Source organism: Rhinoraja longicauda, chromosome 42 (genome assembly GCF_053455715.1).
Source record: "Rhinoraja longicauda isolate Sanriku21f chromosome 42, sRhiLon1.1, whole genome shotgun sequence".
In the NCBI taxonomy this organism is placed as follows: Eukaryota; Metazoa; Chordata; class Chondrichthyes; order Rajiformes; family Arhynchobatidae; genus Rhinoraja; species Rhinoraja longicauda.
The window spans coordinates 2,960,505-3,196,052 of record NC_135994.1 but is presented as its reverse complement, the minus strand read 5'-3'; the positions used below and the strand labels follow the sequence as shown (position 1 = coordinate 3,196,052).

The window sequence follows — 235,548 nt, the reverse complement described above, 5'->3', positions numbered from 1 at the left end:
TGCCATTAATTAAGGTCAGGACTGATTTGGGTTTAGGTTTATTATGGCCCCTGGTCCTGGGCTCCTCAGCCAGAACATCCAGACTGCCAAGCCCTTGAGAAATGTTGTCGGTTTCAATGCAATCTCAACTCTTGAGGAACAGCCCCAGTCAACTTAATCCCTACCACACAACAAAAAAAGACAATGCCGGAGGAGGTCAGCAGGTCAGGCAGAATCTGTGGAGAGAATGGACAGACAATATTCCAAGTCGGGATCCTTCCTCTGGACTGGAAGATGCAGGGGACGGGGTGGAACTGACGTGCAATAGGTGGAAGATGGACACAAAATGCTGGAGTAACAGCGGGATAGGCAGCATCTCTGGAAAGAAGGAATGGGAGACCCTTCTTCAGACTGAGAGTCAGGGGAGGGAGAGATACAGAAATAAGGGAGTGTAAGGTGTGAGAACGAGACACCTGGATCCAGGTGAGGGTTGATGGATGGACCAGGTACGGGGGAATAGAGGAATGGAGAAATACGTGGCACTGGTAACTAGTCTGGGTGAGAACATGGTCAAAGAACAAGAGAGCAGTAAAATCACAGGAGGGAGGCAGTGAGAGAGAGACTCTCAGAACTCCCATTGGAGAGAGGAGGGGAACTTAAAGGTAGGCGTACCTTGAGGAGTGTTTGCAGTGGAACAATAATATGGAGACACAAGTAGCTGCAGATGCTGGGAAATGGAACATAAACCAAATTGCTGGAAGAACTCATGAGGGTTGAGTTTTCTTGCTCTTCGACAATGTTCTCACCTAGACTACACCCACAAAAGCACACCAATGCCTCTACTTCCTCCGAAGACCAAGGAAATTCAGCATGTCTCCAATGACTCTTACCAATTGTACACTTGCACAATGGAAAGCATTGTATTTGGATGTACTACAACTTGGTTCTAATACCCAGTCAAGGTTGTAGGGCCACCTGCATACACAGGAGGTTCAATTTATACCAATGCTGCCCTTGAGTGATGTGCTGCACAGACTCTCAATCAAAAACCCAAGCAGTGATCCAGTGTGGCAGGGGTGTGAGACTGTCAGGAACGCCATCTTGAGGGATGAGGGATTGAGCCAAAGCCCTGCCTACTCATGAATGGCTGTTAAAGCACCCCCAGCACTATTCCAAAGAACCAGCAATTTCTTCCCAGTTCTCAGGGCAACGGTTTATCATTCGATCAAGATCTTGGAAACCTGATATGGTTATTAACATGGTGCTGTTTGTGGAATCTTGCTGTGTATAAATTGGTTGCCTGGTTTCCCATAGTACAGTGGTGACCTCACTGGGAGAAAGCAGGGTTGGACACGTTAGAGGCAGGAAACATGTTCCCAATGTTGGGGGAGTCCAGAACAAGGGGCCACAGTTTAAGAATAAGGGGTAGGCCATTTAGAACTGAGATGAGGAAAAACTTTTTCAGTCAGAGAGTTGTGAATCTGTGGAATTCTCTGCCTCAGAAGGCAGTGGAGGCCAATTCTCTGAATGCATTCAAGGGAGAGCTAGATAGAGCTCTTAAGGATAGCTGAGTCAGGGGGTATGGGGAGAAGGCAGGAATGGGGTACTGATTGAGAATGATCAGCCATGATCACATTGAATGGCGGTGCTGGCTCGAAGGGTCGAATGGCCTCCTCCTGCATCTATTGTCTATTGTCAGATGCAGTGTGATGTGGCTCTACCACCTGCTCATTGTTCCTGATTAAACTGGGGAAACTGGCCAGTTTAAAGTGAAACTCTCATACCCCACCCTTCTTTGTAAACAGTACGGGATGCAAACAACGCTGGTATCTGGTGTTGCTGAGATACGGATAACAGGATGTATGTCGTGCAAAGCATTTCCTGCTGCATTTTAATCTCCATTGGCTCTTTCCATTTCTCTCACTGCACCTCCAGGAGAATGCCTCATGGGCATTAATAGACAATAGACAATAGGTGCAGGAGGAGGCCATTCGGCCCTTCGAGCCAGCACCGCCATTCAATGTGATCATGGCTGATTATTCTCAATCAATACCCCGTTCCTGCCTTCTCCCCATACCCCCCTGACTCTCCTTAAGCAGATTGATTTGCTCTGTTGGAGTTTGAGGTTTTGTGGGCTGCTGCAGGGTGTAGCTCATAGTTTGCAAGCAGCAGCTAAATGGTGATGTACATTCCAATAACTTTCACAGTTAGGTACACAGGAGTAGACCGTTCTAGCTTTGCACCTGCTCCATCATTCAACAAAGGTGCTAGTCATCAATTTCAGGAACTGGGTTGGAGTACACCCCAGTCTGCATCAATGGTGCTGGAGTAGAGATGGTCGAGAGCTTCAAGTTCCCAGGCATAAATATCATCAACATTTTGCCCTGGTCCAACTCTATGGCTGAGAAAGCACTCTACTTCCTCAGAAGATTAAAGAATTTCAGCATGTCTTTTTTTGTTGTTTTGTGTTGGTTTGTGGTTGTGTGTGAAATTGTTTATTTTAATGCTCTTACTGTTGGACTGTGGATGACGAAATCACGTCCAAAAGACTTTATTTTTATTTTTATGACAATAAAGGTAATTCTGAGGTATTTATTCACAAAACGCTGGAGTAACTCAGCAGGTCAGGCAGCATCTCGGGAGAGAAGGAATGGGTGACGTTTCGGGTCGAGACCCTTCTTCAGACATAAGGTAATTCTGATTCTGATTCTGATGATGTTTATCAACTCCTCAGATACATCGTAGAAAGCATCCGATGGCATGCATCATTGCTTGATACGAAAACTGCTCCGCCCAAGACCGTCGGAGATTGCAGAGAGTTGTGAGTGCAGCCCATTCCATGAGACAAATTAGTCTCCGGCTCCATCTACACTTCACGTTGCATCAGGGAAGCAGCCAATATAATCAAGGACCAGTCACAACCCAATCATTCCCTCTTCTCCCCTCTCCTGTTGGACAAAAGATACAAAAGCTTGAAAGGAAGTACCACCAGATTCACGGACGGCTTCTTCTCTACTGTTATCAGACTCTTGAATGCCCCACTCATAAGCTCAGGATGCATTCACGATCTCTCGATCTGCCTCGTTGCAGCCCTTGCACTATTTTTTAATCTGCTCATGTTTATTTTCTCTTTTTGCACTACCTCTTGTACTCATGTATGGTTTGACTGCACTCATGTATGGTATGATTTGACTCGACAGCACACATACAAGGTTTTCACTGTATCACGGTACTCATAACAATAAATCGATACCAATGAAGTCCACTTCAATCCTTTTCTACCTACTCCATGGGTTTTTTAATGTCTGCCATATTAGCACATTTTGTCTCATCCGATCACAGATAGAAACATAGAAAATAGGTGCAGGAGTAGGCCATTCGGCCCTTCGAGCCTGCACCGCCATTCAATATGATCATGGCTGATCATCCAACTCAGTATCCCGTACCTGCCTTCTCTCCATACCCCCTGATCCCTTTAGCCACAAGGGCCACATCTAACTCCCTCTTAAATATAGCCAATGAACTGGCCTCAACTACCTTCTGTGGCAGAGAATTCCACAGATTCACCACTCTGTGTGAAAAAAAACGTTCTCATCTCGGTCCTAAAAGACTTCCCCCTTATCCTTAAACTGTGACCCCCTTGTTCTGGACTTCCCCAACATCGGGAACAATCTTCCTGCATCTAGCCTGTCCAACCCCTTAAGAATTTTGTACGTTTCTATAAGATCCCCCCTCAATCTTCTAAATTCCAGCGAGTACAAGTCGAGTCTATCCAGTCTTTCTTCATATGAAAGTCCTGCCATCCCAGGATATTCCCTCTGTTCTACCATTCCCCCCTCCACCACCTTCGCTGCCAATGAAAACTTACTTGTTTTCTCTCTGTGGGGCACCGGACCTGATTAATTGTTTCTTTCTCCACAGATGCTGTCTGACTTGCTTAGTGTTTCCAACGTGTTATGCTTGTGTTAGCATTTGGTTGCGTTAAAATATCCCGAGCGCCCTTTTCCAGACACTCTCATATCTCTATGTTGGGGGGACAGGAGGAAGCCATTCGACCCATCAGCCCCAAATGCCTAACCCTTCAACCAGCGCACAGCCCCAGGTTTTGGAACCTCCAACCCCTTACCAGGTCTCTCCATGTCTTAAATGTAGCGGTGAGATACAATACCTGAACAAATCAAAACACTCTTGGAATAGGTTTCATTCAAGCAATCTTCAGGAGGCGAGTAGGTCGTTACATTGCAAGGAAATGAGCGGAGCAGCTGCTTTGATGATGAGATGATGAGTGACCAGCATGGATCAGTGGGGCCGAATGTCAAGTTTACATGATGGAAATACTCGGATAATTTTTTTGGTAAGTGTGGTGTTTGTTGTGTTGCTCGCTCAGGAAGCAACCGGTCACTTCCTGCTACTACTTTGCCGGGTCTACTTAGCAGTCTGATGAAGGGTCTCGACCCGAAACGTCACCCATTCCTTCCCTCCAGAGACGCTGCCCGTCCCGCTGAGTCACTGCAGCTTTTTGTGACTACTTTGCTGGGGACGTTTTAGCAAGGAATGCCGTTCCTCCAGAGCTGCCCAGGGCGAATCATTGCACATCTGAGGTTTGGTGTCTCTCCTGACATACGGCCACTTGGAAACACTTCTGGAATGCAAAATAACTAGTTTCAAATGTCCCAATGTAATGGCATTTCAAATAGTTGCAGCCCCATTGTATCATTCTAGTGTAATTTCCCTGTAAGCTATTGAGGAACTTGCATCGAAATAACATCACATCAGGTTGAACCGGGAGAACTGGGTGTCCTGTCAATATTATTTGGACCTTTTATTGTTATCCTTTTTACAATCTCTTCCAACGGGCAGCCTCCAACATCGTCAACGTGAAACTTGCTGTCCACGTCCTCCTAAGTCCAAACCCGTCTCACCCGCCCTCCCCGTCGCTCTTGGTCCCAGCAGCATTTCCGGGCTCAATTTACCCCCTGATTTCAAACCCCTCCGTGCCCATATCTGAGAGCCTGGAAAAAAATATTGGAGGGATTCCACTTACTTTCCCTGCAGCATTTGTTTTGGTCAGATTTTTCATTCAGGTCTTGAGCCAGGGAGATACAGCATGGAAACAAGCCATTTTACTCGCTGGCCGACCATCGGCCACCCATTTACACTCATCAAAAATTGCTCCCATTTTTTTGTATTATTCAGAGGCCAATTAACCTACAAACCCGCTCGTCTTTGGGGTGTGGGGAGAAAACCGGAGCACCCGGATAAAACCCACGCGGTCCCGGGGAGAACGTACAAACTCCGCACAGACAGCACCCGTGGTCAGGATCGAACCCGGGTCTCTGAGGCAGCAACTCTATCGCTGCGCCACCGTGCAGAAACAGAGGTGTCTGTTTGATGCCCCTTTCCTGAAAATGTGTTGCCGTGCCAGTCCTCCTGGGTTCCGGATTTCTTCTTCTAATTCTTCAGTGAAAAGTATCTTACTTTCCTTTGACAACAGTCAGTGGTCGCATTCCCTTGTTCTGTCCCTTATGCGGATAGAATACTCACCGTTCCTTTTCGTTATCACAAAATGCTGGAGTAACTCAGCAGGTCAGGCAGCTTCTCTGGAGAGAAGGAATGCGTGACATATCGGGTCGAGACCCTTCCTCATTTTGCATCCCTCAATAGGAAACATGCTATTTTAGTGGATTGTAATATTCCCCAGGTAACTCAGTCGGTATTTGGCGTCCCAAATCCCATCCACATTGCCCCGTGGTCGGGCATTTCCCAGTCTATTACCTTAATCGTTGTATGAGCCCCGTCTCTCAATCAATATTCCATCACATCAGATGCTCACGCACACCGCCTTATCTGTTTGGTGTCTGGTGATTGCACCGTTTCTTGTTGACGTGGCTTCAACGCATTTAAAATATAATTTGTCCTCTCACGAGACGTGGGAGTCGATGGCAAAGCGAGGATATATGGTCCATTCTTAATTGCCCTCGAACTTGCATTGCAGTCAGGGTACTTAGGAGTCAACCGCACTCATGGGCCTGGAGTTACATATAGTCCAGACTGATAAAGAGAGATTTCCACCCTGAAGTTTCCTGGAAAGTTTCCAGTCAGGTTTCAGAGCCCACCACAGCACAGAGTCTGCCTTGTTGAGTCTGTGGAATTCTCTGCCACAGAAGGTAGTTGAGGCCAGTTCATTGGCTATGTTTAGTTGAAGGAAGTTCTGTGCCATCCAACATTTTATGTCCTCCGACTGTGCAATCTTGCTCCTTCTCGACCTCAGCGCAGCGTTCGATACAGTGTACCACACCATCCTTATTGACCGTCTCCAGTACGGGGTTGGCGTTGATGGCACTGCCCTAAGCTGGTTCGTTTCGTAACTCAAAAATAGGAGTTTCTCCATCAACATAGGCAATGATTCCTCTTCCCCAGCTAGCCTCTCCTGCGGGGTTCCACAAGGCTCCATCCTAGGCCCCATTCTCTACTCTCTATACATGCTCCCCCTCGGCCAAATCATTCAAAGGCACGGCATTTCTTTCCACTGCTATGCGGATGACACACTGCTTTATCTCCCCCTGAAACCCAACGACCGGTCAAATGTAATCAGCCTCATGCACTGCCTTGAGGACATAAAATGTTGGATGGCACAGAACTTCCTTCAACTAAACGAGAGCAAGTCTGAGGTCATCCTATTCGGCCCCCCCTGACTCCATCAAAACGATAACAGGCAGCCTTGGGAGCCTATCCTCCCTGGTCAAACTGCATGTCAAAAACCTGGGCGTGATATTTGACTCTGCATTAAAGTTTGACAAGCAAGTCAACGCTGTGGTAAAAGCCAGCTTCTTCCAGCTTCGTACCATAGCTAAAATCAAACCATTCCTCCAATTTGACGGCATTGAAAAAATCAGTCACGCATTCATCTCCTCCCACCTAGGCCACTGCAACTCCCTATACACTGGGATCAGCCAATCTTCCCTGTCCCGCCTGCAATTGGTCCAAAACGCCGCAGCGAGACTCCTGACGGGTACCCGTAAAAGGGACCACATCACCCCGATTCTGGCCTCTCTCCACTGGCTCCCAGTACGGTACAGAATCAACTCCAAGCTCCTCCTATTCACATACAAAGCCCTAAACGGGCTTGCCCCCCCCCCCCCCTATATCAAAAATCTTCTAACCCACCACTCTATCTCCAGGTCCCTCAGGTCGGCCGACTTGGGGCTACTGACTATCCCGCGGTCTAGGCTTAAGCTCAGGGGTGACCGCGCTTTTGCGGTTGCAGCTCCTAGACTGTGGAACAGCATCCCTCTCCCCATCAGAACTGCCCCCTCCATCGACTCCTTTAAGTCCAGGCTCAAAACCTACTTCTACTCCCTAGCGTTTGAGGCCCTCTGAGGGGGCGCTGTGAACGGTTTATGTATGTGCTGTTATGTTTGTGTGCCATTGTATGTTCGTTTCTTAGTACCTGAACTGATGTACAGCACTTTGGTCAACGTGGGTTGTTTTTAAATGTGCTATACAAATAAAATTGATTTGACTTGACTTGAAGTAACCAGAGGGTTTAATGACAATCCGTTGGCCATTCTTACTTAAAATAATTTCTAAAAATCATTTGATGTAAATGCAACTCAACGTCTTTAGAAATAATTTCTAGCGATTGCTGTTTTATTAACAAATTAAATTCTGTTATACATTGCAGCACAGAAGTCCCATAAACTCTGCATTGGCACGGGAAACATTTAAACAAATTCCAACAGCATCTCACATCTTCCAGCAGGCGGCGCCACTGTAGCATTCTTCCCACTGCTAGTACAAGAAAACAAAATATCCTCTCAACTGCTCCAAGCACACACTTATCACACATGGTCTAGAGGAACAGAGGTGAAAACAAGTCAGTCAGTGCTTGTCTCGGCCTCAAAACCTACCCACAAATGGCGTACATTTATAATGTTCCCCAACTGAGCCAGGGTTAAATCTGGCCGAGTTCAACCAGGTAAAGTAAGGGCATTTACTGACACAAATACTGCTTTGATCCCCTTGATACAATCCAGGATTCCCAAGTGCTCATTGACAACCCCTGCTGGAAATGTGCTGTGTGGACAAGGCAGTTATGGTTGTGATCAAATAGCTTGTTGCCATGTCGGGGTCAGGACTGGTAAACAAATAAGATCATAAGGTCATAAGGAATCGGAGTAGAATTCGACAATTCGGCCCATCAAGTCTACTCTGCCATTCAATCATGGCTGATCTATCTTTCCTTCCTAACCCCATTCTCCTCCCCATAACCCCTGACACCCGTACTAATCTATCTATCTCTGCCTTAAAAATATTCACTGATGGGTTCCACAGCCTTCTGTGGCAAAGAATTCCACAGATTCTCCAGCCTCTGACTAAAGGAATTTCTCCTCATCTCCTTCCTAAAAAAACATCCTTTAATTCTGAGGCTGTGCCCTCTGGTCCTAGACTCTCCCACTAGTGGAAACATCCTCTCCACATCCACTCTATCCAAGCCTATCCAATGTTGGTCATTTGCGTAAGGAGCGTGCCTCAGGTGGAGGGAGGGGAGAGGGGTGGGGGGGAAAAAAACTTCTCCTGCAACAGAAGCTGTTTCCAGGTAGAACCAAAGCAAAGCAGGATTTTCCTGTGTTTTGTTTAAATAAAAAGGACAAAGATTTAACACAGCAAACAAAAGTCCAAGTCACTCTGATCAACTATGGGAGCGAGCTGTCCCATGGAGATCTTTCACCTCGTCTTTCATCCTAAAATTAATGTTATAACTGACAGGAGCTCTACTGAACTCTCCAGTGGCATTTGTCACTTACCCTCTCTTTCCCCCTCCGTTCTTCAGCACAGAAAACCTAACATGCTTCTTGCGCAATTATACCAGCAACTTTTTAAAGCCTGATTTATTTTTCTGTAAAACCTCTGAATTATTCACCTCGTTACAATTTCTTTTAGCATCTTTTCCTGTCGCATATGTGAATGTCCTCACCTCTAGCTATTAACTTCGAGGTCACTCTTGATTGAAATCTGGACATTGAATGGTGCTGTGCAATTCAACCCATGGCCTCAGAAAGTGAATGAGGGGGCTTCAGGTCTCGAAGTGTGAGACCAAGTTCTAAGTCTTTTCCCAACTAGAAAGCAGCCGCACACCAATGCACATTTTCATGCAGAAATGATTTGTTTGTAGGGGAAATGGACAGCTGATGAGCCGAAGAGGGTGCCCCTTCTTTATGTCCCGACTGAGATCATCACCAGCTCCTGGCCAGTCCCACCTGCACCAGCCAACTTCATGTAAAGGTTTGGGGGGAAAAGGGCAAGAAGACATCCTTGGAGCTGAATTCAACAGGAGAATACAAGGGTCGAACTTCGCTGTGTGCTTGGAAAACAGACACTTACACAAGGCACACCCACAAAAGAATACGCAACGTGTTTAGCTGGTGTTTGATATCACACCTCGTACACAAAAAAAGTAATGGCATAAGGATAATATATTATACATTCTTGACTAAAGCTTATTCCATAAATTCTCCATTATCAGGCAAAATAAATGTCTGAGCTATACAAATAAAACTATAGACTTTGATTAAAATATGTAATATACAGTAATGTTGAAAGCTCTTCAAATATATACCTTTTTGCCACTCAGTCCAAGGGCTACCTCAGCATCACATATTCGTAAAGTAACAGCCAGTACCCCACAGGCAAAGTGGGTTCCAGACTTTGCTGGGCAATCATCACTTCCCCGCCCCACCCCTTGAGTACTTGAAGGGATGACATCTTTTCGCGATGGGCAAATTAGACCAAGGATGAGAAAGGCCACTGTCTAATATAGAACCCATTCCATGTATGTGCAGGTGAGTGGGACCTGCCACTCTCTCTCATCTCCCCACCACTGCTTGGGGAGCCCAATAATTCTAATTTTGATTTATTATTCCTTCAAAAGCCATGGTGTTTATAGTCCGCACTTCCCTGGCCCTTGAGCCGAGTGGCTCTGAGAGAGCAGTTAAAAGTCTGGAATCACATCTGGGATAAGGTAGGCAGATTTCCTTCCCTTAAGCACAGTGGTGCATTAATGGGGTTTTATGAGAATCTGGTCATTTCGAGAATACATTATAACAGAGGGGGGCAACAATGAGCTAGCTTTATATTCCAGATTTATCTAATTAATCTACCTGAATTTGATTTCTCCAGCTGTCATGGTGGGATTTGAATGAGTCCCTGGATTAATGGTTCAGGCCCCTGGGTATTGAATCATTCTGCAATGTACCCCCAAAATCCTGATCATCGCATTGCATGCCTCCTTCTTCGTTTTGAGCTCCCGGCAAGATTCACGATCCACAAGCCCCTGCACCAACGTGAGATCAGAGCTCAGAGAGCAGCATTCTGCAAATCTCCTCTCTCGTCATCACTAACATCCCCGATTCCACCAGCCCAACCACCCTCCTCCCCAACAACGAGGAAAAGCAACATTGCCAGTAAGGCCCTGGTTGTTCTGAGCTGGAGCCCCAATCTTGATGAATCTGTGAAGCCAGACTTTGAGTATATCGTTAAACATAAGGGTTACAACACAGTTAGCAGTGTCTGACTGACTGACTGACATTTTGTGACTGTTTATCATGGTAATAAATGAAATCTCTTGGATTAATATTTTTGAGATGTCTATATCTGAACAAGAACATAAAAAATATATTTTTCTTCACTGACATGAATGCTCGTGATTCCTCCTTTTATTCAAGCACGTAACCAGAAGGCCATTTGCAAACACATTAGTTTGAGAGACAAATCTCCACACTGCAGACTTTTGTACTGAGTGGCTGTGTAGAGTGGTTTAATTCTGGGCAAGGGCTCTCTGGGGGGGGGTCTGTGTTTGCTGAGCTAAATCCACACTCACCATCAAAAGCTGCTGAAAACCCTTCCCTTCGACCATCCATTGTTGGTCCCTTAGCTGCTTGGTATCTTTAAAAGATCTCTTGCATGTGTGCTCAAGGACAAGGCACTGGTGCCTGGTGTTGGAGGGTTGACCTATGTCTGTGGCAACCTCTCACCAGCTCTGCAGGAAGCTGCAATGGGGGGGGGGGGAAAGAATGACATTCCTACAGCACCTCCCACAAGCTCAAGATATCCCAAAGCGTTTGACGAGTGTCTGAAGTGAAATGTGTTGTAAATTGCACACAGCAAGATCTCACAATCTGCAGTGGAATGACCACCAAATCATTCATTTCACTGGTGTTGGCCAAGACTTTGCATTTGGTTGGAAGTCACGCGAGCATTCTGACAGAAGTGTGGAAGGACATTTGTGTGTTCAGGCTGGAAACTCATAATCCATGTTAGCCACCTGAAGGGAGTGGTGAGCCATGGTAACAACACATCGACACAAATCCGTTTCCAAGGGTCTCTCGGTTACGTGCCCCAATAAAATACATTGGCATATTGAATAGGCACAGCAGAAACTATCACGTGAATTCACCATTTGTCAGCTGTGACTCCACTCTGAGATCATATAATAGCCAATCTTTGTCATCAACACATTCATATAAGCAGCACAATATGTTACATACACACACTATATATTATATATATCCAGGAATTTGGTGCTGAGCATCACTGTTCGTTATTAGCTCCATGGTTCCTGTTTTACGTTAGAATAGAGACCCAGGCCACTTATACTAGCATTTCAAAGGCAAATGAGTGCTTCTGCAGGCCAACTTGTGAGATCCAAATAATTGAATGCAACATGAGTCAAGGCTGATTCAGAGAGCAGTTCTGGAGATCAGAGACAAGAGCTTGAACTGCAGAAAAGCTACAGAATGCGTGAGGGCTAGGTTCCATCTTACTCCCTTTCCACAGCCCAGTGGTAATGGGGTTGAGGGGGTGGAGTGTGGTATCTGAGGGTTCCCAAGGTGAAATTAGATGGCCAGCTCAGGAGGCCAAAGCACAAACCAGAGATGCATTTAGGCTGGTTGTTGGGAGAGGTGGAGTGCTATAACTCTGGCAATAATGGGAATGAGGGTAACTGTTGCTGAATGAAGGATGCTTTGCCACTCTGTGGCACCGACTGACGCACACCCGATTCGCTCAGGGATCTGTCGCATGGAATTCTTGGTGGGTCAGAGTGTTTTGCTGTGCTGACATTCAAAACCGACCAAGCATCAAAGATGTCTCTGACGGTGCAGCGTGCAAGGGAATTCAGGGCACGTGCAGCAAGTTTCGGGGAGAACGCCTGCTAACATTTCGGATCGACCCAGAAACAAACACTGCAGATGCCTAGAACCTGACGGAAAAACAGGGAGTGCTGGAAACATCAGCAGGTCAGGCAGCATCCATGGAGAGAGAAACAGTTAACATTGACAGGTCAATGACGTTTCAGTGGAAAGTCTGTCAGTGCTCCAGTGAGAGTTCATCCACCTGAAACATTGCTACCAGGGGATTGGGACATTTTTTTTAAATGCCAGGTTGTGCAGCAGGTGGACAGATCATTGCTTCCCGTGTAAATTTGGGCAGAAGGGAGGGCAGAGCATGGGATGGGTTTCAATGCTTTGGTGCTGAGAATGCTTAAAGGGGCAAGCAAACTCCGTCCATCCCATGGGAAGTGTCGCAGAAATCAACACTCAGCCAACATCTAGGCGGAGCTCACATCTCGGCACCCAGGGTCTTGGAACAACCGTGGTGTCATGGCCCAGGAGCAGCCCTTGCAAACGAGGTCTCCATGTGGATTTTTTGTCTTGGGAAGGCGAGCCTGGTTTGTGGGTACTGAAAGCAACTCAGAAGATAGCCTGGCCACTTTCATGGTTCTACTGGGGGGAAAGGCTGCTGTAGTTTCTGCTTCCTCCGCTCCTTAATTAGCCTGTTTTCTGAGCAAACTCAGACTGTCTGCTGAACAGAACAGCGCTGGTTGTGAGTCGAGACACACACCCCAGCCCACATCCAATTCCCCCCGATACAAGAACTGGTTTGTGCCCAGCCTGACCGATTCTGACATCAGTCGGAAGGACTGTTCATTCTATCTATCGTTCCACAAAACAAAGCTTTGGCGAGTTAAGATGAGCTCGAGTTGCTGGCAAGGAGTTCCACCCAAATCCATCAGACTTCATCTTCAGGCACATCCAACTGAGTTCTCAGCAGCTTTCATTGAAAGTCTCGATAAGTATCAGACCAATATTACACTTCCACTGTGGGACTATGTAGATTAGTGTAATGGTGTCACTCATGTTATGTGTCATGCTTTTGTAGTTACTCCCCCTTTAGCTTTTGAGTGACCACTGTTTGTGTGATTCGAGTTAGTGTAAGTGGAACGTGCAGGCGTGAGGTCGTGCTTGCTATGTAGTTAATAAAGGCTTTGGATCATTATCCAGGTGTAAGGCTTCTGTTATTATACAGTCAACACAACAGGGTGTCAGAAGTGGGATCCGAACCCACGCCTCCACTTGGACTAATGTTACAGTTAGACCTGCTCTGAACTAGATAGCCTGATGATCAAAGACCGGTGCATAGTTGACTTTCTGCTAAAGAAGATGGTGGTGACTGTTTACAACTGCAACTGCATCGCCGGATACGCTGAAAATTCCCATGCATGTTTGAGCGAATTCCTGGTTTCAACAAGTCTGGATCCCAATCTGTTGATCCCAATCTGTCTACCACCCTCCAATCATCCTACAGCACCGTTCATCCTTATTTAGTCCCCCTCCTTCACAATTTGCACATAGTCTTGGTACTATTCACATGCAGCAGCATCACTCAGTAATCAGGTCCGCAGGGCTCCCCTTTACACGGGCAGTTACAATGAGAATCCTCAGCAGAGCACAATGTAGGCAGTGTGCAGGATGGTCACCTGAACTCGCCACCACTCTCTGAGGGGGAGCTGGGCTCTACGTGACACCACCACTTCACAAAGGGGAGCCATCGAACCAGAGTTCAGATGAAAAGGAATCTCATGCAGTCTGATTATCTACCAAGAGGCTAGAGTAAGTGGACCTTAAACGGAGGGAAGGGAATGTTTCTAAGAGGAACACGGATGTTTCCAAAGAAGCTTGTAAGCAGGAACGGCAGATGCTGGGTTAAACCGAAGATAGACACAAAAAGCTGGAGTAACTCAGCGCGACAGGCGTTTCGGGTCGAGACCCTTCTTCGGACTGGTTAGGGAGCTTGTTCCTTTGGGTGATGCAAGAGGAGCTAGCTATCCTTCTTGCCTGGCCAGGTGACTCCTTTGGTTTGTCTTTGAATGCAGCAAATCCCTGACTCATCTCTTCTGTGGCCCGAGCATGACTTTGGTGATGAAGTTCACTATGGCGGACGCCGGCTGCTCTGGGTCGAGTTCGGCAAACAGATGGCAGACGTTGTCAGATGTGCTTCCCTGCTTCTTCGCCACAAAACCAAACATTCTGCAAAGGGGGGCGGGAGAGAAAAAATAATAAGAGATGGCTGCATCGTGCTCAACAGTATACGCCACCCGTCTGACCATAACTTCGAGCGGCACCGTACACAGCCTCTGCCTCACAGCGCCAAAGGTCCGAGTTCAATCCTGACCTCGGGTGCTGTCTGTGTGGAGTTTGTACCTTCTCCCTTCGACCAATTAGAAGAAGGGGAGATGCAACGTGACCTGGGTGTCGTGGTGCACCACTCATTGAAAGCAAGCGTGCAGGTGCAGCAGGCAGTGAAGAAAGCCAATGGTATGTTGGCATTCATAGCAAGAGGATTTGAGTATAGGAGCAGGGAGGTTCTGCTGCAGTTGTACAGGGCCTTGGTGAGACCGCACCTGGAGTATTGTGTACAGTTTTGGTCTCCTAATCTGAGGAAAAACATTCTAGCCTTAGAGGGAGTACAGAGAAGGTTCACCAGATTGATTCCTGGGATGGCAGGACTTTCATATGAAGAAAGACTAGGCTTATACTCGCTGGAATTTAGAAGACTGAGGGGGGATCTTATAGAAACATATAAAATTCTTAAGGGGTTGGAGAGGCTAGATGTGGGAAGATTGTTCCCGATGTTGGGGAAGTCCAGAACCAGGGGTCACAGCTTAAGGATAAGGGGGAAGTCTTTTAGGACCGAGATGAGAAAACATTTCTTCACACAGAGAGTGGTGAGTCTGTGGAAATCTCTGCCACAGAAGGTAGTTGAGGCCAGTTCATTGGCTATATTTAAGAGGGAGCTAGATGTGGCCCTTGTGGCTAAAGGGATCAGAGGGTATGGAGAGAAGGCAGGTACAGATTACTGAGCTGGATGATCAGCCATGATCATATTGAATGGCGGTGCAGGCTCGAAGGGCCGAATGGCCTACTCCTGCACCTATTTTCGATGTTTCTATGTTTCTATGACCGCGTGGGTTTTCTCCGGGTGCTCCGGTTTCGTCCCACATCCCAAAGGCGTGCGGGTTTGTAGGTTAATTGGCCCCTCTGTAAATTGCCCCCCAGTGTGTAGGGAGTGGGAGAATCTGAGGGGCAGTTGATGGGAATGTCGGGAGAATAAAATGGGATTCGGGTAGGATTAGTGGTAAATGACTGGTTGATGGTCGGCAGGAGGTTGGTGGGCCAAAGGATCTCTCCATGACTCTCGACCTGAATGGCCCATTCTCACTCCCCTTCACTGGATGGGGGAGGATTCTGTGGACACTGTGGTCATTAAGCAGGGAGAAGTCCCTTCAAGAGTCAGGGAGGTCTGTGAATCCGCCTTAATGTTTCCAAAATGGCAGCATCTTTGCGTGCGTGCGGCAGTTCAGACTGTGGAGTGGGAACAGCGGGGTCAGCTGGCCCAGAAACCACCCGCTGCTTGGTGGGCAGTCAGGAGAGGTGTAGCTGCCCAAATCCCTCTCCCCCTGCACCCTCCCCCACTGCTAACACTCAGTGTCTGGCCTCGGAAACCGTGGCCACCAGGATGAGATGCTGGGATTCTGGAGCCTCCCCCTCGGGTTGCCGACCGAGAGGGCAGCGAAAAAAACCTGGTCATACCAAAGCAAAAGCCCACACAGCAACATACGCAGCAGCTCAGGCAGTGTCTGAGGAGGGAGAATCAGCTCATGCTTCAGGCCGACCACCTTCCACCAGAGCTGGGAAACGATGGAGGCGAGGCAGGTTTTATTTTTTAAGAGAAGTGGGAGGCGTGGAGACAACAAAGGGGATATCGTGGGGTGGGAACTGGGAGAAACCAAGTGCCACAAATGGTGAAGGTGCAAGGCTAGAGGGGCAGATAAGACGCAGGTGAATAACAAAACATGGGTCCAGAGGTATAAGACAATAACTGCAGATGCTGGTACAAATCGAAGGTATTTATTTCACAAACTGCTGGAGTAACTCAGCAGGTCAGGCAGCATCTCGGGAGAGAAAGAATGGGTGACGTTTCGGGTCGAGACCCTTCTTCAGACTGATGTCAGGGGGGCGGGACAAAGGAAGGATATAGGTGGAGACAGGAAGATAGAGGGAGATCTGGGAAGGTGGAGGGGAAGAGAGGGACAGAGGAACTATCTAAAGTTGGAGAGGTCGATGTTCATACCACTGGGCTGCAAGCTGCCCAGGCGAAATATGAGGTGCTGTTCCTCCAATTTCCGGTGGGCCTCACTATGGCACTGGAGGAGGCCCATGACAGAAAGGTCAGACTGGGAACGGGAGGGGGAGTTGAAGTGCTCGGTCCAGAGGTGGTGCAAGTGGGAATCAGAATTACTGTTGGAAAGAGAGAAGCAAGTGTTGACTCCAGAGGGCTACAATGTGCCCAGTTCGAAGGTGAGGTGCTGTTCCTCAAGTTTACTTTGAGCTTCACCAAAATAGTGCGGGGACAAAAAACAAGAGGTGGCGGTGGAGAGTGAGAGGTGACCGGAAGACCAAGGTCACGATTGGGAACTATATGAAAGAACGCTGTAAATATTAAGTGCAGCAGTTTTGAGACCCTATGGTTGTTTGGGCCCCAGCATGGCTCAGTGTGTAAGAGTTCACACTTGCGGGAGTGTGGAGAATGTTGTGAGTGGATGGGAACTCACCAACCAAATTGATCCAACTGACTTGTTGGGGGAGTCCAGAACAAGGGGCCACACACAGTTTAAGAATAAGGGGTAGGCCATTTAGAACGGAGCTGAGGAAAAACCTTTTTCAGTCAGAGAGTTGTGAATCTGTGGAATTCTCTGCCTCAGAAGGCAGTGGAGGCCAATTATCTGAATGCATTCAAGAGAGAGCTGGATAGAGCTCTTAAGGATAGCGGAGTCAGGGGGTATGGGGAGAAGGCAGGAACGGGGTACTGATTGAGAATGATCAGCCATGATCACATTGAATGGCGGTGCGTACAGGCTCGAAGGGCCGAATGGCCTCCTCCTGCACCTATTGTCTATTGACTTGCCTGTGGTTCCCACGTATTATAAATCAATTAAACCCCCCCACAGCACTTTCCCCACAACTCCCCAACATCACTTACTTTGATGTTGTGCCATCTGGGTTAGTCCACCTGAAAAAAAGAGTAAACTGGGTGTGGGTGTGTGTGTGTGAGTGAGTGAGTGAGTGAACCCAGACTTAGCACGAATGGGCTTGCTTTCATTTGATGAGCAGAAAGAGTGTTTTCCGGTGTGAATTGAAATATCGTATTATTTCATCGTGCCATTGAAAAACTAAAAGCCTTGGCCGTTCTCTGCACAAAATTGAAAGCAGATAAACGTGTCCGGATTATAGAATCAGCCGTGAGATATTCCGGAAGCTGGCAAAGATGCAATAATTTGCTGAAACAAAACGCAGAGTGCTGGAGGAACTCAGCGGGTCAGGCAGCACCAGACTCAGCTTGGCCAGCTGAGTTCATCCAGCACTTTGTGTTTTCGCTCGGCATTCCAGCATCTGCAGTTTGGCGTGCCTCCAATAATTAACTGAAGGCAAGTTCCAGATTTGAAGGCGTAATTCAGATGCGAAGATCTTGTGAGCGAGGCCAGGCTGCTAAAACGGCCAACGCCAATTTCTAATGTACGAAACATCCCATGTGAAATGCCTCTGGAGTTACCAAAGAACACGTCCAAACCTGAGCTGAGAGGAAAGTTATTCGGACAGATCGCCAAAGGCTTGGTTATCAGAGGGAGGTTGATGGGAAAGAGAGGCATGGAGGTTCAGGGACGGAATTCCAGAGTTAGGGTCCAGGCAGCCGAAGACAAGAGTAGTGCAGCAGTTAGGGACGCTTGTGGAAGCTGGAAGAACGTACAGAGACAACGGGGGTTAGATGGCAAGTCCATGGAGGGATTTGAGAAGGACGGAGATTTATAAACCATCATTGGAGCGGGAACCAAATTAAGCACAAACGTGGAAACATAGAAAACAGGAGCAGGAGTGGGCCATTCAGCCCTTCGAGCCAGCATTGCCATTCAATGTGATCATGGCTGATCATCCAAAATCAGTACCCCGTTCCTGCTTTCTCCCGACAGGTGGATGTGATCTGGAGTGAAGTAAGAGTCTGAATGAACTCCTGCCCAAGAGGCTGAACATATCCCCAAATTCTATTCAAAATGGAGAGGGTACAGAGGAGATTTACTAGAATGTTGCCTGGGTTTCAGCACTTAAGCTACAGAGAGAGGTTGAATAGGTTGGGTCTTTATTCTTTGGAGCGTAGAAGGTTGAGGGGGGACTTGATAGAGGTTTTTAAAATTTTAAGAGGGACGGACAGAGTTGACGTGGGTAGGCTTTTCCCTTTGAGAGTGGGGAAGATTCCAACAAGGGGACATAACTTCAGAATTAAGGGACAAAGGTTTAGGGGTAACATGAGGGGTAATTTCTTTACTCAGAGGGTGGTGGCTGTGTGGAATGAGCTTCCGGTGGAAGTGGTGGAGGCTGGCTCGATTTTATTATTTAAGAGTAAATTGGATAGGTATATAGATGGGAGGGGATTGGAGGGTTATGGTCTGAGAGCAGGTAGATGAGACTAGGTCAGAGAAAGTGGTCGGCGTGGACTGGTAGGGCCGAACGGGCCTGTTTCCGTGCTGTAATTGTTATATGGTTATTATATGGTTATTGACGTCAGGCTGTGCGAAGCAGCAGGGCTTTAGTACTCAGAACTGCGAGCTGAACTGGGAACAGGTGATATTACAGACCCACTTTATAAAGTTGGCGATTGACCCTCAACGCAAGGGGTATGGGGAGTGGGGTGGGGTTTGGTCAGAGATTATGACCTTCGCAGAGCTGCAGCGTGACAGTTGCTGGGCAGATTCTGGCCGTCACCCGCCCCACTGCCCAACTCTCACAAGTTCATATTCAAGGCGTCTGAGGCAGTGGGGAAACTGTGGGAGAACGCTGGCACGGGCCAAGGGTGGAGTTACCTTCTGTCCTGGGGGCCCAGGTTGCAGAACGTCACCGTGTTGACTGGGTAATGGCGTCTGAAGAAGATCCTGTTGATCAGGAAAGAAGACGACACGTTTTAAAAAGTGGAGTTTGGTGCGTCCTCAAACTTCGCTATGAAATATAGTCTTAAGACAACCAGAACAAACTGAACAAAACTATTTATAAAACGCTTCAAATAGCTTTCTACCAGATGCATTCCTGGATTTTAACTATCCACCATCACTTTTTTTGCTTTGGAAACTCAGCCAAATGTATTGGGTTGAGAAAATTTGCCCATTTCATAGAAACATAGAAAATAGGTGCAGGAGGAGGACATTTGGCCCAACATAAAAAAATATTTTCTATGTTTCTATGAAATGGGCAGATTTTCTCAACACAATATATTTGGCTGAGTCTCACATAGAAACATAGAAAATAGGTGCAGGAGGAGGCCATTCGGCCCTTCGAGCCTGCACCGCCATTCAATATGATCATGGCTGATCATCCAACTCAGTATCCCGTACCTGCCTTCTCTCCATACCCCCTGATCCCTTTAGCCACAAGGGCCACATCTAACTCCCTCTTAAATATAGCCAATGAACTGGCCTCAACTACCTTCTGTGGCAGAGAATTCCACAGATTCACCACTCTCTGTGTGAAAAAAAACTTTCTCATCTCGGTCCTAAAAGACTTCCCCCTTATCCTTAAACTGTGACCCCTTGTTCTGGACTTCCCCAACATCGGGAACAATCTTCCTGCATCTAGCCTGTCCAACCCCTTAAGAATTTTGTAAGTTTCTATAAGATCCCCCCTCAATCTTCTAAATTCCAGCGAGTACAAGCCGAGTCTATCCAGTCTTTCTTCATATGAAAGTCCTGCCATCCCAGGGATCAATCTGGTGAACCTTCTCTGTACTCCCTCTATGAATTCCTCAAGGCCTGGCTGTGAGCCTGACTGTACCCAGTGCAGTATGAATGATGGCCCCACTTCAAGAAGTTGCCAACAGGAAAGTGAAGTAAATCAAAATGCGGACATTTGTTCATTTCTCAGTCCTGCATGTCAAAAAAAAGACATTTAATTTGTACTCTCATGATCTCAGAAAGGCCCTGAAGTGCTTTACAGGCAGCGAGGCAGCACTGAAGTGTGGTACAGAAGCTTGAAAGCACGCACTAGTCTGAAGAAGGGTCTCGACCCGAAACGTCACCCATTCCTTCTCCCCAGAGATGCTGCCTGTCCCGCTGAGTTACTCCAGCATTTTGTGTCCACCAGACTCAGGAATAGCTTCTTCCCCTCTGTTATCAGGCTTCTGAACGGTCCTTCCATGAACCAGGGTACTGTCCCATTCACCCCTGCCCCATTGCGGACATTGTTCTATATTCTGCACTCTGTATCTTCCCCTTTGCTCCGTCTTTGAACTGATTGGATTGATATATGCAAAGAGTAGGAATAAACAGGTCCTTTTCAGAATGGCAGGCAGTGACTAGTGGGGTACCGCAAGGCTCAGTGCTGGGACCCCAGCTATTTACAATATATATTAATGATTTGGACGAGAGAATTGAATGCAACATCTCCAAGTTTGCGGATGACACGAAGCTGGGGGGCAGTGTTAGCTGTGAGGAGGATGCTAGGAGGCTGCAACGTGACTTGGATAAGTTAGGTGAGTGGGCAAAGGCATGGCAGATGCAGTATAATGTGGATAAATGTGAGGTTATCCACTTTAGTGGCAAAAACAGGAAAGCAGACTATTATCTGAATGGTGGCTGATTAGGAAAAGGGGAGATGCAACGAGACCTGGGTGTCGTGGTACACCAGTCATTGAAAGTAGGCATGCAGGTGCAGCAGGCAGTGAAGAAAGCGAATGGTATGTTGGCATTCATAGCGAGGGGATTTGAGTATAGGAGCAGGGAGGTTCTGCTGCAGTTGTACAGGGCCTTGGTGAGACCACACCTGGAGTATTGCGTACAGTTTTGGTCTCCTAATCTGAGGAAAGACATTCTTGCCATAGAGGGAGTACAGAGAAGGTTCACCAGATTGATTCCTGGGATGGCAGGACTTTCATATGAAGAAAGACTGGATAGACTCGGCTTGTACTCGCTGGAATTTAGAAGATTGAGGGGGGATCTTATAGAAACTTACAACATTCTTAAGGGGTTGGACAGGCTAGATGCAGGAAGATTGTTCCCGATGTTGGGGAAGTCCAGAACAAGGGGTCACAGTTTAAGGATAAGGGGGAAGTCTTTTAGGACCGAGATGAGAAAGTTTTTTTTCATACAGTGGTGAATGTGTAGAATTCTCTGCCACAGAGGGTAGTTGAGGCCAGTTCATTGGCAAATTTAAGAGGGAGTTAGATGTGGCCCTTGTGGCTAAAGGAATCAGGGGGTATGGAGAGAAGGCAGGTACAGGATACTGAGTTGGATGATCAGCCATGATCATATTGAATGGCGGTGCAGGCTCGAAGGGCCGAATGCACCTATTTTCTATGTTTCTATGGTATTATCTGATCTGTTTCAATAGCATGCAAAACAAAGCTCTTCACTGTATCTCGGTACACATGACAATAATAAACTTGCTGTTGTAATGCAGCCAATTTGTGCACAGGAAGCTCCCACACATGACAGTGTGATTATGGCCGAGAGAGTAGGTGGGGCCTCAGAATTATAACCATCATGTGAGAAGTTTGAAAACGATGTTCAGGTGGTTTCTAGGGGAAACCCCGAGCACCATATTGCAGAAATGTAAAGTTTTTTAGTTTAGTTTAGTTTGGAGATACAGCGCAAAAACAGGCCCTTCGGCCCACCGAGTCCGTGCCGACCAGCAATCCCCGCACAAGCCTACACACACTAGGGACAATTTACACAAACACCAAGCCAATTAACCTACAAACCCGTACGTCTTTGGAGCGTGGGAGGAAACTGAAGGTCTTGGTGAAAACCCACGCAGGTCACGGGGAGAACGTGCAAACTCCGTACAGACAGCGCCCGTGGTCGGGATGGAACCCGGGTCTCCGGCGCTGCAAGGCAGCAACTCTACCGCCGCGCCACCGTGACGCTCTGCACCCAACGAGGTGTTGTTGCCTCGGCCCCAATATCTCCACATAAATAAATGACAGGGTCTGGGCCACGACAAGTGGCTTTTACAGGACGTGCGGCAGATATTACAACAGCTAAAGGTTTCTGGTGATCCCGCTTTGGCCTTACTTGCGTTGGCTGTCTGTGAGGGTGATGCCCTGCACGGAGACTTTGAAGTGGACCATGGTGGCTGTAGGCCGAGGCTGCATGGAAAACGTCTGCATGGTTGCTTTGGCAACCGCCTGTGGGCCAGTCAGCGACTCTGTCTCCACCGAGTTGATATACAGCACGTTGCAGGCTGAAAAGAGGAAACAAAGATTGGATTGCCCTGCCCAGATCAAACACCAGCACAAAACATCCTGGAGCTTCAATAGACAATAGACAATAGGTGCAGGAGGAGGCCATTCGGCCCTTCGAGCCTGTACGCACCGCCATTCAATGTGATCATGGCTGATCATTCTCAATCAGTACCCCGTTCCTGCCTTCTCCCCATACCCCCTGACTCCGCTATCCTTAAGAGCTCTATCCAGCTCTCTCTTGAATGTATTCAGAGAATTGGCCTCCACTGCCCTCTGAGGCAGAGAATTCCCCAAGGATAAAGAAATAAAATGTAGTAAACAGTTGCAAGCATGCCTGTACGATCAGTGCTATTGAGGGCGTGCAGCGCAGGTTTACTAGGTTAATTCCTGGAATGGCGGGACTATCATATGTTGAAAGACTGGAGCGACTAGGCTTGTATACACTGGAATTTAGAAGGATGAGAGGAGATCTTATCGAAACGTATAAGATTATTAAGGGGTTGGACACGTTAGAGGCAGGAAACATGTTCCCAATGTTGGGGGAGTCCAGAACAAGGGGCCATAGTTTAAGAATAAGGGGTAGGCCATTTAGAACTGAGATGAGGAAAAACTTTTTCAGTCAGAGAGTTGTGAATCTGTTGAATTCTCTGCCTCAGAAGGCATTGAAGGCCAATTCTCTGAATGCATTCAAGAGAGAGCTGGATAGAGCTCTTAAGGATAGCGGAGTCAGGGGGTATGGGGAGAAGGCAGGAACGGGGTACTGATTGAGAATGATCAGCCATGATCACATTGAATGGCGGTGCGTACAGGCTCGAAGGGCCAAATGGCCTCCTCCTGCACCTATTGTCTATTGTCCATGAAGCAATTGTATCTGTCCCCATGCTCACACACGCAGAATTATTTAATCATCAGCCTGTTAATGAATCTAAGTCCATGCACAATAAATGTAAGAGGATAGAGACAAAATGCTTGAGTAACTCAGCGGGACAGGCAGCATCTCTGGAGAGAAGGAATGGGTGATGTTTCGGGTCGAGACCCTTCTTCAGTCTGAAGAAGGGTCTCGACCCGAAACGTCACCCATTCTTCCTCTCCAGAGATGCTGCCTGACCCGCTGAGTTACTCAAGCATTTTATTTCTACCTTCGATTTAAACCAGCATCTGTAGTTCTTTCCTTCACGAATGTAAGAGCACGTTTGTCTGTCAACAACTGATGGGAGACCCCTTATTCCATCTCGGCTGTGATAGTTTTTTTTTTAAAGTGCTACCCAATCACTCCCAGTTCCCTGCTCTTTCCCCATTTTCCCTTCCCGATAACAACTACAGCTCCTGTTGATGGCAAGGTTATCGTAGTGGTAAAGTAATTGGATTATCAGCCAGAATTCTGGACCAGAGACACACGTTCGACTCGCACGGTGGCATCTGGAAAAGTTAAACACAAATAACTGGCTTCAAAGAAAAAGTCTCGGGAGAAACCATTGGTTTATTAGATTTTTTTTAGATTTAGAGATACAGCGCGGAAACAGGCCCTTCGGCCCACCGAGTCCGCGCCGCCCAGCGATCCCCGCACATTAACACTATTCTACACACACTAGGGACAATTTTTACATTTACCCGGCCAATTAACCTACATACCTGTATGTCTTTTGGAGTGTGGGAGGAAACCGAAGATCTCGGAGAAAACCCACGCAGGTCACGGGGAGAACGTACAAACTCCGTACAGACGGCGCCCGTGGTCAGGATCGAACCTGAGTCTCCAGCGCTGCATTCGCTGTAAGGCGGCAACTCTACCGCTGCGCCACCGTGCCGCCTGGTTTGAACCCATTGGATTCAACAGCATCCTTTATCTAGTCTGGCTGATGTGTGAGTCCAGACCTTCCAATTTGGTTGAATCTTAGCTGCATCCAGGATGTTCGGGGGCAATAAGGTGATAAAGCAATGACAGAATTGTGTCACTTGTGAGGCGGCACAGTGGTGCAGCGGGTAGAGCTGCTGCCTCACAGCACCAGAGCCCCGGGTTCGTTCCTGATCTCGGGTGTTATCTGTGCGTAGCTTGCACGTTCTACCTGTGACCACGTGGGTTTCCTCCAGGTGCTCCTGTTTCCTCCCACATCAATAGACAATAGATTCACAACTCTCTGACTGAAAATGTTTTTCCTCATCTCAGTTCTAAATGGCCTATCCCTTATTCTTAAACTGTGGCCCCTGGTTCTTAACTCCCCCAACATTGGGAACATGTTTCCTGCCTCTAACGTGTCCAACCCCTTAATAATCTTATACGTTTCGATAAGATCCCCTCTCATCCTTCTCAATTCCAGTGTATACAAGCCTAGTCGCTCCAGTCTTTCAACATATGACAGTCCCGCCATTCCGAGAATTAACCTAGTGAACCTACGCTGCACGCCCTCCATAGCAAGAATATCCTTCCTCAAATTTGGAGACCAAAACTGCACACAGTACTCCAGGTGCGGTCTCACTAGGGCCCTGTACAACTGCAGAAGGACCTCTTTGCTCCTATACTCAACTCCTCTTGTTATGAAGGCCAACATTCCATTGGCTTTCTTCACTGCCTGCTGTACCTGCATGCTTCCTTTCAGTGACTGATGCACTAGGACACCCAGATCTCGTTGTACGTCCCCTTTTCCTAACTTGACACCATTCAGTTAATACTCTGCCTTCCTATTCTTACCACCAAAGTGGATAACCTCACACTTATCCACATTAAACTGCATCTGCCATGCATCCGCCCACTCACACAGCCTGTCCAAGTCACCCTGCAACCTCATAACATCTTCCTCACAGCTCACACTGCCACCCAGCTGTGTATCATCGGCAAATTTGTTAATTGGCCCCCTGTAAATTGGCCTTCAAGTGTGTGGGGAGTGAATGAGAAAGTGGGGAAACAGAAGTATTATGAACGGGTGATCGATGGTCGGCGTGGACTTGATGGGCCGAAGGGCCTGTTCCCATGCTGTATCCCTGAACTAAAACATAAACCAAACGAGAAGCCCAGTTCTCTTTTGGAAGTCCCAGTTGAGTCTGCTTTCACCATTAATCTCAGGCAGCATATTGTACATCCCAACAACTCGCTGCACAAAAATGTCATCCGGTGTTGCAGATCATTGTCAGTAGCAGTGACCCAGAGCACAGAGGCCCAGAGCTGCAGCACTCACCTGCTCCCTGTTTCAGCAATTCAGCAGCGGTACTGGTGTTGCCGGGTACAACGCTGTCCGGAGATTCATCCATGGGATCTGCAAGTGAAAGGCAGGAGGCGTCAGAGAGGCTGTCGGTGAGAACTGTGGAACGCAATGTGGGGGAAAGAAACGACGAGGGGTGGGAGAGAGGATTGGAGGGGAGGGTGGCAAGTGGGAGGAGAGTATGGAGAGAGGGTGGCAAGTGGGTGGAGAGAAGTGGACGAATGGTATGTTGGCATTCATAGCGAGGGGATTTGAGTATAGGAGCAGGGAGGTTCTGCTGCAGTTGTACAGAGCATTGGTGAGACCACACCTGGAGTATTGCGTACAGTTTTGGTCCCCTAATCTGAGGAAAGACATTCTTGCCATAGAGAGAGTACAGAGAAGGTTCACCAGATTGATTCCTGGGATGGCAGGACTTTCATATGAAGAAAGACTGGATAGACTCGGCTTGTACTCGCTGGAATTTAGAAGATTGAGGGGGGATCTTATAGAAACTTACAAAATTCTTAAGGGGTTGGACAGACTAGATGCAGGAAGATTGTTCCCGATGTTGGGGAAGTCCAGAACAAGGGGTCACAGTTTAAGGATAAGGGGGAAGTCTTTTAGGACCGAGATGAGAAAGTTTTTTTTTACACAGAGTGGTGAGTCTGTGGAATTCTCTGCCACAGAAGGTAGTTGAGGCCAGTTCATTGGCTATATTTAAGAGGGAGTTAGATGTGGCCCTTGTGGCTAAAGGAATCAGGGGGTATGGAGAGAAGGCAGGTACGGGATACTGAGTTGGATGATCAGCCATGATCATATTGAATGGCGGTGCGTACAGGCTCGAAAGGCCGAATGGCCTACTCCTGCACCTATTTTCTATGTTTCTATGTTTCTATGAGAGGGAGAGGGCAGTCATAGAAACATGGAAAATAGGTGCAGGAGGCCATTCGGCCCTTCGAACCAGCACCGCCATTCAATATGACCATGGCTGATGATCCAGAATCAGTACCCCCGTTCCTGCTTTCTCCCCATATCCCTTGATACCATTAGCCCTAAGAGCTGAATCCAACTCTCTCTTGAAAACATCCAGTGAATTGGCCTCCACTGCCTTCTGTGGCAGAGAATTCCACAGATTCACAATTCTCTGGGTGGAAAGGTTTTTCCTCATCTCAGTCCTAAATGGCCTTCCCCTTATTCTTAAACTGTGTGACCCTGGGTTCTGGACTCTCCCAACATCGGGATTTTTTCCCCTGCATCTAGCCTGTCCAATCCCTTAAGAATTTTATACGTCTCTATAAGATCCCCTCTCATCCTTCTAAATTCCAGTGAATACAAGCCCAGTCGACCCATTCTTTCATCATACGTCATTCCCGCCATCCCAGATGAGAGAGGGGGGGGGGGGGCAAGGCAAGGAAGGGCATGTGGAGCAGGGAAGAGGGAATGGCAAAGTGGAGAAGGACGAAGGGAAGAGCAAGGGGAGGCTGGGAGTGGGGGTTGGGAGGGATAGTGGGGGGGGGGGAGGGGGAGGGGAGAGGGAGGGGAGAGGGAGGGGAGAGGGAGGGGAGAGGGAGGGGAGAGGGAGGGGAGAGGATAGGTACGAGAGGGAATGAGAACTGTGCTCTAAACTAAATCCCAGTCCATAATCTGCTACATGTGGAATTCTCTGCCTCAGAAGGCAGTGGAGGCCAATTCTCTGAATGCATTCAAGAGAGAGCTGGATAGAGCTCTTAAGGATAGCGGAGTCAGGGGGTATGGGGAGAAGGCAGGAACGGGGTACTGATTGAGAATGATCAGCCATGATCACATTGAATGTCAGTGCGTACAGGCTCGAAGGGCCGAATGGCCTCCTCCTGCACCTATTGTCTATTGTCTATTCAGTTCATGCAGTAATCGCATAAGATCGGGTGGACGCACAGAGTCTCTTGCCCAGAGTAGGGGAATCGAGGACCAGAGGACACAGGTTCACGGTGAAGGGGAAAAGATTTAATAGGAATCTGAGGGGTAGCTTTTTCACACAAAGAGTGGTGGGTGTATGGAACGAGCTGCCAGAGGAGGTAGCTGAGGCTGGGACTATCCCAACGTTTAAGAAACAGTTAGACGGGTACATGGATAGGACAGGTTTGGAGGGATTTGGGCCAAATGCAGGCAGGTGGGACTAGTGTAGCTGGGATATCACATTGAATGGCCTCCTCCTGCACCTATTGTTTATTGTCTATTATTTGTTACATGGGAAGAATTCCTTTAAATGCAGAGTCAGCAGTGAGAAGTTGAGAGCTCGTCAACTTGAGAAAGGTTTTGAGAGGGACTGAATGAGCTCATAATCCTTGCCGAGGACTGTGAGGATAATGACCACTGGGAAAATGAAGTACATTTTTAGTCCAACAAAGGTAGATCCAGCCAGATCGCAGGTCAGGAAGACCGACAATTGGTCCAGGTTACCAACACAGGGAGTGGCTACCAGCAGAGGAAGCAAGACCCCCAACAAACAAGTGGAGGCCTCAAGCTTGGCATCGACTCCATTCCGCACGAGATGAAGTATTGTTGGCAGCACAAATGGTGTCAAGGAATAAATGAACGATGATCGTTTCAAATCTGGCTCTGCTGGTTTGCAGTGCAATGACTTCATTAAAACAAAGGCAATTTACAAGTGTAGGGCCAAGCACATCCTGGTCCAGGCATGAAATATTCCAATCTATTGTTCCCAAGGCAGGACGGGCAGTGCAGGAATTGGGAACCCATTCGCGACAAGATGAAGGCACGGAATCCTGGTTGACTGGAAAAGATTAGCAAAGGGAATTTCGCCCCTGGAACGCCATTCCATATTAATGTTGATTCCTCTGCCGACTAGTTTCCTGCCCGATGCCCAAATCCCTCAATTTCGTCGGTGCCCAAAACTCACCCAATCTCAGCATTGAAGATATTGAATAAGGGAGCATCACACGGCTGGGGTGAAATCCCCAAAGTTTCCCAACCCACTGAAAGTCGGTACTTTTCTTTATCTCTGTCTGAACTGTCCAGTTCCTTATCCTGATTCTCCGGCCCACATCCCATTCTCCAGCCTGGTTATAGACAATAGGTGCAGGAGGAGGCCATTCGGCCCTTCGAGCCTGCACGCACCGCCATTCAATGTGATCATGGCTGATCATTCTCAATCAGTACCCCGTTCCTGCCTTCTCCCCCATACCCCCTGACTCCGCTATCCTTAAGAGCTCTATCTCGCTCTCTCTTGAATGCATTCAGAGAATTGGCCTCCACTGCCTTCTGAGGCAGAGAATTCCACAGATTCACGACTCTCTGACTGAAAAAGTTGTTCCTCATCTCAGTTCTCTGGTTCCCAGCTTCCCAGAATCCATCCGTTCCATCCCAGTCAGAGACACAGTGTCTCAATGGGACCACCTCTCAAATGCAGTGAACATCCTTGAGCTGCTCTCATGGGGCAGCCCCCTCTTCTCCAGAGGGAATCCCTTGCCTTTCTCCAGCACGCTGGGCCACCGTCCAACCCTCCACACCCAGCGGTCAGGGAGCCCGGCGTAGAAGCTCCCTCGTCCTCTGGCCTTGCCCGAGAGAGGCCGTCACAGGAAGCATCTCCCACAGCAGCCCTTCCCTACATCCCTCTGCTCGGCCACCACCTCTGGAGCACCTCCGAACTAGATTGATACATGGACAAGGAACAGTCCTCCTCTCCTGTTCAGTTTAGTCTAGAGATACAGCGCGGGAAAAGGCCCTTTGGCCCATCGAGTCCACGCCGACCGGTGGTCACCCTGTACACTAGTTCCATCCGACACTCCAGTGACAAATTACAGAAGCCAATTGAACGACAGACCTGCACGTCTTTGGAGTGTGGGAGGAAACCGGAGCACCCGGAGAAAACCCACGCGGTCACGGGGAGCACGTACAAACTCCGCACAGACAGCACCCGGGGTCGGGATTGAACCCGGCTCTCTGGCGCTGTGAGGCAGCAGCTCTTTGGCCAATTTTCATTTCCCCAATCTCTTCCATGCCAAGAGCCCAGAGTGGTCGTCGGTGTGAGGGGAACGCAAGGGCTCGGAAGCTCTCCAGGCTATTCACAAAACAAGGGATTACCTTTGTCTGGAATCTTCAGCTTGTAGGGCAGGGAGATTGGCGTGATGGAGTGCTGATACACCAGGGCTGACAGGCTTCCTATGGGAGACCCAAACACAAAAGCAAGTTAGTTCTCAAACCCAAGGGTCTGAAGACTCATTCAACACAAACAGCTTTTCTCACAGCAGCTTACTCTATCACCAAAACATCTGGACGACCACCACTGGGAGCGCTCAGCACAATGCATTCACCAATCGATCCAGAGGGGAACTCAAGGGGTCCTTACTTGCCAAGAGAGCGATTAAAGTTGGGGCTTATTTGCACAGGTGGATATTGTAGAGTCGTTTACCAGGAAGCTGAACGAACACACGTGGGGAAAACGGTACAGGAAGATGTGGGGATGAGGAAAGAGGAAGCTAGATAGAAGATAGACGCAAAATGCTGGAGTAACTCAGCGGGACAGGCAGCACCTCTGGAGAGAAGGAACGGGTGACGTTTCGGGTCGAGACCCTTCTTCAGACAGACGATTTAAATCAGCATCTGCAGTTCTTTCCTGCACAAGCTAGATTAAGTGCTGGCATGGACAGTTGGAGATAGAATGTGCCATATAGAGATAGAGCCATGGAGCACAGAAACAGGCCCTTCGGCCCAACCTACCCATGCTGCCCAAGGTGTCTCATCCAAGCCCATATCCTTCTAAAGCTTTCCCATGCATGCAGACTGAGGGAATGCCGCGCTGTCGGAGAGTCGGTGCTGAGGGAGCACCACACTATCCGAGGGGCAATGTTGCCCTGTTGTTGGGCAAGTCCGGAGGGAGTGCGGCATTGTTGGAAGGAGGACTTGCAGACTGTGAATAGTTTAGTTTAGAGATACAGCACGGAAACAGGCCCTTTCGGCCCACGCCGCCCAGCGATCCCCGCAAACTAACACCATCCTGCACCCACTAGGAACAATTTTTACATTTACCAAGCCAATTAACCTACAAACCTGTACGTCTTTGGAGTGTGGGAGGAAACCCAAGATCTCGGAGAAAAACCCACGCAGGTCACGGGGAGAACGTACAAACTCCGTACAGGCAGCGCCCGTAGTCGGGATGGAACCCGGGTCTCCGGCGCTGCATTCGCTGTAAGGCAGCAACTCTACCGCTGCGCCACCGTGCCGCCCTAGATAGGTTCCCCAAATAGGTTTGGGGCCTCCTGTGTGAACCGCCAACCTGCCATCACAATAAACGTACCAAAGTGCGGCTCATTCTGACAGCCCTTGATCTTCACTCCCTTCGAGCCTGTCTCGATGAGGAAATGCCGTACGAGCAGCTCATTTGGGTTGCCTGTGGTAACAATGCAGAGAGTCAGCACACAGAGTCAATACAGCTGAGGGAGGCCATTCAGTCCTTCTAACTCATCCTTGCCCAAGGAGCTTGAGATTCTCAAAACCAAAATGTTCTACGTTTAACATCCAAATGTGCTACGAGGTTGGCTCGGATACACTCTCCATGTTTACCACACTAGAGATTTTAATCCCAACCTCATTGCGCCAATTCATCAGTGGAGCTTGTCCACTTGGCATTTCTGTTTCCGAGTCAATCTGACCCAACTTTGGAGTTGGTTTGCGTGCGGGCTTGGCAACTTTGGTCCACAAGTCAGATTCCCAACCTGTGAACCTGACTGCAACTCAGTCACAAGTGAAAAGCACTGGTTGCAGCCTCGGGTGCCAAACTGTACACAAAGCCAGCAGTAGCAGCTGAGGCGTGCCTCGTTTTAGACTCCTTCCAAGGGAGACTCCAGTTGGAACTCAGGCGAGGTGTTAAACCGTCTGGAGGGTGGGGTAACAGGAAATCCTGCATCACTTATTTAAATGTTCAGGTACTCCAGCGGCTTGTCATAGAAACATGGAAACATAGAAAATAGGTGCAGGAGTAGGCCATTCGGCCCTTCGAGCCTGTACGCACCACCATTCAATATGATCATGGCTGATCATCCAACTCAGTATCCCGTACCTGCCTTCTCTCCATACCCCCTGATCCCTTTAGCCACAAGGGCCACATCTAACTCCCTCTTAAATATAGCCAATGAACTGGCCTCAACTACCTTCTGTGGCAGAGAATTCCACAGACTCACCACTCTCTGTGTGAAGAAATGTTTTCTCATCTCGGTCCTAAAAGACTTCCCCCTTATCCTTAAACTGTGACCCCTTGTTCTGGACTTCCCCAACATCGGGAACAATCTTACTTCATCTAGCCTGTCCAACCCCTTAAGAATTTTGTAAGTTTCTATAAGATCCCCCCTCGATCTTCTAAATTCCAGCGAGTACAAGCCGAGTCTATCCAGTCTTTCTTCATATGAAAGTCCTGCCATCCCAGGAAGCAATCTGGTGAACCTTCTCTGTACTCCCTCTATGGCAAGAATGTCTTTCCTCAGATTAGGAGACCAAAACTGTACGCAATACTCCAGGTGTGGTCTCACCAATGCCCTGTACAACTGCAGCAGGACCTCCCTGCTCCTATACTCAAATTCCCTCGCTATGAATGCCAACATACCATTCGCTTTCTTCACTGCCTGTTGCACCTGCATGCCTACTTTCAATGACTGGTGTACCACGACACCCAGGTCTCGTTGCATCTCCCCTTTTCCTAATCGGCCACCATTCAGATAATAGTCTGCTTTCCTGTTCTTGCCACCAAAGTGGATAACCTCACATTTATCCACATTATACTGCATCTGCCATGCATTTGCCCTCTCACCTAACCTATCCAAGTCACTCTGCAGCCTCCTAGCATCCTCCTCACATCTAACACTTCCCCCCAGCTTCGTGTCATCCGCAATCTTGGAGATGTTGCATTCAATTCCCTCGTCCAAATCATTAATATATATTGTAAATAGCTGGGGTCCCAGCACTGAGCCTTGCGGTACCCCACTAGTCACTGCCTGCCATTCTGAAAAGGACCCGTTTATTCCTACTCTTTGCTTCCTGTCTGCCAGCCAGTTCTCTATCCACATCAATACTGAACCCACAATACCATGTGCTTTAAGTTTGCATACTAATCTCTTATGTGGGACCTTGTCGAAAGCCTTCTGGAAGTCCAGATATAACACATCCACTGGTTCTCCCTTATCCACTCTACTAGTTACATCCTCGAAAACGACACCCAGGTCTCGTTGCATCTCCCCTTCTCCTAATCGGCCACCATGTCATTGTCTTGGCACCACCAACAACTAGATCCAGCGGGGAGCACAGCCCTGTGGGCAGAAGAGCTGGTGAGAGGTTGAGAATCCTGTGGCAAAGCGACCCACCTCCTGAACCCACCAAAGTCTTTCCGTCATCTATAAAGCTCAAGTCAGGAGGGTGAGGGGACACTGTCTTCTTGCCCGGATGATACAGCTCCAACAACTCTCAAGAAGCCATCCAGGACAAAGCAGACCGTTTGCTTGACAACACATCCACCACCCCAAACATTCAGTCCTTCCATGGCGTGCACGCCTCCAAAATGCACTCTCGGGCTATTCTTTGGAAAGTTGACCAAAACGTCACACACGTGACCAGACGTCATCGCATAACGTAATACATTAAAAAAAAATTCTTGTAAGAGATTAATCTTATTCATTGCTATTTTCCTACCTACAGAACTATAATGCATGTCTTTTTTTTTAAAATTCACAGAGTTTGCAAGATAAAACTGAGATATGGGGAAAATGCTTCCGCGTGAGGTCACACACGTGACCAGTCGTATTTGACCTCTGACCCAAAACAAACATTGTCAGCATAACATATAAAAATGTCGCTTAAGTCATATATATAGTTATATATAAGTCATATATATAGTTCCTCTGTCCCTCTCTTTCCCCTCCCCCTTCCCACATTCTATCTTTGTCCCGCCCCCTCCCCTGACATCAGTCTGAGGAAGGGTCTCGACCCGAAACGTCACCCATTCCTTCTCTCCTGAGATGCTGCCTGTCCCGCTGAGTTGCTCCAGCATTTTGTGATACCTTCGATTTGTACCAGCATCTGCAGTTATTTTCCTAAACGATATACCTGTAATGCTTTCAGAATTGGAAGAGAATGTTTCATATTTTCGGTCACACACAAGAATGGCCCTCTCGTTATTCACCTCGGCTACTCTGAGAGCATCTTCCAAACCCTGCCACTGAGAAGGGTGAGGGCAGTGGGTGCAGGGGAACTTGTCCTAAATCCTGGCACTTCTCATCTCAATAGCATCATGGGAGCGCCATCACCAGGAGGACTACAGCAGATCAGGTCAAGGGTCAGCTCAGCACCATCTTCTCAAGGCAATTGGGGTTGACCAATAAACGTTGCATTTAGCCAGCGATGCCCACATTCCAAAAAATGAATTTAAAATTGTCGATGGATGATTAAGTGTAAGCTCACAAAGCACTCAACACGTCAAGATAGACACAAAATGCTGGAGTAACTCAGCGGGACAGGCAGCATCTCAGGAGAGAAGGAATGGGTGACGTTTCGGGTCGAGACCCCCCTTCGTTCGACACGGCGATCTTGGCCGTTTGTGCGACCCCATCACCAGTAACCTAGCTCCTTTCTTCACTCTGGACATGGGGCAACAATGAACACACCCGAAACAGACCCAGGTGGCTTTGCGCAACCTACCTTTACTGCTGTGGGAGCTGAAGTTTGCTGGAGGCGTCACCACTTTGAGGGCAAGGCCATAGGCCCCCTGGAATGAATTGCTGTCTCGGATCAGGAAGGAGCCCGGCTCCCGGTCTTTCAGAAGGGCAATGGCTGCAATACGAATACATTGTTAGCACTCTTTTCATATAAAGTGAGTTCAATTTTTTCATTAGTCGCATCGGCCGTGGTCGGCCTACAGTGAGCTATCTGTTCAGAGCAATCACGGAGCTACATGCCTCCCCACTCACCACTACTCTTGAGGGCGTGCAGCGTAGGTTTACTAGGTTGATTCCCGGAATGGCGGGACTATCATATGTTGAAAGACTGGAGCGACTAGGCTTGTATACACTGGAATTTAGAAGGATGAGAGGAGATCTTATCGAAACGTATAAGATTATTAAGGGGTTGGACACATTAGAGGCAGGAAACATGTTCCCAATGTTGGGGGAGTCCAGAATCAGGGGCCACAGTTTAAGAATAAGGGGTAGGCCATTTAGAACTGAGATGAGGAAAAACCTTTTCAGTCAGAGTTGTGAATCTGTGGAATTCTCTGCCTCAGAGGGCAGTGGAGGCCAATTCTCTGAATGCATTCAAGAGAGAGCTAGATAGAGCTCTAAAGGATAGCGGAGTCAGGGGGTATGGGGAGAAGGCAGGAACGGGGTACTGATTGAGAATGATCAGCCATAATCACATTGAATGGCGGTGCGTACAGGCTCGAAGGGCCGAATGGCCTCCTCCTGCACCTGTTGTCTATTGTCTACTCCCTCACGGAAAGAGTGAAGCAGACAAACTGCGGGGGACTGAATGAAAAGGATGGGAAAGTATAGAAGTTGGGAGGTCATGTTGCAGTTTTATAAGACGTTGGTGAGACCGCATTTAGAATATTGCGTTCAGTTCTGGCTGGGCACCATGTTATAGGAAAGATGTCGTCAAGCTTGAAAGGGTTCAGAAAAGATTTACGAGGATGTTGCCAGGACTAGAGCAAGGGGTCTAGTCCAGAACAAGGGGTCACAGCTCAAGGATAAGGGGGAAGTCTTTTAGGACCGAGATGAGAAAGTTTTTTTTCACACAGAGAGTGGTGAATCTGTGGAATTCTCTGCCACAGAAGGTAGTTGAGGCCAGTTCATTGGCTATATTTAAGAGGGAGTTAGATGTGGCCCTTATGGCTAAAGAGATCAGGGGGTATGGAGAGAAGGCAGGTACGGGATACTGAGTTGGATGATCAGCCATGATCATATTGAATGGCGGTGAGTAAAGGCTCGAAAGGCCGAATGGCCTACTCCTGCACCTATTTTCTATGTTTCTGTTTCTAGAGGGTGTGAGCTATAGGGAAAGGTTAAGTAGGCTGGGTCTCTATTCCTTGGAGCGCAGGAGGATGAGGGGGTGATCTTATAGAGGTGTACAAAATCATGAGAGGAATAGATCGGGTAGATGCACAGAGTCTTTTGCCCAGAGTAGGGGAATCGAGGACCAGAGGACAGACGTTCAAGGTGAAGGGGAAAAGATTTAATAGGAATCTGAGGGGTAACTTTTTCACACAAAAGGTGATGGGTGTATGGAACGAGCTGCCAGAGGAGTAGTCGAGGTAGGGACTATCCCAACGTTTAAGAAACAGTTAGACAAGTACATGGAGAGGACAGGTTTGGAGGGATATGGGCCAAGCGCAGGCAGGTGGGACTAGTGTAGCTGGGATACGTTGGCCAGTGTGGGCAAGTTGAGCCGAAGGGCATGTTTCCACACTGTATCACTCTATGACTCTAAAGGATTGGATAAGGCGGGAGATGGCAGGGGGGGGGGGTTTGGATAGGAGCAGAGTGGATAGAAAGGGGACCAAATCAAAGTAGTAAAGGAGGCAGCACATTTGGATTGTAGCGCCAAGGGACTGCTTGTGGAGCTTAGACGCAAAATGCCGGAGTAACGCAGTGGGACAGGCAGCATCTCTGGAGAAATGGAATGGGTGACGTTTCGGGTCGAGACCCTTCTCCAGACTCCCTTTCCAGTGACAATGAAGTTAATGAGACAAGAACCAGGCATCTCAGTGGTTTGCTCACTCCCTTCCATTTTACTTGGCTCTTTGCCAAGTCCTGATAAAAATGAGTGGGGTGGGGGGGTGGTGGTGGTAAAGAAAGGCTGTGCTGGAGAAAGACGCCAGAGATATCAAAGTGCCTATCGGTGAAGTTAATGCAAATCCTGAACAACCGCCCATCTCTTGCCCATTGCAACCTATCGACAGCCTGGATTAGAATAGGTTAAAAAGTTGTTATCTGTGGTGCTGTGTCCACTGGGTTTGTTCCATTCTCCATGGAGACACAAGCAATGAAGTCCGTTCCCACCGGGCTATTTTTGAACGAAAAGACCTCAAATGTCAGAACAACAGGAAGTTGCTATTGACCTCTCCCTGGAACGTAGTGAAGGAACGACTCCAAGATGCTGAGCTCGGCTATTTTGTTATTCGTGGGACAAAGGCAAAGTCCCAAAATGATCACTCAACAGAGGAGGTCACCCACGCAGGGCATCCGTATCCGGCAGAGGCACGAAGGCCTTGGTGCCACGCTGACCCTGAGCATTTGATTCCGACGTTTTGAGTTGAGTATAGGAGCAAAGAGGTCCTTCTGCAGTTGTACAGGGCCCTAGTGAGACCGCACCTGGAGTACTGTGTGCAGTTTTGGTCTCCAAATTTGAGGAAGGATATCCTTGCTATTGAGGGCGTGCAGCGTAGGTTTACTAGGTTAATTCCCGGAATGGCGGGACTGTCGTATGTTGAAAGACTGGAGCGACTAGGCTTGTATACACTGGAATTTAGAAGGATGAGAGGAGATCTTATCGAAACGTATAAGATTATTAAGGGGTTGGACACGTTAGAGGCAGGAAACATGTTCCCAATGTTGGGGGAGTCCAGAACAAGGGGCCACAGTTTCAGAATAAGGGGTAGGCCATTTAGAACTGAGATGAGGAAAAACTTTTTCAGTCAGAGAGTTGTGAATCTGTGGAATTCTCTGCCTCAGAAGGCAGTGGAGGCCAATTCTCTGAATGCATTCAAGAGAGAGCTAGATAGAGCTCTTAAGGATAGCGGAGTCAGGGGGTATGGGGAGAAGGCGGGAACGGGGTACTGATTGAGAATGATCAGCCATGATCACATTGAATGGCGGTGCTGGCTCGAAGGGCCGAATGGCCTCCTCCTGCACCTATTGTCTATTGACATGATTTCTGCGCAAGGTTTCCATTGGGGCCTGCGCAGAGTAAAAATAATCTACTCCAGTGATGCAGCCTGGGAACCGCTGGCTTACAGCGCCAGAGAATCAGGGTGGGGGTTGGGGGTGTGTGTGTGTGTGTGTGCGTGTGTGTGTGTGTGTGTGTGTGTGTACGGGATACTGAGTTGGATGATCAGCCATGATCATATTGAATGGCGGTGCAGGCTCGAAGGGCCGAATGGCCTACTCCTGCACCTATTTTCTATGTTTCTATGTCTATGTTGTCAGAGTACCTGCCTCAACTACCTCCTCTGGCAGCTTGTACTATATACCCACCGCCCTCTGTGTGGAAAGAATTGCCCCTCAGGTTCCTATTGAAACCTTCTCTTCTCAATTTAAACCTATGCCTTCCAGTTCTTGATTCGCACTGCCAGATATAGGAAAGAACACCAGCATTTGCCGTCAAAGGTCACCTTGGTCCCTGGAGATGTTTGGCTTGTACCAAAACTTCGATGTGTCCTGGACAAACCTGGCACTGATCTGGCTTTCCTGATGTCCGTCTGCAAGAAACAAAAATGGGAAGCACGTTCAACGTGTTGAAACAGAATGGCTTTGACAGCGCAGAGACGAGGGGCAAACAGACAAGCTGAAGAAAGGTTTCAACCCAGCGTGTGGTGGGGCAACTGACTCTCACTCCTAACCTCTGCGTCCCAACCTGCCTGAGGTTGCAGGTCGATGGTGGGCTCCTAGCATCGGCATGGCTTGTCCGGCTGGGTCTCCTCTGGGGCTGTGCCTTACCGTCCGGCAAAGTCTGGCATTTCCAACCGAAGACACGCACCGAGTTAACTTATACAAATTCCATTGTATGAACAAGTTGATTTAAGGTTAAGAATAAGGGGGTAGGCCATTTAGGACTGAGATGCGCAGCGGTAGAGTTGCTGCCTTACAGCGAATGCAGCGCCAGAGACTCAGGTTCGATCCCTACTACGGGCGCCGTCTGTACGGAGTTTGTACGTTCCCCCCGTGACCTGCGTGGGTTTTCTCCGAGATCTTCGGTATCCTCCCACACTCCAAAGACGTACAGGTATGTAGGTTAATTGACTGGGCAAATGTAAAAATTGTCCCTAGGGTGTGTAGGATAGTGTTAATGTGCGGGGATCGCTGGGCAGCGCGGACTCGGTGGGCCGAAGGGCCTGTTTCCGCGCTGTATCTCTAAATCTAAATCTAAAAATCTTGATCGGCATGGGCGAGTTGGGCCAAAGGGCCTGTTTCCTTGCTGTGTGACTCAAAATCCCTTAATCTCAGATCTTAGACTGATGCCATATTGATGGAGATGGAATTATAATGGAAATAAGAGCAGGCCTCAGCTATTTGTCTCCTTGTGCCTGTTCCACCATTCAGTCAGATCATGGTTGATATTCTACCTCAATGCCTCTTTCCTGCACTGAATCTCTTGAATCTCAGAAGATCTAAAAATCTACCGTCCTTATCTCCCTGGTCCACTCGTCCCTTCCTACCCAAACCACCCCATCCCCGGGCACTTTCCCCTGCAACCGCACGAGATGCAACACCTGTCCCTTTACCTCCCCCCTCAACTCCATCCAAGGACCCAACCAGTCTTTCCAGGTGAGACAGAGGTTCACCTACACCTCCTCCAACCTCATCTATTGCATCCGCTGCTCTTGATGTCAACTTATTTACATCGGCGAAACCAAACGCAGGCTCGGCGATCGTTTCGCTCAACACCTGCGTTCGGTCTGCGTTAACCAACCTGATCTCCCGGTGGCTGAGCACTTCAACTCCCCCTCCCATTCCCAGTCTGACCTTTCTGTCATGGGCCTCCTCCAGTGCCATAGTGAGGCCCACCAGAAATTGGAGGAACAGCACCTCATATTTCGACTGGGCAGCTTGCAGCCCAGCGGTATGAACATCGACTTCCCCAACTTTAGATAGTTCCTCTGTCCCTCTCTTCCCCTCCTCCTTCCCAGATCTCCCACCGTCTTCCCGTCTCCACCGATATCCTTCCTTTGTCCCGCCCCCCTGACATCAGTCTGAAGAAGGGTCTCGACCCGAAACGTCACCCATTCCTTCTCTCCTGAGATGCTGCCTGACCTGCTGAGTTACTCCAGCATTTTGTGAATAAATGCCTAAACATCTATTGATTTCTGTTCTCAATATATTAGCGTCTGAACCTCCACAGCCGTTTTGGGTAAACAATTCCATGGATTCACCACCCTCTGGGTGTAAAGATTTCTCCTCATCTCCGGCTGACCCTTTATATTGAGACTGTGACCCCTTGGTTTAGACATGCCAGAGTCTGGGAACTGACCCTGAGACCTTCCTGAGAGCTGCCAGACCCCTGAACTGCCAGGTGGACAGAGGTGGACAGATTCACAACTCCCTGGGTGAAAACGTTTTTCCTCAGATTTTTTTTAATTTTATTTTTTAGATTTAGAGATACAGCGCGGAAACAGGCCCTTCGGCCCACCGAGTCCGCGCCGCCCAGCGATCCCCGCACATTAACACTATCCTACACATACTAGAGACAATTTTTACATTTGCCCAGCCAATTAACCTACATACCTGTACGTCATTGGAGAGTGGGAAACTGAAGATCTCGGAGAAGACCCACGCAGGTAACGGGGAGAACGTACAAACTCCGTACAGACGGCGCCCGTAGTCAGGATCGAACCTGAGTCTCCGGCGCGGCATTCGCTGTAAGGCAGCAACTCTACCGCTGCGCCACCCGATCCCCCAGCATCTAGTCCCATTTGTCCGCAATTGGCCCATATCCCTCTCAACCAGGTAGGAACCCGAAGGTGGCTGCTACGTACCTGTGTACGGGTGCATTGGGAAGGCCAAGGTGGTCGGCGAGAAGGTCACGTGCTGTGCGGTGCTCTCGCTGGGAGATTGCGCGCCCCTGTTCGTGGGGGAGAAGGACCTTCCATTGGCTGGCCCGTGGCTGGCAGACATCCGGCGTTTCTCTGGCAATGGCGGCTGCTGCAGGCACATCGGGGGGCCGGCCTGGTAGGTGAAGACGTGGGAGGGAGAGGTGGGCGCACTGTAGGGGGACGCGACAGGGAAGGCAGGGGTCGGCAGTGCCTGGGACTCCGGAGTTCCTTGGCAGGACTGAAGGGCGGGCGTGTCTGGGCTGTGTTGCACGCTGGCAAAGCATTGGTCGCTGGTGGTGCCATTTGGTGGGTGCCTGGCGATGGCCAAGCCGGGTGGTGCAGTCGAGGCGTAGTGATCCGCGGCAGTCTCTGGCACACTTCCCTTGGCAGCCGGGCTATGAGGAGGTGGCGACCTGCTCGAACCATCTTTGCTGTGGTTCGGACTCAGCTGTGCGTCGATGGCCATCGGCTGGTGGGTGGTTCCCGGGTCTCCAGGTGCCATGTGGCCCTCAACGCCATTTACCTGATGGGCACCAGGCTTCTGTTCGACTGGGCTGCCGGGGGTCCTGCTCCTTTGACAGCCGTTTCCGGGCTCAGGAGAGACGCCGGCTAAGCACAGGCTCGCTTCTGGCCTGGGCGGGGTTGGCTGCTTTTGGCCCGTGGCAGGAGGGGACTGGACAGGAGTCCGTGGGCTGCCCTCCACTGGTGCCGTGCTGCTGGCAGTAACAAACACATTTAAAAAAAAGTTATGGCATTTACATTTACCCAACATAAAGAATTAGGATACAAAGACCCAACAGACAATACACAATAGACAATACACAATAGACAATAGACAATGGACAATAGACAATACACAATAGACAATACACAATAGACAATGGGCAATAGACAATACACAATAGACAATGGACAATGGACAATAGACAATACACAATAGACAATAGACAATGGACAATACACAATAGACAATAGACAATGGACAATACACAATAGACAATAGACAATGGACAATAGACAATGGACAATAGACAATACACAATAGACAATAGACAATGGACAATAGACAATAGACAATACACAATAGACAATAGACAATGGACAATAGACAATAGACAATACACAATAGACAATAGACAATGGACAATAGACAATAGACAATACACAATAGACAATAGACAATGGACAATAGACAATAGGTGCAGGAGGAGGCCATTTGGCCCTTCGAGCCAGCACCGCCATTCAATGTGATCATGGCTGATCATTCTCAATCAGTACCCCGTTCCTGCCCTCTCCCCATACCCCCTGACTCCGCTATCCGTAAGAGCTCTATCCAGCTCTCTCTTGAATGCATTCAGAGAATTGGCCTCCACTGCCTTCTGAGGCAGAGAATTCCACAGATTCGCAACTCTCTGACTGAAAAAGGTTTTTCCTCATCTCCGTTCTAAATGGGCTACCCCTTATTCTTAAACGGTGGCCCCTCGTTCTGGACTCCCCCAATATTGGGGAGTTTCAGGAGAGATTCAGTTGAATTGTGTTCACCTGTGGACCATCGGTACCGTGGACAATGAAATGGGCAGTGGGGTGAAGAGCGTCACACACACAAACGTCCCCGTGTGTCCGTGTAATGAGCGGCATTGTCAGTGGAGGGGGGGAGTGGGAGGTGAAGGACGAAAGGGACAGGGATAGGTTAGTGAACGGCGAATCCATGCAAGCACTGAAGGGTGGCTGGAACTGTCCACATCACCCTGGGAACTATTGTGAGAGGTAAATTACTTAAGAGAATGTATGCTGGAACATACTTCTTTTGAGTTAGGGTTAAGGATTGTGAATTCTTGTTCTCAAATCCCTCTTGGGTCTTGCCAATCCTGCAATTTCCTTCAGCTTTACAACCAAACCTCAGATTTATGCGTTCTTTCAATTCCAACATCTTCAACTTTAATCACTCGATTGTTGGGGGCTGAGACTTCAGCTGTCTGGGCCGTGAGCTCTGAAATCCCACCTTTTTTTCTCTCTCTCTCTCTCTCTCTCTCTCCCTCTTTGTCCAAGATTTTGGTCATTGGGACTCATATCTCCCGATGTGGCTTGGTGTCAAATTTTGTTTCTGTAATTGTTCCAGGGAAGTAACTGGGGACATTTGACTCCACTAGACGTGCTGAATAAATGCAGTCATTATAGACAATAGACAACAGGTGCAGGAGTAGGCCATTCGGCCCTTCGAGCCAGCACCGCCATTCAATGTGATCATGGCTGATCATTCTCAATCAGTACCCCGTTCCTGCTTTCTCCCCATACCCCCTGACTCCGCTATCCTTAAGAGCTCTATCTAGCTCTCTCTTGAATGCATTCAGAGAATTGGCCTCCATTGCCCTCTGAGGCAGAGAATTCCACAGATTCACAACTCTCTGACTAAAAATTGGTTGACAGACAGAAAGCAAAGAGTGGGGATAAATGGGTCCCTTTCGGAATGGCAGGCAGTGACCAGTGGGGTACCGCAAGGTTCGGTGCTGGGACCCCAGCTATTTACAATATACATTAATGACTTAGATGAAGGGATTAAAAGTACCATTAGCAAATTTGCAGATGATACTAAGCTGGGGGGTAGTGTGAATTGTGAGGAAGATGCAATAAGGCTGCAGGGTGACTTGGACAGGTTGTGTGAGTGGGCGGATACATGGCAGATGCAGTTTAATGTAGATAAGTGTGAGGTTATTCACTTTGGAAGTAAGAATAGAAAGGCAGATTATTATCTGAATGGTGTCAAGTTAGGAAGAGGGGATGTTCAACGAGATCTGGGTGTCCTAGTGCATCAGTCACTGAAAGGAAGCATGCAGGTACAGCAGGCAGTGAAGAAAGCAAATGGAATGTTGGCCTTCGTAACAAGAGGAGTTGAGTATAGGAGCAAAGAGGTCCTTCTACAGTTGTACCGGGCCCTGGTGAGACCGCACCTGGAGTACTGCAGTTTTGGTCTCCAAATTTGAGGAAGGATATTCTTGCTATTGAGGGCGTGCAGCGTAGGTTCACTAGGTTAATTCCCGGAATGGCGGGACTGTCGTATGTTGAAAGGCTGGAGCAATTAGGCTTGTATACACTGGAATTTAGAAGGATGAGGGGGGATCGTATTGAAACATATAAGATAATTAGAGGATTGGATACATTAGAGGCAAGAAACATGTTCCCAATGTTGGGGGAGTCCAGAACAAGGGGCCACAGTTTAAGAATAAGGGGTAGGCCATTTAGAACGGAGATGAGGAAGAACTTTTTCAGTCAGAGAGTGGTGAAGGTGTGGAATTCTCTGCCTCAGAAGGCAGTGGAGGCCAGTTCGTTGGATGCTTTCAAGAGAGAGCTGGATAGAGCTCTTAAGGATAGCGGAGTGAGGGGGTATGGGGAGAAGGCAGGAACGGGGGTACTGATTGAGAGTGATCAGCCATGATCGCATTGAATGGCAGTGCTGGCTCGAAGGGCTGAATGGCCTCCTCCTGCACCTATTGTCTATTGTCTATTGTCATAAAAAGGTTTTTCCTCATCTCTGTTCTAAATGGCCTACCCCTTATTCTTAAACTGTGGCCCCTTGTTCTGGACTCCCCCAACATTGGGAACATGTTTCCTGCCTCTAACGTGTCCAACCCCTGAATAATCTTATACGTTTCGATAAGATCCCCTCTCATCCTTCTAAATTCAAGTGTATACAAGCCTAGTCGCTCCAGTCTTTCAACATATGACAGTCCCGCCATTCCGGGAATTAACCTAGTAAACCTATGCTGCACGCCCTCAAGGAGACTTAAGGAGACAACTTCAGGCAACCGTCTGAAGAAGGGTCTCGACCCGAAACGTCACCCATTCCTTCTCTCCCGAGATGCTGCCTGACCTGCTGAGTTACTCCAGCATTTTGTGAATAAATCAACACCTATCCATGTTCTCCAGAGATGCTGCCTGACTCGCTGAGTTACTCCAGCACTCTGTTTTGTAAAACAGCATTGGCAGTTCCTTTGTTCTGCCAGCTGTTCTTTGCCCTTGATACTTTTGATTCAACCTGTACCAGGGAGCTATTTGCTGCACCATTGTCAGATCAGTGTTCCTTGTGCGCAGGGACAATACTCAGTCTCAATAGGAAGCTCGTCTGAGTTGGAGACTCGAGAGAGAGAGAGGGAGGCCAACATAACTTGAAGATGATAAAATGTTCTGGGTTGGGATGGGGTGGGGGGGGGGGGGGGGGGGGAGGGAGAATCGTGCAGTCATGTAAAATGAGAAGAATTCTCAGAGCCCCACGCAGTTGAAGTATTTAGGACAGTGGTGCTGATATACGATCAAGAGACAAACAGCCCTATAAATGGTTGCAGTCAGTGTCTCCAATGACTGCACGAGTGCCAAACTCGTGTTGTAACAGTTATCCGACGAGAGCACTCCCATCAGCCAGATGTGTGATCCATCCTTAGCTGAACAGAAGCAGCTGTGGGATAAGAGGGAGCCAACATTTTCTATCAACTTGATTGTGCTAAGTCTTGTGACTTGAAGATTGTTCCCGATGTTGGGGGAGTCCAGAACCAGGGGTCACAGCTTAAGGATAAGGGGGAAGTCTTTTAGGACCGAGATGAGAAAACATTTCTTCACACAGAGAGTGGTGAGTCTGTGGAATTCTCTGCCACAGAAGGTAGTTGAGGCCAGTTCATTGGCTATATTTAAGAGGGAGTTAGATGTGGCCCTTGTGGCTAAAGGGATCAGGGAGTATGGAGAGAAGGCAGGTACAGGATACTGAGCTGGATGATCAGCCATGATCATATTGAATGGCGGTGCGTACAGGCTCGAAGGGCCGAATGGCCTACTCCTGCACCTATTTTCTATGTTTCTATGTTTCTATCATCATCGCTCCGTGAGCCCTTGATAAAGAACGCTGGGCGTTGCCGTCTTGAGGACTTGAAGGCCATTGTCCATCTGGAAATTCCATGTCCTCAATTTCAAAGGTGCCCACGGAATAGGCAAAGAACGGGCAAAGAGTGCAATGAACCAGTTCTGTGCTACCCCCCCCCCCCCCCCCCCCCCCCCCATCACCTGCAGGTCGCTCGGCTGTTCGAACACGCAAGGACTGCCAAAGAAGGGCCTCGACCCGAAACGTCACCCATCCTTCTCCCCGGGAGATGCTGCCTGTCCCGCTGAGTTACTCCAGCATTTTGTGTCTATCTAAGGAGTGCCAAAGATTGTCCATCCCAACTCACTGTTTCCCGAAACTGAATCCCAGCAGCCACTTCCTTCGCACCAGCAGGAACGCAGTAATGACCAGAACCTTTGAGTGGTGTGGTTTGAGGGATAGACGTCGGCCCAGGAGACTGGGGAAAGCTCACCAATTCTCTTTCAAAATGGCATCCACCAGAGAGAATATACAGGGCCTCCAACAGTGAAGGACACCCTCAGAACTCCACTGGAGTGTCAGTCTGCATTTATGTTCTCGAATGTCTAAAGTGGGATTCGAACTCACAGTCTTCTGACCAAGAGCCCAGCATGCCAGCGGAATGCAGTGGGATCATAGAAGTGATCAATCTTAGAGATCTATGGTGCAGGGGGAGGCCATTCGGCCTATTATTTCTACGCTAGCCAACACAAGAACTAATGAGGTTTTCCCACTTTCTGGCGCTCTGTAAGTTATGGCAGTTCAACTGTTCATCCAGTGAGATCGTTGACCTTAATTTACACATCCATCTTCTGTCTCACCTGTCCTGCCACCTTCAGGAACATAAGAAACTAACTGCAGATGCTGGTACAAATCGAAGGTATTTATTCACAAAATGCTGGAGTAACTCAGCAGGTCAGGCAGCATCTCAGGAGAGAAGGAATGGGTGACGTTTCTGGGTCGAGACCCTTCTTCAGACCTTCAGGAACATGTGGAAGCACACTCCACTGTCCTTTTGTCCCTCGACATTTCTCAGTATCACAGAGACACAATGATCCGCCTGTTATTCCCAGAACTACCACACCCCACCTTGAGCAGGATATGTATTTATTATAACTGGGAAGCAAAATTAGTGTCAGATGTTTTATCTCCTTTTATTCAGGTTATTTAATACTTTCCACCTGGACCCTTGAAATGTCCCCCAGGCATTGCTTTACAAACCACCTCCAAAACTCTTTCTGAACTTTCTGGGAAGTTTAAATGATCCAAAGGCATTGTCCGATGTAATTTGGTATTTCCGGGGCATTTTGCCCATTTTGTTACCTCTCTATTTCTGGTATTTCCGGGGCATTTTGCCCATTTTGTTACCTCTCTATTTCAAACGAGAAAGCAATGTATAAAGGGCAGGAAAGAACTGCAGATGCTGGTTTACACTGAAGATAGACACAAAATGCTGGAGTATCTGAGGCAGCATCTCTGGAGAGAATGTACGGGTGATGTTTCAGGTCGAGACCCTTCTTCGGACAGTCTGAAGAAGGGTCTCGACCCGAAATGTCAACCAATGCATATACATGTTGCTGCATAAACAGAATGACTTGTTTGGGAGGCATTCATCACAAACGCATTCTAGCCAACATTAAATCTGTGGAGCACAACGACAGTACTTTCTGCAGAGTGGACCACAGATTAACCATCCAGATCGCTTCAAATGGCTGTACAGACGAGAGCTTCTTGCCACTGTCATCCTGATGTTGGACTCCATAGAATAAAACTATGGAGTGCCAACAGCAGTAATTTCCTGACCAAAATACCGGGAAATCTGCCCAGGTTAGACCGAAAGCAGGCTCAGCAAAATCTATTCGCTTCAACATAGAAACATAGAAAATAGGTGGAGTAGGCCATTCGGCCCTTCGAGCCTGCACCGCCATTCAATATGATCATGGCTGATCATCCAGCTCAGTAGCCTGTACCTGCCTTCTCTCCATACCCCCTGATCCCTTTAGCCACAAGGGCCACATCTAACTCCCTCTTAAATATAGCCAATGAACTGGCCTCAACTACCTTCTGTGGCAGAGAATTCCACAGACTCACCACTCTCTGTGTGAAGAAATGTTTTCTCATCTCGGTCCTAAAAGACTTCCCCCTTATCCTTAAGTTGTGACCCCTGGTTCTGGACTCCCCCAACATCGGGAACAATCTTCCCGCATCTAGCCTCTCCAACCCCTTAAGAATTTTATATGTTTCTATAAGATCCCCCCTCAGTCTTCTAAATTCCAGCGAGTACAAGCCCAGTCTATCCAGTCTTTCCTCATATGCAAGTCCTGCCATCCCAGGACTTTTGTAAGGGACAATTGTAAGTTAAGTTTCAGGAAATTTACAAGTGTTTCATATTAGGTGAGTTAATTGAAATCTATTTAACTGTTTTCGAGTTGATTTCCATTTTTTAAAAATGTGCTTTTGATTCTTTTTAAAATGTGATTAGTTCTTCAATAGATGGAAAATGTAATAGCAAAACACAAAATGCTGGAGTATCTCAGCGGGTCAGGCTGCATCTGTGGAGGGAATGGTTTGGGTCAAGAGCATCTTCAGACTCATCAGACTGAAAAGTGTAATAGCTTGATAATTCTTTTTTTAGGTTATTAAACATTTTTCAAAGTTTCTAAATAGACAATAGACAATAGGTGCAGGAGGAGGCCATTCGGCCCTTCGAGCCAGCACCGCCATTCAATGCGATCATGGCTGATCATTCTCAATCAGTACCCCGTTCCTGCCTTCTCCCCATACCCCCTGACTCCGCTATCCTTAAGAGCTCTATCTAGCTCTCTCTTGAATGCATTCAGAGAATTGGCCTCCACTGCCTTCTTTTTTTTTTTTTTTTTTTTTTTTTTTGGTGTTTAAATGGCTTTTTTGAAATTTATTTTTTTATAAATATTTTTATTAAACATAAATACATATTAATAAAATTTACTTATTACATACATTCGTGATATTATTAATATTAACAATTATGTCCTACATATTTCTATACTTTTTTTTTTTTTTAAGAGAGGAAAAGATAGAGAAAAATAAAATAAAAATAAGAGATCCAAATTGGAGAAATGAATGGAGCATTAAAAAAGTTATCTATCATTGGAGATATATCCATAATTTATTATTCATAATTCTTCCTCCATTCCATTATTCAGGCCACGGTCAAGTCCTCGAACCAAGCCATTTTGACCCTTTAAATATACAATAAATGGAGACCATATTCCTCTGAAAAGATTCAACCTGTCCACTAGTACAAGTCTCAATCTTTCCAGATGAAGTGTCTCCGACATTCCTGTAATCCACATTTTAATTGTGGGGGATGTAGGACCTTTCCAGAATTTCAGTATTAATTTTTTCCCAATTATTAAACTATAATCAATAAAAATTCTTTGATTCGTTGTTAATAATTGATCTGTTTCTAATATTCCCAGTATTATTAAGTTTGAGTCAGGGATCAGCTTCCTATTAACAACATTCGAAATTATTTTAAATATTTCTGTCCAGAATTTAGTGATTTTTTCACAGTTTGTGAATGTGTGCGTTAAATTAGCTTCCAATTGCTGACATTTGTCACAAATGGCAGATATATTTGGAAAAATATTATGTAATTTAGCTTTTGAATAATGTAGTCTATGTAATATTTTAAATTGTATAAGAGAGTGTCTAGCATTTAGCGAACAGTGATGTATGTGTTGTAAACTTTCATCCCATATATCAGGTCTAATAATTTGACCTAATTCATTTTCCCATGATTGTCTATATATTTCTGTACTTGGAGCGTCGTTTTCCAGTAGAATATTATAAATATATGATATCAATTTTTCTGTATTTGGGTGTTTATTCAAACATTCATCTAAAATCTCTGTCTTTCTATTTCTAATTTCATGTGTATTTGCTTTTACATAATCTCTAATTTGTAAATATCTAAAGTAATCTTTTGAATGTAATCCATAAATTTGTTGTAATTCTTGAAATGAAAGGAAAAATTTTTCCCTATAGAGATCTCCCATCTTATTAATTCCACAGTTTTTCCATTGTAAAAAACCTTTATCTATCATTGAAGGTTTAAATGTGATGTTATTTACAATAGTAAGAGCTAGTGGTATACATTCCAATTTTAATGTTTTCTTTATTTGTTTCCAAATACGTATTCCACTATCTATTATAAGGTTTTCACTATAGGTTTTCTTACTTATTTTATTATTGGCGAATAAAATCGAACTAATTTCAAAGGGCGAACAATCTCCACTGCCTTCTGAGGCAGAGAATTCCACAGATTCACAACTCTCTGACTGAAAAAGTTTTTCCTTATCTCAGTTCTAAATGGCCTACCCCTTATTCTTAAACTGTGGCCCCTTGTTCTGGACTCCCCCAACATTGGGAACATGTTTCCTGCCTCTAACGTGTCCAACCCCTTAATAATCTTATACGTTTCGATAAGATCTCCTCTCATCCTTCTAAATTCCAGTGTAAACAAGCCTGGTCGCTCCAGTCTTTCAACATATGACAGTCCAGCCATTCCGGGAATTAACCAAGTAAACCTACGCTGCACGCCCTCAATAGCAAGAATATCCTTCCTCAAATTTGGAGACCAAAACTGCACACAGTTTGCCAGAGATATTTGCAGCCATTAAAATTTTAGATTTAGATTTTAGATTTAGAGATACAGCGCGGAAACAGGCCCTTCGGCCCACCGGGTCCGCGCCGCCCAGCGATCCCCGCACATTAACACTATCCTACACACACTGGGGACAATTTTTACATTTGCCCAGCCAATTAACCTACATACCTGCACGTCTTTGGAGCGTGGGTGGAAACCGAAGATCTCGGAGAAAACCCACGCAGGTCACGGGGAGAACGTACAAACTCCGTACAGACGGCGCCCGTAGTCAGGATCAAACCTGAGTCTCCGGCGCTGCATTCGCTGTAAGGCAGCAACTCTACCGCTGCGCCACCGTGCAGTTCTATAGTTCTGACATTCAGTAAGTACATGTGATATAACATATGGTGGGCGTTTGATGGTACTGGGCCTGTACACACTGGAGTTTAGAAGTGGGGGGGGGCTCATTGAAACATACTGAATAGTGAAAGGCTTGGATAGAGTGGATGTGGAGGGGATGTTTCCACCAGTGGGAGAGTCTAGGACTAGAGGTCACGGCCTCAGAATGAAAGGATGTTCCTTGAGGAAGGAGACGAGGAGGAATTTCTTCAGTCAGAGGGTGGTGAATCTGTGGAATTCGTTGCCACAGTCGGCTGTGGAGGCCAAGTCAGTGGACATTTTTAAGGCAGAGATAGATAGATTCTTGATTAGTGCGGGTGTCAGGGGTTATGGGGAGAAGGCAGGAGAATGGGGTTAGGAGGGAGAGATGGATCAGCCATGATTGAATGGCGGAGTAGACTTGATGAGCCGAATGGCCTAATTCTGCTCCTATCACTTAATGACCTTAATGCATATCAAAACATTTTGGGGGGAGTCGGAGGGGGTGTTCTATCGTTTACAAAAGTAAGATCTTACACTGCGTTGGGCTTCTTTGATCAGGACTCCCCTTTGGGAACTTGCTTGAGATGAGCGCAGGCAGGAGAATGGCAAGCATGGGAAGGCCACTGCTCACGGAGGTTTCTACATATGTTGCCACAGAGGAATGTACCTTTCAGTATCCGGCCTAGAGCTGCCTGTGGATCCAGGAGTCGATGCTTCAGTCATGTTGGGCAGAGAGCTGCAGACCACCGTTCCTTCACAGTGGTGTCGCCTTGGAACCTCAGGGTTTCGATGTTCTCCAGGAACACCTTGTACCAACGTTTGTTTTCCCCGGGCTATTTGATCAGTGTTGACTTGGACTTCTAACAGAAGAATGAAGGGAACATGTGCTTAATGGTTTCCCTTTAAAATGCTATCAAGTCAAGTCAAGTCAAGTTTATATGTGCAGTGAGCAATAACACACACAATCAAACAAAAAGAAACATCCATCACAGTGAGTCTCCTCCAGTCACCTCCTCACTGTGATGGAAGGCCACAATGTATTTTCTCTTCCCCTGCCGTCTTCTCCCGCGGTCAGGCTGTTGAAGTTGCCACGTTCCAGGCCATACAACAGTGCAGGTAGACACAAAAGGCTGGAGTAACTCAGCAGGACAGGCAGCATCTCTGGAGAGAAGGAATGGGTGACGTTTCAAGTCGAGGCCCTTCTTCAATCTCGATCCGACACGTCGCCCATTCCTTCTCTCCAGAGATGCTGCCTGTCCCACTGAGTTACTCCAGCATTGTGTGTCTACCTTCGACTTAAACCAGCATCTGCAGTTCCTTCCGGCACATTGCACAGAGCAGCACAGGAACAGGCCCTTCGGCCCACAATGTCTGTACCGAACATGATGCCAACTTAATTCCTTCTGCCTGCACATGATCCATATTCCTTCATTCCCTGCGTATTCATGTGCCTATCGAAAGGTTTCTTAAACGCCACTATCGTATCTGCCTCCACCACCATCCCCTGGCAGCGCGTTCCAGTCACCCACCACTCTCTGTGTAAGAAAACCTGCCCCGCACTTCTCCTTTAAACTTTGCCCCCTTCAGCTTAAAGTTATGTCCACTGGTCTTTGACATTTCCATGCGGGGAAAAAATGTTCCGACTGTCCACACTATCGATGCGTCTGTTAATTTTTATAAACTTCTACCAGGTCTCCCATCGGCCTTCAACCCATCTACATTAATGTCCAAGTCGTTTAAGTATATAACAGACAACAGAGATCCCAGCACCCCACCACAGGGCACAGATATCCGGCCAGAGTAACACCCTTCCATCACGACCATCCTCTACTGGTGAGCCATTTCTGAGTCCAAACTACCAAGTCTCCCATGGATCCCAACGGAGGACCCAGCGTGGGGGGTAACTGCCGTGAGGGACGGTGGGAGAACAAAGGGAGACATGGTGTGGGGGACATGGTGTGGGGGACATGGTGTGGGGGACATGGTGTGGGGGACATGGTGTGGGGGACTCTAGTTTAGAATCCTCTGCACAGGGGATAAGCTTGCAACCTCTTTAGACAATAGACAATAGGTGCAGGAGGAGGCCATTCAAAGACGTACAGGTATGTAGGTTAATTGACTGGGTAAATGTAAAAAATTGTCCCTAGTGGGTGTAGGATAGTGTTAATGTGCGGGGATCGCTGGGCGGCGCGGACTTGGTGGGCCGAAAAGGCCTGTTTCCGCGCTGTATATATATGATATGATATGATATGATTCGGCCCTTCGAGTCAGCACCGCCAGTCAATGTGTTCATGGCTGATCATTCTCAATCAGTACCCCGTTCCTGCCCTCTCCCCATACCCCCTGACTCCGCTATCCTTAAGAGCTCTATCTAGCTCTCTCTTGAATGCATTCAGAGAATTGGCCTCCACTGCCTTCTGAAACATAGAAACATAGAAAACATAGAAAATAGGTGCAGGAGTAGGCCATTCGGCCCTTCGAGCATGCACCGCCATTCAATATGATCATGGCTGATCATCCAACTCAGTATCCCGTACCTGCCTTCTCTCCATACCCCCTGATCCCTTTAGCCACAAGGGCCACATCTAACTCCCTCTTAAATATAGCCAATGAACTGGCCTCAACTACCTTCTGTGGCAGAGAATTCCACAGATTCACCACTCTCTGTGTGAAAAAAAACTTTCTCATCTCGGTCCTAAAAGACTTCCCCCTTATCCTTAAACTGTGACCCCTTGTTCTGGACAGAGGCAGAGAATTCCACAGATTCACAACTCTCTGACTGAAAAAGTTTTTCCTCATCTCAGTTCTAAATGGCCTACCCCTTATTCTTAATAAATAGATTTTTGTCACACAAAGAGGTATTGAGCTACCACATGGGTCAGAGATCGGCCTTGATCTTGGTGAATAGTAGAACAGGCTCAAAGGGGCTGAACGGCCTACTCTCGTTCCCATGTTCCCAATAATTGTACCCAAAAGAATCCCAACTATTGGGAGCGATCTTCGTGCGGTGACATATGATGGTCATTGAGGGGCACTGCCAGGAATTTTACCCATGACTTGCACACCATTTGGGAGAAAGTTGCTCAATGGAGCCACCTGGTGGGCAGAATCCACAATTACAGCCCTGCAAAAATGAATGGAGACTGTTGAGAGAGCAAAACTAAAGAGAACAGGAAACATGGGGTTTGGAAATAGGAAATGTGCCCCCGCACAAGATTTTTACCAAGATATAGATGAAGTCTATGTTGAAAGACTGGAGCGACTAGGCTTGTATACACTGGAATTTAGAAGGATGAGAGGAGATCTTATCGAAACGTATAAGATTATTAAGGGGTTGGACACGTTAGAGGCAGGAAACATGTTCCCAATGTTGGGGGAGTCCAGAACAAGGGGCCACAGTTTAAGAATAAGGGGTAGGCCATTTAGAACTGAGATGAGGAAAAATTCTTCAGTCAGAGAGTTGTGAATCTGTGGAATTCTCTGCCTCAGAGGGCAGTGGAGGCCAATTCTCTGAATGCATTCAAGAGAGAGCTAGATAGAGCTCTTAGGGATAGCGGAGTCAGGGGGTATGGGGAGAAGGCAGGAACGGGGTACTGATTGAGAATGATCAGCCATGATCACATTGAATGGCGGTGCTGGCACGAAGGGCCGAATGGCCTCCTCCTGCACCTATTGTCTATTGTCTATAAGTTTGTTAAAGCTTCAGTCCATAAGCCTCAACTGTGCTTGGGTAAGGTCTTTAAATAGGAGTGGCTTAAATTAAAGCAGGTTGCAGCTTATCGTCTGTGCTTTTGCCATTTATTCAGCAGTGGTCAGGGAGAGGAGCAGAATATAATTGTTCTATGGCTTCTGATATCGCTTTGTTGAATTGTTTTAATCAATCCCACCATCACAGCAGGGAGTTGCAATGTCCACTGAGGGCTTTCAGCAGAAAATTGGCCGAGAAAGGGTGAAAGTAACTCGAAAGTCCGAATAGCATTAAAATCTTATTTTGTCCTGGGAGCATTCCGACATTGTGCAAACTCTCCATGCTTTATGCACCGAGAGAAATGCCTGAGCAAAAAACATGCAGCAGGCAAAGAGCAAATCTCCATGTACCCCATCACACGGATAGAACTCATTAACTGAAGCATCTGGAATTTGACATCTGAGAGCAGATGAAGGAAAGGCTTCCTCTTTGGGATTAGATGACAAGGTTTGGATCATCAGGGAGGCTTGTAAAAGTTGATCGCTCACATAGCTTGGTTTTGAGGAACCATGTGGACACCAATTAGTGACAAAGACATTTCAAATTGATTTTTCGGCCACTCCTGCTCAACATTTGAAAATGTATTTCCACTAAGCAGTCGTCAGGAGGACAAATGGAGCAGGTGATAGATTAGAAGAGGATGCCAACAGGGATACCTGCTGGAGTACTGTATAAAAAGATTGAAGAGGCATGGGGATGGCTTCCAGAAGATAGAAGGATTGAGGAATCTGCGGAGGGCAGGAGCAGAGGTGAGATTACCAAGAAAAGCACATTGCTGGCATACAAAATGGATTCACCTTTCGATACATGGTTGAACATGATTGCTCTTATATTCCTTTAGTGGAACATTCTTGGTGAACCTCACAGTTATATTTTCACCCAATCAGTCAACAGTGAAAGTAGGTCCATAGAACATAGAAAATAGGTGCAGGAGTAGGCCATTCGGCCCTTCACCGCCATTCAATATGATCATGGCTGATCATCCAACTCAGTATCCCGCACCTGCCTTCTCTCCATACCCGCCTGATCCCTTTAGCCACAAGGGCCACATCTAACTCCCTCTTAAATATAGCCAATGAACTGGCCTCAACTACCTTCTGTGGCAGATAATTCCACAGATTCACCACTCTCTGTGTGAAAAAAAACGTTCTCATCTCGGTCCTAAAAGACTTCCCCCTTATCCTTAAACTGTGACCCCTTGTTCTGGACTTCCCCAACATCGGGAACAATCTTCCTGCATCTAGCCTGTCCAACCCCTTAAGAATTTTGTAAGTTTCTATAAGATCCCCCCATAATCTTCTAAATTCCAGCGAGTACAAGCCGAAGACGAAGTACGTCCACAATTATTCTAATCTTAAGCATTATTTGAAGGAAATTCCTGGTTGACTTAAGAGTCGGTTTGATAGTCAGGCGCTCTCGAGATAGACAATAGGTGCAGGAGGAGGCCATTCGGCCCTTCGAGCCAGCACCGCCATTCAATGTGAGCATGGATGATCATTCTCAATCAGTACCCCGTTCCTGCCTTCTCCCCATACCCCCTGACTCCGCTATCCTTAAGGGCTCTATCTAGCTCTCTCTTGAATGCATTCAGAGAATTGGCCTCCACTGCCTTCTGAGGCAGAGAATTCCACATATTCACAACTCTCTGACTGAAAAAGTTTTTCCTCATCTCCATTCTAAATGGCCTACCCCTTATTCTTAAACTGTGGCCCCTTGTTCTGGACTCCCCCAACATTGGGAACATGTTTCCTGCCTTTAACGTGTCCAACCCCTTAATAATCTTATACGTTTCGATAAAATTCCACAGATTCACAACTCTCTGCCTGGAAGAAGCACCTCTAATTAAACCATGACCCGTGACAATCAGGAAAAGGACACAATTCGCGAGGAGCTTGACTTACCAGGTGGTTGGTGTGAGAAAACGGCTTCCGGGCTTTGTAGATCGTCATCGGTTATTCTCGCTGCTCGATCGCAAGCACTTGGGTTCCTGGACAAGACCCGGGTCACAGTCGGGCTCACTGGCGACACAGAAGCAGGCCCTTGTGGGCTCAGACTACACGGCCCCAGCGCAGGAGGTGACATGAGTGGACTATCTGGGTAGTGCTGCTCCTGGTAATGGTCGTATGGACAACTGCAGTGCAGATGCTGCTGGTAGTCTGGGCTGTACTTCAGCTCAGGGAACCTCCCGTAAGGGGCGTGTGATTCAGGAGACCCTTCCATGCTTCTCTGAAGCTGCCCATGGGACACTGGTGAAAGCGGGCTGGAGTAGGTGTGCACCAACGGGGTGGGCATTGGCATATTTGCATGGGCATGGCTATAACCAAAGGACGGGCATCCGAGCACCCTCGGGTACTGGCTGTAGGGGTGTGCGGGCATCAGCAGGGGAACCGTTTGGGGGGCTTGCCCATTCCTGATCGGATGGTTGAGCAAATGTGGCTTCAGGTGATCATGCTGCCACATGTCGAGGTCAGGCGGGCAAGAGTGCTGGTACAAGGCATCATGGTCCAATTTAATGGCATTGAAGGCCGCTGCGGACCTCTCCACCTCTTCCTCTGACATTTTCAAGGAACAATCACGACAGCCACAGTTATGGGACATGATCTCTGGTGGGCCGCGCTCAAGAAATTGCACATGCTGTCCATCCAGCAGTCCTTCCAGCTGGTGGTAATCAATTAGCCGGTGTCTATTGGCCTTCATGTCGTGCTCTCTCTGGGCATCGTCCCTCTGTCTAATTCGATGGATCAGGCCAGGAGGCATTCTCTCTGCACAAGGATACTGGTGACACACCGGCGCGTAGGCTTGGAGGACGTCATTGCGTGGACGTTGATAGTTCACCCTGTCCAACATGGCCGCCTGGTGCTGCATGGGTTCAACGCCTTTCACATGCTCGTAGGGATCGTGCATCATGCCCTCCATCCCAATGTCACCCATTGGACCCATGTTCCTCTCAAACGTGGGCCGCCTTCTCTCCAGCGTCATGTCGGGCCTGTAGTAGACATCGTTCCGTATTCCTTCGGGACTGTGGCCGTAAGCAGGCGGCCTGTGCTCTGACGAGTGATGGCTGGCCTTGAAGTTGTACGGGTGGCCGGCGTGGTGGATGTTTCTCGGCAGAGTGGCGAAGCGGTTCATCTCGCACACCACCTCGTCGTCCAGGATGTCCGTCTCCCGCTCGTTGGAGCCCGGCCGGCCGTTGGGGCGGCCCTGGGAGGCCGCCCCTGGCTGGGAGAGCGCGTTGTGCGCGCTCTTCGCCGCGCCCACGCCAAAGCCGCTGAGCAGCTGGTCCAGCTGCTCCTTCTCCACCTGCGAGGGAGCCTGCTTCGTGCTCGCGCTGTGGTCTTCTGTCTTAACCGAAGCAGTGGAGTGGCCTGAATCCGTGCTGACAGACAAGGTGTGGCCGCAGTGAACGGGCGTGACGCTCAATGGGCTTCCGTTGGCTGTGCCAATGCTTGGACTCCTCTTCTTCACTTTGGCATACAGGCTTCCGTCGAGTGGCCCTCGTGTGTGAGGTACTTCTTACAAAAAGAAAGCTTCAGCATTAGATCCGTGACAGAATTTACAATCTAAACGTGCACACAAATTCACAAGTTTTAGGAGTAGAATTAGGCCATTCGGCCCGTCGAGTCCACTCCGCCATTTAATCATGGCTGATCTCTGCCTCCTAATCCCATTTTTCTCCCCATAAATCAAGAATTTGTCTATCTCTGCTGTAAAAATATCCACTGACTTGGCCTCCACAGCCCTCTGTGGCAGTGAGTTCCACAGATTCACCACCCTCTGACTAAAGAAGTTCCTCCTCACCTCCTTTCTAAAAGAGAGCCCTTTAAATCTGAGGCTCTGACCTCTGCTCCTGGACTCTCCCACCAGTGGAAACATCCTTTCCACATCCAGTCAATCTATGCCTTGCATTATTCTGTAAGTTTCAATGAGGTCCAGCCTCTACCTTCTAAACGCCCAGTGCTGTCAAACACAACATTTGTTTTTCACAGAGGGTGGTGGGTGTATGGAACGAGCTGCCTTAGGAGGTAGGTGAGTCAGGTTCTATCCAACATTTAAAATACACTTGGACAGGTACATGGATAGGAAATGTTTGTACAGTATATGGGCCAAACGTGGGCAAATAGGACTAGAGTAGATGGGGCATCTTGGTCAGCATGAACCATCTGGGCCAAGCTGCCTGCTTCCAAGCTGGATGATTCTATGACTCTAAATTTAGATAAAAGCTATGATTTGATGTTAAAATCACTGGGATAGAACTGGCCATGAATGGGCAGTGCAGACCGGAAGGTACGTGGAGGATTCTGACCGGGCTTTGACAAGGTCACCTGGAGGAACATCTTGCCAAGTTCCTCACAATTCTCTAAATCTTCTCAAGCTCTATACAATGATTTAAGTTTACCTCATTTCCACAACTCAAATATCGGGACTTTAAAATCAATTTTCAACAAGGCGCTAGTGATTTTCCCCCAAACGAATCATGTAGCCAAGGGCAATTATGGTGCAGGATGGAAGAATTCTCCCTTTGGTGCCATGCCAACTATCCAGCCTAATCCCACTTTCCTCACTCACCTTGAAACAGCAAATAAAGTGTTCACTTGGGTATTTTTCGAATGTGGTGAGGTTTCCTGCCTATATCACCTCTTCAGGCAGTGAGTTCCAATTCCCTGCCTCAATTCCCTCAACTCCCCTCTAATGCTTCCACATTGGAAGTTCTTTTAGGAAGGAGATGAGGAGGAATTTCTTTAGCCAGAGGGTGGTGAATCTGTGGGATTCTTTGCCACAGAAGGCTGTGGAGGCCAAGTCAGTGGATATTTTTGAGGCAGAGATAGATAGATTCTTGATGAGTGCGGGTGTCAGGGGTGATGGGGAGAAGGCAGGAGAATGGGGTTAGGAGGGAGAGATGGATCAGCCATGATTAAATGGCGGAGTAGACTCAATGGGCCGAATGGCTACTCCTATTCCTTATAATAATAATAATAAGCATTACATTTATATAGCGCTTTTCATACACTCAAAGACGCTTTACAGGGATTTAAAGAACATAGGGAAGTGAATAAATAGATAAAGAAGTAAACGAACAGAGAAAGGAGACAGAAGGTGAGGTGACCTTCAGTGGTTGAAGGCAGTACTGAACAGGTGAGACTTCAGTGATGTTTTGAATGTGGTGAGTGAGGAGGAGTGTCACTTTATGTCACTTTAAATCCAAGCCCCCCTTCCCCATCCCCAGGCTCCCAAGAGAGTTGTCCTCTCTGCTTAGGGAAATAGATTATAGAGTCAGAGTAACAAAGTCAGAGTCAGAGTCACGTAAACAAACCCTTTAGCCCAATCCGTCCATGCTGACCAAGATGCCTCATCCCATTTGCCCTTGTCTGGTCCTTTCGTTTTACCCTTTCAAAGCCTCTCAAGTTTATAAACCTCAATTAAATCTTCGCCCAGTCATCTTTGTTTCCAGTAAAAAAAACCTCCAGCCTCTCCTTGTAACTATAATTCTCCAGCCCAGGCAACATTGTCATATCCTTCCATGTATGCTCTCCGGCAGCTTGCAGCCCAGCGGTATGAACATCGACTTCTCCAACTTTAGATAGTTCTTCTGTCCCTCTCTTCCCCTCCTCCTTCCCAGATCTCCCTCTATCTTCCTGTCTCCACCTATATCCTTCCTTTGTCCCGCCCCCCGACATCAGTCTGAAGAAGGGTCTCGACCCGAAACGTCACCCATTCCTTCTCTCCTGAGATGCTGCCTGACCCGCTGAGTTACTCCAGCATTTTGTGAATAAATACCTTCGATTTGTACCAGCATCTGCAGTTATTTTCTTATATATACCCTCTAATGCAAGGGTCTCAATTTGACGACATTGAAAAAATCATTCACGCATTCATCTCCTCCCGCCTAGACTACTGCAACTCCCTATACACTGGGATCAGCCAATCATCCCTGTCCCGCCTGCAATTGGTCCAAAACGCCGCAGCGAGACTCCTGACGGGTACCCGTAAAAGGGACCACATCACCCCGATTCTGGCCTCTCTCCACTGGCTCCCTGTACGGTACAGAATCAACTTCAAGCTCCTCCTATTCACATACAAAGCCCTAAACGGGCTTGCCCTCCCCATATCAAAAATCTTCTAACCCACCACTCTATCTCCAGGTCCCTCAGGTCGGCCGACTTGGGGCTACTGACTATCCCGCGGGCTAGGCTTAAGCTCAGGGGTGACCGCGCCTTTGCGGTTGCAGCTCCGAGACTGTGGAACAGCATCCCTCTCCCCATCAGAACTGCCCCCTCCATCGACTCCTTTAAGTCCAGGCTCAAAACCTACTTCTACTCCCTATCGTTTGAGGCCCTCTGAGGGGGCGCTGTGAACTGTTTATGTATGTGCTGTTATGTTTGTGTGCCATTGTATGTTCGTTCTTAGTACCTGAACTGATTTTTTTTTTTAGATTTAGAGATACAGCGCGGAAACAGGCCCTTCGGCCCACCGAGTCCGCGCCGCCCAGCAATCCCCGCACGTTAACACTATCCTACACACACTAGGGACAATTTTTACATTTACCCAGTCAATTAACCTACAAACCTGCACGTCTTTGGAGTGTGGGAGGAAACCGAAGATCTCGGAGAAAACCCACGCAGGTACGGGGAGAACGTACAAACTCCGTACAGACGGCGCCCGTAGTCAGGATCGAACCTGAGTCTCCGGCGCTGCATTCGCTGTAAGGCAGCAAGTCTACCGTTGTGCCACCGTGCTGTACTGATGTACAGCACTTTGGTCAACGTGGGTTGTTTTTAAATGTGCTATACAAATAAAATTAACTTGACTTGACTTGACTTCCCATAGTGTGACTAGAACTGCACCCACTGCTCCAGCTGTGGTCTAACTGGTGTTTTGTACACTATCGGCAAGCCCTCCCAGCTCCTGTAGTCTGTGCCTTGGCCAATAAATACAAGCATGTGTATGCCTTATCAATCTGCCCTGCTACCTTCAGTGATGTGTGGACAGGCACTGCAAGATACCCATGTTCATCCTCACTTCTAAGTTGCCACTGTCTATTCTATACCAGATAGACAATAGACAATAGGTGCAGGAGGAGGCCATTCGGCCGTTCGAGCCAGCACCGCCATTCAATGTGATCACGGCTGAGCATTCTCAATCAGTACCCCGTTCCTGCCTTCTCCCCATACCCCCTGACTCCGCTATCCTTAAGAGCTCTATCCAGCTCTCTCTTGAATGCATTCAGAGAATTGGCCTCCACTGCCTTCTGAGGCAGAGAATTCCACAGATTCACAACTCTCTGACTGAAAAAGTTTTTCCTCGTCTCAGTTCTAAATGGCCTACCCCTTATTCTTAAACTGTGGGCCCTTGTTCTGGACTCCCCCAACATTGGGGGGAGATGGTAAATTAGCAGCCCGTCTCCCTGAACAACCTCACCTGAGGAAAGGTGCCCAACGACACCATATTACAAAGGGTCTGGAAAGTAGTCTAGGAAAGAATTCCGTTTGTGAAATTGAGAGAGACACAAAAAGCTGGGGCAACTTAGCGGGACAGGCTGAGGGAAGGAGAGAAGGGATGGGTGACGTTTCAGGTCGAGACCCTTCTTCAGATACAATTTCATTGTGCAATCGAGAATCTGGCTTCCTTCTGACGTCTGCTAGCTGGCACTCGTTGCCAAGGTTCCACCTTGATGGGCATTCACTTGTGGGCAGCGCCGGAGTGATCTCAGCAGCCATTAAACAGCGCGAGGCAGGATTAAAAACTGATCAACTGCAGTGCGCTCTGAGATGCGTCAACTGGTTCAGTCACAAATACTTCAGACCTTTCGTTAGCCTGCATCAGCAGTTCTGCCACTGATCTCACTGGCTCTCAGGCACGCGTTAAGATATTCCCATGCATTCCTCCATCCCCCGTGGTCAGAAGCACATTTCCTGTTTTGATAAAGAGACTGAAGTTCTGGACTTTGCTTCGAAACTGCACAGTTGTCGAGCAAATGAGGGTCGGCCCCACGTTCCACTGGCACCTCCGACAACTGCGGGGCATCTCAAAACGCCAGGGAAATGTTTTACACGTGCAGTCATGGCGGGAATGTAGGAGTCGTGCCAGCCGGGCGTGCACGACAACTAATGGGGTGAATGACCTGATCACCGATGTTAGTGATGATAGAGGGAGAAATGTCGACCTCAGGGTATTGAAGATAACACCATTGGATCATTTATCGCAACCCAACAAGGGGCTGATGGAACGTGTAGGGAGGAACTGCAGGTGTTGGTTTACACAGCAGATAGATACAAAATGCAGGAGTAACTCAGCGGGACAGGCAGCATCTCTGGAGAGTAGGAATGGGTGAAGGAACCTTGGGCTATCATCTTATCCAAACAGGAGTGTTAACAGGAGTGGCTTTTGAAGGGAAGAATGGGCGTGTCCTTAATGTCCTTGTACACACTGGAAGTTAGAAGGATGAGAGGAGATCTTATCGAAACGTATAAGATTATGAAAGGGGTTGGACACGTTGGAGGCAGGAAACATGTTCCCAATGTTGGGGGAGTCCAGAACAAGGGGCCACAGTTTAAGAATAAGGGGTCGGCCATTTAGAACTGAGATGAGGAAAAACCTTTTTCAGTCAGAGAGTTGTGAATCTGTGGAATTCTCTGCCTCAGAAGGCAGTGGAGGCCAATTCTCTGAATGCATTCAAGAGAGAGTTAAAATAGAGCTCTTAAGGATAGTGGAGTCAGGGGGTATGGGGAAAAGGCAGGAACGGGGTACTGATTGAGAATGATCAGCCATGATCACATTGAATGGCGGTGCGTACAGGCTCGAAGGGCCGAATGGCCTCCTCCTGCACCTATTGTCTATTGTCTATTATCCCAGGGCTGAAGTCTCTGGAGCGAGACTCGAACCATCTTTTAACCCAAGACACGAGCGTGCTGCCCAATAAGCCATGGGTGGCATCAATCAATCCTGGCGCACTAGGCTGTACTTGACGCATTGACCTAAGCGGGTTTACGGACTTGACTGGCACCAGTGAGTATGTGGATGTCAACTGCAACTTCTGCTTGTGATTCTTGGCTGCTGTTATATTCAGTCCTTGTTAACACAGATGTGTAGGCACGAGGGATGTTGAGATATTTTCCTTTTAATCAGCGGTCTGACTCACAATGAAGCTACTGCTCGGAGGAAAGAAAATGTTTGCTTGAAGTGGGCTGTAATAACACGTGAGAGGGTCTGGGTCTGGCTGGTGCTGTGGACATATTCCTTTCACCCGAGCTCCAATCCAGCCAAGACCAACACGATCAAAAGTCTCTGTGTCTGCACAGCTCAATCAGCCCCATAGTCAGGGCAGGCCCTTTGGAAATAAAGATCCTGCCCCCTAGGCTCGGCCAGACAGGTGGCTGGATGTGTGCGCCACGACACTGCATCCTGGAAGTCAGGGCTATCCTGAGCGCGATGAAGCTTTGTTCTCAGGTCCAGGCCGCTGGGAGTGTTTGATGCACTCAACAGGGGAAGCTGGATGAGCAGAAGAGAACTAAGTTCTACTGCAATTGAAAGTGATAGAAATTTACAGCCCAGAAAGTGGCTCCACTTGTCCCAGCGTTGAGGCGAAGGTATTTATTCACAAAGTGCTGGAGTAACTCAGCAGGTCAGGCAGCATCTCGGGAGAGAAGGAATGGGTGACGTTTCGGGTCGAGACCCTTCTTCAGACTGATGTCAGGGGGGCGGGACAAAGGAAGGCTATAGGTGGAGACAGGAAGATAGAGGGAGATCTGGGAAGGAGGAGGGGAAGGGAGGGACAGAGGAACTATCTAAAGTTGGAGAAGTCAATGTTCATACCACCGGGCTGCAAACTGCCCAGGCGAAATATGAGGTGCTGTTCCTCCAATTTCCGGTGGGCCTCACTATGGCACTGGAGGAGGCCCATGACAGAAAGGTCAGACTGGGAATGGGAGGTGGAGTTGAAGTGCTCGGCCTCGTTTGCTTGCTGTTGTGTGCTGTGTTTGAAATGGCCAAGACCTGGTGCGGTTTAGTTCAGTTTTAGGGATGCAGCGCAGAAACAGGCCCCCCCGGCCCACCGAGACCGCGCCGCCCAGCGATCCCCGCACATTAACACTACCCTACACACACTGGGGGCAATTTACAATTATACCAAGCCAATTAGCCGACAACCCGTTACGTCTTTGGAGTGTGGGAGGAAACCGAAGATCTCGGAGAAAACCCACGCAGGTCACGGGGAGAATGTACAAACTCCGTACAGGCAGCACCCGTGGTCAGGATCGAACCCGGGTCTCTGACGCTGTAAGGTAGTAACTCTACCGCTGCGTCTTGCCAGTGCTGCCTATGTCCTAGTTCCTCTGTCCCTCTCTTCCCCTCCCCTTCCCAGATCTCCCTCTATCTTCCTGTCTCCACCTATATCCTTCCTTTGTCCCGCCCCCCTGACATCAGTCTGAAGAAGGGTCTCGACCCGAAACGTCGCACATTCCTTCTCTCCTGAGATGCTGCCTGACCTGCTGAGTTACTCCAGCGTTTTGTGAATAAATACCTTCGATTTGTACCAGCATCTGCGGTTATTTTCTTATACTATGCTGAAAGAATGGATCGACTGGGCTTGTATTCACTGGAATTCAGAGGGACGAGAGGGGATCTTATAGAAACATATAAAATTCTTAAGGGATTGGACAGGCTGGATGCAGGATAAATGTTCCCAATGTTGGGGGAGTCCAGAACCAGGGGTCACAGTTTAAGAATAAGGGATCGGCCATTTAGGACAGAGATGAGAAAAAACTTTTTCACCCAGAAAGTTGTGAATCTGTGGAATTCTCTGCCGCAGAAGGCAGTGGAGGCCAATTCACTGGATGTTTTCAAGAGAGAGTTAGATTTATGGCTAACGGAATCAAGGGATATGGGGAGAAAGCAGGAACGTGGTCCTGATTGTGAATGATCAGCCATGGTCATGTTGTGAATGGCAGGTGCAGGCTCGAAGGGCCGAATGGCCTACTCCTGCACCTATTTTCTATGTCTCTTTGTTTCTATGAGTGAATGAAAAAATGATTATATCCAATCCCATCTCATACAGAGAGATTACCTCCTTAAATGGCCGTTGGGGGGGAGGGGAGGGGAGGGGGGGGGAGGGGAGTGGAGGGGAGGTGCCCTAAACTCCTATAGTTGAGATTTATTAGTTTCACAGATCAGTAGCCGAAAATAGAAATAGATGTTTGCATTGTTTGAAGTATGAAGCAGCTTTTACAGAGGTGCTTTGGCTCTGTGACACCAGTCTGTTGTCAGACACTGAGATAATGCACGGTTTGACTGAGCGTTTGGAAGGTGCAAGGCACTGTTCCTCCAACTAGGTACTTGTGCCCATCAGATTAAGATACAAAGGCACAATCACGTTCAGAAAAGGGGGACGGAAAGGGGTGGTGTGTTTGTGAGTGTGTGCATCTGTGTGTGTGTGTGTGTGTGTGTGTATGTCTGTGTGAGTGTGTGTGTGTGTGTGTCTATGTATGTCTGTGTGAGTGTGTGTGTCTGTGTGTGTGTGAGTGTGTGTGTCTGTGTGTGTGTCTGTCTGTGTGTGTGTGTCTGTGTGTGTGTGTGTCTGTGTCTGTCTGTGTGTGAGTGTGTGTGTGTCTGTGTGTGTGTCTGTGTCTGTCTGTGTGAGTGTGTGTGTCTGTGTGTATGTGAGTGTGTGTGTCTGTGTGTGTATGTGTGTCTGTCTGTGTGTGTGTGTGTGTGTGTGTGTGTGGGGGGGGTATGTGTGAGAGTGTGTGTGAGAGTGTGTGTCTGTGTGTGTGTGTGTGTGTGTGTGTGTGTGTGAGTGTGTGTGTGAGTGTGTGTGTGTGTGTGTGTGTGTGTGAGTGTGCGAGCATGTGGGTGAGAGCGTGTGTGAGAATGTGTGTGTGTGTGTGTGTGTGTGTGTGTGCGAGAGAGTATGTGAGTGTGTGTGTGAGTGTGTGCGTGAGTGTTTGTGCGTGAGTGTGTGAGAGCATGTGAGAGTGTGAGTGTTAGAGCAAGTGAGTGTGTGAGAGTGAGAGTGTGTGAGAGTGTCAGAGCATGTGAGTGTGTGAGAGTGTGAGTGTGTGAGAGCATGTGAGTGTGTGAGAGTGTGAGTGTGTGAGAGTGTGTGTGAGAGTGAGAGCAAGTGAGTATGTGAGTGTGAGAGCAAGTGAGTGTGTGAGTGTGAGAGCATGTGAGTGTGTGAGCATGTGAGTGTGTGTGCGTGAGAGTGTGAGTGTGTGAGCATGAGTGTGTGAGTGTGTGTGCGTGAGAGCGTGTGTGTAAAAGCGGTGTGAGAGTGTGGGCATGAGTGTGTGAGCGTGTGTGTGTGTGTGTGTTGGTGGAGGAATGAAACGGAGCTACAGAGAGTACGTGTGTCAGGGGTAATGGGGAGAAGGCAGGAGAATGGGGTTAGGAGGGAGAGATAGATCGGCCATGGAGTAGACTCGATGGGCTGAATGGCCTAATTCTGCTCCTAGAAACTTATGAACTTATGAGAGACTGCAGCAGCAGACAGAAGCTACAGAGGAAATTAATTCTACACTGTTACTTTCATGCCCAACATCTATTCTTCAGACTGCACCTTCCAGTTCTCGAAGCTCTGCCTGGAGCAAGCATCTACTCTATCAAACCCTGTGTGGATTTTATAGTTTTCAATCATTAGATCACCAGTCAAACTTAAATTGAAGAAATAGTTGAAATTGGTTTGAAGTAGTTGCCTATCTAGTTTAAGAAAATAACTGCAGATGCTGGTACAAATCGAAGGTATTTATTTCACAAAATGCTGGAGTAACTCAGCGGGTCAGGCAGCATCTCAGGAGAGAAGGAATGGGTGAGGTTTCGGGTCGAGACCCTTCTTCAGACTGCCTATCTAGTTTAGTTTAGTTTAGTTTAGAGATACAGCGCGGAAACATGCCCTTCGGCCCACCGGGTCCGCACCGCCCAGCGATCCCCGCGCATTAACACTATCCTACACCCACTAGGTACAATTTTTACATTTACCAAGCCAATTAACCTACAAACCTGTACGTCTTTGGAGTGTGGGAGGAAACCGAAGATCTCGGAGAAAACCCACGCAGGTCACGGGGAGAACGTACAAACTCCGTACAGACGGCGCCCGTAGTAGGGATGGAACCCGAGTCTCCGGCGCTGCATTCGCTGTAAGGCAGCAACTCTACCGCTGCGCCACCGTGCCGCCCAATGACACAGTGCCTTTAGTGTCCCTCTCAGAATAACCCAAAGGACCTCGGAGCGAATGAGGTAGGTTTGAAATGCAGTCACTGTTGTGAAGTGGGAAACACAGGAGACAACTGCAGTGCAAACACCCACAGAAGGCAACACGGGATAGATAATCTGCGAGTTGCGGCAATTTCAGGAGGGGGGTGTTCAGAGTCACCTTTTGAGGGGCACTTGGGGATGGGCTACAAATACCTGCCTCACCAGCAACACCGGAAACACACAAAACACGGAGTTGCGAACTCCATTCCAATACCTTCCAAGCCATCCTCGTGGTGAAGGTTGAAGTTCTCGTAGGAATCCCATCTCACTGTTGGGTCGGAGGTGTTGTAATCCACAGTCACTGCGGAGTCATTCCTTAAGTGTTCACCCTCTGCAGTTGGGAAGAGGATTGAGATGAATATTTCAGAGTCATACAGCACAGGAACAGGAACAGCCCAACTCATCCATGTCAACCAAGATGCCCCAGCCACACTAGTGCCACCTGCCCGTATTTTCTTTGTTGCCTCTGCCAGCTCACTTTACCCAGAATTAGATCTAAAATCTAATTAGGATCTACTAGAACATAATCCACAATAGCAGAGATCAATTGGCTCACAACAAGATCTAACTCCAAACAGGATCTCTTGCGCAAAATAAGATCTATAAACAGATCTATTGCACACGGTACAAATTAAATACTAACAGTGATCTGAAATAAAAACAGAACACGCTGCAGTTACTCAGCAGGTCACACAGTGTCTGTGGCAAGAGAGAACTGAATGAATCTTTTAGCTCAACAATCTTCCATCAGAACAGTTAGATCTAACCATGTGGAAGCAGATTTCTTTCAACAGCCAAAATCCATGTTCTCCACAGATGCTGCCTGACCTGCTAATTTGCTCCAGCACTTTGTGTCATTTTTTGTAAACCAACATCTGCTGTTTCTTGCAGCAACAGAGACCCCCAGTTCGATCCCGACTACGGGTGCTGTCTGTGTGGTTTGCACGTTCTCCCCGTGACCTGCGTGGGTTTTCTCCGAGATCTTCAGTTTCCTCACACACTCCAAAGACGTGAAGGTTAGTAGGTTAAATGGCTTGGTATCAATGTAAATTGTCCCTAGTGTGTGTGGGATAGTGTTAATGTGCGGGGATCGCTGGGCGGCGCGGTCTCGGTGGGCCGAAGGGCCTGTTTCCACGCTGTGTCTCTAAACGACAATAGCCCTCAGTTAGGAGTAGTTTTAGAATAATAAATAGACAATAGACAATAGGTGCAGGAGGAGGCCATTCAGCCCTTCGAGCCTGTACGCACCGCCATTCAATGTGATCATGGCTGATCATTCTCAATCAGTACCCCGTTCCTGCCTTCTCCCCATACCCCCTGACTCCGCTATCCTTAAGAGCTCTATCTTGCTCTCTCTTGAATGCATTCAGAGAATTGGCCTCCACTGCCTTCTGAGGCAGAGAATTCCACAGATTCACAACTCTCTGACTGAAAAAGTTTTTCCTCATCCCAGTTCTAAATGCCCTACCCCTTATTCTTAAACTGTGGCCCCTTGTTCTGGACTTCCCCCCAACATTGGGAACATGTTTCCTGCCTCTAACGTGTCCAACCCCTTAATAATCTTATACGTTTCGATAAGATCTCCTCTCATCCTTCTAATGCACACATTCTAATCATCACCAAGCACACAATTAGATCCAACTGCTCATACAGTTCCAGCTTTTAACTGTAATACCTACAGCTCACTGAAGAGATCTGTCTGTGACCCAGCATCTAGCTGCACCCAGGCAACGGGTTTCTGTCTTTCTCCGCCCAGATGCTGACTGACCTTCTGTGCAATTGTTTTAATTATTTTTCCAGTTACAGGTTTTAAACTTTTTATACTCAATTTCTTACCTTTGATTTTTTCCGGTCCGGAAGAGAAGATGAACTCCACCATGGCATCCCGTGGGAACCTGTCGTCTAGGAAGAGGGCAGATTAGCAGTCAGTACCAGTTGTGCCAATGAAGCTTCCGCGTGTACCTAGAGATCGGGGTCCTCACTATCAACCAAACCTCACAAGTTCATACGTTCTAGGAGCAGAATTAGGCCATTCGGCCCATCAAGTCTACTCCGCCATTCAATCATGGCTGATCTATCCCTCTCTCTCTCTCAACCCCATTCTCCTGCCTTCTCCCCGTAACCCCTGACACCCAAACTAACCTCGACAGACTCCTGCCATTCTTCGTCGAATTTATATCCCATGGCTGACGGGACTACAAACTACAGCAGTCAGAGCTCCATGATCAGTCACTGAAAGGAAACATGCAGGTACAGCAGGCAGTGAAGAAAGCCAATGAAACAGTTGGCCTTCATAACAAGAGTAGTTGAGTATAGGAGCAAAGATGTCCTTCTTCAGTTGTACAGGGCCCTAGTGAGATCGCACCTGGAGTACTGTTTGCAGTTTTGGTCTCCAAATTTGAGGAAGGATATTCTTGCTATTGAGGGCGTGCAGTGTAGGTTTACTAGGTTAATTCCCGGAATGGCGGGACTGTCATATGTTGAAAGACTGGAGCGACTAGGCTTGTATACACTGGAATTTAGAAGGATGAGAGGGGATCTTATCGAAAAGTATAAGATTATTAAGGGGTTGGACACGTTAGAGGCAGGAAACATGTTCCCAATGTTGGGGGAGTCCAGAACAAGGGGCCACAGTTTAAGAATAAGGGGGTAGGCCATTTAGAACTGAGATGAGGAAAAACTTTTTCAGTCAGAGAGTTGTGAATCTGTGGAATTCTCTGCCTCAGAAGGCATTGGAGGCCAATTCTCTGAATGCATTCAAGAGAGAGCTAGATAGAGCTCTTAAGGATAGCGGAGTCAGGGGGTATGGGGAGAAGGCAGGAACGGGGTACTGATTGAGAATGATCAGCCATGATCACATTGAATGGCGGTGCTGGCTCGAAGGGCCGAATGGCCTCCTCCTGCACCTATTGTCTATGATATTAATGCAGGTCAGGAAACCCCAGTCAGGTGAGAATTTGTCCCAGGTATCCTCTCTCCAGTGATACACATCGCCACTTATTTAATCCCATCAACTGCACTGGCATTAAACATTGGGAGTTCAGTACAACTGAAACAATGCCATCCTTTTATTAACGAAGCCCCCAAGCCAAATCTCTCCCATGTGGTGTCCCAATATTTGTTTTAAAGACATTCAGAATACGAGCTGAGAGATCTACATGGTTATCAGACGCTGTGCTGTTGTTGAAAACATTATTTTACAGGTTGCCTTTGAAATATTTTGCGAGTTTAAAGCCAGACGCGTCAGATTTAAGAACTGTAAACTTTTGCAGTTGTTACTCTGATGACCATCCAACAGTGCTTTCGATGATCATCTCTACAGAGCAACGTCTTTCAGCTATTCCAGCCCAGAAGGGGAATGCTCCATGTGAATCGTGCCACCCTGGCCCCAGTTCCTTTCTGTTGCAGCCGTGCTGAGACGTTACCGGGCTGGTGGAAGGATAAAACCGTGCTCATCAACCTCAGTCCCAATCGTTGGAGAGCAAAGGTGCCACGTTGAGATAGCTTGCATTTATATAGCGCAGTGTCACATCATTTAGCGCCTTGCCCATTGAGTAAATTTGAGAAACACAGCCGCAGCAACAACGCAGGAGAATGCAGCGGCCATTCTGCGCAAGGTGGGGAACTCCACAGCGACCAGGCAGACGCGCAGTTAATTCGTTTTTGGTGGTGTGGGTTGGGAATGTTGGCCAGGCCACCAGGAGAATGTCTCACTCTCTGACTGGAAGCTACGGGATATCATTCAACAGAAGAGGTAGTCAAAAGGCTGTTTGCTTATCTGGTACTTAGAATGGCCCCTCTGACGAGACCGCCCACCCCTTGTAAACACTTGACGTGGCGGCCTGCAGTTCCAAAGCAAGTACATTGTCTCAAGAATGCTTCATGCGCACGCAGCTACTTTAAATAGCAGCGCCCACTGTATTGTTAATAAATATAGCAGGTATTAATGGGAGAGCTGGTATGAAACAGTGCAGCTTCTGAGTCGCAGGAACTAGCTCTCAAAATCAAGAGATGGCCATTTGGCCCATCCATATGCCTCCTGTAGAACAATCTATTCCATCCATGTTCTCTGCTCGTTTCCCACAGCAGCCTGCAAATTCTTCTCCCATAAGTGCCTGTCCGATTCCCTTTCAAAACCACTCAGTGATTATGTTTCCAACCACCCCCCCCCTCTCCCGTTTACAGGCAGCTCTCTGTACAAGAAGAAACATTTGCTCCATCTCCCTGTCCATTATCTTACAAGGGATCCAATTCAGCATGTTTTACCTGGGGTCAATGGACAAAGTCTGCAAAAACCATCTCCCTGCATTGGGCCTGGAGGATTGTTCATTCCTCTGGAAGGCTATCTCCTGGGACCTCTCTTGGGCTAGGCAATGCAGCAAAGGGCGGGGAAAAGGGGCAGGGTATTCAAAACACAAAAGGGGAAGCAAAGATCCTAAAGTTTGCACAGAACTGTTTTTATTTCTTTCCCCCACCACCTAACACATGCTTGCTCTTGAGTGGGTGTGGACCGTGCAAGGGGACGTTGAACAGAGAGCATTTCACGTCCGCTGCATGCTTAATGCAGACAGGGATACGACTGCTGTTCTCGAAAATTCCCACTGACCTCCGTAAGCATCATCCAATTCATCCTTTCCAAACCAGAGCTGGGTGCCATGGACAGCGCAAGTATGGAACTGTACTCGAAATACAACGTCCCGTTCCGGGTTTTTGTATTGCTTATGGTAACACTTCACCTGCAAAGGCAAGATGGAAGAACATGTCTAAGACTCAGCCACTCACTGGACGTCACCAATATTTACAAATCGCTAAATGGGGGGAGTGGGGCCTCAGCTGCCATTTTGTGCCGACCTCTGAACTGCAGGGTTCACTGGGGGGACAAAGGCGTCCGAGGGCTCTGCTCCCAGTTCAGCAGCAGAAACGCACCAAAGTTCAAGACTTTGTGTTGGTTCTCAGCGCACTGCCAGGCACCTCGTCAGGGCCTTGTGTTGGAGGAGGCTTTGGGTGCAGAGGTTGGGCACAGCAGTTTTGCAGTGCCCATAGTGCCTGGTGATGCTCACACAGGCCTCTAATTATTATTGATGGCCACAATCCTCCAATCTGTAACGATGCTCACACAACCCCTGGTGACTCCCACATGATCTTCTAGATGGCGCTGATGTCCACGGTCCTCCAATCCACAGTGGTGTCCATGGTCCTCCAATCTACAGTGGTGTCCATGGCCCTCCAATCCACAGTGAGGTCCATGGCCCTCCAATCTACAGTGGTGTCCATGGCCCTCCAATCCACAGTGAGGTCCATGGTCTCCAATCTACAGTGAGGTCCATGGTCTCCAATCTACAGTGAGGTCCATGGTCTCCAATCTACAGTGAGGTCCATGGTCTCCAATCTACAGTGAGGTCCATGGTCTCCAAACCACAGTGAGGTCCATGGTCTCCAATCTACAGTGGTGTCCATGGTCCGCCAATCCACAGTGGTATCCATGGTCTCCAATCCACAGTGAGGTCCATGGTCTCCAATCTACAGTGAGGTCCATGGTTCTCCAATCCACAGTGGTGTCCATGGTCTCGAATCTACAGTGGTATCCATAGTCTCCAATCTACAATGAGGTCCATGGTCTCAAATTTACAGTGAGGTCCATGGTCTCCAATCTACAGTGAGGTCCATGGTCTCCAATCCACAGTGAGGTCCATGGTCTCCAATCTACAGTGAGGTCCATGGTCTCCAATCTACAGTGAGGTCCATGGTCTCCAATCTACAGTGAGGTACATGGTCTCCAATCTACAGTGAGGTCCATGGTCTCCAATCTACAGTGAGGTCCATGGTCTCCAATCCACAGTGGTGTCCATGGTCTCCAATCTACAGTCGTGTCAATAGACAATAGACAATAGGTGCAGGAGGAGGCCATTCGGCCCTTCGAGCCTGTATGCACCGCCATTCAATGTGATCATGGCTGATCATTCTCAATCAGTACCCCGTTCCTGCCTTCTCCCCATACCCCCTGACTCCGCTATCCTTAAGAGCTCTATCCAGCTCTCTCTTGAATGCATTCAGAGAATTGGCCTCCACTGCCTTCTGAGGCAGAGAATTCCACAGATTCACAACTCTCTGACTGAAAACAGTTTTCCAATCCACAGTGAAGCCGTAGGTTCTCGGGGCAGAACGAGGTCTGGTCCATCAAGTCCACTCCGCCAATCCACAGTGTGATGTCCGTGGTCCTCCAATCCACACAGTGTTAATTCCCATTTTCGCTCCTTAGTTGAAATCTTCCGTGCCAGAGACCAGATCAAAGGCAAAGCAGAGGTAGCCTACTCCACTGAGGGGACAGAGGAGTTCGGCGTTGCCAGGCTTTTCAGGCTGCCGTCTGTCTGAGCACCATGAGCCTCGTAGTGCAAATGGCGGCACGCTGTCCCAGTCCGGTGCTCCATATTCTCCGTTTCTTAAAATGCCAGTATTTGCTCCTCTTGATGCAAATCATTCAATAAAAAAAAGCACGGTCTGGACAATTGGTCACAGCAATTAGTAAACATGTGTGTTTGTGATTGTGTGGTGGAGCGGGAGGAGGGGGTCAGTTCAACTGAATCAAGTAAAAGACAAAGCATTCTGAAGAAGGGTCTCGACCCGAAACGCCACTTAATTCCCTTTTCTCCAGAGATGCTGCCTGTGCCGCTGAGTTACTCCAGCATTCTGTGTCTGCTAATGGGCAGGTTTCAACGGTGACAGATTGGGGGGGGCAGTTTTATTCACAACGGTAGAACAGAAGCACTCATCTCTGAACCTGGCTTCAGCCTGGACCTTTGTGCCCAAGTCTTGAGCGGGTCTTGAACACATAACCTTCAGACGCAGAGGTGACGGGTGTCAGCTGAAATCAACCGCGGCACGGTGGCGCAGCGGTAGAGTTGCTGCCTCACAGACCCGGGTTCGATCCTGACCACGGGCGCTGTCCGTACGGAGTTTGTACGTTCTCCCCGTGACCACCTGGGTTTTCCCCGGGTGCTCCGGTTTCCTCCCACACTCCAAACACCTACAGGTTTGTAGGCTAATTGGCTCGAGTATAAATGTAAAATTGTCCCTGGTGTGTGTTGGATAGTGTTAATGTGCGGGGATCGCTGGTCGGTGAGGACCCAGTGGGCCGAAGGGGCTGTATCTCTAAACTAAACTAAACTAAATCAAACTAAACTGACCGTTTAACGGTACTTACCTTTGCAGTACTGGGGTTGACATGCAGAATACTGTTGTCTTTCTGGGCGTCTCTGGGCAAGCCTCTTGTGACAGCTCTGTCCAGCCGAGGCATCTTCTGATGATGCCAACACTCTGCCTTTGACACATTGCACCCTCCACCCTGCCATGCCCACACTGCAGATCACCTAACGGGGCTGACGGCCCCTAGACCAGCTCGTAAGCAAGTCCGAAGACAGACACAAAATGCCGGAGTAACTCAGCGGGTCAGGGAAAAACTCTTGGGAGAAGGAATGGGTGACGTTTCGGGTCGAGACCCTTCTTCAAACCAAAACGTCACCCATTCCTTCCCTCCAGAGATGCTGCCTGTTCCGCTGAATTGCCTCAGCATTTCGTGTCTATCTTCGGTGTAAACCAGCATCTGCAGTTCCTTCCTACACATTTGTCAGGAAGTCCACCGGTGATGGTTAACTCCCACACGCACAACATGGGCTTCTGAGGCCACTTCAGGCTCTGCCAGATGGCACAACCCTGTGCCACCTTGTTGCGTGAGCCAGATGAGCCAGAGAGCCCGGGCAGTTGTAGAGCCAAGGCTTGGAGTTGCGGCAGCTTGGTCAGGTGTCGATGAACCTACTTTTATTGTTTCCCTACTCCTGTTTCCATGTGCAGCCATGAAACCAGAAACCCACCCAAGAGAATACTCACCCCTCCCATGTCACAAGTTACCACAGGAACGAAGCCCAATGAAGGAGCCCATCATTGGCGGTGGGGACGGGACAAATGCATGAAAAAATGCAACAAGGTGTGAATGCAAAAATAAATCCTCCCTACCTGGAGACACCAACTGAAACCATTACCCTCTCTGAGAGATGCCTACTGAGCAAGCCAGGGGCCCATGTCGGTGGAGCTTCCAAATTTGGATTTGAGAGGGGAGAAGATACAAATGGCCTCGGACATAGGATCCATCTCGAGCATCCCCACATGAAGGCAGCAGACTGCAGAGTAGAGGTACAGTGGGCACAAACAAACGCGGCACGATTCAGGCGAGGCTCTGCCAGCTGGGGATTGGCACAAGAACAACAACTTCCCTCCCTGTTCTGCACCTTGGAAGGCCAAGGAGCTGGGCGTCAAGTTAGTTCGGAGGAGTCAAGGAAGAGACACACACAACACAATACAATACAATATATCTTTATTGTCATTGTACAGGGGTACAACGAGATTGGGAATGCGCCTCCCATACGATGCAATAATTTAATCAGCTAGTCAGTATTAATTTAAACAACCCAATGAAACAAATTGTAACAGTTTTAAGACAGAATAAAGTGCAAGTAGATCTGTGCCGGTTCACTGTGCGATGTGACCATTCGGCTCAGCAGGACCGGTTCATGGCAGCTATGGCCCTGGGGATGAAGCTGTTCCTGAGTCTGGAGGTGCGGGCGTAGAAGGCCTTGTATCGTCTGCCCGATGGTAGGAGTTCGAACAGACTGTTGCAGGGGTGTGAAGAGTCTTTGTGGATGCTGGTGGCTTTTCTGAGGCATCGTGTGTTGTAGATGCCCTCCAAGGCTGGTAGCTGTGTTCCGATGGTCCTCTGAGCTCGATGGACTACCCGCTGAAGAGCTCTCCTCTCTGCCTCCGTGCTTTCGGGATGTCTTCGAGTGCTTTACCAGAAGTTCAGGATTTAAAAAAATCGAAACGAGAAAGAGAAACAGCAGCCAAAATTGTGCACAGCTGTCTCCCCACAGGCAGCTATGTGATGCTGAGCAGAGGATCTATTGCAGTGCTGGTTGTTGAGGGATAAACGTTGGCACGGAGCAGCGATCGTGTGGGGTTTTTGTACATCTACCCTATAAGGCAGGCAGGAACTTAGGTTTACTGACTCTTCCAAAGACCACCCCTTCAGGCAGCGAGGTGCTTGCTCAATGCAACACGATCTGGATTCAACCACTCAGTTCAGTTCAGTTTGTCACGTGTACCGTGATGCAGCGAAAAGCTTGCGTTGCATGCTACCCAGTCAGCGGAAAGACAACACTCAATTGAGCGGAGTGGCTCAATTGCAATTGAGCCACTTGTAGTGTATTGATACATGACATTAGCAAATTTGCAGATGATACAAAGCTGGGTGGCAGTGTGAGCTGTGAGGAAGATGCTATGAGGTTGCAGGGTGACTTGGACAGGTTGTGTGAGTGGGTGGATGCATGGCAGGTGCAGTTTAATGTGGATAAGTGTGAGGTTATCCACTTTGGTGGTAAGAATAGGAAGGCAGAGTATTATCTGAATGGTGTCAAGTTAGGAACAGGGGACGTACGACGAGATCTGGGTGACCGAGTGCATCAGTCACTGAAAGGAAGCATGCAGGTACAGCAGGCAGTGAAGAAAGCCAATGGAATGTTGGCCTTCATAACAAGAGGAGTTGAGTATAGGAGCAAAGAGGTCCTTCTGCAGTTGTGCAGGGCCCGAGTGAGACCGCACCTGGAGTACTGTGTGCAGTTTTGGTCTCCAAATTTGAGGAAGGATATTCTTGCTATTGAGGGCGTGCAGCGTAGGTTTACTAGGTTAATTCCCGGAATGGCGGGACTATCATATGTTGAAAGACTGGAGCGACTAGGCTTGTATACACTGGAATTTAGAAGGATGAGAGGAGATCTTATCGAAACGTATAAGATTATTAAGGGGTTGGACACGTTAGAGGCAGGAAACATGTTCCCAATGTTGGGGGAGTCCAGAACAAGGGGCCACAGTTTAAGAATAAGGGGTAGGCCATTTAGAATGGAGATGAGGAAAACTTTTTTCAGTCAGAGTTGTGAATCTGTGGAATTCTCTGCCTCAGAAGGCAGTGGAGGCCAATTCTCTGAATGCATTCAAGAGAGAGCTAGATAGAGCTCTTAAGGATAGCGGAGTCAGGGGGTGTGGGGAGAAGGCAGGAACGGGGTACTTATTGAGAATGATCAGCCATGATCACATTGAATGGCGGTGCTGGCTCGAAGGGCCGAATGGCCTCCTCCTGCACCTATTGTCTATTGGGAATAACGTTCAGTGCAAGGTTGAAATGATAATTAAAGTCATCTACATATCATGGATCAACAGCCTCCAGAATAATCATTAATGGAGGGTGTACGATAACAACTAATTGAGTGTATAATCATGTTCAAAGGAATATGTTTAGTTGTGATAACAGTATAACAGTATAACAGAGCGTTATGTTTAAAATGATCAATGAAGTTCATACTAATGATGAATGGAGCCTGTATATTGACAGTTAATCTATATACTAAAACTCTCGTTTGTTATCTTGTTTGTGATCGAACTACAGCCAAAACGGTACACGATAGCGCGACAATTTTAGGCCCACCGTACTCACCATCGTCACTTTAATGGTGAAGCAAGTCGTTTTATTGAAATCGGTGTTATATTTTTAAAGTTATTCACATTTTAAAGTTTAAATCTATCTCCTAGGGAGGGAGAGAGGAGGGAGGGAGGAGCAGGGTGGATAAGAGGGGTTGAGGGGGAAGGGGAAGTGGGGAGGGGAGGGGGAGTGGGAGGGGGGGTAGGAGAGGATGCTGCACCAATGCAGGAGAGGTTTGGGCCCAACGGGTCCACTTGGTCTAGTGTGGTATAAAACTAACTGATGGAAGATAAGACACAAAAAGCTGGAGTAACTCAGCGGGACAGGCAGCATCTCTGGAGAGAAGGGATGGGTGACGTTTCGGGTCTCGACCCCCATTCTTTCTCTCCAGCGATGCTGCCAGTCCCGCTGAGTTACTCCAGCTTTTTGTGCCTATCTTCGGCTTAAACCAGCACCTGCAGTTCCTTCTTACACAAACCAACGGTTATACAGCAATTAGTGGAGTGTGTCGAGCAATGGTTAATGAAGTGTAAAGTCAACAAGTGGAGTTATTAAAACAATGTTTAATGAAGAGTGCATATGAATGAGGAAAGTGGTGTGTTTAATAGCAATGAATGAAATGTTCCAAACTCACCATGATGTCTCCCTTCAGCAGTAAGGCAGGCTCGATGGAGATGCACAACTTTTTACAACCAGGTGCTTGGACACTGCTGTGGGAAAAGGAATCGAAACACGTGGATTTGTAAAGCTGCAGTTGGCTGGCAATCTCATCCACCTTCCCCCCTCCCCGCCCCCAACAATATTGGGCCCCAAATCTGAGGAAGGACGTGCTGGCTCTGGAGAGGGACCAGAGGAGGTTTGCGAGAACGATCCCAGGAACGAGTGGGTTAACGTATGATGAGCGTTTGTCGGCACTGGGCCTGTACTCGCTGGAATTTAGAAGGATGAGGGGGGGCCTCATTGAAACGTACCGAACAGTGAGAGGCCTGGATAGAGTGGATGTGGAGAGGATGTTTCCACCAGTGGGAGAGTCTAGGACCAGAGGGCACAGCCTCAGAATTAAAGGACGTTCCTTTAGGAAGGCGATGAGGAGGAATTTATTTAGTCAGGGGGTGGTGAATCTGTGGAATTCTTTGCCACAGACGGCTGTGGAGGCCAAGTCAATGGATATTTTTAAGGCAGAGATAGATAGATTCTTGATTAGTACGGGTTTCAGGGGTTATGGGGAGAAGGCAGGAAAATGGGGTTAGGAGGTAGAGATAGATCAGCCATGATTGAATGGCGGAGTAGACTTGATCGGCCGAAAGGCCTAATTCTGCTCCAATTACTTATGAACTTATGACCAACAGAGGACTAGTGCTTCTTGAAGACCCAGAACCACCAAGCTCCACAACTGATGTGATATCTCATGCATTTGAGCCCGAGAATAAGACAGAAACCATCTTAATGTCACAAAACCATAAGACCATAAGCCATAGGAGCGGAATTAGGCCATTCGACCTATCGAGTCTACTCTTATGGCTGATCTACTTTTCCCCTCTCAACCCCATTCTCCTGCCTTCTCCCAGTAACCTTTGACAGCCTTACTAATCAAGAATCTATCAATCTCCGCTTTAAAAATACCCAACGACTTGGCCCCCACAGCCTTCTGTGGCAATGATTTCTTTTTCTTTAGAGATACAGGGCAGAAACAGGCCCTTCGGCCCACCGAGTCCGCGCCGCCCAGCGATCCCCGCACACTATCACTATCCTACACCCCACTAGGGACAATTTTTACATTTGCCCAGCCAATTAACCTACATACCTGTACGTCTTTGGAATGTGGGAGGAAACCAAAGATCTCGGGGGAAAACCCACGCAGGTCACGGGGAGAACGTACAAACTCCGTACAGACGGCGCCCGTAGTCAGGATCGAACCTGAGTCTCCGGCGCTGCATTCACTGTAAGGCAGCAACTCTACCGCTGCGCCACCGTGCCTCCACAGATTCCACAGATTCACCAGCCTCTGGCTGAAGAAATTCCTCCCCATCTCCATTCTGATGTAACATTTTGACGTAACATGTCAATCAGAATGCAGTGTTTATTCTGGATGAGGAATTCTTGTGCGAGAGTTAAGATACTATTGAAAACCAAATCCACAGAAAACAATTGTACATAGTTGTTTTTGCATTAAAAGAAGCTTAAGAGAATGTTTTTTTATTCAATGCAAAATGTTTCTTTGAGCATTTCCCGTCTGCAGACTGCATAAATACACAGCAACAGGTCACTTACTAGATGCCTGAGGTGTAGACGAGTTGCATGGACTGATAAATCTTCAGGAATGGGTGGTATCCTGCAATTAAAACAGAAATCCATTGATCTTTGGCCTCTCATGCACGCGTTAGCTGCTGAGATTCCTACAACAACGGCTACACCGTTCAAAACTACTCCAATGGCTGTGAAGCACTTTGAGATGTCCCGATGTTGTGAAATGAGGCTCTGCACCAATCTTTTGTTTATGCCGTTAATGGAAATGAATGGTTGACCTGGATTAGAGATCGCCACAGTGATGAATCTTCTTTCCCACATTCCTCGGATTTGAGTCCAAATTTGAGTCCAATTTGTGCACAAAAAAAATGATCTAATTACATATTCTGCAGCACTGCTAACTTCCCCAGAAGGTCAAATACTCCAAAGGACAACCATTACGCAACGTTGTCAGCTGGGCCTGATGTGAATGCTTGGTCTTGTTTAGGATTCGGCTGCAAGTCTGGAATTAGTCACTTCTGTTGTTCGACTAGTGTGAAGAGCTCAGCCATTTCCTGCCGTAATTGCTCCAACTCTGGCTTATGAGCTTGGCGCTGTTAAACAAGTCGACGCAAAGACTCCTGCTTGTCCTGCTGCTGTTCTGCCCTGGGCCCCTGCCTTGTTGTCACAAGGTAATGCAAAGCTTTGGGGTGAAAGTGGGGGGGGGCCGCAAATTCACGGAAAGGTTTTGACACAGGAGCCCATTTGGTTTATCATGTCCATGATGGTCGATGAGGTGCCACCCAACCTAATCCCACCCAACCTAATCCCACCACGAAGGAACTGCAGATGTGTAGGATGGAACTGGTTTAAACCGAAGATGGACACAAAATGCTGGAGTAACTCGGCATGACAGGCAGCATCTCTGGAGAGAAGGAATGGGTGACGTTTCGGGTCGAGACCCTTCTTCAGTTCCTTCCTGCACGTCTACCAAAAATACCGTGGCTAATTGTGAATCCCCTCACGCTTCCAATCTGAAGAAGGGTCTCGACCAGAAACGTCACCCATTCCTTCTCTCCAGAGATGTTGCCTGTCCCGCTGAGTTACTCCGGCATTTTGTGTTTTGGTGGATACCGTCACAAAGCGCAAGAGAGGTTTTGAAAGTGCCTCGTCAGATCTGTTAGCAGGATCTAACAGATCTGGGTGTGCTGTATGTTGTTTAAAAAAGGGGGGTGTTTGGAGAGAGAGAGTAAAAAGCAGGAACTTAGGGGCAGATTTTAGTAAAGTGTGGGCTCTGGGAAAGAACAAAAGTGATTGTAAAAGCGTGGAAGCTAACGGGAGGGCAGGCGCTGTTCAGCCCATGCCATGGAAGTGAGTGCAGGCGGAGAGGAATCAGCAGAAAAAAAAATGAAGACCGCGTTTCAGAAATCTTGACCCCACTGTGTGCTTCTCTGCCTGTGAAGGGAAAACAAGAAGGAATTTTCCAGAGTTCAGGAGGTTATGAGATTGAAGCAGTTCTCGTGAGCTGAGTAAACACAGTGCAAACGCTCTGGAACATTCAGTGCTGCAGAAGGTCTGGAGGTTGAGCAACTTCCTACATTCCCCAAGTAAACCAGAGAGGCACTGCACTAATGGTCACTAATCAATACGAAACTGTGAAAGCTGTTTAAATTCCTTGTGGAATTTCCCTGACCGCGGGAAAAGACGGCAGGGGAAGAGAAAAAGACATTCTGGCCTTCCATCACAGTGAGGAGGTGACTGGAGGAGACTCACTGTGATGGATGTTTCTTTTTGTTTGGTGTTGGTTTATGATTGTGTGTGTTATTGCATATTTTTATTGCTTATTTTTATTGGTCTTATTGTTGAACTGCAGGTAATCTTTCATTTCACTGCACATTTATGTGTATGTGACAACTAAATTGACTATTGACAATTGGAGATGCGGGGAGCTGGGTGATTGTGACTTTTAGTTTTGGTCTCCAAATTTGAGGAAGGATATTCTTGCTATTGAGGGCGTGCAGCGTAGGTTTACTAGGTTAATTCCCGGAATGGCGGGACTGTCATATGTTGAAAGACTGGAGCGACTGGGCTTGTATACACTGGAATTTAGAAGGATGAGAGGAGATCTTATCAAAACGTATAAGATTATTAAGGGGTTGGACACGTTAGAAGCAGGAAACATGTTCCCAATGTTGGGGGAGTCCAGAACAAGGGGCCACAGTTTAAGAATAAGGGGTAGGCCATTTAGAACTGAGATGAGGAAAAACTTTTTCAGTCAGAGAGTTGTGAATCTGTGGAATTCTCTGCCTCAGAGGGCAGTGGAGGCCAATTCTCTGAATGCATTCAAGAGAGAGCTAGATAGAGCTCTTAAGGATAGCGGAGTCAGGGGGTATGGGGAGAAGGCAGGAACGGGGTACTGATTGAGAATGATCAGCCATGATCACATTGAATGGCGGTGCTGGCTCAAAGGGCCGAATGGCCTCCTCCTGCGTCTATTGTCTATTGTCTATTGACTTATTCAAGGAGCAGCTAATCGTTGTCAAGGATTCTGTTGAGCTCCATATGACATTCCTACAAGTGTCTGATATTATTGAGCAACCAGTTACTGAAGTCTGAAATGTCTTGGTTGTTGCCATATTGGGAGCGGTCTTGCAGCGCTGTAAAGGCTGGGATGCTTCTGGAGATATTTCTACTGATCACAAGGCATCCGCAATCAACAATTTCACAGTGAATGGCAGGGCCCTGGGGAGTGTTGTGGAGCAGAGGGATCTCGGAGTGCAGGTACATAGTTCCTTGAAGGCAGCATCACAGGTCGGTAGGGCGGTCAGGAACATTGGCCTTCATCAGTCAGGATATGAAGTATGGGATGGGATGTGGAGTGTCCAGTTTTGGTCACCCTGCTCGAGGAAGGAGGTCATTAAGCTGTCATTGTACACAGTATGTTCTGCAGATAGCTCTGCCTGCAAGCTGCCTGAACACAATTACCTCCATGGGGCTCAAAACTGGGTATCGCAGGGATGCTGACATGGTGCAGGAACAGAGGCATGCTGTTCATTTTTATCGCTCCGGATAGCAGGCCGCTGAAGTAATAAATGTATCTGCAGGAGGAAAAGACAGTGAAGTCAGAGCTCTGAAAACTCACTCTCACTCCAACCTGGATCCCATCTTGTGGTATTTATTCACAAAATGCTGGAGTAACTCAGCGGGTCAGGCAGCATCTCGGGAGAGAAGGAATGGGTGACGTTTCGGGGCGAGACCCTTCTTCAGTCTGAAGAAGGGTCTCGACCCGAAACGTCACCCATTCCTTCTCTCCCGAGATGCTGCCTGACCTGCTGAGTTACTGCTGAGTTCAGTTTCAGTCTGAAGAAGGGTCTCGACCCGAAACGTCACCCATTCCTTCTCTCCCGAGATGCTGCCCGACCTGCTGAGTTACTCCAGCATTTTGTGAATAAATACCTTCGATCTGTACCAGCATCTGGAGTTATCTTCTTATCCCATCTTGTGGTGCTGGAAGAGGAACACATAAGCCACTCACATACATCGGTGCACTATTTCAGCAGTGACAGGGTCTGAAGAAGTGTCTCGACCCGAAACGTCACCCATTCCTTCTCTCCGGAGATGCTGCCTGACCCGCTGAGTTACCCCAGCTTTATGTGTCCATCTGGGTTTTGTGAGGCAACTTTAAACCACAATTGCACACCCAAAGACCGCTGGGGAACTTTTCAAACAGGGGTTTCTCTCCTTGCTCGTGTATTAATTGAACCAAGAATTTTTTTCCATTCTTCTGAACAGAAAGAAAATCACAGGCTCATGAATGCAGAACTCCTTTCGGGTCGAGACTGAAGAAGGGCGTGCAGCGTAGGTTTACTAGGTTAATTCCCGGAATGGCGGGACTATCATATGTTGAAAGACTGGAGCGACTAGGCTTGTATAAACTGAAATTTAGAAGGATGAGAGGAGATCTTATAGAAACGTATAAGATTATTAAGGGGTTGGACACGTTAGAGGCTGGAAACATGTTCCCAATGTTGGGGGAGTCCAGAACAAGGGGCCACAGTTTAAGAATAAGGGGTAGGCCATTTAGAACTGAGATGAGGAAAATCTTTTTCAGTCAGAGAGTTGTGAATCTGTGGAATTCTCTGCCTCAGAAGGCAGTGGAGGCCAATTCTCTGAATGCATTCAAGAGAGAGCTGGATAGAGCTCTTAAGGATAGCGGAGTCAGGGGGTATGGGGAGAAGGCAGGAACGGGGTACTGATTGAGAATGATCAGCCATGATCACATTGAATGGCGGGGCTGGCTCGAAGGGCCGAATGGCCTCCTCCTGCACCTATTGTCTATTGTCTAAGGGTCTCGACCCTAAACGTCACCCATTCCTTCTCTCCGGAGATGCTGCCTGACCCGCTGAGTCATTCCAGCATTTTGTGTCTATCTTCGGTTTAAACCAGCATCTGCGGTTCCTTCTTACACATTAAGTTGTCGGGCTACAGGAGTGCATGGTGAGAAGGAATGGGACTGACTGAGAGTTGGTGATGGGTTGAAATAGCCTCCCTCTCAGTCATGACAAATATGTTCCAATCTAGTCCTCACCACAGTTCACAAGTGCAATCCAGGGTTGGGGGTGGGCACGAGGGGTGGTGGTGGTTCCCCCTAGTGGTGGGGAGAGGGGCTTCTGACTGATTCTTGTGCCCTTCCCAACCAAGTCCATTGTGCCAGGGACCAGTTGTAGCTCCTTTCTGAATCAGGAACAACACTTGGAATTAACAGAATAAAGTGGCTTCAAGAAGAAGCCTTTATCTGATTACAGGGCGGCACGGTGGCGCAGCGGTAGAGTTGCTGCCTTACAGCGAATGCAGCGCCGGAGACTCAGGTTCGACCCTGACTACGGGCGCCGTCTGTACGGAGTTTGTATGTTCTCCCCGTGACCTGCATGGGTTTTCTCCGAGATCTTCGGTTTCCTCCCACACTCCAAAGACGTGCAGGTTTGTAGGTTAATTGACTGGGTAAATGTAAAAACTGTCCCTAGTGTGTGTAGGATAGTGTTAGTGTGCGGGGATCGCTGGGCAGGGCGGACCCGGTGGGCCGAAGGGCCTGTTTCCGCGCTGTATCTCTAAATCTAAAATCTGAGACCAAATCTGTATCTCTAAATCTAAAATCTGAGACCAAACGACATTGCTCAATCAAAGGAGGTAGCGCTGTGGGCTGTTTTAATGGAGTAGACCGAGGCGGAGAGGTTTCGGGAGGGGATTCCACCACAATCATCGTCCAGACACAGTGATAGAAACTGGTGGTGATCGAGGAGCCAGAACTAAGGGGGTAGGGTACTGACATGGATAGAAAATTGGTTGACAGACAGAAAGCAAAGAGTGGGGATAAATGGGTCCCTTTCGGAATGGGAGGCAGTGACCAGTGGGGTACCGCAAGGTTCGGTGCTGGAACCCCAGCTTTTTACGATATACATCAATGACTTAGATGAAGGGATTAAAAGTACCATTAGCAAATTTGCAGATGATACTAAGCTGGGGGGTAGTGTGAATTGTGAGGAAAATGCAATAAGGCTGCAGGGTGACTTGGACAGGTTGTGTGAGTGGGCGGATACATGGCAGATGCAATTTAATGTAGATAAGTGTGAGGTTATTCACTTTGGAAGTAAGAATAGAAAGGCAGATTATTATCTGAATGGTGTCAAGTTAGGACGAGGGGATGTTCAACGAGATCTGGGTGTCCTAGTGCATCAGTCACTGAAAGGAAGCATGCAGGTACAGCAGGCAGTGAAGAAAGCCAATGGAATGTTGGCCTTCATAACAAGAGGAGTTGAGTATAGGAGCAGAGAGGTCCTTCTACAGTTGTACCGGGCCCTGGTGAGACCGCACCTGGAGTACTGTGTGCAGTTTTGGTCTCCAAATTTGAGGAAGGATATTCTTGCTATTGAGGGCGTGCAGCGTAGGTTCACTAGGTTAATTCCCGGAATAGCGGGACTGTCGTATGTTGAAAGGCTGGAGCAATTAGGCTTGTATACACTGGAATTTAGAAGGATGAGGGGGGATCTTATTGAAACATATAAGATAATTAGGGGATTGGACACATTAGAGGCAGGAAACATGTTCCCAATGTTGGGGGAGTCCAGAACAAGGGGCCACAGTTTAAGAATAAGGGGTAGGCCATTTAGAACGGAGATGAGGAAGAACTTTTTCAGTCAGAGAGTGGTGAAGGTGTGGAATTCTCTGCCTCAGAAGACAGTGGAGGCCAGTTCGTTGGATGCTTTCAAGAGAGAGCTGGATAGAGCTCTTAAGGATAGCGGAGTGAGGGGGTATGGGGAGAAGGCAGGAACGGGGTACTGATTGAGAGTGATCAGCCATGATCGCATTGAATGGCAGTACTGGCTCGAAGGGCTGAATGGCCTACTCCTGCACCTATTGTCTATTGTCTAACGAGTGCTGAGATCTCAGAGGGTGACGGAGAGGCGAGACTATTTGATAGCAAATTATATCTTTAAAATCCTCCCTGGTTTCTACAGCATGGAAAGTGCAAGGTTATCGTGGAATTCTCTGCCACAGAAGGTAGTTGAGGCCAGTTCATTGGCTATATTTAAGAGGGAGTTAGATGTGGCCCTTGTGGCTAAAGGGATCAGGGGTATGGAGAGAAGGCAGGTACGGGATACTGAGTTGGATGATAAGCCATGATCATATTGAATGGCCTACTCCTGCACCTATTTTCTATGTCTCTATGTTTCTATCCAGCTCTGACCTAATTCCTGAGCCTGTAGAAAACAAATCAGAACCTCTTCCAGACATTTATCACAAGTAAAGTATTAACACCAACATTTGTACAAATGAACACTAACAGTACGCAAAAAAACTCTGCAATGCTGCTGTAGAATAAACTTGCAATGTATCATAGAAACTTAGAAACATAGAAAATAGGTGCAGGAGAAGGCCATTCGGCCCTTCGAGCCAGGACCACCATTCAATATGATCATGGCTGATCATCCACAATCACTACCCCGTTCCTGCCTTCCCCCCATATCTCATGATTCCGTTAGCCCTGAGAGCTAAATCTAACTCTCTCTGGAAAACATCCAGTGAATTGGCTTCCACTGCCTTCTGTGGCAGAGAATTCCACTGATTCACAACTCTCTAGGTGAAAACGTTTCTCCTCATCTCAGTCCGAAATGGCCTACCCCTTATTCTTACACTGTGACCCTTGGTTCTGGACTCCCCCAAACATTGGGACCATTTTTCCTGCATCTAGCCTGTCCAATCCCTTAAGAATCCATTAATGAAAAGATGCTTGCTAATTTTTAATGCGCTAGTTGCGATAGGATATTGGCACCAGCAGAAGAGAGCGGTCTTATTTTAGATTTTAGATTTAGATTTAGAGATACAGTGCGGAAACAGGCCCTTCGGCCCACCGAGTCCGCGCCGCCCAGCGATCCCCGCATATTAACACTATCCTACACACACTAGGGACAATTTATACATTTATCGAAACATATAAGATTATTAAGGGGTTGGACACGTTAGAGGCAGGAAACATGTTTCCAATGTTGGGGGAGTCCAGAACAAGGGGCCACAGTTTAAGAATAAGGGGTAGGCCATTTAGAACTGAGATGAGGAAAAACTTTTTCAGTCAGAGAGTTGTGAATCTGTGGAATTCTCTGCCTCAGAAGGCAGTGGAGGCCAATTCTCTGAATGCAATCAAGAGAGGGCTAGATAGAGCTCTTAAGGATAGCGGAGTCAGGGGGTATGGGGAGAAGGCAGGAACGGGGTACTGATGGAGAATGATCAGTCATGATCACATTGAATGGCGGTGCTGGCTCGAAGGGCCGAATGGCCTCCTCCTGCACCTTTTGTCCATTGTCTATTTACCCAGTCAATTAACCTACACACCTGCACGTCTTTGGAGTGTGGGAGGAAACCGAAGATCTCGGAGAAAACCCACGCGGGTCACGGGGAGAACGTACAAACTCCGTACAGACGGCGCCCGTAGCCAGGATCGAACGCGAGTCTCCGGCGCTGCGTTCGCTGTAAGGCAGCAACTCTACCGCTGCGCCACCGTTCAGTGGCAGAAGTTGTTTGAAGAGGTTCTGACCTGCTGCCAATATGCACTGGTTGAACGTGCCTAAACTGGGCACCTTCGCATCTGCGCTAACGTGTGCATCAGGCACCGTGAAACAATTTGCTCTGAGTTGGAAACGCAGGGTGGTCTCGGTACGAGGTGGCTTCACTCACCTGGTTTGCGAAGGCTGGATCGCTGGAGCCACTTTGTCCTCGCAAAACTTCCTCATGGCGAGTGTACTGAGCGCCTGGTCAGCTCTGCATTTTAAACAGGAGATACGTGTGCGTTAAGAACGGCTTCACGCGGTGAGCCCTCAAAACAAAACGTGGGACGGAGCACCGCCCCTGGACATGGAGCGGGTAATTCAGACCCCGCGGATTGAGTGCAGGACGGAGGGGCTGCTGGGACCTCCCGCCGTGCAATAACTGGCCAGAGTCACAGCAAAGGCAGCCCTTCGATGCCGTCGCTGTGACCGTTGGCCGGCTTCCCACGTCCCGACACCACAAGCTGAGTTGCAAGGGGGGCAATCGCTCAACTGTCCCCAAGATCAGTGCAGAGTCGGCCTGGCTCCAGCCGCGGGTGGTAGCTCTTACCCAGCAGAGATCTTGCTGTAGTGCATGTACGCTGCGATGATCACTCCCGTTCGGCCTTTGTTGCCCTGTTGAGACACAAACGAGAGAAGGGCTGATATCCCGTATACACTGCATACGCTGTACACCAGTATACACTGGAATTTAGAAGGATGAGAGGAGATCTTATCGAGATCTGGGTGTCCTAGTGCATCAGTCACTGAAAGGAAGCATGCAGGTACAGCAGGCAGTGAAGAAAGCCAATGGAATGTTGGCCTTCATAACAAGAGGAATTGAGTATAGGAGCAAAGAGGTCCTTCTGCAGTTGTACAGGGCCCTAGTGAGACCGCACCTGGAGTATTGTGTGCAGTTTTGGTCTCCAAATTTGAGGAAGGATATTCTTGCTATTGAGGGCGTGCAGCGTAGGTTTACTAGGTTAATTCCCGGAATGGCGGGACTGTCATATGTTGAAAGACTGGAGCGACTAGGCTTGTATACACTGGAATTTAGAAGGATTAGAGGAGAGCTTATCGAAACGTATAAGATTATTAAGGGGTTGGACACGTTAGAGGCAGGAAACATGTTCCCAATGTTGGGGGAGTCCAGAACCAGGGGCCACAGTTTAAGAATAAGGGGTAGGCCATTTAGAACTGAGACGAGGAAAAACTTTTTCAGTCAGAGAGTTGTGAATCTGTGGAATTCTCTGCCTCAAAAGTCAGTGGAGGACAATTCTCTGAAAGCATTCAAGAGAGAGCTGGATAGAGCTCTTAAGGATAGCGGAGTCAGGGGGTATGGGGAGAAGGCAGGAACGGGGTACTGATTGAGAATGATCAGCCATGATCACATTGAATGGCGGTGCTGGCTCAAAGGGCCGAATGGCCTCCTCCTGCACCTATTGTCTATTGTCTATCCACTGGACCAGCGTGGAGAAAGTCATAAGGTCATAAGGTCAAAAGGAATAGGAGTAGAATTAGGCCATTCGGCCCATCAAGTCCACTCCGCCATTCAATCACGGCTGATCTATCTCTCCCTCCTCACCCCATTCTCCTGCCTTCTCCCCATGACCCCTGACACCCGCACTAATCAAGAATCTATCTATCTCTGCCTTAAAAATACCCACTGACAGCCTCTACAGCCGTCTGTGCCAATGAGTGCCACAGATTCACCACCCTCTGGCGAAAGAAATTCCTCCTCATCCCCTTCCTAAAAGAACGTCCTTTAATTCTGAGGCTATGACCTCTGGTCCTAGACTCTCCCACTAGTGGAAACATCTGTTTGGCAATATGTGTGGCACTCTGGCCTTCATAGTGCTGGCCGAACACATTCATAAAACTGAACCTACTGGGAATAAACCTGGCAACATAAGATTCAACTTCCAAGTGTGAGTTTAGGAGAATGTGGGGGACCTCATTGAAACGTACAGAACAGTGAGCGGCCTGGATAGAGTGGATGTGGAGAGGATGTTTCCACTAGTGGGAGAGTCTAGGACCAGAGGGCACAGCCCCAGAATTAAAGGACGTTCTTTTAGGAAGCAGATGAGGTGGAATTTCTTCAGTCAGAGGGTGGTGAATCTGTGGGATTCTTTGCCACAGAGGGCTGTGGAGGCCACAAGTCAGTGGATATATTTAAGGCTGAGATAGACAGATTCTTGATCCGTACGGGTGTCAGGAGTTATGGGGAGCAGGCAGGAGAATGGGGTTAGAAGGGAGAGATGGATCAGCCATGATTGAATGGCGGAGTGGACTTGATGGGCCGAATGGCCTCATTCTGCTCCCATCACTTATGATCTTATGAACCTCCCTCAGAGGCTCAAGAAAAAGCCTCCTGTGTTTGCTGGGCAGCCACATGCAAAGGGACAGAGAAACTTCAGCAACACACCGCTGGAGCATTTCATTATCCCGTTTGAATTGCCATCAACCCCTTCCCCTCCCCCCCTCCCCCCCTCCCTCCCCCTCCCCCCCCTCCCCCTCCCCCTCCCCCCCACTTCCTCACCTTGCAGTGCAGGACGACAACATGGTGTGGGTCAGAGTTCAGCCACATCTCCATGGCTTTGCAGATGGCGCAGATCTTGTCCAGTGGGGGAGCATGAAGGTCAGGCCAGCCAAAGTCCTGAACCTGATAATCCAAAGCAGATCAGGGTTATTATTGTAGAAACAAGGGGACTGCAGATGCTAGTTTACTAAAAAGCACACACACACACACACACACACACAAAGTGCTGGAGATAGACACAAAAAGCTGGACTAACCCAGTGGGTCAGACAGCATCTCTGGAGAAAAGGAATGGGTGACGTTTCGTGCCGAGAGCAAGATGGGTCTCGACCCAAAATGTCACCCGTTCCTTTACTCCGGAGATGCTGCCTGTCCCGCTGAGTTACTCCAGCTTTTTGTGTCTACGGTTTAAACCAGCATCTGCAGTTCCTTCCTAACACAGAGTGCTGGAGTAACTCAGCGGGTCAGGCAGCAGCTCTGGAGAACATGGATAGGTGACGTTTCACAGAGTGCTGGAGTAACTCAGCGGGTCAGGCAACATCTGTGAAGAACATGGATAGGTGACGTTTCACAGAGTGCTGGAGTAACTCAGTGGGTCAGGCAGCATCTGTGGAGAACATGGATAGGTGACGTTTCACAGAGTGCTGGAGTAACTCAGCGGGTCAGGCAGCATCTGTGGAGAACATGGATAGGTGATGTTTCACAGAGTGCTGGAGTAACTCAGCGGGTCAGGCAGCATCTGTGGAGAACATGGATGGGTGACGTTTCACTGAGTGCTGGAGCAACTCAGCGGGTCAGGCAGCATCTCTGGACAACATGGATAGGTGATGTTTCGGGTTGGGACCCTTCTTCAGATCTCTATTTGCCTGACCTGCTGAGTTACACCAGCACTTTGTGTCTTTTCTCCCCCCCAGGGTTACTATTTATTTGTTTACACATTTCCCAGATGGCAGCATCACTGGCAAGACTGGCATTTATTATTTAACAATTTGGTGGCGTAACCATCTTTACCAACACTAGATTTATTTTATTCCAGAATTCTATTAACTGAATATAACAGAATTTAATTTCCACAGTGCTATGGTCACGCCTCTGGATCACATCTGTAAATTAGGTACTAGAAACATAGAAACAGGTGCAGGAGGAGGCCATTCGGCCCATCGATCCAGCACCGCCATTCAATATGATCATGGCTGATCATCCACAATCAGTACCCCGTTCCTGCTTTCTCCCCAATATCCCTGGATTCCGTTAGCCCTAAGGGCAATTACAGAAGACGGAAAGGGCAGCCATATTTTTAACGGGCTCACTTTCCAAAAGTCCTTTTCACCTTCCTTTCAGAGTGCCCGAAAGCACTTTACTGCCATTGGGGTGAAGTGAGGTTACTGGTGCAATGTTGGAAACATGGCGGACGATTTCCACACAGCAAACTCCCACAGGCAGCACCAAGCTCAAAATGATTGTGGCTCAAAGAGACAAACACTGGCCCCGGGACTCCAGGAGGACTCCCGTTGCTCTTCTTTAAGATGGCACCACATCCACCTGAGAGGACAGACATAGAAACATAGAAAACAGGTGCAGGAGTAGGCCATTCGGCCCTTCGAGCCAGCACCGCCATTCAATATGATCATGGCTGATCATCCTCAATCAGTACCCCGTTCCTGCTTTCTCCCCTTGATTCCGTGAGCCCAAAGAGCTAAATCTAACTCTCTTGAAAACATCCAGTGAATCGGCCTCCACTGCCTTCTGCGGCAGAGAATTCCACGGATTCACAACTCTCTGGGTGAAAAAGGTTATTACTCATCTCAGTCCTAAATGGCCGACCCCTTATTCTTAAACTGTGTGACCCCCTGGTCACACGGTGGCTGCAGAATGCACTTACTGACATTGGAAATATCTGCTTGATGAGGGATGGTGGGGTCTGCAGTTGTACAGGGCCCCAGTGAGACCGCACCTGGAGTACTGTGTGCAGTTTTGGTCTCCAAATTTAAGGAAGGATATTCTTGCTATTGAGGGCGTGCAGCCTAGGTTTACTAGGTTAATTCCCGGAATGGCGGGACTGTCATATGTTGAAAGACTGGAGCGACTAGGCTTGTATACACTGGAATTTAGAAGGATGAGAGGAGATCTTATCGAAACGTATAAGATTATTAAGGGGTTGGACACGTTAGAGGCAGGAAACATGTTCCCAATGTTGGGGGAGTCCAGAACAAGGGGCCACAGTTTAAGAATAAGGGGTAAGGCCATTTAGAACTGAGATGAGGAAAACCTTTTTCAGTCAGAGAGTTGTGAATCTGTAGAATTCTCTGCCTCAGAAGGCAGTGGAGGCCAATTCTCTGAATGCATTCAAGAGAGAGCTAGATAGAGCTCTTAAGGATAGCGGAGTCAGGGGGTATGGGGAGAAGGCAGGAACGGGGTACTGATTGAGAATGATCAGCGATGATCACATTGAATGGCGGTGCTGGCTCGAAGGGCCGAATGGCCTCCTCCTGCACCTATTGTCTATTGACTGTAGCTGGAAGAATGCCAGTCCCTGGTCAGCACCACTCAATGCTCCCCTTCACTGCACAACACATTGGTCCAGTCGCCCTGAAAGCCTGTGCAGGTGGTGGATTTTCAACATGCTGCACCAACTATTCTGAATCTGCTCTGGCACATCGGAGACCAGGAGAACACACAGATCCGTGGGGCCTTTAGCCACAGCTTAACCCTGCCTAAACCACGTGGCAGATATTTTAAAGCTGAAATGAATCTGAAAGAACAGAACTCGCGGGAGTGCCGAGGGCGGAATGAGCGGAGTTGCTCTTTCACAAGGCCAGCACAGACTCATTGCATAAGATGAGCGTTTCACAGCACTGGGCCTGTACTCGCTGGAGTTCAGAAGGTTGAAGGGGGGGCATCATTGAAACGTACAGAATAATGAAGGACATGGATATAGTGGATGTGGAAAGGATGTTTCCACTGGTGGGAGAGTCTAGGACCGAAAGGTCACAGCCTCAGAATTAAAGGACGCTCTTTTAGAAAGGACGTGAGGAGGAACGTCTTTAGTCAGAGGGTGGTGAATCTGTGGAACTCATTGCCACAGAGGGCTGTGGAGGCCAAGTCAGTGGATATTTTTAAGGCAGAGATAGACAAATTCTTGATTAGAACGGGTGTCAAGGGTGTCAAGAACAAGTTCTTGATTAGAACGGGTGTCAAGGGTTACGGGGAGAAGGCAGGAAAATGGGATTAGGAAGCAGAGGTCCCCCTTCAACCTTCTGAACTCCAGGTGGAACGGTGGCGCAGCGGTAGAGTTGCTGCCTTACAGCGCCGGAGACTCAGGTTCGACCCTGGCCACGGGCGCCGTCTGTACGGAGATTGTGCGTTCTCCGCGTGGGTTTTCTCCGAGATCTTCAGTTTCCTCCCACACTCCAAAGACGTGCAGGTATGTAGGTTAACTGACTGGGTAAAATGTTTTAAAAAATTGTCCCTAGTGTGTGTAGGATAGTGTTAGTGTGCGGGGATCGCTGGGCGGCGTGGACCCGGTGGGCCGAAGGGCCTGTTTCCGCGCCGTATCTCTCTAAATCTAAAAATCACCCACGATTGAATGGCGGAGTAGACTCGATGGGCCGAATGGACTAATTCTACTATAATTTGTCAGCGCGAGCTTGTGAACATTGGGCTGAATGGCCTTCAAAGCTGAATCCATCCTAAGATAGCTGAAATGGTTTGAAGAGAACTTCAGTCCAACGTACCTTGGGGTTGAGTCTGCTGATGTCTTGCCTTCTTTCAGACAGATTGAAAAGCTATAAAAGAAAAATAGTCACTTTAAACAGGTGAAACATGGTGGATTTGTACGCTGACACCCAGCCGCTGGAGGGGTTAGATCAGAAGCCCCTGACAGGGACTGTTTAAGGTCTCCCAAGATTCAAGCATCCTCTTCTAGCAGCCACCATTGCTGGAGACGAGGGCATGCTCTTGTGTAGCCTTCAGCAAAGACGTGTGGGGTTTATTTCACTTGGGCAGCTTACAACCCAGTGGTGTGAATATTGATTTCTCTAACTTCAAGTAATCCTTGCACCCCCTCTCTCTCCATCCCTCCCCCTCCCAAGTCATACCAACTTCAAAGTCGTCTTGTTGAGTCTCATTGTCTGTAACTCATTATCATCTAGCCCACAGCGAACAATGGCCTGTTTCCTTTATTATCCTTTATTTTTTGCATATCTTTCATTCAAATGTTCTATATCTCTCTATATCACTGTTGTGATGTCTTGAGAGGTCGGGAGCTTTTCTCTTGAAGGTTGGGAGGTGTGGGTGCAGGAAATGAAGACAGAAAAGTTCTTGTTTTCAAACTTAAATTCCATATATTTAGTCTTTTCCAAAAACAGGTAAACTTAATTGTTTGCAGACAGGTACACAAAACCAAAACAGGTAGTTAAATCAAAACTGTAGCTTGCTGCCTTCTTACAAAATATAACTCAAACACTGCTTCTCTCCCTGTCTGCTCCAGTCGTTGTCTCTCCCTGTCTGCTCCAGTCGTTGTCTCTCCCTCTCTGCTCCAGTCGTTGTCTCTCCCTCTCTGCTCCATTCGTTGTCTCTCCCTCTCTGCTCCAGTCGTTGTCTCTCCCTGTCTGCTCCAGTCGTTGTCTCTCTTTTTAAATACACTGCTTCCATTCCCTTTTAGCCCTCTCACTGAGGCAATCAGCTCATCTGGTTCAGCTGGGCAGCAATCAGTGTCAGCAGCAATCAGTGTCAGCAGCAATCAGTGTCAGCAGCAATCAGTGTCAGCAGCAATCAGTGTCAGCAGCAATCAGTGTCAGCAGCAATCAGTGTCAGCAGCAATCAGTGTCAGCAGCAATCAGTGTCAGCAGCAATCAGTGTCAGCAGCAATCAGTGTCAGCAGGGCAGGCAGCCCTGCTGACTATGGGTTTTGTAGTCTTTTGCTGGCAGCCATGATGGTTTGTAGTCCTTGTTGCATCCACCGGGAGGAAATGTATCTCCCCTCTATGACTCTACCTCTCATGATATCACACTGTCTATATCTCTCGTTTCCCTTTCCCCCGACTCTCAGTCTGAAGAAGGGTCTCGACCTGAAACGTCACCTATTCCTTCTCTCCGGAGATGCTGCCTGACCCGCTGAGTTACCCCAGCTTTATGTGTCTATCTGGGTTTTGTGAGGCAACTTTAAACCACAATTGCACACCCAAAGACCGCTGGGGGACTTTTCAAACAAGGGTGTCTCTCCTTGCTCCTGCATTAATTGAACCAAGAATTTCTTTCCATTCTTCTGAACAGAAAGAAAATCACAGGCTCATGAATGCAGAACTCGGCACGGGGAGCGGCACGGTGGCACGGCGGTAGAGTTGCTGCCTCACAGCGCCGGAGGCCCGGGTTCGATCTCGACTACGGGTGCCGTCTGTACGGAGTTTGTACGCTCTCCCCGTGACCTGCGTGGGTTTTCTCCGAGCTCTTCAGTTTCCTCCCACACTCCAAAGACGTGCAGGTTTGTAGGTTAATTGGCTTGGCGGATGTGTAAATTGTCCCGCGTGTGTGTAGGATAGTGTTAATCTGGCCTGCGTAGACTCGGTGGGCCGAAGGGCCTGTTTCCGTGCTGTATCTCTAAACTAAACTCCTTGTTAAACTCCTTGTGAGCCACAGTCCTCTACATCTGATCTCCAAACTCCTCCACCCATTATATCTCCTCCACCCATTATATCTCCTCCCATTCTTGTTTCTACTCAGTAATTCTGTCTCTATGGATTGCTTAGCAATGATTGGGGGAAACCAAAATGACCACAACGTTCTGAATTAATTCATGGCTCGTGCTTTTATAGCTGCAGACAGGGCAGCGTGGACATTATTTCAGTGTGTTTGAATAGCATTCCTCACCTAATATTGACACAAAGGAGCTCTCTGTTTATTTTAAATAGGTCTCCATCTTTTAAGAGGAGTTGCAGACAAACCGATCCATTTACAAGAAGTGTCTGACTGCCAACTCACAACTTGGCCGAACAATGTCTGGGTGATATTTAGAAGCTTTACACAGTGACAGATACAAATTAAGATTCAGACATGGTGCTTTGATAAACCTGACTACAACATAATCCCAAATAAAGCTTGCCTTCTCTTTTGAACTTTAGAATGCGGACATGGCTGGCATTTATTGCCGGTCTGGAATTGCCACCTGAAGTGAGTGGCCTGTGGGTCAATATCTGAGGGCATATGAGAATAGGCTATATCACTGTGTGTCTGGCATTTCGGCCAGACCACAGAAGGAAAACGGTGGAGTCAGGAAACTGCAGATGCCGAAATCCTGATCAAAAATCAGCGGGCCAAGCAGCATCTGGGAAGAAAATGGACAGATGACACTTCATGTCGGGACCCTTCTTCAATCTCATGTTCATAGGTGAGACGAGCGGGATTGGGCCATTCGGCCCATCGAGTCCACTCCGCCATTCAATCATGGCTGACCTATCTCTCCCTCTCGACCCCATTCCCCTGCCTTCGCCCCATAATTTTCAATCAATGTGTAGAGATTAATGGCTGGGATTAATCTGTCAGCCAGGATGTTCTCTCTCACGGCCACTGACGTCAAGTTGGAAGGCAGCTCTGGGGCTGAACTGCTTTGCTCCTGTGGGGCTGAAGGTGAGGGTGGAGCACTGCCTACAGATCGACTGTTTGCAGCAGGAGCCAAGGTTTGGTGTGCGTTTGGATGGCAGGGCCTTTTCTCCCCGTAGCCCCTGACGCCCTGCCTATCTGCTGAAGGGTCCCAACTGGAAATGTCGCCTTTGGATTTTCTTTAAATTCCACTCGCTAAATTCTGCACACTGCTCTCTCTCATCTGGACAGCCAGGGGGGCTATGTGAGGATGCTGTTCATTGACTTTAGTTCAGCTTTCAACACAATGGTCCCCACCAGACTGGTTGAGAAGCTGCTGGAACTGGGGCTTAGCACCCCTCTGTGTGCCTGGGTCCTGGACTTTCTCACCGCCAGGCCCCAAGTGGTCAAGATGGGGGAACACACATCTAGCCCCCTCACTCTGAACATAGGATCCCCCAGGGCTGCGTCCTTAGCCCCCTACTGTACTCCCTGTCTGTGGGGCCAGGTTCAGCTCAAACTCCATCATCAAGTTTGCTGATGACACTGTGGTGGTGGGCCGGATCTCCAACAACGATGAGAAGGCCTACCGGGAGGAGGTGGCTGATCTGGCACTCTGGTGTCAGGACAATAGCCTCCTCTTGAATGTCACAAGAACTAAGGAGCTGATTGTGGACTTCAGAAGGGCTAAACATCCAAGGACGTACACGCCACTGGAAATAAATGGGTCTACTGTGGATAGGGTGAGCAGTTTTAAATACCTGGGAGTCCACATCAAAGAGGATCTGACATGGGCAACGCACATTGCCGCACTGGTGGGTAAGGCAAAGCAGCGTCTTTACCACCTTAGACAACTGAGGAAATTCAGAGTGTCTCTGAGGATCCTTCATTGCTTCTACTCTGGGGCTGTAGAGAGCATCCTGTCCGGCAACATCACAGTCTGGTTTGGGAACAGCTCTGCCCAGGACAGGATGGTCCTGCAGAGAGTAGTGCGTTCAGCAGAAAGCACCATGGGAACTACACTCGACCCCCTGCAGGACCTATACATCAGGAGGTGCAGATCCAGAGCCAGCAACATTATGGGGGACCCCTACCACCCCAGCAACGGACTGTTCCTACTGCTACGGTCAGGCAAACGCCTCCGCTGTCACGCTGTGAAAACGGAGAGGATGAGACGGAGTTTCTTCCCACAGGCCATCAGGACTGTTAACTCTTATAACTCCAGGGACTAAATTTTTGTCTTCTCTGTATTAACTTTATTTATATGCTGTAACTGTAATTCATTTTTGTGCACAACCCGCAGGCATTACCACTTTCATTTCACTGCACATCGTGTATGTGCATGTGACAAATAAACTTGACTTGACTTGACATCATTAAGTCTTGAGTGTAACTCTTGCGTGTGCTGAGCATACCCCAGGTGCCCGGAGATCCACGTACCAGGTAGTTGTCTCCATGCTTGGACTTCAGCATGTGGGCCACCTCCTTCAGGTTGCTGCGGTATCTCTGTTCCTCCAGCACCAGCGGGAAGAAGACTGAAATAATCCTCTCCGTGATGTAGGTCAGGTCAAAGTCGTAGTTCCTCTCCATGACGTGGTCCACACTGAAACTCCTGATCAAAGGGCAGGAGAGCAAACCATGGTGAAGATCTCAGCAGCAGCAGCAGCAGCAGCAGCAAGTGCTACACTTACACTTACGCAGTTAATCCGCGGGATGGCGGGACTGTCATATGAGGAAAGATTGGAAAGACTGGGCTATGACTTGGATGAAGGGATTAAAAGTACCATTAGCAAATTTGCAGATGATACACAGCTGGGTGGTAGTGTGAACTGTGAGGAAGATGCTATGAGGTTGCAGGGTGACTTGGACAGGTTGTGTGAGTGGGCGGATGCATGGCAGATGCAGTTTAATGTGGACAAGTGTGAGGTTATCCACTTTGGTGGTAAGAATAAGAAGGCAGAGTATTATCTGAATGGTGTCAAGTTAGGAACAGGGGACGTACAACGAGATCTGTGTGTTCTAGTGCATCAGTCACTGAAAGGAAGCATGCAGGTACAGCAGGCAGTGAAGAAAGCCAATGGAATGTTGGCCTTCATAACAAGAGGAGTTGAGTATAGGAGCAAAGAGGTCCTTCTGCAGTTGTACAGGGCCCTAGTGAGACCGCACCTGGAGTACTGTGTGCAGTTTTGGTCTCCAAATTTGAGGAAGGATATTCTTGGTATTGAGGGCGTGCAGCGTAGGTTTACTAGGTTAATTCCCGGGATGGCGGGACTGTCATATGAGGAAAGATTGGAAAGACTGGGCTTGTATTCACTGGAGTTTAAAAGGATGAGAGGGGATCTTATAGAGACGTATAAAATTATAAAAGGACTGGACAAGCTAGATGCGGCAAAAATGGTCCCAATGTTGGGGGAGTCCAGAACCAGGGGCCACACACAGTCTAAGAATAAAGGGGAGGCCATTTAAAACTGAGGTAAGAAAAAAACTTTTTCACCCAGAGAGTTGTAAATTTGTGGAATTCTCTGGCACAGAGGGCAGTGGAGGCCAATTCACTGGATGAATTTAAAAGAGAGCTAGATAGAGCTCTGGGGGCTAGCGGAATCAAGGGATATGGGGAGAAGGCAGGCACGGGTTACTGATTGTGGATGATCAGCCATGATCACATTGAATGGCGGTGCGTACAGGCTCGAAGGGCCAAATGGCCTCCTCCTGCACCTATTTTCTACGTTTCTAAGAGAGCAAACCATGGTGAAGGTCTCAGCAGCAGCAGCAAGGCAAGAAACACTGTTAACGCAAGGTGGCTTTGTCACCGGATCAGGAACCAAGGGGTTGTGCTTTCAAATCCCCACCTCCACCAATCTACGAGACCGTGAAAACCCCAGAGGTTCATTGACGTTGTTCAGGGAAGGCTGCACATGACTCGTCCCGTACACATTGGGCAACCGCTCACAAAGCAGATCCTCCCAAAAGACCACCAACCCCCCTTCCCATCGCTCCCCCACTCCCCCTCCCCCACAGCCATCTCAAAGATGGCTGCATTTCAATAGCACCATTCACATCCCTTTCAAAACCAATCACATCACTTCACTCCAAATGAAGCACCAATGAGGAGCAGAGCCTACTGGTAAAGTAGGAAAGATAGCATCCACAATCCCACAAACAACAAATGTGATCTTGACCGGATTAGGAAAACTCTCAAGTGTTGACGGAGCGATGAATTTTGGCCGGACCACTGGAGGGGTCTCCACGTGCTCGACTGCAAAAACCGCGGAGTCTTTCGCATCTACCCGAGAAGGACAGAGCTCAGTTTTACGGGTCGTCCAAAAGACGGCACTCCCTCAGCGCCGCCATCTTAGATTTAGATTTAGAGATGCAGCGCAGAAACAGGCCCTTCGGCCCACCGGGTCCGCGCCGCCCAGCGATCCCCGCACACTAACACTATCCCACACCCACGAGGGACAATTTTATACATTTGCCCAGCCAATTAACCTACAAACCTGCACGTCTTAAGAGTTAATTACTCAAGTCTGCCGATTGGGACTTGGATCCCCAACACTGGGGCTTGCAAGAGGCAAGAGGCTCAAGCAAAGAGCCACAGCTGACACCGGCCCCAACCTAAAGCAAATCCAACCATTTACCGTTCGAATTTTGAGCATTCCAAAGACTTCAGAACTGGAGATTTATAATTCAATGAAGCATGCACCACAAACCTCCCAGGCATCGAGGAACACGATGGCAATGTCTATTATATTAGTCTGGCTTTCATAAAGGGCCTTTCAGTGTTGGCTGCTGAGGATGAGCATTAATTCTCTTTGTAACCCTGAGGCCTTGTGTTCTTGGCGTCCCTGCAGAGGGACCGAGCTGCGTTCCAGATCACGCACCACCCAAGGCTTCCTCGACACTTCACAAGTCCCTCCAATTATCTATTTTTGAAATGAACGCCCGGACAAATTGACTGATTTACCTTGGCAGAGTGCTCCTCTGACTGGCACTTTTCAATGATTTTGTTGACCCCTGCACAGAGAAAAGAACTTTATTTCATCCAGTGAGCGTGGAAAACAACATCTCCGACGGTATGAAGCCATCGCGCTTTGTTTTTTTAATCTCTTCATGTTTAATATTGTTTATCACAACTGTGTGGGCTGGGAACTGGCAAAGTCATTCTTGTGAAGGGAGTATCGTATTTCAGATTTGGGCCCGTTTCCAGCTAAATGCAAGGAACGCTCATAACAAATCAAATTCTAGTTCTTCACCAGAAGAAAGCGATGTGGACGGATAGAGGTTTGGACAGGGTGATGGCAAGAAGGCTGAGGGGGCCACCAGTGTAAATACCAATGGCCCTCCCTCCGAGAATATATAGCAACAGCTTTCATTGATCACAGAGAGATACAGTGCAGAAACAGGCCCTAGATTCATCTCAGTTTTACTCTCCCAGATTGTACAGGGCCCCGGCGAGACCACACCTGGAGTATAGTATGCAGTTTTGGTCTCCTAATTTGATGAAGGACGTTCTTGCTATTGAGGGAGTGCAGCGTAGGTTCACCAGGTTAATTCCCGGGATGGCGGGACTGACAATGGATCGACTGGGCTTATATTCGCTGGAATTTAGGATGAGAGGGAACATGTAAAGAAACATGTAAAAATTCTCAAGGGATTGGACACAGCTAGATGCAGGAAAAATGTTCCCGATGTTGGGTGAGTCCAGAGTCAGGGGTCACAATTTGAGAATAAGGAGTCGGCCATTTTGGCCTGAGATGAGGAAAAACTTTTTCACCTTGTCAATCTGTGGAATTCTCTGCCACAGAAGGCAGTGGGGGCCAATTCACTGGATGTATTCAAGAGAGAGTTAGATATAACTCTTAGGGCTAAAGGAATCAAGGGATATGGGGAGAAAGCAGGAACGGGGTACTGATTTTGGATGATCAGCCATGATCATATTGAATGGCGGTGCGTACAGGCTCGAAGGGCCGAATGGCCTACTCCTGCACCTACTTTCTCAAATAAGGGAAGTGGATTTTACCCCAGGGGGCCACATGAGTGGCAAGGGTGGCGGGTAAAGTTTTGTACACACTACGTTACAACGCATTGAATGTACGGACAGCCTCCGAAGATGTCGGAAGAGTTTTTGCATTGTACCTGTTTTGTATATATTTTTTACTCTGCGTAAAGTTTATTTTGATTCAATAAAAAAAAAGCAGACACTTGTATAGGCTTGGACACCCCAGAGACTTTCGGAAGGATGGAAGGCCCTTCCGCGTGGCTCTGGGATTCACACGGGGTCAGCAGGGTCATAAGTGCCAGGCGCAGCAAAGATGGTCCCTGCCAAAGCACATCTTACAAAATGGACACCTGTCACTTCTCAGCAGAGACACCACTCAAATTTACACTGAGGGGGGTCTGTGAAAAAGTCTTATTCAAAATGGGAACCTTTTCTGTCATACTTTGAGAATCTAAAAGAACTACCCACTGACTGAGGGCACTTGATTGTAACATAGAAAAACATAGAAAATAGGTGCAGGAGTAGGCCATTCGGCCCTTCGAGCCTGCACCGCGATTCAATATGATCATGGCTGATCATCCAGCTCAGTAACCTGTACCTGCCTTCTCTCCATACCCCCTGATCCCTTTAGCCACAAGGGCCACATCTAATTCCCTCTTAAATATAGCCAATGAACTGGCCTCAACTACCTTCTGTGGCAGAGAATTCCAGACTCACCACTCTCTGTGTGAAGAAATGTTTTCTCATCTCGGTCCTAAAAGACTTCCCCCTTATCCTTAAGCTGTGACCCCTGGTTCTTGACTTCCCCAACATCGGGAACAATCTTCCCGCACCTAGCCTCTCCAACCCCTTATATGTTTCTATAAGATCCCCCCTCAGTCTTCTAAATTCCAGCGAGTATAAACCTAGTCTATCCAGTCTTTCTTCACATGAAAGTCCTGCCATAGGACGTAGTTGGGGATCTGCCTTTAATTATGTTTTACTTTTATTTATTTACTTATTTTTGTTTACACAATTGCCGATTACCTCACAGGACGGCTGATGCATAAGGAATGAGTGCATCCTGAACCATCTGACATGTTGTAGATATGTATGGGCCTGCGCCTTGGAAGAATGTAGAGGTTTTGCTGTCAAGTTGTGCATTTGTATTTGTGATATGATGTATTGTGAACACATCAGCTGCAAAGGGGTGTCCAGGGAGGGTTGGTGAGGGTTATTTTTGTTGTTAAATATAAAAAAACAAAATGGAGGGGAGTGTAATGCGTATTGTATCTTTCCTTCAATAAAAATAAATATATATATTTTAAACAGACACTGGTATAGGCTTGTGCACCCCAGAGACTTTCGGAAGGATGGAAGGCCCTTCCGCGTGGCTCTGGGATTCACACGGGCTCAGCAGGGTCATAAGTGCCAGGCGCAGCAAAGATGGTCCCTGCCAAAGCACATCTTACAAAATGGACACCTGTCCCTTCTCAGCAGAGACACCACTCACCGTCGGGAACGGAAGGGGTAAAAACGCCGGGGAAGAATAAGCATCAGGCTACGCGGGAGACGGAAAGCAGGGAACTTCGAAGCAAAACATTTTTACCGAAATGAGGAAAAGGGATTAAAAATAAAGAGGACGTGCATTTCGGAGAATAACTGAAGTGCTTTGAAGCCTGCCTACAGTTTCTTGCTTCACCGTCCCTGTTACATACAGTTCAAAACATATGAATGCAGAATGTGAGGGAAAGCCTGGGCACTTACTCTGTGAAGGAATCTTATTTACCTGTAAAGATAATAGCCTCCAGCACTTGATACGTTACCAAGCATGTGGGCACAAGTCATAGCCACAGACACAGAGACAAACACAGACGCTGACAAACAGGCAGACAGTCACGCTCACTTTATTTTACTTACCAAATGCTCTATATTCTTCACCGTTCCAGTGCCCTTTCTTGGCTATGGAGATCGGAAACAGGAAAACTATTAACTGACGCATCAACAAAACTAGCCCTTATCCTACAGGAATCCACACTGTGTCGATTCTGGGCATCCATCCAGGGATGATAACATGACAGTAATCTTGTCCGTTTCTTTCCCTGACCCACAGCGCACCAAAACACACGACCCCTGGCAACTCCACCACCCCACTCCCTATTTCAAAAGGGAAGAGAAGTCAGCAATGTCCTGTCATTTGGAGAAACGACACGACATCTGAGAGGCAGAAAACAAGAGAGAGGAAAAAAAAGTCTGGCGGATCCTTCTGCCTGGGAGAATAACATTCTGCATCACAGGGATATATATATTTTTTGACTGCTTACGTCTAAAAACAACACATTCTGTAAAGTTCTAGTGCTGAACATGACCCGGTGGTGAATTTAAACATTTGAAGAGGCCAAATATTTATCAAACTTGCAGTGTTCTCCAATGAAAGGCTCTGGAAGGTGATGCTGGGGAGCTCAGGGCCTACGTTGCCTGACATCACTGAAGCATCCTCTAGCCAGGAAGCAAAGCCGCTCTGCTGGTGGGTCAGGTAGTATTAGTTGTTAAGTTCGTGGACTAGCAACCAGCAGTGATCGAAAGCTGTAGGTCGGCAGGAACTACAGATGCTGGTTTAAACCGAAGATGGACACAAAAAGCTGGGGTAACTCAGCGGGACGGGCAGCATCTCTGGAGACAAGGAATGGGTGACGTTTCGGGTCGAGACCCTTCTTCAGACTGAGTCGGGGGGGGGGGGGGGGGGAGATAAAGAGATAAGGACTTGTAAGGTGTGAGAACGAGACATCCAAGGGGGTCGAGATCAAGGAAAATGTAGAATAGATCATTGCTAGAAGGTAACAACGAAGCAAACAGAGATAAAATGGAATCAGGGACAGTCACCCTGGTGGGAGAACTGGGAAAGGGGGAGACAATAGACAATAGGTGCAGGAGGAGGCCATTCGGCCCTTTGAGTCTGAACGCACGGCCATTCAATGTGATCATGGCTGATCATTCTCAATCAGTACCCCGTTCCTGCCTTCTCCCCGTACCCCCTGACTCCGCTATCCTTAAGAGCTCTATCAAGCTCTCTCTTGAATGCATTCAGAGAATTGGCCTCCACTGCCTTCTGAGGCAGAGAATTCCACAGATTCACAACTCTCTGACAGAATGGAGAGATGGAGGGGGATGGAGAGAGAGGGAAAGCAAGGGTTATTTGAAGTTAGAGAAGTCAATATTCATACCACTAGGGTGTGAGCTGCCCAAGCGGAATATGAGGTGCTGTTCCTCCAATTTGCGCTGGGCCTCACTCTGACAGTGGAGGAGGCCCAGGACAGAAAGATTCTAGGTTCAAATCCCACCTCAGCAGTTGGAGAGTTTAAATTCAAGTTAAGCCAACAAAACAAGAGGAATTAATAGCTAGTTTTGGGAACCACCTGCTTCACTAATGTCCTTCAGTGGAGTACATCTGCAGTCCTTATCCGCTCTGGTCTCCAGGCCCATCAAATGTACAGGACACATACGTCTTCTTGGTTCAGGGGCAATTGATAATAAATGTCAGCGATGTCAATAGTCCATGATTGAATGCGTTTTAAAAAACAGAGGTTTGAAGAATCTTGCCGTGAGATATCCTGTTTTCATTTCATTTACTCATTCATAAGAGGCGGGAGTCATTGGCAGGAGCCATTCACCACTAATTGACCCATGAACCGAGTGGCTTGCGAGCACACAGCAAGGGAAACCAGATGTGACGACAATTCAGCAGCTCCAGAATTACCAGTGCAAAGAGTCATTTGTTTAATGTGAGATTTGTTCAGTTAATTAAATAACTGCAGGACTGGGATTTGAACCCCGGGACCACACACTAATGGTCCAGGACTCTGAATTCAAGTCCAATGGCGTAACCACTATGCTTTTTGTAAAGTACAGAACTGCTCCTGAAGCAAACAGGTTTCAGATACTTTATAAGTGATAGAAGCAGAATTAGTCCATTCGGCCCATCAAGTCTACTCCGCCATTCGATCATGGCTGATCTATCTTCCCCTCTTAACCCCGTACTCCAGCCTTAGAAACATAGAAACATAGAAAATAGGTGCAGGAGTAGGCCATTCGGCCCTTCGAGCCTGCACTGCCATTCAATATGCTCATGGCTGATCATCCAACTCAGTATCCCGTACCTGCCTTCTCTCCATACCCACTGATCCCTTTAGCCACAAGGGCCACATCTAACTCCCTCTTAAATATAGCCAATGAACTGGCCTCAACTACCTTCTGTGGCAAGGAATTCCACAGATTCACCACTCTCTGTATGAAAAAAAACTTTCTCATCTCTGTCCTAAAAGACTTCCCCCTTATCCTTAAACTGTGACCCCTTGTTCTGGACTTCCCCAACATCGGGAACAATCTTCCTGCATCTAGCCTGTCCAACACCTTAAGAATTTTGTAAGTTTCTATAAGATCCCCCCTCAATCTTCTAAATTCCAGCCCGTACTAATCAAGAATCTATCTATCTCTGCCTTAAAAATATCCACTAATGTGGCCTCCACAGCCGTCTGTGGCAATGAGTTCCACCGATTCACTTATGAAAGCTCTTCAGCGGGTAGTCCATAGAGCTCAGAGGACCATCGGAACACAGCTACCAGCCTTGGAGGGCATCTACAACACACGATGCCTCAGAAAAGCCACCAACATCCACAAAGACTCCTCACACCCCTGCAACAGTCTGTTCGAACTTCTACCATCGGGCAGACGATACAAGGCCTTCTGCGCCCGCACCTCCAGACTCAGGAACAGCTTCATCCCCAGGGCCATAGCTGCTATGAACCGGTCCTGCTGAGCCGGATTGTCACATCGCACAGTGATCCGGCACAGATCTACTTGCACTTTATTCTGTCTTAAAACTGTTACAATTTGTTTCATTGGGTTGTTTAAATTAATACTGACTAGCTAATTAATTTATTGCATCGTATGGGAGGGGCATTCCCAATCTCGTTGTACCCCTGTACAATGACAATAAAGATATATTGTATTGTATTGTATTGTATTGTATTGTATTGTATTATATTGTATTGTATGTGCACACAGACTGTATTGATGGAACACATTGAGGGTCCCAAGTTGTTTTTTAGAGAGGGAGATTAGTTGGGATTCTGCTCGATTCCATGGCATATGTGGGATATGAGTCAGGGAAGCTGATGTGTCGGTTGTGGAGGTTCAGAAACCTTGCAAGTGCACGTCCGGTTTTGCAGTTCCCCTTAACTGGAAATTTCCTGGAAAGAGCCAGGGGCTTCAGATCTGGGGACTGGACGGGGAAGTGGAGTTGAGGGACAACAATCACACTGAACAGTGAAAGCAGGTTCGAGGAGGTTGAATGGCTCTTTTTGATTCTCCCTTTACATCCTTAAGACCATCACTAATGCAAAGGTCGAGCCACGAGGCCAACCAGAATGGAGACCTTTGGTAATTCACGCGGATAGAACGAACGACTGGTGTTTCCATTGACAAAGAGCTGAAGGACTGGGGGACGCAGTTACGACATTTTGGTCCAGAGATACAAGGCGAAATGGGGGAGGAGGGGAGACTCTTTGATCTGGAACTGGCTGCTGTTTTAGAACGGCTGAAAACAGAGTAATTCATGGCTTTCAAAAGGGACAGCCAGCAGAGCCATTGCCTCACAGCACCACAGACCCCAGTCCGATCGTGACCTCGGCTTCTCGACTCCTCACCCGGGGAACCATCCTCCCAGCATCCAGATCCCTGCAGGAATTCTGTACGTCTCAATGGGATTATCTCTCATTCTGCTGAACTCGCGGTGCTGGCTCGACGAGGCCGAATGGCCTACTCCAGCACCTATTGTCTATTGTCTAACTCCAGGGAATGAAAGCCCAGTACTCCAGCTTGCACTGAATGGCGGTTTCCCAGTTCTGCAAATCCTGCCTTTAAATCTGTGGAATTCTCTGCCTCAGAAGGCAGTGGAGGCCAATTCTCTGAATGCATTCAAGAGAGAGATGGATAGAGCTCTTAAGGATAGCGGAGTCGGGGGGTATGGGGAGAAGGCAGGAACGGGGTACTGATTGAGAATGATCAGCCATGATCACATTGAATGGCGGTGCGTACAGGCTCGTAAGGGCCGAATGGCCCCCTCCTGCACCTATTGTCTATTGTCTACTCCTAGTGGGAAGTGGGAAGTGGAGGTTATCGATGAGATTGCAGGACGACTTGAGACCCAAGAGCTTTTAAGTCCTGGCTTTCAGCTGCTCAGGACCCCAGCCCAAACAGAAGCACAAACTGATGGCTGACAGTGGGGAATAAGTAACTTGGGGCATCCAGAGGAGTAATACTGGACAGAGAGCAAAATCTTTTGGAGTTGGAGAAGTTGGAGGTGGGACAATGTCAGGAGACGTTGTGAGAGAAGTGGAGGGTGGGGACCCAGGTTTTTCTTCTGCCTCACAAGGAAACAAAAAAACGGATTGAAAATAGCTTACCTTTCCGGGTCCAGGTTGGGAACTCAGGGATTTGCTTCCCTGTGTTAAAATTGCTTCTCTGGGTTAAAGTTGCTTCTCTGGGTTAAAGTTGCTTCTCAGCGTGGCCTGTGGTGGTCCCATTCAGTCCACCGGCAATCGCTGATTCAAACGGAGCAGGCGACGTAAGGTTCCACCCGACAGGATCAGGTGAGGGGGGAATGTTAACTGGGTCAGGATTGAAACCTGCCCCGCGGCTTTGGAGCTGAAAGCACCGTGTAAACCGGTCAATGCCACGAGACAGGAGGCCGGCGCGACAGAAGGGCTCATTTTACAGTGTTTACCCACACGTCGTTATGATGGAGAGGTCGGGCTGTGGCCTCTTTCATTATTATTGCATTCGAAGCCAGCCAGCTTTTGATTAGAGATAATGGTGATGTACACAGAATGGACTGCTTCGTGTAAATACGCAAAAGGACACAGGCGTCTGCCACTTAATTGCTTTATGAATGACCGGTTAAACACTGTTGACGGCTCCCCGCAGTTCACAATGTAAATAGCATTTGCCCGATCAAATAAATTTATGTGCACAATCTGGTTTGTTTCCTGACATGCTGACCTTCACAGTGACGATGCTCGTTCTGGGCCTTTACCACACCTCTGCTGTGTGTTCAAACCGTTGCTAATCGAACTTGTCACTTGTCGTTTAGTTTAATTTAATCTCGAGATACAGGTCCTTCGGCCCACCGATTCCACGCCGACCAGCGATCCCCGCACACTAACACACCACACACACACACACACACTAGGGACAATTTACACTTATACCAAAGCCGATTAACCTACAAACCTGTACGTTTTGGGAGTGTGGGAGGAAACCGGAGCGCCCGGAGAAAACCCACACAGGTCACGGGGAGGACGTACAAACTCTGTACAGACAGCGCCCGTGGTCGGGATGGAACCCGGGTCTCTGGCGCCGCGAGGCGGCAACTCGACCACTGCTCCACCTTTCGGTTGTCAGCGGTAAAATTGTAGTGAAGCACACCGTCAAAATCAATAGTGACACAAGGAACGGCAGGTGCGAGAACTTTGAGCAAAACACAAAGTGCTGGAGGAACTGAGTGGGCCAGGCAGCAACTGTGGAGGGAATGGACAGGGGGTGTGTCTGGCCCCCTAATGGCAACGCATGGGGGGCAGGCATTGATGTGCTGGAGGCACCAACATGAATCATTGTGAGCAGGAACCAACTGGCCAAGTTAAAATTCGGCAATAAGCATCGGCTCAGTTAAACGACCCACGCGCCACCCATCTTAGTGGCACCGTGTGTCAGGGTACTTACAAGTTCCAGGCTGCGTGGAGCTGGTGGCACACAGATGGTCATTACCTGCAAAACACAACAACAATCAAAGGTTGAGGTCACTTGGAAACAAATTACGGATAAGAACCCCAGCTGAACAACAAACATTTATATTGAAGATAGACACAAAATGCTGGAGCAACTCAGCGGGACGGGCAGCATCTCTGGAGAGAAGGAATGGGTGACCCTTCTTCAGTCTCAACCCGAAACGTCACCCATTCCTTCTCTCCACAGATGCTGCCCGTCCCGCTGAGTTACTCCAGCCTTCTGTGTCTACCTTGTGGGCAGCACGGTGGCGCAGCGGTGGAGTTGCCGCCTTACAGCGAATGCAGCGCCGGAGACTCAGGTTCGATCCTGACTACGGACGCCGTCTGTACAGAGTTTGTACGTTCTCCCCGTGACCTGCGTGGGTTTTCTCCGAGACCTTCGGTTTCCTCCCACAACACCAAAGACGTACAGGTACGTAGGCTAATTGACTGGGTAAATGTTAAAATTGTCCCTAGTGTGCGTAGGATAGTGTTAGTGTGCGGGGGTCCCTGGGCGGCGCGGACTCGGTGGGCCGAAGGGCCTGTTTCCGCGCTGTATCTCTAAATCTAAATCTGCAGTTCCTTCCTACACATTTATACCGACCGTCACACAGCTCATTCTCTGTGCTACTTTCCCTCACCACTTGTGAAGAACTAACCCTGGACTTCGCGGAATGTAAATGGGAGTTTTTGAAGCCAGAGCTTTGTGCAGTTTCCAAACCGAGAAGCCGAGGTGAAAGATCATGGGACCAGACATGGACATTAGATTTTTAGATTTAGATTTAGAGATTTCGAGCAGCATAATGACCACATTCCCAGGCCGAGAGTTCAATACAAGGTCAAGCCCTGGGAACAAACCCAGGCCAAGAACAAACATGCACCATGCAAACCCCGGACTCAGGCCCATGCAAAGTTAAACCACTAGTGCTTCAGTGACACCAAGCTTGCGGGTGGAAACATAGAAACATAGAAAATAGGTGCAGGAGTAGGCCATTCGGCCCTTCGAGCCTGCACTGCCATTCAATATGATCATGGCTGATCATCCAGCTCAGTATCCCGTACCTGCCTTCTCTCCATACCCCCTGATCCCTTTAGCCACAAGGGCCACATCTAACTCCCTCTTAAATATAGTCAATGAACTGGCCTCAACTACCTTCTGTGGCAGAGAATTCCACAGATTCACCACTCTCTGTGTGAAAAAAAACTTTCTCATCTCGGTCCTAAAAGACTTCCCCCTTATCCTTAAACCCCTGGTTCTGGACTTTCCCAACATCGGGAACAATCTTCCTGCATCTAGCCTGTCCAACCCCTTAAGAATTTTGTAAGTTTCTATAAGATCCCCCCTCAATCTTCTAAATTCCAGCGAGTACAAGCCGAGTCTATCCAGTCTTTCTTCATATGAAAGTCCTGCCATCCCAGGAATCAATCTGGTGAACCTTCTCTGTACTCCCTCTACGGCAAGAATGTCTTTCCTCAGATTAGGAGACCAAAATGGACGCAAAAGGTCTATGTAGAAGCAGGAGAGGACCTTGGAGGGGAAGTTGAGCTTTGCAAGTCTGAAGCTCGCAGTTGGCAACAGCTGTGGGTGAAGTATCAGGGAGTCTGACCCCTCAGCAGATCTGGTCAGCCTGCACAAGGCATCGCATCCGAATCAGCGCCCATCGGTTTGGCTTCGTGCGACACCAAAGCCTACGCAACTGGAGATAAATGGGTCTACTGTGGATAGGGTGAGCAGTTTTAAATTCTTGGGAGTCCGCATCGCAGAGGATCTGACGTGGGCAACGCACATTGCCGCACTGGTGGGTAAGGCAAAGCAGCGCCTTTACCACCTTAGACAACTGAGGAAATTCAGAGTGTCTCTGAGGATCCTTCATTGCTTCTACTCTGGGGCTGTAGAGAGCATCCTGTCCGGCAACATTACAGTCTGGTTTGGGAACAGCTCTGCCCAGGACAGGATGGCCCTGCAGAGAGTAGTGCGTTCGGCAGAACGCACCATGGGAACTACACTCGTCCCCTTGCAGGACCTATACATCAGGAGGTGCAGATCCAGAGCAAGCAAGATCATGAGGGACCCCTGCCACCCCAGTAACGGACTGTTCCAGATGCTACGATCAGGCAAATGCCTCCGCTGTCACGCTGTGAAAACGGAGAGGATGAGACGGAGTTTCTTCCCACAGGCCATCAGGACTGTCAACTTTTATAACTCCAGAGTCTAAATTTTTGTCTACACTATAGTAACTTATTAACTTTATTTATATGCTGTAACTGTAATTCTTTTTTGTGCACAACCCGCAGGCATTGCCACTTTCATTTCACTGCACATCGTGTATGTGTATGTGACAAATAGACTTGACTGAACAATGTCCATGCTGTCAATATCCAATGTATTCTTTAGTTTTTAGCCTTTAGAGATACAGCGCGGAAACAGGCCCTTCGGCCCACCGTGTCCGCACCGACCTGCGATTCCTGCACACTGACACTATCCTGCACATGCTACACGGGACAATTTACAATTTAACCCGGCAAATTAACCTGCAAACCTGCACGTCTTTGGAGTGTGGGAGGAAACTGAAGATCTCGGAGAAAACCCAGATCACGCAGGTCACGGGGAGAACGTGCAAACTCCGTACAGATGCCGCCCGTAGTCGGGATGGAACCCGGGTCTCTGGCGCCGTGAGGCAGCAGCTCTACCCGCTGCGCCACCGTTCTACCGTGTTGGTCTTGCAGTCCGATGCAAGGTGGACCAGATGCAGAATGAATCTCCCTCTGCATCCATCCAATGTCATGCCTGACCTTGAATCTGGGGGAGGAATTTCCTCAAGAAATCACCCCTCATCATTTCCCAGTCGTGCCCTGCGAGTGAAGTGAACGATTGTGTGAACTCCTGCCAGCTTTGCACGCTGGCAAAAATTGGCACCGTCCTAACTCTTTCCATGAAGCCCCTCAGGGTCAGCAGAGTGAGACCATCCTTCTTTCATGTCCACCGACGACTCAGGATTCAGAGCTGGAATAACGATGGACTTACCCGCTGTGCGAGAAGGATTTGTTTCCACTAAGGGTTGATGCAGGCAGGCCGACAGTCAGCTTCACTGCAGGTTTACTCGAAAACTAGTGATCTAAGCGAGCCGTGTCTCAAATATTTTTCTTGTAGCGCGCTGTTTGGCCGTTGATTTTAATTCAATAGCTGTTGAGATGCTTGACAGAATCAACTCTGCCCTCTGTTTATAGAAGCCCGTACATCCATCCACAGAGCATTAATAAGATGGAAAGCAAATCCAGACAGAGAGCCCTTTCAGTTCCAATGTGTAACGTCTGACTCTCTCCACCTGGCCCAGCTTGGCTTCACTTCACACAATCGCGAGGACAAGCCCCTTTAAACCTCCTCTCTGGGTGTTCTCCAGTTAGCCTCCATTACCTCCAAAACGGGCTATTCCGTACACACTCCTGGCTGTCTTCCCACCTTACCCAAACATTTATTCAGCCGTAACTCAGCGCCTGACGTCCCAACAGGCAATACGTCCCGTTCGGCTATCACCCTACGTTTGCTGATCCATGCTGGTTTCTGATGAGTTATGCCTTAAATGTAAAATTCGGGTAAAATTCGGGTTTGCCAATTGCCTCCAGGCCCATATCCCTCCATATCTCTGCATAGCCTCCGGTCCTTTCATGTCGGGCGGCATGGTAGCGCAGCGGTAGAGTTGCTGCTTTACAGCGAATGCAGCGCCGGAGACTCAGGTTCGATCCTGACTACGAGTGCTGCACTGTAAGGAGTTTGTACGTTCTCCCCGTGACCTGCGTGGGTTTTCTCCGAGATCTTCGGTTTCCTCCCACACTCCAAAGACGTACAGGTATGTAGGTTAATTGGCTGGGCAAATGTAAAAATTGTCCCTAGTGGGTGTAGGATAGTGTTAATGTGCGGGGATCGCTGGGCGGCACGGACTTGGAGGGCCGAAAAGGCCTGTTTCCGGCTGTATATATATGATATGATATGATATGTCTCACATCTCCGCACTCTTCCAATTCCGCCTACTTTAAGGTCTCTAGATTCACAAGGTCATGTTCATAAGTGATAGGAGCAGAATCAGGCCGTTCGGCCCATCGAGTCTACTCCGCCATTCAATCATGGCTGATCCATCTCTCCCTCCCAACCCCATTCTCCTGCCATCTCCCCATAACCCCTGACACCCGTACTAATCAAGAATCGATCTATCTCTGCCTTAGAAATATCCACTGACTTGGCCTCCACATCCTTCTATGGCAAAGAATTCCACAGATTCACCACCCTCTGGCTAAAGAGGGTCAGAGATCCGATCACTCTAACACTGCTGGCAGTGCCACCTGCTGCCTGGGCCTTGCGTAGGCCCTGGCATTCCCTTCCGAAACCTCTCCAGCTCTCTCCTGCATCAAACGTTTCTCAGTATTGAGCAAATGCTCGCCCAATATCTCCCTCGGTACCTCAGTGTGATTTTCTTTCATTGTTAAAGCTCATGGGGACTGCCTTGGGATATTTCACTAACTTAAAGCTACGATGTAAATGAAGGCTGTTGATTTTGAATTTGTAGAAGCCCGTACATCCATCCACAGAACATTAATAAGATGGAAAGCAAATCCAGACAGAGAGCCCTGGGGGGGGGGGGGGGGGGGGGGGGGGGAGGGGGGAGGAGAAATAAGGATCAGAGAAGATGAGATTGACAATGAACGTTGTTGAAATCCATCCCAAAATGATGGGCCTTTTTAGAGTCAGGGTTATCTTAATCCACATCCCAGAGTTACAAATCAAAAGCACAATTTGCTAACAATTGGCACCAGATTGGGGTTCTTTATTTTATGGTTATGGCATGGTACTTTACTTGTCATATGTACCGAGGTACAGTGAAATTCATTTTTGTATACAGTTCAGTAGAAGTATCACTATACATAAGCACTTAGATCCATATTCGATAAGCATCTCAGATACAGTACCAGTGTGTAGCAGTAGCAGAAGAAAGCCGATGGAATGTTGGCCTTCATAACAAGAGGAGTTGACTATAGGAGCAAAGAGGTCCTTCTACAGTTGCACAGGGCCCTGGTGAGACCGCACCTGGAGTACTGTATGCAGTTTTGGTCTCCAAATTTGAGGAAGGATATTCTTGCTATTGAGGGCGTGCAGCGTAGGTTTACTAGGTTAATTCCCGGGATGGCGGGACTGTCGTATGTTGAAAGACTGGAGCGACTAGGCTTGTATACACTGGAATTTGGAAGGATGAGAGGGGATCTTATCGAAACGTATAAGATTATTAAGGGGTTGGACACGTTAGAGGCAGGAAACATGTTCCCAATGTTGGGGGAGTCCAGAACCAGGGGCAACAGTTTAAGAATAAGGGGTAGGCCATTTTGAACGGAGATGAGGAAAAACTTTTTCAGTCAGAGAGTTGTAAATCTGTGGAATTCTCTGCCTCAGAAGGCAGTGGAGGCCAATTCTCTGAATGCATTCAAGAGAGAGCTGGATAGAGCTCTTAAGGATAGCGGAGTCAGGGGGTATGGGGAGAAGGCAGGAACGGGGTACTGATTGAGAATGATCAGCCATGATCACATTGAATGGTGGTGCTGGCTCGAAGGGCCGAATGGCCTCCTCCAGCACCTATTGTCTATTGTCTACACTGATAGCCCTCTCTCGTACGCTCTTGAGCTGCCTTGTCCTTCTGTCCTTTGCACTGTCCTGAACATACTTTGTTGAAACACAAAACCCCCCCACTCCAAAAATTTGCATTTAAATTAATTCAGTTAAAGGTGCTCTTCTGCCAAGTCTTGAACTCTGCTTCTGACATAAACAAGATCCTACCCAGGGGAAGGAGGTAACATGTTCAGAATCAAAGTCACTAGTTCAGATTTAAACCTTGCCCTGAACATTCAAAGGCGGTCCAAAGCATGTGGAGAAGTTTCCCTTCAGGCTATGAATACTAATTTAATCAAAAAGTGTTGCAACTGCATCAACAAAACCCATCGGAGTCCGGAAATTGATGAAGGCCTTAAATTTACTCTAACTCTAATACTCTATAATTTAAAGAGTAACTAGTTTTTCCTTTCCAGGCAAAAATCCAATAATGTTTTTACATAGATCGCAGAGCATCCTAACGCATGGCATCCTTGTGTGGTACCTCAGCTGCACGGTGGCAGAAAGGAAAGCTCTTCAGCGGGTAGTCCATAAAGCTCAGAGGACCATCGGAACACAGCTACCAGACTTGGAGGGCATCTACAACACACGATGCCTCAGAAAAGCCACCAGTATCCACAAAGACTCTTCACACCCCTGCAACAGTCTGTTCGAACTCCTTCCATCGGGCAGACGATACAAGGCCTTCTACACCCGCACCTCCAGACTCAGGAACAGCTTCATCCCCAGGGCCATAGCTGCTATGAACCGGTCCTGCTGAGCCGGATGGTCACATCGCACAGTGATCCGGCACAGATCTACTTGCACTTTATTCTGTCTTAAAACTGTTACAATTTGTTTCGTTGGGTTGCCGTTGTTTAAACTAACGCAATTATTGCATCGTATGGGAGGCGCATTCCCAATCTCGTTGTACCCCTGGGTACAATGACAATAAAGATATATTGTATTGTATTGTATTGTATTGAGAGGTGCTGTCACAGTTGAAATGCTCATTTTACAAAAGGTTCTTTTTGTGCTGGAAACAAGAAACTGCAGATGCGGTTTTACCAAGGAACGGCACAGAGCGCTGGGATGATTTTCTTCCAACAAGCCTTGAAGGTGAGGGGGCCGATGTTTAAAGGAGATATGCGGGCTAAGTTATTTTGCACACAGCCTGGAGAGTGCCTGGTGGAGGTGGGGGCAGAAACAAAAGTGGTGTTGAAGAGGCTTTTAGACTTGCACATGGACATGCAAGAAATGGAGGAATATGTATCCCGTGCAGGCAGAGGAGATTAGTTTAACGTGGCATCAGGTTGAGCACGGACATTGTGGGCCAAAGGGCCTGTTCCTGTGCTGTTCTATACCGAAGGTGTAATAGTTATGCACACAGACACAAAATTCTGGAGTAGCTCATGGGGACGACTGGATCTCTGGATAGAAGGAATGGGTGACGTCTTGGGTCGAGACCCTTCTTCAGTCTCGAAACGTCACCCATTCCTTCTCTCCAGAGATGCTGCCTGTCCCGCTGAGTTACTCCAGCATTTTGTGTCCATCTTCGGCCTAAACCAGCACCTGCAGTTCCTTCCTACTAGGTTAATTCCCGGAATGGCGGGACTGTCATGTGTTGAAAGACTGGAGCGACTAGGCTTGTATACTTTGGAATTTAGAAGGATGAGAGGAGATCTTATCGAAACGTATAAGATTATTAAGGGGTTGGACACGTTGGAGGCAGGAAACATGTTCCCAATGTTGGGGGAGTCCAGAACCAGGGGCCACACAGTTTAAGAATAAGGTGTAGGCCATTTAGAATTGAGGTGAGGAAAAACGTTTTCAATCAGAGTGTTGTGAATCCGTGGAATTCTCTGCCTCAGAAGGCAGTGGAGGCCAATTCTCTGAATGCATTCAAGAGAGAGCTGGATAGAGCTCTTAAGGATAGCGGAGTCAGGGGGTATGGGGAGAAGGCAGGAACGGGGTACTGATTGAGAATGATCAGCCATGATCACATTGAATGGCGGTGCTGGTTCGAGTTGCCGAATGGCCTCCTCCTGCACCTATTGTCTATTGTCTATGCTGTACTGTTCTATATTCTCTAAACAACCATCTTCCTTTCTGTGAGATATGACTCCATCTGTTGGAGTGTTTTCCACCTTGATCCTCATGGACATCAGGGCTCCTGGATGCTCTGATTGGGGTTTTTTTTGTGTGAACAGGACATATCTGGGCAGTTTTCCACATTGTTGATTAGATGCCTGTACTGTGACTGGACTGGAACAGCTTGGCTATAAGTGCAGCTGGTTCTGGAGTACAGGTCTTCAGTGCTGCAGCTGGGATGTTGTCGAACCCCATAGTATTGGCTGCATCTAGAGCTCTCAGACATTTCTTGATATCATGTGGAGCAAATCAAATTGGTTGATGGCTGGCTTCTGTGATGGTGGTGACCCCCCTACATTCCCCCCCCCCCCCCTACATCAAAAATCTTCTAACCCACCTCTCTAACTCCAGGTCCCTCAGGTCGGCCGACTTGGGGCTACTGACTATCCCGCGGTCTAGGCTTAAGCTCAGGGGTGACCGCGCTTTTGCAGTTGCAGCTCCTAGACTGTGGAACAGCATCCCTCTCCCCATCAGAACTGCCCCCTCCATCGACTCCTTTAAGTCCAGGCTCAAAACCTATTTCTACTCCCTAGCGTTTGAGACTCATTGAGGAGGCGCTGTGAACTGTTTTGTATGTGCTGTTGTGTTTGTATGCTACTGTATGTTTCATTTTTTTCCTTAGTACCTAATCAGATGTTCAGCACTTTGGTCAACGTGGGTTGTTTTTAAATGTGCTATACAAATAAAATTGACTTGACTTGACTTGACTTGACCCTCGGGAAGAAGCCGAGACAGATCACGCACTTGGCGCTTCCGGCCGAATATGGTCGTTAATGCTTCAGCCTAGCCTTTAGCATTTCTGGACCCGGTCACCACTGAACACGGGAATGTTCTTGAAACCTCCCCCTCCTTTTAGTTATTTAATTGTACCTCACCATTCAAAACCTGATGAGCCAGGACTGCAGAGCATTTGCCCGAGTCCATTTATAGATTAAGAAAATAACTGCAGATGCTGGTACAAATCCAAGGTATTTATTTCACAAACTGCTGGAGTAACTCAGCAGGTCAGGCAGCATCTCGGGAGAGAAGGAATGGGTGACGTTTCGGGTCGAGACCCTTCTTCAGACTGATGTCAGGGGGGCGGGACAAAGGAAGGATATAGGTGGAGACAGGAAGATAGAGGGAGATCTGGGAAGGGGGAGGGGAAGAGAGGGACAGAGGAACTATCTAAAGTTGGAGAAGTCGATGTTCATACCGCCGGGCTGCAAGCTGCCCAGGCGAAATATGAGGTGCTGTTCCTCCAATTTGCGGTGGGCCTCACTATGGCACTGGAGGAGGCCCATGACAGAAAGATCAGACTGGGAATGGGAGGGGGAGTTAAAGTGCTCGGCCACCGGGAGATCAGTTTGGTCAATGCGGACCGAGCGCAGGTGTTCAGCGAAGCGATCGCCGAGCCTGCGCTTGGTTTCGCCGATGTAAATCTCTGCATTTATAGATTGCGTAGCTCTGTCCATTGCATGCTGCTTTGCAATGCACAGTGTCTCCTGCTGTAGGTCCTGTTCTTAGATCCTCATCACAGTTTAGTTTAGAGATACAGCGCGGAAACAGGCCCTTCGGACCACCGGGTCCGTGCCGCCCAGCGATCCCGCACATTAACACTATCCTACACCCACTAGGGACATTTTTTACATTTGCCCAGCAAATTAACCTACAAACCTGCACGTGTTTGGAGTGTGGGAGGAAACCGAAGATCTCGGAGAAAAACCACGCAGGTCACGGGGAGAACGTGCAAACTCCGTACAGACAGCACCCGTAGTCGGGATCGAACCCGGGTCTCCGGCGCTGCATTCGCTGTAAGGCAGCAACGCTACCGCTGCTCCACCGTGCCGCCCTAATCCCTGGCTTGACCGTAATGGTGGAACGAGGTTTATGGCAGGCTATGATGCTACAGGTTACAACAGTGAACACTTCTGCTGCTGCTGTCTACCGACCCCAATACCTTGTGGGGGCCAGGTTTTGAGTTGACATCTTTTTCGTTCTATTTGTAGTTGAGTGACACTAAACACATGGCGAAACGGTGGCGCAGCGGTAGAGTTGCTGCCTTGCAGCGAATGCAGCGCCGGAGACTCAGGTTCCATCCTGACTACGGGCGCCGTCTGTACGGAGTTTGTACGTTCTCCCCGTGACCTGCGTGGGTTTCCTCCGAGATCTTCGGTTTCCTCCCGCACTCCAAAGACGTACAGGTATGTAGGTTAATTGACTGGGTAATATGTTAAAAAAATTGTCCCTAGCGTGTGTAGGATAGTGTTTAATGTGTGGGGATCGCTGGGTGGCGCGGACTCGGTGGGCCGAAGGGCCTGTTTCCGCGCTGTATCTCGAAAAAAAAAAACAGGCCCTTCGGCCCACCGTACAATAACATTTGAAAAACACTGCACTGGTTGAAGTGCTTCAGGACATCCTGAATTCCAAGAACACTATGGAAATGCAGCCCATCCCTTACAGCACAATAAGGAGACAGGGTTCCAGTGCCGTGGAGCTGATTTGGCGCTCTCCTATGCAGTTCTCAACAGTTTGAAATGTCTTTGGAATAATCAACGTTTGCCCAGAATTGTTCGAGAGATGACTGGAGCTCTGTCGGGAAATGAGGAGGGCTGAAACAAGGCATTCAACTGACCATCTGTGGGACCAAACGCCTGCAGTGAATTAGGCCTCTTCCTTCATCGGTTTACAATATCCAGACATGGATACATTTCAGGAAGTCCCAGAGCACTTGGAGTCAATGAAGTGCTTTTCGTGCATTGTGGGAACCGTGGCAGGCAGTTTATGTGCAGCAAGATCGTGCAAACACCAATGTGATAATGACCAGATAATCTGCTTTTGGGGATAAATATTTGAGCAGGGAATCGGGATAGTGGCCATGGATCTTTCACAGCTGCCTCGAAGAGCAGATGGGGCCTCAGCTTAATGTCTCATCCAGAAAGGGCACGAACAAAGGGCATTGGAACAGGGGCCTTTGGCCCACCGAGTCCATTGATCACTAATTCTATGTTGTCCCACTTTCTCATCCACTCCCTACACATTAGCGGCAATTTACAGAGGGCTCCACTCATGGTCCTTCTCAAGGATGCTGCCTTGGAGTTGCTGGGGCCCTTGTGACATCTTTTCTGACCCATCATCCACCATTTCCATCCACCCCTCCTCCCAAGCTATCCTCCGAGGTCAAGCTTGGTGCAAGGCCAAAGAAAATTGGCAGTGAGATTCTGAGATGGAAGGACAGGCACTGAGCACATTTGCTGTGCTTTCTGGCAGCCTCCCAAGACAACTCTGCCTTGAAAGCAAACATCTGTCGAGTATGAAGGCAACAGGTTAACTCTCGGAGTGCCCAGCAGAGCAGCTTGTAAACACCGTCTTTGCAAATCAACCCCGAGATCCAAGGATTAACACATGGTTAGCTCTTTGGCGCAACTCTACATTCCCATCCTATGGCCCTGTTCACTGAACTGAAAGTGGCATTTATCACTTTATCCAACTACCAGGGGACAGGAGACTTTTGTAACATTGCACGCACACATTTTCAACGCACTGAGCAGTTGCCGAGTGAACTTCAAAGATTCTAAGGGCTTTCGCATTCCTCCCCCAGTGACACTCAGTAAAATAGAATCAACAGCCATCCCGATTCCCGTCAGGAAGCTCTCTGCTGCCAACAACATGGCTTGCTACCAAATCTACTGACCTCCAGCATTCTTTGAAACCGCTAACATTTACTGCAGTTTCTCAGGAAAATGTCGTCCATCGCGGGGGGGGGGGGACAGGGGACATCAGCAGAACTGGACGCAACAGTAAGAAGAACCCTTCAGCTCTTTTACATCCAATTACTGACTGGGTGGACATAGGCGGGTAGCCCACTGCTGCAACTGGACAAGGGGGCAACACCATCACAGGACCCAGTGATGATGGACGAGGAAGGACAGCAATTCCTGGTACACTCATGCATGAAGTACTCCTCCCTTAGCCTCACGGCTAATGTCATCAAAGGTAGGGTCAAACTTAACAGCAAGAGAACTGATGTTTGTCCACAAACTGAATTGTCGGCTTTGGCCCTGTAGCGTGTTGCTAACATTTCAAGGTCCAAAAGCTTTGAGCTTTGAGTGTTGCCCACTGCCCACTACAGACAGCAAGACTCTCTTCAGAAGGTGGAGGAAATGTGCCAACGTTAGGGTTGCCAACTGTCTCTTATTAGCCGGGACATCCCGTATATTGGGCTAAATTGGTTTGTTCCGTACGGGACCGCCCTTGTCCCGTATTAGGCCCGGTGGGCGCTGTAGGCCCAGACACTGTAGGGCCGGGGGCCGCTGTAGGCCTGGACAGTGTAGGCCCGGGCGCTGCCTAACGGAGGTTGCTTAGCAACCCGCCTCCCGGCCCGGGCGGCCACCGTTGGTGGAGCGGGCGCACACTGGGTGAGGTGACGTGGGGCAGTATCGTCACCTTTTGTCCCTTATTTGGGAGTGAGAAAGTTGGCAACCCTAGTCAACGTTATTCTCAAACCCTCCTTGGGGAAAAATAAAATAACATCCTCATTGATTTATTGTGAAATGCCTGGCCCATAACATAGTGGAGAAGGATATCAAGCGTGGAATCGAGAACTTCAAACTTATATGAAAGAGACTACCGTACATGACAGTATTGTATCACCTCCCAAACTCTCTATCAGGCACCTCCTGCACCTCGACAGCGAAGACAATCGCTCCCACGTTAGTTTTCTCAACTACCTGAGACCTGGAGTGGAAACAAGTCATCCTCAATCGTGAGGGACTGCCTATGAAGGAGGTCCACAGTGCTACAGATGGGACACCTGCGCCTTGGCCTAATCTTCACTTGCCCCGGCTTGCAGCAGGAGTCACTGGACAGTGGCGAGGCGCTGGGGTTGCGTGCGATTTACTGAAGGCTGCGGCAGCCATTTTCCAAAACAACACCACGTATCTTTGCAGCGCCTCAGCCAATGATCCCGGCTCTGACCACAATATGGCAGATTCAAGGCGACAGCAACTTCAGGAGGACTTGTGCCCCTGCAGAGAGCAACAGGTACCATGCACCTCAGTGAAGCACTCAGCTCAATTACTCACAATGGACAACAGACAATAGACAATAGGGGCAGGAGGAGGCCATTCGGCCCTTCGAGCCAGCACCACCATTCAATGTGATCATGGCTGATCATTCTCAATCAGTACCCCGTTCCTGCCTTCTCCCCATACCCCCTGACTCCGCTATCCTTAAGAGCTCTATCTAGCTCTCTCTTGAATGCATTCAGAGAATTGGCCTCCACTGCCTTCTGAGGCAGAGAATTTCACAGATTCACAACTCTCTGACTGAAAAAGTTTTTCCCCATCTCAGTTCTAAATGGCCTACCCCTTATTCTTAAACTGTGGCCCCTTGTTCTGGAATCCCCCCAACATTGGGAACATGTTTCCTGCCTCTAACGTGTCCAACCCCTTAATAATCTTATACGTTTCGATAAGATCTCCTCTCATCCTTCTAAATTCCAGTGTATACAAGCCTAGTCGCTCCAGTCTTTCAACATATGACAGTCCCGCCATACCGGGAATTAACCTAGTAAACCTACGCTGCACGCCCTCAATAACAAGAATATCCTTCCTCAAATTTGGAGACCAAAACTGCACACAGTACTCCAGGTGCGGTCTCACTAGGGCCCTGTACAACTGCAGAAAGACCTCTTTGCTCCTATACTCAACTCCTCTTGTTATGAAGGCCAACATTCCATTGGCTTTCTTCACTGCCTGCTGTACCTGCATGCTTCCTTTCATTGACTGATGCACTAGGACACCCAGATCAAGTTGTACGTCCCCTTTTCCTAACTTGACACCATTCAGTTAATACTCTGCCTTCTTATTCTTACCACCAAAGTGGATAACCTCACACTTATCCACATTAAACTGCATCTGCCATGCATCCGCCCACTCACACAACCTGTCCAAGTCACCCTGCAACCTGATAGCATCTTCCTCACAGTTCACACTGCCACCCAGCTTTGTATCATCTGCAAATTTGCTAATGGTACTTTTAATCCCTTCATCCAAGTCATTAATGTATATTGTAAACATTGAGCTCGCTCCCTGTTAATGTAAAAGGTCACTTTAACAGGGTGGCCGCTTTTGGCTTTGTTGTATTGAACCTCTTTATTGGCTTTTCTCGGCCAGCTGACCTCAATGCACAGTAAAAGTGGCCATAATGACAAGTCTGAGGGGCAGCCGTTCTCCAATCAATCAGCCATTGATTGGCCTGTGTAAGGGAAGGTGGGTGGGCTTCTGGTCGCGGTGGGCCTACATTATGGATAAGAAGACAAAATCAAAATGATGGAGAAACTTGGCAGGTCAGGCAGCATCTGTGGAGGGAATGAACAGGCGACGCTTTGGGTCGGGACGTTCAGAGTAATTTCAGCATCTGTAGTTCCTTGGGTGTCTGGGTTATGAATACCCCGATGGTACAGTGCGTGAGATAAATCGGAGGCCAGGACTGAAAATCCAATCGGTCTGAAGAAGGGTCTCAACCCGAAACGTCGCCCATTGCTTCTCTCCGGAGATGCTGCCCGGCCCGCTGAGTCACTCCGGCATTTTGTGTCTATCTCTGAAAATCCAAACACTGTGTTCAAATCCCTACCAGGCAGGTGTGAAATTTAAAATTGGTTAATAAGGGTGTAAGACACCAAGACATAACCCTGTTCTCACCCAGCAAACAGCTCACAATGGCCTGTTTCCTTTATTATCGTCACTTTTTTGCATATCTTTCATTCATTTGTTCTCTCTCTCTCTCTCCATCACCGTCTATATCTCTTGTTTCCCTTTCCCCCGACTATCAGTCTGAAGAAGAGTCTCGACCCGAAACGTCACCCAATTCTTCTCTCCAGAGATGCTGCCTGTCCCGCTGAGTTGCTCCAGCATGTTATGTCCATGTGCATAACTATTACACCTCTCTCCTCTGGACAAAACCAGCGGGGACCAAAACTTGGGAGTCTTTTGGTATCTACGGCTCGATACATTACACTGCCTTTGTTTTCTCGGTTTGGCACGTTTGGATGTATAAAGTGTAATCTAATTATCCAAAATGAATTATAACCCTCTGAGATAAAGCCTAAGGGAAACAGGTAACGCGTTAAAAAAAACCTGTCCTTTGAAAATGGGGTTTATTCACAAAATGCTGGAGTAACTCAGCAGGTCAGGCAGCATCTCGGGAGAGAAGGAATGGGTGACGTTTCGGGTCGAGACCCTTCTTCAGACTGATGTCGGGGGTGGGACAAAGGAAGGATATAGGTGGAGACAGGAAGATAGAGGGAGATCTGGGAAGGAGGAGGGGAAGGGAGGGACAGAGGAACTATCTGAAGTTGGAGAAGTCGACGTTCATACCACCGGGCTGCAAACTGCCCAGGCGAAATATGAGGTGCTGTTCCTCCAATTTCCGGCGGGCCTCACTATGGCATTGGAGGAGGCCCATGACAGAGAGGTCAGACTGGGAATGGGAGGGGGAGTTAAAGTGCTGGGCCACCGGGAGATCAGTTGCGTTAATGCGGACCGAGCGCAGGTGTTCAGCGAAGCGATCGCCGAGCCTGCGCTTGGCTTCGCCGATATAAATAAGTTGACATCTAGAGCAGCGGATGCAATAGATGAGGTTGGAGGAGGTGCAGGTGAACCTCTGTCTTTGAAAATGGGGTTTGCTTTCTGCATCCACCAGCTGAAAGTGCCTGTAGGAGTGAGCCGGGCCTGTATTCTATAGCCTGCCTCTTCCTTCTCTCCCTTCTCTCCCAGCAGCTGGGCTTGTTCACTTTGGACTCGCACAACTTGACATATTCCAGCATTCCCAGGAGCAAAGGGGTATTCTTGAACCAGGGCCACGACTGGATCAGTGGAAAGATGTGAAGGGTTCCCAAGGGATGGGTCAAGTCAAGTCAAGTCGAGTTTATTGTCACGAGCTCAAGTACGGAGAGGTACAAAGTTGAGTGAAAATCTTTCTTGCAGCAGCGTCACAAGCACATAGACTCACACACACAGAAACATCATGTATCCATAACTTGCACATATATTCGACAAGGCAGTGAAAAGACAAACACTGTGCAAAGAACAAGACATCATATCGTAAAATACAACTGGAAAATCTAGTCCATGGTAGTGGTCTGTAGTTTAGTTTAGAGATACAGCGCGGAAAAAGGCACCGAGCCTGAACCAACCAGCGATCCACGCACATCAACGCTATCCTACACACACGAGGAACAATTTACACTTACACCAAGCCAATTTACCTACAAACCTGTACGTCTTTGGAGCGTGAATTGGAGAAAACCCACGCAGGTCACGGGGAGAACGTACAAACTCCGTACGGACAGCGCCCGTAGTCGGCATCGAACCCGGGTCTCCGGCGCTGCAACTCTACCGCTGCGCCACCGTGTTGCTGAGATAGGTTTAGAAACATAGAAACATAGAAAATAGGTGCAGGAGTAGGCCATTCGGCCCTTTGAGCCTATACGCACCGCCATTCAATATGATCATGGCTGATCATCCAGCTCAGTATCCTGTACCTGCCTTCTCTCCATACCCCCTGATCCCTTTAGCCACAAGGGCCACATCTAACTCCCTCTTAAATATAGCCAATGAACTGGCCTCAACTACCTTCTGTGGCAGAGAATTCCACAGATTCACCACTCTCTGTGTGAAAAAAAACTTTCTTATCTCGGTCCTAAAAGACCCCCCTTATCCTTAAACTGTGACCCCTTGTTCTGGACTTCCCCAACATCGGGAACAATCTTCCCGCATCTAGCCTGTCCAACCCCTTAAGAATTTTGTACGTTTCTATAAGATCCCCCCTCAATCTTCGAAATTCCAGCGGTTGTCTAAATCGGTTGAAGAACCTGCTAGATGTAGAACAGTAGCTGGTGGCGTGGGACTTCAGGCTTCTGTACCTCCTGCCCGGTGGCAGAGGCGCGAAGGAGCCACAGACTGGATGGTGCAGACCCTCGATGATAGATGCCGGTCACACGGAAGCAACATCTCGTGTGGATGGTTTGGATGGAGTGGAATCCGTAATGGACCGGGCTGAGTCCGCCATGCTCTGCTGGCTCTGGCATTCCTGTGTGTTGGAACTGCCAGAACAGACTGTGATGCAACCTGTCAGGATTCTTTCTGCACTGCATGTGTAGGAGTTTGGAGGAATGCTCGGTGACATAAACATCTAAGGAAGTCGAGGCAACCTCCCCTAAGGGCAGCAGCAAAAACCTGCACGGACTTATCAGTGTAAACATCGGTTTCCTCTCTCCCCACCCTCCTGGTGACCCAACAATGCTTGGCAGGCCCTGGGTATCCTATGCCTGTCGGCTGTTCCCACAGCTACAAGAAGCCCAGTGGCTCTTTGAAAAGGTGGGAATTTGATGTTGCAGTCAGCCTGATCTGGCTGATGGTGCATGTGCTTGCGTGCATTTGTGTGCGTGCTGGTGTGCATGCGTGTGCGTGTGCTTGTGTGCACACGCATGCAGGCTGCCATGGGTGCCTGAGTCCGTTTCAAACTTTCATTAAGAGTCAGATTTTCATCACCCCCTGTCAAGTCCCTTTAAGGATGCTCCAACAAGCTTGCTGGCCAATGGCGTCCTTTGCAAGCACGGTTCCAGTTGTAATCAAGACAACGGTGGCAGCCAGTTTTCGACAGCGAGATCCACAGGCAGCAATATGACAAAGCGATCCGGATGATGTGTTTCAGGAATGTGTTGATGAGGGAACGTAGCCTAGTAGAATCCAACCGAGTTGCATCCACCCGAGACATGCTGATGGGGCCAAAACAGATACAGTCCTCAATCACATCAGAGAAGCTGCTTGGCACCAATTTAGTTTTGTTTATTATTGGGACGTGTATTAGAGATACAGCGCAGAAACAGGCCCTTCGGCCCACCGGGTCCGCGCCGTCCAGCGATCCCCGCACATTTAACACTATCCTACACACACTGGGGACAATTTTTACATTTTGCCCAGCCAATTAACCTACAAACCTGCACGTCTCAGTTCTAAATGGCCTACCCCTTATTCTTAAACTGTGGCCCCTTGTTCTGGACTCCCCCAACATTGGGAACATGTTTCCTGCCTCTAACGTGTCCAACCCCTTAATAATCTTATACGTTTCGATAAGATCTCCTCTCATCCTTCTAAATTCCAGTGTATACAAGCCTAGTTGCTCCAGTCTTTCAACATATGATAGTCCCGCCATTCCGGGAATTAACCTAGTAAACCTCAATAGCAATTAACCTACAAACCTGCACGTCTTTGGAGTGTGGGAGTAAACCGAAGATCTCAGAGAAAACCCATGCAGGTCACGGGGAGAACGTACAAACTCCGTACAGACAGCGCCCGTAGTCAGGATCGAACCTGAGTCTCCATTCGCTGTGAGGCAGCAACTCTACCGCTGCGCCATCCAGTCAGTAGAAAGACAATTATGATTGCAACTATGATTTACTCTGCCATTATAAATGTTCCGATACGATTATAGAAGCCTTAACTTCCATGGTGAGTAAATATCAGATATTCATGCCCTGCCGGGATTTGACAGACCCGACGGTCTTGACACGGTTTATGATATCGCTTCTGGAGGATTTGGGCTCCTGAGGGTATTATAAGAAAATAACTGCAGATGCTGGTACAAATCGAAGGTATTTATTCACGAAAAGCTGGAGTAACTCAGCGGGTCAGGCAGCATCTCAGGAGAGAAGGAATGGGTGACGTTTCGGGTCGAGACCCTTCTTCAGTCTGAAGAAGGGTATAGAAACATAGAAAATAGATGCAGGAGTAGGCCATTCGGCCCTTCGAGCCTGTACGCACCGCCATTCAATATGATCATGGCTGATCATCCAACTCAGTATCCCGTACCTGCCTTCTCTCCATACCCCCTGATCCCTTTAGCCACAAGGGCCACATCTAACTCCCTCTTAAATATAGCCAATGAACTGGCCTCAACTACCTTCTGTGGCAGAGAATTCCACAGATTCACCACTCTCTGTGTGAAAAAAACCTTTCTCATCTCTGTCCTAAAAGACTTCCCCCTTATCCTTAAACTGTGACCCCTTGTTCTGGACTTCCCCAACATCGGGAACAATCTTCCTGCATCTAGCCTGTCCAACCCCTTAAGAATTTTGTACGTTTCTATAAGATCTCAGGAGAGAAGGAATGGGTGACGTTTCGGGTCGAGACCCTTCTTCAGACTGATGTCAGGGGGGGGCGGGACAAAGGAAGGATATAGGTGGAGACAGGAAGATAGAGGGAGATCTGGGAAGGAGGAGGGGAAGAGAGGGACGGAGGGACTATCCCCTGAGGATGTAACCTCCAGATTTCCCAGCTTAACTGCACTTGCTTGCATGGTCGCCCGGAAGCTGCTGCTGGATTGACACGCTGGGATTCTTGCTGCCAAATCTGGGCCAGCGCGTCAAGTGAATTCGTAGCGGGATCTCGTGTGAAGATGCTGCCATCTTTTGCAAAATGTGACTTGCAAGACCGAGGAGTGAACAAGACGATCAAGCCTTTGCGTGAAGACGTTATAAGGGTTTTAAAAAATCTCTACAGAGTCGCATCTGAATGAAACTGGAAACAGTTCAGACAAGTTATACATTCCCAGTCATTCATATGTTGTGGCCTTTTGAACTATATGTCAGCCAGCTCCGACATCTGGAACTGATAATCATGTTTCAATTAGAATAAATAACCAATTAGGAATCGGGAATGATATCAGGAATACAAAACACATTTGGACACTTGATGGACAGTTACTTGGAGAGGTTCGGCTGTGTGTCGGTACTTGGAAGAGTTTGGTTTTGATTACCATCCATCATAGTTCAATTATCTCTTGGATGTCTTAATCTACTTTCCTTGCTTTGAGATGCCGTCCCTTTCTTCAGAGGAAGCTATTCCTCAGTCAAACATCATTCATCAACCAAGGCACAAGCCTCCACTCTCCAGCGCAGGCTGGCTCCAGTTGTCCAGCTTGTGGGCTACCACCTCACTCCTGATTCACAAAACGCTGGAGTAACTCAGCAGGTCAGGCAGCATCTGGGGAGAGAAGGAATGGGTGACGTTTCGGGTCGAGACCCTTCCTCAGACTGATGTCAGGGGGGCAGGACAAGGGAAGGATATAGGTGGAGACAGGAAGATAGAGGGAGATCTGGGAAGGAGGAGGGGAAGAGAGGGACAGAGGAACTATCTAAAGTTGGAGAAGTCGATGTTCATACCGCTGGGCTGCAAGCAGCCCAGGCGAAATATGAGGTGCTGTTCCTCCAATTTCCGGTGGGCCTCACTGTGGCACTGGAGGAGGCCCATGACAGAAAGGTATATCACTCCTGCTTCATGTCTTATGAAAGTTCTGAGAGGGTCTGAATAGACAGATGTTACCTGGTCTGGAACAAAGTCTCAGATGTTTAGTGGGTGGTGCAGCGGTAGAGTTGCCGCCTCACAGCGCCAGGGACCCGGGCTCCATCCTGACTACGGGTGCTGTCTGTACGGAGTTTGCACGCTCTCCCCGTGACCGTGTTTACGCCAGGTGCTGCGGTTTCCTCCCACACTCCAAAGGCGTACAGGTTTGTAGCTTAATTGGGTTCGGTCAAATTGTAAAGTGTGTAGGATAGTGTGAGTGTGTGGGGATCGCTGATCAGTGCGGACTCAATGGGCAGAAAAGCCCGTTTCTGTGCTGTATCTCTGAACTAAACTCAAACTTTGCTTCATTTTGATTCCTGGGTGTCGTGGTACACCAGTCATTGAAAGTGGGCATGGGGGTGCAGCAGGCAGTGAAGAAAGCGAATGGTATGTTGGCATTCATAGCGAGGGGATTTGAGTATAGGAGCAGGGAGGTTCTGCTGCAGTTGTACAGGGCATTGGTGAGACCGCACCTGGAGTATTGCGTACAGTTTTGGTCTCCTAATCTGAGGAAAGATATTCTTGCCATAGAGGGAGTACAGAGAAGGTTCACCAGATTGATCCCTGGGATGGCAGGACTTTCATATGAAGAAAGACTGGATAGACTCGGCTTGTACGCGCTGGAATTTAGAAGATTGAGGGGGGATCTTATAGAAACTTACAAAATTCTTAAGGGGTTGGACAGGCTAGATGCAGGAAGATTGTTCCCGATGTTGGGGAAGTCCAGAACAAGGGGTCACAGTTTAAGGATAAGGGGGAAGCCTTTTAGGACCGAGATGAGAACGTTTTTTTTCACACAGAGAGTGGTGAATCTGTGGAATTCTCTGCCACAGAAGGTAGTTGAGGCCAGTTCACTGGCTATATTTAAGAGGGAGTTAGATGTGGCCCTTGTGGCTAAAAGGATCAGGGGGTATGGAGAGAAGGCAGGTACGGGATACTGAGTTGGATGATCAGCCATGATCATATTGAATGGCGGTGCGTACAGGCTCGAAGGGCCGAATGGCCTACTCCTGCACCTATTTTCTATGTTTCTCTACCCTTCTTCAGACTGAAGAAGGGTCTCAACCCGAAACGTCACCCATTCCTTCTCTCCCGAGATGCTGCCTGACCCGCTGAGTTACTCCAGCATTTTGTGAATAAATACCTTCGATTTGTACCAGCATCTGCAGTTTTTTTCTTATAGGAGAGTCCAGGGAAGTCATTGCAAAGTCGGGGATTTTTGCCAGCCGTGTGCACCGAGGACAGAGTGAAATCGAGCGGGAGGGGTGACGGAGCCAATCAGCCACAGCCTCACACGAGGGGCCAAATGATTCTCCTGTTTCTTGTTCTTACAGGCCCGCCATTCCCCCTGGGTTTGCGTGCCAACATCGCGAGCCATTTCATTGCAAAAGGCCTGGAAACCTTCATTGGTGCTGTCTGAGGACTAAGCAGGGAGGTGGTTGGGAGGAGGGGTGGTACACCGCGAGAGAGATGAGGAGCAAGGAAGTCGCTGGAGAAGGCTGAAGAATTCAAGACCTCTCATTGAACTGCACCTCTGACACGAGCAGATTGCTTCCAGGGACTGAGGCTTCCCAGGGCTTGTACTCCGACTCAGAATCAGTGTTCCTCAGCTGACACGAGCAAAACTACAGATATAGGATTTCATTGTGATGCATTTCCCAATAATTAAACCTGGCACAGTTCCAAGGCTGAGTGAATATCATGGGTTCTCTGGGAGTCCTTACAACTGAGGCCTGTAGAAAACTACTGCCAACATTCTGCAGCGTATTGAATGCCATTCCTCCAACATCACAACAAGCTAGACATTGAAATCGGACAGCCACCATTCAAACTGCAGCGGACAATAGATTTAATGGATGAAAAGGCAGCACAGTTGTCATGCAATGAGTCTGTCCACATTACTGCCCTATCTGCACTACATCGCAGACTACGATTGAATTTGTGCATTGCGAAACCTGGCAGCGATTGTGGATGGAATCTGCGGAAAAGTGACCGGCCCAGGGCGGCACGGTGGCGCAGCGGTAGAGTTGCTGCCTTGCGGCGCCAGAGGCCCGTGTTTGATCTCGACTACGGGCGCTGTCTGTGCGGAGTTTGCAGGTTCTCCCCATGACCTGCGTGGGTTTTCTCCGAGATCTTCCATTTCCTTCCACATTCCAAAGACGTGCGGGTTTGTAGGTTAATTAGTGTAAGAAAATAACTGCAGATGCTGGTACAAAATCGATTAATTCACAAAATGCTGGAGTAACTCAGCAGGTCAGGCAGCATCTCGGGAGAGAAGGAATGGGTGACGTTTCGGGTCGAGACCCTTCTTCAGACTTGTAGGTTAATTGACTTGGTGTAAAATCTAAATTGTCCTAAGTGTGTGTGTAGGATAGTGTTAGTGTGCGGGGATCGCTGGTCGGCGTGGACTCGGTGGGCCAAGTGGCCTGCTTCCGCACTGTATCTCTCAACTAAACTAAATTAACTCCAGTCGTACTCCCCAGAACCTGGGCGGACCAGCAGGCAGCAGTGTTTGTGGACATCTTTAATCTCTCCCTACTGCAGTCAAAAGAGAACACATCCTATCCAGATGCATCAAAGCGTGGTATGGAAACAGCTCTGCCCAAGACGGCAAGAAATTGCAGAGAGTGGTGCATGCACAAACCATCCACCCTCCCACAGACTCCATCTATACTTTCATGCTGCCTCGGGAAAGCATCAAGGACCATTCAACCTGTGTCACTTCCTCCTCTCCCCCTCTCCTGTTGGGCAAACGATACAAAAGCTCGAAAGCACGTACCACCAGATTCAAGAACAGCTCCTTCCCCGCTGTTATCAGAGTCTTGAATGGACCTCTCATGAGCTAAAGCTGAATTCCTGATCTTCCAACCAACATTGCCGTGGCACTTGCATTTTTTTTTTCAAAACTGCACTTTCTCTATTGCTGCAACACTCATTATATTCTGCACTCTATTTTCTCTTTTGCACAACATGATGTATTCATGTATAGACACAAAATGCTGGAGTAACTCGGTGGGACAGGCAGCATCTCCGGCGAGAAGGAATGGGTGACGCTTCGGGTCAAGACCCTTCTCTTTTTTTAGATTTTAGAGATACAGCGCAGAAACAGGCCCTTCGGCCCACCGGGTCCGCGCCGCCCAGCGATCCCCGCACACTAACACTATCCTACACCCACTAGGGACAATTTTTACATTTGCCCAGCCAATTAACCCACATACCTGTACGTCTTTGGAGTGTGGGAAGAAACCGAAGATCTCGGAGAAAACCCACGCGGGTCACGGGGAGAACGTACAAACTCCGTACAGACGGCGCCCGTAGTCAGGATCGAACCCGAGTCTCCGGCGCTGCATTCGCTGTAAGGCAGCAACTCTACCGCTGCGCCACCGTGCCGCCCACTTCTTCAGACTGTATTTATGTATAGTATAATTTGCAGAACAAAGCTCCCTTTTTTTCTGGTTAATAAATTTTCCAAGGGGTTCAGCTATGTCCAAGTCGGCAGATGCTCCATCCGACTTGTTGCTCAACTCTATTTTTACAGCCAATTAGTTCCCTCCCCCCACCCCCACCCCACCCTCCTCCACTTTGCTGATCACTGTCTGTGTCAAATTCTCCAAGGGCCTCAAAATAGGGAGGTCGAGTCAATGAAATTGCAAGGCTAATTGGCAGGCAGTGTTGGCCAGGGCTAGGCTGAGAACGGGCATGCCTGGTGAGACTCTGGGGGAGGGAGTGATTCAAGTTTCCGGCTTGGTGGTGATTGGAGATTAAATTTAAACTCCGGAGAACAGAGTGTCCTGCACGGCTCTTGAAAATGTGGAATTTTCACATGATGGCAGGGGCCAAAGTTACTGCAAAGCCTCTCAGCGACACGCCACACAGATCCCAAAATGGGCAGCAGCTAACTCCGAACGCTTTGGGTATTAAATACAAGTATTGTTAAGGCCCTTACTTTAAATGGAACATCCACTCTATTGTGTGGCAGAAGGGTGAGAGGAGATCTTATCGAAATGTATAAGATTATTAAGGGGTTGGACACGTTAGAGGCAGGAAACATGTTCCCAATGTTGGGGGAGTCCAGAACAAGGGGCCACAGTTTAAGAATAAGGGGTAGGCCATTTAGAACTGAGATGAGGAAAAACCTTTTCAGTCAGAGAGTTGCGAATCTGTGGAATTCTCTGCCTCAGAAGGCAGTGGAGGCCGATCCCCCCACATCCGGACCAAACTCAGATCCTGGGGGGACAGGGCTTTCTCCATCGCTGCTCCCACCCTATGGAACTCACTACCCCAAACCGTCAGAGACTCCTCCTCACTCACCACATTCAAAACATCACTGAAGTCTCACCTGTTCAGTACTGCCTTCAACCACTGAAGGTCACCTCACCTTCTGTCTCCTTTCTCTGTTCGTTTACTTATTTATCTATTTATTCACTTCCCTATGTTATTTAAATCCCTGTAAAGCGTCTTTGAGTATATGAAAAGCGCTATATAAATGTAATGCATTATTATTATTATTATTAATTCTCTGAATGCATTCAGAGAGTTGTGAATCTGTGGAATTCTCTGCCTCAGAAGGCAGTGGAGGCCAATTCTCTGAATGCACTCAAGAGAGCGCTGGATAGAGCTCTTAAGAATAGCGGAGTCAGGGGGTATGGGGAGAAGGCAGGAACGGGGTACTGATTGAGAATGATCAGCCATGATCACATTGAATGGCGGTGCTGGCTCGAAGGGCCGAATGGCCTCCTCCTGCACCTATTGTCTATTGTCTATTTTGCGTGCGGTAGATTTTGCGTGCTAAAATTTTTAGGAAGTATTTTTACCAAGCTGAAAGCACTGTACAAATCCAGCAAGGAGCTGCTTTTGAGGGAGTGCAGCATAGGTTCACCAGTTTAATTCCCGGGATGGTGGGACTGACATATGATGAAAGAATGGATCGACTGGGCTTGTAATCACTGGAATTCAGAAGGATGAGGGAGGGATCTTAAAGAAACAAATAAAATTCTTAAGGGATTGGACAGGCTAGATGCAGGAAAAAAGTTCCCGATGTTGGGGGAGTCCAGAACCAGGGGCCACCGTTTAAGAATTAGGCCATTTAGGACTGAGATGAGGAAAAGCTTTTTCACCTAGAGAGTTGTGAATCTGTGGAATTCTCTGCCACAGAAGGCAGTGGATGCCAATTCACTGGATGTATTCAAGAGAGAGTTAGATTTAGCTCTTCAGGCTAGTGGAATAAAGGGATGTGGGGAGAAGGCAGGAACGGGGTTCCTGATTGTGGATGATCAGCCATGATCATATTGAATGTCGGTGCTGGCTCGAAGGGCCGAATGGCCTCCTCCCGCACCTATTTTCTATATTTCTAAGGAGCTGATGCTACCCTTCAGGGCATGGGGGTGGGAAGACAAACAGTGGGCACCCCTACAATCCACTCTGTCTTGTTTCCTTAGTTCTTTTCACTCGTCCTTCACGGGCTTTGGGTATCGCAGGCGGAGCTCAATATTTTTTTATTTTTTTTTATTTTAAAAATGTTTAAATTATTTTTTTATATATATAAGCTGTCTCTCATTGCCTCTGAAGTGAGTGGTTATCTGGATCATTTTTAAAGGGAGCTGACGTTCTTGGTTTGGAGTCACATGCAGGTCAGACCGGGTAAGGACAGATTTTATTCCCTGAAGTGAATTGGATCCGATTTTAACAATAGTCCATTTGTTTTCTGTCACTTGTTTCTCTTTAAACCAGATTTATTTAATTGCTTGAATATTCGTTTCCCCAGCTACTGCCGTGTGATTCAAACTCACGCTGCTAGCTCACTACTCGAGAACTCGAGCTAGATAGAGCTCTTAATGATAGCGGAGTCAGGGGGTATGGGGAGAAGGCAGGAACGGGGTACTGATTGAGAATGGTCAGCCATGATCACATTGAATGGCGGTGCTGGCTCGAAGGGCCGAATGGCCTCCTCCTGCACCGATTGTCTAACTCAGCGGGTCAGGCAGCATCTCCGGCGAGAAGGAATGGGTGACGTTTCGGGTCGAGACCCTTCTTCAGACCGTATTTATGTACGGTATAATGAGTGTGCAAGGCCTGGATAGAGTGGATATGGAGAGGATGTATTCACTAGTGGGAGACTCTGGGACCAGAGGGCACAGCGGCAGAATAAAAGGACATACCTTGGGAAAGGAGATGAGAAGGGATTTATTGAGGGTGGTGAATCTGTGGAATTCTTCGGAATTCTTCGCCACAGACAGAGGGCAAGTCATTGAGTGTTTTTAAAGCGGAGATTGATAGTTTCTTGCTTAGTAAGGCCATTAAAGGTTACGGGGAGAAGGTAGGAGATTAGGGTCGAGAGGGAAATAAAGACCAGCCATGATTGAATGTGGAACAGACTCGGTGGGCTGAATGGCCTAATTCTGCTCCTACGTCCTATGGAAGCCTAGTCACTTAACTTTGAGGCTGCTGTGTCAATGATGACTGGATCGCGGGACAGGGGCTAATGCTCGCAGCAGCTGTGGAGCATTGATTACACAGTACGCTGTACCTGGCTCTAATATTGCAAACAGGGATCCTTCTGGCTTGATTTCTCTGTTCTGCAAATCTATTTCCACTCACCACCCCACAGAACCCCACCTCAACTGCACCCACGATCATAAAACACGCGCCCGTATTTGGAGTGAGGGGGTTGTAGGTCAGAAATACAAAATAGGGCATTGGAAAAGGGAGGGGGGCAAGCATTTCATCCTCGGAAGAGAGTGGATGTTAAGACCGGCAAGATCATCTCTGACCGCTCTCACCCTGGCCACAAACTCTTCGAAGCACTTCAATAGACAATAGACAATAGGTGCAGGAGGAGGCCATTCGGCCCTTCGAGCCAGCACCGCCATTCAATGTGATCATGGCTGATCATTCTCAATCAGTACCCCGTTCTCCCCATACCCCCTGACTCCGCTATCCTTAAGAGCTCTATCCAGCTCTCTCTTGAATGCATTCAGAGAATTGGCCTCCACTGCCCTCTGAGGCAGAGAATTCCACAGATTCACAACTCTCTGACTGAAAAAGTTTTTCCTCATCTCAGTTCTAAATGGCCTACCCCTTATTCTTAAACTGTGGCCCCTTGTTCTGGACTCCCCCAACATTGGGAACATGTTTCCTGCCTCTAACGTGTCCAACCCCTTAATAATCTTATACGTTTCGATAAGATCTCCTCTCATCCTTCTAAATTCCAGTGTATACAAGCCTAGTCGCTCCAGTCTTTCAACATATGACAGTCCCGCCATTCCGGGAATTAACCTAGTAAACCTACGCTGCACGCCCTCAAGAGCAAGAATATCCTTCCACAAATTTGGAGACCAAAACTGCACACAGTACTCCAGATGCGGTCTCACTAGGGCCCTATACAACTGCAGAAGGACCTCTTTGCTCCTATGCAGAAGGACCTCTTTGCTCCTTCCCTCTGGAAGGCGACTCCAGACTGTCAGAGCAGCCACAGCCAGACATAAAAACGGATTTTCTTTTCCGTGAGTAGTACCTCTACTCCACAACCAAACGTCTGTCGCCTCCTTTTGCTCCGGTTTATTTCACTCACACGTTTAAACTATAATGTGTATTCCTAATGTTTTAATGTTTTATGCTTTATTCTTAATTGTTTACTGTGGGCCGTGTTGTTACTTGCGAGCGGAGCACCGAGGCACATTCCTTGTATGTGTACATACTTGGCCAATAAACCTATTCAATTCAATTCAATTCAGTTAAAGGGTTAAGACAAAGGGCATCTGCCAGGACAGATTCAATAGACAATAGACAATAGGTGCAGGAGGAGGCCATACGGCCCTTCGAGCCAGCACCGCCATTCAATGTGATCATGGCTGATCATTCCCAATCAGTACCCCGTTCCTGCCTTCTCCCCATACCCCCTGACTCCGCTACCTTAAGAGCTCTATCCAGCTCTCTCTTGAATGCATTCAGAGAATTGGCCTCCACTGCCTTCTGAGGCAGAGAATTCCACAGATTCACAACTCTCTGACTGAAAAAGTGTTTCCTCATCTCTGTTCTAAATGGCAGATTCACGGGCAACCGATAAAGAAACAAGAGGTAGAGTCAATAAACGAAACGCACTGCTGAAAACCCTTACAACAAGCTGGACTTCCTGAGGAACGATTTAAAACTGCTTGAACAAATTGAAAAGAAAATAGGTTGCGTTGTACACAATTAACGTGGGAACATTTGGCCACCTTTGATGTTGGCCTGCCTGCGACGCAGTGCAAAACAGGTCTCCTGGTGCTGAACTTGCTGATGCTCTTCCTGCCCCTCTGCCGATCTCCGAGCAACTGGCCTCACGGTGCTCGGTGGCCCCTGCAGCCCTTCCCACAACCTTTTGTTCCAAACGCACACCAAACCTTGGCTCTGGCTGCAAACAGTCGACCTGCAGGCAGTGCTCCACCCTCACCTTCAGCCCCAGAGCTGCCTTCCAACTTGACGTCAGTGGCCGCGAGAGAGCACATCCTGGCTGACAGGTTAATGCCAGCCATTAATCTCTCTACACATTGATTGAAAATTATGGGGCGAAGGCAGGGGAATGGGGTCGAGAGGGAGAGATCGATCAGCCATGATTTTTTTTTAGATTTAGATTTAGAGACACAGCGCAGAAACAGGCCCTTCGGCCCACCGGGTCCGCGCCGCCCAGCGATCCCCACACACTAACACTATCCTACACACACTAGGGACAATTTATTTATTATTATTATTTTTTTTTTTTAACATTTACCAAGCCAATCAAGACCGGCTGAGTGTTCCCAGTATTTCATTCTAATTCCATTCAGATTGCCAACATCTACAGTATTTTTTACCAGGTACATCTACGTACCTGTACGTCTTTGGAATGTGGGAGGAAACCGAAGATCTCGGAGAAAACCCACGCAGGTCACGGGGAGAACGTACAAACTCCGTACAGACGGCGCCTGTAGCCAGGATCGAACCTGAGTCTCCGGCGCTGCATTCGCTGTAAGGCGGCAACTCTACCGCTGCGCCACCGTGCCGCCCTTGAATGGCGGAGTAGACTCGATGGGACAAACAGCCTGATTCTGCTCCCTAGAACGTATGAAAATTCCTCTACAACCTGGTGCATTGCAAGCTGACAGCCACAAAGGTCGCCTGGTAAGCAATAGACTAAAACATGTTTAAAGAGAAAACAAGAATGATAATATCTGAGATGTAATGAAAAGAAAGATTTCCGGAAATGCTTGGCAGATCAGGCAGTGTCTGTGGAGGGAGAAACCGGGTCAATGTTTCAGGTCAACAACTTTTCATCAGTTGCATGTTCATCAGCGTGAAACGTCATTCCTGTTCTTCTCTCTGCAGATGCTGCCTGACCGGCTGAGTGTTCCCAGTATTTCATTCTAATTCCATTCAGATTTCCAACATCTGCAGTATTTTCTGCTTATTAAATCCTACAAAGCCAAACAATGGAAAAACGCGGTCCATTGAAACCGCAGACCAGGTGAGCACCTCAAATGAAGAGACATCTTACCTTGGTCTCACATTTCTTGTGACTTGCTACCTTGCAGACTGGAGGAGAAAAAAAAACAAGAGTCAGTAATTGAGAAAATCCAGTGAGGTTGGACAACAATAGACAATAGGTGCAGGAGTAGGCCATTCGGCCCTTCGAGCCAGCACCACCATCCAATGTGATCATGGCTGATCATTCTCAATCAGTACCCCGTTCCTGCCCTCTCCCCATACCCCCTGACTCCGCTATCCTTAAGAGCTCTATCTAGTTCTCTCCTGAATGCATTCACAGAATTGGCCTCCACTGCCTTCTGAGGCAGAGAATTCCACAGATTTACAACTCTCTGACTGAAAAAGTTTTTCCTCATCTCAGTTATAAATGGCCGACCCCTTATTCTTAAACTGTGGCCCCTCCCACACGGAGGTTCTTGCTAAGATTGCCAATCGTCGATCACGTTATCAATCTTTCCTGACACCTTGACATGACATTTATGTCAAAAATATACTCAGTAAACACAATTAGTGCATATTTTTCTCTACATTCATCCTACCATCAATTCAACGCATCAATTGTATTGTCTTTCCGCTGCCTGGTTAGCGCGCAAAAGCTTTTCACTGTACCTCAGTACACGTGACAATAAACTAAACTGATCTGAACACCTCCTCACATTGAAAGGCCAACAAATTTCCGATGGGCTTTAGCAATTGCAAATCCCAGAGGGCGGTCACGGTGGCGCAGCGGTAGAGTTGCTGCCTTACCGCGAATGCAGCGCCGGAGACCCGGGTTCTATCCTGACTACGGGTGCAGTCTGTACGGAGTTTGTACGTTCTCCCCGTGACCTGCGTGGGTTTTCTCCGAGATCTTCGGTTTCCTCCCACACTCCAAAGACGTGCAGGTTTGTAGGTTAATTGGCTTGGTAAGTGTAAAAAAAAAAATTGTCCCTAGTGGGTGTAGGATAGTGTTAGTGTGCGGGGATCGCTGGTCGGCGCGGACCCGGTGGGCCGAAGGGCCTGTTTCCGCGCTGTATCTCTAAACTAAACCAGCTTGGATGCAAAATGGAGTCCTGCACCATATTGCTGAGTCAACAGCAGAGTGCGACTGTGCCCTTTCAACAACTGCTTTGGATTGTCCGTGATCTGGGAGATTGGCAAACACCTGCTGAATTTCTATGTGAACCTGTAATGGTCTGTGTTGGCACAGCGGTCTGCTGCCATTGACGCATTTATCAGGGGACCATAACTAAAATGGTGCAGAGTTTCTATTTTGTGATTGGGGGGTATGAACGATGGGGGAAGAGACAAGCAGAATCAACTGAATTCGTGGGCCTCAAAGACCGAATTAGGTCATGCCAAACAAATGCTCATGGTTCCAAGCCCACCTTGTCCGGGCAATCCACAGCTTGTGGTTTACCAACAGACCGGAGTAGTACCTAGACAGTCGCAAGGAAAATGACTCATGACCACACTCAAGGGTGTTCGATCCAAGACCATCAGAGCTGACAAACTAATTGGACTCAAAGCTGTCTGATGGGCCATGCCTGTCGTGCAAGCGAGCAGTCTCAGGGGACTCACAGTCAGGACAAGAAAGGTTGGAGACGTGTTGGGCGTAGCGGTAGAGCTAGTGCCTTACCGGGCTCGATCCTGGCTAAGGGCACTTGTCAATACGGAGTTTGTACGTTTCCTCCGTGGGTTTTCTCCGAGACATTCGGTCTCCTCCCACAAATCTACCTATCTCCACCGTTAAAATATCGATTGACTTGGCCTCCACAGCCTTCTGTGGCGAAGAAGTCCACAGATTCACCACCCTCTGACTAAAGGAATCCCTCCTCTAGCCTTAGAGGGAGTTTCTAGCCTTAGAGGGAGTACAGAGAAGGTTCACCAGATTGATCCCTGGGATGGCAGGACTTTCATGTGAAGAAAGACTGGATAGACTCGGCTTGTACTCGCTGGAATTTAGAAGACTGAGGGGGGATCTTATAGAAACTTACAAAATTCTTAAGGGGTTGGAGAGGCTAGATGCGGGAAGATTGTTCCCGATGTTGGGGAAGTCCAGAACCAGGGGTCACAGCTTAAGGATAAGGGGGAAGTCTTTTAGGACCGAGATGAGAAAACATTTCTTCACACAGAGAGTGGTGAGTCTGTGGAATTCTCTGCCACAGAAGGTAGTTGAGGCCAGTTCATTGGCTATATTTAAGAGGGAGTTAGATGTGGCCCTTGTGGCTAAAGGAATCAGGGGGTATGGAGAGAAGGCAGGTACAGGATACTGAGTTGGATGATCAGCCATGATCATATTGAATGGCGGTGCGTACAGGCTCGAAGGGCCGAATGGCCTACTCGTGCACCTATTTTCTATGTTTCTCATCTCCTTCCTAAAGGAACGTCCTTTAATTCTAAGGCTGTGCCCTCTAGTCCTAGACTCTCCCACTAGTGGAAACATCCTCCCCACATCCACTCTATCCAGGCCTTTCACTATTTGGCGAAAAGCTTTTCACTGTACCTCGGTACAGGTGACAATAAACGAAACCTCTCTGTAGCTGCCTGAGAGACCAAGCCCATTAGGGTCCTGGCAGTGCAAGGAGGCGGCCATTTTCATTCTGCCAAACAGCGGGATCTGGCCAGAATTAATCCAAGCAAAACGGGCCTTGAAAACCCATCTACAGTAGAGTCAATGAACCATTTACAGTATGGAAATATGGCCTAGATTAGTCATTAGTTCTGTGGCGGAGCATAAATTGCCAGTGGGAGGAGGTGCTGATTATTTCTGACATTCCCTCTCAGCAAGCATTCTGTAAATGTGGTGAGTGAGTTCATACTCTATTAAAGGTCATTTCCTCTCTTTGTGTTGTTAATCAGAATTCTAGTTTGCAGTGTGTGTGCCAGGCCTCCCTTCAGCCTCTGGCCTGTGAGCTGGAAGACCACTGTTTGCAGCTCCTCACAGAAATCTGGGTGGAATAGTGGTCGAGTTGCTGCCTCACAACGCCAGAGATCCGGGTTGATCCCGACTACGGGCGCTGTCTGTACGCAGTTTGTACATTCTCCCCGTGACCCGCGTGGGTTTTCTCCGATATCTTCGGTTCCCTCCCACGCTCCAAAGACGTGCAGGTTTGTAGGTTAATTGCTATTGAGGGCGTGCAGCGTAGGTTTACTAGGTTAATTCCCGGAATGGCGGGACTGTCATATGTTGAAAGACTGGAGCGACTAGGCTTGTATACACTGGAATTTAGAAGGATGAGAGGAGATCTTATCGAAACGTATAAGATTATTAAGGGGTTGGACACGTTAGAGGCAGGAAACATGCTCCCAATGTTTGGGGGAGTCCAAAACAAGGGGCCACAGTTTAAGAATAAGGGGTAGGCCATTTAGAACTGAGATGAGGAAAAACTTTTTCAGTCAGAGAGTTGTGAATCTGTGGAATTCTCTGCCTCAGAAGGCAGTGGAGGCCAATTCTCTGAATGCATTCAAGAGAGAGCTAGATAGAACTCTTAAGGATAGCGGAGTCAGGGGGTATGGGGAGAAGGCAGGAACGGGGTACTGATTGGGAATGATCAGCCATGATCACATTGAATGGCGGTGCGTACAGGCTCGAAGGGCCGAATGGCCTCCTCCTGCACCTATTGTCTATTGTCTAATTGCCTGGGTTTAAATGTAAATTGTCCCTAGTCTGTGTAGGAGAGTGTTAGCGTGCGGGGATCGCTGGTTGGCGCGGACTCGATGGGCCGAAGGGCCTGTTTCTGCGCTGTGTCGCTAAACAAAACTAAACTAAACTAAGATAGACACAAAAAGCGGGAGTAACTCAGCGAGAAAAGGCAGCATCTCTGGAGAGAAGGAATGGGTGACGTTTCGGGTCTAGACCCTTCTTCAGACTAAACTAAACTCTGCATGCCAACAAGTGTCTCTTTCCCGATCCTGGTCGTGTCTGAGGATGAACCAGAGTGTTTTGGTAAGCTGCCTCACCACGCCATCACTTAGACGACCCATTGCCACCACTGTGCAGTTGCACAACTCCACTCCCCTCCGACTCCCCTGCCAAAATCTCATCCACAGCTATCCTCTGGATAATTTCTCCCAAGGCACCCCGAGCCACCTTCCCACTTACCTCCCGAGCACATCCACAACTCCACTCTTTGTGCCCGAGCTTGTACTGATAGACAATAGACAATAGACAACAGGTGCAGGAGGAGGCCATTCGGCCCTTCGAGCCAGCACCGCCATTCAATGTGATCATGCCTGAGCATTCTCAATCAGTACCCCTTTCCTGCCTTCTCCCCATACCCCCTGACTCCGCTATCCTTGAGCTCTATCCAGCTCTCTCTTGAATGCATTCAGAGAATTGGCCTCCACTGCCTTCTGAGGCAGAGAATTCCACAGATTCACAACTTACTCTTATGCTTAATTCTACCTCGCTCAGCTCTACTGCTATCGGACTTTAATATTTTTTTGCACAAGTCAGATTTTACACGACAAACCTTGCACCATTCCGTTGTTTTGACTCGTCTATTTATCAAAGCTTTCAGCTCCAACCACTTTCCAGGATATCCAAGTCTGAATGTCACACTGGTAATCAATCCGGTGCCTGCCTCCATTGAGAGCGGATGGGCACAAAAAGCTGGAGTGACTCAGCGGGACAGGCAGCATCTCTGGAGAGAAGGAAGGGGTGACGTTTTGGGTCGAGACCCTTGAGAGGAGCTTCAACCCCATTTGTTCCCAGAATGATCAACGCAGCTGATCGCAGTGAGGAGCATTTACTGTGAGGCAGGATATTTCACTCAGCTAGTTACAGGCAGGGACTTTCCAGTGTTTAGAAAAAAACAGCCCAGTTAATGACCATCCACTTTGATTAATTCCATTTGATAGGATCCAGGGCCCATTCAGAAGGCCGGAAATTGGAGAAAATATTTTCTGCTGTAAAAATGAGATGCAAACAGATAATGCACAGCACACCTGTCACCTTCAGAGAGGGAGAGAGAGAGAGGGAGGGGGGGGGAGAGGGAGAGGGGAGAGGGAGGGGGCTCCCGAGGGGAGGGAGAGAGAAGAGAGAAGAGAGAGGGGGGGAGAGAAGAGAGAGAAGAGAGAGAGAGATGGGGGGGGGGGAGAGAAGAGAGAGGGAGAGGGGGGGGAGAGAAGAGAGAGAAGAGAGAAGAGAGAGAGAGAGAGGGAGAGAGAGAGAGAGAGAGAGAGAGAGAGAGAGAGAGAGAGAGAGAGAGAGAGAGAGAGAGAGAGAGAGAGAGAGAGAGAGAGAGAGAGAGGAGAGAGAGAGAGAGAGAGAGAGAGAGAGAGAGAGAGAGAGAGAGGGGGGAGAGAAGAGAGAGAGAGGGGAGAGGGGAGAGAGGAGAGAGGAGAGAGAGAGAGAGAGAGAGAGAGAGAGAGAGAGAGAGAGAGAGAGAGAGAGAGAGAGAGAGAGAGAGAGAGAGAGAGAGAGAGAGAGAGAGAGAGAGAGAGGGGGGGAAGGAAGGGGTGAGGGGGGGAAGGGGTGAGGGGGGAAGGGGTGAGGGGGGAAGGGTGAGGGGGGAAGGGGTGAGGGGGGAAGGGGTGAGGGGGGAAGAGGGAGGGGGAAGGGGTGAGGGGGGGAAGGGGTGAAGAGAGGAGGGGATAAAAATGTAGTCTTTTTACTCCAGCTGCTATGATCTCCGCAGTGATATCAAGATATATGGTATTCTCTGTAAAGCTCTCTTTGTTTTCGCGCCTAAGGCAGCTGTTCTATAAACTTCAGGTATTGGACATGGCAATGCAGGCATTATCAGATGTTAGTTTTTCTGGAGCTCATGTGCTACTCTCAAACATGCCAATAGGGAACGCCTTAAATACTCAGGAGGTGACACTGGATATGTGAAGCTAGAAACTGAGTTGATGTTTCCGGGCTGACCTTCTCGCCTAAACTAGGAAAACATAGAAATAAAACAAGGAGAGGTGGGGGGAGGGGGCGGTACAGGAAGGAACTGCAGGTGCTAGCTTTAATCGAAGAGAGACACAAAAAAGCTGGAGTGACTCAGCGGGTCAGGCAGCATCTCCGGAGAGAAGGAATGGGTGACGTTTCTGGTCGAGACCTTTCTTCAGACTGAGGGTCGGGGGAGAGGGAAACAAGACATATAGACGGTGGTGTAGAGAGATATAGAACAAATGAATGAAAGATATGCACAAAAGTAACGATGACAAAGGAACGGTCCGCATTGACCAAACTGATCTCCCAGTGGCTGAGCACTTCAACTCCCCCTCCCACTCCCAGTCTGACCTTTCTGTCATGGGCCTCCTCCAGTGCCATAGTGAGGCCCACCGGAAATTGGAGGAACAGCACCTCATATTTCGCCTGGGCAGCTTGCAACCCAGTGGTATGAACATTGACTTCTCCAACTTTAGATAGTTCCTCTGTCCCTCTCTTCCCCTCCCCCTTCCCAGATCTCCCTCTATCTTCCTGTCTCTACCTATATCCTTCCTTTGTCCCGCCCCCCTGACATCATTCTGAAGAAGGGTCTCGACCCGAAACGTCACCCATTCCTTCTCTCCTGAGATGCTGCCTGACCTGCTGAGTTACTCCAGCATTTTGTGAATAAATACCTTCGATTTGTACCAGCATCTGCAGTTATTTTCTTATACTAATTGTTAGCTGTTTGCTCGGTGAGAACGAAAAGCTGGTGTGACTTGGGTGGGGGAGGGATGGAGAGAGAGGGACTGCAGGGGTTTCTTGAAGTGAGAGAAATCAATATTCAAAACCCTGGGTTTTAAGCTGCCCAAGCGAAATATGAGATGCTGTTCCTCCAATTTGCATTTGGCTTCACTCTGACAATGGAGGAGGCTTAGGACAGAAAGGTCAGTGTGGGAATGGGAAGGGGAATTAAAGTGTTTAGCAAACGGAAGATCAGGTAGGTCCAGGCGAACTGAGCAAAGGTGTTCAGCGAAACGATCGCCCGGTCTACGTTTGGTCTCGACGATGTACAAGAGTCCACAGCTTGAACAACGGATACAGTAGATTCTTGCTATTGAGGGCGTGCAGCGTAGGTTAATTCCCGGAATGGCGGGACTGTCATATGTTGAAAGACTGAAGTGACTAGGCTTGTATACACTGGACTTTAGAAGGATGAGAGGAGATCTTATCGAAACGTAAAAGATTATTAAGGGGTTGGACACGTTAGAGGCAGGAAACATGTTCCCAATGTTGGGGGAGTCCAGAACAAGGGGCCACAGTTTAAGAATAAGGGGTAGGCCATTTAGAACTGAGATGAGGAAAAACGTTTTCAGTCAGAGAGTTGTGAATCTGTGGAATTCTCTGCCTCAGAAGGCAGTGGAGGCCAATTCTCTGAATGCATTCAAGAGAGAGCTGGATAGAGCTCTTAAGGATAGCGGAGTCAGGGGGTATGGGGAGAAGGCAGGAACGGGGTACTGATTGAGAATGATCAGCGGTGATCACTTTGAATGGCGGTGCTGGCTCGAAGGGCCGAATGGCCTCCTCCTGCACCTATTTTTCTATGTTTCGACACCCATCATAGTTGACGCCTGGCCTGGGGGGGAAGCAGGAAGGGCAATTACAGAAGACGAAAAGGGCAGCCATATTTTTAACGGGCTCACTTTTCAAAAGTCCTTTTCACCTTCCTTTCAGAGTGCCCGAAAGCCCTTTACTGCCATTGGGGTGAAGTGAGGTTACTGGTGCAATGTTGGAAACATGGCGGACGATTTCCACACAGCAAGCTCCCACAAGCAGCACCAAGCTCAAAATGATTGTGGCTCAAAGAGACAAACACTGGCCCCGGGACTCCAGGAGGACTCCTCTGCTCTTCTTTAAGATGGCACCACATCCACCTGAGAGGACAGACATAGAAACATAGAAAACAGGTGCAGGAGTAGGCCATTCGGCCCTTCGAGCCAGCACCGCCATTCAATATGATCATGGCTGATCATTCTCAATCAGTACCCCGTTCCTGCTTTCTCCCCGTATCCCTTGATTCCCTCAGCCCAAAGAGCTAAATCTAACTCTCTCTTGAAAACATCCAGTGAATCGGCCTCCACTGCCTTCTGTGGCAGAGAATTCCACAGCGTAATGCCTCTCCCGAAAGACAACCGATGAGAAAACTGATCCAGTGTCCGACACCGACTGATTCTTTCCCCTCGGGGGAAAAAAACAGTTTGAAGTTTCAGGAATTGGCAGAAACTCTGCGCTTTGCTGCCAGGACTTCACCTACCGCGACACAAGATCCCCTGGGACGTGATCGGCTGCTTGCATGCGACACAATGCTTCTTCTTCTTAAATGTCTTCTCCTTGAAGTTGTGTGTAGTTGGGGGGTCGACCTTGCCAGGCTGAGCAACAGAAGAGAGACAGGCATTAGTTCCCGCCTCACATCCAACAGACATTATTGGCATCAGCTCATCATAGAAACATAGAAAATAGGTGCAGGAGTAGGCCATTCGGCCCTTCGAGCCTGCATCGCCATTCAATATGATCATGGCTCATCATCCAGCTCAGTAACCTGTACCTGCCTTCTCTCCATACCCCCTGATCCCTTTAGCCACAAGGGCCACATCTAACTCCCTCTTAAATATAGCCAATGAACTGGCCTCAACTACCTTCTGTGGCAGAGAATTCCACAGACTCACCACTCTCTGTGTGAAGAAATGTTTTCTCATCTCGGTCCTAAAAGACTTCCCCCTTATCCTTAAGCTGTGACCCCTGGTTCTGGACTTCCCCAACATCGGGAACAATCTTCCCGCATCTAGCCTCTCCAACCCCTTAAGAATTTTATATGTTTCTCTAAGATCCCCCCTCAGTCTTCTAAATTCCAGCGAGTACAAGCCCAATCTATCCAGTCTTTCTTCATATGAAAGTCCTGCCATCCCAGGGATCAATCTGGCGAACCTTCTCTGTACTCCCTCTAAGGCTAGAATGTCTTTCAGTCAGTGAACAGTCTAGCATCTCTCAAGCAAATCGCTCTGATATTAAAGTCACACTTTACTACTACTGATGATACGTTCTCCGTGTGACTGCATGGGTTTTCTCCGAGATCTTCGGTTTCCTCCCGAACTCCAAAGCTGTACAGGCTTGTAAGTTAATTGGCTTGGTATAAAAGTAAAATTGTCCCCGTTGTGTGCAGGGTAGACAATAGACAATAGGTGCAGGAGGAGGCCATTCGGCCCTTCGAGCCAGCACCGCCATTCAATGTGATCATGGCTGATCATTCTCAATCAGTACCCCGTTCCTGCCTTCTCCCCATACCCCCCTGACTCCGCTATCCTTAAGAGCTCTATCTAGCTCTCCCTTGAATGCATTCAGAGAATTGGCCTCCATTGCCTTCTGAGGCAGAGAATTCCACAGATTCACAACTCTCTGACTGAAAAAGTTTTTCCTCATCTCAGTTCTAAATGGCCTACCCCTTATTCTTAAACTGTGGCCCCTTGTTCTGGACTCCCCCCAACATTGGGAACATGTTTCCTGCCTCTAACATGTCCAACCCCTTAATAATCTTATACGTTTCGATAAGATCTCCTCTCATCGTTCTAAATTCCAATGTATACAAGCCTAGTCGCTCCAGTCTTTCAACATATGACAGTCCCGCCATTCCGGGAATTAACCTAGTAAACCTACGCTGCACGCCCTCAATAGCAAGAATATCCTTCCCCAAATTTGGAGACCAAAACTGCACACAGTACTCCAGGTGCGGTCTCACTAGGGCCCTGTACAACTGCAGAAGGACCTCTTTGCTCCTATACTCAACTCCTCTTGTTATGAAGGCCAACATTCCATTGGCTTTCTTCACTGCCTGCTGTACCTGCATGCTTCCTTTCAGTGATTGATGCACTAGGACACCCAGATCCAGTCGTACGTCCCCTGTTCCTAACAGGGGTAGTGTTAATGTGCAGAGATCGCTGGTCGGCGCGGACTCGGTGGGCCGAAGGGCCTGTTTCCGCGCGGTATCTCTAAACTAAACTAAACCTTCCTTAATAAGACACCTCTTTCAGCCCAGCAATCGACCAAGTGAATCTTCTCAGAACTGCTTCCAGGGTAGGCTTATCTCTCCTCGAAGGTGGGAGAGAAAGTGTTTTAATTCAACCGCCTTTCAACCCAACGAGTGGAATTACTGGGGGCTAATGTTGGCACAGACCCATCTGCGACTTCAATGGTATTGGAGATTAGGGAGGGAGGTGACACTGGTTGCTGGCTTACTGATGTAGATTTGACACCATCACGCTTGGGAAAAGATCTCACTGCACATTCCCCCACAAGCAGGTGAGAAGGAGACAAGTAACAAGTAAAATGAAAGGAAACAGTTCAAAGCCTCAGTCAAAATACCAGCTGGGTGGGAGGTCAGATGAATGCAGCCATCTATTAATATACTAAAGGTCTCTTTTGGCTGGATATGGGAGCAGAGTGATTAGATTACTGGGCGGGCATCCAGTCCTGGCCCAGTGACCTGCAGACACAAGTTCAAACCCTGCTAAGTAATTAAATAAACCTGGAATGAAAAATCAATAGCAGTTATTTTTTTATAAAAATAGTTTGCTCCAGCATGGCTAATCCCAAAGGTCATTTATTCAGCATAAAAGCAAAAACTGCTGGGAAAATGTACGTCAGGTCATGTGACATCCAGAGAGACAACACCGGGTGAAAAGGCCACGCCAAATTTGGGTCGGGGGTGAATGAAAATGAGAAATTTCACAATGACCCATGTCAACCTTCAAAATAAGTCCAGTAGTCAACTCTGGTCCACAATTCCCCGCGATATTTCCCAAGCACAATTGCCCTATTCTGAGGAAAGACATTCTTGCCATAGAGGGAGTACAGAGAAGGTTCACCAGATTGATTCCTGGGATGGCAGGACTTTCAAATGAAGAAAGACTGGATAGACTCGGCTTGTACTCGCTGGAATTTAGAAGATTGAGGGGGGATCTTATAGAAACATACAAAATTCTTAAGGGGTTGGACAGGTTAGATGCAGGAAGATTGTTCCCGATGTTGGGGAAGTCCAGAACAAGGGGTCACAGTTTAAGGATAAGGGGGAAGTCTTTTAGGACCGAGATGAGAACGTTTTTTTTCACACAGGGAGTGGTGAGTCTGTGGAATTCTCTGCCACAGAAGGTCGTCGAGGCCAGTTCATTGGCTATATTTAAGAGGGAGTTAGATGTGGCCCTTGTGGCTAAAGGGATCAGGGGGTATGGAGAGAAGGCAGGTACGGGATACTGAGTTGGATGATCAGCCATGATCATATTGAATGGCGGTGCGTACAGGCTCGAAGGGCCGAATGGCCTACTCCTGCACCTATTTTCTATGTTTCTATGTTTCTATGCCCCTCGAACTGAGAGGGCCTGTGTGGAGTTTGCACGTTCTGCTTGTGACCGCGTGGGTTTTCTCTGGGTGCTCTGGTTACCTCTCACACTCCAAAAACGTGCAGGTTTGTAGGTTAATTGGCTTCTGTAAATTGGCCCTAGTGTGTAGGATAGTGCTCGTGTGCGGGGCGATCGCTGGTCGGCACAGACTCACTGGGCCGAAGGGCCTGTTTCCACGCTGTATCGCTAAAACAAAACTAAACTGATGTCTCTGGTCTGTTTCACTGCCCCCCTTCTGTATTTCTAAAGTCTAAAATAAACATAGAACTATAAGATTATTAAGGGGTTGGACACGTTAGAGGCAGGAAACATGTTCCCAATGTTGGGGGAGTCCAGAACCAGGGGCCACAGTTTAAGAATAAGGGGTAGGCCAGAACTGAGATGAGGAAAAACCTTTTCAGTCAGAGAGTTGTGAATCTGTGGAATTCTCTGCCTCAGAAGGCAGTGGAGCTAGATAGAGCTCTTAAGGATAGCGGAGTCAGGGGGTATGGGGAGAAGGCAGGAACGGGGTACTAATTGAGAATGATCAGCCATGATCACATTGAATGGCGGTGCTGGCTCGAAGGGCCGAATGGCCTCCTCCTGGACCTATTGTCTATTGTCCACACCGACCAGCGATCCCCGCGCACTAACACTATCCTACACACACTAGGGACAATTTTCCAAGCCAATTAACCTACCAACCCATATGTCTTTGGAGTGTGGGAGGAAACCCACGCAGGTCACGGGGAGAACGTACAAACTCCGTACAGACAGCGCCAGAGGTCAGGATTGAACCCGGGTCTCTTGCGCTGTAAGCGCTGTAAGGCACCAACTCTACTGCTGGAGTAGCTCAGCGGGACAGGCAGCATCTCTGGAGAGAAGGAGTGGGTGACGTTTTGGGTCGAGACCCTTCTTCAGACTGGTTCGCGAAGTTGGGAATCAAAATAATTATTGCCAAAGAAGTGGATTTTGTCCACAATTCTTACTTACTTTCATTTTCCTGTACAGCCCAGCCTCATAGTCATGTCCTGAATAAACAGGAAGGGAACTTCAAGAAAACCAGACGACACTGGATCACAATACTGCACTTAGAGTGGAGCCGGACTCTAGATTAGCATAAATAAATCCAATCTCAATTTCAATAACTCAACTGGTTTACAGATGCTGCAAAGGACAGGAAGATACAGTTTAGCATCACTGATGCCCTCATGTATATGGTGGGTTATCGCCTCTTGGGAGCAGTCAATTAATTTGATTTGCTGAGCACCTCCTGAGCAGGAAATTGCTTGCAGGTCATGACTGAAGGGACACAAAGCAGATGCTATTGTACAGGCGCGAGCGAGGACAAGCATTTTGTGCAATGACTTGAACAAGTCCCAGCCTAAACTTGGCAAGTACAGATTGGTGGCAAGATCCTCGCCCACACTGGAAAATGCCAGGCACTCCGCCAACAGGCCCAGTCTGCCACTGCCACTTTGATTCCAGAACGGCTGTCTTAGAATCATTTACAGAATGAATTCTTCAGCTTGACATTGCATGAATAGTGGGCTTCAGGCTGTTGTTTCAATGCCATTCTCTGGAGGCCGCTTTTTAATCCATTTTTCAGGGCACGTTCAATGCTGACAAGGCCGGCCATTTATTGTCCTTTCCCAATTGCCCTTGAGAAGGCGGAGGCGAGCTTGGACCACTGCAGTCCTTCAGGATGTACAGAACAACGGGGGAGCCAGGGTCAATCGTTGCTCTGTGCTGGGTGACAGTTAGTGGATCTCTGGGCAAAGGGTTTGAAAATGCTGCTGCTCCCGAAGTCAATCTAATGACTGCTGGAACGTGCAGGCTTGTGAGGGCAAGGAATGGACAGGATCAGACTCATCTGCTCATGTTCACCCGCTCGTAACTCCAGGCTTCCTGCAGTCTTCCAGCAGTCTTCCAACACACTTCACCCCAACTCACCCCCACTCAAGCTCACACGAGTGTTTGCCATCCGTGCCTGAAGACTCTGATTCTCTGGAAAACTGACCCTCCTTTGCCAGCCTGTGGAAACAAGAGCCAGTACCTTGGCAAAGAGCCTTCAACGCCCTAACTCAGACTCTACAACCCACCCTTGAAGCCAAAAAAAACCCCCTTCAGACTATATATGTTTAAAAATACTGCAGATATAACAGGTCCTGTATTTACGAGGTTATTTGTGAAACTTTTCTTTTCTCACCAGAAACCTGCTGGCTCCAATTCTCCCTTCAGCTCTTGAGTAAAGTCTGTCAGAGAAGCTCTCCAGCCATTTTACCAGGGCCTGTGCTGCTCACTAATAATGGTAGGCATTGGCGCAACCGGACACACGACACACCAGGCCTGGCAAAAAACTAAACATAGGGCGCTGTTACACTGACGCTCCAAGCACAATCACACAAGGAGAGGCCCTTCGTGCCAGCACCGCCATTCAATGTGATCATGGCTGATCATCCAGAATCAGTACCCCGTTCCTGCTTTCTCCCCGTATCCCTTGATTCCGTTAGCCCAAAGAGCTAAATCTAACTCTCTCTTGAATACCTCCAGTGAATTGGCCTCCACTGCCTTCTGAGGCAGAGAATTCCACAAATTCACAACTTTCTGGGTGAAAAAGTTTTTCCTCATCTCAGTTCTAAATGGCCTACCCCTTATTCTTAAACTGTGGCCCCTTGTTCTGGACTCCCCCAACATTGGGAACATTATTCCTGCCTCTAATGTGTCCAACCCCTTAATAATCTTATATGTTTCAATAAGATCCCCTCTCATCCTTCTAAATTCCAGTGTATACAAGCCTAGTTATTCTCAAACTGTTCAAGAGAGAGTTAGACAGAGCTCTTAATGATAGCGCAGTCAGGGGGTATGGGGAGAAGGCAGGAACGGGGTACTGATTGTGGGTGATCAGCCATGATCACAGTGAATGGCGGTGCTGGCTCGAAGGGCCGAAAGGCCTCCTCCTGCACCTATTGTCTAATTCACGTTGCAAATTCAGAACGGAACAAGGCTTTGCAGCCTTGCCTCCTATCACGTTGACTGGAGGAAACAGGAATGGGGAGAGGAGGCTGAAAACATTTCCCCGCCTGCAGTGATGGCCACAGCTCACTGTGTTTGCGATCTGCTCTGATTTTGGATTTAGAGATACAGCGCAGAAACAGGCCCTTTGGCACACCGGGTCCGCGCCGCCCAGCGATCCCCGTACACTAACACTATCCTACACCCACTAGGGACAATTTTTTTTAAACATTTGCCCAGCCAATTAACCTACACACCTGCACGTCTTTGGAGTGTGGGAGGAAACCGAAGATCTCGGAGAAAACCCACGCAGGTCACGGGGAGAACGTACAAACTCCGTACAGACGGCGCCCGTAGTCAGGATCGAACCTGTCTCCGGCGCTGCGTTCGCTGTAAGGCAGCAACTCTACCGCCGCGCCACCGTGCCGCCCTGATCTGAACATCCCTTCACCCATGAAAGGCACAAAACAATTGGAAATATGGATTGATCGTACGTTAAATAAAAGCTTTTTGGATGTCAGGAGCAAGGGCTACTGCCAACCATGAGGCAGCATCAAATCACAAGGTACACCCAGCAGCTTGGCCCTAATGTTATAAAATGCAGTCACTTGGATATTGTGACTGCTTGTTGTTTTCAAGTCCAAATTTATGTGGGAAGATTTCAGTTCCTACACTTTCATTTCCTCTTAAGGCTTCCTCTGGTGCAAAGGGCCTTAACCACCTGTTCCTCCTTTGACCCTCTCGGAGTGAATGCTGTCAGCAGCCGTGGCCTCCGATCACCCATGGGGCCTTTACAGCCAGATGTTGCTGGCAGATGCAGAGGTCTCATTAACGCACTCATCCACTGTTCCCTCACGCACAGCAGCAACAGGGCAGCACTGGTACGGATCATGAAGGCCAATTCTTGCCCCGAAAAGGCCCTCTGAGCCAGTCCGCCAAGTTCACTTCTCCGAATCTGCTGCCACTTTGCGGCAAGCAGAGATTGCTGCAGAACATCTTTAACCTCCAGGGGTCCTGGTCCACAATAAACAGACAACGAAAGGCAATTTGAGTGAACTAAGCATAACCGTGCTGAGCAAGACAGTCCCCTTGGCTAAAAGACAGGCCAGATGTGGACTAAACCGCCTTCATTCCTTCCCTCAGCAATGCTTTCAAAGTCCCTGCTGTACCGGTATCAAGCCCTGCATTTTCCACAATGGCCATTATGGTAGGTGCTGCTCCTGCTACACACTCTCCATGCTCGACACACAGATGCTGGAGTAACTCAGCGGGTCAGGCAGCATCTCTGGAGAGAAGGAATGGGTGACGTTTCGGGTCGAGATCCTTCATCCGAAAGGGTCTCGACCCAAAACGTCACCCATTCCTTCTTCAGAAGGGTTTGTACCCAAAACGTCACCCGTTCCTTCTGAAGAAGGGTCTCGACCCCGAAACGTCACCCATTCCTTCTCTCCAGAGATGCTGCCTGACCCGCTGAGTTACTCCAGCATTTTGTGCCTACCTTCGATTTAAACCAGCATCTGCAGTTCTTTCCTACACTCTCTCCCTGCTCCTGACTCCTTACATTTTGAAAACACCAGGTCGAGATCAGTCTGAAGAAGGATCTCGACCCGAAACGTCACCCATTCCTTCTCTCCAGAGATGCTGCCTGACCCGCTGAGTTACTCCAGCATTTTGTGTCTACCTTCGATTTAAACCAGCATCTGCAGTTTTTTTCCTCACCAAAGGCCAGTGGGTTGTTCAGTTGATTGTCCACTGCAAATTGTTCCTCAGGTATAGGTGAATGGAAGAATCTAGGGTTGAGTGAATGGGAACGAGGGGAGAATAGACACTTAAAAGACATTTGGACAGGGCATGAAGAGGAAAGGAAACATGGAAAGGGTTATGGGCCAAATGCGGGCAGGTGGGACTAGTGTCGACAGGGCATCTTGGTCAGCATGCCCTCTCACCATTGCCTTGCAAGTATATTCCTTGTGCAGCTCTCTTTGGATAAGAGGGCTAGATGCAGGAAACATGTTCCCGATGTTGGGGGAGTCCAGAACTAGGGGGTCACAGTTTAAGAACAAGGGGGTAGGCCATTTAGGACTGCACACTCCAGAGAGTTGTGAGTCTGTGGAATTCTCTGCCACAGAAGGCAGTGGAGGCCAATTCACTGGATGTTTTCAAGAGAGAGTTAGATTTAGCTCTTAGGGCTAAAGGGATCAAGGGATATGGGGAAAAAGCAGGAACGGGGTACTGATTGTAGATGATCAGCCATGATCATATTGAATGGCGGTGCTGGCTCAAAAGGCTGAATGGACTACTCCTGCACCTATTTTCACATTTACACATAGCTTCAGACATCTTTTTTGAATCCCCTCTAAACCCTGTACATCTTCCTCAGTGTGGTGCCCAGAACTGGAGACAATAATCCGGTAGATAAGATGCAAAATGCTGGAGTAACTCAGCAGGACAGGCAGCATCTCTGGAGAGAAGGGACGGGTGGCGTTTCGTGTCGAGACCCTTCTTCACCCACTCCTTCTCTTCAGAGGTGCTGCCTGCCCCGCTGAGTTACTCCGGCATTTTGTGTCTTTCTCCGGTGCAAATCAGCATCTGCAGTTCCTTCCCAGAGAATAATCCAGTGGTTGAACTAGTGTTTCTCAAGGTTCAAGATAACATCCTTGCCTCCTTCCTTTCTTGCAGATACCTCCATAAACCTAACAGAAGCATTTGCCAGACGGGATAACTTGCAGTGAAATACAAGGACCGTGTTGGGACCACATGGAAAAACCTTGAGGTACAACAAGGAGAAACTCAGTCAGCCACAACCGTTGCTTGGTGCCTCTACCTCCGAGCAATCTGTTCACAAAGGTCAGTTGGACACACACGCCCCAGTGGCCTCCTCTCTCCCCGAGATCTCAGCTGCTTCTGAACTCTATCCAATCTTCCCACGAGAAAGAAATCTTTGGACCCATCACAGGCCCCAGAGATGGAACATGGACGACATTCTACCGCTGCACCATAGAGAGCATCCTAACACATGGCATCCCTGTGTGATACCTCAGCTGCACGGAGGCAGAGAGGAAAGCTTTTCAGCGGGTAGTCCATGGAGCTCAGAGGACCATCGGAACACAGCTACCAGCCTTGGAGGGCATCTACAACACACGATGCCTCAGAAAAACCACCAGCATCCACCCCCTGCAACAGTCTGTTCGAACTCCTTCCATCGGGCAGACGGTACAAGGCCTTCTACGCCCGCACCTCCAGACTCAGGAACAGCTTCATCCCCACGGCCATAGCTGCTATGAACCGGTCCTGCTGAGCCGGATGGTCACATCGCACAGTGAACCGGCACAGATCTACTTGCTCTTTATTCTGTCTTAAAACTGTTACAATTTGTTTCGTTGGGTTGTTGTTGTTTAAATTAATTAAATTATTGCATCGTATGGGAGGCGCATTCCCAATCTCGTTGTACCCTGTACAATGACAATAAAGATATATTGTATTGTATTGTATTGTATTGTTAATCTCACGGCCCACTGGACATTGCGTGGAACGCCAGCCTGTTGAAGAGAGGTCTGCGCCAAGGAAAGGGTTAATGAGAAGGATTTACTTTTCCATGAAAGAAGAAGAAATCATCCCAGCTTAGATTTCAATAGGGCCTATTACGTGATTTTTGGCAGTATGTCATACATTTATGACTAATGCATTTAATGTACTGTAAAATCCACCCATTCTTTACAAAGGTGCCCTACGGCAATAAATCAGAGGGAATTTCAGGGGGAAAAAAATGCCCACATTGTGTAACAGTTCTCAAGTCAAGGCTACAGTAACAGTTTCCATCCCAGTGATATAATGAAGGCACTGTAGTAGCTTAAAAAGGACCTCGCCCATTCACAGTGAGAAAGGCCCTTTTATAACTAAGACAACAGTAATACCCTTCAACAACAAAAAAACTATGATTGCCAGGAGAGGGCTTGTAAAGGATTTCATAAAGACAGGATCAATCATTTAAAATCCAGTAGTATAAGAAAATAACTGCAGATGCTGGTACAAATCGAAGGTATTTTTTCACAAAATGCTGGAGTAACTCAGCAGGTCAGGCAGCATCTCGGGAGAGAAGGAATGGGTGACGTTTTCGGGTCGAGACCCTTCTTCAGACTGAAGAAGGGTCTCGACCCGAAACGTCACCCATTCCATCTCTCCCGAGATGCTGCCTGACCTGCTGAGTTACTCCAGCATTTTGTGAATAAATACCTTCGATTTTAAATCCAGAGATCGGCAAAATCACGACCGGCAGCCAACCCCAGTCACCGGTAACCTCCATCCACTCCCCCCCTATCTCCTCTCCCCCCCCCCCCCTCCCCCACCTCTCCCCAGGCCGTTCTTCAACGAGGACCGCAGGGCTTTTTTTAGCTGCCTGGGAAATCGATACGCTGTTCCATCATCCCAGTACAGGATGGCAAAGAGAAGCATGTTGGCAAACAATTAGTGCCCCACGGGACACAAGGAAATGCAGGTGCTACAATCTGGAGCAGAACGCAAAGTGCTGGAGGAACCCAGCGGGCCGGGCAGCATCTGTGGAGGAAAATGGACGGACGACATTTTGGGTCGGGATCCTTCTTCAGTCTGAAATGACCCACACCGTCGTCTGTCCATCCTTCCACAGATAGAAACATAGAAACATAGAAAATAGGTGCAGGAGTAGGCCATTCGGCCCTTCGAGCCTGTACGCACCGCCATTCAATATGATCATGGCTGATCATCCAACTCAGTATCCTGTACCTGCCTTCTCTCCATACCCCCTGATGCCTTTAGCCACAAGGGCCACATCTAACTCCCTCTTAAATATAGCCAATGAACTGGCCTCAACTACCTTCTGTGGCAGAGAATTCCACAGATTCACCACTCTCTGTGTGAAAAAAAACGTTCCCATCTCGGTCCTAAAAGACTTCCCCCTTATCCTTAAACTGTGACCCCTTGTTCTGGACTTCCCCAACATCGGGAACAATCTTCCTGCATCTAGCCTGTCCAACCCATTAAGAATTTTGTAAGTTTCTATAAGATCCCCCCTCAATCTTCTAAATTCCAGCGAGTACAAGCCGAGTCTATCCAGTCTTTCTTCACATGAAAGTCCTGCCATCCCAGGAATCAATCTGGTGAACCTTCTCTGTACTCCCTCTATGGCAAGAATGTCTTTCCTCAGATTAGGGGACCAAAACTGTACGCAATACTCCAGGTGTGGTCTCACCAATGCCCTGTACAACTGCAGCAGAACCTCCCTGCTCCTATACTCAAATCCCCGCGCTATGAATGCCAACATACCATTCGCTTTCTTCACTGCCTGCTACACCTGCATGCCTACTTTCAATGACTGGTGTACCACGACACCCAGGTCTCGTTGCATCTCCCCTTCTCCTAATCGGCCACCATTCAGGTAATAGTCTGCTTTCCTGTTCTTGCCACCAAAGTGGATAACCTCACATTTATCCACATTATACTGCATCTGCCATGCACTTGCCCACTCACCTAACCTATCCAAGTCACCTTGCAGCCTCCTAGCATCCTCCTCACAGCTAACACTTCCCCCCAGCTTCGTGTCATCCGCAAACTTGGAGATGCTGCCTACTAGCCGAATTCTTCCAGTACTTTTTTTTAAAAGCTCTCGTGCCCATAGAAGCCAGGTGCTCCCACATTGGCATCGTTGGCAAAACACATCGAGGCAACAGATTGCAACAGGTAGTGGGTGTCCAGCAAGGAAGGTGACATTTACAAGTTGGATGAGTGTTCCCACATCCCCAATCCTGCAAACCCAAGGAAACGGAACCTCCTCTGCCCTCTTCCCCACAGCTCGCTGTCAAATAGTATGCCACCTGCCCACGTTTGTATTCGCTTCTCGGCAAGATGCGGGGAGATCAACCCCTGGGTCCCACGTTTGTCTCCAAACTCTCTGGTCAGACGCACAAACACCAGTAGGGGCACGGGGAGATTTGATGTCAATTCCTCTGTGCCTCATGTCCCATCTACCACTGGCACGCTGACTGAAAACACAGCGAGACAAAGTAAACACTCCCGCCTCTCTCTCGCCCTAGTTTAATGACTAATCAATCCCTTGCTGCTGTCTCCCGTTCACAGACCCACCTCGCCGAGATTTCCCACCGAGCAGAGCATGCAGCAGCTTTACAAAAACAGCTCAAGTGCAACAGAGAGTCAAGATTAAGTCTGTGGAATTACCATCAGAGTCGGATTCACCAGGACACAGCTTTCGTCGTGCAGAAGGATTTCCAAATCATCCTGCCATTAGCAGCAAGCCTGGACTTCCAGTATGCGAGCATGTCAGTACACAAACACTGCTCCCCTTCACAAAGCAGTCCAAAAGAGTCAAAACACTCCCAAGTACTCCCTCTCTTGGGCCACATTTACAAGTCACAGAGCTTTTAAGAATTCCTCAATCTCCCGTCCTGACGCAAACTCACAGCAGCAAAGCCCTGGGTTTATTTTGTTTGGAATAAAAATAGCAACCCCACCCTAAACTCACCCACACACCCCCCACCCATCCACCCGCCCGCCCCCCCTCCCTCCCACTCCTCCCACAGAGCAGTTAGTTACCTGAGGCACAGCCTCTGTTCCTGGGGCTTGCTGAAGGGTCGACATTCTGCAGTCTGCAAAGCTCGGTGGAATTTCTTTCTTTCCCTCCCTCTCTCTCTCTCTCTCTCTCTCTCCCTTCCTCCTCACACTCCCAAGGAGCAAAGTGGAACACTGAAGGTCTGTCTGTGTGTGGAACAGCACAAAGTGCGCTTGTAAGGCGGTTGTGCCACTCCAGCGCTGGAGAGCACAGCAGCAGGCTTGGCCTCTCTGCCTCGGTCGAGCTTACACCCTGCCAAGAAAACACTTCTGTCCACGCAACCCTTACCCGGGCACACAAGGAAGCGGAGGAAACCCGCTGATAAGGTGCCCCTTCTCGAGGCACGGCAGCAAGGGAAGCAGAGACATTTTAAAAAACAACAGATGAATGCATGCTCCTGCTTTTTGTGGAGTTGAATTAACAATTCAATATCCATGTCAGCAACATATTAGCCGGACACTCTAATCAAATCTTCACCCTAATTGTTAGATTAAATTTCCCTCATGAAAACGTCAGTGGAGTCAGTTTGTGTACATCTATTGTTAACATCGGTGCAGCTTCTTGGCTAAATTTAAGTGTGGAACTTTAACTGGAATTTAGAAGATTGAGGGGGGATCTTATAGAAACCTACAAAATTCTTAAGGGGTTGGACAGGCTAGATGCGGGAAGATTGTTCCCAGATGTTGGGGAAGTCCAGAACAAGGGGTCACAGTTTAAGGATAAGGGGGAAGTCTTTTAGGACCGAGATGAGAACGTTTTTTTTCACACAGAGAGTGGTGAATCTGTGGAATTCTCTGCCACAGAAGGTAGTTGAGGCCAGTTCATTGGCTATATTTAAGAGGGAGTTAGATGTGGCCCTTGTGGCTAAAGGGATCAGGGGGTATGGAGAGAAGGCAGGTACGGGATACTGAGTTGGATGATCAGCCATGATCATATTGAATGGCGGTGCAGGCTCGAAGGGCCGAATGGCCTACTCCTGCACCTATTTTCTATGTTTCCATGTTTCTATGTTTAAAGGGAAAATGCATGCACTGTAGCGTAGACATTTAAACGTGCATTCTTCTACATTTATTGACTACTTGGATGTCCTTCACTCTCCTGCCCAGGTATCTGGGGTCCTTAGTAGAGGGTGGCTGGTCAGTAGTGGTTTGTCCACCAGCCACAGAAAAGTAATTGACAATAGACAATAGGTGCAGGAGGAGGCCATTCGGCCCTTCGAGCCAGCACCGCCATTCAATGTGATCATGGCTGATCATTCTCAGTCAGTACCCCGTTCCTGCCTTCTCCCCATACCCCCCGCTATCCTAAGAGAACTGGCGGATGATAGAAGGACATTCAGCATAGACGGGTTCTTGACGTAGATTAGAAACATAGAAACATAGAGAATAGGTGCAGGAGTAGGCCATTCGGCCCTTCGAGCCTGTACGCACCGCCATTCAATATGATCATGGCTGATCATCCAGCTCAGTAACCTGTACCTGCCTTCTCTCCATACCCCCTGATCCCTTTAGCCACAAGGGCCACATCTAACTCCCTCTTAAATATAGCCAATGAACTGGCCTCAACTACCTTCTGTGGCAGAGAATTGGACATGGTGGGCCAAAGAGCCCGTTTCTGTGCTGAATGACTCGAACGACACACTGCCATTTTAAATGCAAGCTTTTACTTCAACCTTACTGAGGACTTTATTTCAAGGTCGACGTCGTGCCCACCTCCCAGCGGAACAAACCACCACTACCCTGCCCCCACCCCAATCCCTCAATGAAAGGGTATCCCGCTCACTGGGCTCATTTTACGTAACACAGGCCCAGAACGATGATCATCCTGGTCTCGCGTCCAACAGCCCATGTTGTCTCCATACTGAATACTGCTGATTCTCAGAACTTCACCTTCTGACTTCTGGCCCACTGCCCTTATCACATCCTTGCATCCTTACAAAGTGGTTATTAATAACGGCTGCACAGCAACAAGATGACGTCAGACCTGGATTCATGGTCACTCCCAAATCCTTTTTCCTTTGTGGCTTCTGACAACTGTTAGCCACACCTGCTATAAATTTACTGCGCGCCTTTGAATATGTTCCCACTCTGAAGACAAAGGTGAGAGGGACAATGTTTAAAGGGGATTTGCACAGCAAAGTTTTCTTTTACACACCGAGGGTGGTGGGTGCCTGGAACACGCAGCCAGAGGTATTGGTGGAGGCAGATACGATAGTGACGTCTCAGAGGCTTTTAGAGAGGCAGGGAATGAAGACAATAGACAATAGGTGCAGCAGGAGGCCATTCGGCCCTTCGAGCCAGCACCGCCATTCAATGTGATCATGGCTGATCATTCTCAATCAGTACCCCGTTCCTGCCTTCTCCCCATACCCCCAGACTCCGCTATCCTTAAGAGCTCTATCTTGCTCTCTCTTGAATGCATTCAGAGAATTGGCCTCCACTGCCTTCTGAGGCAGAGAATTCCACAGATTCACAACTCTCTGACTGAAAAGGTTTTTTCTCATCTCAGTTCTAAATGGCCTACCCCTTATTCTTAAACTGTGGCCCCTTGTTCTGGACTCCCCCAACATTGGGAACATGTTTCCTGCCTCTAACGTGTCCAACCCCTTAATAATCATACGTTTCGATAAGATCCCCTCTCATCCTTCTAAATTCCAGTGTATACAAGCCTAATCGCTCCAGTCTTTCAACATACGACAGTCCCACCATTCCGGGAATTAACCTAGTAAACCTACGCTGCACGCCCTCAATAGCAAGAATATCCTTCCTCAAATTTGGAGACCAAAACTGCACAGAGTACTCCAGGTGCGGTCTCACTAGGGCCCTGTACAACTGCAGAAGGACCTCTTTGCTCCTATACTCAACTCCTCTTGTTATGAAGGCCAACATTCCATTGGCTTTCTTGACTGCCTGCTGTACCTGCATGCTTCTGATTGACATCTTCGATTTATGGATTGAATTTATTATTATGGCCAGTGTGTTAACCTCCACACACAGGAACACATCGAGCAACACGGTGACACAGCGGTAGAGTTGGTGCCTTATAGCCTTGCAGCGGTGGAGACCCGGGTTCCATCCCAACTGCCAATGCTGTCTGCACGGAGTTTGTACGTTCTCCCCGCGACCTGCGTGGGTTTTCTCCGTGATCTTCCGTTTCCTCCCACACTCCAAAGACCGTTGGAGGTTAATTGTCTTGGTAAATGTGTCAATGTGCGGGGAACGTGGACTCGGTGGGCCGAAGGGCCTGTCTCCGCGCTGCATCTCGAAACTAAACTGAACGTTGTACCAAAAACATACAGGTAACGAATTTCGCCCAGACTTTTTGATTTACAAAATTTCGCTTTGCGAAACGTTTTCCAAACGTCAACGGAGGAATGGCTTTAGTTAGTGCCTGCATGGTTTTAGTCAGGGGTAAGATTTCAAAAATGATTTGGAATATTGGAGTGCTGACTTTCTGTCAGTAACCTCACTCAAAGAGATGCAGGGGGTCACAAAAGAGAGAAAGGCAAACGGTGGCCAGAATGGAATGGAGTTCTGGGATTTAGTCACTAAAGCAGGTCCTTCCCTTGTGGCCTGTTGACCGTTACGAGCACTCAAGTCAAATATGCCTCTGCAGTATGTCTTGAGTTAATAACCAGCACACAGTTTACACAAGCTCCTGTCAGAAGTAGCAGCTGCCAACACACTGAGTCAAGCCAGTGCCATGTGTTTATAGATCTGAAATATTTTTAGCAGAAGCATTGCAAAACCTCACTGAACCAGTCCACACACTCAAAGAACCAGGATTCTTTGCAGCCTTCCTTTCTGTCTGCCTGGGCTCTCCTTTAGAGCTGCTCACTCTCTAAATTCTTGAGCTTTGTTCCAAGTAAAAGTTGCCTTAAAATACCCGGAGGTTAAAGGTAAGAATGAATTGGTTTTGCAACGCTGCTCAAAGTAAGCATCCAAATATCGCAAGTCAGCTCATGGAACAGAGTGCTTCTCATTTCACTCACTGTTATATTCCAAGGCTCGTGTTCCTGTGTAAAGGCCATTTCATACCTGGCATTCTCTAAGTGATTTCAACCAGAACTGAATCCATTTTGCTCAATGCCACTGTCAACCCTCTACCTCTCCCCCACTTGTCTTAACCTCCGTGAATAAACATTCAGCTTTCAGTCACTGCAACTGCTTTCCCTGTCGTATCTTCCAGCACAGAGGTGGGCAAGAAGAACAGAGACAGGTGGTGAGAAAAATTCTTGATTAGTACAGGTGTCAGAAATGAGACAATAGGTGCAGGAGGAGGCCATTCGGCCCCTCGAGCCAGCACCACCATTCAATGTGATCATGGCTGTTCATTCTCAATCAGTATCCCGTTCCTGCCTTCTCCCCATACCCCCTGACTCCGCTATCCTTAAGAGCTCTGTCTAGCTCTCTCTTGAATGCATTCAGAGAACTGGCCCCCACTGCCTTCTGAGGCAGAGAATTCCACAGATTCACAACTCTCTGACTGAAAAAGTTTGTCCTCGTCTCCGTTCTAAATGGCCTACCCCTTATTCTTAAACTGTGGCCCCTTTATGGGGAGAAGGCAGGAGAATGGGGTTAGGAGGGAGAGATTGATCAGCCTTTTGTTGAGAATCTCTTGCAATGCCTCTGTATGTATCTTTACACCTGGTGCATGATCTGCAGAATAGGTAAAGGGTACAGGTTTAATTGTTTCTGCCACTTGGCCCTTTGGTTCCCAGCTGTGATCAGGCAACCGAACCATCCTACCACAAGCAGAGAGCTGCGCTGAACTACCATCTACCTCTTTGATGCCCCTCGGACTATCCTTGAGCGGACTTTGCTGGCTTTACCTTGCACTAAACGTTATTCCCTTATCGTGTATCTGTACACTGTGCACTTGTGGCTAAAGGGTTCAGGGGGTAGGGAGAGAAGGCAGGTAGAGGTTACTGAGCTGGATGATCAGCCATGATCATATTGAATGGCGGTGCAGGCTCGAAGGGCCGAATGGCCTACTCCTGCACCTAGTTTCTGTGTTTCTATGTAAATGGAAGGATGGTCATCATGAATTGTCTTTCTGCAATACGGGGAGAAAAGATGAGGTACGAGGGTAAACTAGCCAATAATATAAAGGAGGATAGCAAAAGTTTTTTTAGGTACGTGAAGAGGAAAAAAATAGTCAAGGCAAATGTAGGTCCCTTGAAGACAGAAGCAGGGGAATTTATTATGGGGAACAAAGAAATGGCAGACGAGTTAAACCGTTACTTTGGATCTGTCTTCACTGAGGAAGATACACACAATCTCCCAAATGTTCTAGGGGCCGGAGAACCTAGGGTGATGGAGGAACTGAAGGAAATCCACATTAGGCAGGAAATGGTTTTGGGTAGACTGATGGGACTGAAGGCTGATAAATCCCCAGGGCCTGATGGTCTGCATCCCAGAGTACTTAAGGAGGTGGCTCTAGAAATAGTGGAAGCATTGGAGATCATTTTTCAATGTTCTATAGATTCAGGATCAGTTCCTGTGGATTGGAGGATAGCAAATGTTATCCCACTTTTTAAGAAAGGAGGGAGAGAGAAAACGGGGAATTATAGACCAGTTAGTCTGACATCAGTGGTGGGGAAGATGCTGGAGTCAATTATAAAAGACGAAATTGCTGAGCATTTGGATAGCAGTAACGGGATCATTCCGAGTCAGCATGGATTTACGAAGGGGAAATCATGCTTGACAAATCTACTGGAATTTTTTGAGGATGTAACTAGGAAAATTGACAAGGGAGAGTCAGTGGATGTGGTGTACCTCGACTTTCAGAAAGCGTTCGACAAGGTCCCACATAGGAGATTAGTGGGCAAAATTAGGGCACATGGTATTGGGGGTAGGGTACTGACATGGATAGAAAATTGGTTGACAGACAGAAAGCAAAGAGTGGGGATAAATGGGTCCCTTTCGGAATGGCAGGCAGTGACCAGTGGGGTACCGCAAGGTTCGGTGCTGGGACCCCAGCTATTTACGATATACATTAATGACTTAGACGAAGGGATTAAAAGTACCATTAGCAAATTTGCAGATGATACTAAGTTGGGGGGTAGTGTGAATTGTGAGGAAGATGCAATAAGGCTGCAGGGTGACTTGGACAGGTTGTGTGAGTGGGCGGATACATGGCAGATGCAGTTTAATGTAGATAAGTGTGAGGTTATTCACTTTGGAAGTAAGAATAGAAAGGCAGATTATTATCTGAATGGTGTCAAGTTAGGAGGAGGGGGAGTTCAACGAGATCTGGGTGTCCTAGTGCATCAGTCAATGAAAGGAAGCATGCAGGTACAGCAGGCAGTGAAGAAAGCCAATGGAATGTTGGCCTTCGTAACAAGAGGAGTTGAGTATAGGAGCAAAGAGGTCCTTCTACAGTTGTACCGGGCCCTGGTGAGACCGCACCTGGAGTACTGTGTGCAGTTTTGGTCTCCAAATTTGAGGAAGGATATTCTTGCTATGGAGGGCGTGCAGCGTAGGTTCACTAGGTTAATTCCCGGAATGGCGGGACTGTCGTATGTTGAAAGGCTGGAGCGATTGGGCTTGTATACACTGGAATTTAGAAGGATGAGGGGGGATCTTATTGAAACATATAAGATAATTAGGGGATTGGACACATTAGAGGCAGATAACATGTTCCCAATGTTAGGGGAGTCCAGAACAAGGGGCCACAGTTTGAGAATAAGGGGTAGGCCATTTAGAACGGAGATGAGGAAGAACTTTTTCAGTCAGAGGGTGGTGAAGGTGTGGAATTCTCTGCCTCAGAAGGCAGTGGAGGCCAGTTCGTTGGATGCTTTCAAGAGAGAGCTGGATAGAGCTCTTAAGGATAGCGGAGTGAGGGGGTATGGGGAGAAGGCAGGAACGGGGTACTGATTGAGTGATCAGCCATGATCGCATTGAATGGCGGTGCTGGCTCGAAGGGCTGAATGGCCTACTCCTGCACCTATTGTCTATTGTCTATTGTCTATTGCTGACTGGTGGGAGCGCCACAAAGAGCTTTTCACTACATGTAACGATTAAATTAAAGTGAAACCGAACTGGTTTAAGGCACTCTCTACTGCATTATATCCCTTAATTTGACAGATTTCCATGAGGGTCAACAGTCACGACCAAAAATGAAGAGAATGTTAGGGAAGGCGAGGGATGTGGATTAGGTCATTGTCCTTTCACCTCTGTGACCTGGGTTAGACTCCAATGCAAACCAAAGGGTTAAATGTCACTGCTGCACAGAAACACAAACATGCTCAATCTGCCTCCATCAACTGGCATGGCCGCAGCACAAACAGTCTTGTACCGACAGTTCAGGAAGGACCAGGAGGCTGTCAGAGAGAGCCTGCTGACACAACAGAACAACAACACACTTGATGAGGAACACGACCATCCTGTTTGGGGGCTGTTGGAGCAGGCTAAAGACCAAGTACATCGATGAATCCTGGGCTCGGAGGATGTGGGTAGACGATCAATATTCTCTGGCACTTCAACTCCCCCTCCCACTCCCAGTCTGACCTTTCTGTCATGGGCCTCCTCCAGTGCCATAGTGAGGCCCACCGGAAATTGGAGGAACAGCACCTCATATTTCGCCTGGGCAGCTTGCAGCCCAGTGGTATGAACATCGACTTCTCCAACTTTAGATAGTCCCTCTCTTCCCCTCCCCCTTCCCAGATCTCCCACTGTCTTCCTGTCTCCACCTATATCCTTCCTTTGTCCCGCCCCCCTGACATTAGTCTGAAGAAGGGTCTCGACCCGAAACGTCACCCATTCCTTCTCTCCTGAGATGTTGCCTGACCTGCTGAGTTACTCCAGATTTGTACCAGCATCTGCAGTTATTTTCTTATAATATTCTCTGGATTTGAATAGCTCCCTCATTATAACGATACGATAGAACTTTATTTCTCCGAGGAGGGATATTGGTCTGCCAACAGTCACAAATTCGGCTTGTACTCGCTGGAATTTAGAAGATTGAGGGGGAATCTTATAGAAACTTACAAAATTCTTAAGGGGTTGGACAGGCTAGATGCAGGAAGATTGTTCCCGATGTTGGGGTTGTCCAGAACAAGGGGTCACAGTTTAAGGATAAGGGGGAAGTCTTTTAGGACCGAGATGAGAACGTTTTTTTTCACACAGAGAGTGGTGAATCTGTGGAATTCTCTGCCACAGAAGGTAGTTGAGGCCAGTTCATTGGCTATATTTAAGAGGGAGTTAGATGTGGCCCTTGTGGCTAAAGGGATCAGGGGGTATGGAGAGAAGGCAGGTACGGGATACTGAGTTGGATGATAGGGCGGCACGGTAGCGCAGCGGTAGAGTTGCTGCTTTACAGCGAATGCAGCGCCGGAGACTCAGGTTCGATCCTGACTGCGGGTGCTGTACTGTAAGGAGTTTGTACGTTCTCCCCGTGACCTGCGTGGGTTTTCTCCGAGATCTTCGGTTTCCTCCCACACTCCAAAGACGTACAGGTATGTAGGTTAATTGACTGGGTATATGTAAAAAAATTGTCCCTAGTGTGTGTAGGATAGTGTTAGTGTGCGGGGATCACTGGGCGGTGCCGACTTGGTGGGCCGAAAAGGCCTGTTTCCGCGCTGTATCTGAGATATGAAATAATAAATATCAGCCATGATCATATTGAATGGTGGTGCGTACAGGCTCGAAGGGCCGAATGGCCTACTCCTGCACCTATTTTCTATGTTTCTATGCAAAACACAGCGAGACACATGAAACATGAAATTAAAGTGATGAGTGGACTAGATGATGCCCAGCTCCATAAACAGTGACTTAAAGGAGGAAGCTGGTGTTGAGATTTCAGGCAGGGAATCCTGGAGCTCGAGGAGGTCAGAGAGCTGAAGATACAGGCCCCTGTGGTGAAGCAATTGAAGTCAGTGATGATCAAGAGGCCAGAATTGGCGGGGCTCAGAGATCCCAGAACACCACAAGATTGGAAGAGGTTGCAGAGGGAGGGACATAATTACTTGGGAGTACAACTGTAGGAAGTGCGGAGAACTCCAGTGGGACTAGACCTGGAATTCCGAGTGCAATCGTGACCTCTGTTCCTGAAGGAGGAAATACTTGTCTAAAGTCAGAGCAGCACACAATCACCGAGAGACACAGTAGGGAAGGAGACCTCTCGCCCCGCTGAGTCTATGCCAACCAGCAGGCATCCATTTCCTCTTATACGAGTGCTAATTTTCCCATCTAGTCATCCAACATCCTACTGTTCACTGACACACTAGGGAAATTTAAAGAGACCAATACCTACCCATACAAGGTTGGAGATGAGGGAGGAAACTGGAGCAATAGACAATAGGTGCAGGAGGAGGCCATTCGGCCCTTCGAGCCAGCACCGCCATTCAATGTGATCATGGCTGATCATTCTCAATCAGTACCCCGTTCCTGCCTTCTCCCCATACCCCCTGACTCCGCTATCCTTAAGAGCTCTAATAATAATAATAATAATAATAATATTCATTTATTGTCATTGCAACGAGTACAACGAAATTAAAAAATAGCCAATCCTGACGGTGCGTTCAAACATATATGCAATAAATGCAAAAACAAATAAATACAATTATATTAAGTACAAAGATTTTTTAACGGTGTTGCCTAGTGCAGAAGGTAGTGTTCAGTTCTCGTATGGCCCTGGGGTAAAAACTGTTCTTAAGTCTGTTTGTTCGGGATTTGATCGACCTGAAACGTCGACCAGAGGGCAGATGAACAAACAGACGGTGGCCGGGGTGGGATGGATCTTTTATTATTTTGCCTGCTCTACTGAGGCAGCGTAGGCTGAACAGGTGCTCCAGGGAGGGCAGTGAGCAGCCGATGATCTTCTGGGCCGTTGTGATGACCCTCTGAAGGGCCTTCCTGTCCTTTTCTGAGCAGCTGGCATACCATGTGGTTATACAGTATGCCAGCACACTCTCGATGGAGCAGCGATAGAAGGACATCATGAGCTTCTCCTGCAGGTTGGTTTTCCTGAGGATCCTCAGGAAGTGGAGTCTCTGCTGTGCCTTCTTTACTGTGGTGATGGTGTTGGTAGACCAGGTAAGATCCTCTGCGATGTGCGTACCCAGGAACCTGAAAGTGGGTACCCTTTCCACACAGACCCCATTGATGTAGAGTGGGTCGTATTCTACACTGGTTTTCCTGAAGTCAATTATAAGTTCCTTTGTTTTGGAGGAGTTCAGGACAAGATTGTTCACTGAACACCATGCTGCCAGCCATGCATCCAGAGAATTGGCCTCCACTGCCTTCTGAGGCAGAGAATTCCACAGATTCACAACTCTCTGAGTGAAAAGGTTTTTTCCTCATCTCAGTTCTAAATGGCCTACCCCTTATTCTTAAACTGTGGCCCCTCAACGGCCTCTCCTTGCTGAGTGCCGGTCCTGTTTGGTGATCGGTCTGGCCCAATGGGAGAATTTATTGGTCAGGGGTCGTGCGCATCGACATTGCAAACCTTCCCTCCCAAACCTTGCTCTTATATTCAAGTGCTGCCTGGCATAACGGATCCCTGGTGCCAAGGGAAAGCCGCCTCAGAATCTATCGCAACATAGAAACATAGAAAATAGGTGCCGGAGTAGGCCATTCGGCCCTTCGAGCCTGCACCGCCATTCAATATGATCATGGCTGATCATCCAACTCAGTAACCTGTACCTGCCTTCTCTCCATACCCCCTGATCCCTTTAGCCATAAGGGCCACATCTAACTCCCTCTTAAATATAGCCAATGAACTGGCCTCAACTACCTTCTGTGGCAGAGAATTCCACAGACTCACCACTCTCTGTGTGAAGAAATGTTTTCTCATCTCGGTCCTAAAAGACTTCCCCCCTTATCCTTAAGCTGTGACCCCTGGTTTTGGACTCCCCCAACATCGGGAACAATCTTCCTGCATCTAGCCTCTCCAACCCCTTAAGAATTTTGTAAGTTTCTATAAGATCCCCCCTCAGTCATCTAAATTCCAGCGAGTACAAGCCTAGTCTATCCAGTCTTTCTTCATATGAAAGTCCTGCCATCCCAGGGAGCAATCTGGTGAACCTTCTCTGTACTCCCTCTAAGGCTAGAATGTCTTCCCTCAGATTAGGAGACCAAAACTGTACGCAATACTCCAGGTGCGGTCTCACCAAGGCCCTGTACAACTGCAGCAGAACCTCCCTGTTCCTATACTCAAATCCTCTTGCTATGAATGCTAACATACCATTCGCTTTCTTCACTTACAAGTTTGTACGTGGCGGGTCTAGATGTGGGCATTGTGAACATCCCTCCCCACTCGCTTTGTCCCTCAGAGATGCCAACCAAAGAGCATTCCAGCATTGAAACATCTCGCCCAGCAAGACTGTTCGGCCTTCCTCGAGTTGTCTCTTCTAATTCCACCTCTGTGGCTCAGGACAACAGCATTGACAACTCCCACCAGCCCTGCATCAGGCAGTATTTAATCAACCCCTTTCATTCCCCGCATAACTACCTTAAATGTTATGCCACATGGACCAACTGCGAACAATGAACCATAATTCGCTGGAGGAGAGAATTACAAAGATTAATGTAAGAAGAATCTTCAGTCTGAAGAAGGGTCTCGACCCGAAACGTCACCCATTCCTTCTCTCCTGAGATGCTATTCACAAAATGCTGGAGTAACTCAGCAGGACAGGCAGCATCTCGGGAGAGAAGGAATGGGTGACGTTTCGGGTCGAGACCCTTCTTCAGACTGATGTCAGGGGGGCGGGACAAAGGAAGGATATAGGTGGAGACAGGAAGATAGAGGGAGATCTGGGAAGGAGGAGGGGAAGGGAGGGACAGAGGAACTATCTAAAGTTGGAGAAGTCGATGTTCATACCGCTGGGCTGCAAGCTGCCCAGGCGAAATATGAGGTGCTGTTCCTCCAATTTCCAGTGGGACTCACTATGGCACTGGAAGAGGCCCATGACAGAAACTCCCACAGGCTCCTGAGATGCTGCCTGACCTGCTGAGTTACTCCAGCATTTTGTGAATAAATACCAAAGATTAATGGCTCTCCGAGAAGAAATTCCGCCTTGGCTTCGATGGCACTCCCGTATTCTGACACTGTACACCTTAATTCCAGATTCCACATGACAGGAGACACCCTCTCTGTACGTCAACTCTCACACCCCCTCAGAACCCGATATGTTTCAAACAGATTGCCTCTCGTTCTATTTCACTTATTGAGCTTCCTCAATTCATTTCCACCTCCCAGTTTTCTGAATTATTTTTAATATTGGACGATTTTTAACTTTGGCAAATGCAAAGGACATAAACTGGTATACAATCTTCATGACTCATGATTGGAGTAAGAATAAGAGCAAACAGGGAAAGCCATCCAGTTGGCCTGACAATAGCAATAGACAATAGACAATAGACAATAGGTGCAGGAGGAGGCCATTCGGCCCTTCGAGCCTGTACGCACCGCCATTCAATGTGATCAAGGCTGATCATTCTCAATCAGTACCCCGTTCCTGCCTTCTCCCCATACCCCCTGACTCCGCTATCCTTAAGAGCTCTATCTAGCTCTCTCTTGAATGCATTCAGAGAATTGGCCTCCACTGCCTTCTGAGGCAGAGAATTCCACAGATTCAGCACTCGAAAAAATGCTGGAATCTCTTCTTGGGACAAGATAAGAGGGCACTTAGAAAATCATAATACTACTGGGCAGAACCAATGTTGATTAATGAAAAGGAGACGTGCATTTCTTTTTGTCGACATCCAACTCCTGGAGTTTTTTTTTGAGGAACTAGCAGGATAGAAAAAGGGGAACCCAGTGGACAGAATATATATAATTTTTCCAAAAGCACTAAGTGCAGTTACTCCATAAAATCAGGGCTCATGGGATTGAGATTTATCAAGTGGCATGGACAGAGGATTAGTTCATTCAGGAGTCAGGAAGAGGGATAAAGAGAAATGTCTTTACACTCTTTGGGCTGCCACAGTTTTCTCTGCACAAGAGGACAGTGGAAGACAAATCGCTCAATGCATTCATGAGACTGATGCATTTTTTGAACAGAAAGAGAAACAGGAGATTCAGAGAGGGTGTGAGGGTAGAGAAGGGGTTGGGTAGGAAACATAGAAACATAGAAAATAGGTGCAGGAGTAGGCCATTCGGCCCTTCGAGCCTGTACGCACCGCCATTCAATATGATCATGGCTGATCATCCAGCTCAGTATCCCGTACCTGCCTTCTCTCCATACCCCCTGATCCCTTTAGCCACAAGGGCCACATCTAACTCCCTCTTAAATATAGCCAATGAACTGGCCTCAACTACCTTCTGTGGCAGAGAATTCCACAGATTCACCACCGTCTGTGTGAAAAAAAACGTTCTCATCTCGGTCCTAAAAGACTTCCCCCTTATCCTTAAACTGTGACCCCTTGTTCAGGACTCCCCCAACATCGGGAACAATCTTCCTGCATCTAGCCTGTCCAACCCCTAAAGAATTTTGTAAGTTTCTATAAGATCCCCCCTCAATCTTCTAAATTCCAGCGAGTTGGAAGAGAGGTGGACTTGAGGCAAATGATCAGCCCGGATCAGACTGAACGGTGAGTCAGGACTGAAGGCCAAATGGCCGACTCATTTCTAATTTTGGGAGGTATGCCCAGGAGAGTGCACAGCTGGAAATGAAGACAATTTAAATAGCTTTGACTAAGTCAAACCAGAGGTTGGCGTGCAATTGCAACTCTGTGAGCTACAGAAGCTAACTCTCCACAGTTCCCACAGCACCCATTTGGTTAAGTTTGGATAATAATGTCCATTCAAAAATCCTTTACACCCTTCCCAACACAAAAAAACTCAGGTACTGAGTTCTGAGTGGGAATGGGAGGGGGAGTTGAAGTGCTCGGCCACCGGGACATCAGTTTGGCCAACGCTGATGCATTTTAAGGTTTTTCAGATCATGGTGAAGGATCATGGTTAAAGTACTGCTTCAAAATGGCAGCCAGCATCATCAAGGCCCCACACCACCCTGGCCACACCCTCTCATTTCACTCCTGCCATGAGGAAGAAAGTACCGGAGTCTCAAAACCATGACCTCCAGGTTCAGGAACAGCTTCTTTCCAACAATTATTAGGATATTAAATATTATCAACTTCAACTAACCTCTGAACTACAAACTGCCTGGACTGCATTAGGGTCTTTGGGCTTTTGTTTTGTCTTTGCACTGTGTTGGGTTTTTAATTTATTGAGTTGTTTTGTTTGTATATTATATATTGTCTATTGAGTACTGTTTTTACAACCAGCTGTGTTGCTGCTACAAGTACAAAAGTAATTGTAGCTGCTACAAGTACAAATGTATTTGTTCCGTTTCAAGACATATGGCAATAAAACACTCTCCACCCTCTTGGATACAAGGACATGAATGTTATCAAAATGAGTTTGTTTAGTTTAGTTTGTTATTGTCACGTGTACCGAGGTACAGCGAAAAGCTTTTTGTCGCCTGCTATCCAGTCAGCAGAAAGACTACCCCCTGATTACAATCAGGCCGTCCACAGTGTACACATACAGGATGAAGGGAATAACGTTTAGTGCAAGGTAAAGTCCAACTAAAAATAGTCTGGGGGTTTCCATGAGGTAGATGGCAGCTCAGGATTGCTCTCTAGTTGGTGAACCTTCACCTGCATACAAGAGGAATGGATGTTGCAGTCCAAATCCAGTCTGAGAGGTGGAGGGGGTTAAATTGCTGCTGAAGAAATAGAGGTGTGGATTTATTCTGATCAATTCATCCACCTCGCTTATCGTCACAGGTTAAAAGGCAGAGAAGTAAACAGAACCCCCCAGGACATTGAAAGTCTAGAGAAGGAAACAGCCCCATAGCCTAAGGCTGTTACTGGCTCCTTGTCAAATATAGTACAGGCGTCTCAGTACCCAGTGAAAGCTCTGCGCGTTTACCCAGCTACACAAGACCAAAGATGATCGTTAGCACCTGCCGGCAATCATTTTTGGCATCTTAACACTGCTCCAATTAAGCCTCAAATTCTTCCTCGTTTGACCCAAGAGTTTACAACCCACGAAAGTGCGAGACAAGAAAGGACGTTTCCACGAACTTAAACAATCCAAGGTCAATGCCTCCCGCTTCCTTGGAAACTCAGCTCACCGTGTGATTCATTCGAGCTGACCCTTGGCAGATTTATTGCCTGGGCATTGTGCCAGGCTGAAGCAAAACAACACCACTGCCAAGGGTCACCTTAAGCCTTGTGGGGTGTCATTGCAATGCATTACTCATTACAGCAAGCACCAGGTAGCAAGGCAACTAGCTGAACATTGAAAAGAAAGATCCAGAAATGAAACAACGCAGAGGCGGGAAACCTTAAATAAAAGAGAAAATGCCGGAAATACTCAGCAGCATCTGTGGAGAGAGGCAGCGGGTTCATGGTGCAGGACTCATCGTCATTTGTTTTACAAAGAAGTCACTGCCACGAACCATTCGTTCTTTCTCTCGCTGGATGACTTCCGCATTTTCCATGTTACATTTCCATGGCATCTTTAGCATTCTTCGTCAGGGCGTCCTGAAGCACTTTTCAGCCAACAAACTACTGTTTGAAGTGTGCTGACTGTTGTACGTTCGGAAATGCAGTGGCCAATTTGTGCACAGCAAGATCCCATGCACCAATGTGATCACCCATCCTTGTGCACCTGCACCTCCTCCAACCTCATCTATTGCATCCGCTGCTCCAGATGTCAACTTATTTACATCGGCGAAACCAAGCGCAGGCTCGGCGATCGCTTCGCTCAACACCTGCGCTCGGTCCGCGTTGGCCAAACTGATCTCCCGGTGGCCGAGCACTTCAACTCCCCCTCCCACTCCCAGTCTGACCTTTCTGTCATGGGCCTCCTCCAGTGCCATAGTGAGGCCCACCGGAAATTGGAGGAACAGCACCTCATATTTCGCCTGGGCAGCTTGCAGCCCAGTGGTATGAACATTGACTTCTCCAACTTTAGATAGTTCCTCTGTCCCTCTCTTCCCCTCCTCCTTCCCAGATCTCCCTCTATCTTCCTGTCTCCACCTATATCCTTCCTTTGTCCCGCCCCCCCCCCCGACATCAGTCTGAAGAAGGGTCTCGACCCTGAAACGTCACCCATTCCTTCTCTCCTGAGATGCTGCCTGACCTGCTGAGTTACTCCAGCATTTTGTGAATAAATACCTTCGATTTGTACCAGCATCTGCAGTTATTTTCTTATGCTAATTGTTGCCACTGATGTATAACAATCAGAATTTCCATTTCTCCCTAAAACCCTGTGGGCTTCCTGCAGGTTCCCTGTCTTCTTCCCACATTCCAAAGACCTCCAGATTGGTGACCTTGCTTCCGGATTCCTGCAGCCTTTGATGGCTAAGATGTACGTTCCCTGCTCAGTTACTTGGCCAGCTGAGTTTTAATAAGCCGACTGCAACAATTTACTGTAGCTGACGTCCATCCTGCAAATCCAACAAAATATTCAATTTCCAGCTAAGAGTTACTGACTTAGATGCCACAGTTTAATCACCAAATGTTCCGTGTGCATCCCAGAAGACAGAAATAGTTGAAGCAATTGCGTTATCTGGCTGGAAACAGCATCCAATTCAGGAGCACTAACAATGAACAGCCTCCAAAAACTCTCCCCTTGCCTGCATGAGTGCAGCTCTAATAATGTTCAAGAAACTCAACATCGGACAAAGCAGCCCATTTGATTGCCACCCTCCACCCGCCTCCCTACATATCCATTCCTTCCTGCAGTGTGTACCTTCTACAAAATGCACTGTAGCACCTGCACCTGGAGTACTGTGTGCAGTTGTACAGGGCCCTAGTGAGACCGCACCTGGAGTACTGTGTGCAGTTTTGGTCTCCAAATCTGAGGAAGGATATTCTTGCTATTGAGGGCGTGCAGCGTAGGTTTACTAGGTTAATTCCCGGAATGGCGGGACTGTCGTATGTTGAAAGACTGGAGCGACTAGGCTTGTATACACTGGAATTTAGAAGGATGAGAGGGGATCTTATCGAAACGTATAAGATTATTAAGGGGTTGGACACGTTAGAGGCAGGAAACATGTTCCCAATGTTGGGGGACTCCAGAACCAGGGGCCACAGTTTAAGAATAAGGGGTAGGCCATTTAGAACAGAGATGAGGAAAACCTTTTTCAGTCAGAGAGTTGTGAATCTGTGGAATTCTCTGCCTCAGAAGGCATTGGAGGCCAATTCTCTGAATGCATTCAAGAGAGAGCTAGATAGAGCTCTTAAGGATAGCGGAGTCAGGGGGTATGGGGAGAAGGCAGGAACGGGGTACTGATTGAGAATGATCAGCCATGATCACATTGAATGGCGGTGCTGGCTCGAAGGGCCGAATGGCCTCCTCCTGCACCTATTGTAGCTACTTGCCGAGTCAACTTTGACAGCACCTCCCATGACCTCTGTCACTTCACGGGACAAGGCAGAAGGCCCTGGGGAACACCAACCGCTGCAGGATTATCTTCAAGTCGTACACCCCTCTCAGGAATCATCTCCTTCTTCGTTGCTGGATCTAAATCCTGGAACTCCCCAGCCAACAGGTCTGTTGGGGCGTATTTGCCGGAAGCACCGCAGGTTCAAGAAGGGAGCTTTCTCGAGAGCAACTAGAGATGGGCAATACGTGTTGGCCTTGCCACCAATTTCCAAACCCTAGAAATGAATAACGGGTCGAAGAACTTTTAAGTGAGTAATAGTTGCATTGATGTGGCCTCCAAATGGTTGCAAAATGTGCACAGTTTGTGATGCAGAGCTGAGAACTTGTTCTGTGTTAACCTCATGGCTATCCGATTAACCCGAGAAAGGAGTTTCGGAGCCTGGGTTTTCTCACGGGACAGATGGGGTTTTAGAGTCAAAATTGCTTTTGCTGAAGGAAATAAGAAATAGGAGGCTGATTAAAAGCAGCTGGACTTCCTTGCTGCAAAGTCCCGGGCAATATTGTAAAATACTACAGAACTAATGCAAAGGCTCGGAAATGTTCTTGCTGCATCCTCATAGCCGACAGACTGCTTCATGTACCACCATTAGCTTGTAGTTAGGAAATTCCTTTAAAGTGACAAAAATATCCCAAGGCACCTTGTAGGATCGATCGTCAAGCAAGAAGCGATGCTAAATCATATAGTATAAGACAATAACTGCAGATGCTGGTACAAATCGAAGGTATTTATTCACAAAATGCTGGAGTAACTCAGCAGGTCAGGCAGCATCTCAGGAGAGAAGGAATGGGTGACGTTTCGGGTCGAGACCCTTCTTCAGACTGATGTCAGGGGGGCGGGACAAAGGAAGGATGTAGGTGGAGACAGAAAGATAGAGGGAGATCTGGGAAAGGGGGAGGGGAAGAGAGGGACAGAGGAACTATCTAAAGTGGGAGAAGTCGATGTTCATACCACTGGGCTGCAAGCTGCCCAGGCGAAATCATATACATTGGTATTACCATGGGTTCCAGAAGATGGAATTTAAGGAGCGAAGAAGAGGGAGGCAGAAAGGGTTAGAGGAGATTCCGAACTTTGGGGTTCAGACAACTGAAACATGGAAACATAGAAAATAGGTGCAGGAGGAGGCCATTCAGCTCTTCGAGCCAGCACCACCATTCAATATGATCATGACTGATCATCTAAAATCAGTACCCCGTTCCTGGTTTTTCCCCATATCCCTTGATTCCATTAGCCCTAAAAGTTATATCCAACTCTCTCTTGAATACATCCAGTAAATTGGCCTCCACTGCCTTCTGTGGGAGAGAATTCCACAGATTCACAACTCTCTGGGTGAAAAAGTTTTTCCTCATCTCAGTCCTAAATGGCCTACCCCCTTATTCTTAAACTGTGACCCCTGGTTCTGGACTCCCCCAACATCGGGAACATGTTTCCTGCATTTAGCCTGCCCAATCCCTTAAGAGTTTTATATGTTTTATGTGAAGACATGGTCGCCGATGGCAAAGTGGTTTTGGGATGATCAAGAGGTTAGAATTGGAGGAGGTGAGAGATTTCAGAGTGTGTGGGCTTGGTGAGGTTACAGAGATGAGGGTGGAGGGCAGGACTTGAAAGCAAGAGTGAAAATGTTAAAATTGAGGCACTGTTTAACCACTGAGTACATGGCCTGATATAGATTTTTGGGGCACTCAATTTGCGCTGGGCCTCACTCTGACAATGGAGGAGGCCCAGGACAGAAAGGTCAGACTGGGAATGGGAGGGGGAGTTGAAGTGCTCAGCCACCGGGAGATCAGGTTGGTTAAGGCGGACTGAGCGAAGGTGTTGAGCGAAACGATCGCCGATCCTGCATTTGGTCTCGCCGATGTAGAGAAGTTGACACCTGGAACAGTGGATACAATAGATGAGGTTGGAGGAGGTGCAGGTGAACCTTTGCCTCACCTGGAAAGACTGTTTGGGTCCTTGGATGGAATCGAGGGGGGATGTAAAGGGGCAGGTGTTGCATCTCCTGCGGTTGCAGGGGAAAGTACCTGGGGAAGGGTTTGGGTGGGAAGGGACGAGTGGACCAGGGGGTTGCGGAGGGAACGGTCTCTGCAGAAAGGGGTGGAGATGGGAAGATGTGGCCAGCAGTGGGATCCCGTTGGAGGTGGCGGAAATGTTGGAGGATAATATGTTGTATGCGGCGGCTAATGGGGTGGAAGGTGAGGACAAGGGGGACTCTGTCCTTGTTACGAATAGGGGGAGGGGGAGCAAGAGCAGAGCTGTGGGATATTGAGGAGACCCTAGTGAGAGCCTCATCTATAACAGAAGGGGGGAACCCCCGTTTCCTAAAGAATGAGGACATCGCCGATGCCCTAGTGTGAAACACCTCATCCTGGGCGCAGATGCGGCGTAGACGGAGGAATTGGGAGATGGGGATAGAGTCTTTACAGGAAACAGGGTGGGAAGAAGTGTAGTAAGGTAGCTGTGGGAGTCAGTAGGTTTGTAGTAGAGGTCAGTCACAAGTCTATCTCCTGTGATGGAGACGGTGAGATCCAGAAACGGTAGGGAGATGTCGGAGATGGTCCAAGTAAATTTGAAAGCAGGATGGAAATTAGTGGTGAAATTGATGAAGTCAGTTAGTTCTGCATAGGTACAGGAGGTAGCTCCAATGCAGTCGTCAATGTAGCGGAGGTAGAGTTCAGTGCTTTGCCTCTTCACCTGGCCCAGCAGCCAGCTCACAAAAGCTCTGATAATCCCGCAAGAGCCAAAAACAGGCTGTGCTTTCTGAGAACTGAGGTCACCCGCTAAATGTCATTTCAGTGGCAGTCAGCCAGGCTTTCTGGGAGCAGAAGAGCTCTCTGGTACCGATGACAACTACATTATCTCCCCGCATCTGCTTTGCAATGCGTGCGTTAAGACCTTTACGGCAGCGGCGTTAACGTCTGTGGGTCAAGGGTCTCTCTGGTGAACGCTTTCGCTGTTAATTTCCCAAACGGAGCAGGCGGACTCTGCTTGGAATCTATGGCTGTTTTGCGCACACAGGAAAACTGGAATTTTCCAAAACCAAGTTATTAACAGTTTGTCCCTCCTCCCTTCAACCCTCAAACGTCTTTGTTGGTTCATGAGTGCAGCAGGGTCTGTACAAACATACAAACAAGCACCTTTTTTTATAGCCGGGGCCTAGCCTCTCCCCAAGCACATCTCCACCCACAAGGCAACAAAGTGGCCCTGTGTCACTGTTGCAAAATTGCTCGCGCCGGGAAAAGACGCAGCCACACCCTGGCCGAGAGGAAACAGAAAGAGCATTCATCGGCAAAAAAGGGCCGGGGCCAGGCAGCAGCAGAAGATCGCAGAGCCAAAAACAACAGACCAAGCCATCACTGGCAGGCCTTGTGTGGAGTGCTTCACCTTCAAGAATGTTGGGATGAAACTGGGTCGAGTGAACGGATTGCATATGGGCCTAAACTGGTCAAAGGCCCCACTGTTAGGATTTCCAGATCAAGGTTCATTTAATCTCAATGCTTACATATGACGTGGCTCCTTGTTTTTCTTTTAGGTTATTCGAGAAAGGCTATTGCCTTTGTAAGGTTTATTTGTGTTTTACTTTGCTCTGTACCCTGCAGTCTCCAGCTGCTTGCTCCTCACTTAGCGAGGCATGGGAGTCCAGGTGTCCAGTAGCTTTTGTCAAGTTAGGAGGAGGGGGAGTTCAACGAGATCTGGGTGTCCTAGTGCATCAGTCAATGAAAGGAAGCATGCAGGTACAGCAGGCAGTGAAGAAAGCCAATGGAATGTTGGCCTTCATAACAAGAGGAGTTGAGTATAGGAGCAAAGAGGTCCTTCTGCAGTTGTACAGGGCCCTAGTGAGACCGCACCTGGAGTACTGTGTGCAGTTTTGGTCTCCAAATTTGAGGAAGGATATTCTTGCTATTGAGGGCGTGCAGCGTAGGTTCACTAGGTTGATTCCCGGAATGGCGGGACTGTCATATGTTGAAAGGCTGGAGCGAGTGGGCTTGTATACACTGGAATTTAGAAGGATGAGGGGGGATCTTATTGAAACATATAAGATAATTAGGGGACTGGACACATTAGAGGCAGGAAACATGTTCCCAATGTTGGGGAAGTCCAGAACAAGGGGCCACAGTTTAAGAATAGGGGGTAGGCTATTTAGAACGGAGATGAGGAAGAACTTTTTCAGTCAGAGAGTGGTGAAGGTGTGGAATTCTCTGCCTCAGAAGGCAGTGGAGGCCAGTTCGTTGGATGCTTTCAAGAGAGAGCTGGATAGAGCTCTTAAGGATAGCGGAGTGAGGGGGTATGGGGAGAAGGCAGGAACGGGGTACTGATTGAGAGTGATCAGCCATGATCGCATTGAATGGCAGTGCGTACAGGCTCGAAGGGCTGAATGGCCTCATCCTGCACCTATTGTCTATTGTCTATTGTCTATTGTCATGAAAAAGGACCTGACAGTTCTACTCAGTGCGTGACCTGACACAGACACAGTGCAAGCAATGGGCATTAAGTGGCACCGAGCCCACACTGACCATCGATCACCCGTTCACACTAGGTATCACAAAATGCTGGAGTATTTGAGGATTTGAGTTTAGGAGCAGGGAGGTTCTGCTGCAGTTGTACAGGGCCTTGGTGAGACCACACCTGGAGTATTGCGTACAGTTTTGGTCTCCTAATCTGAGGAAAGACATTCTAGCCTTAGAGGGAGTACAGAGAAGGTTCACCAGATTGATCCCTGGGATGGCAGGACTTTCATATGAAGAAAGACTGGATAGACTCGGCTTGTACTCGCTGGAATTTAGAAGATTGAGGGGGGATCTTATAGAAACATATAAAATTCTTAAGGGGTTGGAGAGGCTAGATGCGGGAAGATTGTTCCTGATATTGGGGAAGTCCGGGACCAGGGGTCACAGCTTAAGGATAAGGGGGAAGTCTTTTAGGACCGAGATGAGAAAACATTTCTTCACACAGAGAGTGGTGAGTCTGTGGAATTCTCTGCCACAGAAGGTAGTTGAGGCCAGTTCATTGGCTATATTTAAGAGGGAGGTAGATGTGGCCCTTGTGGCTAAAGGGATCAGGGGGTATGGAGAGAAGGCAGGTACGGGATACTGAGTTGGATGATCAGCCATGATCATATTGAATGGCGGTGCAGCATCGAAGGGCCGAATGGCCTACTCCTGCACCTATTTTCTATGTTTCTATGTTTCTATGAGTAACTCAGCAGGTCAGGCAGCATCGAGGAGAGAGGGAATGGGTGACGTTTCCATTGACTGAAGAAGGGTCTCGACCCGAAACGTCACCTATTCCCTCTCTCCTGAGATGCTGCCTGACCTGCTGAGTTACTCCAGCATTTTGTGAATAAATACCTTCGATTTGTACCAGCATCTGCAGTTATTTTCCTACCCGTTCACACTAGTTGTTTTCCCACTTTCTCAACCACTGCTTCCACACGAGGGGGCAATGAATCTACAAAACCCGCACGTCTTTGGGATGTGGGAGAAAACCGGAGCACCCGGAGGAAACCCACGCAGTCACAGGGAGAAACATAGAAACATAGAAAATAGGTGCAGGAGTAGGCCATTCGGCCCTTCGAGCCTGTACGCACCGCCATTCAATATGATCATGGCTGATCATCCAACTCAGTATCCTGTACCTGCCTTCTCTCCATACCCCCTGATCCCTTTAGCCACAAGGGCCACATCTAACTCCCTCTTAAATATAGCCAATGAACTGGCCTCAACTACCTTCTGTGGCAGAGAATTCCACAGATTCACCACTCTCTGTGTGAAAAAAAACGTTCTCATCTCGGTCCCAAAAGACTTCCCCCTTATCCTTAAACTGTGACCCCTTGTTCTGGACTTCCCCAACATCGGGAACAATCTTCCTGCATCTAGCCTGTCCAACCCCTGAAGAATTTTGTACGTTTCTATAAGATCCCCCCTCAATCTTCTAAATTCCAGCGAGTAATTTACAGTATCCCGTACCTGCCTGGAGGACATGCAAACTCCGCACAGGGGTCAGGATAAAACCTTGGTCTCTGGCGCAGCGAGGCAGAGGTTCTACCAGCTGCACCACAGTGCTGCCCAATGAATGGACTGAGTGGAAATGCTAGTTATCCTGCAAGAGGAACCTAAAAAGGATGATCTCTTCCCTTCACAGATCCAAGGAATAAATCAAACGCTGGCTCTAACCACAAATTGATAAATTACACCATCAACAGCGCGTGGGCAAATGCTATGAGGCTGTAATGCTATTTTTATAATCACACAATAGTACTATCAATTGCTCATTTTGAAATTGAAATGTTGAAATAATTGGTTACCATATTAAAAACAAACAGATGGATGTCTCCAAAATATTGGATGAGGAGTTTAGCCAGGCTGCGTTTGTTTTCTTTGGAACAGGGGCGGGTGAAGGGAGATTTAATCGAGGTGTATAAAATGATGGGAGGCCTCAACTGGGTAAACAGAAAAGGACCAATTTCCCTTAGCAGAGAGTATAAGAAAATAACTGCAGATGCTGGTACAAATCAAAAGTATTTATTCACAAAATGCTGGAGTAACTCAGCAGGTCAGGCAGCATCTCAGGAGAGAAGGAATGGGTGACGTTTCGGGTTAAGACCCTTCTTCAAGACCCGAAACGTCACCCACTCCTTCTCTCCTGAGATGCTGCCTGACCTGCTGAGTTACTCCAGCATTTTGTGAATAAATCCCTTAGCAGAGAGGTCAGTAATTTGAAGCATTGATCAAAGGCAACGAATAGAAGAAATAGGGGGAGTCGAAAGGATATTTAACTAGACTATGGGCTGGGGGTCCAGAATTCAGAGCATGAAAGGGCTGTGAAGAAAGAAATTTTAAAAATAACCTGGATGAGTGCTTCTTTGACCAGCAGGGGCACAATGGGTTGAAGGGCCCCCTTTTGCACTCTCGATATCTCCGAGTTTGTTATTGCTTTGGGTAATGGAGTTAGCACTCTATGATAATCAGCGTGTCTTTTTGTAACACTCCCGTGTGGAGTCGTAGGTAATGTTGTGATGGTTAAAGTTGTTGCCGCTTTCTTCCAGAAGCAATTAACGAATGCGTCACAATACTTAGTATAAGACAATAACTGCAGATGCTGGTACAAATCGACGGTGTTTATTCACAAAATGCTGGAGTAACTCAGCAGGTCAGGCAGCATCTCGGGAGAGAAGGAATGGGTGAGGTTTCGGGTCGAGACCCTTCTTCAGACTGATGTCAGGGGGGCTGGACAAAGGAAGGATATAGGTGGAGACAGGAAGATAGAGGGAGATCTAGGAAGGGGGAGGGGAAGAGAGGGACAGAGGAACTATCTAAAGTTGGAGAAGTCGATGTTCAGACCACTGGGCTGCAAGCTGCCCAGGCGAAATATGAGGTGCTGTTCCTCCAATTTCCGGTGGGCCTCACTATGGCACTGGAGGAGGCCCATGACAGAAAGGTCAGACTGGGAATGGGAGGGGGAGTTGAAGTGCTCGGCCACCGGGAGACCAGTTTGGCCAACGCGGACCGAGCGCAGGTGTTGAGCGAAGCGATCGCCGAGCCTGCGCTTGGTTTTGCCGATATAAATAAGTTGACATCTGGAGCAGCGGATGCAATAGATGAGGTTGGAGGAGGTGCAGGTGAACCTCTGTCTCTCCTGGAAAGACTGTTTGGGTCCTTGGATGGAGTTGAGGGGGGAGGTAAAGGGACAGGTGTTGCATCTCGTGCGGTTGCAGGGGAAAGTGCCCGGGGATGGGGTGGTTTGGGTAGGAAGGGACGAGTGGACCAGGGAGTTACGGAGGGAACGGTCTCTGCGGAACGCAGAAAGGGGAGGGGATGGGAAGATATGGCCAGTAGTGGGGTCCCGTTGTAGGTAACAGAGAGGGGAGGGTGTCACAATACTGATTCTTGCAACTGCAGACCCCGTCCTTCTGACCTCGCCTTGCCATTTCTGCCCCGTGGCCTCGCCCAATGTCCCCGTGGCTTGGGTTCTGCTGCAGGCCCACCCCCTTGACTGTGCTCGCCGAAGCTCCGAAACCCCCCAACTCTCTCGTCTCCTTTAAACCACTCCTTTCCAACCGAGCTCTTGGGCACCCCTCAATGTTGGTACCAAGTTCCCAATGTGACCGTATTGCGTGCAGTTTTGGTCTCCTAATCTGCGGAAAGACATTCTTGCCATAGAGGGAGTACAGAGAAGGTTCACCAGATTGATCCCTGGGATGGCAGGACTTTCATATGAAGAAAGACTGGATAGACTGGGCTTGTACTCGCTGGAATTTAGAAGATTGAGGGGGGATCTTATAGAAACTTACAAAATTCTTAAGGGGTTGGACAGGCTAGATGCAGGAAGATTGTTCCCGATGTTGGGGGAGTCCAGAACAAGGGGTCACAGTTTAAGGATAAGGGGGAAGTCTTTTAGGACCGAGATGAGAACGTTTTTTTTCACACAGAGTGTGGTGAGTCTGTGGAATTCTCTGCCACAGAAGGTAGTTGAGGCCAGTTCATTGGCTATATTTAAGAGGGAGTTAGATGTGGCCCTTGTGGCTAAAGGGATCAGGGGGTATGGAGAGAAGGCAGGTACGGGATACTGAGTTGGATGATCAGCCATGATCATATTGAATGGCGGTGCGTACAGGCTCGAAGGGCCGAATGGCCTACTCCTGCACCTATTTTCTATGTTTCTATGTTTCTATGTTTCTATGACCGGAGAATGCGAAGTGTCTTAGGATGCACAAGGTCGGAACTGCAGATTCTGGCATCTCGAGAGTAAAACGCAGAGAGTGCTGGAGGAACTCAGCGGGTCAGGCAGCATTTGTGGAGGGGATGGCCACTCCTGGTTCACGTCGAACACCACCGCATGCATTTCTCAGCGAGACGAGTCCCCGCCAACCATTTACAGCCTGGTTTGATTTTTTTCCCGCAACCTGACCGCATGTGCTCCGTTATTCCGAGGAAGTGCTCGAACGACAAAGCCGCCAGATTAGGCAAATTGCGCCACCTAGTGCGCTGGCTGGCAACTGCAGCGACCCAGAATAACACGACACTTCCCAAACACCACAGATGATGGCAATGAGAGCGAGAGAACAAAAGTAGCGTGGCTCAAAAGTGGGGGGGGCGAAAGTAAGACCCGCCTTTCCAGGTCGGAATTTGTTGAGTTTTCCGGTCGGCCTTCAATTTTCAACCCCCATATCCTGACCTTATTCTGTGGGGGGGGGGGGGGGGAGGGGGACTACAGTCTAGGGTCCTTCTGCTGCTGGACATGGGGGGCAGGGTCTGGTGGGGACACCCCTCCAAATAATGGATACTGTGTAAAGTACCATGTAAATTTGGAAATGAATACCTGTATTGAACGTGTAACCTCCGGAAATGTCGGATGGGGTTGTTAAAGAGAAGATGTTTTGTAAATACTTATTAGACAATAGACAATAGGTGCAGGAGGAGGCCATTCAGCCCTTCGAGCCAGCACCGCCATTCAATGTGATCATGGCTGATCACTCTCAATCAGTACCCCGTTCCTGCCTTCTCCCCATACCCCCTCACTCCGCTATCCTTAAGAGCTCTATCCAGCTCTCTCTTGAAAGCATCCAACGAACTGGCCTCCACTGTCTTCTGAGGCAGAGAATTCCACACCTTCACCACCCTCTGACTGAAAAAGTTCTTCCTCATCTCCGTTCTAAATGGCCTACCCATTATTCTTAAACTGTGGCCCCTTGTTCTGGACTCCCCCAACATTGGGAACATGTTTCCTGCCTCTAATGTGTCCAATCCCCTAATTATCTTATATGTTTCAATAAGATTGAATAAAGTATTTTTTGATTAAAAAAAAAATATCCTGACCTTATTCTGGTCTGCTATCCATGTCCGAATGCGCGTAGCCCCTAAACCGACATCAGGTCCCATTTCAGCAACACATCCAAAATTAAAATTCTTATCTTTGGTCTCAAATTCCTCCATAATGACTCAGTTTCCTCAGTTCCCACAACTCCCTAGTGCTCTAACGACCCCAGCCTTCCTATATCTCTCCCAGCTTGTTCGGCCCCTATCTTTAATCACTCTCTCTCTCTCTCTCGTTACAATCCTGTTTGTTCTCATATCATATCATATCATATATATACAGCCGGAAACAGGCCTTTTCGGCCCTCCAAGTCCGTGCCGCCCAGTGATCCCCGCACATTAACACTATCCTACACCCACTAGGGACATTTTTACATTTACCCAGCCAATTAACCTACATACCTGTACGTCTTTGGAGTGTGGGAGGAAACCGAAGATCTCGGAGAAAACCCACGCAGGTCACGGGGAGAACGTACAAACTCCTTACAGTACAGCACCCGTAGTCAGGATCGAACCCGAGTCTCCGGTGCTGCATTCGCTGTAAAGCAGCAACTCTACCGCTGCGCTACCGTGCCGCCCCAATCTATCTCTATCTCTGTATGCCCGTCACTGCTACCCGATTTGCCTCTACACCCTTTCCTATAGTATAAGAAAATAACTGCAGATGCGTGTGCAAATCGAAGGTATTTATTCACAAAATGCTGGAGTAACTCAGCGGGTCAGGCAGCATCTCGGGAGAGAAGGAATGGGCTTTCCTATGTCTCTGTACCCCCTCCAGTCCCGTCACCTCTCAGGGTTCTGAACCCCCTTCACTGCTTCCTCTCCCTGCTCCCCTTCCCCAATCCCTGTAACCCGATGTTGGGGAAGTCCAGAACCAGGGGTCACAGCTTAAGGATAAGGGGGAAGTCTTTTAGGACCGAGATGAGAAAACATTTCTTTTCACACAGAGAGTGGTGAGTCTGTGGAATTCTCTGCCACAGAAGGTAGTTGAGGCCAGTTCATTGGCTATATTTAAGAGGGAGTTAGATGTGGCCCTTGTGGCTAAAGGGATCAGGGGGTACGGTGAGAAGGCAGGTACGGGATACTGAGTTGGATGATCAGCCATGATCATATTGAATGGCGGTGCAGGCTCGAAGGGCCGAATGGCCTACTCCTGCACCTATTTTCTATGTTTCGATGTTTCTAACCCTCTCCGGCAGCCGCACCCCTCCCCACGGACCCGCACACCTTCGGATGTCCGCTTGGCTGTTCTGGGGTGGGGGTTTTCTCCAGCACTGGTTCCACCAGAAGCGCCAGTTTCCGAAATGCCAGCAACGCTGTTGCCAGTTGAACTATTCGATGGTGATGGCATTGCAGCTGTCAAAAACTCAAAATCTAGGCAAAGATAAGTGCGACGTCCTCATTCCTCTCCATGAGAGGAGATCTTATCGAAACGTATAAGATTATTAAGGGGTTGGACACGTTAGAGGCAGGAAAACATGTTCCCAATGTTGGGGGAGTCCAGAACAAGGGGCCACACAGTTTTAAGAATAAGGGGTCGGCCATTTAGAACTGAGATGAGGAAAAACCTTTTCAGTCAGAGAGTTGTGAATCTGTGGAATTCTCTACCTCAGAAGGCAGTGGAGGCCAATTCTCTGAATGCATTCAAGAGAGAGCTAGATAGAGCTCTTAAGGATAGCGGAGTCAGGGGGTATGGGGAGAAGGCAGGAACAGGGTACTGATTGAGAATGATCAGTCATGATCACATTGAATGGCGGTGCGTACAGGCTCGAAGGGCCGAATGGCCTCCTCCTGCACCTATTGTCTATTCCGAACACATCAGCATTGAGCCTGACCCAATGGCTCCAGTGTTGAAGGCCAGAACAGGGAGTGAACCCACAACCCATGTCAACCCACACTGCTCACTGAATAAAGACCATGAGCAACTTGGGGGGAATAACTTCCCAGATTGTAACCGCGTGTCACTTGTCAGCCGAGTCTCAGCTTTCCACCTCCTCGTTCTTACCGAAGCCTTGGAGGGAGGGAAGTGCAAGTTTCCCAGAATGATATCTGAATTCCAAAGTTTCAATTCTGAGGCAAGGTTACACAAACAAAGGCTGTATTCCGTAGAATTGTGAAGAAAAGTTGATGCAGTTTGCAAGGTTTGAAGGGGGATTTAACAGGAAGTACACTGATTTTGCTGAAATAAAACAAAGTGACAGAAATTCAGCAGGTCAGACAGCATCTGTGGAACAAGGGGCCAGAACAAGGGGCCACAGTTTAAGGATAAGGGGTAGGCCATTTAGAACGGAGATGAGGAAGAACGTTTTCAGTCAGAGAGTGGTGAAGGTATGGAATTCTCTGCCTCAGAAGGCAGTGGAGGCCAGTTCGTTGGATGCTTTCAAGAGAGAGCTGGATAGAGCTCTTAAGGATAGCGGAGTGAGGGGGTATGGGGAGAAGGCAGGAACGGGGTACTGATTGAGAGTGATCAGCCATGATCGCATTGAATGGCGGTGCTGGCTCGAAGGGCTGAATGGCCTACTCCTGTACCTATTGTCTATTGTCTATTGTCTATAGTGTTTCTGGTCAATTACCTTTCATCAGAAAGGGTTTCTAACTTTGTTTCAATGGACAATAGGTGCAGGAGGAGGCCATTCGGCCCTTCAAGCCAGCACCGCCATTCAATGTGATCATGGCTGATCACTCTCAATCAGTACCCCGTTCCTGCCTTCTCCCCATACCCCCTGACTCCGCTATCCTTAAGAGCTCTATCTTGCTCTCTCTTGAATGCATTCAGAGAATTGGCCTCCACTGCCTTCTGAGGCAGAGAATTCCACAGATTCACAACTCTCTGACTGAAAAAGTGTTTCCTCATCTCAGTTCTAAATGGCCTACCCCTTATTCTTAAACTGTGGCCCCTTGTTCTGGACTCCCCCAATATTGGGAACATGTTTCTTACCTCTAACATGTCCAACCCCTTAATAATCTTATACGTTTTGATTACGTCAGTTCTCATAAAAGGTCAATGACAAAAAAATGTCACCCCTGCTTCTCTGTCCACAGTTGCTGCCTGCCCCACAAAGTATTTTCAGGATTTTGTCAACGTCTGCATTGTTTTTGAAGAGTTCTCACCTTGAACTTTGTCTCTGATATTCAAGGGCAAGTGGACTTGGGCTCCAGATCCTCCTGCAGAGCGCCACGCCTCATCGCAGCTCGTCAAGGACCCACGAGGCACAAAACGGGCTCAACATTTGGGCACAAAGTTGCAACTGGACTCCTCCACGAAACAAAGGTTATTCTCAAACGAAGCTTAAAACAATTCAGAGCGATGCTGGAAAAGCTGCCTGTTGTCCTTTAATTGTCCTGTGTGGCTTTGTGCTACCGGATGGCAGGAAGTGCACTGCATTCAGAACAATATTTAGCCTGTTCTTAATGGGACTATTTCTGTTTCCGTTCAATGTCAAAGCAAACACAAGACAAATACCCACAGTCGGAGAGCCAATATCTGTGGGGGTAAAATCTAACACAGAATGGGGTACAAGATGGTTGAAAAGAGAAGACTCACATCTCCTTGGGGCTTTTTACAATCTCAGGTAATTCCAAAACATTCATCAACTAAGGGGAGACTTTTTTCAAATGTCTTTCTAAATTAATATATCCCTGCAGCAGCCATACTGCACACAGCAAGATCCCACTTACAACAATAGACAATAGGTGCAGGAGGAGGCCACTCGGCCCTTCGAGCCAGCACCACCATTCAATGTGATCATGGCTGATCATTCTCAATCAGTACCCCGTTCTTGCCTTCTCCCCACTCCCCCAACATTGGGAAGATGTTTCCTGCCTCTAACAATGTGATAAGGGTTGTGGAATTCCTTGCATCCATCCGAGTTGAGCTCTGCTTTAATGACCCATCCACGAAGAACACACCTCCATCAGCACCACACTGCATGCCAGCAGCCTGGGTTTATGAGCTTGAGCCTCTGGAAAGGGATTCAAATCACAACCTTCTGAACCAGAGGTAAGAATGTTGTACAATGAGCAAATGGGAAGCAAAGTCACTTTCAGTCCAGGTCTTCATAGTCTTAAATGCAGTGATATAACTAAACAGAAGTGTACACTGCCTCAGGTGTTTACCCATTGCTGAACTATTGGTGTAGTGGAATTGCCCTGTTCATACTGACCTCTATCCTCTAATCACACATTCAAGTCAAGTCAAGTCAATTTGTCAAATGAAAGTGGCAACGCCTGCGGATTGTGCTCAACTACAAAACAGAATAGAAAAAAAAAAATTGTAACACAAAAAATAAATGAATACAGTAACTTAAATTAGTTCCTGGCGCTATGAGAGTTAACAGTCCTGATGGCCTGTGGGAAGAAACTCCATCTCATCCTCTCAGCGGAGGCGTTTGCCTGACCGTAGCAGCTGGAACAGTCCGTTGCTGGGGTGGTAGGGGTCCTCCATAATGTTGCTGGCTCTGGATCTGCACCTCCTGATGTATAGGTCCTGCAGGGGGGCGAGTGTAGTTCCCATGGTGCGTTCAGCCGAACGCACTACTCTCTGCAGGGCCTTCCTGTCCTGGGCAGAGCTGTTCCCAAACCAGATTGTGATGTTCCCGGACAAGATGCTTTCTGCAGCCCCAGAGTAGAAGCACTGAAGGATCCTCAGAGAGACTTTAAATTCCTCAACTGTCTGAGGTGGTAAAGGCGCTGCCTTGCCTTACTCACCAGTGCGGCAATGTGTGTTGTCCATGTCACTTCACTCCCACCGTGGGAGAGGAGACAGCCAACAGCACAGTATAAACTGAGGCAATGACAGGCTCGTTATCATGGCTTGAGAGAGCGATCACCTTTTAAATAAGATAGAAGGAATTATGCACAACTCCTGGATTTTATAGACAATAGACAACAGGTGCAGGAGGAGGCCATTCGGCCCTTCGAGCCAGCACCGCCATTCAATGTGATCATGGCTGATCATTCTCAATCAGTACCCCGTTCCTGCCTTCTCCCCATGTTAGGTACGTCCCCTGTTCCTAACTTGACACCATTCAGATAATACTCTGCCTTCCTATTCTTACCACCAAAGTGGATAACCTCACACTTATCCACATTAAACTGCATCTGCCATGCATCCGCCCACTCACACAACCTGTCCAAGTCACCCTGCAACCTCATAGCATCTTCCTCACAGTTCACACTACCACCCAGCTTTGTATCATCTGCAAATTTGCTAATGGTACTTTTAATCCCTTCATCCAAGTCATTAATGTATATTGTAAATAGCTGCGGTCCCAGCACCGAGCCTTGCGGTACCCCACTAGTCACTGCCTGCCATTCTGAAAGGAACCCATTTATCCCCACTCTTTGCTTTCTGTCTGTCAACCAATTTTCTATCCATGTCAGTACCCTACCTCCAATACCATGTGCTCTAATTTTGCCCACTAATCTCCTATGTGGGACCTTGTCAAATGCTTTCTGAAAGTCAAGGTACACCACATCTCCTGCACCTGACTGTAGTCGGAAATACCCCCATTCCTCGGTCTGCACCCAGGCTGAATTATGAAGTGTGCTGTAGACTCAATCACCTGCTGATCTGAGCCTGGGCAGCTGCAATTTCCCAAGGGTACTCCTGGTTCTGCAGAAGAGTGTTCTCTTTCGGCAAAACCTTTCACACCCTGATGGCACCTGCAACGCCTGGCAGCCATTCAACTGCATCATTGGCGTAGTCAGTGTTGGCTTGTAGGAAACCTGGGAGGCGAAAATCAACCAGGAAGATCACGAATGGGATGAACTACCAATTGGTCTGTTGGGGAAGGTATATTTATCAAGATACCAGAATAAATCCTTGTTTCCCTTTGAGTTATTCCAGGTAATCACTTAGGCCGACTTGGACAGACTGACAGGCGCTTGGTTTAACATCTGCAAGACAGCAGCTCTGGTAACACCCTCGAAAAGCCTGGGTTCCAAGTCATGTCTGCTGGAAATTGTACCCAGGGGGGGGGTGGCAGAAGTGCCAGAGGACTTTGCAATAAAGTGGAATTCCCCAACCAGTCAAAAAAACACACTAAACGCCGACCACTGGATGAAGGACTGTAAGGCAAGCAGAAACCTTGAAACCCTGGCAAGGAGTCAGTATCTGCTCTGGGTGGAAGGGACACAGGAGGACTCTAAATAACCCAAGTCATTTCTTGCTTCATTCACCAAAGGCTGCCTCTTTGAGTACAAGAATCAACTGCGTATGACAGGAGAAAAGGCACAGAAAGTCGAAAGACTCACCCTGCTTCGCCCAGGCTTCACAGGGCACTCTGTATCACTTCTAGGCTTCATCCTGACTAAAGCACTCCGGACAAGCAGCAGGATAAGGAAGAAGGAACAATAAGGAGGATCACAGCCACAAAAGCAACTACAGAATGAGGAGGGATGATCGACGGCTTCCTGGGGCACATCCCTGCTTCCCTGAGAGCATCCTGCATCCCCTTGCTTCCTCCCAACACCCCTCCACCCCCTTCCACTAGGGCAGGGTGCTGCACACTGACAGCCCTGTGTGAAATGGACAGCTCCACTGACGCAAACACTTGGCTGATTAATCTTTCAACCAAAACAGACATTTCAAAACTCCGACCCGTTTCCTGTCTACACCCACACTATTTAACTACAGGAGTTGGGGTTTTTTTTTGCTGTAAATTCCTGGTAATTCCCAGTTTGATTTAGAAAAGAGACACAGGAATTACAATTTGCATTACGTTCTAAATAAGACTGCTTGTTTCCCAATTCAAGCGCTAGGGTCTGGTTAACCACAATAATATACAGTCATAATCCTTTATAATGAGTCAACTTTTCACTTGGTGTTGAAAGTGAAGTATTTTACTTAGAAAATAAATCATATAATGAAGCAGTTCCTTTGATTTTTAAATTCTCATCCTTGTTTTCAAATCCTCCTGAGACTCAATCCTCCAGGTGTGCAACCCTCTAAGATCTCCAGTAATTCTGGTCTCTTTACCATTACCACTGGCATCCATACCTCCAGCTGTCTGCACCATGAGATCAGAAATTACCTCCGTAAACCTCATTACCTTTGTCCTCTTTTAAAGTTCTCCTTATAGTATCTTATAAGTGAGCTTCGGATACATGCCCCAGTATCTACTCATGGAATCTCATTGGATGTTTTTACTGTTGTGGAAGTGCTATATAAAAGTAAGTTGTTATTGTCTGATGATCCATGCAGTTTGTCACAAAAAAACACAGGCCGGAAAATAAATCCGACATCCAGTTAAAAGAGCAATTGTCAAACGAATGTTCTTCATTGGTACTCTTTGTTTTTTCTTTAATATTTATCCAAGTTGTGGCCATTTTGGAAGCAGATATGTTGGCAAACACCTCTGCGTGCCATAATATTGTAAGGAAAGAAGAGGTAGGCTATTCGGTCCATCGCTCTCGTTCTTAGAAACATAGAAAATAGGTGCAGGAGTAGGCCATTCGGCCCTTCGAGCCTGCACCGCCATTCAATATGATCATGGCTGATCATCCAACTCAGTATCCTGTACCTGCCTTCTCTCCATACCCCCTGATCCCTTTAGCCACAAGGGCCACATCTAACTCCCTCTTAAATATAGCCAATGAACTGGCCTCAACTACCCTCTGTGGCAGAGAATTCCACAGATTCACCACTCTGTGTGAAAAAAAACTTTCTCATCTCGGTCCTAAAAGACTTCCCCCTTATCCTTAAACTGTGACCCCATGTTCTGGACTTCCCCAACATCGGTAACAATCTTCCTGCATCTAGCCTGTCCAACCCCTTAAGTATTTTGTACGTTTCTATAAGATCCCCCCTCAATCTTCTAAATTCCAGCGAGTACAAGCCGAGTCTATCCAGTCTTTCTTCATATGAAAGTCCTGCCATCCCAGGAATCAATCTGGTGAACCTTCTCTGTACTCCCTCTTCTGTCACGACTGAATCTGCCCTCCCCATCACAGAGTTGAAGGACCTTTGGATGACTCTGGGGCATAGGTTCCTCTGTCCTCTGCCAATTTTCTTGGAATGGGTTACCCATGGAATATGCTTGACTGACATTCCCCTGGATAAACGGCTGCCAATTTGCTCCTTAGAAATACAGGATGGTTGTCTCAGCAACTCTGCTCTGCCTTCCTCTCAAAACTGTGACCATTCAACAGGGCTCACTTTTGTTCACTGGGAAACATGTTGCTGGAAATCGCTTCAATGCAACCTATTCCGCAATGTCCCTGATTGAATTTTGGGAATGTCCCAGAATAGGTAATTATAAAGTTTCATTCTTGGGGGGCAAAAAGAAAAATCAATTTTTAATCATAAAAAAAGATTTACATAATTGAATTTCTAAGGTACAGCACTTACTGCTTTCAAGTTACAAAAGAAAACCAGCAGCCTCACAACCTTTGAACTTTAAAATGTTGCCTCTTATCGAGGCTCAGCCGTGAGATCGCGGAGATCAGAGGAGATATTGTGTCCAGACGTGTGCTCAAAGCAAGCAGTTAATTTGGGGAGGCATTCAAGCTGAAGGGCCTTTGCCCAAGGAGGACATGACATTCTATGTATAAACAGCTCATGGGCGTGATACTTTGCAAAGGCGGCAGTGTTTGGACAATGGCCCGTTCAGCTCAGCGAGAAGGCAGTGTGGCGAGTGTATAAATGTTCCACAACAGAAAGACCAGGAAAGTGCCATTGGGATGCTTGCTGTAGGCAGGGTGCTGGGGCATAGAGGCTGCATTCAATGTTTCTGGACTGATAGACAAAAGAATCACTGGAGCTCGTAAATGAAGTTTATTAAACAGGAATTCCCTTATTAAAAGGAGCAAGAGTTTCTGTGGCTCTACTGCCAATAGCATGAAATGGAAGTCTACAATTTCCAAGCACGTCCGTTCAACTTCTGCGCCACCCAGATCTGCACCTTAAGTTTCAGCCTGTGACTTTCGTTCTGTCATGAAAGTCTGGTACAAGCCCAGGAGCCTATTGGTGACCCCATTCAGAGCAGAAAAGAGGAACTGTTTGGGTCCCATTACATTACAGGGGATGAGGAGACTGAGCTCCAACATTTCAGCGCTCCTGGGAGCAGCAGGGTGGAGCTTACAGATGGATTTGATGGCGGAACGTGTAAGGAACTAGACTGGCAGGAAGATGTCTGGACTTTTGATCCAGAGACCCGAGTTCAAAACACCTCGTGCGGGAAATTTAAATTCAATTAAAGATTTTTTTTTTAAATCTGGAAATACAAAAAAAAAATGCTAGCTTGTTAGCAGTAATCATAAAACTCCTGGATTCTCATAAAAACCCATCTGGAAATCTGCTGTTCTGGCCTGGCCTGGCTTACATAACTCCATACCCACTGGTGACCATAGATCAGGGCAATTATGGATAGACAATAAACACTGGTGTCGCCAACGATGCACACGCCCTTTATACTAATAAATTAAAACAGATCTACGTTTTGATACAGGAACCTGAGGAGTGTATGGGGGGGCATTATAATTAAAGTTCAGGAGAAACGGGGAAGGTGAAGTCAGAGAGATTGGAGTTGCTATAGTTATATTATAACAAAAAGCCTGATGTTAAGCACCTGTGTGAGATTAAGAGACACTTACCATGGTAAGTGATGACCGTCATTTTGTTAGCTCACAGGAACACTGTGCCAGCATGCCGCAGATTTGCAACACATCGATCTTCTGTGTGTTTTGGGCTTCCTGCCCACGGATAATGGCAGCCCTCCTGCACATGTCGACAGTGGACGGGATTTATTTGTAAAATAACTCTTTGTTGCCGTCAAGGGCTTCACCACCACATACCTGGCACCTCAGCGGGTAATTTTGCATCTGACTACATTTGGGCCGTTCATGACAACGGTTTCATGCTGTTGGCAACGAAAGACTGCTGTTTCACTCAGCAGATTAAACCAGCCTCCTTCTGGTGTACGTAAACACCTTTCTCACCAAATAAATGATGGATGATAATACGCAGCAAGAATGTTATCCCTGCCGTACGCAGCAAAACATTTACGGGATGAAAATGTTTAGACAGCTCCCTTCAAAACACAGGATGAAACAGGTTCACTCACGTTGTGGTCAATCATCAACATGTTTCCTTTCAAAACCTGCCCTATGCTGTGAGACTTGAAGTCTATTTCTTTAAGCCTTTGAGCCAGCAACACATTTCACAGAAACAAGTGCACCATTAACCAATTCCCAGCTCCCTGGTACCTGAGTAGTCAGGAAGTGTGCCCAACTTTCCCCACAAGCGCTCCCAATGGTGTAGACGAGGCAGAAATTCCTTAAACAAAAATTCCATGACTTTAATAAGGTTCAAATTTACTTTGTTTGGCTGCTGCAAAGCCTTGGCTGACGTCCGATCCACAACTGCCCTTTCAACTGCACAAGACAAATATAACGTTAATTAATTATGCTCTGACACTTGGCTGCCTCGAAGCATTGTGCTCTGCAACAAAGTACATCGAGCTCCTGGCAAGAGGGTCTTTGCAAGAAATGAAAATGTCAGCTGATCATAAGATCAAGTTTAACAGCATCGCTGTCAAGAGCCAAATAGTCTGACCCACCATCGTGATGGAGCACTTGATGAGTGGGACTACTGGTAGCAGTATCTGATTTAATGTCTTCAGTACAGTAGATAGTGAAAGCAGATAGATATGCAGGGCTGTGGGTAAAATCTGAATAGTGTAATTAAAGACAATAGACAATAGGTGCAGGAGGAGGCCATTCGGCCCTTCGAGCCAGCACCGCCATTCAATGTGATCATGGCTGATCATTCTCAATCAGTACCCCGTTCCTGCCTTCTCCCCATACCCCATGACTCCGCTATCCTTAAGAGGTCTATCTAGCTCTCTCTTGAATGCATTCATAGAATTGGCCTCCACTGCTTTCTGAGGCAGAGAATTCCACAGATTCACAACTCTCTGACTGAAAAAGTTTTTCCTCATCTCAGTTCTAAATGGCCTACCCCTTATTCTTAAACTGTGGCACCTTGTTCTGGACTCCCCCAACATTGGGAACATGTTTCCTGCCTCTAACGTGTCCAACCCCTTAATAATCTTATACGTTTCGATAAGATCCCCTCTCATCCTTCTAAATTCCAGTGTATACAAGCCTAGTCGCTCCAGTCTTTCAACATATGACAGTCCCGCCATTCTGGGAATTAACCTAGTAAACCTACGCTGCACGCCCTTAATAGTAAGAATATCCTTCCTCAAATTTGGAGACCAAAACTGCACACAGTACTCCAGGTGCGGTCTCACTAGGGCCCTGTGCAACTGCAGAAGGACCTCTTTGCTCCTATACTCAACTCCTCTTGTTATGAAGGCCAACATTCCATTGGCTTTCTTCACTGCCTGCTGTACCTGCATGCTTCCTTTCAATGACTGATGCACTAGGACACCTAGATCTCGTTGTACGTCCCCTTTTCCTAACTTGACACCATTCAGATAATACTCTGCCTTCCTATTCTTACCACCAAAGTGGATAACCTCACACTTATCCACATTAAACTGCATCTGCCATGCATCCGCCCACTGACAAAGCTTCTTCAAAGAGCTGCCATTGGCACAACAGGTAGAATGGCCTCCTCTGTCCTATATCAGTCTCTGATCCTCAAAGCTGTCCTTGAAGAAAATTCCCTACAAAGATTTTACAATCTCTGGTGTGAGGGCTTTTACTGCCATCGGGTATCAATTCAATGTGGTCCCTGGCATCCAACAGTTGTTAAGTTGTCGAGAAGGCTGAGCAACCAATCATATTTAAAGAATTCTCACAGCCATCTAATAAGAAAGCACTTTTTAAATGAACTTCTCACACATGGTACTATATAAAAATTGGGACAGATGTAAGTTGAGCAGTAGCTGAAATTTCATAACTAAACAAAACAAAAATGATGGAACAGTGAGGGGAGGGATTAACATACACAAAATGTGTTTTCTTAGGGAGAGTTTGCACAGCGGTATCTATGGCTTGGTTCACCAGTGAAAACTCACTCTGACCTTATGTAACAATCTTTTCCAAGTGCCCTGTCTTTAATAATAACATCTAATATTACCCACAGACATATGTTAAGCTAACTGGCCTGTGATTTCTTGCTTTCTGTACTTTTGAATGAAGAAGCTACATTTGATATTTTCCAATCAAACACAGCCTTCCCCAACTCTATGAAATTTTGGAAAATTAAACACAATGCCACTTCTTCTAAGACTCGGGGATTAAGTTCATCAGCACCCAGGGACTTATCAGCCATGTTCTATTCATCTGCTTGAGATTGTTCCTCCCTTCCAATTCACAATTTACAGCTATTTCTGGGTTGTTAGTTGTATCCTCTGGACTAATGCAAAATTCCTGTTTAATTCATCTACCATCTCATTTCCATTAAAACTTCCCAGACTCATTTCTGCTGGACCAACCATTATTTTGTAACTCTTCTCTCTTTTAACTATCTGCTGACATTCTCACAATCTGTTTTTATATTTCTGACTTGCTTTATCTTGAGCTCCAATTTTTCCTTCATTATAAAGCTTTTAGTTACTTTTTGCTTTTCTTTATATTATGACCTGGCATCTGTCTTTGTGTAACTATATGTATTTTTCTTTATGTTTGATATTACCTTTAACTTTTTTAGTTAACCACATATGGCAAGTCCTCTCCTTGGAATTTTTCTTTCTTGTTGGATTGTATGTTTTGAAAGATGCCCTTAAATGTCTGCCACTGCTTCTCAGTTGACTGATCCCTTAATCTAATCCATCAGTTCAATTCAACCAGCTCTGCTTCCATGCTCATACTTGTCTTATTTAAAGCACATTGATGGGACCAGAAACACATGTGCCAGACCAGCTAAGGATGGCAGATTTCTTTGTGGCACCATGAATCAGGTGGGTTTTCGCAATACAGCAGTTTAATTGTCACCATTACTACCAATATTTTTTTTAATATTCCAGAGTTTTACCTGAATTTTACTTCCATACTTGTCATGGTGGGATTTCAACTCAGATCTCTGGATTACTTGTCCAATAACTTAACCACCTGCAGCACCAACATACTTGGCCCCTATTTATTCACAAAATGCTGGAGTAACTCAGCAGGTCAGGCAGCATCTCAGGAGAGAAGGAATGGGCGACATTTCCAGTCGAGACCCTTCTTCAGACTGAGGGGGTGCAGAAGCAGATGTGGCTGTGGTAGTGAGTCTGGGTCAAAATGTGGTCGCCCAGTCTGACCTTTCTGTCATGGGCCTCCTCCAGTGCCATAGTGAGGCCCACCGGAAATTGGAGGAACAGCACCTCATATTTCGCCTGGGCAGCTTGCAGTCCAGTGGTATGAACATCGACTTCTCCAACTTTAGATAGTTCCTCTGTCCCTCTCTTCCCCTCCTCCTTCCCAGATCTCCCTCTATCTTCCTGTCGCCACCTATATCCTTCCTTTGTCCCGCCCCCCTGACATCAGTCTGAAGAAGGGTCTCGACCCGAAACGTCACCCATTCCTTCTCTCCTGAGATGCTGCCTGACCTGCTGAGTTACTGCAGCATTTTGTGAATAAAACATCTTCAGACTGATGTCAGGACGGCGGGACAAATGAAGGATATAGGTGGAGACAGGAAGACAGTGGGAGATCTGGGACGGGGGAGGGGAAAAGAGGGACAGAAGAACTATCTAAAGTTGGAGAAGTCAATGTTCATACCACTGGGCTGCAAGCTGCCCAGGCGAAATATGAGGTGCTGTTCCTCCAATTTCCGGTGGGACTCACTGTGGCATACAGCGACATATATACTGTGACATACTTGGCCCCTATTGCTTGAGATTTCCATGATTAGACGTCAGTATGCTAGGTTCCATTCCGAACCAGACCATCACCAGCACTGAGTGCACCTTGGAAAGCTGGAGACAGTGACCAGCAGGACTCCGCTCTGAAGGAGAAGCCTCGCAAAAGACTTTCTCGTCCCTTGTCTACTCAGACGCATCCACATCGGAGAGAGGAGCACCAGTGAAGATTTGGCAGGGAGGTTAAGCACAATCCCCTTATCACTAAAAGTGGAATTTCTCCAATTACTTTGAAGCAATTCCACATCATTTGCAGTTGAATAACCAACAGGAATGTGTTCATGTTAAGAGAAGTTTTCTTGAAGTTGTTTTTCTAATGGGCATACCATGATTGGAGTTCCATGAGGCGGGGGTGGAGAGTGGGAAGAAACATCAAGTCTTGTACTGGCGGACTTCAGCCTTGAGTTCCCAGAATAAAGCTGAAAAAACATCCAACTTGCAGAGAGCGATGATGCACGCTCCTGTTGTTATCATGATTGCAGCTCCATACACCAAAAAATGTCCGTTAAAGTCGCTTTGTATTTGAGTTTGTAAACAAGGGGTGATGAATTTACTGAGAATGATCATTCCACTGATAACAGATGAAATGCAAGAAAGACACTTTCTCGGCCCTAGATTGTTGCAAAATGCAATCACTGCTGCAAATTTAAACATAACAAGCTCCCACAACCTGCAATGTGGTAATGACCAGATCATCAGTTGATTTGGAGATTTTTTGTTTTCTAAAATATAAAATTACATTAGAAATATAAATAGGGGAAATTGGAAGGGACTAAGAGGGAACGAGGATGAGTAAAGGGAGAATAATCGGAGGGGGTGGTGACTACGAGAAGCAGTCAGGAGAAGGTAAAGAGATGGAGAGGGAGAAGGGGGAGAGAGGGGGGAGAGAGGAGAGAGAGAGGAGGGGGGAGAGAGGAGAGAGGGGGGAGAGGGGAGAGAGAGAGGAGAGAGGAGAGAGGGGGGAGAGAGGAGAGAGGAGAGAGGGGGGAGAGGGGAGAGAGGGGAGAGGGGGGAGAGAGGAGAGAGGGGAGAGAGGGGAGAGAGGGGAGAGAGGGGAGAGAGGGGAGAGAGGGGAGAGAGGGGAGAGAGGGGAGAGAGGGGAGAGAGGGGAGAGAGGGGAGAGAGGGGAGAGAGGGGAGAGAAGGGAGAGAGGGGAGAGAGGGAGAGGGAGAGGGAGAGAGAGGGGAGAGAGGGGAGAGAGGGGAGAGAGGGGAGAGAGGGGAGAGGGGGGAGAGAGGAGAGAGGGGAGAGAGGGGAGAGAGGGGAGAGAGGGGAGAGAGGGGAGAGAGGGGAGAGAGGGGAGAGAGGGGAGAGAGGGGAGAGAGGGGAGAGAGGGGAGAGAGGGGAGAGAGGGGAGAGAGGGGAGAGAGGGGAGAGAGGGGAGAGAGGGGAGAGAGGGGAGAGAGGGGAGAGAGGGGAGAGAGGGGAGAGAGGGAGAGGGAGAGGGAGAGAGAGGGGAGAGAGGGGAGAGAGGGGAGAGAGGGGAGAGAGGGGAGAGAGGGGAGAGAGGGGAGAGAGGGGAGAGAGGGGAGAGAGGGGAGAGAGGGGAGAGAGGGGAGAGAGGGGAGAGAGGGGAGAGAGGGGAGAGAGGGGAGAGAGGGGAGAGAGGGGAGAGAGAGGGAGAGGGAGAGGGAGAGGGAGGGGGAGGGGGAGAGGGAGAGGGAGAGGGAGAGGGAGAGGGAGAGGGAGAGGGAGAGGGAGAGGGAGAGGGGGAGAGGGAGAGGGAGAGGGAGAGACTCGAGTGATAGTTAAACCTACAAATGGAGTGAGTGTTGAAGCTACAACTGACGGAGGCAACAATGCTGATTACTGATACATCGTTGACATTGAGAACTATCATTCTTGGGTAAAAGTAGGAATGCAATGACTAACAGTTGGGAATGGCTTTGGGACAGGCTTTGGATGGAGTGATTACCACTACATGATCAATTACTAGTGTGAAGGATGTTCACGTTGGTCTAAACCTTGTCACTGTGTCTTAACAGTTACCCAATTCCATGATAACTGAAGCACCCCGTGCTCTCGGAACTGGAGTTGAATGTGTGAGAAGCTCTGGGCAGAATGATCAACATGGCTTCGGTGGTTCCTTTACATTCCAAAATGGGTAAACTACGATAGGTGAAAAGTCAGCAAAAGGTTATTTTCATGGTTAATGTCGTCTTCACAATAGATAGGAATAGCGGCAGCTTCACAGGGCTTCAGTGTCACAGTGAAGGAAGTGAGCAATAAGAAGGGCAAAGGGGAAGAAGCAGAGAGAGTCCATCCGCAACGTCACGTGATTCAGGTTGATGTGGCAGTTGGCTTCAGAAGAGACAGAATCAAAGGGAAGAAGTAAGAAAAAAGTCTCGGACACAACTTAAAATACACAAACACAGATTACTATATGCAGTTTAATATTCACAGACCCATAGACTGTACACGTCGAACACAGATCTACAGGTCACGGTATATGCTGTTCAGAGCTCATTGTATATAAACCAACAGGCCACTGTATACAGACATTGTACATGGACCCACAGCTCACTGTACATCCATGCCTCACTGTCCATAGTTTACTGTACACAATCCCACTCATTGTATACAGCTCAATGTACAGAGTCCCACAGGTACACAATATACACAGCCCACTCTATGCAGACCCATGTCACTGTACACAATGACCGCTATGTCACTGTAATTCTGAGTAATTAGACAACAGACAATAGGTGCAGGAGGAGGCCATTCGGCCCTTCGAGCCAGCACCGCCATTCAATGTGATCATGGCTGATCATTCTCAATCAGTACCCCGTTCCTGCTTTCTCCCCATACCCCCTGACTCCGCTATCCTGAAGAGCTCTGTCTAGCTCTCTCTTGAATGTATTCAGAGAATTGGCTGAGGCAGAGAATTCCACAGATTCACAACTCTCTGACTGAAAAGGGTTTTTCCTCGTCTCAGTTCTAAATGGCCTACCCCTTATTCTTAAACTGCGGCCCCTGGTTCTGGACTCCCCCAACATTGGGAACATGTTTCCTGCCTCTAACGTGTCCAACCCCTTAATAATCTTACACGTTTCGATAAGATCCCCTCTCATCCTTCTAAATTCGAGTGTATACAAGCATAGTCGCTCCAGTCTTTCAACATATGACAGTCCCGCCATTCCGGGAATTAACCTAGTAAACCTACGCTGCACGCCCTCAATTGTCTCAACATTGTTAACTTATGCGAGGATACTCACTCATGTACAAGACCAACAGGTCATTATGTACACACACAACCTACTGGATAAGCCTCAGAGTATAAAAGTCTACACAGTCACACTATGCAAAATGCCATGTAAATAATGCTGGGCTAATGGTTGATATTTTATATATCACACTGCAATTACCTAGTGAGCCAAAGGGGCCATGGAATGGTTTACCTGACATTCACAGAGGCATTTTCTGTTTGTGTTGTTCACAAAACCGATCTTAAATCTTTTCAACATTTTTTTAATTAGATCGCTGCTGTTTATTGCGTGGGGCAGCAATAATGTGTGTGACGATGTATACACAGAATATTCCTTCTGGTGGCCATCCAACATTCTTGTGCAATGCCAATATGAATTCCAAGTCTTTTTAAACAACTGCTTTCAAGACCCTATAAAATTCTGAGTAATTGTCTCAACATTGTTAACCTATGCGAGGATACTCACTCATGTACGCACGCACGCTGTAAATCAACAGGCACATGGAACATAACTCAATTGATGCACGAGATGAAGAGTTAAAAACACACATAAAATTCTGGAATCTATGAGATGGTTACATTCAAAGTTTCGGACTAGAGTTACAAATCCGATATAAGCCAGGCAATTCCTGTGGGCTGCACTAAATGGCTTTTTAAGAAAAAGTGGGTCTTTTAAGTGGTATTTCTATTGATGTATGATGTGTCAAATTCTTCAGAGGTACAAGTCTCGGGTTTCCTTGGAGAGTTGTAGCGTAGGTTGAGAACTTATTTAAACAACTTCCTATTGAGATTTTTTGTTAGTACTGAAATGCCTGTTTCTGTGGTGGTTTGAGGCTGCTTTTTCAAATAGATGCATAGGGTATAAAACAGCCTTCATTCATTCATTGAATTACTTCAACTGAGTTATCACAGCACAAAAAATGATGGATGGAAGTCTCTTCTCTTGGCTTGGTAGATTAAGGATGGCACTGCATTGAACCACCTAGATCGAAAGCCAGCATGGATGGGTTGTCATAATGGCTCCCTGGCTGCAATGTGCTTGGTGGGGAGAAGGGTGGTCAGTGGTTGTACTTCCACGATCTACATTGGATAGTGAGGAGATGGGAAGAAAGCTCCAAGGCTTGGCTATGTTGAACATCTCCCTTTCCCCTATATTCACAGTTGGAAGGATCCCCAGACTGTATCCTCAGTCTCTTATCTGTTCGCCAACTCATCCATGACTCTTTACCCTCTCCTTGCCAAATCATTTTCATCACCTTGACCCAAAGGTACTTGTTAGTGCAATTAAGAAAACGTTTATTTCTCTTCACTTATCAAGTTTATGGTGACATCATTCTCGTCAGAGAGGAAATGATTGGGTAATTGCTCCTGTCAGTAAGTGATTGATTAATTTCATATGCTTAATATACATGAGTGTACTCCACTTATTGGATCTTGTTGGAGAAACCATTCTTTTTTGGGTGCAGTTTCTGCTTCCTCTGCTTTAAAACTAACAGATAGTTTTAGTTTTTTTTAATAGTTCTATTTAAAACTAATAAGTGCTCCCCCACGAACATTTCAGTCACCAGCCCTGCCTTAATTCTCAAGAGATCATCTCTAGTAGAGCCATCTGCATATTTAATGAGAAAATTGTCCTTAACAAATTCCAGCCCATACAAGCCCTGAGCACTGTGGCAGTCTCAATCAATATTTGGATCTAGCTCTATTACTACCCAATTATTCTTGCCAATATAGTACATGTGATTACCCTACATATTGCTCCTCTACTTCTTTGATGACTATTGGGGGTCTATTTCACAATTCCAAAATAATCACCCCCTTCTATTTCTCAATTGCACCCATTTAACCTCGTTGAACGATCGCCCCGGAATATCTTCTCTAAGTACCGCTGTATTATTCTCCCTATCCATGGACACAAACTCCCTCCTCTTTTATCTTTACCTCTATCCCCCCTGAAGCATTTGTACACTGGAACATTGAGCTGCCAGGCCTGGTCCTCCCTCAGCCAGGTTTCTGGAATAGCTATAATATCCTAGCCCCGTGTTCTTGTACTTACCTCAGTGATGGAGTATTTTCAAATGTTTTGGAAGGTTTGGAAAGGAATCAACTAATCCTCTGGGAACCGTGCTATGTATATTGCTCAAAAAATGTATTTTTTGAAATTGATTCAAGACCTCCTCATTTGGACAAATCATACTTTACAATCAGATAAATGTCAAAAGGAGAACTGGAATGCTTTTGGAAGCTTTGGCCTGTGTCTCTGCCTGCAGGTCAATGACAGCACTTGTAAAAACAATTCCTCGATGTATATGTTCCCCAAAGTTACCTCACAAAGCACTGGAAAGTCTGTGGCTTACATTATGAAATCATATCCTGGATATGTTTCGAGGAGCGAGTTCTTCAAGAAACGTCATTGCCAGGGTCAATCGCCATCAGTGGGCAGGGGAATTCTACTGAACAGCAACCGGGCGACACACCACAAGTTAGCGATTGTAGAAACAAAGAGCTGCAGATGCTGGTTAATACACAAAAGGATACAAAGCGCTGGAGTAACACGGCAGGTCAGACGGGCAGCTCTGGAGAACGTGTATAGGTGACGTTTGGGGTCGAGAGCCCTTTTCAGACATTGTTGGGGGGAGGGGGAGGAGAAGAATGATGGGAAAGGGGAGAGGCAGGACAAAGCATGGCAGTTAATAGGCCGACATTGGCAAGGGGGGGGGTTGATAGGTAGGTGGTTGGAACACAGTCTGAAGAAGGGTCTCGACCCGAAACGTCACCCATTCCTTCTCTCCAGAGATGCTGCCTGTCCCACTGAGTTACTCCAGCATTTTGTGTCTATCTTTGGATGGAACACAGGCCAGACATAAGGTTTGAAGATATGCGGATTGTAAAGCTTCCCTGGAGAACATGGATAATCACTCCCTAACCCATCCTACATTTCTCCCCCACAACCCCCTCTCCTTTCTCACTCTCCTCTGTGCTCCACCTGGATTCCCACCTATTTCTCCAATCCACCATGGATGGGATCCATCCACCCAGCTTTCTTATCCCCCCCTTTACAATCACTGATAAAGGGTCTCGACCAGAAACGTCACTTATCCATGTTCTCCAGAGATTGCGCCTGACCTGTTGAGTTACTCCAGCACTTGGTGCCCTGACGAGTTTTTTTTTAAATCAAAAAATACTTTATTCCAGTAATAAATATTTACAAAACATTTTCTTTTTCAAAAACTCCATCCGACATTCCCAGAGGTTCTACATTCAATACAGATATTCATTGCCAGATTTACCCAGTATCCCTTATTTGGAGGGGCGTCTCTCTCCACCACACCCTGCCCCCCATGTCCAGCAGCAGAAGGACCCTAGACTGTGGTCCTCCCCCACAGGGCCTTGGTGTTGGCTGCACCAAGCTTCAGTGCGTCCCTCAGCACGTACTCCTGCAGTCTGCAGCGGGCCAGTCGGCAACATTCCCCGTCGGACAGCTCGCTCCGCTGGGAGGTCAACAAAGCTCGGACCTTCCAGCAGCACTCGATGTCCGTCTCCGAATGCGTCCCTGGGAACAGTCCATAGATCACAGAGTCCTCTGTGACGGAGCTGCTCGGAATGAATCATGACAGGGACCCCTGCAGACCTCTCCAGACTCTCTTGGCAAATCCACACTCTGTGAAGAGGTGGGCCACCGTCTCCTCTCTGTAGCAGCCGTCCCGGAGGCAGCGTGCGCTGGTAGTGAGGTTCCGGCGGTGCAGGAAGGATCTGACTGAGAGGGCTCCCCTCACCTCCAGCCGAGCCAGGTCTTGGTGCTTGTTGGTGAGTTCTGGCGATGAGGCATTTTGACGAGTTAGTAAGTGAAACCTCAGCTAACAGCTCTAGCATGAACGCAAGAGTTGAACAGCCACTCTTTTGTGCCCTACACTGTTAATATTCTATAAGGCCAGGTGTGTCCTGGAAAATATTTGTCCATCACTCAACATTGTTAAAAGAGATTATTTGGTCGTTCTCACATTGCTATTTGCTGGAGCTTGCTGCGCACAACCTGTATTCCCTCCATTACAACTTGGAAAGTACTTAACTGGAACTTTGGGATGTTGTAAGGACACCAGCGCACCTCCTCCAACCAAGAGTAACACAGGGGGAGCTTTGATCTGCTGCCTCGAACCAAGTATCAGGCTTTAGTCTACAATGTTTGGTTGAAACACAGTGGAAAAAATTGCTTGGAAAAGTTTTGTGTTTTTTTTTTAAACAGTGTTTCCAGCATTAAATTCCTCACCTTCGTGAGAAATAAAGACGGCAGCAAAAGGGATTTTCAGCAAATAGTTCTGGAGCGACATCATCGGTGTGCTTTTCCTTTGCCCTCGGCAAATGGTGTCGTCCAGTCATCGCGGAACGATGTTTTCGTACATTCTTCTCGGCTTTTCGTTGACTGTTTATGCAGCTGCCTCTCTCTGCTTTGTGGTCAATGCCAGCCGATTGGGACTCGGGCTTGTTTGGCTGTTCTTGGAGCAGAACACTTCAGCAAAATGTGACCGGAAATTCTGCACACGCAAAAGAAACAAATTGCCCGGCACGTGACGGGCAAAGAGCAAAATGACCAAAATGGTACGCGTTTGATTAAAAAAAGAGCGTTTGTTCTTCGCCTCGAGCATTACATAGCGCGGCTGAGCTCCGGCAGCGTGCAGGCCGAGGCGGGAACCTGAGGTAAAACCCGCCACAGGGTGCGTGCGGGCTCGAGCGCTTGTCGAGCAGTGCCTGGCGAGCGTCCGCGCCCCGCGCCTGTGCTGTGGCGGGCTTTACGCCAAGTTAACAAAACGCAAATTTCGTGAGAAATTGTGCTGTGAATGGTAATAAAATGCTGCTTAATATCTGGCCATGGTTCTGGAGTCTCAAAAAGACTCGCACAGGTAGGCAGTCCAACGAACAGACGCGGGCTCGGGCTGTGCGGACGACCTTTTTAGCGCCCGTCCTTCGCGCGTACTAACCATGAAACATGGCAACAGTTTCACTCCCAAAGTAATTGCAGCAGAAACTCATTTGGAAAGTGATTTGAAAGCGGGTTGTGCCTCCAGCTCAAACGACCCAGGGTGATTTTTTACCAGTGAGCCATTACAATCTGCAACCTGCTATATGACTTGAAAGGACAGTGGACGCACATTCAACAGAAACTTTTAGATACGGAGAGACAGATACATGGAAAACTTAGAGCAGGAGCAGGTCATACAGCTCTTTGAGCCTGATTCAACATGATCATAGCTGACCATCCAAATCTGTCAGTCTGTTCAAGCTTTCTCCCCATATCCTTTGATCCCTCCAGCCATATCAAACTCATTCTTAAATATACTTGGTTATGGACTCCCCAGCCTTCTGGAACATCCTTCCTGCTTCTAATAACTCCAGTCCTGTTGGAGTCAACTGAAGAGTGGCCTCTGCTGTAACACATGAAAAGCAGCAGCTAATTTGTACACAGCAAGCTCCCATAAACAGCAAAGTGATGACAACCTGATTATTTTTAATAATTTATCCCATTTAAGGAATACTGCTCTGGACAGCAGGGAGAACACCCCAGCCAGTCCCCAGTTCCACCCCCCCCCCCCCCCCCCATAATAGGACCATACAATCTTTGGCCTTCAACTGAGAGAGTAGAGAAGTCTTAGTTTAACAACTCTGCAAGACAGCATCTCCAACAGTGCAGCACTCCCCTCAGTACTGCAATAAAGCAGTTCAGACTTTTGTGTTCCAGTCTCCGAAAGGGACTGGTGCCTTCAACCGTCTAGAGGCAAAACGTGTTACCCAGGGGGACATGGTCAGTATGTTCTGAACAGAATCTGTACTTGCCTTCTTTAAGTTCAGAAACTAAAAACACTTAATGCACTGTATTGTAATTCCTTGCCTTGGAAGAGAGCCACTGCCCTCAAAAATTCGAAATACATTGTCGGAAGTCCCTATCAGCAGAAAATCCAAATTGTTTAGCACAGCTGAGGCCCACCCTTTTCCCAATTTTTTGTTAGGTTCTTATCAAAGGTAATTTTGGTTTGGAACATTCAGAACTTTGTGACATTTGCCACACAGTTGATTCCAGATAAAACTGTTTCTGACCCAGATATCAAATGAAAATATATAAAAACAATTATAATGGCACAGAAGCGGGCCAACTGACCCATTGACTCCAAATCACCTCTTTGTAGAATAGTCGCTTCAGTCTATTTTCCCTACTTTTTTGTTCCCACAGCTTTGCAAAATATTTTCCCCAAGCTTATCCAGAGTCCTGACTGGATCAATTCCCATCACTCCAGCAAGCAGTGAATTTTAAATACTTACCATTTTCTGCATAAAATAGCTGTTCTTCTGACCACCCGCTGCCCTTTCCATCTTTAGCCCATCGTTATAGTTCCATATCCCTCCTTCTATGAATCTGCTAATGAAAATAACTTCCTTCTGTTTACTACAAACCTATCATGGACTCATCCACATCTCTCAAATCTCCTCTTGACCTTCTTTGCTCCAAGCTTCTCCAGTCTAAACTCAGCTGAAACTGTGGAATTTTGTTAAACTCTTCCTGTTCTCAGATCCTGAAAGGCTGCACTCCAGAATACCAAATGTCAGGCAGTGTGAGACGTACTTTTCCAACTGTTTGTGCAAATGGGAACTCTGTGGAAGAAACTGGAAAAAAAAGAGGACGGTAACATCCATACTTCTTTCTGGCATCATCAGGAGGGAATCCATTGAAGACTATAGCAAGGAACAACGAATATCCTGCTGCAAGCAACTCACTTCCTGACTCCCCAAAGCCTTTCCATACTTGACAGGGAACAAATCAGGAATAGGATGGAATATTCGCCATTTGCTTCTGAGTGCAGCTCCAACAATTCTCATGAAGCTTGACACCATTCAGAATAAATCAGCCCACTTGATTATTACCCCATTCACCACCCTAAAACATTCATTGAGCCACCACCGACCGGCTCATAGTGCTGTAATGTGTACCACCTACAAAATTCACTGAAAACTTTACTTCACTAAAAGGGGCTACTCTGAAGGTACTTCCCAAAACCACACACTCTACCATCAAAAAGAACAAGGGTTTCAAGCACCTCGGAACGCCAGTTGCAAATACCCCTCCAAAGTGCACGCCACTCTGACTTGGAAAGGTATTGCTTTTCCTTCGTCGTCACTGGGTCTAAATCTTGGAACTTCCTCCCCAACAACACTGTGGGAGCATGTTCACCAGATGGGCTGCAGCGTGATTAGGTGACTAAGATAAATATTGGCATCACTGGCAACGCCCAGTAGGAAATAAATAAAGTAGTGGCTGTGTAGAAACATAGAGGCTAACTAATCAAGAGTATTCATTGTGGAACTGTAAAGGGCAGGTCAGGTTTGACTAATTGAATCAAGTTCCTTAAGGAAATGACTGTGCGGATGAACAGAGATTTGCCTTGGAACCTTTCCTATTTTACACCGAAACAAATGTAAGATTAGTAGCTGGTGAGAGATGCAGAAAATCTTTGCACTCAGAGAGCTGTCAGGATTTGAAATGATCTCCCTGCAAAGCTAATGAAAACTGTTCCCAATTTTAAAAGGGATTTGGACGGGTACTAGAAAACTAGGTTTTTAAAAAGATTTTTTTAGATTTAGAGATACAGCACGGAAACAGGCCCTTCGGCCCACCGGGTCCGTGCCGCCCAGCGATCCCCGCACATTAACACTATCCTACACACACTAGTGACAATTTTTACATTTGCCCAGCCAATTAGCCTACATACCTGTACGTCTTTGGAGTGTGGGAGGAAACCGAAGATCTCGGAGAAAACCCACGCAGGTCACGGGGAGAACGTACAAACTCCGTACAGGCGGCGCCCGTAGTCAGGATCGAACCTGAGTCTCCGGCGCTGCATTCGCTGTAAGGCAGCAACTCTACCGCTGCGCCACCGTGCCGCCCTAATCCTAAAGTGTCTTTAGGATTACAGACTAAAAGTGTGGCTAAAGAACACAACTATCTCAATGAACCTGCTCCGTTATGATCGGCTGTGGCTTTCTATGCTGCAAATATCTACACCAGGACAAGTAAAAATGGAGATGATAAAGAATTGTACAGGATGTCGGTGAGGCCACATTTGGAGTAATGTGCTCAGTTTTGGTCACCATGCTATAGGAAGGATATTGTTCAGCTGGAAAGAGTGCAGAGATGATTTACGAGGATGTTGCCAGGTCTTGAGGGCCTGAGCTATAGGGTGAGGTTGGACAGGCTAGGACTTCATTCCTTGGAGCGCAGGAGGCTGTGATTTTACATAGGCATGTAAGATCATGAGGGGATTAGATAGGGTGAATGCACAGAGTCTTTTACCCAGAGTAGGAGAATCAAGAACCGGAGGACATAGGTTTAAGGTGAGAGGAAAAAGATTTAATATTAAACTGAGGGACAACTTTTTCCGCACAGAGGATGAATATACTGTATGGAGCGAGCTGTCGGAGGAAGTAGTAGAGGCAGGTGTTATAACAACATTTAAAATACATTTGGACAGGTACATGGATAGGAAAAGTCTTCAAGGATATGGGCCAAACACAGGCAGGTGGGACTAGTGTAAATGCGGTATCTTGTTCAGCATGGGCAATTGGGCCGAAGGGCCTGTTTCCGTGCTGTACGACTCTCTGACTCTAATTACTTGCACATTTTCATAGAATGCCTAACCAGAATGATGGCCAAAGCTAAATTGTTCGCTCAGTTTAAAGGGTCAGATGGCAGCAGAATTACTTTTGGACAGACTAGTCTTGAGTCAATGGGTTTCATCACCAAAGTCCTTGCATTCTCTCTCATAGTATATGCTGTCAAATGATCCATATACTGACAGTGGCACTTCAGCCAGTTTGTATCCATACCCACCAGGAAAGCTCCAATCAAAGTCATGGAGGAGTAAGGACCAAACCACTGCCTGTATTCTCTCATCTTCAAGCCACTTCCTCCTTCACTGACACTGTAAATTTCCAAGGATAATACAGAGTTTAGAATCCCAATCCAAGCACAAAATGTTCTAATTATTCAGCATTTACCGATCATGCTTTCAGATCTATAGGACAATTCCTCCCATAGACAGCAGCACAGCTTTAAACTCAAATGCCTCTGGAATGATTCACTGGGCCTCGAGTCAACAGTTACATTTTACTAATTTCAATTTTAAACCTGTCCAGATCTTGATCCAAGTAAAACATTTCCTTGCAAGGTAGGCAGCCAAATTGGACTGTCATCAGCCAGAACGTTTGTCCATCTCTTCATCCTGCAAGGGAGTAATGAAGTGCACTCTGCATCCAATTCGGCCTCTCCGCTAAACCTCCTGGGGGATCTTATTGAAACATATAAGATAATTAGGGGATTGGACACATTAGAGGCAGGAAACATGTTCCCAATGTTGGGGGAGTCCAGAACAAGGGGCCACAGTTTAAGAATAAGGGGTAGGCCATTTAGAACGGAGATGAGGAAGAACTTTTTCAGTCAGAGAGTGGTGAAGGTGTGGAATTCTCTGCCTCAGAAGGCAGTGGAGGCCAGTTCGTTGGATGCTTTCAAGAGAGAGCTGGATAGAGCTCTTAAGGATAGCGGAGTGAGGGGGTATGGGGAGAAGGCAGGAACGGGGTACTGATTGAGAGTGATCAGCCATGATCGCATTGAATGGCGGTGCTGGCTCGAAGGGCTGAATGGCCTCCTCCTGCACCTATTGTCTATTGTCTATAACATCAGAGGATCTGTTTGACCCATCACCGCACACTCTGGCAGGTTGGTAGGGCGGGAACTGAAAACAGTTGGCTTGTGCCTCAATCAATGTCACCCTTTCTTCGCTGCCTTTCTTTCCCCACGACCACCCTCACCCTGCCAACTCCACCCCCACCTCCACAACCGAGTTCGGACCCAGTACAGGACAGACAATGGCATTTTGAGCTCTCTTTAAGATACCTCTGTCAGGAGACAATCACAAGTGAATATAGACCCTCCGTGCAAATTATAGCAGCTAACTGGCACCCTCACTACCCCATGCCCCACCCTAGCAAAGTCAACCGTGCAGGAGAGAAAGGAGAGGGGGAGAATGGGTGAAAAAAAACATTGATTGATAATTTGGCTGGAACGCCAGCCAAATTTGGCACGGCCCAGGCACCATTTGGTTTAGATCTGTGTTTGGCATGGCTACTGCCCACGTCTTGAAAGTAATTTTCGCTGTCAGTTGGACAATACTGTATTTTACAGTGAATCTGAAGCAGAGAAACAGGCCATTTGACCCCTCTGTTCTATGTTTGGAAACCTGCCTTCTCCCTGTGCCCAACCATTCTCATCTGGACATCAGGCTTCCCTTTATATCTGCTTCAAGCACTCTATACTTAGTCAGAGAGCTCCCTGCCACTTTTGCAACTCTTTGTGCAAGAATCTTCCTTCTCGATTCTGAAACTGAGAATTAATAGTTTCCTGAAGTACACTCAGCAAAGAGAAAGGGCTTCTCCTCAACCATTAACAGTTCAAAGATTTGTGTCATGTTGTCTCTTCTACCGAGAAGGGCCCATGCGCATTCCTCCTTATCTGCCAACCTCCACTCCTCGACCCACCCACCTAATAAGATCAACATCTGACCCCGGAGTGACACAAGGCATCCCATGGTCATTTTGAGGAAGAGCAGGGGAGTTCTTCTCCGCATCCAGGCCAACATTTATTCCTCCACCAATATCATGAAAAGCAGATAGAGCTGCATTGTGCTTGACCCAACATATATCTTGTGCCCCTGTGCACAGATGGGTTATTGAGAGGCACAGCAGAGGAAGAGGCCCTTCGACCCATCAAGTTCAAGCCGAACATCAACCACCCATCAACACCAATTCCATTTTATTCTCTCCACATTCCTGTCCACTCCCCCCAGATTCTACCACTCACCTACTCACAAGGCCAATTAATCTACCAACCTGCGCCTTTGGGACGTTCAGGGAAACTGAAGCACCCAGAGGAAACCCATGCAATCAAGGAGAATATACAAACTGCACAAAGGCAGCAGCGAAGGACAGGATTGAACCCGGGTCACTGGAGCTGTGATGCAAATGCTCCATCAGCTGCCCACTATGCTGTCCAAGTAGCTGTTATAGACAATAGGTGCAGGAGGAGGCCATTCGGCCCTTCGAGCCAGCACCGCCATTCAATGTGATCATGGCTGATCATTCTCAATCAGTACCCCGTTCCTGCCTTCTCCCCATACCCCCTGACTCCGCTATCCTTAAGAGCTCTATCTAGCTCTCTCTTGAATGCATCCATAGAATTGGCCTCCACTGCCTTCTGAGGCAGAGAATTCCACAGATTCAGCACTCTCTGACTGAAAATGTTTTTCCTCATCTCAGTTCTAAATGGCCTACCCCTTATTCTTAAACTGTGGCCCCTTGTTCTGGACTCCCCCAACATTGGGAACATGTTTCCTGCCTCTAACGTGTCCAACCCCTTAATAATCTTATACGTTTCGATAAGATCTCCTCTCATCCTTCTAAATTCCAGTGTATACAAGCCTAGTCGCTCCAGTCTTTCAACATATGACAGTCCCGCCATTCCGGGAATTAACCTAGTAAACCTATGCTGCACCCCTCAATAGCAATTTTACAGGGAATATGACAATCGCACTTTATTTATCGTTAACATCTCAAAGATCGTGGTCCAAGTCTTCCCCGTGGGGGCGGAAACATTATGTGGTGGATGTTGAGAAAGTCAAGAGTTTGCCAGACGTGAACGCCACCTCTTGGCCACACATAGGATTGGGAAGCAAATCCTTTCATTTTGAAATGGGTGACCAGTCTTTCACACTTTCCATCGAACAGCATCATGAAGACTGGTAGATTCATACTTCAGAAAGGAAGATATTCATTCACCCGATCATACATTATCTGAGAGGGTTGTGCAAGATAGCTCGCTATTTAGGTTTTTATAAAATTGCACCATATCCTTAAATCTAGAAATAGCAATTGCAAAATAGGCTGGAGGTTGTTTCAAAGCATGACCCAGTTACTCTTACTCCTACAAGGAAATCAACGTCAAGTCTAAGTATTAGGAATTATGTTGGCAACATTGAATGTAACTACCAAACACATAAACCATGTTGAAGGTAGACACAAAAAACTGGAGTAACTCAGCGGGTCAGGCAGCATCTCTGGAGAGAAGGAATGGGTGACGTTTCGGGTCGAGACCCTCCTTCAGACTGATCATGTCACATAAACCATGTCAATTGCTGCCTTAAACTAACAAAGCAAAAATAAAAATTAGAAGCAGATTTTTTTTAAAGGAAGGAGAGAGACCTTAATTTATTTTTCCCTGACGGGAAAAGGCTTGGAAAATAGTTGAGGCAAAGATTTATGGAATCACGCAGCCCTCAACCAGAGTTAATCAAAGTTCAAAGTTTAAAACTCGCCCTTTTTTCTTGCCAAATGCTGCTATATTTCACAGGATGTGTCATGGTCAACATACATAAAACCCATATTTAAACTGTCTAAAAACCCAATGGACACGCCAGAGCATCTGGTGCAGAAAGAATTTCTGATTAAACTTGCAATCAATTAAAACCCAGGAGGGATCTGCTTCCTCTGTTTTCCAAGAATGTGGATCTTCCATCATCATTGGAAAATAATCACATAAAATAAATTAATAACACGCCATACTGGGGATAATTAAGAAAATAAGATTGGATAAGATCCTTGGCCTATGAAATGATATAAGGTCAAGTTAGCTGAATACAGTTAAGTTTTGGATTCAAATCCTGGCTGGTTCATCACGCCAATCTATACAAGATGGTGTTACAGTATTCTTCAAACATATTTGGTCAGTAGCATTATTGCCTTCAGATCAGACGATTACAAAACCTGGGCCAGCTTCTCAGTGCAAGAGAGGGAGTGTTGCACTGTCAAGGGTGCCATGTTTGAATGAAGCTAGAGGAGTACACAGGCATTTAATTCTGACAGCTCTTGGAAGCCGATGTTAAACGGGCACACATTGCATCCATTAAACCAAATCAACACATGCACATACGTCACATGAATCAAATTAAACAGTGTACATTTGCCATTTTAACAAACGCCCAAGTGCTATCTGCAACTGAACACTATAATTGGTTCATTGCATATTCATTCACATTTAATTAATGTCACTGTAAAGTCATGGAGTTGTACAGCACAAAAACAGGCCCTTTTGGCCCACTATGTGCACGTCAACCTTTTTTCCATCGACACTAATCCCATTTGCCCACATCTGGTCCAAGGTCTCTCTGTTCATCAACATTCTTTAGCACCCTACCATCGACTGAATATGCCCCCATTTGACTTTTCAAAATGCATCACTTCACACTTGTCGTGATTAAGTTCCATCTGCCAACACTCTACCTAACTTTCTATCTGGTCTATATCCTGCTGTAACCTTCCATGCTATTCACAAACTTTCATGTCATCCACAAACCTAGTAATCTTAGCTCTACTTTCACATCCAAGTCAGTAATATATATCACAAGCAGGGTCCCAGCATTGATCCCTGCAATATGTCACTGGTCACAGACTTTCAATCGGAAAGACATCTTACCGTCTCTACCCTCTACCTCCTATCGCCAAGCCAAATTTAGATCTAATTAGCCAGCTCATGTTGGATCCCATGTACCTTAACCTTCTGGACTACCGACCATGCAGGACCATGTCAAATGTCTTACTAAAATCCAAATGTACATCGTCTACAAGCCTGACTTCACTAATCTTACTTACCTCCTCAAATGCTCAATCCACTTAGTGAATTTTCCCCGCACAAAGCCACACTGACTTTCCCTGATTAGCCAGTCTTTCTAAGTGTACATAAATCCTTCCTCTTAAGATTTTCTCTAATAATTTACCTACCAGTGGCACAAGGCCTGTATTTCCTGACTGATCTATGCTGCGTCTGCCCTTCTTAAATACAGGAAAACATTAGCTATCCTCCAGTGATCTGGCACCTCACCCATGGCAAGTGAAAAAACAAAAAATCATCATCAGGGCCCTAGCAATCTCCTAGCTTATTTCTCATAGATCTCTTCTAGTCCTGGGGCTTTATCCACCCTTATGCAGTCCAATAATAACCAACACCTCCTCTTTAATACTATCCTACTCCAGATTATATATGCGCACCCCCCCCCCCCCCCCAACCAATGTCCAGAATAAACCACATACACATACCTTAAGGTGCTGTCAGTTCCACCAAGTAAACGATGTGGCAGTGGTTAATATTGGAACATCTGTCTCAGTGTGTGGCCAAAACTGCCTCCATTGCCAAGGCGGCAGCCAGCTGGCATTTTAAACCCCTGGACTAAAATCAATGTGCAGGCTGGCATAGCGTAGGAGGACTGCCCTCCTGTGGTGAATTTCAAGCCCGCACCTCCAGCCAGTCCAACGCTTAAAACAAACTTAAAGGAAGAATAGGTCTCCTCCAACCCTCAATTGGCCACCGCACCTTTGGGTTAAGGAGAGAGGAGAAGGGTTGCAGTGACTTTTAGTGCAAACAATATGTGAGAAGATCAGGCTTGGGCGCTTCACCCTCAGTTAAATAGCCAGCAGGTAACTTGCCAGACAGAGAGGTACCTGTCTAAGGTGCTGTGGTGTCGTACGAAATACAAACACCTGTCCCCTCAGAAATGACCTGCCCACCTCATACCTTGCACGACCGAGCAATCTTTGAACATTGGTGGCAAGCTCCTCACTTGCCTCGAGATGGTGTGCAAAAAGCACTGTATATGGTCATGTCAGTGAACAGTGGGGAGCTGTTTAGCTGTTTTGCTGCCTGCTTGTAATGCACTCCCACATTCTTGGAACTGCTTCAAATCGACATTAATTAGTGGACAGATTAAATGCTTGAGTTGTGAGTTAATCCTCGTGGGTCCTCAACTATCGAGCTTGAGCCCCCGCCAGCAACTTTAATGGAGCTGTGTCACTTCTGACGGACAAACAGTTTTTAATAAAAACCTATCCATGCAGAAGGACTCGTGAAGTTGGACGCAGCATTGCCCAAGAGAACCTCAGGGCGAGCTCCCATCATCTTATTCTAGGATGATGGTCAGTTTGCCCTTCTTGCTGCACTCGTCTGGAACTTGCTTCATCCACACCAGCCTCTGCTCACCACTCTCCAGCTGATCCTCTACTAATCTTTCCACCCAACCGTTTTACCATCTTCCGTTTGAAACATATCCAGTCTGTCCACTTCCTTGTGAGAAACAGTTCCACATCCTCTCCACACTCTGCAGAATAGATATCTCCCAAATACCCTATTGGATTAATTAGTGATTATCCTATTAGCTAGAAGACCATGTAATTTGTACACTGTGCTTGTTTCATTGATCTTACGGAAGATGGGCAGTTATCACAGAAGATTGTAGTTACCAGTGGCACAGCTGGGAGAGTTGCTGCCTTACAGCAGCCAAAGACCCGGGTTCGATCCTGACCACGGGTGCTGTCTGTATGGAGTTTGCACGTTCTCCCTGTGAATGCGTGGGTTTTGTCCTGGTGCTCCAGTTTCCTCCCACATCCCAAAGATGTGCAGGTCAATTGGCCCTCTGTAAATTGCCCCAAGAGAGGCCAAGTTACTGATGTCGAGGGGATGGATTAGTTCCCGGGAGTGCAGTTGGTAGAAGTTGGCCTAAGCAGTCAATGTACCTGCCAATGTCCTGCCAATGTACCACAATCTGACCCATGGAGAACCAGGACTTTCACCTTCAGGAGCTCCATGCCACTATATTCCCCTGGTCCCAGCAACGTTTTGGACGACCGAACAACATATGATTCCTGATACTGAACGCATTTCTGGCCTTTGGGCCTCATCACTGATCATCTTTAAGGAACCTCCCTCAGCCAAACGTGGGGCTCTTCCTAAAACCAATGGCTTTGTTCCACCTGTTGACATTGGTCCTGACTCAGTTAGCATCACCTGTACGATTAATTTGGTGCATTGAAGAATATCCAGCTGTGTGTCAGCACAAAAAACACCCCACCAGCATGCCACCTCACAGAGAACCATCATTTGCTGAGTGAGACAATGGAAAGGCACAAATAAATAAACCGAATGGGAGGGGGGGGTGCAGTGAAACAGAGCTGAGACATGTGTTTAGTTTTAGTTTACTTTAGAGATACAGCGTGGAAACAGGCCTTTCGGCCCACCGAGTCCGTGCTAATCACCCGTACACTAGTTCTATCGTACACACTATTTACAGAAGCCAATTAACCTACAAACCTGCACATCTTTGGAATGTGGGAGGAAGCCAGAGCAGCTGGAGAAAACCCAACAGTTCTCCCAACAGCCAACAGACCCTGATTACTCCCAACTCCCAGACAGCTCAGACTTCATTGGAGACTCTAGTCAACCTTGCCGATCAATACAACCTATTGTTAGGGAATGCTGGAGGTGCTGTCTACCTGACGTGACATTAAACCAAAACCCCATCTACCTTCTCAGGTAGATATAAAAGATCCTTAAGCACTTGTTGATTGGAGAGCAGGGGAGCTCTCTCTGGTGTCCTGGCAAATAATGATCCCACAACCAACATCAGCAACATAAATTATATGCTGCCTTTCAAACAATACAATACAATACAATATATCTTTATTGTCATTGTACCCAGGGGTACAACGAGATTGGGAATGCGCCTCCCATACGATGCAATAATTTAAGTAATTAACAGCAACCCAACGAAACGAAACAATTGTAACAGTTTTTAGACAGAGTAAAGTGCAAGTTGATCTATGCGTTGTGGCCATCCGGCTCAGCAGGACCGGTTCATAGCAGCTATGGCCCTGGGGATGAAGCTGTTCCTGAGTCTGGAGGTGCGGGCGTAGAAGGCCTTGTATCATCTGCCCGATGGAAGGAGTTCGAACAGACTGTTGCAGGGGTGTGAAGAGTCTTTGTGGATGCTGGTGGCGTTTCTGAGGCATCGTGTGTTGTAGATGCCCTCCAAGTCTGGTAGCTGTGTTCCGATAGCCTTGCTTGTGGAATCTTGCTGTGCACACAATGTAAACGAGGTGCTGGAAATACTCCTCAGGTCAGGCAGCATCGGTGGAGGGAGAAACAGAACAACTTTGACATAAAATATAAACTGTTTCGCCATTCCACAGATGCAGCCTGACATGCTGAGTGTTTCCAGCACTTTCTGTTTTTATTTGTGAGATCCGGCATTTATAATTTGTTTGTTTGTTTGCTGTGCGTAGTGTGCCTGCAAGCTCGCTTTCAATACAACAAGCGCCCAATTGGCTATGAGACACTTTGGACCTCCCGTGCTCGTGACAGATGCCGCAGAAATCTGTTCTCAATTTAGGACTTCACCAACCATCAGCCCCAGATTACCCGAATGAACTGCTGTAGTGGTGCTGTCAGCAGCAGAGTTAGCAGTTTGATGAGATCAGACTGGCTCCGCACTCTGTAGTCTGCTTACTATCGCCATTATACCAGCATATTCAATTCACATCAGGCACTGTTCTTTAAATGTAACAGATACAGACAAAAAAGCAAGCATCCTGCTGCTCCAATAATACTGAAGGCTAATCTCTCGTTCCAATTTATCACCAGCCCTGACAGACCTCAAATGCTCTGGGAACCACAAGCAGTCGCCTCACATAAATAAAGCAGATTTTTCATCTAAAAAATCTCAGCTGTCTGTTCAGCACATGCTTAAAGCCCAGAGAGAGGCAACCTCTGCCCTCTTTGACAGGCAAACCATTTTAATCTTTTCCAGGCTAGCAGGGTTTGAAGACCTATTTGCACCTCTGTTGTTAGTGCCGAAACAAATCTTTGTGCCGAACAAACTAGTTTACAGCACGGCTAGGGTTAACAAAGACTGAGGGAATTACAGGATTCAGTTACTTCAGGAGTTGCTGATGCCTGTGTGACCTCTAGGCATGACAGTTCCTGGCCTGCCGTCATCCTCTGAGCTCACTCATCAACATTGGCTCCTGGTCAAGTAACAACTCAGTGTTAAAACCTTCATCCTCGTCGTCAAACTCCCTCCTCCAGCCCCACAACTCTCAACGATCACTGTGCTCCTCCAATTCCAAGCTCTTGAGAATCCCTGAATGTAGCCACTCCACGGCTGGGGCCTGGATCCAGGACTTTGGAATTCTTTCCTTAAACTTCTCTACCAATCTTTCCCACCCTTCAAGGTACAATACAATACAATATATCTTTATTTTCATTGTACAGGGGTACAACGAGATTGGGAATGCGCCTCCCATACGATGCAATAAATTAATTAGCTAGTCAGTATTAATTTAAACAACCCAATGAAACAAATTGTAACAGTTTTAAAACAGAATAAAGTGCAAGTAGATCTGTGCCGGATCACTGTGCGATGTGACCATCCGGCTCAGCAGGACCGGTTCATAGCAGCTATGGCCCTGGGGATGAAGCTGTTCCTGAGTTTGGAGGTGCGGGCGTAGAAGGCCTTGTATCGTCTGCCCGATGGTAGAAGTTCGAACAGACTGCTGCAGGGGTGTGAAGAGTCTTTGTGGATGTTGGTGGCGTTTCTGAGGCATCGTGTGTTGTAGATGCCCTCCAAGGCTGGTAGCTGTGTTCCGATGGTCCTCTGAGCTCTATGGACTACCCGCTGAAGAGCTTTTACCTCTTAAGGAGTACCTCTTATGCCCTAACTCTATGGCCAAGCTGGAGTTTAGAAGGGCGAGAGTTGACTTGATTGAAACATAAAAGGTCTTGACAGGATGGATGTGGAGGGTACATTTGCTATTGTGGGAGAATCTATAACTAGGGGGTCTCTATTTAAAACCATTTAAAACAGATGCGAGGCAATTATTTTTCCTTCAGTTTGTGAGCTTTTAGAACTCTCTTTCTCAAAGGGTAATGGAAGCAGTGTCTGAATACTTTAAAGGCAGAGGTTGGTACATTCTTCACAAGCAAGGAGGTGCATGCTTCACTTGCCTCACTATTCCCTCATGTAATTTGGTGTCTGATTATATTTGCTCTTGGGAAGTATGTATTACAATGTTAAAGGCACAATGCAAATAGAAATTGTCCCTTGTCAAACATTTCTGCATATATTTTTCTCCCTTTAAAAAAAAAATAGAATCACTCAGAGAATGCCAAGTGTCTTTACTGGAGTTGGAACTGCAATTGGACTGGTGCTTCTTGGAGCTTTCAACAACAACGGCTACATCTGACTTAGATCAGGGTAAGAATGGTGATTGTTGCATCTGTCAAAAAACAGTCCCAGTAACTCATTGGGCACTCAGAGCACAGCGTGTCCTTGAGCCATGAGACAAACACCAAGGGGTTGACATCAGTAGAGCTGTGAAAGGCTCTGCCTACATGCCAACTGCTGGTGTGTTAGAAATTGCACTGGGGAGTCCACACAGAGCACATGAGCTCATTGGGCTGGACGCTAAATTCTGTTGGCTCAAACTGCGGGCCCAAACTGGGCAGAATCCTCCTTCCGTTCCAGATGGTCCACGTCACCTCCAAACTGAAGTATAATGAGCATCGGGAGAATGCCAGCCTCCAAGTCCCATTACTAACTGGAGGTCTTTAGAGGAAATATTGCCAGCTCTATGTAACATCCTTTTCCATGAGGGACAAAAAACTGGGGGAAGAGGAGCATCTCTCGTTTCACACACCCACTGCCTCAGGAGTAGCGCCAACAGACCACATATCACTCATTCAAAGGCGCTGCGTAAAAACGTAGGCCGTTTGGAAACACCACTTAAAATGACCGTGCAGAGTTAATTGTTACAGTTGACTGGGTCACCAGATAGCCACCGTCTCAGCTGACCTCTGCAGCACCACATCCGGCCTACGGTACACTGGGAAACAGATAACTTGGCACATGAAGGCTGACCACTCCCTCAGAGAGGCAGCTCAGCAAACACCATTCAATGTTTCAAAATAGTCTGTGTGCTGGCCCCGTGGAACAAGATGGAAATTGTCAGGAGCAACTTCCATCCGGCCTGTTGCTTTGTGACTGCAACTGGAAGCTAATGAGGATTTCCAGTCACCAGGCATGCACAGTTTAAGTTCTTGAAATCATCGTAATTTTAATCCTTTCGGATTTACTTTTTTTTTAAATTTCCATTAGAAATCTTAGCTCGGCTTTCTCCTTGGCAGAGGAGCGTACAGTAATTCTTCTGACAATTGAAACCATCAAGCCCTGTTGCCCAGGAGGCATTATTTTACAGATACACTTTTACAAAAGCTCAAGAGCTCTGTTAAATATTGATTTTATTGAACACGTGCGGTCCATATGTGACTCATTAGAAAGGAGAGTGTGTCGGCCTTTTGACAGGACATTGGGTCACACATGTTTGGGTCTCTATTAGCATGAACTCTTCTCTCCTTGAGTGTGGAGCAGATGTTCTGGAGAAATAAACTGTCCTGGCTCCCACTCAGAAGACCTGCGCGGCACACTGCGATCAAGGGAATTAAATCAAGATTTATTTGGAAAAAAGTCGGATTGTACAACAGAGCAATTTAAAGAGGCACTGCAATTCTTGACAAAACAAAGGTGCAGACCAAATCACAGTGAGCTGTCTCAAAGAACAGATTGCAAGCAACACATTGATCAGGGACACGTTGGTAGGCAGGTGAGCAGCAAAGATCTGCATTGCACTGCCTAAAAGGGTATTTGAATAGATTCAATGTGAACTTCTGAAAGGATAAAACCTCAATGGTTTTGTAGAGCAAGTAGAAAGAGCAAAGCAAGTGGTGCCAACTCGTCCAAATAACGTCAGTTATACAGCACCGGAACAGGACCTTTTGGCCCACTCATTCATGCCAACTGTGATACCCACCTATGCTAATCCCATTTGCCTACATTCTTCTGCACCTTTCCTATCCAGGTATTTGTCCATACGTCTCTAAAAGAGTTCATTGTACCCGGTTCTACCACCTTGTTCTATCTAACCACCATGCCCTGTGAAAACCCTGGCCCACAGATCTCCTTTAAATTTCATCCCTCTCACCTTAATCCTGTGCCCTGTAGTTTTAGAGCCCCTTGCCCTGGGGGAAAAAAGCTCCAACAATCGATCCTTTTATGACCTCCTTCTAAGTATGTCTCATTCTACAATGCTGTAAAAAAAAAAATAATGATTTACTTGCCGTCATTTTTATTGAATGGTTGAGCAGTATCGCGGCAGGGTGGCGCAGCGGTAGAGTTGCCGCCTTACAGCGAATGCAGCGCCGGAGACTCAGGTTCGATCCTGACTATGGGCGCCGTCTGTACGGAGTTTGTACGTTCTCCCCGTGACCTGCGTGGGTTTTCTCCGAGATCTTCGGTTTCCTCCCACACTCCAAAGACGTGCAGGTATGTAGGTTAATTGGCTGGGCAAATGTAAAAATTGTCCCTAGTGTGTGTAGGATAGTGTTAATGTGCGGGGATCGCTGGGCGGCGCGGACTCGGTGGGCCGAAGGGCTTGTTTCCGCGCTGTATCTCTAAATCTAAAAAAAAAATCAATGGAAAGGAGTAATAGAACTCCAGTGAGAGACACAGAGAGAAACATTTCAGGGGTGGTATTCCCATGCACCTGAAGCTCCCCTTATCGATGGTGGAGGTCACCGATTTGGGAGGGGCAGTTAGTGCAGTCTTGCAGTTAACACACCCAAGACAAACTGATTAGTGCATGTCTCCAATATCAGTAATAAATGTAAGTGGCTGATGTAGGTGTTGATTGTGCACAGGTCTGATAAATCCTTGCGTGTCCAGGTAGATTTGCTGTTTGCGGTGCTGGATAACTAGGTGTTTGCTTAGTGCACAAAGTAGTTTATCTCAATGTACAGGTTAGAAATTTGCATGCATTTCTGCCTGATGTTTTCTCACCAAGTTCCACTTGACCATAAAAGGGAAATCCGGATTGTAACACAGGTGCACACCAACGCTGGCCATTACCATCCCCTGTACGATGCAGGCAGCACTCTCGCTGAGCTGTGTCTGTATCCCCATGTCCAGACAAGGTTGGACAGAAGCCACACAAAGCCCTTTCAGAGCATCGGAGACTGAGGGGAGAGATAGGGTAGGCAGTCAGAAGCTTCATCTTTAGGGCACAGCTTTAAGGTGAGAGGGGCAAACATTAAAGGAGATGTACGGGGCAAGTTTTTTTTTTACAGAGGGTGACGGGTGCCAGGAACACGCTGCCAGAGGTTGTGGTGGAGGCAGATACGATCGTGGCATTTAAGAGACTTTTAGATAGGCGATAGACAATAGGTGCAGGAGGAGGCCATTCAGCCCTTTGAGCCAGCACTGCCATTCAATGTGATCATGGCTGATCATTCTCAATCAGTACCACGTTCCTGCCTTCTCCCCATACCCCCTGACTCTGCTATCCTTAAGAGCTCTATCTAGCTCTCTCTTGAATGCATTCAGAGAATTGGCCTCCACGGCCTTCTGAGGCAGTGAATTCCACAGATTTACAACTCTCTGACTGAAAAAGTTTTTCCTCATCTCCATTCTAAATGGCCTACCCCTTATTCTTAAACTGTGGCCCCTTGTTCTGGACTCCCCCAACATTGGGAACATGTTTCCTGCCTCTAACGTGTCCAACCCCTTAATAATCTTATACGTTTCGATAAGATCTCCTCTCATCCTTCTAAATTCCTGTGTATACAAGCCTAGTCGCTCCAGTCTTTCAATATATGACAGTCCTGCCATTCCGGGAATTAACCTAGTAATGGATGGCGCATGGATATGGAGGGAAAGGAGGGATATGGATCATGTTCAGGTAGGGGAGATTAGTTTAACTTGGCATCATGTTTGGCACGGACATTGTGGGCCGAAGGGTCTGTTCCTGTGCTATACTGTTCCATGTTCTATGCATGTTATTTGGAAACAACCTCCCATTTTCAGAAAGAGTCCAATCACACTGTACCACTTTATAAGTGGCAGACACTCCCCTGAAGGTGCAAGAGGCTGGGGAAAGTTCTTTTGTAGTCTGCAGAATTCCCATCAGGCACAGTCAGTGCATGGCTTGAATCAGGTCAACACAAGGAATCAATACTAATGATTAGCATGGCCTGTGACAACCGTTTCAAATAAACTATGTCCTTGCAGAAGTGTGAAATCAGCTTGGGATATTCACGGCAATAAACACACACTATATGTTGAAAGTGAAATCACCGTCTGCACTCCGCCGCAGTGGCTCCCTACCCTCCCAAATGAAATGCCCACTTGTTCACACTTGTTAACATATGCACACACCTCCTCCCCACCCCTATGAAGGCCTAATGAGCTTTCCCCATTGAGGAGTTTGGGGTTGTCCCCTGCATTCTTTGGGACCCGAGTTTTTATTTACTTTAACTTCTTGTGAACGTTCTTCTACCTCAATAATAAACCTCAATAGCAAGCAGTAAACCCACAGTGCCCTTGTGATCTTTGGCACATGCCGAGCTGGGAGCTGCTGCTTTGCAACACGTTTTATGCATTTCCCGTGAAGATTGTTCATTGCAACTGGCGAATACACTTAATATGGAAACTGTCAGTGTCTATCAGTCACGCTGCAGTGAAACTATCCTGCTAAAGAAGGCGCTGCAGTGCCACTGGTGCATAGAGGATGCCCGTTGTGATGTGACAAATGTACATGGAATGGTCCCATCATAAAAGAAAACATAAGAGCTTTGGAATGGAAATACAAAAAAAGAGCAAACACAGTTGAATCCGAAGGCAGATTGAATTACATCTGTGGCCCTGGTCCACCTAGAGATCGGCACTTGGCATTCTGCCACAGGAGATAGGTTGGAATACAGGATGTCGATCCTGACTTCAGGCGTTACATCGGCAAAGTTTGACGACATGGCAAACAAAAAAGTTAAAAGAAAAGAAGGAAACCAGTCATTTCCTGCTGGCATCTGCCAGCACAAAATTGGGATTATATAAAGTAAGAATAAAGTAGGACCGACTTGCATTTCTATAACGCCTTTCATGTCCTTTTTAAAATGCTCCAAGCCCCTCCATGGCCAACAGTCGCCATTGCAATGTGGAAAATGTGGCAGTCAATGCAGGCACAGGAAGATCCCACCTACATCCCCTGCAACCGCACGAGATGCAACACCTGTCCCTTTACCTCCCCCCTCAACTCCATCCAAGGACCCAAACAGTCTTTCCAGGTGAGACAAAGGTTCACCTGCAATTCCTCCAACCTCATCTATTACATCCGCTGCTCTAGATGTCAACTTATTTACATCGGCGAAACCAAGCGCAGCCTCGGCGATCGCTTCTCTCAACACCTGCGCTCGGTCCGCATTAACCAAATGGATCTCCCGGTGGCCGAGCACTTCAACTCCCCCTCCCATTCCCAGTCTGACCTTTCTGTCATGGACCTCCTCCAGTGCCATAGTGAGGCCCACCGGAAATTGGAGGAACAGCACCTCATATTTCGCCTGGGCAGCTTGCAGCCCAGTGGTATGAACATCGACTTCTCCAACTTTAGATAGTTCCTCCGTCCCTCTCTTCCCCTCCCCCTTCCCAGTTCTCCCTCTATCTTCCTGTCTCCACCTATATCCTTCCTTTGTCCCGCCCCCCCTGACATCAGTCTGAAGAAGGGTCTCGACCCGAAACGTCACCCATTCCTTCTCTCCCGAGATGCTGCCTGACCTGCTGAGTTACTCCAGCATTTTGTGAATAAATACCTTCGATTTGTACCAGCATCTGCAGTTATTTTCTTATACAGAAAAGGGACGGTGAGCTGTTAATTTGGTTTTACTGATGCTGGTGCAAGTACGCAGCAGGTCAGGCAGCACCTTGCGGGGGAGGGGAGGGGAGGCACAGTTACCATTTCCGATTGATGAGCTTCTGTCAGAGCTTGTGTTTCTTTCACCATTTCAGATGAAAGGTCGAGACACCAGAGCTGGAATCTTGAGCTAAACACAAAGTGCTGGAGGAACTCAGCGGATCAGGCACGACTGTGGAGGGAATGGACTGACCATGTTTTGAAGTCAGGATCCTTCTTCAGTCTTCGGACTGAGAAAGGGTCCCAACCCAAAACTGTCCATTCCTTCCGCAGATGCTGTCTGACCCGCTGACTTCCTCCAGCACATTGGCCGCACCTCTGTTACTTTGCACTGATGTTGTCTGACCTACTGAGGATTTTCAGCACCTTCAGGTATTCTGATTTCAGGCAGAATGTTATCTGTAGGCAGCCCCTGATCTGCAGAAAAGCAGATATTACCCAATGTTTGGCATGGAATGTGGCTACTATGCCTTTTGGCCTACGTACAGCATCAGTGGTTGGCTGGCCAATGCTACTCCAACTGGTGTGCCACTGACCAGAGGTGCAGGGCTGGGAGGGGCAACGTTCCCAAAACATGAAGCAACAGCCAGCAACATATTTTACACTCCCTATTATTTTTTTATGCAGCTCGGCAGATCGATCACTCACTCCCTCCTGCCTTCCAAGTCCGAAGGTTGTGGGTTCGGGTTCCACGCAAGCGAACAGGGTTCCAAAGATGAGTGTGTGGGGAGGAACGGCAGATGCTGGTTTAAACCGAAAACAGACACAAAAAGCTCAGCAGCTCAGACAACATCTCTGGAGAAAAGGAATAGGTGACGTTTCGGGTCAAGACCCTTCTTCATGTTAAACGTCACCTATTCCTTTTTTTCCTCAGAGATGCTGCCCGACCTGCTGAGTTACTCCAACTTTTAGTGTGAGAGTCTAGGCTGACTGAGCAGTCTCACAACTGTTGGAGGTGGCGCCCAAAGACATTAAACCAATTTCTAATGATGACCTGTTGAGTATCTCCAGCATTTCTGCTTTAATTTCACATTAAACCCAGGGCCTTACAGTGGTGAGAAAACATCCCACGCCACTGCTCTGAAAAAGGCGGGGAAGGGGGATTCCCTGGAGTCATGGTCAATATTCATCGCTCAGTGTCCTGAATGGAATAATCCCAGTGCTACACTGGGATCTTGCTGTGCGAACATCGGCTCCCCCATTGAGCGCGCTTAGAAAGGGGCTTCACCTTGCTACGAGGCACCCCGTGCTAAACGTCCTGGAAGAACCAAACCTCCCCAAAAGATTGGGCAAAACACAAAGTGCTGGAGTAACCCAGCCAGCAGAGAAGAAATGGACAGCATCTGTGGAGGTTAACTGCGCCCTTCCAACGTCGCGGCCCTCGGCACCTTCCTATCCTCCAGAGTGCACCTAAAGTCAGCACCTCCCTAGGCAATAAAACTAGGCTGGGTACTTTCCATGTATCAGAAATCTGCGGCCTCCTGACATCAAAGGCAGCGCATGCCAGGATGATTTGAGGAGCTCAGTAACTGCAACTGGAAAAGCTTATTTGCCAATAATCAAATCTCAATCCGCGATAACACACACGGACGTTGTTGCTTTTATGCTCCTGCTGTTGGATAGGCAGCATAAAACAGAGGTGTGTTTCTTCGATGCAATATTTCCTTGGGTTGGTATTATAGAACCGAGAGCTCCCTCCGTGCCTCCCATTCCGTTTCACAGCCATGCAAGGATTGTCCAAAGATAGACACTTTTTCAGTCAGAGAGTTGTGAATCTGTGGAATTCTCTGCCTCAGAAGGCAGTGGAGGCCAATTCTCTGAATGCATTCAAGAGAGAGCTAGATAGAGCTCTTAAGGATAGCGGAGTCAGGGGGTATGGGGAGAAGGCAGGAACGGGGTACTGATTGAGAGTGATCAGCCATGATCACATTGAATGGCGGTGCTGGCTCGAAGGGCCGAATGGCCTCCTCCTGCACCTATTGTCTATTGACACAAAATGCTGGAGTAACTCAGCAGGTCAGGCAGCATCTGTGGAGAACATGGATAGGTGACGTTTCACAAAGTGCTGGAGTAACTCAGCGGGTCAGGCAGCATCTGTGGGGAACATGGATAGGTGACGTTTCACAGAGTGCTGGAGTAACTCAGCGGGTCAGGCAGCATCTCTGGAGAGAAGGAATGGGTGTCTTTCGGGTCGATACCTTTCTTCGGACTGAGAGTCATGGGAGAGGAAGACACAGAGATAAGGAAGTGTAAGACACAGAGATAAGGAAGATGTTTGAAAAACGAAACATCAAAGGGAATGAATTTCAAGGGAAATGTAAAATAGATCATTGTTAGCTAGGGGAAGGTGGCAACGAAGGTAAATTTTAATCATGGGGACAGTCGGACTGGTGGGAGAACTGGGAGTGGGGAGGGATGGAGAGAGAGAGGGAAAGCAAGGGTTACTTGAAGTTGGAGAAGTCAATATTCATACCGCTGCCCAAGTGAAATATGAGGTGCTGTTCCTCCAATTTGTGCTGGGCCTCACTCTGACAGTCAGACTGGGAATGGGAGGGGGAGTTGAAGTGCTGAGCCACCGGGAGATCAGGTTGGTTTCGGCGGGATTGTCCAAGTCCAACTACTCTGCCAGTCCCACAAATGGGCGCCTCCCCTCACTCGCCCATCCGCAGGCCAAAACAAAACAAAAATAAGTTTTGCCAAGCGTTGAATACGATGGATGACACGACGTGCATGTGACAATCATTGCAACAAATAAACGGCAGGACATTTTTTTAGATTTATTTAACCAGGCAACGTGCCTTTTTAAAAAAAAACTGTCCCACAGAATACTCCCCTTTCCTGTCACTTTCTGCTCCGTGATATGTTTTCTTTAAATCGCATGTTGCAAATTCTCGGGAAATAAAACATTAACGACTCAATGGAAGGAAAACAAAACACAAATTTCAGTTACTTGAACTTTGGTCCCAAACTCCTCGCTCGCACTGAGTGAAACAGCAAAACAAAAACAACAGCGTGCACTAAGAAGTGAAACAAAAACAAAGTCAACAGAGACTAAAAGAGCTTCAATTGTGCCGGGGCATGCTCCATATCCGAACTGCCCCAGCACTTACGACAGCAATGTCACACAATGTGCATACATACAGAGCGCTCACACACTCTCTTCCAATGCAACAACACACGCTGACAGCGGATGGTCTGAAGTACCTTTGTAAGCCTCATTTTCTCTTCTTTCTTCTTCGTGGGTTCATCTGGGGGTCCGCAAAGCTCCTTCCCGCAGCAATCGAGGCTTATAGAACAGCCCATGCAGCTCTCTCCTGCGGGCTGATGGCTTTTACGGCCCCCCCCCTCACTGGAAGAGCGCGAGCCCAGTTGACGCGTTGAACACCATCGCAGCAGAAGGCGGGATTGCCAGATGTGGAGGTGGGGGGGGGGGGGGGGTACAGATGTTGCTGTTCCCTGTCTCACAAACAGATGTCAACAGTCCTCGCAAGGAGCCAGTCTCATCTCACTGGCTCGAAAACTTCAGCTGGGCTGCACTTCAGATTTCATAACAAGCCGATCAATCAACATTGGGTTTTCAAAGGACAAAAGATGACGGCATGCAGCGAGTATTTAAACTCAATAGCAAGTTTTTTTTCTCTCTCTCTCTCTCTCTCTCTCTCTCTCTCTCTCTCTCTCTCTCTCTCTCTCTCTCTCTCTCTCTCTCTCTCTCTCTCTCTCTCTCTCTCTCTCTCTCTCTCTCTCTCTCTCTCTCTCTCTCTCTCTCTCTCTCTCTCTCTCTCCTTCTCTCTCTCTCCTTCTCTCTCTCTCCTTCTCTCTCTCTCCTTCTCTCTCTCCTTCTCTCTCTCTCTCTCCTCGTTTCTCTTGGGGCAAACTGTATAACCTGCAAACAATTACTTAAACTGTGGGGGGAAAAAGAAAAAAAAAAAGACAGACAGCTCCAATTGGTCCAGACAGTGGTATCACTCGCAACAAATGTTTAACATGCAGTGCAGAGGGAGCGCTGGGAGGTTCATCATAACTGGACAAAATATTGGTCATGCTGTCCCAGCATATGCCCTTGCAGAACTTGCAACAGATGTGCAAAGAAGCAGCCCAGTTGTGGCTCTGTGTGACACGTGCTCAAATATAAACCAGGCTGTGGTCCAGTTTCGCCCTGTCCCGCGAATCAATGTTATTATTTCACCGGGCAAACCCTTCATTGCAGCGCCTCCAACGCAAAAAATATCTCCCTCCTGACACGAAGACATCCGCACTCGGCAGTTCTCCAGGTGTGGTCTCGCCGCCACTCTGTGCTGGTGCAGCAACAACGCCCTGTTTCTCTATTCCAGACCCTCCTGCATTCCTATTTTCCTTCCAAATGACTTACTATAAACATGCATGCTGATTTAGCGTTCCCCGTTCAAAGACAAACAGGTCACCCTTACTGCCATGATTTTATAATCTCACATTATAAAAACAATACACTGTTGAAAGGCTGGAGCGATTGGGCTTGTATACACTGGAATTTAGAAGGATGAGGGGGGATCTTATTGAAACATATAAGATAATTAGGGGATTGGACACATTAGAGGCAGGAAACATGTTCCCAATGTTGGGGGAGTCCAGAACAAGGGGCCACAGTTTAAGAATAAGGGGTAGGCCATTTAGAACGGAGATGAGGAAGAACTTTTTCAGTCAGAGAGTGGTGAAGGTGTGGAATTCTCTGCCTCAGAAGGCAGTGGAGGCCAGTTCGTTGGATGCTTTCAAGAGAGAGCTGGATAGAGCTCTTAATGATAGCGGAGTGAGGGGGTATGGGGAGAAGGCAGGAATGGGGTACTGATTGAGAGTGATCAGCCATGATCGCATTGAATGGCGGTGCTGGCTTGAAGGGCTGAATGGCCTCCTCCTGCACCTATTGTCTATTGTCTATTGGCAGGATCACTTTTAAAAAAAGCAGCCGGACGCTGGAACTTAAAGGGAGCAGGGTTTACTAGCCTGTAAAACTAGATGGGTTGAAGAGCATTATTTGTGCAAAGCTAATCATGTCGGTGGCTGAAGCTATCAGTGATTGCTGGCATTGTGCAAAGCTAATCATGTCGGTGGCTGAAGCTATCAGTGATTGCTGGCATTAAAAGCATCGTCATCTTAAGCACCACTTTGCCCCTGAACATCTGAATCCCAACCAGAAGACCAGGGGATGTTACAGTTTTAATGACGGAGATTGTGGCCACATTCCCAGGACAGACAGGCAGTTATCAAACTCATGGGATGACGCACAGAATCAGTTAATGCTGTCTGAGACTCGGCGAGTACAATCGCACACAGCACTCCACTCAATGGGAACAAGATGCTATTTTGTTGGCATGCTGCCAAAGCACTGTGTATTGTGATCATATCAAGTGCTGAACTTTCCCCTTCTGTTCTTTCCAAACTTCGAGCACACCGTACCTTAAATCTGTCACCATTAATGTTGTGCACTAGCGTGGCCTGGTCCTGAACAGCTAGGCTCACTTGTCACTTGTTCAGTGTTTTATCCGTTGATGCTGGTGGTCCATTTTGTTTGCATTCATGGCTTTGGAGCCATGCTGTGCTGGTGTCATCTCCTAACACATCATTCCCTCATGCATCATCCCTCCAAGAGCCCTCCCTTCCCACTTTAAAAGCCAGACCTAGAAAGTAAGAAATACAAGCAGGGATGGAGCCACGTGGTCACTTGCATACCATTCATGGCTGATATTTTCCCTCAGGACACCTTTCTACAATTGCCCCCTTACCCTCTAATTATTTTCGTATCCAAAATAATCCACCCATCTCTGTCTCCAGGAAGCGAAGAGGTACACATACCCCAGTTTGCATTGGCTGTGCCGAAGTAG

The 235,548-nt window shown here is 47.8% G+C and overlaps 1 protein-coding gene across 8 annotated transcripts; it reads right to left on the bottom strand.

Moving 5' to 3' along the window:
* Positions 1-7,645: 7,645 nt before the first annotated feature.
* On the bottom strand, positions 7,646-233,247 carry LOC144611997 (tensin-2-like). Of its 8 annotated transcripts, none has more exons than XM_078431400.1 (29): positions 232,898-233,247; positions 148,020-148,134; positions 139,871-139,908; positions 110,147-110,191; positions 104,288-104,329; positions 101,354-101,403; positions 98,830-99,001; positions 94,548-94,598; positions 90,815-90,937; positions 88,847-88,911; positions 88,427-88,510; positions 83,183-83,295; positions 80,243-80,303; positions 78,606-78,681; positions 72,056-72,185; positions 69,286-69,351; positions 67,664-67,780; positions 56,106-57,716; positions 51,124-51,316; positions 40,504-41,273; positions 38,143-38,229; positions 34,458-34,589; positions 31,072-31,164; positions 29,859-29,936; positions 25,770-25,847; positions 22,430-22,598; positions 19,232-19,300; positions 17,359-17,388; positions 7,646-14,345 (listed from the first exon to the last, which is right to left on the bottom strand). In XM_078431400.1, exons 1-29 carry the CDS (start codon positions 232,994-232,996, stop codon positions 14,204-14,206), a joined length of 4,899 nt encoding a protein of 1,632 aa, XP_078287526.1. In that variant the 5' UTR covers positions 232,997-233,247; the 3' UTR covers positions 7,646-14,203. The 8 variants fall into 8 exon arrangements, with proteins under 8 accessions (XP_078287526.1, XP_078287527.1, XP_078287533.1 ...); XM_078431401.1 differs by having other exon boundaries at positions 56,106-57,713; XM_078431407.1 differs by lacking the exon at positions 232,898-233,247 and adding an exon at positions 197,558-197,680.
* Positions 233,248-235,548: the final 2,301 nt, after the last annotated feature.

Coding starts and splice junctions, on each gene's coding strand:
- LOC144611997 (XM_078431400.1), bottom strand. CDS start 232,996: ATGGGCTGTTCTATAAGCCTCGATTGCTGCGGGAAGGAGCTTTGCGGA. Junction 67,781..69,285: donor CGGACCGGAAAAAATCAAAG/GTAAGAAATTGA, acceptor TCCCAACTGCAG/AGGGTGAACACTTAAGGAAT. Junction 19,301..22,429: donor CTCACAGACAGCCAACGCAA/GTAAGGCCAAAG, acceptor CCTGATCAACAG/GATCTTCTTCAGACGCCATT.